Raw genomic sequence first — 222,008 nt, 5'->3', positions numbered from 1 at the left:
AAAATGGACCCGACAGACCCGGCGGAACCGCGTCCGCGTCGGCTGAGGCGCCTATCCTCTTCGTATAAGGATACCTTATTTGGGATATCTTGAAGGTAATCCGTATCCGTATAATGGCACCTCGCAGTGAATCCCCCTCATCCCATCTTCGCCTTTCCCCCCCTCCCGGATTTTCCTTGGCCCCAAAGACCTCAAGAAAAAAGCCACCCGTGGTTCTAGGCTTCTAGGCTTCTACAGGTAAGGTAGGTGGAAGCTGCAACTTTTCCCGCTTTCCCATGCCGGCGTACGTAGGGTACTGCGTACGCCTTGCCCTCTTTCGCGATGGGCGGCATGCTGACGACCTTCTTCAGCAATCGCCGCACCCTCTGTGCCTCTGAACTTCGATCGAATCCGTCCATGTGCTTTTGCTTCCACCCCCTCAACCTAGGGGCTGCGGTCAAATCAAATCAATCGCATCTCATCTGGTCCTGATTTCCAACTCCCACGCCTCCTAATGGCCGCCTTATGTCCAGGAGCTGTATGTGTCCAACCAAATACACAAGGTACAGGATATAACATACCCATGGATTCCATATGGATGTCTAACAAACAATTCAACCCCTCTTTGCTTCCACCTCCATGCAAAAAGATGCAAAGGTGATGTGCTGATATGTCATGCGGCATGCATCCGGGCAACATCCCGCACCCACCGTAATCACTTCGTTGGGCGGATTCGGCGTTTTCGGAAAAGGCCTACTCGACCTGCAGTCGGACGTACCGCCTACGGGGTGTGAAATCACCAATGTAGTGACATCCAAATGGAGAGTATCGTGGGGTTCAACAAAAACCTCGTCGTGTTGACCACCGTACCTGGCTACGACTACCTCACTCTCCTCAAGAGGAAATACGTAAATGGTTCTGTGGCTGGCTGCATCAGGCTTTCCAACTACAAGCCTGGAATGGGACAAGACTTTCTTTCATCTTTTGACGCGCAAAAAAAAAAGTTCAGGTCTCTCCTCTCTCTCTCTCTCTCTCTCTCTCCCCGGAATTCGCGCAACTTGCGTGCCCAACCAACTCTCCCGTGCGCAAACCATCACGTTGCGCCCAAGTCATGATCTGATTGGTTCTGGCGCTCATATGTGATTTTGCGTGCAAGAATCACTCACGCCCCCTCCGGATGAACCCTCTCTAGGGCAACGCTTTCTATGTAAATACGTTTCTGAGCGATCCAGAATGCAAGGAACATTTCAAACAAGAAAATACCCGTTTCTAGATTTGTATACTTCACGGTACCTCTCGTCTCGTCGTTGTGGGCACTTGAATGTTTCTCAATCCGCAATTATACAACCCTACAACTGTCCCGTACCTTACACAGTATTCACAATGAGGTAGTTACGTCAATGTTCGTCGTCAAATCAGGCTGCTCCATCGCGAGCCCGTGGTCTGTCACTCTCCATCCACTTACGAAACCCCACGTTGTGACATGCTGCATCGTCGAGGCTTCGGGCTCTAAGAAAGCCCTCTTAGCCTTCCCAGGGCGGGCTCTCGTTTCCCACAAGACCAGACACCCCTCCCTCTCTCCTCCTCCCGATGGCCGATGTGCCCATCTTTTGTTCCTAATCCTCCCTCGGGAAGTTCTGTGGGGTTAGGTATTCAATCCCGCGTCGCCGCAATGTACATGCTCTGTTTTCGCAACCTCTCGGCTTTCAATGATCCCTGGGAAATCCTCCGCCTTTGGGCCGATTTCTGCCCGGGTTGCCCCCTCCTTCGCGCGGGCGGCACACCCACCACTGCACCTTGCAGTAGCCGCTTCACCCCGCTTCTCGTCCAAGATATCACGGCGGGGTTCATCACACCCCTCCACGCTGCCTCGTCGCTGCGCCTTTCCCGACCTCTTCCGTTTTTTTGCCTTGCTTTAAGTCCCGAGCGGCCGGTCGACCAAATGCGCCGGCGTGCGTGCTGACCTGACCTTAGCCGCCATGAGACGATGATGGAATTTGTCGATATGTCGCGCAGCTTAGTCGGAGCTAACCAACGTGGAATAGCCAACGGCGCCGATTCTCGGAACGAGGTGGTCTTTCCAAACGCACCAGTCGTCACACCCACGTTTAGATTCCTGTGGACACCATCGATAAGGAAACCTCGCCCCGTGGTCCTTGTTTGTGTATGGAGCCATGCTACCGCGACGAAGATGTTTGGGATGATCCCACTTCATTTTGAGACTTTCGCGTCTCGCATACTACAAAGGGCTGAGCCCTTATCTGCCATCACGAACATCGAATTGCCGGGCTCACTCGCGAATCGACATGTATTCGCGACACGCCTAGTAAAGTCAGCGCGTGTAAGCGTCTTAGTGATGGAACCCCGACTTACTGCCTTGAGAACGTTGAGCCGTTCTTGCGAGTCCCGGAATACTTGTCGGTACTGGCCTAGACTTTCCCGTAGGACGGCTTCCTTGGTCATGCGCCCGTCGCAGATTGCCTTCATCTTGTTCTCCATCTCTTTCCGCAAGAATGGCTTGCCCAGACTAGTTTCGAATTCCATGCGATCGAATCCCGTGATGAGTGCCACACCGAGTTGGGTCGGGATGAAGACCTTGAGCCCTCTCCGTCCCGCCGACGACGCGCCGCGACCCCCTCTGCCACCGCGACCACCGCGATTGCCGCGGCCCCCTCGGCCGCCTCTAGCTGGCGGCGAAGGAGGTCTATCCCGGTCGTCATCATCGTCGTCACCATCCTGGCCACGTTGACCCCCGTCAGCTAGCTGGACGTATTCTCTATCTTGGATCTTTTGAATGTGCTCCGCCATCGTAGCATCTGTACCGATACCGTTGGCATCCATGAGAGCAATGAGGTCTGCTTCTGTGAGATAATTTGGCGGGCTTGTCTTGCCATCCGTCATCAAGGCTTCTGTTGGCTGAAATGTCTCTCCTGGCGTGAATTTCGGTAGCTCTGCAGAGTCGTTCCACTTCTCATAGACGAAGACGTCAAGGTAGTTGCGCTCTAGGACGACTAGTCCACGGGTATGGAAGGTCTCTTCGCCATAGAGTATCTCCACGTCGGTTGCCAGGCCCTTGGCATCTTCTGAGCAACAAGCAAGAAACCGACGTACAACGTACTCATAAAGCTGCTTTTCATCTGCATTCAGTACCGTAGGCGCCGCGTATGTGACTGGGTGGATGGGCGGATGGGCTTTATCATCATGTTTTCCCTCCCGCGGCTGACTGAAGCTCCCATCTAAAAGACTCTGCGCATATTGGCCCCATCGGGAATCAGGTGTCTGTTTCCTGCAAAGTGCCTTGAGGTCCATGCCTTTGTCGAAACGGTCTGTTTCGGTTCTAGGATAGCTGATGAACCCTTTATTGTAGAGACCCTCGGCGACTGTCATGGCTTGTTGACCACTCATCCGGAGGAGGCGAGTTGCTGCCTTTTGCAGCTCGACAGTGGTCAAAGGTAGAGGCTTCCATTTCCTTGTTGGCTTCTCCTGAACCTTGGCGACCTTGGCCTTTTTCGCGTTGAGGCAACGTTCGTAGAGAATGACAACAGACATCCGATCAAAGAGACGGTTCCGTGACCAGCTGAAGTTGACTTTCTTGCCCTCACGAGAGTGCATGACTTTGATGCTCCAGAACGGCTCGGGGACGAAGTTTTGGACCCGAAAGTACCGATCTACGACGAATCCTAGAGTCGGAAACTGGCAAGAGCCTAATACTTGGTCAGAAAAAAATTAGTGACACATCAAAGTCATAGCTTACCATAGCTGATTGTTCGTTCCTGCAGCGCGCCTCCCAGGGGACGAAGGCTGATAGTCAGGAAACGCGTAAAGGCATACCCAATCCTAAGATCCAGCTCTATTCTCGCATCTACGGCGTCGACTTGCTTCTGGTCAAGGTCGGTGAGGCGTCGAGCAGCAGTGAGAATGTGCCTACAGACTGTCAAAAAGGTATATCCGCATGGAACAACAAGAGGCCAGGCTTACGCTCGTTCGATGTTGCTGAAGGTGGCACGTTTGACGGTGATTCGATTGTTACCTTTCTTAGCAGCATTGACAATTTCTTTTCCAATGTGCTCTCCCTCTCGATCACAATCAGTCCAGATGACGAGGAGTTGGCAGTACCGAGCCTGCCGCTCAATGTTCTCGGCAACGGTTTTCTTGTCCTACACATGCAGCCATCAGAACCCAGGCAATCTAAACCGAGAGCCAAAAGACGCACCTGAGGCACCACAGTCACTACTGGTGCACTGAACAAGCTCTCTGGTGGCGGATGCGACCAGTTCTTGTTCTCTGGTGTGAACTCAAGCCCCGTAAGATGGCCCAGAACGGCGGTCATGGTGACACTACACGGACCCCATGGGGCGCCAAAGTCAAAGTCGAAGCCATAGTTCTTGATGTATTGGGAACGTGTGTTGTGCTGAGAAGTGTCAGCTTTCGTAAGAAAAGTGTGGCTTGCTTGATGCGATACTGACGACTTCAGGGCTTCGTCCTGCCAAATGGCCGGCAACGGCTTTCGAAATGGACGGTTTCTCGGCAACGCATAGGACCTTCATCTTCTCGATGTGTAGGAACAGCTGTTGCTCACCGCACGTAGATGAGTTGTGACTCGATCGTGTTTTATTCCCTGGCACTTTCCGCGAGTGCAGTCACAAATGTTATTGCTGGGAGAGCAGGAGCATCTTGCGATATCTACGTTCCTGGCTCGAAGACGCGTCTTCACGGGCTTGAGCGCGTCAAACCCTTATACAGCAACTTTTCAGTGTCTCTAGCACGTGCCAATGAATCCAGCGTCTGTGACTGCGAAGAAATCCTAGAAGCTCTGCCTAGCTTGAACGTCAGACATCGACACATAGAAGATTTTGAAGTGCATGTCGTTGAATTGAGGTCGAGACCATCTTCCTCGCTAAGGTATGCCTGGTTCAACCCCACAGCGGGGCTGCCACGCTGATTCGCGCCGTGCTTCCAGGCTTCAGCTCTGGGACCCCTGGACCGGTTGGCGATCTTGATGTACCAACGATTATCTAAGCAGCGATATTTCAACTCTGGATGCTGTAATCCCCAGGCAATTGAATTGCTGCCCGCAAATACACGTCTGTGAGTTACCTGAGTTGAAATGAAAAGAAGACGAAAGAAAAAGTCGTAAAGCAAATCGGCTCGAACCCGCGACCTCTCTCGATCTCAAAATTCAGCCAGGTAGGTATCTCGGATGACGGCATCGGGATCCTTCCTAAGAGTTACATCACCTCGTCACCACAATTACTAGGAATTGAAATGTTAAAAAGGGAAGCTGCCCGCTATGGCGCCACTCAAGGCTGCCCATTTCGGCACTCTAAGGATAGAGTGGTAAAGGCACAATCATACCGTTCGGCCGTCGTCTACAACGGACGATGCTCCCTTGGAGAAACTGGTGCAATTCTGGGCCCTATGAGGGTTAGGCCGTTGCCCCATACGAATATACGCATCGCGAACTTACAGGAGTACCTATCTAGTTGAATACGCGCATACCTAACGATACACATTGAGCTTGCCGAGATGGTGGCCACCACCTCACATGCAAGACTAAACTGACGTAAGCCACGGTCCAACTCTACATCTCAAGGACGGAGGTTCATACCTAGATTGATCGACGCTATTGCACAGATCTGAGATCTTACCGTCAGGTGTTCTTATTCTCATTACAAGGTTACATTGCCCTTAGTCAGTCCATTCTCATAAAAAGGATACTGTAAGCAGTGGTTTCCCATCTACGAATCTCTAGGTTCAGCAAAGGACGGATCTTCGGTCTCAAAATGGCCGAAGACCCCTGCACCTCACCGGAGCTGGCGGCGGGGACCTAAGCTTCCTGCGGATCTATGACGCGCTTTGTGTGCATCACCTCACTGCAGCTTCCATTTGCACCATCAAAGCTGTATCGTCAATAAAGACGGTCCTCGAGACAACCTTTTCGCAAGCCATTTCCAGATTTCAAGTATCTGAAAGTGCAAAATCGCAGTTGCAACAGAATTGAACCAGGTCCCAACACACTCACCATTTCGCAATGGCGCTCCCCGCAGTCAAGTCTCTAGAGGAGTGCTCCGAGTGGGCCAAGGTCGTCGAACCCTTCATCCCCCAGCTCCTCGAGCTCCCCAGCAAGATCATCGCGAGCCCGCAGTCGCTGCCCCAGATCTACCTCGAGACGAACCCCCTCATCTCCGGCTTCGCATTTTCCTTGCTCATCGCCGTCCTCACCCTCGGCGTGTCAGAGTACCACCGCAACTTTTCGCAAATCGACCGGCTGTGGAGTCTCCTGCCCAACTGGTACGTCCTGCACACGGCGGCCTGGGCGTACCTGAATGACGAACCCTGGCAACGAGTCGCGCTGGCTGGGGCCGCGACAACTCTCTGGAGCGTAAGGAGAACAAGATCGCGCAGGTCGAGAGAAGCGCTGACATGATTGTGCCGATAGTCCCGGTTGACCTTCAACTACTGGCGCAAAGGAGGTTACGAGCGCGGAAGTGAAGACTACAGATGGTACTGAATCTCTTCCCCGCGTACTATTGCCCCTCCAGCGAGTTATCTAACATGTCCATCCACGCAGGGAAATCGTCCGCGCATACGTCCCCGCCTGGGTCTTCTTCCTCTTCAACGTAACCTTCATCTCCTTCATCCAGTCCATCCTTCTCTTCGCCTTCTCCGCCGCGCCCGCCTACTCCCTCCTCCTCGCCAGCCGCATCGAGCCCGACCTCGCCGCCTCGGACTACTCCTTCTTCGCCATCCTCGCCGGCCTCGTCCTCAGCGAGTACATCAGCGACGGCCAGCAGTGGGACTACCAGACCGCCAAAGCCGCCTACAAAAAGGGCAACAGCACCGCCAGCTCTGTCCCTCGCGGCTGGGCGCAGGCGGACCTCGAGCGCGGCTTCGTCACGCACGGTCTCTGGGCCTACAGCCGCCACCCCAACTTCTTTGCCGAGCAGATGGTCTGGTTCGTGCTCTACCAGTGGAGCTGCTACGCGACCAAGGTGCTGTACAGCTACACCTTTGCCGGCTCCGCGTTCCTCGTGATGCTGTTCCAGGGCTCGACGTGGCTCACTGAGCTAATCACGGCGGGCAAGTACCACGAGTACGCCGAGTATCAGAGCCAGGTTGGCATGTTTATGCCCAAATCGCTGTTTCCGTACAAGAAGCCCCCGCCCAAGGTCATTCGCACGAGCGAGCTTGCCAAGCGCCAGAGCAAGAAGGAGAAATAAAGGAGAAATAGAGTAGAAACATGCTTGTCCATGTGAAGACAAAGCCTATTAAGCCGTAACGGGGAAGTTTCCTGGTCTGGGGTCTGGAATAGACGGTCAATTGCATCTGTGTATTCTTCTAGGGAAGGTCTTCTTCTAGTTTCTAGTGAGGTCGTTATGGTGTTCATTCTATGCATCCGGAGCATGTAGTCATAGGGGAAATAATCATACCAAACTCATTCCAACCATTTGCCAAACGGACCGGCGTTGCTCCTCTCTGTCTCTTCCTCTCTGTCTCTTCCTCTCTCTCTCTTCCTCTATCTCAAGCATCAAGCTTCAAGCTGGCAAGGCTGTCAACATAGTACGCCGGCACCGCCGCAGCCCCCTCCTTCTCCCAATCCTCCTTCTTGTGCACGCCAGTCAAGACGGCGAGCGTACCGCCCAGCTTCCCCTCGATACCGAACTTGATGTCCGTGTCGAGGCGGTCGCCAATCATGCACGTCCGCTCGCGGTTCAGCTGGAACTTGCCCTCGACGGCGTCCATCATGGCCTGCGAGGGCTTCCCCAGCGCCACGGGCTGCTGCTGGCTCATGTTAACGAGCGGGATCGAGATGGAGCCCGCGCCGGGGAAGAACGTGTGCGACATGGGCAGCGTGCTGTCTGTGTTGGTCGCGAGGAAGACGGCGCCGCGGCGGAGGTACTGGTAGCCCAGCGACAACTTGAGGTAGTTGATGTGGAAGTCCAGCCCCGCAAGCACGACGCCGACCTCGGGGTCTAGCGCGGAGCCGTCGGCGATGGCGGCAAAATCCTCGGGGGAAATATCGCGGCGTAGAGCAGGGTCGGTGCCGCCGATGAAGTCAACACCTTCGGCGCGGAGCTCGGCTTCAATACCGGCTTCGCCAATGACGAAGACTTTGCGCTTGTCGGCGGGGAGGTCGAGGATGCGGGAGACGTAAACGGCGGAGGAGTAGGCTGAGCCGAAGATGTCTTCCACGTCCGAGGGGATGTCGAGGGCGGCGAATTTCTTGTGGTATTCTTGGCGGGACTTTGTCGAGTTGTTTGTTACGAAGACGGTACGCTTGCCTGTTGGTGGGGGCGAACGAGCACTCAAGAGGTTAGGGGCCAATGTCAAGGTAGTGGGATAGGCGATTTGTAAAAGATTTACGAGGGGGGACTAAGTTCAGGGTGAGTAACCTCTTGAGCGAAGGAAGGCGAGCGTTTCGCGGATGCCGTCGAACAGGTGATCTCCAGACCAGAGGACGCCTGTTTGCGTATGAGATGAGTTGTCAGTTGTGCTCGTAAGACGCACTTGTTTCATCTGGAATAAGGACGATGAGATTTACCATCACAATCAATTAGAAAGACCTGTATCCCACGATATTAGCAAAACCCTCATCTCATTTTCTGACATTCAAGAACATATCATGAGATTCTCCACTGGTGAAAATGACTCAACGAGGTGGGGGTGGTTGCTGCTCACGTCAAACTTGTCGAGGAATTCTTGAGTGGCGGCAGAGTCGCCAGTGAGGTATTTGGGCTGCTGTTGTTGAGACATCGTGAACTTCTGGACGCTTGGTGTTTAGATTTCAACAAAAGTATGTCGGACAGGGCTAGGTTACTAAGGTGAGAATGAGGTGCAGTTCGTTCTAGAGGTTGAGTTTCGGGATGGTGGGACAAGGGTGCGGAAGCGGGTTTCTGGCATGCGGCGCTGATGACGGAGTGGGGGGCGTGAGGTCGGACGGCCATCGTCCGATTGGTCAGCGGGTGCTGGTGGTGCTTAGAGGCCTTGCAAGTGACGGCTCGATCTGGATGGCTTGGGATTATTGAAACCTGGGGAGGATGGGAGTGAGACTGAGGAGAGGTCTAGAAACATGTCTGTGGCTCTTCGGTCTGGATGCAATGAGCCAAGACCTTGCTTTTCGAGTCGATCAGGTCTTCCAAGTGTTGAAACGGGCGAATGCTGGAGTAAGGATCCTGGGTAAGAAAATTTGGTAGGAATTGTTCGATGAGATTTGAGACCTCATCACCGCGTTAAGCGTTGTGCCCTCCTCCGGCTTGTTTTCCCCAGATTGTGTCAGTTGCGGTCGAGATAAATAGGATGGCTGGCGTTGTTGCCCGCATTCATCTCATATTCTTACATATTCAATTCCAACCTCACCTCAAGTCTGCGAAACCGGACCACTGCAGCGTCTAACAATGCAAGCCCGCATTCTTGTCCATGAGTAGTGGCATGGCGCTCACCAGCATTTCAACAAAAATGGGATTTTCCCTCATGGGCCGGAGTGATTGAGGAATGCAGCTAGGTTCAAATATGCGTGCTCCAGCATATTCAGCAAAGCAAGTCAACCTAGAAGCATACATGCAGCCTGGTGAATGGGATAGATGGAATGCAAGACAACAAGCGTCATGCAAAGCCCCTTCCGCTGCCGCTCGCAGTAGCCGAACGGCCCCCACGCCGAGGAGAAGAAAACAAGCAAACGCTCCGGGTGCGGAGTTTCTATGTTCTGTCGGGCTTGCATTGCAGCTATGTCAGCACCTCTGCGAACCTGCTGACCTTGTCTCTCCATCTGTAATCGCTACCTTATGCTACCGCCTCGGCTTCGGGATGGACAACATGCATTCACTGCGTGAATATCTGAATGCTGATGACCAACGTAATGCCAGGTGACGTCAGGTGGAGAGCTGTCATCGCATGGCAAAGATGAGTAGTTGAACGGAGTGTCCGGGCGTGGTGGCGTCGAGAACGTATTTTTCATGTGCCAAATTTCTTAATTCCCCATCACGTTGCTTTTTTTTCGGGTGACAAGGGTATCCGTACCGTAAATACGGTCGGCGCCAACGGATACTTCGTCCATCTGACAGTTCCATTGACGTATGCCGATCTCCTCTAGCAGGTAGGATTGAAGCGCAATCCGCCAGCCCATCCGCCGTGTCCGTCTGCCATCCTTCAACTCCCAAGTGCCTGGGATAATAAAGTAGAGGCGCCAGCGCGAAACCTCCGTGGGAGCCAGGTAGGATGCCGTCGCAGGTGCACGAGTGTACGGGGGTCAACTTGAGTGGTGGCAGATGGTAGATTGCCTGGGACTCTGGATCGGGGGCCATTATGCCGATCAGCGGTACCGGACCAGATTAAGCAGCGGACCAGATTAAGCAGCGGACCCTGAAAGTATTAGTCCCTGATGATCAATCGATGGAATTCTGCTTGGCTCCGCTGCATGACTGCCAGTGCAACAACCACCACCGCGGCTCTCTTCCGTTCGCGACATCGTTTAAACCTCCCACCACGGCGTCGCAACTGATGTCCCAATCCCGGCGGGCTTTTAACCACACAATTCGAGGCCGAATTGCGTGCGCGGCATGTCATGGGGTCTCGTTCTATTGCTTCCTAAGCTGGACCAGGATGAGGAAGTTCCCCGAAGCGGCCGACCACGGTCAGCACAATGCTTCATTCCTTGGGCGGTGTAGATGAATGGCTGCCTCACCGCTTTCGCATGTTTCACCGACCAGGCAGAGACCCTGGGGAATGAGCGTGGGGTGTCGAGGGGGAGCTCAGGAAGAGAGGAGTCCAGGTGCAGCATCGTCGAGACCCTCGTCCGGGGAAAGGCACGGATCGTGAGTATTGGTCCTTGGGGAACGTTTGGGTGTGGATGAAGGGTGGTTGCTTGGCTGGGCGGCTGACAGGCTGGCCACGTTCGGCGTGGGGGAGCTAAGCCAGGTGAAGCATGGGAAAGGTCCCGTGTAAGGAAGGTGTAGCAGACAACACCGACTAGTACCTACTTTAGACTCAGAAAGAGAGAGCGTGTGTGGAAAAAAAAGTTCACTAGTCTAATCCGTCTCAACGGACCCTTCGCGGGTGAAAATTGCAATTCACCGAGGCACTACAGGTCATGAACGATTTTTCATCGCTATTGCCCTTTCGGTCCGTTGCTCCTTCCCACAGAAAGACACATCAGACTCACTCCCAAAAGGAATAAAGAAAGAAAACCAGGTCGTTTGCTTTGGACGGAAAGTATTATAAATCTGCTCCTCCCCGCTTGCCACACACCACGCATATTCGGACTTTACGGTCACAAGTCGTAAGGATAGCCAATTTTGAACCGAAAGAGCCTGCCATCGACATTTTGACTTTCTTTCCCTCGCACGATCACCCAAGGTTCCCTCGGCTGCCGTCAAAAACAGCAGCATTAACAACATTGGATCGATACGAGAGCTCTGTTCCGCCCACCTCTAACGTCAACCACATCCACACACACCACGGTTCCCTGGCTCGTCCGTACCTTGCTGCCCTTTCTCCATAACCTTGTCCACCTTGGTCCAAATTAATCCCTATTTTTCTCCCACACCCACTCAAAATAGTCCCGCGGAACCTGACTCTTCCCTACGGACCTACGCTATCTTTCTCCACCGTCCCAAACAACCGTCTCATCAGCATTGGACCGAAAAAAGCGGCAAATCAGACCCCACCGGAGACAGCTTTTCGATAGCCCATATATCAGCAGCCATGGCTCCCCTCCCTATCTCTGAAGAGCAACTGCTCAACCTTTCATCTCTTCCCACCTACGGCTACACAATGGCTTCTCAGAACGTTCAGACGCCCGTTACGGGTTCCACCGACGCCTCTGTCCAGGGCGACTACTTCACCTCCATCCAGAGTTCTACAACCACCTCTTCGCGCACCTCTGCCGAGATCCAGGATCGCCCCGTTATCACTCCTGGCGGCACAATTACGACCTCTTCCGCCCTCCAGAGCAAGAACGCCCTTCCGCCCCTCTCCCGCGACTTCCCCAAGCCCACCGCCGAGATCGATGTCGAGGAAGCTCTTTCCCGCAAGCCTGGCCGTTGGACTGTCAGAGGAGCCATTGCCGTCGAGCGACCCGTCCAGGTCGTCGACGAGGAAAAGGTCAAGGCTCAGCGCCGCAAGGCCCTCGAGGACGCCAAGAGGGAGCTCTTCGCCTCCAGCGAGGCTCTCAAGAACGTTCCGCTCCCGCCGCGCAAGAACAATTTCTAGGCGACGACGAATCACGGCCAAATGGGACAAGACGTCGCTGGCTACGGCAACGGTGACGCAGTGTTACCGCCAGCGACGACGGTTGAATTTCGGTGTTCTTGCATTTTCAGTACACCTCGACACACGGCTTGTTCGGCACGCGAACGGACTCGCGTCGAGCACCTTGCGCCAGTCGAGGACGATACCCAGGCGTAAAATCGGATTGATGGACGGACGGACGGGCGGAAGAAGCACTAGTAGTCTGGGAGGAAGGCAGAGGCGTCGGACATTGCAACTTCAGGGCAGTCCAGTAGCGCACAGAGATATGAATGTCTTTGCACCTCACCAAACGGCGTTTCATTCGAGCATGAGCAATTTCTTATTTTTGGGGGGTTCGCTTGATGAATATGATCAAGAGGGACGGGAAAAGTGACAACGTACTGCGTTTTGCGGTAATCTGCCAACTTGTACATACGTGCAAATGAGTTAAATCCTAATACACGGCTTCGGCCAACCTAACCAGTCATCCACTCTGCATTCCTACACTATTGTACATGGACGTGGCCTTAGTCAAGACGCGCCGCTAGCGAGAAGCCGTACTGGATCATAGCAATGAAGCCAGCCAGGTTGATGAGGGTGGAGATGCCGTGAAGCTTGCCAAAGGACTTGTTGAGAGCCTGCATCTCCTGAGAATGCGGCGCGGCGTCGTAGCTCTTCTTTCCATCCTTTTTCTCTGTTTCCTCTACGTCAGTACCTCATTTCTCATCCCAAAATTAGGACGCCTTATATTAAAGTCATCGTCAAGTCATCGTCGATATCAACTCACCTTGGGCATATCTAGCCTTCATGACCGTCACGGTCTTGGGCAGGACGACGGCAAGGTTGACGAGGCCCGTCAAGAACATGGTGGCGATGGGCAGCAGAGCAGTGTAGCGGTTCGACTCCTGGAGGAGGCCGGTGATGCTGCTGGCCTGCTCGCCGAGGAGGCCGCGGCTGCCTGGGTAGGTGAGGGCCATGAGGGCGGGGAGTGCCGTCTGGATAGTGAAGTAGACGGGGAACAGGGCGTTTTGGGCGGTTGCAAAGGCCGGTCGCTCGAGAACACGGAACATTGTGATGCCATTCACAAACGACTTAATTTTTCGTCCGGTTAGTCAACTGTCAGACTTGCTGACATTGGGTGTCCAAGCTACGATAGTGACATACATGGAAGAATGTCGTTCCTAGGAGGGCTCCATAGCTGTGTCGATAGTGTTAGAGTATCGATGAATGACGACGGACGACCTGACTCGATGCGCTTGAGAGGGAACGGCTTACGAGATGATGTGGTAGGGCCCCGGGGAAAATGCGATGGAGTCTGACATGATGGGCAACGGCGGTCACTGATGCAAGGTTTTTGATAATGGTAGGTAACCCGTTTGGACTGAGGTTAGATGACGAAGAGTGGTTGCATTGATTGAGAGGCTATAAAATGATGCGGTGCCATCTGGAACGAGCCGCTGGTGAGGAGTACAGGGGTTCCGTCGAATGTATGAGGTCACCTCGGCATAGCTCCATTCCTTGCACCAGTGCCAGCTCGGGGTCCTTAAACTTCCGTCCTTACTTTACTTGCAAGTCCAACGCCTAGAGTTCACATACAAAGTTGGATATATACTATTTCCTCACAATTTGACGCCCAATTCGCAAGTTCAACTTTCATTTACGTCTAAGAAAGATGAAGTATCTTTCTGACATGGTTGGGATTGAATTAAAAGCTGACAGTCAAGGAATGGATTGATTCGCTGGGGCTCTTTATCGCTATCGCCACGTGACTTCGTGTTGGCGACGGCCAGTCTACACTGTAGCGCGCTTCCCAGTGTAAGGTACCCAGGTCGCGCCGGAGCCTGGAGCTCAATGGACCTCATCTGCCTAAACTGAGCCAGGATCTAAGTCAAAGTCTCCGTGCGCCAATGTCCTTCTTAAACGAACCCTTCATCACCTGCTTAGAACTTCTTTTGCGTACTGAAAACCCCTACATTGAGTTCAATGCCTTGCCTTTAGAACTTCCATCTTAAGACCCCTACTTCTTCTAATCAACTTCAAAATGGCGGACAAGGAGGCATCAGTCTACATCGTCGACCTCGGGTCCTCCATGGCCGACTGCCACAACGGCCGCACCGAATCGGACCTGGACTGGAGCATGCGGTACGTATGGGACAAGATCTCAACCACAGTCGCCGCTTCGCGAAAAACGTGGACCGTCGGCGTCATCGGCCTCAAGACGGATGAGACCCAGAACGCCATGGGGGAAGAAGAGGGATACGGCAATATTTCAGTCTTACAGGAGCTCGGCCCGATGACAATGACTTCTCTGAGGGAACTCACGGATGCGGTGAAGCCGAGCGAGACGGAGACAGGCGATGCCGTCTCCGCGGTGGTCCTCGCCGTCGACATGATTGAGACGTTTACCAAGAAGCTCAAGTATAAGCGGCGCATCTACCTCATTACCGACGGCATGTCTGTAATTGACGGCGACGATGTCGATTCGATTGCAAAGAAGATCAATCACGATGGAATTGAGCTGATTGTCCTGTGAGTTCATCCATTGCACACTGCAGTGTATACTCCGCACTAATACGCTCAAGGGGCGTGGACTTTGACGATGCAGAGTTCGGCTTTAAGGAAGAGGACAAGCCGTCAATCAAGGTCCGGTATCTATGCTCATTCTCTGCTCCCATAGACTAACAACTTCCTACAGAAAAAGAATGAGGAAATTCTCAGAGATCTTGTCTCCAAATGTGACAATGCCCAATTTGCAACTATTGCAGAGGCCATAGACGAGCTCGACACACCGCGCCTCAAACCCGTCAAGCCCTACAAGACGTATGACGGACCCCTGACCCTCGGTCTCGCTAACCCTCCAGAGGGCCTCAAGATCCCACCCACGCCCGCAGTCATCAATGTCGAGCGCTACTTCAAGACCAAGCAAGCCAAAGCCCCGACCGCCTCCAGCGTCGTGGTATCGGCTGAACCCGGTCCCTCGCAGCAGCTTGAGGGCGGCGACCCAATGGAGGGTATCGAGTCGACGTCGGCTGGCTTCGCGGCGGTCAAGTCGGCGCGGGCGTACAAGATCAACGACCCGGACGCGCCGGGTGGCAAGCGTGATGTCGAGTTCGACTCCCTGGCCAAGGGGTACCAGTATGGCCGCACGGCTGTCGCGATCAGCGAGTCCGAGTGGAACGTCACCAAGCTGGAGACAGTCAAGACTTTTAGCATCATTGGCTTCATTCCCTGCGAGAAGGTAAAGTCCTGAAATGACTTCTTCCTGCTATGAAAAACGCGCCTCTTTTCTCCTTTCTAACAAGACACCTCCCGCGCAGTACGAGCCATTTCTCAACATGGGCGAGACGTGCGTAACGGTTGCCCGCAAGTTTGACGAAAAGTCGCAGCTCGCCCTGTCATCCCTCATCCACGCCCTCTACGAGCTGGAGTCCTATGCCGTCGCTCGGCTTGTGGTCAAGGAGAAGAAGGACCCCGTCCTCGTCCTTCTGGCCCCGCGCATCGAGCCGGACATGGAGTGCCTCTACGATGTGCCCCTTCCCTTTGCGGAGGATGTTCGCGGGTACCAATTCCCGCCGCTCGACAAGGTCATTACCGTCAGCGGGCAGAAGATCACGACAAATCACCGCTTGCTCCCTGGCGACGAGCTGACAGATGCCATGAGCGACTACGTCGACTCTATGGATCTGGGTACCTTTGGTACTGATGACGACGGGTACGTTTACTTCTCAGCATGCAATTCCAATTTCAACATCTGCTGATGTCCCACAATTCAAGAAACCCGTCAGAGTACGCTGCCATAGACGACACGTACAACCCAATCATCCACAGAATCAACCAAGCCATCCGCCAAAGGGCAGTCAACCCAGAAGGCGAGATTGACCCAATCCCTCCCATCCTAGTGCGCTACGCCGCGCCCCCTGAAGATCTAGTCGAGAAGTCAAAATCCCAAATCGAGAGTCTCATCTCGGCAGCGCAAGTGAAGAAAGGTAAAGACCAACCCCCTTTTCCCCTTCACCTTAAACCTCTTTTCCTGTACTTTCAGGGCGCGGTTCCACTAACACAACCTCCAACAACTTAGTACCCCCAAAAGCAAAGGGAAAACGCAAATTCGAAGCCGCAAAACCCCTCTCGGGCCTCGACGTCGACGCCCTTCTGGGAACGACATCCAAGTCCGCCTCCAAACGCCCCAAAATCACCCCCGAAAACGCCATCCCGGACCTCAAGCGTGCGCTCGCCACCGCGGAAGACGAGTCCGAGATCCGCGACGCCGCGAAGCAAATGGCCGCCGTCGTCGCGCAGCTCGTGACGGACAGCTTCGGTGACAACAATTACGCTCGCGCGTCCGAGAACCTGAGCGTTCTCCGCCGCGGGCTCGTCGAGCTCGAGGAGCCGGGCGTGTATAATGATTTGATCAAAGACCTCAAGAAGAAGATGCTCTCGGGCGAGCTGGGCGGGGATCGGAGGGAGATGTGGTGGCGGGTGAGGACGTCGAGGTTGGGGTTGATTGATCAGGGGACGTCAGAGGTTTCGAATGTCAAGAGCGAAGAGGCTGATGAGGTTTGTTCTCTCTCTATTTGCTGGTTTGATGTGTTTCAGTGATCGTTTTTGCTAACTTACGTTGCAGTTTTTGAAGTCAAAATGAGTGGCGAGGTCAAATCACAGCGGGCGTTGGGAAAATTCATGATGGTCTATGGGGTATCTAGTGTAAGCCCCGAATGAGCAAGAGACGAATTCCTGTTCATGCAATTTCTATGCACGCCTAATAAGCCATCCTCCAAGCGTGCTCACGTGTATGCGTTGAAGAAGAATGCTCTTCCACATGCCGGCCCAAGCAACTTCACTTCGCCTCAACCTGCTCCTTCTCAGCATTGTCCCGGTTCTTGTCAACTCTCTCCCTGACAGCCACACCAAGCATCGCCTGCATGGTATAAGCCGCGTCGTTACCCGCGTTGTGGAGGTTGCTGTGCTCGATGCCCAGGTCAGTCAGCACCATACCCAAGCTGCGGCCCTGCGATTCACCACGCCACGCCTGGTGCATGTCCTTGGAGTCGAGGGTACGACTCGCGACGCCGCTGATGCCCCAGAGCTCCACGCCCATCTTATCCAGGTATCCGAGATCGGCTCCGAGGTCGTGGCCGAGGAGGACGATGGTGCGGGGACGCTTGTCTTTGTCGGCGGCGTCCTCCTTACGGTCGAAGGAGAGGTCGCTGACGGCGGTGCGGACCTGGTCGGGGAGCTCGCTGAGCTTAGGGTACTCGCTCTTGCTGTATATTGTTAGTTGACGCTTCTCCTCGAGGGTGACAGCAAACTACGTACCCAAAGTTGAAGAGCTCAGGACAACCCTTGATGTACTTGCGGTTACGGATGTGACGGTATTCGTAAGTAACGAAATGGTGGTTCTTGATAAACGAAACCCAGTTGCGGCCGTTCTCGCCAGGCGGAACGCCAACGAGGTCATTGGTGTCCAGAGTCGAGATTCCAATCTCCAAGACTGTTCCGTGGTGCTCCTCGGCGACTTCAATGTCGATGCAAACAAAGACCACATTCTGCTCCAGCGCATGAGGGGCCGGCTTATCCAGCTCGACCTCCTTGTTCTTCTCGTCAACATCGCTAGCCTTGGGACGAAGACCGAGGTACAGCTGCGCATCGTAGAGGGACTCGGCCCGGTTCAGCGCCTTGTCCTGCTTCTTCTTCTTGCTCTTGGTTTTGATGTCCTTGAAGTTGGCGTGCATGTTGAGCAGCTTCATGAGCGTCTCCATTCCGAAGGGGGTGGCATCATCGCACGCGTCGTCATCCTCGGGAGACGGGATCGCGTCGTTGAGGGCGCGGTACTCGTTGTACGAGGCGGAGCGGGCGATGTACTTGGGCCGGATGGTGCAGCTGGAGCCGAACACGAGGTAGAACATCTCGCCTGGCTTACCAGCAGGGATGGTCAGCTTCGTCTGAATCGAGGCATTGACGACGTCTAGGAAGTGCTGGAATTGAATGGTCGGAACGAAGATGTAGGGCGACTGATCCAAGGCCTTGGGGTGGTAGACGTAAAAGCTAAAAAGGAGTTAACTTCTCTCGTATGATGAAGCCTGTCTGGATCTCGATGGCTACTTACAAGTCCCAATTGTGCTCCTCGGTTATGTCATCAAAGAAGGGAGTTGCCTGTATTGGGCGTCAGCTAGAGAAATGATGCATCTTGACAGCGTGAGTCGCTCACCTTCGGTCGATTGGTCTTGCCGATGAAGCTCAGAGGGTATCTCTGGACGACATCCCACGAGACGAAGGCCATGTTCTCCGCCGAGAGGTCGCCCGCCTTCATGCCCTTGAACTCGGGAAAGTCTTGCTTCATTAAGGCGTTGAAATCCGCAGGAGCTAACTTCTCAGACTTGGAAGGCTCGAGAGGTGGTCCGATATAGTAGGGAGTTTTCTTCTCGACTGGCTTGGTAATGGATTTTCCCTGAATTGCTGCTTTTTTGGCTGCAATCTGGCGATCGAGAAGGAGAGGGTCCAGGACAATTTCCTCTAGGGTATCTTCTACGTATTGAGAAGCCTCTTCCTCGAAGAAGATTTCGTCGCCAAAAGCTCCGAACAGACGCTCGAGCTGTTCAGCCTGGGCGACGGCCATTGCGGAGTGAGTGTGCGGAAGGTGTAAAGAATCCGTAATGTGTGGATGCACGAGACAAGTGGGAGATGAAATTCTGAAAGACGAAACAAAGTGCCTGAATCGGCCAAAAAGAAGCGGTTTGGTTTAACTTAGTACGTATGAGTGAGACCTTCTCGTGGATGTGTGGTTGACGGGGAATTATTGGGTTGACGAAGCTGAGTTGAACTTGGTAGAAGTAGAAGGGGAGATCTCTGAGTTGGGGCGCCCTTTTGAAGGTAGAAGGCTCGTGGATCAAAGAGAAAGAGAAAGAGGCATTGAGATGAGGTGCCTTCCCTAACGGTAATTGGAATACTCAGCTAGAAGATGGAACAATCAAGATGAGTAGAATTACAAGGCGGAGTGTGGACAAAACTCATAAATCCAGCCTTGGAAGATTATGAACACTGCAGGGAGAATAAACGGAGGCTGATCATAGAGACTGCAGTGACAAAACTCCCTCAAAAATACATTGCTAGGATCATTCAAGCACTGTTGCTGTGAGCACGGAGATTTGAATTCTTTCATGCCCTCCGTGCCTGCATTTATGGTAGCAACAACTTGACAAAACTCAGAGTCCCATAGGACGATGTGGTCTGAAATGATGAGAGATCCGCTGATACTCTCTCAATCTGCATAGCCTTCTGTCAAGAAAGGGTCATTAAGAGGACATAAGAGTCTTTGAAATCACTTTGCTAGCTGCTACTGAGAACGTCTTTGACAAGTCGTATGTAGTTGACGATCAGAAGAATCGAGAAAAGGTCAACACCAATATTCCAGCAGAATTAGATCTCTCTAAAGCGAAGAACTTGCGAGTTGCAAAGACCTTTTCCCCCACTGAGCTGCTCTCAGCTAGGGAATGACTGAGATGACCAGACCTTGTGGACAGAATTAGGCACTTACCTCAAGGCTAGTTACTGCAAATAAGTCGGCTGGAAGAAGAAACAAAGCTTTCAGCGACATCTCAGGCAGGCTGGACAGATTAAGTTTCCATGACGGGACGCTTCCAAACGTTTACTTACAAGTAGATATGTCGAAACCCGAGCATTTGCGATGTCAAACGTTCCAGTCGTCAAGCTGTAAGATGGCTTGAAGTGGTGAAAATAGCTAGCGGCAAACAGGTGAAAACATCTCAGCTGTCTAACTTTGGCCATGGATATATGCATTGATACTATTCAGATCGAAAACTGCTTCGCAATTGGATCAGACTGAAATTGTTCACGCAATTCTTACACAACAGCCGCGGCCCAACAAACCTACCTCAACACTAGACAACTTACTGTATCAGCGCAAACAGCAGCCCAATGTCCAAACTTTCCCCAGTCAAAGCATTCTCACAGACAATCCGAATCGATCCACCCTACCTTAGGGTGACTAGGGGTGTCTCCATCCATCGCACCATCACTGAACGCCAACGGCCACCAGCTTGCTTTCCTTTCCAACCTGCTCTTACGCTTCAAAAGGCGCTCGTCCACATGTAGCTCACAGAACGGAGGCAAATGCGGTGATATCATATGGTGTATGGAAGAGAAGAGAGACGAGAGGGTCTCATGCCATTAAACATAATGTTACAACAGGCCCCGATACCCAAAGACCAGACCATCCCAGCCCGGCCATACGCGAACCCCCTCTTTTTAGAACCCCTCTGAGGAGGTCTATGTCGTCGCCTGTAAAACGCCACCGCTATGAAGAACGACTAATCTGTTATTACAAAACCATGTAGGCACGCGGAATTCGGACTTGGGCAGGAAAGGGGCGCCGCCCGTCCATCCGTTCGTTGATCCCATGGTATCTTTGTTTCGTTCATATGTTTCGTTCGTGCTTGTTGTTACATTTCCAGTTTTTTGGACGCCGAGATGAGGACGGCTAGTGTCAAGACGTCGTCTTCTCGAGCAGTTCCTTTGCCTCGTTGACCTTGGTTGCGAGGTACGGGCTACCGCCGCGATCGGGGTGGTTCAGGAGCATCAGGGTGCGGTGCTGCTTGCGAATCTTGTCACGAGTGACGCCGCTCTCCCTAAGAACGCACCATGTTAGACCTTGTTTAGTCTTTCCGACCCTCTCAGGTTGACATCGTCGTCCCGAGTGTTTCGCCAGGTTTCCGTGCTTCGGGGGTGAGGGTTCGTCGGCTTACTGGAGGGACAGAATGAGGCATGCCTCCTTCTTGTTCATCTTGGGCTCGAAGCCACCCTTGTAGAAAGCCTTGCCCATCGCGCCCACGCCGCCGCGTGATCGGCGCCATGCGACCAGACCGGCTCGGCCCTGTAGGAACACTTGTGTTAGTCGTGGCTCTACATTGATGCGCTTTGCTTCTCTCGTACCAAGAAAGCTGCGACAGCAGCGCCGCCTCCAATAGCAAGAACAGAAGCCATGGTCACTAAGATTTCGTGTTGTGTGTCGTCGATGAGTTATTGGAAGGTGGTGGATGACTGCGGAAAAAAGCGGATGGGGTATCGCGAAGCAGGGTCTTCGGGTTTGGAGGAGAGCTTTTTTTTGGGCTGCAGTCGCCGCCGCTGATAGAGCAAGCCGCGATGCGCCGGTCTTGGTCCGTGCCGAGCCGTTTTTCGGAAGCTGTGTTGAACCGTTCCGACAAGCCCAGTGTGAAAGCTGGATATGTATTATGTCAGCAGACCCTTGGGTTCCACCAATCCCGCTGCAATCTTATCGCAGCAAAGAACCACCTCCGTCCCCCCCTGCCCCACCACAATCGATAAGCGGTGCCTCGGAGCGGCAGAAGAAAAATTTCTAAAAAACTTTTGGAGAGCGAGGCCTTGATCACCGCCTTCTGAACCCTCCCCGTGTGTGTTTGGAAGAGTCGTCGAAACCAACACCAACAACCCAACAACCTTGTGACTACTCCCGTGATACCCGTGAAGGTATCGACGCCGTCACAATGAGGTATGCTCTTGTCTATTATTCCATTGGTCTTACACGTCAACCATTGATCCGCGGTTTACTTTCACTCCATTGGTTTTTGCAAGCTTTCTAACTTCGTGATGCTTCTAGAATCGAGACGTGCTACTTTTGTAGTCGCCCTGCCTACCCCAGCAAGGGCATCACCTTTGTCCGAAATGACTCCAAGGTCTTTCGCTTCTGCCGCAGCAAGTGCCACAAGAACGTACGTCTCTAAGTCGTCTTCAACGACTTTTGCGAAGAACCCAAACCCCCCCTTCCCCTCGGCCAATGGACTAACCGCCCCTTGGCACTACAGTTCAAGATGAAGCGCAACCCGCGCAAGCTCAAGTGGACAAAGGCCTACCGCGCCTCGGCGCACAAGGAGATGACGGTCGACAGTACCCTTCAGTTTGGCGCGCGGCGCAACGTCCCCGTCCGCTACGACCGCGACCTCGTCGCCAAGACGCTCAAGGCCATGGAGCGCGTCTCCGAGATCCGCTCCCGCCGCGAGCGCGTCTTTTACAAGAAGCGCATGCAAGGAAAACGCGAGCGCGAGATTGCCGCCGCACGCAAGCTCGTTGCCGAGAACGAGCACTTGCTGCCCCGCATGCGCGGCTCCGAGAAGAAGAGGCTCGCCGCCGAGGGCGCCACCGAGGAGGAGATTGCCGCCCTCGAGGCCGAGGGCCGCTTGTCCAAGAGCAAGGCCGGCAAGGTGTTTGGTCGCGAGAAGATTCGCCAGCGGGTCACTGTCGACGGCGACGTTGTCGAGGAGCGCGAGGGCGGCGTCATGCAGGAGGACGACGGCGAGTGGGACGACGAGGATGCGGAGGAGGACGACGATGACGAGGACGGCGATGTCGACATGGAGGATTGAGCTTGACGACGACAACGATGAGGGACGTTTTTGTCACGTCTTTTGTTTAACGAACCGACCAAAAGGAGGAGGGGGATCCCCCGTCCCATCGAGGGATAGGAGAAGACGGAGAAAAGAAGCCAACAAAACCGGTCGAAGAGAAAGAAAGACAAAATGCTAATCGATGAATGGGCCTCTCTCTTCTCTCCGCTCTCCTTCAGCAGAGACAAGAGTTGGTTTGGGGGGCCTTTGTTTTTATACACGGGCGTTCAGGGATACAAAAGGGCTATTTAGCATCGACGGCGTTTGGTGGCTCTGAGAAGGAATACCACAAAAAGTTATCCAAGGTCCAGATTGATTCAGATCAGTTCCTCCGTTATCTCAGCCGCCACCTCTCCTCCCGTCTTGTGGATGCCGTATCCTCCCGGTCCGCGTTGTCTGGTATTGCCACCCGGAAGCACTCCGCGATCTCGAGGGTATTCGAAGCTGTCTAGACTGAATAACGGCATGCTAACAGAAACGCGCGCCATCACGTTGTGATCGCATTCCCTTTCTCAGAAAGAAGGAGCAAGTGAAATAGACATGGCGAATGCAATCTTACAAACTGTCAAATCTCCTACATGCTCTCAAAAACAATGCAAGTGAAATCGCTCAAGACGAGCGTCGCGGGTATCAATGCCTTTCAAATATTATACAAACGAAACCACCTTAACTCCAGGTATCCCGCAATACCATCACCGGCAACGTACACGCCGTTCGGGGGATGTCATGCTTTTCAAGCACCCTCCTCCTCCTTCTTGGTAGTATGGTGAAAAGCCTTGGGCGGCATGGGCAGACCGGCCTCGACATCCTCAATAATCTTCTTCTCGAGCGCCTCCTTACGCTTCACCTCCTCCTCTTCTGTCGCCTCGGCGCCAGGCACCACGCTCCCCGTATAATTGCCGGCGCCGCCGCGGCCAGAAGCGCCCCTCGCCGCCGACCGCGCAATGCTGGCGTTCACGGCCGCCTGTGTCTTGCTCGCGAGCTCCTCTTGCTGCTTGGTGCCGGGGAGAGAGGTCGGGTCTACGTAGTTGCCCGAACCTCCTCGTCCCGCGCGCACGTAGCCGGTCGAGGTCGGTAATGTCGAGGAAGCGGCGACGTCGGTCGACTTTTGGGCCTCAATATCCTGTTTGTCGCGGAGCATTTTGGATTAGCTACAAGTTGCTCTTAGAGGATAGGCCGTCTCGCGTATTACCTCTGGCTTGGCCTTTTCAGCATCGTCCACGTCCTTCTTTGAAAAGAAGTTCCCTGAGCCTCCCCTCCCTACTTTGCGGAAAACGTCGGACATGGTATTTGTCTCCAGGGGTCCTCGAGCTTGGTGCTGCGGGCGAAATGGGACCGCGATGCGACTAGGTCTGGCTGAATACTGCTAAAAGTCCGGAGCAATCTGGAAGACGACCACCGCAAAAGAACGGGTGCGACACAGTCGAAAACGTGGAATGAACAGGATGGAAATGCGGTAAGGAGATCAAGAGTGCTGCCTGGTATCTCTAGGCAAATGGTTCAGTAAGAAAAAGTGACGTTCGGTTTTGGTGTAATTGGCACTCCCTACCGGCTAGCCACTTGCATAGTGTGGCGCCGCGGGGTTAATCAAAGCTACGTGGGATGGGCCACTTTATCAGTGTCCGCAGTCGGGCTTCCGAGAGACAGGAATTCATTCCAGTTTATCGACGACAGACATTCCTGAACACCAGGTTGCTGTGCGCCGGTTGCCCCGAGTCTTCGGAGAATGGCTTTAATGTTTCTCGTATGGCTCCCTTTATGACAACATATTCCCTCCTCGGAACAAGACGCGTGCGGCTCAACAAGGGGAAAGACAGCTCACGCAACGCAGCACTCGCTTGTCGATCGCTGCATCCGGACATGTCCTGCCCTTCACTCATCCTGGATCTTCCATGTGCTGCTGTCAAGGGATAATTATGCTCAGCTTCGGACAAGTTCAGAGAGAGATCGACAGGTACGTCGACCAGGGCCCATGACTTCCTAGTCTTTAACAATAGCAGTGTCTTGCAAAGACATGTTTGAAGCATCTTCATCGTCGGGACAGAGATGAGTGCTCTGCAAAATCCCAAGCTGTCAGCCCTCCCCGAAAGGTGGCTGCTGAGAGACTTTCCCATTGCAGCTCTCGCGATGAGCTCTACCACCTTAGCCAGTCTAAGGGTCCAACCCCCTCTCTTTCCGGTCTCTTTGTGTGAAGGGGGAGCGGAACGCACGGGAGCGGCAGCACCAAAAACCTTCTCCCGATCCCCGATGAACCTTCCCTACGGTTCGGTGCTTCTCTATTAACACAAAGAGAAAAGAGGTCCAACATAAGGAAATATCATCATCCCACGTGGAATGCCTCTGCTGACTGCTGACGCAGGTACGCTGGCAATCGGACTGGTAAAAGCACAACTAAGAACCCTTCGCCTGGGGATGTTGTAGGCGTCCCTCGGACGCCTGTCTAATGATAGGGAGGTAAAGAGGCCCCCATTTCTATCTTAAAGAAAGCGATACTTGACGGTACGAATGTGTACCTGTGGGGTATCCACTTTCATGGACAGGGTTTTTGATAGCGACACGCATCCGACGGAGACTGGAGGGGTGATGTGCAGCTGCGGCAAGACGCGCTGATCATCCTAGTCCATTTGTGAAAGCGGCATCCACAGGTATCTCCGCTGTTCTTCTGTTCTTGTCATGACAGCGCGCGCGGGGATGGCAACGTAGCAGATAACATGCTGGACCGTTTCCGAGAGGAGCTGAGGTGATAAATCCCAGGCATCCGTATCTTGGTGGAAAGATAGGCAAAAAGCGAATTCCCATACTCACGTAAGACCGTAAGAAGGGGCGCAGCGCAACTCTGTCCTTTTTACGCTCAGTCCTATGACCTGTGAGAACAGGCATCTGCTTGTTCCGTGTCTCGATTCTTTCAAGGCGCGAGGTCGGCCGCGAAGCTGTCACCTCACCCAGTAAACCTTATCTCTCTCGCGTACAGGGTTGCGCCTTTCCAGAGAGTCCGCCGGCACAACCGTTTTGTGAAATTGTGCGGCCGGCGACGATCGGCGGGGGTTGTTGCCTCGATGGGAGAGCTTTTATGCATGGAGAAACCAGCTTCGGGATGGCATGGCACTGTTCAGAGAGTGAGGGGGGTGCAGCTGCAATGGAACAGGGCAGGACCCTGGCTCACTTGTCTCAACTGCCTTACTGCCGTGCTGCTGAGGTTTTGGGAGCAATCGACGATTTGGCCCAGTGGCTCCCTTTCAACCCGCTCGATGTGCTAGGAGAGCCCTGTAACAGTGAGAGACCGAAGTGTGATAAAGTTGGCGATCGACAACACGTTGACAGTTTCGCGGTGGAGTTGCCATTGGGGCGTTGCCCTTAGTGTGCTTTTGTTTTGCGCAAACCGGCTCTAGAGTGAAAAAAAAAAAAAAATACGGAGTAGTCGGAGTGTGCGCCGATGCACTTGAATCCTGTGATTTGTCGAGGGACAATGTTGGGAGAATGCTTAATCGTACCTGGCCGTCTTGTGGGAACCCTTTGTCGATCACGGATCATGGGTATAGTGTAGGACACGACGAGCTGATGCCAACGTGGTTCTTGCGTTAATCAGACGCAGATGAAGTCGACCTCGAAATGCGAAGATGAATAGTTGCCCTCTTCAGTTAACGGCCAACAAGGCATCCCCGTACTGTGTCTGTTGTAGAATATGGAGACCATGCCTACTCAGTTTACTCGCAAACCCATTTTGCATGTGTTACACAGCATTGTTAGCTGCCGTCGATAATTGGTTGGACCTTTGAACAACGTTTCTTCCATCTCGATTGCTCTCAGCGCAACGACAACAAGACCAGCGCTTCCGAGAGCCTTGCTAGAAGTACGCTCGTGGATGTTGCTTCTGATAGTTAACCTCTCAAGCAATTTGTCACCGGCTTGAGCCAACTTTCATCGACGTCCAGTTCAAGGTAGTCAAATCTCGCTAGCTGTGTGCTCTAATCTCCTAGACACTGGTTACAGTTCCTCTGGTTCAGTTGGCCACATTCAATCGCAGCGGGCGTGAAAACCGGTGAAGGGGTTTGAGACTGTCAAAGAATCAAGATGTGAAGCAGAGGAGGCGGAAGGCGGGACTAGAGGCGCAAAGCCCGCTGGCGTTACGGGAGACCCCAGAGTCCAAGTTGATGCCACAAGAACAGGTTCGCGTCCTCTTTTTTCTGAGACAAGAGCGGCTCGTCGACGTTGGGGAAACACCGAAGACACAGCTACCAACGGCAGAAACCGAGAACGCATTTTGCATGCGTTCAAAGCGTCACTTTTGGTGACTGAAACTCTGGTCACCCAGGCTTAGACTTGAACAGCTGCGCCCAGTGAAGCACTAGTTGCATGCCGAACTTAGGTAATGCCTATGAAGGCGAGGTTGGCAATATTCAAGATTCGGGCAGAGGGTGCGTTGTCTCTTTCTCGCGTGCGGTGTGGCTTGGCCATCTCCGGACATTGGCGAGTAGATTGATGTTAGAGGACATCTCTGCTGACGATCTTTGGACTGCGTTACCAATGCCTAGCCCAGGCTGAGCGATGGCATCCAGGAAACAATAGCGTCAAGTGGCAAAGGCATCCCATTCTGGCCGGTCAGAGGCAAGAGTCGGCAGCATAAGCGACGGTCTGCGTCGGGGAGCGCAATAATGACGGGGTGGACGACGTTCCGCCAGAGGCACGAGAATCCACCCGACTTGCCCAGAGCAGAAGCCCGCATGGCGCCCGATGGAGGAGGGGAGGGGGCCAGCTGACCGTCCCGAATCGCAATGGCGGCCCCCCTAGCACGGCGTGAGGGAGACGGAGACGAGACCGGGCCCAGGACTGACCGTCTGACCGATATCCTGGTCAACAGCTGGACTCTATCAAATTCCAGCAGATTGCCGGTCAGCGGAAGGTCTGGAGAGCAGGAGTGTTGTAAGAGACGGCCGACGGCGAAGGTGTAAACTGTTGGTTCCGTGCTGAGAACGAGAACAGCGCAGTAGGCCGGGCCGGAAAGGAAAGCTGTTTGGTCGGGTTCGCGTTGCTCCAACGCCGCCTCAGTCAACTTCAGGCCAGGCCGACCGTCTCAGCGGACAAGTCCTGTGATTAGTGGTCACTAGGAGGGGCCTGTATCTGGTCAGAAGGTGGTGGAGGAGGTAAGCTGGTGGTGGGGAAGCCCCAGGCGTGTGGTTGTGATGTCCGGTTCTGGCGCGGATGATTGGGAGGACGTTTCGCTGGGGTGTCTGGTTAGTGTGGAGCAAGATGGAAGAGGACGAAGAGGACAAGGAGTGCGAGAGGGGGAAGGAGGAGTGGGCAGGGGACGGGGGTGGTGTTATCGTCAACTTACTGTGTGTGGTAAAGTACGGCAGACTGCAGTGGTGTTGGTGGTGGTGGTGGTGGTGGTGGCTCTCCATCGTCGCAATCCGTTGATGGTTGTAGCACGTCTCCAAAACGGACACGAGAGCTTGAACGGCACACGGTGTAGGGCTTTGTTTGTCCGATGTTCTGCCTGTCGTTTCCCATCTGCTTTGGCCGCGATGCTTTACGTCCATTTACGGATTGAAGCCGCAGCTGTTGCCCCTGAGTTGACAAAGAATTGAACTCATGTTTGGTCCGCGCTCGGAGGGAAACTACGTCACTGGTTGAGATACGGGTGGATTGGAACTTCCCCAGGAACGTGACTGACCAGGGCACTGTCTCCACTGTGTATTTGTCACAGAATTGTACAGACAGTCGTACAGTGTGTAGTGACTTGTTACTGTTCAGGAAGAATGTGCAGATAAGATACGTACCTTCTCTTGCCCGGGATTAGATGATGCTTACCTAAGGGAGAGCTCACCGGGCCTGCACTGTGTACCTGCGTTGTTCCTCAGCACCAACATGAGAGAAGTTCGTACCTGCCTCGCACCCGCCTCGCACCCAACGACTTGTCAACCCAACAACGCCGTCGAAGACCTGTCTCCTGCTTGGCTTCCGTGTGATCAACGATCAGCAGAACCGTCCATCGGGGATTTTCTTTATTTTGGATTCTTCATCGTTTCTTTTCCCTTGTCTTTTGTACACGTACCTGTACTTGCTGTTCCTCGAGTTGCCTTGCTCCTCGCACTTCTCTGAGCCTACTACCGGTAGCATGCAGATCCAATGAAGAAACAACAGGTTTATGATAACGTCGCCTTTTTCGAAGAAAGAAGAAAACGAAACAACGGTTGTGAAGCACAGAGTACTCAAACCAAAGTGCCAAATCACAGTCAAGGCACACAGGTCGGCAATTGCAGAAACACTAGGAGGCATCCACCCGAGTTTCAATAAGACATCTTTTCCATGCCTTTTTGCGCAATGCCTACTTCGTACCTTGCCTCCTTGCTTCTTCCCACTTTTGCAGCTTACCATGGACACTCACTCCGGAGTATCATGTACTAAGGTTCTCGCGCAGTGTTCCCCAAGCTTGGGTTTCTGCCGTTGACAACCCCCTCACGCTCTCGCTCATTCGACCAACGCACAGCGCATTACGCACAGCTCACACAGCTCACAACCTTGAAGCTCGCACAACACAACTTTGGCATGACCTAGCATAGCAGCAATGCGAAGCTACTGCCTTCTCCCCCGCGTGCGAACTTCCGTTCCTGATCCGATGGAAACCACCTTCTCCAGTTAAACGAGACCAGAGGCGACCAATGCTCTCTCCCCTTCTCCGCCCTATGCCCCAACGCCCCAACTTGATGCTCACTGCTCCAGCCTCCAGCTCTATGGCCCGGGAGCAGTCGCCTGTCCTCCCGCCTGCCTGCCTCTATGGAGCCTCCACGTTAGGGGAGCAGAGCCGTCGTGGGGTGCGACGCAACTCTGAACCTGGCAATCCGCTGAAACATGCCACTTGCGGTCGATAGGCCTCTCGCTTCCGACCAAGACACGACATTCTTCACAACTCATTGGAGCCTGTTGTCTCAATCATTCCACATCGTTACCTCGCGAACAGGAAACCAAAAGAAGGAGAGAAGCAGAAAAAAAAGATTTGGCGGTCACCAGACTAGCAAGGTCCCGACAAGTCTTCAGACGACTACGAAGTATCCGTACGGGATCAAGGGGAACCAGACAATCAGAGAAATAATTAGGCACTCGAGCCAAACTACGCCACCCTGGTCCAGCTAGGGACCAAGGCACGAGTCCACCTGTGTTGGTGTACGGGCGAGGCGTTTACCAACAAAGGCCGCGTTTCTTTGAGCGTCTCTCTTGTTGGCTTAGTCGCCTGGCATAGATCCTGGGGCAGAATTACTCCCATACCACATACATCCACCGTATATCGTCATATCCGCGCTTGTTTTAAGGATACGAATCATCCAAGTTCAGAAAGCATCATCGAGAACGACCGACGAGAGGCAACAGCATCTGCGAGCACCCAAGAGTCGAGAATAAAAGTGCCATACATAAAATTGCTATTTACGATGTGCAACTCAAGCACGCTATCGGCCCTGGCCATCAATGGGTCTGGGCTCTGGGACGAAGGACGAGGGTTATGGGTTACTGGGATGGATCCATGGGTTTCGTTCACCCCTCCCCCAGTGACCTTCCCCGCCGCACCGGCGCCTTACGGACACGTCCATCGCTCGGGAGGCCGACCATCGCTCGCCCATTGCCAAAGGACGACCACGGGCCATGCTCCATGCTCCTTGTTCCTGGCGCCCGTCCGCTGCGCTCACGGTCATGTCCACTTGCACCTTCCACCACCTGAGAGGTACATGCCAGCGTACCTTGATCCGGTTGCACACTGTGGGACACGGGGAAGGGGACAAGAGAAGTGAAGGTGGAAAGATACCTACAACACAGACGGCTACGCAGAGAGAAAGAGAGAGAGAGAGAGAGAGAGAGACGGAGAGAGGACCAGCCAGCCAGCCAGCCAGTCAGTCCCCTTCCCTCGTCCATGAACCCAGCTGCGCACCTCACCCTCACTTCCAACGCCAAAGCCTACGCCCCCTTTCTCTCTCAACACACACCCAGCCCCACCCACCCTCTCTTCTTTCTCTCTCCTCTGCCGCTTTCTCCTTCTTTCCCGCCCAGCGTCGTCGCTGTCTGCGCTCTGCGAGTTGAAGGTGGGAGGGGGAGTGTCGTGAGTGTGTGAGTCTGGTCCTGCTGCTGCGGTACGGTCTTCTGCCCCTCCCCTCCCTCCTCCTTCTGGCTCCTTCATCCTAGCGACCTGGTGGTGCAATACGACCAATGAAGGCTGATGCTCGTCCCCGACCAGCGCTTCTTTTCCATTTCTTTCTGGCAACTTGTTGGAAAGGGCCGTCTGGACTGTTTCGCCCATTGCTGGACTTTTTGGGTCCTCTTCCAAACGTACTCTGTCTCGAGCCCACAACTTTTTCCCTCTCACTTCAGCTACACCTCGATTCAAAGCACAGCATTCAAGCGGAAGGGTAAAGAGAAAAAAGTTGAATCTGGCCTGGACCTCGACAGCCCTGTTGATCATCAGTCGACTAACCCCAAGGCATCCTGACCGTTCAACACCACCACCACCACACTCACCACATGCTGTCGGCTGGTCCAGCTCGGAGCTACTAGGTACACCCGCCCACAGACACACCCCTGCCGAATTGCTGCTCCTCCCCAAAATAATATTATTTCTCGCCCGGAGGCTCGTCTTTGCGACTCACTTTCTACCTATCCATCTGTCTACCACCGCCAAACAACAACACACGATCCCACCGCGTTTACGAATCACTTCACTTTCACGATACTCTAGCAAGGGACAAAGTGTTCGACACTCGTTGTCGAACCTGATTAGCATCGGTAGTTGGCAATGGCCTCTTCAAAGGTATGCCCGGAATCGGGATTCCGACCCAGGCCCTGCCCTGCTTAGCTCGCTCCCAACACGCATCTCAACCCAGTCTTGCTGATCACTTCGTCCTCGTTCAGGAAATGCAGCAGACCACAAGGCCATTGAACCAACACCGTCCCTCTCTATCAACTGCTTCCTCTTCCGGGCTTACCACACGACAATCCCACTCTCGCACCAACTCCCATTCCATCCTCAGCGGCGCTCTCAATGCCAACCACCGTGTGACTCGCCGCAAGTCAATGACAAATACCGCCGCGAACGCGGCGGCCATGGCAGCGGCAATCAAGGAAGTGGGCGGCGACAAAGTCACGCCCATTGCCGTCAGCTCTCGTAGAAACACGGCCTCAAAGAGTGCTGCAGCCCGCGCCGCCATCATCGGGAGTCTCCCCTCGCCTCCAGCGAGTCTGCCGACGCGTAAATTCCACTTGGATGGGAAGACAGAGATCCACGAGAGCGCCATTGAGGATGACCCAGTTAACGGGTCAGCCGACGAAGGCGATGATGATGCTCAAAAGGCTCGTATTCGTCGCGCCAGCGATGGACAGCCTCTCGTAAAAGAGGGCAGAAAGTTCAACCGCATCGAGCTCAAGTGCGAGACGTGCGGAAAGGGATACAAGCACAGCAGTTGCCTGACCAAGCATTTGTTCGTTTCCCTTCCTCTTTCCCAATTTCCTCATTCCATCCCAAATATCGTAGCGTGGGTTTCGAGACTTGCATGCTGGGTTCCCAAAATCAGAACTAGTCGAGCAGTTTGTTGACTCATTTCTGATCAGGTGGGAACACACTCCCGAGTGGTCCTTGACTTCCAAGCTGCTTATTTCTAAGCATCAGCAAGTCCAGCTCCTTGAGGCTGCCTCTGTCTTGTTGACCATGAACCACAAAGAGGAAGGCGATGCGGCGACTCCCCCGGATTCCGCCAAGGATTTCCCTAGTGACCAAGAAGAATCGACTTCTCCCGCTGCTTCTGGATATTCAGACGAGCGACACAGCTCTGCCGATACCACCCCACCTCCTCAATTGGAGGGATTCTCGACATCGGATCGTTCGTTCGCGAAGCGGTACGGGTCCGGAAGTGGATTCGGTCGTTCTTACCAGTCGGCGCCGTCCATCAATCCTCTCGTGACAGGCAGCATGCCCCGTGGATCAGGATTCTCTTCACACTTCCGTCAAACCAGCCAGGACCAACGACCGCCGTCGTCAGGAAGAAACGCCACCGGACAAGAAGATCAGGATCTGGCAGCCGCCGTGGAGCTCCTGAGCTGCAGCTTCAACAGCAACAACGGGAGAACAGTGCAGCTTCCAGCAGATGCCCCTCCTGTGCCCCCGCTACCGGCGCAATATCTCGATCAAGCGGCATCCTTCTCGAGTGCCGGGTTCAGCGCAGGTTTCAGTGCCGGATTCCTGAACAGCTTCCCTAGCAGGCAGCCAGAGAGCTTCACACGAGGCGAGGTCCGCGGCTCCGATGTCAAAATGGAAGACAGCGACAGCGTGATGGACGATGATGACTTTGACCGCCGATCTCGATCTCGAAGCGACGAAGATGACGACGGCGTCTTCGGACGTATGGAGGAATAGCGAAACTCCGTTCCACGATTGATGCCGACGGTATCTGAGGAGATGAGTACATAAAGATGGAAAGTGAGGGGAGGATGTGTTTCTTTTGTACCACCATATACTAAACCCTGTAAATGAGGTGGTTCTGTCTCCGCCGCCGATCTCTCAGCACCAAGGAGTGGAGGGCCCGGTCTTGCATCATGATCTGGCCCAGCAAGGCAGGTCGAAAGGATGGGATCGAGATTGCAACTCCACGAGGTTAAAGTGAGAGACGGAGAGGGCGTCGAGCGAATGCCCAAAGCTGTCACGCTGATGGTTCTGACGAGACAAACGAGTGCGATGCCCCAAGATTGGCCGCGACGCTCAGTGTTCGGTATGAAACCAGCACAACGAAATGAAATGAAAAAGATAAAAAAGTTCAAAAAAGCCTGCTTGATATTCGCCGCTGGTGACCTGTGTGACTTTTTGTCTGGATGAAAAAGAGGACTATTGATCGCGACGAGGCACTTGGGCTTGGAGCGTGGCTAATGTTTACCAACGACGATGGCTGAAGTGACGAGACAAGGTGGATGGTGGTTGGTGAGTTGGAACGTCAGCAGCAACCTTAACCAGGCACACCCGGAGCTTTGCTCCCGAAAGGCGAAGATTTGCATGTGAGCTCATCAAGCTTTGAAGATCACACAGACAAGACAGACACCAAGCAAAGCAAACGGGGAGGCAAAGGTGAGGTAGGCCAATTTTTGACGAGGTACAGATAGCATCCTCCTCCCCAAGACTTGAAAAGCTTTGGGGGGAGGTTTGCATGTATTAAATACTTCTAGAGCGGAAGGGGACGATGAAGAAATTTGATTCGAAGAGAGAAAAATGAAAACAAAGAGAAAGAAAGAGAAAAAAAGACGGAAGAAAAAGTCTGCAATTTTACGGATCATGGACGGAGCCAGTAGAAAATATCTATCCTTGAAAGCCCGCTCACAGTGGAGTTTTCCCGCTTCGCTGGGCGGGCTGCTGAGGCACGGCGGTGGTTGTTTGCTGGCCGGCGGTGTGGGGAAGGAAGGCAGGAGGACTCGAGAGTTCCATTGAGAGAAGGAAGACCTGTTGGTGGCTCTTTCCGGTTGGACTGTTACCCACTGTCGGACCACACAGCTTACCTCACCACCTTCCGCGAGCTGCTGTTACCCCAGCGACGTCACCTTTACCCGTCCGGACAGCTTCTTTCTCCACTCGGCATCATAGGTAGGCCACTGTCCACAATCCACAGCAGCTGCCCTGGGCGAAAAAAAAAGCGTACAGGTCTCACTTTTTCTTTCCTCTTTGCCCTCATTGATCTCATCGTGTCGCAAACCGCTTATCGCAAACGGCTGCTGCTGCTCATTTCTCCTACAGCCTCGCTACCCTTTTTTTCTTCTTGCTCTACCCCTCTCGTACGTCTGCAACTGACGCATCGCCAATCCCGACTTCGAGGTCCTTCACTACGAAAAACATAACACGTTGCTTATTCCATCAACACTCACACGCGCAAAGCACAGCACAAACAAGATGCCCACGTTAAGACGCAGAAGAGAGGCATCGCGCCCCGTCGAGGAGCCCGAGGTCGACGAGACCACATCCAACGCGATCGAACCGATCGCGAGCCACCTCGAGCGGCTCGACACAGCACCCGACGGCACAGTCGAGGCACTGGCTGTTGTCAACGACGCGACAGAGGTGGCGGCGGCAAAAGAGACCGAGGCACTCCAGATTGGCGAGAGAGATCGCGATCACCAGCACCCGCGGAAGCAGCGATCGCACCTTCCGAAAGCGCTTCAGTTCCCGCTTGTCACGGTGTTGAGCTTTAGCATCTCGAGTCTGTGCTACAGCTTTCTCAGCGAGTGGAGCCGTGGGGAGCTGGCGGGGATTTCAAAGAGCTTGGATACCTGGGGCGAGGTCGCGACTTTGGCAGGATGGCGCATGTAAGTTGCCTTTTGAATCACAGAAATCATCTTTCTGGGGGGGTGGGGGGTTCGCTCGAGGACCGGGCAGAGAAATGTGTTTTTGCTGACAATCGCGACCTCATGTAGATTCGAGCTTGCCCTTGGCTGGTTCGGCAACTTTGATAGCTACGATCTCGCAGCGCTCAACCTGCTCGCGCATGGTCCGCCGGTACGTTGTGCTCCGACGAGGAATGATGATGACGGCAGGCTTGGGACAGTCAACTGCAGCTTTCGCTTACATGCATTTTGCGTCTAGGTCTACCTTATCGCTACCTTCTACAACATCAGCACCGCCACCGCCATCTCGGCTCTGGGAATTGAGATGCTGTCTACCTTCCTGCCCTTCCAACTCCTGAGGCCTTTGTCGGGCGCGCATGCTGGCGCTAAGAACGTCGCCAACCGCGAGATTCTCACCGATATCCCGATCCAGATCTACACCACCATTCTGTCGGCAGCTATCTACAGCCTCACCCTGTTTACTGCTTACAAGACGTACCTGCCCACCACCCTCGTGGTCTACTTCCAGGGGCTGCCGAGCCTTGCGCCTGCCTACACCACGAACTTTCTGGCTACATTGCCCGTGACCGTTGCGTTTGGTGTTGCAGCAAAGTCCTTCATCTTCACGCCCTTTGTCGCGACTGGCGAGACTTCCGAGGACGAGAAGCTGGCCGAATTCGACCCTGCGACGGCCACGCTTGGCGAGACTCTGGCGTGGAACATTTGGGGCTACACGACGCGGGCAAAGGTTGTCATCCTGCGAACCGTGGTCGCCATGGTTGTCACGGGTGTCAACACCTATCTGCAGACTTTCATGACTGTCAACGGCGTCGAGTCGTATGGTGCGACTGCTTACTCCGGCGCCTGGGTCGCCGCGGCATTCTTCACCGGCATCGGCCTTGCATTCGTCGGTGGTGGAGACTCATGAGCGGGGATTGGGGAATGTGTACCTTACTTTGCCTTGCGACCGAGGCAAATTCTACCTTGGCGAGGCGGACAGCAGATGCTGACTGTCCAAGAAGAGGAGTTTCGGGGCTTTTCGAGGCCAAGGGTGGTCTTCTTTTTTTTCGTGTTGCTATTCAGGGGACTTTGCGCAGTCTTGGAAAGGAGGGGAAGTTGCTTGCTTGAAGGGGCGAAGATGCACATCAAAACGCTGTTGCTGCAGCTGCATCGCCCAGTGATCCATCCAAGTCGATGTATACCAATCTTTTCTTGCGTCCTCTTTTTTTCTTTGTCTATGTCTCGAGTAGTGTATACGTCTTTTGGTCTTCCTGTTCTTCGTGCGTCTTGTCTGTCCGGCAGGCTCCTATTCGCCCGTGATACTGCAGTTTCCTAGAGTGAGACCTTTATTAAGACAACGTTCAAGCCAATATCGCAGGGGGTTGGACCGAGAATTAGTGACGTGATGGTTTCGCGACGTTCACTTTTCCCTAAATATGGCATGCATACGTTCTACACTCGTGACCCTTACACCATCCCGTTAACAAGGAAGAAACCCTCCCCCTCCCCTCGCGTTCCTTCCCCCTTGCTAGAAAGTCAGCCTCGCCTGGACAATAGAATCGAGAGACTAGTCCCAATCCATCGGCTTCGTGCAGGAAGCTAGCGGAATTTGTTTCGTTTCCTTGTCTTGGATTATTTGGGACGAATACAGGGGAGAAGAGGAAGGGGGGAGAGGCTGTCTGATGTCTCTGATGAGTGGTCAGGTTAGCCGACGTAGGGCTGAAAAGATGGGGAGGTAGGTCAGGTAGGTAGTGTAGGAATGACGGAGGTTTCGGTCAGGGAAAAAAGCAGGATATTGGATTTTGGATTACCAATGCGGATTCGGTGAACCTGACGCTCAGGACCTGATGAGCTGGGGATGTTGAGCTTGGATTTGGTGCCTTTGGGTATTGCGATTCTCCAGCTTGGTAGGGCACATCTTTATTTCCTGTTGCCTGCGCGGCTGATTAATGTTATTTTCCCCCGTGGAGCTGGACAAGCTGGGTTACGGATCACACGGGGACATGAGTCCAGGACATGGCAACATTGAGATTGTTGAAAAGTTGTCTCGAGTGAGGCGGACAAATAATATGCAAGCCTCGAGCAGATCGCGGCGCAAGACGCAGGCGCAGGGTTGTAGGTTGCAGGTGCAGGTGCAGCAGGGTGGAGGATTTCCAGGTTCCTGGATTGAGGTGTTGGTGGTGGAACTTGACGTGAATGTCCTCCTCTTCAAGTGGGTGACAAAATCGATTGCCGCTCTATAGGTATCCAGTCGAGCTCCTCTAACATTCTCCCTATTCTTCTTCTTCTTTTCAAGAGTATTTTCTAATGAATATATAAGAAATGAAAATAGTGGAAATAATAGAGATTATAGAGATGAAAGAGATAAGAAGAATAAAAAAGTTACTTGTAGGAACATCAAGTACCTTAGGTAAGTGAGCATTACGATCTTTTAATGACCAGCAATCCTATTTTGTCACCCACTTGCTCCTCCTCGGGAGCTCGGGCTTAAAGACTTCACTCCAGGGCATGACATCCATGAACATCTCTGTCCGGATTTCCTAATCGGGGTGATTTGCTCCAGGGCTAGTTGGGTTTGGCGAACCATACCGAGAGGATTATCGACCAGGGTTTCGTCGCCTCTTGTTTTCCTGGGGATGCCTATGGACCAATGTGGGATGGATCATGGGTACACGGAGTATTCGTTTCTCAAGGCAGTTTTCAGTCACTTTTTCTTTTTGCTTTTTCTTCATCGGGGTGGAGGAGAAAGGGGGGCGACGGGCAAACGGGTGACGGGCTTACGGGATTCAACTGAGACATGAGACATTGAAGTCTTCTTTTTGTTTCGTATTTCTTGCCTTTTCTCGACCACCTTGCGTAGCTGTTCGCTTGCTCGCCTGCGGCGCACATGTGTGGATTTTGTACGGAATCTGTACGTGTCCATTGAGGCTGCTGCTGCTGCTCCTACTGCTGCTGCCGCTGCCGCTGCACGCCGCGCCTAGGTGAGGTAGATCAGGGCTTGCGGTCGGGTTTGCTTTGTGCCCGGACGCAGGGCGGCGGCAGGGCGGCAGGCAGGTCAGATCTTTGTTCGTTGCACGTAGGGAACATTCCCATGCACCGTAGCATTGCGGCTGGAGCTGGACCTGGACCTGGACCTGGAAGCTGGAGAGCTGGCCAGCTGGGGGCAAATGGGCAATGAATCATCGACAATTGTATGTGCTGGGACAGCTGGGGGTAATGGATGGGTTTAGGCTGCCGCGCCCGGACGACGATGTCAAAAGAGATTTGGGAAATATTGCCCCTACCTGACTAATATGCCGTGCACTTGACGCGGCTGTTCGGGTCATGGGTGTGGGGGTTGGGCTTTGGGGATGGGGAGGGGGTAACTCCGGGACTGAGGGATTTACCGGGAAAACGACGATCAGTAGATCAGCTCTTGGGATTATATCACTTTTTGAGCAGGGGGTAGGTGGGAGGCACGGAAGATGGAGTTTGCCGACTTATTCTATGTAGGGCGAAAAGGAGGGGTGTTCAGGCACACCGCGGGGGAACATCGTCGTAGACAGACTCGTATCGTCCGCAATCTCTCTTCCTTGAGTGACGGTGATGGACCGGGGGGCAGAACGCATACTTGCAGTTTGTCCTTCAGCTTGTTCCGGTCGGACTCTTGATTGGGAAAGTGATGTTTCGATTATGTCCATGGAGCGGCTGAGGCTGATGTCTTTTTTCTTGTCTCCGGTGGGCATTCTGCCCAGTGTGCCGGGCGGACGAAGCATGGTGGTGGTTGGATCCAGTCGGAGAGGTAAGGTAGGTATGGAGAAGTTCGGGGCAGCTTTCTTGCTGTTTCGTCGATATATGATCTTCAACGGACCGCCCATTTTTCTGGGAATGGTATATGGCTTTTGGTATGTTACCGCCGAGCTTTTAGAGTTATTTTCACATATCCCCCTCAGTGGAGACCATTCACAGTCATCTTTTCGGGCTTTTTAGAGTCCCTTTTTATTGGGATATAAGACGGATCAATGGCTCCCAAGTCCAAGCAGTCGTCGAGGAAGGGCAAGGAAGCCGCCGCCGCCGCTGCTTCTGCCGCCCAATTCGAATACTACGACGAGGTTTCTCCCGCTGGCACGACGGGTAGTTATTATGCCTCCTCGTCGACCACGGCCACGACCGGACCTAGTCCGCTGACGGAGTACGACGAGACCCCCGGTGTGGCGGCGGCGGCGGCAACGGCGACGACTACGGCTGTCGTCCAGTCCAAGTCCATACAGAGCGAGGGCGAGATTGTGTTACAGGGCCCGCTCGAGGTCGCTGGTTCTGTGAAGGCTGGGGGGAATATCATGCTGAATGGGGACTTTGATGTGAGGGATAAGGTAGAGGCGTATGGCACGGTTGATGTCAATGGGAATTTGGTTTGCGAGTAAGTACCTTTTATCTCTCCTGTAGATTGAGCATACATAGAGATGTACAGTATACTGATATCACGGCGGGAATAGTGGGAAGATGAAAGCCTATGGCAATATTTCAGTGGTGGGGTACATGTCTATTGGGTGAGTTTGTGTCTTTTTGATGCCACTATAATCGAGAGAAGATGGCGCTGATATGTGTTTTGGCAGTGATAAGGTCAAAGGCTTTGGAAAGTTGAGGGTCATGGGGACGTGTGAGGTCAATGACCTCGAGATATACGGAAACACGACGATACACGGGTTCTTGTAAGTTGATCCATTCCTCTCCGAGAGGCCTGGGTTCTGACTTTGTGTTGTAGGAAGTGCAAGAAAATGCTTCTGTACGGGTCCCTCACAATCGTGGGTCCGAATTCAGGGTATCACGTTGAAGAAGAGGAGAAGATTTGGGGAGCAATTATAAGTCGCGAGGAAGATACGAGTTGGTGAGACTGTGATGCTTTACGCAGTTACGGAAATAGATGGGAATGAGTACATCTTGAAGGCCGATTGAAAGGTCTCGGATGTCTCGAAACGGTGGTTCGGATGTCAGGGTGTTAGTTTGTCATTGGGCGTTTTATGAGACGGCGTTTGGTACTGGCGTTGACAAGGAATGGCGGCATTGGTGGGAACACTGCTTGAGAGGCATTTTTCTAATTATAGAAATGCAAATCCGGAATGGAATTTGACGATTAAACTTTTTTTTGCTCGTGCTTCCGCGCCAATTAAGACACTGGGCTCTCTCTTGACCGTTGTGAAACCCTATTTTAACCTGTGGACCGTGGGGTAGAATCATGGCAAATGGGTAACAGAATTTGACTTGTCTAGATCTCTATAATTACTATAACTATTTTTATTAATAGTTCTTTTCTCCTTCCCCTTCTTTATATTCTATGTAGAATAAATGTTAAGAAGTACTAGAAGGGATAACATAAAAGATAGTGACGGTAGCGTGAGAGGCGATAGAACGTACCTTTGTATGTTGGGGCATTGGCTAGCATGCCATTTTGTTACCCACTTACATGGCCACAATGAAAGGCAAAAACCGAGATGTAACCGCATCGCCACATGCGCTCGAGTAGCCCGACGATGCCAATGCCCTCGACGAGAAGGTCATCGGCCTTATTGACTTCGCTGGCAAAGACACGATGATGTTCACCACTGGCCGCTGGGCTCAATCTGGTTCGTGTCGTAAGTTGATATGACTAAGACTACCACCTAATCCTCCGCCTCATCGCTGATTCGTCCCAGGCGTTCCGCCAGCATCCCTTTTTGCGCTCCGATAACTTCATCTAAAGTGACTTGCAGCGAGTCCATGTCCTGCTTCTTCTTCGCTCTTCCCGCCCTCTTGTACGCGTTGCCTACGATGGTCTTGGCCAAAGTCTCAACGTCACGGCCACTGGCCCATCCCCTCGTTAGGCTGAGCTTTTTGAAGAGACGGTAGACCGTCTCCAACTTGCCATCGTTTGCTACTCTTGCTCCCAGAATGTTGATCTTGAGCTTCTGGACCTCTTGCCTCAGATGCCTCAGACATGCGTGTGGGCTCATAGGCTGGAATACAACCTGTTCTGGGAATCTACTACGCAATCCAGGATTGACCTGTAGGAGAAAGTCCATCTCGACGGTATACCCTGCCAATATTATAACCATATTGTTTCTGTAGCGCACTTGGGTCATTGCATCGACTAGCTCGCCGATAGCCTCTACATGGAACTCGGAATCGTTCGCAAGCCGATAGGCTTCGTCGATGAACAAGACCTTTCCGAGGCCAGTCTCGAGAGTATTGAGAACTTTCGGTCCCGTTTCTCCCACGTGCTTTCCAACAAGATCACTGACCGAACAGGTCACAACCTCCTCTGTGGAAAGGAGGCCCATGTCATAGTATAACCGCCCAACTTTTCGCGCGGTTGAAGTCTTGCCAGTGCCTGGTGGCCCCTTGAAAATGAAGGTCCACGGAATGTGAGGTCTGGGGTCTATGTCGTAAAGCCGCATGCCAGCGACTAAGTTCTGATAGCCTTCAAATTGCTCAACGATCCTGTTGAATCCGACGAAGCCTTCAAAGAGCGTAGCGCGGCTTTTGCCAGCTTGCGATTCCCGGTCCCAGTGTGGGTCAATGTCGCCAGGCTCTATGACAACATCTACAGACCCTGATTCACGCGATGCGGACGTGATTCGTGCGTTGATGCGGACTTTTGCCTGGTTGAGTAGATTCTCGACGTCGCCCGCGTTCCCGAACTTGGGGTTGATACGCATGCGGCTCAAGACTTGTCTAGACACCGCCGCAGCGTCCTTTGACATCTCGAGGCCACTTTTGTCGACTTTCAGATCCATGATCTGGCACAGCTCATCCTCGCTGTAGGTGTCGAACCGCAACGCAGTCTCCTTGGGGAAACGTCGCTGGAGCCCAGGGTTACTGTTGTTGAACAGTTGTCCCATTTGATAGTCGTAACCAACCAGGATGATGCACCTGTCCTCTGGTTCGGCGGACACATTCGCAACGAGGGTGTCGAGGACGGCGATGCGAAAGACGTCCGTCTTGTGACCGGCGTCCTGGGCTCCAGGATAGAGCATATGTGCATCATCAATGATCAGCACATTCCCTCGAGCTTCTTTCAAGACGCCCATGGTCATTTTTTCGGAGTGTCCTATATATGCGCCGATCAAGTGGGATGGGTTTCGCAACATGATCTTCTTTCCGGAAACGAGGCCAAGATCGATGAGTATCTGGCCGTAAAGCTGCGCAACAGTCGTTTTACCTACGCCAGGTGGCCCGAGGAACACTCGGTTAAGACCAATCTTGAGCGGTTCCATACCTTGAAGCTCTCGGCGGTAGTTGATCTGGGCATAGTCGATGATATCGCCGCATTCACTCTTGACCTTTTCGAGCCCTATCATATCCTGAAGCTTCTTCCATGACTCGTTATCGTTTCTCAGATCTTTCGGCTCTGTACCTAGAAGGTCCTCTGACTTTAGTATCTTTTTTTGACCATTGGTTGAGTCGACAAGCCTGCGATCATTGAGGTCCTCTCCGTCTTCCAGTTCTCGTCGCGGAAAATTTACCGGTCGAGATCCTCCAGTCGAAACATTCCTGAGCCATTGAGCGTATTCTTTCTGCAGCCGAAGACTTCGTCTTGGGCATGCCTTTTCCAGTTCTTCTTCTAGGCGGTGAACGTTGGAAAACGATTTCGACTTCCGCTCTCGTGCCACTCGCTGCACCAAGGCACGAAGGCTGCGATCTTCGAACCCACCCTCAACCGACATGCCCCTTTTCTGTATCATACGCACAGTGAGCTGCTTGAGTTCCTCGTTGCTGTAGTCTGCAAGAACCAGAGGGCTCGGTAGTTCCTGTGAAGCCTTCTCGTTGCCCTCGATAGACTCGAGAAGAGAATTCTTTCGCGTGGAGATGATTACAACAAACATTAATGCAGTCTTAGTGAGGTCCGCCGTGGTATCTGAGCTCTGTATACGGTATGAATCGCGATTATTCCAAGGGCTATATGAGCTGCTGTCGTCACTTTCAGAGGAATCGTAGTATGCACTGTCTGACGAAGCTTGACCGAGATTTGGTTTGTCATAGAACATAACCTGATAATTGTCAGAACTTAGCAGCGCGTGGTCGCGGGTTTAACTTACTGTTGGATGAAGTTTCCTTTCAGGCCTTCGCCTACGATTCGGGAAGCTCATCGGGAGCAATAGTGATAGTCAGAATGATGAGGACGTTGATGACAATGTCGAACAAAACAATGCCTACGACAGCGATTTGGATTCAACCTTGGGCAGCACAGATCAGCAAAACCACGCTCGGAAGATGAGAAAGTGGAAAGGCCTTGCCAAAGGGCGTTTCGAAAGAATGCTTCTGATTGCATCGTCAACACAGGTCTGAGTCCAAACACAACGATGTGAATGTTTCCAACCCCACTAACCATATGTGATAGATAACATAGCACCAAACTATCGTGACATTTTTATTGATCTTTCCATCATCAACAAACTGGAGCAAGTGAATTCGCTTTCGCTCTTACGCCCGAAAGCTTTCTCTTGTGGCGTGCTCAAGGGGAATAAGGTTACGGGTTCTGTTCTCTAAGAACTCCCAGGCACGGGCATAAGCATGTTGGCTAGAGGCATGGCGAAACAATCAGGGTTCAACATGCTATCTATCTCAACATCCGAGGTCTGGCAGAAGTGCCACGGAGAAGACGAAAAGATGATCAAGGCCATCTTTTCTCTGGCTCGAAAACTATACCCTTGCATCGTTTTCGTTGACGAAGCTGATGCAATGCTTGGTGCGCGCAAAGCTGGCGAGAAGAGGCATATCAGGTCGATGCTGGATCAGTTCCTCATGGAGTGGGACGGCTTGATTACGGACACAAGAGCTCCTCCCTTCGTTTTACTTGCTACAAATAGGCCGTTCGGTTTGGACCCGGCCGTTCTTCGACGAGCACCTGTGCAATACATCTCGACATCCCCACGCAGGACGAGCGAACTGATATACTTGGCTTGTTGGACGAGGATGAGACGCTGCAACACAACAACACGGATCATATCGCCAAATTAACCCCGAACTACACTGGGTCAGACCTCAAGAATCTCTGCGTCATGGCTGCTACCAACTGTGTGAATTCACAGCTGAGCGATACGACCGAGCGCATCTTGACGAGGAAACACTTCTACACGGCAATCCAGACTATCAGCGCGACCAATGTAGGCAGAGTGAGCGCGAACGAATTCAAAAGATTCGAGGAACGACTGCAGGGGAATGGCGAGGGCTCAGCGAGGGATGCAGACGAGGACTAGAGTGGATTATAGCTGCGCCTGGGCAACGATCTCTCTGCTCGTTACAAATTGATAGTGACATCAGGTTGTTGTTTAGTACTGAAAAATGGGATTGAAAAAGTACAAGAGAGGTCACAAGTACGATAAATACCTAGACAATAGTAGTCGCGACAGGCGTTGCTTATATAAGATTCTTCCTGGTGAGTACCAGCAATACCAAATGCCAGGCCAGACCAAATAGGTGCAAATATGTGGTATCCCATCAACCGCTAGATGTGTATCAACATATATGTATACGTACCTTCATAAAAAGTCCTAATAACAATATATATAAATCCGACTTTGTTTCCCTTGTATTTGCTTATGAATAGTTTTGAAATAAAGTGGAAGTTAGAGAAAGACTGGAAACGGACATACTAATGCCTTTGAAGGTAGTAGTTGATGATATAAAGGACGGGAGGCAAAGCAAGGGTACGTACCGAAGGTTTCTCCGCGTATTCGGAAGTTGAATAATCCGCGATAGATATGTCCTGGTCGTGCACGGACTTGGTGCGTACCAATCTGGCCAGCGCATCTGTCAGTGGATGTTAGGTGGAAGCCCCGCCAGCCCCATCGCAGCTGCCCCCAAGGTCCCTAACGGCAGGGAGCTCACAGAGCTAAACCGAACATCACGTCAGGTCGCGACTCCCCTTGCATACGCGACCCGCAACCTCATCACAAGCATGCGCAACTGTACTTCGCAACACGCCCAACAGCCACCATCGATTTTCCGGTGTCAAATGCATCCATAGTGATCGATGCGCCGATTTCCAGGCCCGCAAAACATCCTCTCATTGCACCCCTTCCGAGGAAATGGCCTCTACCGAGGAGGGCGCAGACGCCATGGACATTGAAGTGTCACCCAAAAACAGGACCTCGGTCGAACACGATATACACCAGTCGCTCGGTTCCATCAGCAACTCCGTCGAGTCACTCGAGATGCGCGCCGATCCAGACGCGCAAGCTACCGTCACCGACTTCCTTGACTTTACCGAATACCTTCCTTCCGATATGACGCGATCATTGACCCTGATCGGCAAGCTCGACCAAACATACACCGAAGCGTCAATCAACGTTCACAACCTCACCTCGACCTGGGGAAAGCTACCTAGCATTCCCGCTGAGGAGCGTCCATCTCCCGTACAATTGCGCGCAGATATTTCCGACAGCCTGAACCACGCAGTCAGCTCCCGGGTTTACGCGCATGCCGAGGCAGTGCGCATGTCTGAGAACGTCAACCGTCACTATAATCGCGCAAACACGATATTGGCTAAGTTGAAGAACCTGCTGGAAAACTATCCGGCAGAGGAACAAAAGAGCCCCGTGGCGACCTCCAAATCTCAGCTTGTCAGAGCGCCGCGGGTGATGCGAAATGGAGATGGCGAGAAGGTGCGAAGGCCACGGATACCCAGGATTACTGTGCCTGGCGAAGTACTGCCGCCGTACGACCAGTTCGTAGCATACTCGGACGACAGTGATGAGAGCTCTGAAGAGGAAGACGATGAATCTTTGGGACGGACGCCAGCTCGGACAACGCCAGCACCGCGCATCAAAGTTGTCAAGACCCCCAAAGCGAGGCCACCAAAGACCCCAAAGGCTGCGTCCTCGTCGCGACCTCCCAAATCTGCTGCGGGCCTGGCTGCTGCGGCAACTCCCGCTGTTGTGCTGCAACCTCCGCCAGAGAACGCCGTCATAGGAAGCGCGGACGCCCCCTGGTTGCAATTGACGCCATGGGAACTTGCGAGGCTTAGAAAGCGGATGAAGAAGAATGCAACATGGAGTCCTAGTGATACCATGATTTTGCGAGAACTCAAGACGCTCGGCCGTGGCATTGATGCCTACAAGGAGGCAAAAAAGAAGGCCGAAGACGAGGGCAGAGTTTTTGACCAGGTGCCTGCGGCTCTGGCCCCTGATGCTGAAGCTGGCAACAAACCAATTCCGGAAGGTGCCATTAGCGCCGCTGCGCTTGCGTCTGATGACATCCAGCTGAGCAATCGGGGCATGAAGCTCAACGAGGCCAAGAAGCTCAAGCGAGAGTCACTGGCTAAACAGGCTGCAGAAGAGGCGGAAGAATCAGCCAGACAGTTTAGGGAAGCTGCAAGACTTTTGATGTCTCATGAAGCATCGTCATCATCGGCCGCGAACAACACCAACACCAACAATAACAACAACAACACTACTACACCATCCACTGCAAACAATAATGCAACCAACACAGCTGCAGATCAGCCGAAAGGCACAAGCAAAGCGAAGACTCCGGCCAAGCCAAAACCCAACGGCAACAAGCGGAAGAGAGATTCTATCCCAGAAGCTGAGGCCGAGAAGCCTGAGCAGCCGCCAGTTGAGACACCAGCGCCTCGTCCCGCTCCGAAGCGCACCAAGACGGAGACTCCGGTCCCGCTTCCTCATCTAAGAGCCAGTCTCGCTGCGCAGCCTCTAACAGAGTCTACTATACCACCTCCTGTTCTTACACCAGGCGGTACTGCGGTTACTCCCAAGATGACAACCCCAGTGCCGATTCCTGTTCCCGGACAAGATGGCTCGGCGACAATAGGCACTGGCGCTGCGGCTTCGAAGCCAGCGAACACATCCGCGCCGGCCTCTTCGCCGACTGGTTCGGTTGGGCCTCCGGCGTCAGTCGCAAGCACTGCTCCGGCAAGTATACTGACCAAGCCACCTGCAGAGACGCCAATACCGCCACCCATCTTGTCCCCCAAGAAGTCAACCACGCCCATTCTTCCTCCGGTGCGTGACTCGGCAGCCCGAAGGGAAACAAGGGGGGAGATGGCAAAGAAGAATCAGCAGCAACTGGATAACCCCACACCAGTGCCGGCGCCACAGGTTCCGCAAGCACAGCGCTCGTCATCTGCAGCGCCTTCGATCAAACAATCAAGCTCGCGTGCGGCGACACCAGGCACCACACCGGTGCCCGACGGCCAAGGGAGACGTCCCAGCTCGCGAGGAAAAGCTATGAGTCAAGAGCCACAGCCTTCGCTAGCAACTGACCGACCCCGTCGCGCTAGTACCGCGCGAAATACGCCAGCTCCCGAGCAGCGACAGCAGAGCAAGAGGACTAGAAAGCCTGTGCCTGGTATCGTCAGCAAGACCAACGCTGGAGGCAGCAGTGCCGTGGGTAAGCGAAAAGCGGCTCCCAAGAAGAAACGCGCTCAGAAAAAGGAAAAGGGCCAGCCGATCGAGATCGAGTTGGAAGAAGACGACGAGGGTAACCCAATCGACCCAAAAGAGCCACGATACTGCGACTGCAACAGAGTTAGCTTTGGCGAGATGATTGCGTGCGACAATGAAGTAAGTGCTTTCCGTCTAGCTCGAGGTCTAGAATTATACTGACAATTGTTCTTTTCTGCGTTCAAAAGAATTGCGATAAGGAATGGTTTCATCTAGAGTGCATGGGTATGACCCATATTCCTGCGCGGACGACGAAGTGGTACTGCCCCGATTGTCGCCTTCGTCTGAACATTGGGGAGAAGGGCGAGATTAATGCTAGGGGGATTAAAGCTTGAGATGAGGTCTCAGATGCGAGGTAAAGCGTTGAATTAAAGGGAGATAACTCCAAGGGTGTTTTAGAGGTGATTTTTAGGAGCGAGAAGTGAAGCTTGCCCAAGCTCATGACGGGCAAGGAGCCATTACTGTACATTATTATTCGAATGTATCAACAGTATATGAAAGCTGCACCACGGTGTGGCTGTTACGGCATCTGCGAATCTTCTAGTGACGCGTTGTTGACGATTGCGAGGGGATGAACATTGTTGATGCGAATGAACCGACTGCTTACTGCGTACAACAACTTATCTTGTGGCTGCGTTACATGTTGTCCTAAACAGGTAGACTTCTATAGAGTACCATGATCGGGCGACGGGACTGCGGTGGGTTACACGGGACCGTTCGGCACATGTGGGGCCGGCCACTGCTCTGTGTCCGGCTTCTTACTCAATGCAACGAGTGGCTGGTGGTTAGCGTGGCCAGTGCATTAAATCGAGTTATGAATTCCAAGGACATTGTCGATAAGAGCGCCTAGAGCGCGCACATGTCTGAGTAGGCTTCAGCGTGCACAAGCGAGCTCGATTCCAAATTTGGCTCAGAACTGTCGTATTGTTGTTCGTTGGCGAGATATGCGGGATTGAGGTATTGAAGTTGTTTAAAGTCAAAGTGGTTGATGGTGGTCAGTGCGCATGCACCTTCCTGGGTTGATGTTGGTGATGTATCTGAAGCACCCCCGTGCCTACCTACCTTTTCCAGTATGTTTGCTGTTCTTTTTTTCCATCTCTTTCTCTCTTGCTCCATTTCATCTCAACACTTCTACGAGTCGTCCAAGTGTTTCATTCATCCCAAAATTCAGCTTGCGAGTCACTCTCTTGTGATTCCTGAGTGCTGAATTCAACGGATGCATCTAGCCAGCCGACTTACACGCGCCTGCCTCAACGTGGTATCCACGTTTTCATACCTCCGAGCCCTTTTACCACCGATTCCCTCTCAAATCAAGCAGGCCCTGAAGATGGGCATTGCGGGGTGCGTTCAGTCTGATTTGTTTTCGCGGGGGCTTGATTTGACAATCGTTTCTACTTGTACTAATCATATCTTGTTAGTTTTTGGGAACTCGTCGACCGGGCAGGCGTCGAGAGATCCTTTGCACAATGGGCCACTGATCACTTGAAGGAACAAAAGCGACCACTTCGCATCGCTGTCGATGCAGCCCATTGGCAGTTCAAGAATGTCTCTGACGCCCAGGAAGCTGCTATTCAACAACGTTGGTCACCCATTTCCGTCAATCCCTCATTACTGCCTTGATCTGGTTTGCCAATTTAGTTTATTCATGTGTATTCTGCACCATTTTCAACTTATGCATTTTTGTTTCTCTTTGGAACACAAGAGATTGCCGAGGCTGACAATCCCGACTAGAATCACCAGGTTCCCACCCACGAGAGAAGGCCATCCTCGAACGTTTGCTGCCGTTGATGCGGCTCGGTATCCATGTGGTATTTGTCTTCGACGGGGAACAGCGTCCACAAATCAAGCGGGGCTCCAAACGGTATGGCCAACGAGAATCAACCAGCGCCCTCTTAAAGAATACACTGGATCACATTCTCGTACCTTGGCTCCAAGCACCAGGCGAAGCGGAGGCCGAGTGCGCTTTACTCCAGCAAGAAGGTATCGTCGACGCAGTCTGGTCTGAGGATGGCGATTGTTTCATGTTCGGCTCCACTGTTGTCATCAGAGACCTGCGGGATACCAAGAACCACAAGTTCAAGGAACATGCGCGAATCTTCGACATGAGAGGCATCCGTCGCTTGAATGCTGGGTTTTACAATAAGAAAAGCGTCACCTGTTTCGCCATGCTTACTGGATGCGACTACGCCCCTTCTGGACTTTTAGGCTGCGGGACACGTCTGGCTCAAGAGCTTGTCAAAGACGGAGACCTTGTCGAGGGGTTCTGGCGTATTCAGACGCTTCCTCAAGCGAATCAATGGCGATCGCGTTTGGAGGATTCGATTGAGGACATCACCAGCCGGACGAATCTGCACTTCAACACGGAAAAGTCCAACATCATGACTTTCCCTGATCTTCGGGCCCTCAAGAATTGTCGCTCGCCAGTCGTGTCAACCTTGGCTACACTCGGAAGGCTCTCTTTCCTGCAGGATGAGTGGTATGGCACCCACACAACGAATAGCCTGGCAACCACGATTCCTTGGATGCAGCAATACTACTTTTCAAGAATGACCACTGTTTGGTGGGTCAGGCAGTTTACGCCTATGGTATTGAACCAGAGGCTTCTCAAAGGCGAAGCTCAGGCTCTAGATCTCGTCGCCAAGGTTGCACAAAAACGCAAGGAGAGCCCAACGAGTTCCATCGAACTCGACCCCTGTATTGTGTTTCCCGGTATCGAGAGTGTCTTCATCGAATCCGAGGGAAATCTTTTAGTGAACAGATGGCGAAACGATCGCGAGTCGGCGGGCAGTCCGATCAAGAATGGGAAGTTTGACATGCTGGATGCAGTTCTAGGGCTTGGGATGTCCGACGAAGCGTACCAGGCGTGGAGGAAGAAAAAGCGTTCACCTTCAGCAGCCAAAATTCATCCGGCACATTCAGCGCGGGCAAGTCCGCCTCCTCAGATGAGTCTTGGCCGCCAAATACATTTCCCGAACAGTTTTCAGGCGAACGGCGGTGTTCTTGAAGACTCAATGGAGCTCTCGCACATCGCCTTTGATGCCAATGGTGGCGCCGAAACCATTCCGCCAGACCTTCTGAGGCTCCAAGAGCAGATTCTTGCGGACTGCCAGGCGAACAAGATTCGCACACCCGCTATAGAGCTTCGAAGTCATAGTCAAGTTGGTCAGGACAAGTCTCTAATTGACAGCAGACACTCTGAGGGGTTGGTCGCGCCCTTGCTGGTCCACAAGCATGCCATAATGGCGACTACGAGCCCTTCAGGTCGTTCCATGTCCAAGGCTGCAACGACGGCGAGTCTCGCTGATATTAGAAACAAACGACTTCCAAAGTTCGAAGCGAAGCGAGGCATAGAAAAGACATCGAGAGGTACGGGATACGATGGAAGCATTGCTCTTCGATACGGCAGCGCTTACAGCCTCGACGACGACGACGACGATACTCCCCACGAGTCGACGTCCGCCAAGAAGAGAAGGCTGGAGGAAACCACTGCGGAAGATGTACGAACCGAGGCCGCCGGGATGAGAGCAAGGCGCATGCTTCTTGAGATTGAGCTGGACTCCTCCCAGGGTTCCATTCGGATTGCCAAGGCGAAAGGAGACGGGCGATGCAAGTCTACAGCACGGGAAGCTGTGACAGGTGCCGCTGAAGCGCGGATGAATGGTGGCGGCACAGTTGACGATCCATTCGAGATCTCGTAACGGAGTTTTTCATCTCAAACCTTTATTCTTCGGCTTCAACCTGATCTATCAGGTGACTAGAGCGAGCTTATAATCTGATCCTGAAGGGGTAAATACGTACGGATGGAATGGAGGGAACGATATCATGTACAGTACAAGCATTATCACAAGCCAAGCAACCTGCGCAGAAGAATATCATACCCGAGTTGATGTATTTGTATGCCATCAACTATAAAATTCAGAACAGCGCGTCGCGTCTTTGGAAGTAGGGTGAGATCAACTTTTAAGTCCCTTTCCGACGGAACTTCCGGGGAACGCATAGGTGCAGTATGTGATGAATAAGACGACGAGCATGGATTTGCATTGGAAACCGGTCAATGGTTTCGCGATTTCCTTCCCGAGGTAAACATTCCGAAGCTTTCATCGGGTGCCGTCAGGGCTTCCGGGCCGAAGACTTGTGGGGATGGATGGTGCTTCCCCCCCGCCCGCCGTCCCGCACCTGGGAGCGGGAGACGGATATAAACGTCACCTTGCTTCCTCCCACGTGCTTGCAATAGTACGCTACTCACAATAACATTCACTACCTTCCTTACCTTATTACAGAGTATTCCTTTGCAAATATACGCAAACTCTTGAAGGAGGACTAAGGTTTCTGAGACTTCGCCAACTAATAGAAGGGGACAAGAATGGCTTCATTTGCAGCCACAGAGGGCGTGGAGCCCCACGACAGCTACTCCAGAATGGAGCCGTTCTCGGCCAGCGAGACGGCCATGGAGCGGGACCTCCGGCTCCGGATACGGGACTTTTACCGGACCAGCGACAACAGGGACTTGAACGAGCGCTGGATCGAATTCTACACGCCCGATGCCAAAGTGAAGATTGGTCCGGCGGCGGCAGAGAAGCATGAGAGTGAGTCTTACTACCTACTTAGTACCCAGCATGTGCTTTGAGGCACGGGGACGGCTGACATGTTTGTATTCATCAGACCTCCGTCAACTACGGGCGGACATGTGGAGCTCTGTCGCGGCGAGGAAGCACTGGATCACGAGTGCGATCGGGTCCGCTACCGAAAAGGGTGTGTACGTCATGCTCAAGGGGGGAGTTCGGAGGAAGGGGTTGGATGGTGCTGAGAACGTCTTCAGCTGGGCGGGTAGCGCAGACTGGGTGAAGCAGGATGGGGAGTGGCGGATGGATGCATATCGAGTTTGGCTCGACCAGTGGGCTCCCATTGAGGGGGAACTGCCTTCGGTGTCAGAGTTTTGAAGTGTGACATATGACGGCGCTGGCTAAAGCGGAATATCCAGAATTGAGCAGTGTGTCGAATAGCAATGAGAAGTGTATGTGAGCCGGAGCAATCCAGCCATTGAGATGTGGCAGTCATTCATTGAGCGTCGGACGCTTGCCAATTGGCGGCGCAATGCGATTTGTCGCAGCCACCGTGTTTCGGCGATGGCATTGCTCTGCCCGTCTTTAGCAGCGAGCAGATTGGCCTTGAGTTCGTCGATGACGGCAGATTCATCCGGTGATGGCTTCGACCTCAGACCGCCCCATGCGCTTGCTTGCGCTTCGACGGCGTAGCGGACGCGGTTGGCCCCGTGCCTTGCATTCATCGCGCGTCGCCTCGTCCAGGCTTGGTCTTGCGTAGCTACGCCTCATCCGAATGGGTTGCTTAAGTAATTGGACCGAGGGTAGCCAGGAACTCAAGTAGATATTGCCTCAACAGAATCGTGACAAGTCGCCGGCATCTCAGTTCTTGAAACGGCGATGATCGAGGTTCACAATCCACCCAGTAAAGCTGAAGGCGAGGTTGGGGGAATGAGGAGGGGTATCCAGGAGAGCCCCTCCATACGTCAGCTATGGTGCGTTGTTCTCGTGGTCCACGGTAGAGCTGTGAGTGGCTCGTTCACCTGACGTGGTGCCCCCCGTTCCTCCACCGAGGGGGGGTCAGGTGTCTTTGTCAGTCGGACGGCCTGGCCCTGAGCCGCCGAGTGTGTGGCAGTTCAATGGGGAAGCGGTGCGATAGGACGGACGGATGACCGTCGACGGGAGGATACGGGATAACGACGGCATACTGTAGAGGGAATGGAAGGACACCGTTAATTTAGTCTGGAATCCGTCCATAATTCCACCCCAGGAGGAAGCCTGGCCCAGTTAGCACCAGTTGAGACTGCGCCGCTTGTCATCAGGCCAAAGCGGGATGATGGCATCGGTCACCAGCCCCAGATCGTCACCTTCATCTGTCTTTTGTCCGTCTTGCCGTCGTCCGTCTTTCGTCTTCAAAGTTGCTGGCACAGAGGTAAACGCACGCACAGCCCAGGTGTCAGCAGCTGGTCCCCGCTCCAAGGATGGCTTGTTGGGGGTTTGTGATGGGATTTGTGACAGCAGTAGTAGGTATTTGGCATGCCAGGCTTGGACATTGTAGCTTTTGACTGGACCTCGCGCCGTTGCCGCCTGCATCTCCGGCCTCGGCAAGAGACTCTATGTGCGTATGCAGAGCTGAGCTTAGGTAGGCGTTTGAGTGACTTTGTGAGTGTGTGTACCAAAGTGTGTGAGTGTGTGGCAGACACTTCGGAGATTCGGTAGAAAGCAATGGAAGAAAATGTGTCAATCTAATGGTGGACGGATGAGAGGGGTCTCAGACAATATTGAATTCGTAGTTGAATCAGTGTCCCGTTCATCTGGCATGACGGAGAGTTTGATTTGGTCGCTTCCGTCAGGAATTCTGAGGATAGATGAACTGATAACGCTACTGCGCGCGTACTCGGTGCCTGCAATCAACTAGTAGGTGAAAGAGAGAATAGGCCGAAAGGCGCAAATAAAGGAGGTAATTAATAAGTTGGAGCTTAGCCAGGCTGGGCTGGGCTGGGCTGGACTGGACTCAACTCCGGTTGCTGAGGTTCAATGTCGGTTTGAGAGAAGTGAGCGAGAGCGAGGGCTTGTAAAGTGATCGGAAGTGCCTCTTTGGCGTCTTGAAAGTGTTAGCCTTGGTAACCCGCGCCCGTTGCAGCCCAGCTTCAGGTGTCTTCCATTGTCTCTACGTACCTGCAATACTGTTGTAATTGAGAGGTACCTGTTCGTAGGAAGTCAGGACCATGTATCTTCCGTCAGCTGGTACGGTCATGTTCGAGTTCTCCGACAAGCAAGAGCTGCGGCGGAGGTACGGGAAGATACATGACCAGGTACACAGCACCGGGGCCCCCAGACTGGCAGTCGCAAGAACCAACCACCCCCCCTTGTCCGCTGCGAGCTGGTCCAAGATGGGTGCGCTGTATCTGCAGACTGCATCTGTATCCGCGGTGCGCGTCCTGCCCGTGATGCGTACCGCAGGTACCTGCCGGGCGAGGTTCAAGCCGAGAGTTACCTCCAGCCTGGAACCTACCAGCTCGTGGATGCAGTTGCAGAACAGTGCCAATCCAATCGCAGAATCCCACCATCTGTCTCTCTGTTTTCCCCTCCCCCTCTCTGAAGAGTGCATCCCAGCAAGTTGTCTGCACTTGACACCCCTGTCACTCTAGTTCAGGTTCCTCCAACAGACTCAGTGAGAAGGGGGGCATGGAGGGGTGGCTTGGAGAGGAGACTGGATTGATTGGGGGGCACGCCGCGCCGTACTCCGTACTCGGGGGTGATGGAGGCGCGCAATGGAACCTGAACAACCAACTGGGGGAGAGAGCGAAAGCATTCAAATGCCCCGCTTCCATCCCGCGGGCGGCCAGCAGCTGAAGGTACCTTGCCTGAGGTGCCTCAGATATCTTTTCATTGCTAGGTATGGTAGCAAGCAAGGTTCTGTTGTGCCTGGGTACGTCGTTGTGACTGAAAGTGAGGTGTTGTTGAGTATGAGAGTTGGCAGGCCTCTCGCATACCAAACGAAGCAACTTGGAACCGTCAGAGAGGCCGCCCTGTTACGTGCCCAGGTGGTGCAATGTGGTGTCTTGTTTGGATAGTACGCCCGGCTACCGGTACCTACCTTACTGTACGTACACTACCTTTACCTAAGGTGAGGGATGGAAGGAAAAGGAAGGTCTCCTCTCCGTATCTTATCTTACCTTAGATGCCGCTGCCGCCGTGGAGGGGGTGGAGGCGGGACAGACCACCCACCCCCGCCATCAGCCACGGAGAGAGCAGCAGCAGGTCCAAGTCAGGCCGGGGGTACCTAAGGCACGTAGAGTACTCCGTACCTATGGAAGGTACACAGTAGTACCACCGCACCTCACCCCAACTGGAACTGGAACTGGACCGGACCTGGGACCTGCCTACCTGACCTGACCTCACTGTCACTCACTCTTCCCCGTGCTCTCTCCTTCGACTCAACAACACCAACAACTCAAACAACGATCCACGATAGCAGCATTCCCGTGAACACAGCAGTCACGTCACGTCCGTCACGACCTGTCACGTCTTTCCTCTTCTGTCTTATTCTATAGATTTTCCTTCGGCCATCCTAGTAATCTCTCTCTTGCTCTCCACTTTGGCAGTGCCTGCAAAGAAAGCCGCTCTTTTCCCTCTCTTTACTGCTTCTTTCCTTCGCTTTCACCTCCAACCCGACGTCCATCTTGCTTACCGACCGGTATTCGACTTGTTCCGTCTTGCTTTGCCTGCCTCTATTTGCCACGCAGACCTGTTCATATTCAAAGCATTTACAAAAAAAAAATAGCCAGCGGTAGCCTTCGTCATCCGAGGTCATCTGCCGCCTTTGTCGACCCCTCGCGCGCGATTCTCTAATAGATCAACAACTCAAGTCTCGTCCTTTGCAGCCTTCCAACGAACCTCATACGACGAAACCGAGCCACGTACTACGACACTTGCATACTCGTCTCGTATCGACTTCCTCGTTCCCAAATAAGCGGTACAGCTGGCTTGCGGAAACGCAGGTCCTTGGAGCAGGAGACTGCTCCAATTGCCGCGCAACACCACTTGAATGCCGAGTAAGTTCGGGTCTCTCTCTCCTGCGCCCCTGAGCTGCCATACGCGCCGGAACCCATGTAGCATTGCCATACTCATCATCTCATTCTCTTCAGGTTCGAAGAAGGACAGAAAGAACGCGAAAGATGGTGCAGTTAGCGCCGCGGTGACGAAACTCGCCGCGGGCAAGTTCGCGTAGGTTCCCCTCTACCCCTGCCCGTCATCTTAGAACCCCGCGATAGTCGGCGTTGAGTCACTGCCGCAACCTCTATGGCCCGTTTACCTTTGTCGCGATCACGATGGCTAACAACCTCAAAGAAATGGCAGCCCTTCCAAGAGCCCTCCGTCCGATGCATCGTCGCCTCCCGTTCATTCTCCCGATATTAGACCCATAACTCAAGACCCGTCCCCATACGATGGGCACCCCACCGTCTCGCCCTCTTTGGATGCACTTTCCACCACATCCGCATCGGCTGCAAGTACAAACCACGACTGGGCAAGAGGAGGGCTCGCTGGCTCTCCAGGCAACTTGATCAGTCTCATGGGCGAGTCGCCGCCCACTCAACCTTCCTCCTACGAAGACTCTGGTCGCCTCCGCCACGGATGGGCCGTCCAGCACCAGTCCCTGACGCCCCAGACTGCTTCGCCATCTCCTCCCAACAGCATGCCAAACCATATGAAGCGGCCTCTCAGCTTCCAGATGGATGCGCAGTTTCCCCTTGAAGCCTACCATCAGCCGGCTGCAGCTGCAGCATACCGTCGCAGCTCTATGCAGTCGCAAATGTCCCACGCCCGAGTAGGCTCCCAACCCCCGCTCCCTCATCAAGCCCAGCCGCATTTTTATAGTGCTCCTGACATCGACTTTGACATGGCTTCCAAGGCCGGCATGAAAGCCGGCGATAAGGGCTATTACTTCGGCTTCGATACACTTCCTGCTGCACATAACGAGTTCGCTTTAGGATCGGACAATGTTGCGTTGGCGGGCTATGAGGGTGGTCTCGAGGTTTATTCAGTCAGCAAGCGCGGCCTAGATCGGGTTGCCGGCCTCAATGGGTTGCGAGGAGGCGTATACGATGCCAAGATCCTTCCTTGGTCAACTCCTGGAGACAAGGCCGATGATTCTCCTCTCGTGGCAGTCGTCATTCACGGGCCTGTGCTACCACAAACATCGCCAGAGATCGCGATTCAAGCGGCAAACGACAACATTCCCGAAGATAGAGCCGATGTGCCTGGTAGCCCTCGAGCTGATGGCAGTCAGAAGGGAGGCCCTTCCGGCCGATTTACGCCGGCCATCGAGTTTTACCAGACTTCAGTCGAACTATACTCTCTCAAGACGGGCAAACTCGTCGACGTGCTTCTACAAGCTCCAAAAGTCCCGCTGTCAACACCCGTAACGAGCCCGATCTTCAAGGCGCCGCCGCCGACGGGCGCATTCACGATCAAAGCTGATGCTGGAAACATTGCAATCGCCTCTGGAGTCAGTGGAGAATGTTGGGTTTACCGTTCTATCCTGGATTCCAATGACGGCACAGTTCGCTTCGGCTGTGTTGGTAAACTCTGGACCAGCCTTCAACAGCCCCCTCGAGGAGAGGTTGCCGAGGATGCTGAACGCCGCCACTCACCTGCGCCTCCTCGTCCTAACCCGCAGACCCCAATCCTATCGCTCAACGGCAAGTGGATTGCCTACTGTCCTCCAGCAGCATCTTCGCAAATTGCTCTGCGCGCTCATGTACCGGTGGTTATTCTCGGCAAAGCCCCGGGCATCTCTTCGGTGACGTCTCCTGTGCTGCCCGCGGTCACGGGGTCTGTTGATTCTCCCATGGCCGAGAGCATGGTCAACAAGATTATGCGTGAAACAACGCAAGAGTTGATCTCTGGAGCAAAGTGGGTTGGCCAGCAAGGACTGTCGGCCTGGAACTCGTACTGGAACAAGAATGCGAACCAGGCGCCTCCGATGCAGTCTCGCTCCCCTCCTGTGACAGCGCAGCAATGGGCAGGATCGTACCCTCCTCGGCACGACGCAAACCAATTCCCGCCGACTCACGGTACACCTGGTCAAGCAGTGACCAAAGACCCCGGTCTGGTCTCTATCCTCGACATGGACAGCTTGCCAACTTCTGCCACCTTGCACCCGCTCATCACCTTTGCATCTCCACTCGGCTGCAGCTTCCTGTCCTTTTCACCGACTGGGCTATCTCTGTTCACGGCAAGCGGCAAGGGGGATGTGCAGACTGTATGGGATCTAATGTGCATTCAGTACACCAAGTCATCGCCTCTTCAGGTGATCGCGGCCAACAACGCAGTCGGTCCACGAGTGCGGCAGGTCGCGCAATTCTCACGGATGACCGTCGCTCGGATCGTCGATGTGGCTTGGTCGAAACCCAACGGTGAGCGGATTGCAATGGTCACGGAAAGGGGAACCGTTCATCTTCTAGAAATGCCTTTCAGTGCCTTCACCTGGCCGCCGCCTCGTCGGCGCAAGGCCACGGAAGAAAATGGCGCTCCTGCGTCAGATGCACCTAACTCGGCTGTCTCGATTGCATCCAGTGCCTTCGGAGCTGCCTATCACGCCGCCAGACCTTTGATCACTCGGCCGCGTAGGAGCAGCGTGAACGCTCAAGGCTTAGCCGGTGGCAACTTCGTCGATTCAGCCAGTGTTGGAGGAAGAGCTATCGCTGCGAGCATCAGTCATTCCCTGGGCAAAACCGGCGTCGCCATAAACCAGCTGCGCCACACGGGAGATAACCGCGTTTCTTTGCCACAAAGCTCGCTTCTGCCAGCTTCATCATGCGTCGTATGGATCACTGGTAGAAGGTATCACACTCTGTACGTGGTCGGCGACGGCCTTGTGCGAACATTCCCATCCAAGACTCGTCGCCCGTCAGGGGCTGCCAGCAAGCAGCGCACACCTCGAGGAGTCCGATACAAGGACTTCAAAGTCCCTGCACTACCCGACGATGGTTTCTCGCCAGCCGTTCGGCAATTCATCGACTCGGACGAGTATCTGGATCTGTCAGACCGAGAAATGGACGTGGGCAAGACATTGACGCTCGACCCGCGAGCCAGACCGGTTCAGGTCGACCTGAGTGCAGAAGCATCCATTCCACAAGCCGAGATCGAATCCAGCGCACCATACCAGCCTTTCCATACCGACAGGCGAGTGGCTTTGTATGAGTACGCAAGCCCACCAACGGCCTTGGCACCATCGCTCGCTGCGCTGATGGCCGATACCACACTGGAAGATCACGCAACGCCCAAGCAAAAGAAGAAACAGCAGCGTGCGCGAGTTCAAGAAACAGCTCTAGAGACAAACTACTCGCAACCTTGGGCATTTGGTCAGCCACTCAACCTGGTGAAGCTCGATACTGGACACCTCTCAGTTTCAGAAGACGAATTTAACATTTCGGATGATCACCGCGCGCTCCCGCTTTCTTCGATGGAGAGAGTTATGCACCGCGGAGAGAACGGCGATGAGATTGTTGTTACAACCCGACGACGACGTGGGGCGAGGCACACGGAGGATGAGGATGGCTTTTTCGAGGATGACTGTGAAGTGCTTGACTTTGCAGATCAGAGAGTTTGAGAAAGGAACCACGAGGCGTTTGGAGCTAGATTAGACCAGGAGTCATTCTTGCCATGACTTTTGTCTACAGATGTCAGGCATCGGTCCAAAGAGACATGCGCGGGCCGAGGCCTGGGATCATGGGGCAGGATATGTACTTGGCCGGTCGTGCCACTCACTCCTTTATTGGTGATTTTTTGAGGGTTCTCTCTGGCCTAGGGCAGTACCTCCTCGAGCAGTATCAGAGTAGGTAGCGTTGCTCTTGAAGTGAGCAGCGCGCTCATTCTCCAATAAATCCAGCTTAGATACCCATCATTGTGCTTTCGCAACTGTGGACCCATTTCCCCTTTGGCCCTCATGTTCCATGCCCGTATCATCATAGACATCCAACAATAAAAACCTTGGCCTCCTAAGCATCGACATGCGCAACAATTGTTTTACAATTTCCCACTTCCGAGTCCTTTACGCCTTCTTCTTTGCGGCAGCCTTGGCCTTGGCGGCCTTCTTTCTGTTGCTGCGGATCATGACGGTGCCTAGGAAGGAACCGACGACGGCGGAACCGAGGAGGATGAGAATGACGGGAATGCGGATGGCCCAAACGCGCGCAGGGAAGAAGCTCTGGAGAGGGTGGCCCTCGTCGACAAAGGGCTGTGGCAGGAGTTGTTAGTCAACCTTGTTGGCCTTGTTCGCAGAACAATAGGTAATGAGGGAGGAGTGGGTGGGCGATGCCACTTACCATGAGCAGGGTCCAGATGGAGTAGTATGTGAAGATGACAGAGGCAGCCACGAGCATGGCGAAGCCGACGAGAGTTCCGCTCTGTAGTAAGTTAGCTAGCTGTTGACGATGTTCAGTCTTGCCTGCCTGCCCTCCTGCCCTCCCTTGTTGCGCTCGAGGGTGGGATGGGATGCTGGCTATTGAGCACGGGTGGGTCCTTGCCAGCTCTGGGGGGAGCAATGTCAACGTACCATTGTCGATTTTATTGAAAGGGTAAATAAAGAGTGTGAAGAAGGAATCGACGGGGTGGGCGCGTGCAAGTAGTGACCTGTGACTGTGTGAATGGAAAGGCCGATGTAAAAGAAGGGTCGTGGGGGATTGTGGGAAGGAGGTCGAGATGAGGTAAGGCCAGTTAGGTGGTAGCTAAGGTACTGTATTGGATCCTCCGATCGGGAAAATTGTCGTCGCGATTTCAGGGGACGAGGGCGCGCCTGCATTGGACCTCTATGGCTGCGCTAAATGGGAGCTGCCACGGTTGACTGAATGACTTGAGGTGTACGGTGGACCTGCCAGATACATTTCCCCTACGCTTAGGAAGCTCCAGCCGCATGATCTGTGCGCTCTTTATCAGATAGTGGATCCTCTTCACTCCCCAGCCACACTTGGATTTTTAGGTAACTCTTGCCTGGCGATCCTGTTGTGTCAAAGCAGCAGTAACTTTTTCCAGCCCAGCCAAAAAATAGACTTCCAGCAACCAGCGCATCTCCGATTCGGCTGTCGCCATTTCTTTACGTCGCAAGGCTCCTCGGCTTGATTCTCAATCATCCAAAGGCCTCTGGGGACGTGAGAATAGAGGCAAGATGGCATCGGCAGATGTTGGCTCCCCGAGCTTCGAGCGCCGCGAACGCGATGGCGAAATGGAAAACGACCGCGATGGCGGTGACCGTCGACACCACCGCGACAACCGCGACAACGATCGCCCCCGCCATCGAGACCGCGATCGCACCGATAGCTACCGTCCGGCCCCCAAAGAACAACGACGCCCGACGCCGCCGATGAAGACGGAGGAGGAGAAGCAGGCGATCGCAAAGGCCGAGTACGAGAAGCTGCTGTCCATGCGGTCTGGAGGCACCTACATACCACCAGCGCGACTGAGGGCGCTGCAAGCCCAGATCACCGACAAGAGCTCCAAAGAATACCAGAGGCTGATGTGGGAGGCGCTGAAGAAGAGTATCAATGGTCTGATCAACAAGGTCAATTACTCCAACATCAAGCACATTGTTCCCGAGCTCTTTGGCGAGAACCTGATCAAGGGCCGCGGCTTGTTCTGTCGATCAATCATGAAGGCGCAGGCGGCTTCTCTACCCTTTACGCCCGTCTTCGCCGCAATGGTGGCTATTGTCAACACGAAGCTGCCTGCTGTCGGTGAGCTCCTGGTCAAGCGACTCATCATGTCCTTCCGCAAGGGTTTCAAGCGCAGCGACAAGGCTGTCTGTGTTTCGTCCACGACATTCTTGGCGCATCTTGTCAACCACCAGGTCGCCCACGAGCGACTCGCTGGTCAAATGCTCCTTCTTCTCCTTCACAAGCCGACGGACGACAGCGTTGAGATTGCCGTTAACTTCATGCGCGAAGTTGGACAACACTTGCAGGATATGCAGCCCGCAATCGCCCTCGCCGTTTGGGATCAGCTGAGGAACGTTCTGCACGAGGCAGATATCGACAAGCGTGTGCAGTACATGATTGAGGTGCTATTCCAGGTTCGCAAGGACAACTTCAAGGACAACCCGCCCATCAAGGAGGAACTCGACTTGGTTGAGGAGGAGGACCAAATCACGCACATGGTCGACTTAGACGGTGAAATCGACGTACAGGATGGCCTCAACATCTTCAAATACGACGCAGAGTGGGAGGAGCACGAGGAGGCTTACAAGAAGCTCAAGGCCGAGATCTTGGGCGAGGGCAGCGACTATGATGACGACGATGACGATGAAGATGAGAGCTCCGAGGAGGAGGACGATGAAGAAGAGAAGGCAATGGAGATCAAGGACCAGTCCAACACCGATTTGGTAAACCTGCGCCGTACCATTTACCTGACGGTCATGTCGTCCATCGACCCTGAGGAAGCAGTTCACAAGCTTTTGCGGGTAAACCTCCCGGCTGGTCAAGAAGCGGAGCTGCCCTCGATGATTGTCGAGATTTGCTCTCAGGAAAAGACCTTTTCGAAGTTTCACGGCTTGATAGGAGAGCGTTTCGCCAAGCTTAACAGGTTATGGACAGGTCTCTTTGAAGAATCTTTTGCCGACTACTACAGCAAGATCCACCGATACGAGACCAACAGGCTTCGCAATGTTGCGCGCTTCTTTGCGCATTTGCTCGCAACCGATGCTATTGGCTGGCACGTACTTTCTGTTATTCACCTCAATGAGGAAGAGACAACGAGCAGTTCCAGAATTTTCATCAAGATTCTTTTCCAGGACATCTCTGAGGAGCTCGGCATGGCAAAACTGCAGGCCCGGATGAAGGACGAGATCCTCCAACCCAGCTTCACCGGCCTGTTCCCGCGCGACAACCCGCGAAATATTCGTTTCTCCATCAACTACTTTACCAGTATTGGCATGGGTGCTCTCACAGAGGCTTCTCGAGAATACCTGCAGAACATGCCTAAGCCGGCGTTGCCTGCGCCACCGGCTGATGATTCCGACTCGGAGTCGGTGTCTAGCTACTCTTCGTACACGGGCTCCTCATACTCCCGCTCTCGATCAAGGTCGCGGACGCCTCGACACGCCATTGATCGCAAGCATGCTGGTTCCAGATCTCCTTCGCCCCGTGGACGGGACCGCTCGTACAGCCGAGGTCGCAGCTCAACCAGGTCTCGTTCTTACACTCGTTCAGTCTCGCCTCCCAGAAAGGGACGTCGCGACGACTCGTATTCGGCGAGTCCTCCGAGGAGACGCGGTCGCTCCGCCAGCTACTCAAGATCTCCTTCTCCGGCCCGAAATGGTCCCAGGGATCGTAGTCTCAGCGTGACACCGCCACCACGCCGGGCAGCCCGGAGGAACAGCTCAAGCGTCAGCAGATCACCTTCGCCAAGGAGAGGGCGTTCTATTTCTCGCTCTGCTAGCCCCCCGCCTGCACGAGGCGTACCTGTCCGCGGTCGCAGTCCAGGGCAAGATGCTCGCCGCCCAGCCAGGCGGAATAGTTCATCTGTGAGCAGCGCGCCGCGGAAACGCGCCCGCTACGACAGTCGTTCTCCCAGTCGGTCGCCGAGCCGTGCGTCATCATATGATTCGCGGTCTCGCTCCCCCGTAGACCGTCGTGGGCCGAGAGACAGCCGCTCACCTGTCGCCCCGAGGGCACGGGATGGTGACAGCGCCTCAGCGGCCCCGCCGAGAGCGAGAAATGGTGGTCGCAATGCGTCGTACTCTCGCTCACCGAGTCCCCCGCCCAAGAGGTCACTCAAGCGGGGTTCGCCGGATCGAGGTCGGGATTCGAGGAGCCCTATGAGCGCGAAGCGGAGGAGATATAGCGATTCGGTTTCGAGGTCGAGAAGCCCGCCGCCGCTGAAGAAAGGACGGAGATGACCGGGTTTAGGAGGAGGCATAATGGGGGAGCAGGCGTGAATGTGTATAATGGATTGGCAAGGGTGGATGAGTTGTCCAATGTCCAAAGTTTAAAGCATGGCATGGGTCAGATTGATATTTGTATAGCTAGTCAAGATTAGGAACGGGGACGGTGCCAATGTTCATTGGTGAATTTGCTGCCTTCGGGCTGCTTCTCGAAGTGCTTGCTTGCATACTTCCGTGTGATTCTTATCGAGTTGATTGAGTACAATGCAGCCCTAAATCATTCCTACCTTCAAGATGTATTTCTGTGATAGAGTGAGGCTGTTAAGCCCAAGCTGGCGGGTTCCCATCTGACTGTTCTCTCACCACTCCCTACCGACATGAGAGAATGCGAGAAGTCGAGTAAACAAAACGAACAAACGACAACAACATTTGCAAGCAACGACCTGAAACTTTGCAAATAGCATCAAAGTCGACATCTGCTTGACACTTTGTCAAAAAAGCAAAAGGAGATGATCGCAGGCGCGGTCTATCGGGCTACTGTGGACGATCAGGGGATTGAACCCTGGGCCTCCCGCAGACGCTGAAGGAATGCAAAGCGGGCGCTCTACCACTGAGCTAAACGCCCCGGAGTGTTGGATGATCTCTGGGCCTTGGCTAGGGCCTAAGTTTGGGAGTTGGAGTTGTGGGGGTTTTAGTTAGTGGAGTTTCGCAGTGGAGTTTTGGTCTGTGTTTGGTCGTCAGTGTCAGCAGGCGAGAAGAGTCTGGCGAGTCGCTGTTCAGCTTTGGCAATCTTGAGGGGCGGCAAAATTTGGGCATCGGTTTGGGAGCGGGATTCGAGTTCGTAGAGTGGTTTTGCTTTTGAGTTTGCGTTTGATTTTGATTCGGGGTGATGTTGTCTTGTGGTGCGATTTGGGCGGTCCGGCCGTTTTTCTGCTTTGGTGCATCTTGAAGTGGTGTTCTAGATGGTGTAAGTCAGGTTCAGGTCATTGTCTGCTTGTGCCCCGAGCTGTGCCTCTGTGCTCAATGTTCGTCATGACTGACGATATCCCTTCTGGTGAACAGCTTTATTCTTGCCATCCTTCCCGGAGTATCCGTCAGTGATGCTAACAAACAAGAAGGGTGAGGAATAATGTGATCCTGCCTCCCGACCTTCGGGTGAACGTAATGCGGTAAAGAGGAGATGATGTGTATCGCCATTTACATCGACCCAAAACACTACTCTGACATCGGCGTCAATGTGGTCCAACAAATGATCTCTGAAGGTCATATTCAGTCAGAGAGAACATCAGTGTCAATTCTGCTCAGAGCAGCTTTATACTGTAAGATCATCATTCAGTGTAGGGCAGGAATTCAGTCCATGTTTGGCGATGAAAGTCTCCTCCAGAATCGAAACACGCCCTACCTTACATCGAGGGGGACCTTTCATTATACAAATCGCTATAAAGCTTGAGTAAACATAGCATGTTCCTTCCTATGAAGGAAACATGCAACTCGTACATGGGATGATTACCAGACGCTAATCGCCCTCATCCACCAGAACTCGTGGTCATCCAACCACCCTTTTCATCTCAAATACATCCCGGAGTTCAATCTCAGCTCACCAGCATATCTTGACACGCTCCTTCCCCGTAAGATCCTAACCAAGAAGAACCTCAATACGGTCTCTCGCAACCGCATCCCACACCCTCTGCACAACATGCCCGAGCCCCCTCCGATAACACACCCCGCCAACCCTCTCCACCCAGAGCACATTAACAAAATCCACAATCTCGTCCTCGTCCATGTTATCCCGGAACGCATCCAGGTCAAAGACATGACTCCCCCCTCTCTCGCTCGCCATCGACACGGCCACGAACTCGAGCTTCTCCTCCCCGGTATGGTTCGCCCCCTGCAAGCCCAACCAGCTATCGTGCGCCGTCACCACGCCGCACCACTTGCCCGTTCTCGACCAGATATTCCCCACCGCCAGCGGGACGCCGTACCCTCGTCCGGGAGCGACCAAGCCCGTGCCAGGCCCCGTGTTGTTTCCCGAGTTCACCGCGTTGGCCGCTTTCGCGTCGAGCGGCGCCCCGTTCCGAGCCACGGCGAAGTCGACGTCTAGGTACGCCACCGTCGTACTGAACGAAAGCAGCGTAGCGCTCAGCGCAAAGTCCCCAAACGGCGACAACCCCACCCCCGGGACGGCTGCATCCGCTCCTCCTCCTCCCCGCCAGCCATCTCCGCCACGGGCACCGGGTACCGAAACACAACCTCCGGGTCCCCCGCATACCGAAATCCGCCGCCGCTCCTCGACCAACCAGCAGGCAACGGCACCGTCCTCCGATGCCTCCGATCCCGGTACGCCATCCCGTCATTCGGCAAGGGGGTATACGTCGCCCGATCCGTGAGCTCATAGCTCACCAACGACCGTAGCCGGAACGCGTAGGGACTCTTGAACCGCCTCTCCGCGCCCCTCTTGCCGTGATGCGCCGGCGCCTCCTGGACGTAATCCGCCGCCGCCCGCCAGAGCGTCAGGTCCGCGGGGACACCGTCGTAATGCCACCCGAGCCAGCTCCACGACGGCAGCGGGTTCATCCCCGTCACGGGCTGCACCATCAGCCGCCGCCGCACCATCGCCCTCGGCTGCCACAGCATCGCAACGTCCAGGAAGCTCACCGGCATACCGAAGACGAAGCCGCCCGCAAACGACCGCGATAGCACTGTCGTGATACCCCGCAGCGCCCTCGTGGTATCCGACATGAGCGTCACTCGCCGCGCGCTAAACTCCATCGCGACCCGCGCGTACTCGTCCATGTCGGGCCACACGGGGTGCAGGTATCCCGTCGCCGCGGGGAACGTCCTCGACGCACACGGCCCGCCGCCGCCGCCGCCGCCGTGCCTCCCCAGCCCTCCGCCCTTGAGGATCTTGCTGAACCTGCCGCCGCCCACTGCGCCCGGCGGTCCTTGCCACAAGTCGCAGTGGCACTCCCACGTCACCGTCTCCTCGAAAACGTACACTTTCCGCCGCGAGTACATGCCCTCCTGCACCGTCCACGCCCGGCCCGCCCACCGCGACGAGAGCACCAAATCTTCGTGCTTCCTCGCCGCGGCGCCCCGTGGCGGCGGCGTCCTCCGCAACAACCCCGTCAACCCGGACTCGGCGTCGCCCGCGGCCGCCACGATGGTCATGTAGGCGTTCGCGTACACGTACGCCATATTCTTGACGTACTCCTCCCTTTCCACGTCGTCGTCCTGCACGATGCAGAACCGGTCGACCCATAGGTACTTTATCCCCAGCTTCCGCGCCAACCACATGGCATCCAGAATCGTCTGCGGGATATCCGCGTCGTCCATGCTCGCCGTCAGCACCTCGAGGTTCTCCCGCAATGTCTCCACAGGACCCCGCGACGAAGGCAGCGGCGGCTCGTAGACGTAGCTGAGCGCGATGTACCGATCCGTCGCCCTCGCGCGCACGAGGCACCGGTTCACCGAGTCAATCAGCCATATCGGCCGCCACGTATCCGCCGGCGGGCCGGAAGCAGTGGTCGCCGTGCTCGGCGTTGCACGTGTCGAGCCACTCGCGCACCCTGCCGACGGGGTTGAACGCCTTACTCGTCGTCGAGGCCGACGACGCGCGGCGCGAGGGCAGCGTGGTTGCCGCGGCGGCGGCTGCGGCCCCGACGCCAGGCGGATGGTCCCCCGCTCCGCGCGCCGCGCCTGACCGCGCCGCTGTCCAGGTGCTCATGAGCCGCTCCGTGATGCTCTGCCTTTTTGCGCCGTTGTTGGCGCTGTTGGGGGGGCACGCTCTGCTGTCTCCTGGCGTGGCCGTTGACGTTGCTGCGGCCTCCTTCTCCTCCGACGTGGTACTTTTCGTCTAACGCGAAGCTCTGCCGCTTTCTTTCCCTTATGCGAGGGCTGTCTCGTAGGCGAGGGCTATCCCTCAGAGGAGGGCTGTCGCGCAGGCTTCTGTCGCTGTCTCTGTCTCTGTCGTAGTCCCTATCGCGATCCCGGTCCCTGTCCCTGTCCCGATCTCGATCCCGGTCCCTATCTAGTGGCGGTGATGGTGGCAATCCTCCTCCTCCTCCTCCTCCTCCTCCTCCCCGTCGCCTCGGTTCCGGGGCCCGAGATCGATCCCTGTCGCGATCCCTATCCCTATCCCTATCCCGATCACGCTCACGCTCACGCAAGTCGCGATGCCGTTCCGAACGAATGTCTCTCTCCCTGCTCCCCCTAGGCGGTGGCGGAACGTGTTGCTGTGAGCGTCGCTGCGGCGGCGGCGTAGGCGTCTGAGGTCTATATCTGCCGCCGGCCGGGGTGGTGCCGTCGCGGTGATGACGCTTCTTGTCGTCGTGGTCGTGGTCGGTATCTGGGCCCTCCTCATCCGACATTGAACTGGGCGAACTTTCGTCGTCGGATATAACCACTACGCCAGCAGGTCCATCTCCTTCTCGTCTGGTTGTCGCTCCTGGTGGTGGTGGTGCTGGTGGTGGTGCTGCCGCACCGCTGCTGCGGTCGGCGGACGGACTCGGGTGGTCCATTGCCTTATACTCTGAAAAATCCGCAAATCCCAATCCCCTTTTTTCTTCTCAAAGCGCAAAGTCCCTCTCTGATTTTCCCTGTCCGTCGTATGAGATTTGCACGCGCTGCTGCAGATGCGAGCTGTAAATGCAAATGCGCGGCCCCTAATGCGCTGCGCTGCGCTGCGTTGCGCTCGCCGCCGGGCTTTGAGCGTATTATTCCTGGCTCTTGGTTCCGCAGCAACGGGAATCCGATCTTTGGAGGTACCTGTTCCTAGTTCCTACTCTTTCTCCCTCACAAAAAAAGAGGTCCGTTTCTCCTTGGCTTTTGCTGTTGCGCCGTGACACTAGTGAAGTGTGGCTCGGTGAGACCGTGCGAAACGGAGGTTTTCTTACGGGAGGGCGCGGGAAACTTCGTTATGCAGGGCAGAGACCAAATAAGAGGACTAGAAGAATCACGGGCGTTGCGCTGATGTTAATGTGATGACCAGAGTCCGATAGATGATGGTGATGAGGTCCTCGATTGCTTGCGATGAAATTGGGCCTAAGGATGGATGAGATGAGATGACATGTTCGTCGTGTGAGTGTGTATCGCGACGAGATTGAAAATGAATGGCTTTTGCGACAAAGGCGTGTGTGTACGTGTACGCGCAACGCCACGCAACGGCAGTGAGACTGGAAAGTGCGATATGAGAGGTGCGGCGCGAGATGAGTGTAGTGAGCAGCAGAAGGTGGAAGGTGAGAGGTGAGAGGTCGAAAAAGGCACCGCCACCCCCGGCCCGCCCGTTCAGAAACCTGGGCCCAACCTCGATCGTTTCCCCCAGCCCCTCTATTATAACCAAATTAAACAAGACACATTGGGCATAAAAATCGACGTTCTTTCTTCCTCACGATGGACCAAATGGTTGGGCCGTCGTAATTTACAGGGCCATTCCCTACCTTGCCTGATGATCTCCCAACATATTATTAGCCGAGCACGTCAATACCCAAAAAGCAATTGACCCTTGCAAACGTCGATGGTACAGACAGCTCGATTGACTGACTGCTTATATATCCATCCGTGTACGTAAAATATCACGATATTTGCTACCAGGCAAATGGGATACACCTCATGCGTTCAAGTCCATCGTACTCACATCTATTAAAATACATTTGCTTGCTAGTCTAACAAACTTCGCAACGGGTCTCTGCCATCGTCAACCGGGACAGAACCTCCCCCCCTCCGTTGCCATCCATCCACCACCGTTCAACTAATTCCCTCTGCGGCCTCATTTCTGGCCCATGGTATTTGTATCGAGTGCCGTTCCCGCCGTTACCTTTACACGTTCCAAAAGCCTCCCAATCCTGTACGCCTGTAAATGTGCAACAGTCTTTGATGTTTTCGCAGTTTGAGTAGACCACCGCTTTGCGTTTGCGTTGGTCGCCTTTCGACTGTATGCCATCGCCATTTTCTTTTTAGCATCAAGCCCCCGAATAAAATAATAAAAACCTCACAAACGTCATGAAACGTCAAATGTGATCACTAGAACGTCGAAACCAATAAACCCCCATTCGGCTACTCCTGATCGCTTTGCGCACCGTTACTTGCACCGTTTGTCTCCTTGGCGCCGTTGGAGGCCGAAGAAATTAACTTGATCCTCGTGGTGGAAGTTGATGGTTGAGGCGTTCCGACGCTCGCACTCGCGCTAGGCGCCACTGAGCCTTCCTTACCGCCGTCGCTTTCCAATTCTTGCAACTCTGCATGCTTGTCGAGAGCTTTTTGGAGTTCTTCGTGGAAGAATTTCTGTGAATGTGTCAGTTTCAATGTCACAAAAAGAGTCAAGGGAGTCACTCACCTGAAGAGTAAGAGAGTCCTGGTACAGGAGCGATGCCTCCTCGTTGTAAGTCTGGCAGTTGCGGAACATAAGGTCAACGTCCTTGCGCATATCACCGAGGCTGTGGTACTGCTGCTTCTTGATCTTGGTCTCAATCTGCTTCATCGAAATAGGAGACTGGATGATCAAGTAGTAGTCGGCGTAATCGCGCTTGGGTGGCAGCGCAAGGAAGGGCCCAATGATGATTCGCTTGCCCGCAACCGACTCGTCATCATCCTCCTCTGGTGGCTCCGGATCATCTACCTCAAGGTTCATGAGTCCGTCGAATAGAGCCCTCGTGTTTGCCTGCAGGAGTTGGCGTTGCTGAGCCGACACTCGCGGCGTCTCGGAACCAACAGAGACCGACACCGCCTTAGCTCTACCTTGTGGGCCACGACGCTTCTTAGCCGGAGGCTCATCGTCCCCTTCTTCTGCCTTGCGCTTCTCTTGGTTCTTCGCGGCTCCTTTGCGGCCTCTCTTCTTGGGTGTTTCCACCTCCTCCGTGCTGGCACGACTTGCAGGGGGAGAGTCGTCAGCAGCATTAGCCATGGCGGACCTCTTGAGCCTGTTAGTCTCCCGCTTGTCTTTACGGGCTTGCTTTCGTGCTGCTGCCGCCTCTGGTGAGTCGTCGTCATCGTCGACAGCCATGAGCCACTGCTCTTCCGTGAGACCATCGTCGTAGCGAACCTTAGTTCGCTCACGAGCTCCACGTCCAAGACTTGTCTCAATCTCCTCCTCAATCGGGTTGCCATCACCCAGGTAGATGTCAGGAAGTTCATCCTCTGCGAGGAGACGAGGCTTAACCTTTGCTCCAGCTGCCTCGCCATAGGTTGGGTCTTGCTTCCGCTCCTCATCGAGTTTCTGGAAAACGACAACTTCATCGTCGCTACGCGCGAGGAGCAGGTTCAGTTCCTCATCGTCCATCTCGTCCTGGTCTCCAGTCTCCGCCATGTCGGCGCTTTCTAGGAGGGTACGCAGCATGGCATCACGATCCGTTTCTGTCGACTTGTTGTCGAAGCGACCGGCTTGGATGACCTTGCCATCCATGTCAAGCTTGAACCTGGCTCTTTCCAAGATCTTCTCTTCGACCGAGTTCGAACTGATGAGACGAAGAATTCGCACCTCGTTCTTTTGTCCGATACGATGAGCACGATCCTGAGCCTGCAAATCTTGATGAGGATTCCAATCGGAGTCGTAGATGATGACAGTGTCAGCAGTCTGCAGGTTCAGACCAAGACCACCAGCACGGGTCGACAACAAGAACATGAAGTAGTCCGAATCGGGAGCATTGAACTCGCGCAGCAGATCGGAACGCTCGTCTGACTTGGTTGTACCATCCAGACGAAGATACTTGAGGTTGCGGTATCTGAGGTAGTCCTCCATAATGTCCATGATGGCCGTCATTTGGAAGAACATGAGAACGCGATGGCCCGTTGCCTTGTACTTGGGCAGGATTCTGTCGAGAAGCTCAAACTTGCCAGCTGTTCTCCATAGCAAGTCGTTACTGATGCTCATAGGATTCATGAGATTCTCGACCTCATCAAACACAAACGGATGGTTGCAAAGCTTGCGAAGCTGCATAATCATGTTGCTCAAGCCGCGAGCACCAGCCTTGCCACCCTGTCCGTCGCTGACGAGGATCCTGTTGTGCGTGACCATCTGCTTGTAAAGCTTGGATTGCAAGGCAGAGAACTTGCACTTGATGACCTTCTCGGTCTTGTCCGGGAGATCCTTCTCGACATCCTTCTTCAGACGGCGGAGCAAGAAAGGACGCAACACCTTGTGCAGACGACGAATGACGAGAATCTGTTCTTCTTCTGTGAGTTCCATCTTGTCTTGTCCACCGGTGTTGGCAAAAGGTGTGTTGAACCACTCGTCGAAGGTTGTCGCAGACTTGAAAATAGTGGGTAGCGTGAAGTTGAGCATAGCCCACAGTTCCGTAAGGTTGTTCTGGAGCGGTGTACCAGTCAAGATGAGACGGAATCGGGTGTTGTAGTATTGTTGAATAGTAGTTGTCAACTTGGAGTTCTGGTTCTTCATACGGTGACCTTCGTCAATGATCATGTGGAACCACTTGATCTTGCTGAGAATTGGGCGATCCTTGATAATGTACTCGTATGTCGTGAGCAACACCTGGAAACGTCCTTGGCGAATCTTATCCTGATGCACTTTTCTGGCCAGAGGAGGACCCTTGTAGACAATCTTGCTCACAGAAGGCGCCCATTTCTCGAACTCGAGTGTCCAGTTGGTCAAAGTACTGAGAGGTACAATGACCAGGTAGGGGCCATCCTGCTTCTTGCGCTCAATGAGATATGTGATCAAACTGATGGTTTGGATAGTCTTGCCGAGACCCATCTCGTCGGCAAGAATACCGTTCAGGTTGTTGTTGTACAGGGAAATCATCCACTGCAGACCCTTGACCTGGTACTCCTTGAGCTTACCACCCACCAGGATATCGGCCTGTTCTGTGACCTCTTCCTTGATGCGATGAGCAACGGCGTAGTAGTCAATCTTTCGTCCACTTGTGTCGCCGTCATCCTCATCGGGTTCGCTCTCTTCCTCTTCTTCCTCTGGCAACTCCTCCTCTTCGCCAGTCTGCTCCAGCAGGGCCTTCCTTTGCTGAGACTTGACGGAAGCAGCGAGTTGACGCAAGAATCCATCGGTCTGTCTGAGAAGGTGGGTAATACGGGTATCCTTGGCTTCGTCAAGCAACTTGAGATAAGCCTCTTCATCGTTAGCTTTAAGAGCCTGCAGACGCTGCTTGGCAGTACGCTCAATTCTCTTTTGCTCTTCCTTCTCAATGTTGTAGTGCTGAGCAAACATGAGCTTATTGAGTTTGGTGGACTTGTTGCGCTGGCTTGAGGCGGTTTGTTGGATCTCGTTTCTGTGTTGAGTGATGGCGGCCAAGAAGTCAGTGTGCCTCTTCTTCTCGCGATTCTCTCGGATATCACGCTGCTGCTTCTCGAGCTTCTCTGTGATTCTGGCCTCGCGAACCGTCATCTTCTTTGTGCGGCGGTATCCGGAGCGGTTGGTCGTCATTGCAAGGTTGTCATAGAACATCATTGAGCGGCCAATCTTATCTCGCAGCGCCTTCTGCTTGGCGTACAAGCCGAGGCTCTTCATCTCAATGATCGCCTTAACCTTTGCACTATCGTCCAACTCAACATCGTCTTTGGTGGTATCCCAGTGGGCAATGTTTGCTGGGGTGTTTCTGAGCTCAGCGAACCGATCTCTCATGCGGTTGAATACAATTAGCTCCCTCTCGTACCGCAGCTGGTCGAAGTCGACACCAGTGGGGAATAATCCCGGGATAAGCTTGCGATTTTTCCGCTGAGTATGGTCGAAGTGGCTAATCGACTTGCGAATCAGGTTGTTATCACCGTAAGGGGACCTTACGGTCTTGAAGGTCGGCCCTTGGACTTCTGGAGGAGATTCAGACTTGGCTTCGGACCCGTTGATGCCGGGCTGTGCAGAGTCTCGACCAGTCGTTGCGGGTGTTGATGAAGCTGCCAGCGCGGCAGCCTCGGCGGCGATGGCTTTCCTGCGCTCGCGCTGAGCAAAGATAGCTTGCTGCATCTGCAGAGGAACTCCAGCGTTCTTGGTCAACAGCTTGAAAGCGTGGATCTGTTGTCTAAGCAAACTCAATTGTTGCGGATTGAACTGGCCAGCACCTGGGCCACTGGAAGGAGCAGCCGTCGAAGGAGATCCAGCTGCGGCGGCAGCGGCAGCATTTGAGTTGGCTGCAGGAAGCGCTGAGGCGCTGAGCGCACTTGATGTAGGAGGTTGTGACGGCTGGGGGTGCTGCTGGGCGGGCTGCGAGCCATTGACCGCGCCGTTGGGACCACCAGCCTGCTGCATCTGTCGCTGCTGTTGCATCTGTTGCTGTTGCTGCTGATGTTGGAGGAATTGTTGTTGCTTCTGTCGCATACGCGCTTGTTGTTGGAAGGACAAGACGAACTGCTCGGCCTTAATGTATTCGGGATCAGTGTTGGGGACGCCGCTCTCTCTCATCTGCTTGAATTTCTTTGGTGTGTTAGCATCGTAAAATCGCATCAAGACCTGACATATCATCGGGATGTGGGAGAGATGCGGTCATGATGAAGAAAAGGCTCTTACATTGAATATCTCTTGAGCCTGTTGAGGAGTGGTAGTCGCCATGCCGGCGCCAGGGAGCTGGACGGCAGGCGCAGCCTGTACTGAAGCCATGGTGGGCGATGTGTGTACTCCAGCAAATCTAATGACTGCGGGAATCTCTAGAAACGCGACGGCAATCTCGCGCGCATTATCATGCAAAGGCGTCGTGGGTGTGGACAAGTGGAGCCTTATTGAAGGTTTGTCGCGCTCGGCTCGTCGCGAAATGAGAGACTAGAAGGCTATTGGTGATAAGGACGGAAAATGCAGCGCGTCGATATCGAAAACACAAGGTTTGGGGACGGCGATGTGGTTCGGAGACAGCAAGGTTGATGCCGTGGTCGGAACGGAAACACGTCGGTCGCGTAGAATCGAATTCACCGAGATGGCGGATGGAGTTGAGCGGCAGAGGCGATGGATGGGGGACGCGAATGCGGTGTCGCGAAGCGTGGGGGAGAAATGGGTGGAAGGGTGAACAGGACGTGATGCGAGAAAAAAACGGGAGTTGATCGGAAGGGCGCGGCGTCGGGGCGTTGCCTCGAGCAAGATGCGCGAGGAAATCGCGTGGAATAGGTTGCTGGACACTTTCCGAGATGGGTGTCGATGCCTGTAGAGGGGGGATGGCGATTTTTCGATGCGCGCGGTGCCGGTTGAGATGGAGAGGTGAGGACAACGACAAGATTCATTGATGGTTGGTGCGGACTCTGTGAAACTGAGTCCCCGTAATTTTCAGCACCGCAACAAGTTGTTGCCTGAGGCGTCAACACTAATCTGCTTATGTACAAGCGAGGGCGCTTGGGCCAACTCGTTCCCTGTTTTACTGCAGGCAAGCAGCGGCCGGCCTGGTCGGCCACTGGTTGGCTTCGGATACTATCCGGGCCACATGCGCGCCTCAAACCGTGGCCTGTCAGGTTCATCGGCCACCAAGGAATGCCAGATCCACGCCGCTTGGCATCTGTCGTCTTTCGTTTGCAGCAAGGTGAAGAAAAATGTTTAGGTTGTCGGCGCATCGGAGGCGCGTCTTTCTCTCGTAGACCCCATACTATTTCCTCAGACGCGCGTTGGCTGAAGTACCTACCCCGGGCCAGGCCCGGTGAGTTGGCCGTGGCGGGGACGTCCACACACTCCCGTTCTGCAAGTGTCAGCGGCTTTGCGTGTCTCCATGTTTGGGGGTTGCTCCCAGCGAAGCTAATCTGACGGAAAGATGAACAAGTGGAGAGATCCTTCCAGGAATGCAGGCCGAATGGCAGGCTTGCCATTTCCCTGGTCTTTCTCCCCGTACCCATATCCCAAATGCAACCCAGATTGATGAGCCAGCACTGCTCCAAAGCTTCCTTCGTCCAAATTTAAGCTCATACTCTTGTCATGATTCCCCACGAGATCATACAATGAGGCACGATAGCAGCAGCGCAAAATTCTCACCGCTTCACCCTTTTCTTGTCCGGCTCCCCTTCGTCGTCACTCACATCCGCGTATTGAGTGACGGGCTGGGTCGTCTGCCACGCCGCAGTAAACATTGGGTCTTTCTTTGCAGCATCGGCATATTTCAGTAGTGCTTCTCTGGGGTCTTCGTGAAGCATCTTGGCGAGAGGAATGTTCTCTGCGATGTGCTTTTCGTCTGGCTGGTTTCGCATGAAAGGCGTTTGCTCCAAGACTGCTGGTCTTCTGGGATCCTTGGACTTGCCTGAAGCTGTGACTCCCGCATTTCTGCGGCTAGCCATTGCGCTTCCTGGTGTGATGATAGCATCTCCAGACATTCCCGTCGTCATATCGGTCGTTCGGGACGGATCGTCGTCGATGTGCCTCTTCTTTGGCGCTCGTGACATAACTTCCACAGCGCCCCGCATGGACATTGTCGGGCTGTAAAGCACATGTGTTTCGCCATTCGCAGACCCCGTGATAATCTGATTTATCTTGGGATGCCAGTCGACAGTGATGAGAGGTGCTCCGGGTGTAATTGGTGTGACATGTTCGGCTCTCAGATTTCCGGGATTCAGAATGTGCAGGTCGCCTGTTGCGGAACCTGTCAAAATGCTGGTCGAGTTGGGAGAGTACCTGATGTTGCTCATCGGGAAGTGATCTGACGTCGAAGCATGGTCCACTGTGACAAGAGGCGTCTTGAACTTCCGTGTGTCCCATAACTTGATCGTATTGTCACCTCCGCGGGTGACGACCATACGACCGTCAGAGGAGATATCCACACCTCCGGTCCAGGTATCGGCTTTGTGGGCGTCTCGGATCTCTGCCGTTGGCCGAGAAAACGGGCTGTTGCCGCTGTACATGACCAGCGAGCCGTCTAGTGCGGCCGCAACCAACACATTGTTGCCACCTTGTGCCGGCGCGCCCCAGGCAACCGCCGTCATCCTCGTTCGACCAGCAGATCCCGCCGCCTTGGACTTGAAGACAATCACGTCCCTCTGACTGCGCTTGTTGTTGATATCCCAGATTCTCAGGGTACTGTCGGTGCCAGCAGTCACACAGAGGTTCTTGTCGGTCGGATGCCATGTTCCTGTGGTTACTTCTGAGATGTGCCCCTTGGTGTTGTTCATGTCCCTGAGGTACATGTCGCCCTTGACAAATTCGGTCAAAATGTCGCCGTCCCTCGACATAATCTTTGCCTGCGGGTGTGCCGATACGCAGAGAAACACACTCCCAGCGAGGGGGTTGAACTCGACGTGGTGGATCGGGTGCGACTCGGCATTCGCGGCAGACGATTTCGCTTCCCATGGATCAACGCTTCGAAATGCTCGTAAAGTACTGGGGGTCATGGACGCGAAGTCGTGCAAGTTGATTTTGCAGTCGAGTGAGGCTGACACGAGTCTTCCACCTGCTGGGTCCAGCGTTACTGTGGTGACTGCTCTTTCGTGGGTTTTCAGGACCAATTCGTGCGAAACCGGGTAGTCGTCGCCATCTTCGGAGTCGTCCGAATCGGAGTTGTCGCTGTCACTGTCATTATCTGAGTCGGACTTCTTTTCTTTGTGATCAGCACTTGGCGGACCTGCGGATCCCTCAATGGAAGCTCCCGTCGACGGCTTCTCTGCCACTCTTCGGCTCCGATCGATCTGGGCGGCGATGTTGGCTTCCTTTGTCTTTTTTCCAAATGACGCCGGTAGGAACGCGCGCATAGGATCGTCTGCGGCCAACTCGGGGCCTTCGACTACGAAGTCTTCGTCGTCGCTACTCATTGTTGCGGACTGGTCGGAGATGAGAGGAGAAGGTGTGTCAGGAGGGAAAATTGCGAAAAGGTAATTGAGGTAGGGTCCCCAATTCTAGGTACGGAGGGACCGAGAATCGTACACCAGATGGGGTGATGTCAGGCAGGAGCACTTGGGCAAGGGTCCTGCTACCCTGCCGCGCCTGCTTAGCCCAAGGTTTGCTGGCGGTATCCATATTCCATGGTATCCAAGGTGTTGGTCATAGCGTCCAACGGCGTTATTCTTCCTCCACCTATCCGTATTCATGTACGAATATAATGGAACTTGCCTCGAGGCTCGGACTGGTGAATGAGCAAGTAGCTTCAATTTTCTATGCAGGTAGGACGTATCTCCGCTACTACGCTTCTTGCGTGTATCTTCATCCTAACAACATATGTTCTTGTTCACCTGCGACGCTTCGCTCCCATTCTTAAATTGAAAGTTCAGGTGAAGTACAGTATTGGGGCATCTAAAAATACACCACGTTTGCTGGAGCTGAATATGTCTCTTGCCCACTGTAGATGGCAAAATATTCTGTCGAATGAGTCCGTCGGTCAATTCTCGAACGTACCAGCTCCCAGCTGTCATCCGAGGCTACACTCATGAGCCCACTGTGCCATCTCTACGCAACGCTAAGACGCGATCGCTGCGAGACGCTTAATCTCTTCCTGCTTCATCCGATCCTGAACCTTGAGCCTCTCTGGGATGACTTGCTCCCGTGGCGCCGTTATCTTCCATCCGGGCAGCGACTCGACGCCCAACAACCTCAGGGTGGCCTGCTCCACAAGACTGTACGAACCATCCGCCCTATCAAAGACGTGAGGCTGGTTCAAGAATACCGGTGGATTCGTGATGATACGCAGCCGCCGCAGCGGGTTCCTCGAGGCGCTGTGGAGCATCAACGGATGCAAGAGATACACGTCCCCTACCTCCCCGTGAGCCTCGACAAAGTCACCGCAGCTCCGCGCGAGCTCGTTGAACCAGTCGAGGTTCTTCTCCTTTGAGAAATCGGGATCGTCTCTGGGTACCATTCGCGGCGAGACCCCGTCTGTGTGCTCGTACAGATGGCGTGCGACGCCGGCCATCGCCTCGGGACAGATATAGGTCCCGCCGCCGCCGGGGACAATGTCCGTGAAGAGCGGGATCACGAGCAGGCCTTGTTCGGGGGAGTCTAGGTAGTGGACGAAGAAGTCGCCGTCGACGTGCCAGATGCCCAGCTCCTTGGGGTCGGGCTCTGTTCCCTCGTACTCCTCGCTGCCCAGGTTGACAATGAGGGAGTCCCTCCACTCCTTTGACTCGGGCGCCACCCGGTCCTCGCCGCCGCACAGCTCGCAGATGGCGGCCCATGCCTTGGGCGCGTATTCGGAAGCATCAAAGGTGCGGTGATGGGGCATGTTTGTTACTTGCTTCCAGGTTGACTTGTCGTTGGGGTCCATGCCCAGTCGGGTCCAGACGTCTTTGGTGACCCATTCTGCTTGATCCTTTGTGAAGCAATTGCTCAGCTTTAGCCAGCCTGTTGTTCTAAAGTGCTCCTTCTGGGCTTCAGTGAGCGGTTCTATATTGGCAGACATGGCTGTGATGACAGTGAAAGGTATATTTCTGTCTTTGCCAGAGTGTCTAAGTAAGTATATTTTGTAAATAAAAATAGACAGCAAGGTGGAGTGTATAAAGGTGCACTTGATTCTACTCTGGTCAATTGAACGCCGACAGATGATTGAATCGAGATTCCAACCAGAGATAAACTTGGTCTATTTATGTTTCGAGCCCAACGAAGGGCAGAAATCCCGGGTGTCTGTATTGACCAGCGCTAAAGCTTCTGTCGTGCGGGGGAGCTCATGATCAAACACATGTAGGAGGATATGCAGAATGATCACCGACTCGGAAGGCGTGCCGGGAAAGAAACCTACAAGGCGTCGAATTACAACCCGCCGTGCCGGCTAAATTGATTTTATGGAGCCGGAGTCCGGCCTCCCCAAGTGGGTGATAAAATGGATTTCCTCTCATACGTCTTGGAAAAGTACCCATCTTACTACTCATATCAGAATTACTACCCTTCTCACATCATTACCCTTCTTGTATACATAGAAGAATATACTGTATCTCACAGATAGTAGCACTAGTGATATTAGCGGTGGGAATTGCTTTGTCAGATGTGTTCGAGCGGAAATCGATTCTGTCACCCACTTGCTCTTCTACTGAAAATAACGGTATAGGTACACTGTGTCAATGATGCTTTCAACCGGATAAAACCAAGGGCGTCGAGGAATATGGCAGTAGGTGATGGATGGTGGGGGTAATGCCCTCTGATTGGACACAGACCACCCTTCACCGAGCGCCTTCGGTCACGATTGCGCCGATAACAGCCGACCGAACTTTCTCAGCCGTGGAAGTCACTTGCTCAAACGCGCCTCTCGACTTCCTCAAAACCCACGTCAACCCCCACCATAACCTCAAAATATGCCTCCCGATCCGACCATAGACGATGAAGAGTACGAGTCCTCCCAGGACTCGGACTTTGCGCCTGAAGACGCAGCCGCAGCCGACGATGGCGCCTCAGAAGCGTCCGACTCTGAAGCCGACGACGGCGAAGACGCAGCAAAGACAATGACCAAGCGCAAGCGCGATGCCGGCGGCGACGAGGCTGCAGACTTTGAAAACTCGGGTGATGAGGCCCTGATTAAGAAGGCAGCGAAAAAGAAGCTCAAAAAGGCAGCGAGGGATGCGGCCGCTGCCCTGGCCCTAGGCGTTGATGACGAGGGAGGCGAAGGAGGGTTGGTGAAGACGCGGAGCATGCGGGCTGCAGAGTGAGTTAGAGACACGGCCATCTCTCGTATGATCTTATTTCAGTGTCACTGACAATTTGTGTCACAGAAAAGAAGAGCGCAAAGTCGCGGCCGCATCTGGCCCTGTAACGGTCGACGTCGATGTCCTCTGGGCACAAATGCTCTCCGGTCAGAAGGCGACAGCAGCACCAACCGGCGAGAACGAGACCGGAGGCGGAGTAGAAGCCGATGCCACGCCCATCGCCGCGGCGCCTGACACGAGCAAGCCGGACGAAGCCCAGGCAGGCGACCCATCAGACACGATCCGCATCAAGCGAACCTACAACTTTGCAGGCAAAGTCCACACCGAAGAAAAAGTCGTAGCGCGCTCCTCGGCCGAAGCAAAGCTCTATCTCGCCTCCCTCGGCAAGGACGCCGCCGCCGTCGCGGAAACAGCGGACGCGGACGCGGACAACGAGGGTGGTGAACCGAAACGCGTCCTCAAGAAGGCGTTCCGCTCGGCCTTTGAGCCCGTCATTGAGATTGTCAGCCAGCGCTCGGATCTGAACCTCGGCATGACGGTGCGGATCAAGGCGAGGGAGAAGGAGGCGCAGGCCAAGAAGCTCAACACGGTGCAGAAGAGCAAGATGGACTGGGCCGGGTTCGTGGACAAGGAAGGGCTCAAGGACGAACTCGAGCTGGCGGGCAGGGCCAAGGGGTCGTACGCCGAGAGGCAGGATTTCCTGGCGCGTAGTGAGGCCAAGAGGGAAGACGATGCGCGGCGGGCGAGGATGGCTGGCCGTGTGCAGTGAAACCCCTTTTTGCGTTGTTGTGTTGTTGTTCTTCACCTTACGTGGCTTCACGGTGGTCTTGGGTATTGGATACGGTTCGGCGTTTTATTCATGGAGATAACAGAAAGAGATACCCCCTAAACAAATTACAGACATAACTTATACAGGACCAGACTATAGCTTCGCAGCCGCCTTGCCTCCAGGCGGCAAGATGGCAATGTCCTGGTAAGGGACGCCCAGGTACTCGTAAATGAAGTGAAACCTATCGCTCCCGAAAAACGGCTCGCCCTTGCCATGCTCATTCACAACCCAGAACCACGGCGCGCCAAACGCACCATGATCAATCGCCTCCTGCGTCTTAGCCTTGACCGAGTCCTTGATCTCCTGCGATCCGGCTCCTTGCAAGATCTTCTTGACGTCCGCCTCGCTGAACAATTTCTCCTGCGTTTTGCCGCCGCTGGCGGGCGGCGGGTACTTCTTTGGCGCGTCGGCAACCACCTTGGCCAGGACGTCGGGCTTCGTGAGGTTGAGATTGGGCGGCTCCCAGAAGCAGTGGAGGAACCAGTGCCATGCCGTCTGGTACGTGGCGTCGGGATAGTTTGCTTTGATGAAGTGCAGGGCGCGGAGGGGACCGACTGTCATGCTTCGCTCCATGAAGCTTTCCGGCGTGGTGATGCCGGGCTTGCCTGCTCGGGCGGAGGAGCGGCGGGCGTCAAAGGTGCCGTACTCTGCCTTGGCTGGGAGTGTCCATGGCGGTTTGTTTCCTGCAAGATGAGTGAGTTGGATTATTATCACATTTCTAAGACACCTGGATGAATATACCTGAAGCGGCATTGATGGCGCCAAGGAGAACAGGGTGAATCCTGATGGGGTATGGTGGTCAGTGTCTGTGAATGTCATTTGAGGCCAAGGCGACGAACTCTATTTGGACTCCATGAGCTGCGAGAAGTTCCTGGTTGTTGATAATATGAGTGAAGGCGATATAACTATACAGCGATGCTGACGACTATCATCAGTAAAGCGCTTCGTTCCTTGGAATACCTGGTACACTGTGAGACTCACCAATGTCTATGTAAGCATCAATCTTGCCGCCCATCTTAGCGGTACTCGGACACAAAAGTTATAGTGATGTTTGCTATTCGGGCTTATTGACGGACAAGAACGTAATAATCTCCGTCGCACACCCGATGGCGCAATCTTTGTAGTAGATGTTGAACAGAGGTTGATCAAGACAAGTTGATGAAGTGGACTTGAGGTGGATGGTGTGGGGAACCTCGGCACAAGCCAGTGGGTGTCTGGGGTACGGATAAAGCTCCAGTCTCTTAGCTTCAAGCTCAATCGGGGAGGATCACTAATACACGTTCACGTACCGAGCCCCGACGGCATGTGTACGAGGTCTCACATTACCTTGCGCAACTCAAGGCATATATACTGTGTTGCGCTACGATATCTAAGTTGACGTGGATTCTATGACTTGATAAAACATCATATTTGAAATACTTGTCATCACGTCACATGCTTGAGAATCCCCCGGTCACATCCCACACGTAGAGAAGATCACACACTTCATTCTTCTCAGCTTATACACACACAATGGGCGAAGCCAAGCAGGTAGCCTTAGTAGTCGGTGCCTCAAGAGGCATAGGTCGACAAATCGCCATTGAACTCGCGAAGAATGGTTATGCAGGTACTGCCAATTCCTCCTGTCTTCTCCATTCAAAGGATCGAGTAGCTTACGCTTATTATCAGTCGTCGTTGCTGCAAAGACCACCAGCGATGCGTCCAAGGCCAATCCTTTCCCACCGAATCCCAACTCAAATGATTCAACCATCAGCACGGTAGCCCGCGAAATCCACGAGGCCGGCGGCGACGCAACGCCCATCGCCGTCGACGTCCGAGACCAAGACAGCGTCGCACGGCTGATCGAACAGACGATCAAGGTATCCATCCATCAGAATTCTCCTCGTTGTACCAACAGTGACCCGTTCTTCACCTCGCAGTCCTTCCACAAGTGACACCCACTGACATAAACCTCCTCCTCCTCCCCCAGATCTACGCCCGCCTCGACGTACTTGTCTACAACTCGGGCGCAATCTGGTGGGCCTCGGTCGAAGACACGCCCCCCAAACGCTTCCAGCTCATGCAGCGCGTGAACCCAGAGGGCCTCTACCTAACCCTCCACGCCGCGCTCCCGCACCTGAAATGCCAGCGCCGCGGCCGCATCGTCGTCGTCAGTCCGCCCATCTACAGCCGCTTCTTCCGAGGCAAGACGGCCTACGCCATGGGAAAGGTCGGCATGAGCGTCCTAACGAAGGGCCTGGCCATGGACCTCGTCCGGCAGGGGTTGGATGACATGGCCATTACGAGTATCTGGCCCGCCGCGGTATGTTGCCTTTTTTCCTCTATTTTTTTCTTTTTGTAATCTTCTTCTTGGAAGGAAAGCATGCTTCTTGGTCTCATTAATGTTCGACACATGAGTCTGATGTCTTCAGCCATGTTCAACATACATTGAACCCCGTAAACTAACAAAAGTCCATCATAGGCCATCGAATCCGCAGCAACCCAAAAATTCCAAGCCGCAAACGCCGACGAATCAAAGGACCTGCGCAAGCCCACAATCTTCTCCGACGCCATCCTCGAGATCCTGCGCGCGCCCGCGGCAAAAGTCAACGGCGAGCTCGTCCTCGACGAAGACTTCTTGCGGGACCACGCCGGCGTCACGGACTTTTCAAAGTACTCTGTCGTTCCCGGAGCCGAGCCACGGAGAATCATGCCCGCGGAACTGCCCGATCTGCGCGTCAAGGAGCAGGACGACGAGGGGAAGAGGTATGACAGCGCCAAAGCGAGGCTTTGAAATGGAGGGAGTACGTTGGGTAAGCTATCTTGAGTAGAAATATAACGATTTCCCGAGAGAGACATGATTACGTTATGTAACTGTGGCGTCGAAATTAAAGGCATGGAGCGTTGTCAACGTATGAATACAAGCTCTCGAGCCAGAGAGATTGACCCAGCCGTGCCATTATCCTCTTCACGATCGTCGAGACATGCACAGAAAAGCTTCTTCAGGATAACATAGTGCAATGCAATTTTGTCTATTGCCTACCCCATGCTACACAGAGTAGGATGCGGTGAATTCTCGATATAATGCACTTTATCACAAGAAAAAGGGGGTCGTCCCGTCGCTCACAAATTAGACCATTGCCGGTTGCCCTCCCCTCCCGCCTCCAACCCAGCCAATCAACCCCTTCCATCGTCAACCTGTTTTCCGCCATGGATGCCGGAAAGAAAAAAGACTTAAGATAGCGGGGGAAATCAAAAGTAATTCAAAGGAAACGTGCTATGATACAAGTCGTGGGGAGCATTTGCTGTTCGGCTACGCATGTCCCCCCTTTCATGCTTGCTGGCTCTGCTGGAACAAGCCCTGGATGCTCTCAATGTCGCTAATGGTCTCATTGAACACGTTGGTCAGGTCGCCGAGCACCTTCATACGGTTCCACTCATGCCTCGTGTTCCAGATCTCGTCCATGAGCTCGCGGTTGATCTGCTCCAACTGCTCAATAGTGCAGCCCGATGTTCTCTCCGTCAACTCGTCCAGGAATTGCTCGACTTGGCCCTCGTGGATGACGGGCTGCTGCTGCGAAGATGACGAACCAGAGTTCCTAATGTCTTCGCTTGTTGAGTCATTGAGAATATTGACCAAGGGCATGGCGTGCTTCGAGTCTCCTGAGCTCCTAGACTTGTTAGGAGACGATGTCTGACTGCCGGGCGGGTGAATGATCCCTCGCGCCATGCCATGGGCTTGGGAGTGTGGCCAAGCTGCGTCGCTAGAAGTTGCCTGGCTCACAGAATCCATGCCAGCAGGGATTTGGGTATCTTGCAGCTGCGAATTGTCGCCTTGGCTGGATTGATCTGGATGGAACCCGTTTGTCGGTCCTGTCGCTTGCGTGCTCCACTTGTCTGTCGATCTGTCCGATGGATCTGACGTCTTGGTGGTGGAAGCGTCGTTCACAATCGCAGAAGGCGACATGCCGGGGGGCACTGTGGTGATAACAGATCTTTGGGATACCTGTGTGGCCCCAGTTGTCGCGTTTCCTTGAGGCGGCCATTGAGCCGGTGGCTGCATGGAGCTGTCCTGAGTCGTGTCGTCGTCCACGCCGCTCATGTGCACGTCGCTCTGCCGAGAAGGGTTGGATGTGCCATTGCTTTGCTGATGGGATCCCACGCCGCCACTCGGTCCCGGGCTCATGACCTGGAAACGAGCCATGGCATGACCAGACCCAGGAATCTGCTCGCCCAGAGTAACCGGCCCTTGTGAGTCGCTGTCATTACCGCCACCCACATCGCCTTGAACTCGGTCGAGAACAGACTGAAGCGCTTTCTTCTTCCTCGCCTTCTCAGCTTGGACCTTGGCGCGTTGAAGCTGTCTCTGGTGCAACGCCTCCCAGTCCACAGTGCTGGTGTTGCCCTCAATCGTAGCGACGTCGACTTCGACATTGCTGACAAGCTCGTTTGCCTTGAGCGTCCGCTCTTTGTCGCCAATGTTCTTGGCATCTTTGGCAAGCGATTTGATGTCCCGAAGGAAGTCTTTTGGTCGACAGTAAAAACCGTTCGATAACCTCTCCTCAATGGTTGTCGTCTCGAGATTGTAGAAAGTCTTGCCAGAAATTGTCTCGCGTAGCACGTCAACATCGTACTTGTCCTTTACGATCTCAAAAGGCCGATGCTCTATGCCCGCTACGTCGGGGCGTACATAGTTGGGATCCTTTTCGAGGAAGAGGTAATCCAGCTGACCGGGGGTAAGGACGGGCTGTCTGAACTTCTTGTATTTCCTGTTAATCTGGTCCATAATTGGCTGTAGTTGCACCTTCAAGATATTGAGCAACTGGTGGTCGCGTTTCTGCATGGCCTTGATCTCTTCCTTGGTGGGTACTTTCGGTGGCGGCGGCGGAGCAACGGGGAGCTCCTCCAAGACTCTCTTCTTACGGTTGGCAGGATCAGGGAAGTCAGCTGGACTCTTGCGAATATGGTCGACAATGGAAGCAAAGTATTCCCGCCGGTTTGACTAGTAAGATTAGCCAAGAGATTCCCGCAAACCTTCATCTGTTGTACTTACATGCTTCGGCCGCTGGATCTGCAATCGGTTTTTGCGGGAAAAGGCAAATAGCTCCCGGACGAGCTCGGGCGCAAGGTCCTCCCCAGCTTCATACTCAGCCGTGGCAAGCACCAGAATGGGATCCGTAGGCGGTATAGACTTGAGCATGTTCTTGAATGTGATGAATGGTAGTGTGTCTCTCATAGCGGCATACCACGATTCGATGCTCGGGATGTAGATGACACTTGGCTTATGTCTCTTCACTTCAGTGAACAAACTGACAATGACCTGTTCCATGGGCTGCGAGATGTTAGCAATGTAGGCATGAATGGGATGGGAATGAACCTACCCGTCCGTCAGCCAGTAAGTTGGGAAGCCCAAAGTTCTGAACGTGTACACCTTCGAAGTAGTGCAGCAGGGCAGAGGACAAGTAGCTCTGGCCCATGCCCGAAAACCCGTGGATCAGGAATCGCGGGCGGAAGATTCTAGACCGCTCAAACTCTTGGTGCAGAGCTTCTCTACCAAAGCCGTGGTCCTCATCCTCGAATTGCTCGAACATGGCTTCTTCCAACGCTGTCAGCTTCTTCTTACGAGGCAAAACATCGTCCAGAGCCCTCTTGATCGATGTGAACTGGTCTCTAAGCAGTGGCTCGATCCCCTTGGGCAAAGGAGAAGCGCCTGTGCCGGCGGATCTCTCAGATGACGGAATCATCTTCTTTATCGACAGCATGAAATCCGTCGCGTGGATGTTGATCTTGTCAGGATTGACGATGAGCTTGTCTTTTGACGAGTAGACCTGCGGGTATGTCCTCTGAATGGAGTTGAGAGCAGCCTCCGTGCAGAGAGCACGGAGATCGGCACCACCATAGCCCTTGGTGTTTTCGGCGAGCTGTTGCTTGAATGGCTCTGAGAGACCCCAGTCCTTGGTGTGGATCTCAAGAATGGACCGTCGACCGGCCACGTCTGGGAGTGGGAAGTAGAACTCTCGATCGAATCGTCCGGGTCGTCTGAGAGCGGGGTCGATGTTGTCAGGACGATTGGTGGCGCCGATTACAATAACCTGTCCGCGGCCGTCCATACCGTCCATCAGGGCCAGGAGTGTTGAGACGATGGAAGCGTGAATCTGCTCCTGCTTGCTGGAGCGCACCGGAGCCAAACCATCAATTTCATCGAAGAAAATGATACTAGGCTGCGTTCTTCTCGCTTCCTCAAAGAGCAGACGCAGCTGCTTCTCTGCTTCACCAACCCATTTGCTCAGAGCATCGGCTCCCTTTCTCATGTAAAAAGTGATCTTGCGCCCACCGACGCCCACGGAATTGGCAAGGGCTCTAGCAAGCAGAGTCTTACCAGTACCGGGTGGACCGTGGAAAAGAACACCTCGAGGTGGCGTGACGTGGAATCTCTGGAACAGCTCGGGGTATAGAAGAGGGAGCTGGACCATTTCCTTCAGCTGATCGATGTGACCTTGAAGACCGCCGACGTGATTGAAGTCCACAGTAAGATCGACACCAAGAGGATCGGCATCTGCCAAAGCCTTCTGGTTCTTGATCTTGCCAACGTTGGGTGCTGCCCCCACGCCACCCTCTCCACCCAAAGGTTGCGCAAGGCCAGGAAGAAGTCCAGCTGGAGCGGCGGCCGATGTGGGCGTCATGCCAACATTTCCTGCAGCAGGCCCTGATCGTTGGCCCATTTCATCGTCACTGCTGTCCGAGTCGACACCTCCTGCGGCCATTCCGGAACCCCAAGGCCCGCCAAGGAGTGACCCGGCACCGCCTCCGCCTCCAAAAGGTCCGAATGTTGTGTTGAGGGCGCGATCCCAAGCTTGACTTGCACCCCCACGGCCACCGCGACGACGTGCAGGAGTCGGGGCTGGATCTTCGCCGTCATCTTCCTCAATGTTTACGGCAGAGAGGGGTGGCATGAAGTAGTTCATGGGCTTCGCGGCGGCTCTGCGTCGCTTGGATGCTGTTTCTTGATAGATGATGGCGGGTGAAGGTCGTCGTGGACGCCGCGAGCGGGAGTCCTGCCTTAGCTCGTGGAGCTCTTCGGCCAACTCGTCTTGGTCTAGCTCGACTTCCTCGGCTGACTCGGCGCCACGGCGCGAGCTCCGGGTGGATCGACCCTTTGGCTTGGCGGCCCTACCGCGCGGAGCCGGGCTGTCGAAATCGCCGTCGTCACCGTCGCCGGAATCCTTCTTGGGCGACTCAGACATGCGATCTTCCTCCCCTGCTGACTCTTCGCCGGGCTCGAAATCGCTACTTGGCTCTTGAACAGATTTTGATTTCCGAAGCCCGTTGCGACGAGTTAGGCGCCCAGATCGTTTGGGGACGTCATCGTCGGCTTCGCCTTCGGCATCAGCCTCCGGTTCGGCGGGCTCAGCAGGCCCAGAGCCACTTCCTCTCTTTGCCCTGGTTCGTCGCGTGACGATTGGACCTTCGTCTTCGTCGTCATCGTCATCTTCGGCCACGATGTCTCCCTGTACGATTTCTGTCGATTCTTTGACATCCTCCATCTCGGCATCCTTGGTTTCTTCAATGGCTTGCTCAGCATCGCCAGCCAATTCATCAACATCTTCCTCCCGAGGACCGCTGCTTTCTTGGGTGGCCTCTTCAATTGTCTCGGGTCCCTTCTTCAAACCCTTAATGGAGCGGGAAGATCGAGTACGGGCCAGGGTCTCGGGGCTCCTAGAACGAGAGGCAGGCCGTCCATGTTTGCCGGAATTGGTGAGTTCGACGTGCTCCTCGCCATACTCCTCGGTGTGGGCACGAGTTGATCGTCGAGTAACACCGGGAGCGGTCGTCGAAGCATTCTTTGGCACTTTGAGCTTGATCATTAAGCTGTCCTTTTTCTTGGGCTTGGGCAAATCCTCAGAGAGCACGTCGTCTGACTCTTCGGCAGGGTCGGAATCGTCGTCTTCGCTTTCTTTGTAGCTATTGTGCTTGGTCGCGGCCTTTCTTGACCTACGACCGGCTGCATTGACAGGCATGACCTCTTCTTCTTCTTCGTCATCTTCAGAGACGAAGGAGCCTTCGTCTTGGCTATCAGACACGTCATCATCGTCTTCATCTTCAATGTCGGATCCTCGATAGCGGTTGTTGCGGCGCCTTCCACCGCCACCGGCGTTCCTTTGACTCTTGGATCCGCGCGATCGCTTTTTGGTGCGAACGGGGGGGCCATCCGCGCCGGGCTCGAAGTTCTCGTCATCGGAATCCGACTTGTTAGGATCGAAATCCTCGATGTCGCGCTTTCGTTTCGACGGCATTGTGGCTCGATTGAGGAATTAGACGATGTGTGGTGGTTGAAAGGGTTGGTATCACGTTCTTTGAGTGTTGTGCACGCCCGGGAAAGCTATTGCTTGCTGCTAAGCTACCTCGAGCCAAGGTCTGGACACTGATGATTAGCATAAACATGCAAACAAGGATAAAATTGTAGGAAATCTCCAATAGAAGAAAACCAGATCAATCCCAATCTTCATTGCAGCGACTGATAACACGAAGGGAAGCAGGAAGGCCATACCAGTGTCTTAGCGCTCAGGGAGAGTGATGTGCAAGAACAATGGAGGCGTTAGGCAAAGGTGTTTGCGCGGCACAACGCCATTGGCTTCTGAGCAATCCGATCGCAAAAAGTCGAGTCGGCCTGGATGTCGACGACAGTTTTCGCTGGCGATAATGCACAGCGAGGAATGAAAACACCGCCTGGTGATAATAAAGTCGGATTCGCTGAAAAATCACCACAGCGCGTAGTTGCGCGCCATTCACTCGGGCGAGGAAGGACGAGAGTCTGTAGAGTGGGTCTCACGTGCAGCGCCCACCAGCCACAAATGGCCCGAGCGCTCGACGCTCTCGGGCTACGAGACTTCCGCTTTGGGGGATGTGGACCCAATTCTTTCCTCAATCCAACCGACTTCGTTGAGGGGCCTCAATTCGAATGGAATCTGCATTTTGGAATTCTCTTCAATGGACATGAGGAAATTCGACTGTTTGTTCAAGTTGTTGCTCGCCGAGCACGGTCAGCGGCTCTGTCAACAGAAGTTCGTCTCTTCCTGTCGAAAGTCTGAAGCATGTCAATCATCTTGCAAGGATTGACGGTGCTCCTCGGCGCAAGAGGTTAAAAAAGTCGGGCCCGGGGTAAGTGGGCGGCGATGAGTGTCCACCACAAATTGTCGCATTGTCGCGACCGCATTATGGTATTTGGAAAGAGAGACATTGAGAGCCCTTGAGTGAAGTGCAACTTCGGGTCACTGCGTCTTATCACTCAATGGGAACGCAAGTCAGACAGCCATGACCAGCCTGCTCGGTTTTTGGGGGAACGAGAAGCCGCGGCGCATAGATGCGCCTAACAATGACCGATCAATGCCAATGATGTCATATCTCAATTTTCCATCGCATTCGGGCCTCAAAATGCTCGTCTCTGAGCATCAGTTGTTGTTTGGCAACAAAGGACGGGGTTTGGTGGTGTCAACTTTCGGTGTATGGGTCGCCTGAGTATCTCAACCAACTCATCCAATTTTCAGCAACACTGAACCGGAAAAAGACCACTTTATTCATAATTACTCTCTTAATGACGGTGCAATTTCAAGCTTCACCAAGTTGACCCTTCCATCAGCCCTACGGCTCCGAATCTGGGGTACCTAACCCGCAGGCTTAAGCTTCCGGGCGCCAAGGTCAGGAACGTGGCCGGGAAACGTGGCTGGTGCCCCTGGCTTGGCAAGTTGCTTGTCACTCAAGTAGCTGACATAATCGTTCGTCGCTCTATGTATCCGTACCCCATCTGTTATGTGTATTCCTTTTACTTCTTCGAAGAGTAATCTCTGATGGATATATAGAATATGAAAGTGATAGCGGAATCAAAGGCAAGAGGAATCATCAAAAGAACAAGACATTTAGGAATAATAAAATCGTTTATTGACCGGCGTCCTATGTTGTTACTTTCTTGTCACTCTCTCTGGGTTGGTTGGGGTCCCGGGTGTGGTGGATATAGATACCTTATATCTATGCCTTGCGGCCTGAACAGTCTCGGTGCGCCCGACTCAGCAGGCATCCAAATAAACAAACATCACGTGCCGTGGCGCCGAGAGCCACAAACGGCGCTAAACCATCGGCGTCGTCCGAACTTCGGTACGGCGTATGACTAAACCAACCAAGCTGACGACGCTGCCCGTGCCGAGATACCGTCCTATTCGCCAACACCGGGAAGTCGTTCATAGTCACGAGGTCGAACCATGCAATGCGTGCATATGCGGCCGTTACCTCGCCCACGTTTCCTCATTTCTTGCTTGAGTGAACGAGGCTCTGGCGAGACAGATTATGAGGCTTGGACAACGGGAAAGGAAACCTATTATTGCTTCTTCCGGCGAATATTCGAGGGGCCTCAAAATTTACAGTTAAGCCTATCCCTTGTGTCAGCACGCCAGTTTTGAGGCCGTCGCCAAACGATCAGCCCAGTTTGCAGATCCTCGCGTAAAGACAGCCATTGGCGTTGTACACTACGGATACGCTACGAAATGCGGCAGCATGTCATGGCGAACGAACACAAGGGAGCGCACCTGCATTAGCTGTTGCCTTACGAGGCCAAGTCCCACTTCACGCACTCCGCGGCTCGCATTCGGTCGCGGCGTCACATCAATGGGGTAAACCGTGTCCAGCAGACCGGCCCTTGTGTGGGGCTGCTATCGACCGGCAACCCGGCCAAGTCGGCAAGCGGCCACTCGGGGCACAGCATTCTTAGACCAGGCTTCGTGAATCCATGCCGACCAAGCGGTCGTAAGCAGGAAGCCAAGAAACTACCGCCGTGTAGCCGTATCCAGCAATGACGAGCCCTTCAAGCATTTAAGGACGGCTCCCCCACGGTCTGGACAAGTCCATCATTGCATTGTACAATCATCATCCAATCTTCAACTGACTCATCTATTCATTGAAGGAATTTACTTTCAGATCAACAAACAAACAAATACCAACATCAAAAGACATCAACCTCTTACATCATGTCTTCCCTCAACACCCCCAACTTCGACGCTCCCCGTCCCAAGAGCAGCCGCGCCGGCTCAGACGCGAGCACCATCTCGGCAGGCTCAGAGACCTTCACCCACAGAAGAGCAGTCTCTACAGACTGCCCGCGCCCCTCGAAGCGCAAGTCTTCCCACTCTCAGACCGTCAATGTCTACACCCACTGCGGGCGCCACAGCTCGCAATTCCTCTTCGGCGGCCGTTCTTTCACGGACATGGCCCGCAGCGTCTTCAAGAGGGACTAGGTTGTTCATCGAGTTGAGGTGGTTAATGTTTCGAGAGGAAACCCCCAGGTCGTACATCACGAGGGCCTTTCCAGGAATTGACATGAAGCACCGATACCAAAAAACAACCCCCAACTTGGTCGGCAGCAGCCCGCAGTCCCTTCGCCGTCGCCGCACGCGATCGGACCGCGAGAGCCCCGCCAAGGCATCGGCGAGACCGGTGGTGCCCCACAAAGCTCCAAGGAACCGGCACGCGGCTTCCGACGCCAAGCGGGAAACCGCAAAATTCGGCCTCCGATGCCCAGCTCTCCAATCTCCCTACCCTGCCCATCTCTGTCTTGCCTCGTTCTATGTTTGCTCCATTGCCCATTGCAAGAACAAAAGTCCGCAGAGTGAAAGATAGATGCAGCAGGTTGAGGTGAGGGGAAGCAAGAATAGCCGAGACGTGCATGCCAATGCCAGGAGCCAAGACTCAGGAGACCCATTGGGAAAGTTGCATTCATCGTTGTTGCGCCCCGACCTCCCACACTCGCCTCCACGGTCACGTCACGCAAGACAAGACTTGGGGGTCAATGGTCCGTTTTCATCTCCACTCTACACTCCACATGGGCATCATAGTCCGCGTACCCAATCCCTTTGGCCAAACCTCTCACATCTCCATTCCGATGTCTTGGCAAAGTTCGCGCCAACGAGTAGCAGAAAGAGCTTGAATTGTGCCAAGTGAAAACCGTTGAATCGGACCAGGGGCCATCAAAGCGGGTGACCAATCACACGATGGCGTCGTCAACCTCTTCCGTCGCTTCGCAATTGGGCCTTTCATCACCCTACGGATACTCGCACGATAGCAGCTTCCCTTCTTTTCCCCCTTGCGATGCGGATACTCCATCAAGTTATCAACCTGTCCGGGGTTGGGATGCTTCATGTACGCCGCCGCCGTGTTGCGGAGAAAGGAACCAAGACGAAAACCAGACGGGCCCAAGAGCGTGACATCGCTCCGGTCAACGTCCGTCCATGTCGTTCGTTGCTTTTTCTTTCACAACCTGCATGCGGATACGATTTGGTCTTACTAAGGCCAGAAACGACGCCCCGCCAATGTGCCTATATGCTTTGCTTCGTCATGCAACGGAGAAGGCGGACAAAGCCTTGGCCGCAAATCCGGGGGTTTTGGAGGAGGGACAAACTTTTCGGAAAAGGGGAGAGAAGTCTCTGAGAAGTTTACGACCAGAGTCTCTGAGAACATTACTCTTGCATGAAGCGCGGAATCCGTGGACGATAATCACAGGTGCTCGAAAGGCGGTTAAGGAAAGTTGCCATGGAGTTCAATTTTACTCATTAGAATACAACGTAATACGTACAAGTTTCGCAATGACTGCTCTTATCTTTTGGAACCCTGTTTCTCTTCCATGCCGAGAAATGTGAACCCTGACGTGCGTAGATTGTGTTGTGAGATCTGTACGCTATACATGTATCTGCTTACATACACTCTAACCTCTCACCACATCGATCCGTCTTTCTCCGTATTTGTGTGACCACCCATGTGTATCCGTACAATGTGTATGCTCACCAACCTCCCTCCTGCTCATGTAATTTCCCACATCTGTATGCAAGTCCATACGTAAAAGCACCCCTCATAAACGCCAATTGAGCCAAAACTCCGTCCCCGTGAGATCCACATCATGAGCCACCCAACCCCAAGAAATACGCACAACCAGATGGAACAACCCATACGCACCCCAAACATCGTTGCTTCCTCGACATCTCTAAAATTCGCCTACCCCTCTGGCCCAAGAGTCAGGTGATCCCCGGATCGGTCTAGTTGTAGCCTGTAATTAACCCCCCTTCCCGGCCAATGCCCTCTCTCACGGGGACATGGCATTGAGCATGACCCTCGAGTTCTCCAACAAGTTCCTCTGCCCGGGCACGTTCTGCGTGTACCGCGAGTTGAACTTCATCACCTTCTTGGCGGCGCGGTACGTGACGTCGTCGACCCTCAACGGCTCGGCCACGACGTTCCACGCGATGCCCTCGGTGCACGGCGGCGTTGTGAGCGAGCCGTCGTACTGGTAGACGTCCGACGCTTCAAGGAGGCGCCTCAGCTCGCCAAAGTCTAGCTCTTCGGTCTCGGCGTGCGAGCCTGGCTCCTTTACCTCGTCGAGGTGGGCAAAGACGTTAGCCAGGAAGGGCGAGGGCGCGCTGTTGTCGACTTCGATGAGGAACCCCACGACGGAGTTGCTGGGTCCGGTGGAGTCTGTGGGGGGGAAGGGGAACAAGTTAGTCAGTCATTCGCTTTGGTTTTCCAGTCTCTCTACCCTTACGATCCATAAGTCCCCATATCTGAACAGTAAATAAGAAACCGTAAAAGCAAGTTTGTACAAGTCGGGTTTCTTGGCTCACAGTTTTTGACGAGAACGAGTAACATTTGAAAAGTAGGAGGGGGTAGAAGGGAAGACTCACTCTTCAGCTGCTGCTCATCGGCCTCGAACACAAAATGGACCTCCATGGGGAAGTATTCGCTATCAACCCTGTGCTCACTAGGCGTATGGAAATGGAACTGCCTCAGATGAAACTTGCGTCCGCGCCTCATCAGCGTGCCATTCTCGGTCACGACTTCGAGCGTGCTGCCCAGATTCTCAAAGGCGGCGCCGTGAGGCAGGTTAGGCACATCAAACGTCAAGCTTGTGCCGGCGACGAGCGTCGCTGAGGTGTCGTTGAGGTTGATGGGGCTTTGCCAGGCACCCGTGGCGCATTTGGACGACTGATTGTTGTGGCCGTGCCAGTTGAGGGGACCGGTGAGGTCGTCGTAGCCGAATTTTGCGATTTCGACCACACCGTCTTCGCTACGGGCCGCGATGCCGCCATGGCTTCGGCGGTAGAGTGATGTACGGTGGTGGCAGATGGCCGAGGCCAGGGTCACGAAGGGGAGGAGGAGGGAGGACTTCATGGTTTTGGTGGGTTGGTGTAAGTCGGAATAAGAGCAGGCCTGAGAATAGACTCTTATTAGGACACAAGCAGTATCAAAGTTTTCCTCTAGAGAGGCAGAGAGAAAGAAATGGGCTCAAGGGTGGAAAATAGCAAGCTCCATGAAGAAGGGGGACGGAGGACCTCTTTATCCTACCTTTCGGTCCTCCAGGAGACAGATCTTGACGGATTCCTCAAGAGGCGCCTGCTCCAATCCGGGGCAAAGAAAGGACCCAGAAGCGGAGTGAAAAGGCGGCACTCCTGCCAAACAGACGCCGCCATCTCACGAGGTTGGGCATAACAAAACAGTGTACTTACTGCGGCCAAGGAGTTCGCCTCCACACGGCACTTTGGCCTGCATAGCTTGATTCCTTGGATCGTTGGGTCAACCGTCAAGCGATGGCCAGTTCAGTCTATTCCGCGACTCCGCCAAAGAGGGAAGAAAGAAGTCCCCACGCCCATCGGACTGGGGTGTGGGTGTGTGTGTGGGTGTGCCCCAGTACCCGTATGGGTTGATGAGAGTAGGTATAGAGAGTCAGATTCTGGCACCCCGTCAGATGAAGATCCTCTGAAAGCCCACTCGAGCCAGGTTCATTGAAAGGCGCCAAGACAACAATACGCGCGCATACTTGAGGGAGAAAGAGAGAAGAAGTACGGCGAGATGCGGATGAGGGGGCAAACCAACAAAGAGGAACCATAACAGCCAGCGGAAATTTCTAGGTACATGATTAGGACACTTGCATGGCGGAGAAATGCGGCGACTGACGGATTCTCAACTTCCAAGACACCAGATAGAAACGAACATAGGTTCTCATTGGCCACCGTGGTTGACAATTAACAATCGCCCAGGCTCGGTTACTGTAAGTCTCTCGCTTCGTGTTATTTTCGTGCCGCTTGACGCCAAGAACCTTTTATCCATTTGAAAGCATTTCATGGTAAGAATCTTCCATCGATTCATTGACCAGGCTTTTTCAAAAGAAGGAGACAAGGCAGGGTAGTAAGCAACATAGTGCAAAGAGCATAGCCGCGGCAGTCTACAATCTCGGTGTTGCTGACCGTGGCGGAGGGAGCCCTAAGCCGGACGGAGAATATGGCACAGCCGAAATCTCACGCCGAATCCAGTCAGTAGTGCTCACCAGGGAACCTTCAACCGCGGCAACTTGAGCATCTACGTAAAATTGCTTCGAAATCAAACTTTGCCGCGGTCAAGGGACCGAAAAGCTGAAAGGTCACACGGAGGATCTAGGGCTCCTTCGCTCCAGGTTCTCAAAAACCTTCGGGTCCTACCATGAGCGAAGGAACCTGTACTGCCACTGCGATATCATCTCTAGTAGTATCCAGTCTTTGGTACAAAACTTCAATAAGCGCTACTATCCAGCAAAGATAATACACGCTTCAGCATCAGCCTCCACCATTTTGTCGGAGTTGAATGGCGCTTATCCACCGAAACAGACGTCTTGACAAGTTCACAGGCCACGGATCAGTCAGTCGCCAACTTATCAACATCGCCGGATAATTTTGTTTGTGCTTGTGCCTCTTGTGCAACGAGTGATTCATCTGCTTGGTAAGACTGGACATCGGGACACGCCCCGTTTGTAGCAGCTGACACTGCGCAGAGCGACAGTCGACAATTGACGTGACTTTTGTTCTTGTGAGAAATAGGAAACATGCAGATTTCGCTACCAGCCTTGGGTCCTGGGCAGCCAACTCGGCTAAAAACATCCAAACCTCTTGTTTTCACACCTAAATTTCTCTAAGGCTCTTGAAATCAACGGCATTGAACGCCAGCCGGCTGGCCACACTCTCTCCCAGTAGCCGACGCGACCGGGAAATTCTCGAGCGCCGCACCATCAATCCGGGGCGGGGAGGGAAGCGGGCTGGAAGTTCTGGGGAAAGCTGGGGGTTGTCCATTATAAGTTAGTCGGTACAAAAAACCGTTCGATGATCGTCACTGTACGTTGCGATCCTGGTGAGACATTTCTTTCCCCCGGTTTGCCTCTAGTTCCACCGTTCCACGGGGGTTTTTGGCATTTGGTTGGCATGTTTGCAATCTTAGTGACTTGGCCTGGTCTTTTAGACTTTCGAGGTTAATCCAACGTCGATCGGAACATGGCCGACGCTAGTGGGGATTGAAGACGAAGATCGCTTCCTGTTGGATTACGAAGGCAGAAAAGGTGGATTTGGGTAGGTAGGTAGGTAGGTGGTTAGGTAGGCAGTCGGGGCCTGTGCCAACGGACCCTTCTACCTACTTATACTTATAAAGGGATCGCGGGCTCTGCCCACGAACTTCTTCCCTTCTATATACTTAATAAATAATTTATTATTATTAACCTTATTATAACCAAAAAGTCTAACTTATTTTACGTATATACTAATACTAATTAATAATTAAATTATATATATATTTTTATTATAAGTTAATAAGGATATAACTATAAAAAAAATAGCTTTAACTTATTTTATTAATTATTTTAATTTATTAACTTAGTTCTATTTATTTAATTAATAATATACGGCTTAGTTTATATTATTTTAACTCTCTTTTATTAACGCTAATTAATAACTAATTAATTAATTAAAAACTATTAAGAACGCACTTTATTATATAAAATCACTTTTATTAAAAATTATTATTATAAAAAGATTAATATTTTTTACTTTTATTATTAGTTTTATTCTTATTATTAATTTTATTTTAAGGATTACTATTATTATTACCCTCTTCTTCTTTTTATTTAAATTACTTATAAAATAATTAATTTTAAATATATTATAGCTAAGTAAGGTTTTAAATTATTAAAAAAATAAAAGGGGATTATTTATTATTAAAAGGTTAATTATAAAGATTATAAAGTTAAAAAAGTTTATTATTTTATAAAAAATAAAGAGTTTATTATTTAACAAAGTTATAAAATATTTTGGAAATTATTACGTTACTAAGGAAAAAAAAACTTTAATAATAGTAATAATAGGGCTTTATTTTATATTATTAATAGATTTTTTTTTAATTTAATCAAAATAATAAAATAATATTTATAAAGCGAATATTTAAAAAATATTAAAAAAGAATCGCTAATTAATAAAATCCTTTATTTATTACTAAAAGTATAATTAAAAAGAGCTTTTTACCCTTTTTATAGCCTTTTATTATTTTTAATAATTTTTTTATTTATATATTTTATTAAAAAAAGTAAAATTTTTTTAACTATTAATAATAATAAGCTCGTTATTATTAAAATAACTTCCGTAGCCGTCTTATTACTTTTTTTTAATTTTATTAACTTTATATTATAAATAATTATAATAATTATTATACGTAATTATTTTTTTATTATATATATATATAAAATCTATTTTATAAGTATATTATAATAATTATTAGCCTTAATAATAAGTAAGAGGATATTAATAATTAGCTAACGTTATTTTTTAACTTATTTATATACTTAGATTATAAAACTATATATAATTCTAACTTATTAATAGGATCTCGTTAATTTAACTTAATAGGGTATTTTTTAGTATTATACTTACCCTTACTTTTAATAAAAAACTTAATATTTTTATTATTTACATATTAAAATCTTATTATAAAAAAGGCTTAATAAAGGAGGAGTTTTAAAAAGATTTTAAAACCGATTTTAATAATTAAAATATAAAAAAACTTTTTAAAAATTAAAAACGGGATCTTTAAAAAGTTTAAAAACTTTTTTATAAATAATAATATTAATTTTATAATTAAGGATTATAGTTAAATCGTAAATAAGCTCGCTAGTACTTAAAAAGTATAATATTTTTTTAATTTAAACTTTTAAAAAAACTATGGCTTATTAGGGCTATACTAAATATTTTAACGTATTATATTAAAATCTTTATTTTTTTTTATTTATTATTATTATAATTAATAAATATTAACGACCTTATTTAATAAGTTAGAGAGATAGTAAGAAAGTTTATATAACTTTAATTAGCTTAGTTTTAATAAATAAAATTTTAATTTTAACCTCGCTAATAACTAATTAACTTACCCCCTTTTTTTAAAAAAAAAGAATTAGAAAATAAAAAATATTATTATATAGCTGCGGAATTAACCTCGTTAGGTAATATAATTTAATAAGAGGACTAATAATAATATTATACCTAATACTTATTAATTAATTAATTTTACTAAGCTTTATAATAATAAGAATAAGTATAATAATAAAAAATACGACGTTTTTAATAAAAAACTTTAGATTTTTAAAATACTTTATTAATAAATAAGAATTAGTAAATAATATTATACTAATACTTTTTTTTAATATATTTAAAAATAGGGTATTAATTTTTTTATTTTAACTAGCTAAGTAGTATTTCTAACCCGCTTAGTTTTAATATTATATATTAAAAAAACTTAGGAATATTTCGAACTTCTTGCGAGTTATTAAAACTACTTTACTAAGTTTTATAATTTTTTATTAGTACTTTATAGTTTATAAGTATTTAAATAAGTTAAATTAATAGATTTTATAAATACTAATTAACTATATTATAATCCTTTATAAAGCGTTAACTACTTAGGGATTTATTTTTAATATAAGTAACTAATTTTTTTTATTACGTAAATAGAGTATTAAAATATAAACTTATTATTCTTAACTTAGTACTTATATTTATTAGTATTTATTATTAGCTTAGTATTTTAATTAATATTATAAAAAGAGAACGTAATTATAATAAGTAATAATAATATTTTTAAACTACTATTAATAATAAAAAATCCCCGCTATTTACTAAACCGATTATACTTATAGTAGTTTTAATAAAAAAACTTAGTTTAATAATTAAAACTAATAAAGACGTAGCGTTATTAATAAAAAGTACTTCGTTTATTATAAAACCGGTTATTAATTAACTAAATACTTAGAAAAAGAATAACGTTAAGTATATTAAAAATATAAAAATAATAAGGGAAAAAAAGAGGAGATTTATACTAAGTTTATATTTATAATTCCTTGCGTTTTATAAAGGAACTACTCTTATTAATAATAATAATAATAACGAAAATATTATAATTTAATATTTTAATAACTTTAATTTTAATTATAAAAAACGATTATAAAGATAACGTTTAGATTTTAATAACTTATTTTATAATTACTATTAATAATAAAGCTTTTATAAATATCCTCGCTACTTAAGTAATAAAATATAATTTTATTAATACTACTTTTTATTAATAAGTTAACTAAGCTTATAGAATTAGTAACTTTATTCTTATTAAATAGAAAATACTTATTAAATAATTTCTAAAATATTATATTAAATACTAAAACTACGGAGTTCTTTATTACTAAATACTTTTAATTCCTCGCTTTATAAAAAACAATAGCTTAAGGTTATTCTTAATATTTTTAGGGCTAATAAAGTAGGTATTTATTTTAATAATAATAAGCCTATAAAGTTATTAAAATTTACGGTCGTTAATACCTTATTTAATAATATTATTTTTTATATATTACTAATTAATACTTCTTTTTTATATTACTTAAGGGATATAAATAAGCTAGGAGTATATTTTAATAATATTAATAATTTATTAATTAAGGGAGACGTTATAGTACTTATTATTTATAAATAAAAAATATCCTTAATTTTTTATTTTTTAATAACGAAAAAACTATTATTAATTACTTAATAAAAAAGCGAGCTATACTACTTATATTAGTATTTTAATTACCCCTCGGTTCTTTATTTTTTAAAATTATTTTAGTAATTTAATAATAATATAGAGTTCGCTACTCTCAAAAAGCTTAGAAAAGTTTACTAATAGTACTAACTAAATATAACTACCCTTAATTAATTTAAATTTACTTTATAAAATAATTATAATTTTAATTATAAAATTATAATTAACGTAATATATTTATTAAATTATAACGGTATAAACTAATTAGTATTTTATATTATTAATTTTTTTTTAATTAGTAAGATTTTTTATAAATATAATTACGAAATATATATAAGAAGCTCTTTAGTTTTATTAAATTAATATTTATTTTAGTTTATTAGATTAGATTATTATAAACGCTAATAAAAACTTTAGTATTATAAAATTTAAATTTTTTACTTAATTTATATTTATTAAGATTAAAAAGTACTTATTAAAGCTTATAATAATATTAATAAGGTTAAAAAAATATTATATAGTACTTAAAAGGGTATATAACGTTATTTATAATAATTATTTATTAATAAGCGTAAAAAGTTATATTTTAAGCCGTAATTAAAATTATTAATAATATTATTAGCTCTAATAGCTTTATTCTTATACTCTTCGTTTTCGGAGCGTTTTTTATATACTTTTAATAAATTTTTTATTATTATTAAATATTACTTAATACGTAAAAATAATTAAAAAAAATAATAAGGGAAGTTTATAAATTTTATATTAATAAATAAGTAAACGAGGCCCTAGTTACTTAGAATAAACTAAATATTTTTTTATATTATTAATTTATTATTATAATTAAATATTAAAGTTTAGTAAGAAAATAAGAGATAAAAAAAGCCTATTTAAATTTATTTTAATAAGTAATATTACTTATATAATAGAATTATTTTATAACTTAACGAGCTTTTAGGTTATTATAATTAAACTTTAATATTTAGAAAAAGCTAACCCTAAGTTATTAATTATAGTAATAGAGTACGTTAAGTACTTACTAATCCTTATAGTTAACTAGTTAATTAATAACGGTTCCCTTTATTAATAAGATTTTTTAATAAAATTATTATAATAATTAACGATAACCCTTTATTATATTAAAATAAAAAGAATAAAAAAAATATTAATATAGCATAGCCGTAATAATATTTTTATAGCCTAGGCCTATTTTATATCTAAATTTTTTTTTAAATTAGTTATTAAACTTCGTAATAAGGGTATTACTACTATTTTAAAAGCCCCTTTTAAAGAATTTATTAATAGGGAGCTTTTAAGCCTTATTAAATAAGGAGTAATTAAATTTATTTAACTTAGCCCTAAATATAGCAATATAAAAATATTTAAGTCCTAATTTATTAATAAGATTAAAAACCTAAGCTTTAACCTTATTAAAAATTTTTTATTTAGTTATATAAGGATATAATAATAAAAAAAAAGAGATTTTTATGTAATTATTAATAATTTAAAAAAACTAATTAATAGCTAATCCTTATATCAGCCCTAACTTTATTTTTAAAAATAGTTATATTATTTAGTTATAAGATATTATTTAAGTATATATTTAATTAAGTTAACCTTTTTACTATAAGGTCTTTACTTAATTATTAACTTAGATCCGTTATTTATACTTTAAAAAATACGGTTTTATATATTATATAATTATTATACGGCCTCGTAAAATTTAGTACTTATTAATAAGTAACGTATAATAAGTATTATTTAAAAATATTCTAAATAATAATATTTATTTTTAATTTATATTTATTAATTTTAATATAAAAAAAGCGGATTATTTAGTATTATTAGAATATAGATTAATAATATAATTAGTTTATTAAATAAGACTTTTTATTAAAAAAGAAGAGACTAAGCTTAAGCGTATTAAATTACTAGCTAAACTAAAGTAATATTTCTTAACTAACGAATTACTTATTTTTAATAATAGAATTATCTTATTAGAGGGTAGTAATATAATACTTAAATAAAAAAAACTAAGAGAAAAAAGCTAAAGTAAATTAACCTCTTAGTACTAAATATAAAATAATAATTTATTAAATAGTAAGCTTAAGGTACTTATATTATATTAATTTATTAATTAGAAATAGTTTTTAATATATTATTTATTACTTAGTACTAAGTAAATCCGTTATTTATTAATTATATTATCTTAAACTAACGTATTAAATAATAAATAAATTATTTAAACCAAGGTTTTATATTTATATTATTAAACTTAATTATAACTAAACTCTTCGTTTTTATAAATAGGTTATTTATAAATAATACTAATTATACTTTATAATTAAGTTATATTATTATTTTTATAAATAAAAAAATAGATTAATAAAAACTTTACGATTTATAATAATATTATTTACTATAGCTCTACGAAAAGTAAAAAAAAATTACTTAGAGCGTATTAGTATTAGAGGTTTATAAAATAGTTATAAGTGTTAATATTATTTATATTATTTTAATTATATTAGACCTTATTACTAAATAACTTAACGTTTTAAAAACCCTTATTATAGTTTATATAGACTTATACTTATTATATAAATACTTTATTAAGCTAAGTATTATAAAAAAAAGCGCTTTATAATTAATATTATAGTATTTTAATAATTATCTAAATAATACGAGCTTTATAAAATCCGCTAGATTAATAATAATAATAACTTAGTTAACGGGTTTATAAAAAAGTATATTAAATAAGTCTTTTAAATAGTTTATTAATAAAAAAACTATTATAATTAAAATAAAAAAAATAAGTAATACGTAATTAAAATAGTAATATATTATAAATAATAAATCGTTTAATAAACGTATATACCTCTCGGGCTTTAGTTTAAAAAAGAAACGTATATATTCAGGGGCGTAATTAAATTAATAAAAAGTTTTTTTTTAATTATATTAGATTTATTAATTTTTAAAAAGTTTAAATAATTAAATTATATAAATTAGAGGATTATAAAATAATTAAAAAGATAGGATATTAAAAATCTTATACGTATTTTATAATAAAAACTATATTAAAATTTTAGTATATAGTTTTTTAATTTTTTTTAAATAAAGGATTTATAATAAATTTTATAACTATATTATTAGCCTAAGAATTAGCCCCTATTTTACTCTTTTTTATTATAAAAATAAAAATTATTAATATTAAATTATAAAAATAAAAAAAGTAAATTTAAGTAGGTAGGTAAGTAAGTAGTTAAATAGGTAGTCGGGGCTCGTATTAACGGACTTTTTTATTTATTTATATTTATAAAGGGATCGCGGGCTTTATTTATGAACTTTCTCTTTTTTATATACTTAATAAATAATTCGTTATTATTAACCTCGTTACGACCGAAAGGTCCAACCTGCTTTATGTGTATACTAACACTTCCCTTTCCATCAATTCTGTCTGTTTAGTAAAATTCGTATTCACTTTCTCGACTTTGTTTCCCCTCTCAGATGATTGGTTGAGAGTTCAGTTGAGATTAAAGGTCAACGTACGGGAGTGTGACCGAATGGATATCACCTCCCCTCTGCTGTCTTGGCGTCAATGTTATCACAGAGCTACCCCTGCCAATATCCCAACCGTGGACAGATGAGCATGACCAAGTACGCATTTATGTCCCAGCCGTAAGCGGCGATGGGAGTTGTGATAAAATCCTTCGTGTAAGCCCTCTTCCAGAGCGCATATCGCGTCTTTCAGTCCTGCTATCACTTCATTGCAGGGGAAGTCCAGGCTGAGCTGCAGTTGTCATCAAAGAACCATTATACCACTCTTCCAAAAAAGAGGACGGTTCTCAAAAGAAACATTTTCGCAGACTAGTTGCAATTTGGTCCAGATCTCTGCCCTTCCGATCGAGGACTTGTAGCGCATTGAGGCTTACATGGACAAGCCGAGCTGCTTCTGAGAGAAAGCTCCGTCCGTTTACCAAACCACTTGCCCAGGTTGTATTCAAGCTCCTACTTGCAACGGAACTGATTCCATTCTCGCTTGTAGTACTACGGTTTCATGATTTAGGCACTTGAACATCCAGCGTACACCGCGACTTGGTATCGACCTTGTTTCAGGGCAACAAAACAGGTGCTCTTGAGAGCCTCCTCGCGTGTACCACTTTCCAGCGCATCTTCAATTGCCGAATTACCCACCGCCGCTCGTTCATGGGATCGTATCTGTACAGTCTAGAAATGACAGTCCAGCAAACTTGAACTTTGGCATAGGTTAAAGAATCCTGAACAAGTCTGCTTGGAGTTAACACGCGTCGACTTCTTGAATGGCTCTCCGGCCGCTGGAGAGTCGAGTCCTCTTGTCCCTCCGCGGGTGATATTGGACCAAACAAGGCTTAAATCGGCGACCAACATATGATTCGAAGACTCCTGCGCGTCTACGAGCACGACCTATAACTAGTGCTCGTCACGATGAGGCACTCCCACCCCCGACTACATGTACCGAATATCAATATATCAGTCCATTGAACAGAGCTCCACCCAATAGACCCTCCCTCCTCGCGAATGCCATCTCGCGAAGGCGATACTCATACCCCAGGCATTTGTGTCTCTCCAGGCATAGCAATTCAACATCCGCATACCAGCTTCTAGGGCCATATTCCTATACCCCCGTAGGCGGTGTCACCAAATAGTCGAGCAAACTTGTCCCATCGAACACCCAACTACCCGCCAACTTACAAACATTTACCGCAATAGACCATCGGCAAGACTCAGCCACTGGTGCGCGGCCATGTTACATGCACCTTGACAACGGGGTACGATCCTGAGTGTACAGGCTCGCGTGTTATTTTACATCGCCACGGACTCTGGCATGAGGCTCAAAACGACACACCAAGCCAGCACCTTTCGGGGCCCTTTGTTTTTGACCATCCTTGCTTTCATAGGAGCAAGACGTAGCCCTGGAGTCAAGCTCAACATAGCAAAGTAATTAAATATCTTTAACTCCATCGCATTGCTCGCTCGAATGTATTTCTTTCCCACTCCTCTTGATCGTGCGGACCAGCAGTGGACAGTTCTTCCTGCTGGGGTCTCTAGACATTCATCTCCAACCTCCAATTACAGAACACATTTCATGAAACGGATCACGGCCACCGAAAACACAGTTATTCGAGAACGATGGCAGGATTTTGTTCTAGGTTGCCTTATCCAGGTACTCGGCGACGGAGGTGACTACGGCACCGTTCTCAAGGCCCTTATGCGAGGGTCTCGTTCCTTCCGGCTTCAGTAGCTTTCGGCGGAACAGCCTGAGTGAATCCTAGCTCTGAAGGGAAATCACCTGCCAAAGTACAATATGCATATTATACAGCAATGAGATGCCGTCACCATGCCCGTATCTAGGTCCTTCTACCTTTCGATCTCGTTAGTCTAGTCAGTTCGGGGTCATCTGGAGACAGCATTAGAACTGCGAGCGTCTGAGACTCCAAAGGTAATTGAAACAAAGAGCAAAAGAATTCAACCCCCCGGGGTGCTGAGCTTGGGGCTACATCTCTTGGTGCTCATACCGGGAAAGTCGGACTCGAACGCGTAGCCTGTCGTCGAGTAGGCTATATGGGCGGAAAATTTGACAGTTGACCATGGTCCATTCCACCACCCATGCTACAGTTTGACCTTTGACCTGACCCCGACCTAGAGGGCGCCTACTGTGCTGGTGACGGGAATGGACTTGGAGGGGTATATGAAGTGGTATTGTTGTATATTCAGGTGAGGGGGCATAGGGCATAGTTTATCAGATGGAACATATACACTTCCAAGGCAAGGTGCCCGTCCGGATGCCACCTGCCTCACGAGGCCATATTCGTCCCCGTTTTCCCTCACCCGAAGATGAATCACACGCTTCACGTGCCTTCTTTCCAAGACATCGAATTTCCACTCTTTACCTACGTCGCCCTACACCGGCAACAAGATGAACATGGAAGAAATTTCATCACCTTCGTTCAATATCAGGCGGCTTGGGAGCTCACGGATGAAAAAAATGACGATAATCATATGAATAGAAGCACGGGGGGGTCCAATGGCGCTAAGAGAACTACACTCCAGCTCTGCTAACTCCTTCTTCTTCTTCCTTTCACCCCCTTCCCCTATTTGTGTTGACCAGTTTGCTGATTGATTCACTATGATAAAATCACAAGACATATAAGAACGCCCGGGTGCATAGTGTCGGTGATTATAGCTGTACTACGTATATATGCATATTGTCGCTCATGGTTTCCTTTGGAAGCTAGAGATCATTTAGTTTGCACCCCCTCCGCCCTAGGTAGTAAAGCCGGAGGAACAAGAACCCTCACATAGGTAAGAGTACCTAGATAGCCGTATCTATCTTAGCCCGTCATCGAGCGGTTGTATTGAAGGGCTATGAACCAGAAAGCATGTCGAAAGAACCACGAGAATACCCAGCGGTGCGAGAAAGAGCTTTACTCAGCCATCGCCGGTATACATGTTTGACTTTGTACTACATGCCGACTTGCTCCTTGTTGTGTCTTTCCGTTTTGTTTCAATATTGAAGCCGTTTCCATCAGGTGCCGCACGGCGAGAGACAATAGGCTCCTCCCGTGAGCTTCTAATGCCAAGGTGAAAAGAGTAAGGTAAGTAGAGCAGGAAGCGGATGTTGGGAAGCCAGTCGATGATTTTGAGCATCCTAGTCATGTCACAGTGGCGCACAGCATGTACACCGCTTTTCTGGAACATTGACTTCTGGAATACGTCAACCGTGACATAGTATCGACGAAGGAGACATGGTCACGAATCTGACGCTGCCTACCGGGGTGATTTGTCCCTCAGCCAGAACCGTCCCGAGGTCAATATGGCAAGGGACACTGCGTGAGTAGCAAATCAACCAATATTTAGCTACTACGCTCACGACGCCTTGCCAACACAACGTGAATGACGTACTTATCAAGGCGACACACACACTATCTGTGCCACCCGCGGGAGACTCCTACACGCCAACGGCCCGCCTACCCCGATTGGAGCGGAGACACACCACGGCTCGGGCCCGATGGTAGAGATATCTCGGAAGCCAGATGGCCGATAGTCGTGCAACCCACTCGCGTGCCCACCCATCAGACGACGCGATCCCCTTCGGAGGCCCGAACCAAATAGCCCAACGCCCACGCACAACATCGGCAAGCCAAGGGGAAAACGTCTAAGGGGAAAAGTTTACTCATCCATCGTACAGCGTCCCGCAAGCCAAGTGCGATGCCGCCCGCATCCCGCCCATTGGGTCGGGCGGTGACCCCCTTCTTTTCCCTTCACTGCAAGTAAGTAAGTGTTCAGCGGAACTTGCCACAGAACCTGTTTGTTTCCGTGGAACAATCTCAGAGAGGGCTGAGAGGGAAGCGTGTCAGTCTCCCGCAGCAGGTTCCGCGCCGGACCCGACATTGAACGACCGGCCACGCCGCTCATTGATATAGGAAAGCCCTCGGTATTGTTGATACTGTTGCACGGCGTGCTATACTACTGCAGGTGACGGCGTACGGTAGTGGACCGAAGGGCCCGTCTTTCGCGGCCGTCTGGAGTATGACAGCCTCTACCCGGCTTGGCTCGGAAGAGTGATGGTGCCGCTGTGAACATGAAGGCCCCGAAAACAGGGATGGATACGGATGCGGACAGAAACTTCAAGAGAAGGACGGGCGGCAATGCTCCATCTGCACAGTCACGCTGCGAAGTGAATGCCTTTGTCGAGTCTCGTTTGGTATCTCGGCCAGGAAGGTCGCCTCAATAGTGGAAGCGGTCGGTACAGCCATGGTGTCGTTTCGCTCACCAATGGTCAGTTGACGGCCATAAGCGGGGAATAACTCACCTCTTAAGGCCCCACATGTCCAGGAATGGCTTCCGTTCGCATGGATAGAGATGAGGACTTCCAAGTTGGAACTGAACATGAGCCATATCCAGTGGGTTCGGTAAAGTTGGATTGCCTAGAACGGCGGGCCATTGGACTGGGATACCTGTCTTCTTGGTCTCTTTGAGGATTCTGGCCGTCTCGAGGTGCTGTGCTATTGGGGGCCAACTCATCGCAGTGGCTGGAGCGCGCGGCCGGCTAACCTGGGCCTGACGATTTATTGAAATGCTTTAATTGGCATCACCTTTGATCATTTCTCCGATGACTGTGGCTTAAACCAGCACAGAATTAGTTACTGAGCCTCGCTAATCGCTCGCGGAAGACGTCTTGGCCTCCCGGCCTCGGCAGGATATACTGATTAGATGAGAGTGATCCGTGGCATGGAACTGATGAGTGCGGGGATTGAGGTTGGGTTCCGTTCATCTCACCGCAACTGATCCGTGATCCATCATCTAGGATGGGGCGTCCCCGTCAGACTTCAGTGGACAAACTCGGGGTCATGCCCGGTCTTGGCCACGCCATTCGCAAGCCCCCTCGGGCCCTGGAATCGTACCCACGCGTGGAGGAGAATGGGTCCTGCAAGATATCACCGATGGGCCGGCCAGTGTGGCCTCATCGGGAGAGCTTCGCGCCATTGCCTTTTGTCCTGCATAGTTTGCATCGCTTGCAGCGCTCGTGGTGCGCCATCTGCTGCAGCTAGAACTTGATCGAAATACTTGCGTTGCCTTTTTCACGATCAATTGGAGCTGCGATTCGTCGCGGTTGTCGCACAGGGCCCGCCAGAACGGACGACGAAATAGAGACGGTCTGTCTCTGGTAAAATGATCGTCACCCGTCATCCTGCCGCTAGACTATACGGGCGATGGCGTTGTGGATAGTCGCGCTGCCGACTAGAACACGACGCCAGGAACCCACAACCCTTGATCGTGGGGCGACAGAAGATGCTGTGCAAGACTGCGAGTGAGCCCCTCAGTCCTCAACTCCTTCGACTCTCAAGAGCCACTTGTTTCGCTCCATGACCGAGAGCGGGCCTCCTGATCTGGCACTGTCGTTCGTGGCTTGCTTGCGCCAGTCTGTGGGCGAAAACGGGGGGCCGCGCAACTGGTGAGGCAATCGGCAAAAACTCTCGATAATTTCCACTTCCCGCCATGGGGAAAACAATGGCCAAACACCCCATGTTCGAGATTGCTGAAGCAGAGGCTTCTGCTACATTCTGAGAGACCGCCTGCGATTTCATCTCTGCAGAAAATTGCGAAACAAGGGTGCAAACTTGGAATCTCGGGCTGTTCTGCATAACAGTAGTCGTAGTATAGGCCATCGAGGATACGCCATGGCGACTTTCATGGATCAGACCCTGAATATCCCACTGCTCATTTGTTACGTACTATGGATAGTATGTGCGTGTACAGTGTGTTGGCAGGGTCACAACTGGCAGCCAAGCAGCAAACCCCTCAGAACGCTGTTGATGGCTGCTATCCAACCCCGAAGCGATCACTACCAAGTCGGTCCGGGGCCAAGAAGATCATGATAGGACAATCTCCACACAATGCGTCTGATCTTCAGCGATGCTGCCAGGACATCCGCAGAAATCATGGATTCGACCTTGGAGGAGGCGTCGAGTCGTTGTCCATCCTGCACTGTGCAAGGTTGATCCAGATAGAAGACTAAGATGGACTGCCCTGCTCTCACATACTGTCACTGACTGTTGGGTAGAGCTCGCTGTGCTTGCGTTGATAGGACATCGTCTTGCGTTGTGCTGCCAAATCCATCATTCAGATCCAGCGATCCAGGGACACTATCATGCAAATTAACACAGGCTTGACGGGTCTGTGCCGCGAGACTGTTAGAATCTCGAGAGTACATTTCCCTCTGAACCGCGCTGTTGCTCGTTTTTTTTTTGTTTTTTTTTATAGAAAAAAAAAGGGTCGCTCGCGTTGGTGCGGTCGATTCCCCCGCAAGGCCTGAGAGCGCGCAACAGGATAAGCGCATGTGAAGCTGCAGCGTTGCAGCGGACGGGATCCGGGCTGAACCAATAATGGCTCGCCATTGCTCCCCCGCACTGCATCAGAAGAAATGATGGATTGAAGCCATCCCAGTTGACCGAGATGAGGAAAAAGGAAGCCTTCTCATGCAGCCGGTCGCGCCTCTGTGCTTGTTGTCATTGCCGGTGGCGGGTGGATCGGACGCGGTGGGCGCGCGACTGTCGAATAAGGCATCACCGTAATTATCAGCCCTTTGACGGATGGGCCGCTCATCACTAGGTATTGGAAACCGTGCTGGGCTGAAGCTTGGGGGCCAGGTGAGATTGAAACAGCCGACAGAAGAAAAGACCCGTGGGCTCGATACCCGCATGGGCTAGTCCAGACGCTGAGCGCGCCTCCTCCCAACCGAACAATTCGAGAAATACTCGGCCCTAGACGCAAGGAAGTTGCTAGAAGGGCATCACGAGCCCAGACACCCGATTGACGAGGGAGAAGAGTGGGACATGTGGTCCGTGGAAGCTCATTGCACTCTGCTTCGGCACGACATCGAGCGGACGGATAGTGTAGAGCTCTCCATGAGCTTCCACCGGACACGATGCTGAGTGCCGATACACGACTCATCGAGCATCAAAGCAGGCGCCATGGTTTTTGTGCCGCTGCTGTTATTCGGTGTATAAGAGTCTCTTGACAAGCATCAGATCGGAGGTTAGCATATTCAAGGCTCGAGCTAACCCGTGCAGGCTTATGACCCTGCACATGGAATTGCTACGCAATGCCGTCTCTGTAGATGTGGCCCGGCTTGACTGGCCTGATACGTTGCCGAAGACCGATATGCCCGCGTCATCGAGTACTGAGGTTCCGAGGGGGAGCGGCGGCCCCGTTCGGTGATGTCCTGCCAGATCGGGTCATACTCGCGGGAGAGGACGGCGAGTGCTCCGTACCCTTGGGGGCTTGATAGTGAATATGTACCTACATCGAGATGGTTTATTGGTTGGAACGACCAGTCGAGTTGATTGACGGCCGTACAAGCCCTTCAAAGTCCAAACAGCCCATATGAGCAGAGATAGACTCGCATTGCGGATGGGGTTTCTATCAGTGCAGGTTGCAGGTGAGCTTGTTTCTATGCCGGTGCGCAGCTTCAAGGTAGCGTCATGATCGGATCCAACAATAAAGAGAAAGTTCAGGTCTGGCGAAGCCGCGAAAGGAGAAAAGATTTGGCGACTGGGATCCAGGAAGTCTGCCCATGAGATGTTGGGGACAGGGACTGGGGTGTAGTCGGAAATCTTTCATAATTCCCGCGGAGGCTTTGCTCCAGACAGACAAGCTGAAAGTAACACCTCAATTCTGATTAAGGTAGCCCTGGACTCGTGGAGAAGATGTCGCTGGATGCTGCCGAAAGTCTGTCGAGGATGATGGAAACTTGACTGGACGGTCTGCGCCTTTGGACCGCCAAACTTGCAAGATCGGACGAGCGAGACAACTGCCAGAGCCATGCACGTCTGAACTCTGTCGTGCCGCCTCAGCAGGTTGAGACAAAAGGAATCCCCTTCCTCCAAGCTCGAGGTGGTAGTGGTGACCATAAGCGGTCCCATGCCCAAGTGAATTCTGCTGGCAAGGAAGCACCTGTCAATATGGAAATCACATACCGCACGCGTTGAAGCATCGGCGGTTGGAACTGTCGTTTCAAGAAGACAGCGGCTCGTTTCTGTCGAGAGAATCGAGTCACCCTAGATCAATCACCCGTCACCTAGCCTGGGCTTTGCCTCGCGCCTGCAGGAGGTGCGAGCCGTTGGCTCCTACTGCCTCCCTTTCAGACGTTCTCGGCCAAGGTCATCGCCTGCGAAGCATCTTGGTGATTGTCTTTGCCCTAGGCGGAGCTTCCTGCCAGGCACAGACGCCCGCAATGCTGATGCCAATCAGTGTCAGCAATAAGAGAAGCGGATGAGAGGCAACGGCTGCGGCGGCGTGGTTAGGAAAGACAGGGTAGATATCCGTCCGCAATACTGACTGTACTCGAAAACTGAACGCCGGTCGTCAATTCAACTTCTCGTCCACACTCCTCCACCTTTGCCGTTGTCCTGCAATCTTGTTCGACGCCGCTCAAAATCTAGTCGGACATGATCTGATCTTCTGACCAACCTTGACCCTGTATGCTTACTTCAGCATTGAGAAATTGAGTGATGACCTGGTACAGTGCTTGGATGCATCGTCTGTGAATAGGCTTGTTCGAGCTTTGCAAAAGACCAGCAAGGCAGCCCAGGACCACGGGCATGGGCGCATCATCCATGGTAATTAAGTGCTCCCTGGCTGGGCATGGCAAATCTCGAGATCAATGCGTAGATGGAATGGAAAAGCAACATGAGCTGCTCAAAAAACCAGTTGTGCTCGGGGTATCCGCACTCCCTCTGTGCAGCAACTTCATGGTTTGCTCCAGCGGCCCCATTTGTTCTCGAATACACTTAAATAACCTGCACCACAGGGCTGAAGTATCTGTCAACCAGATGGAGTTTGTGCGTTGCATAGCAAAGAGTATTCTCAGTCAGAAGCAAATTGCTTGCGACGGGGCGTCTCCTTGTTCGTTATGCTGGCGGGTCCTGGCTTGTTTCGATGGTTGCTGGCGGAAACCTTCCCTTCATTTCCAAAGCATGAGCTCTTATCCGTACGAATAGCTTGCGATGCGGAGTACAGAAAATTAGCTGGAGCTGTCCGTTGGCCTTCCCCAGCCAGAGAGGCCTGCATCATCTCACCGCAATTCAAGCTAGCTCTTTGTATCTCAAAGGTGCCTGTCTCATGATACAGGCTGAGAGCCGCACCGGAGCAGTACCTGCGTGCGTACTCTGGCTTCATTTATAATCGCACTTGTGCTGGCTTGGTTGGATCTGATGTTCCGCATCTGTACCTTTACGAACTTGATATCGTCTCGCATCTTCGAGCCTCCTGCTAGATTGCTAGCATGCGAGCACATCATATCTCATCGGCAGGGGCGCCGGAAAGTTGTAGGGGCCGCAACGCCGCCGCCGCATCGCCGCGAGAAGCGATCATGGCCCGTTAGCAGGCATGCTAGTCTGTTAGCCTGCTAGCGTCGTTTCCACCTCATCGTTGCGAACGAGAACCCGCCTGTAGCCTGTGAGAATCTCGTGTGTGCGTGTCGTGCTTGCTCTGCTTGTCGTCGCGCTCGAATAGGTGCTCCGTACTGTGTGTAGCTGTCGCCGCCACTTGCGGTGCGAGAAGTATATTTACGAAGTGGGCCGCTCATAGCGTTGCCCCTTTGCATGTAAGTGCTCGTGCATCCCACGTACAACATACCTCGAATGTCTCTCCATTGCCCGCTTCTGGTGTGCCACTGGCAACCCGTTGGTCGTTGGCCGACGACTTGTCTTGTGGACCCCTGACTGATCTCTCGCCGTGGACTAAATATAGTGTGAGAAAGCGAGCTAAGGCTCAAAGTCAAAGGAAGAACAGAAAGGGCGAGTATGTATGGAAGAATGAAGGAGTAAAGAAGGGAAGCTCTAGTGAGGTCATGAGCATTGCAATATCAACGAGTCTCAAGACCAGATCAGATCGGAGCCTGGGCTCTAGCCAACGTCATCAGCGCTGTCAAGAGCGGCCGGCCGAATGAATCAATCGGGCAGGTCGGGGTGCAGCCTAGTGAGCGTGGGCTATTGTATCCTAACTAGGTTGTGAATACAGAGTACGGATATAGTGAGCGTGTAGATGAAGTCAAGGATCGACTGCCTGAGCGGCACCGAGAGCGTCTCCTGAAGACCGTGGGTAAGACAAAGTCGCACGGCAAACCTGCCTTCTTTCTGCGAGGCGTCGAGGTTCGGATATAAATCACGTCTTCCGGGTTTGTTGGTAGGATGTTGCTGATGTCGCCAAGCTGCGGCGTCCATCACGAACGGCCTCCCCCATCTTACTCTCCTGTCGGTGACCCCCCGGACGCCCAGGCCTTTTGGATCAAGTGCGGCGGCGGCAATACCTCAAGTATGCTCCATTCTCCCAAATGCCCGCATAAGTAGAACGAATTGGCCTTGTCTCTTGCTCGTGGGGTGGGAGGCGGAGGGTGGACAGAGCAGGCTGGTGAAGTGACCCTGCAATTTTTTCCCCTGTCGAAAACAGGGGACGCCATCCCTTCCGATATGCAGGTAGCATTACCTCACCACCTCTAGCATGGCAAAGCCACCATGGTGGGGTACTTTGTAAAGTTGAATACGGAGAAGCGTTCCCTTCTGCCCCTTCGTATCCGCCGATTATCACACGTAACCGGTGACTGACGACTGCACCCGCGCCGTAGACTGCACTGCAGAAGGGGGAGAGACAGCTCCAGAGACAAGATTGAGGCGAACCAGATGGTGATTGGCCAGGAGTGTTGGCGAGGCATGTTGTTGTACCGCCGTGGCGGTCTGTCGTCTAGTCCGCCGAGAGATGCATCGAAGAGATAGGTAGATTTTCTAGCTGGTGAATCCAGATGGTCCAGAAAAGTGCGAAAGAATCTAGGTAGCATACATGCGTCCCTTGGTGGGATCTGCTGATGGGCTGATGACATTGGTCGAGCCGAAGAATCTGCATTTCGTCCCATCGTGTAGGAGTCTGGAGCCTAGGTGCCTAGGTAGTGGGTTTGGGTGTGTATGTGTGTGTGTGTGTGTGTGTGTGTGTGTGTGTGTGTGTGTGTGTGTGCGTGTGCCTCAATCCCGAAGAACTGGCTCTCTGCTGGATTTCAGCACTTGGGCACTTGGGTAGCTTGTACATCCACATAGTGCTGTCGTGTACCAAGCGTAAGGGTCCTCTGGCGAGGGAGGCTGAAGAAGCGTACCGCTACCGTGAAGACTCGGCAGTGTGAGGTCAGATAACCTAGCACGGGCGAGCTTTAGAGCGCCAACGTTGAGGGGAAGGGCTTCAAGAGCTGGGTGTTTCGTTTCCGCCTCCTTGAACGATTGTTTGACGCGCTATGGATTGACGTTGCGCGTTGAACAAGTCTCTGAGGCGGTGTTGCATCTTTGGGTCTTTGAGTTGAAGCTCGAGCATCCCATCTCTCTCATCTGACAGTGCCCGGACCTATGCCCGGTGCCGCAAGGGAATGGCGGTTGCAGGTAACGGTGTTGTTCTTTGCATGCACAAGAGTTGAGATGATCATGTTGAGCGTGCTGCTAGGTATTCATAAGGTTGTTTATGTAGGGAGTATGAGGTGGTTGTATCGGCAGCGCTCTTGCTTTTGCGGTTGTGCCATCCATCCCTTTGGCGATGCTGATACCTTAAGGACTACCTTACCTACCTGAGTACGTTAGGAAGTGATTAAGGTACCTAGTTACTCCGTACACTACGTTTACGAAGTAGCAGTCAATAGGGACGGGCGCGGCATTGGTGGACCGGCACGGTAAGTGTTGGATTGAATGTTGTGGTTTGTGTTTTTTGTTGTTTCCCGAATCCCTTGGGGCTTCCTCATTCGGGACACCAGGCACACAGGAAGGAGGTACTCGTGGTACTCTGAGCGCGGCGGGCATTTCCAGTCGCCCAGGAGCAAGGGGTAGCGTGGTCGTGATTCGCCGCTTTGCGTTCATCCGCCCAATGAGAGATTGCCAAAATTCTCCAAGCCGCCTACTGCGTAGAAATACGTCCTCACGTCCTTCCCATGAGACCAAGGGACGCGTCCTGGCCTTTCCTGTTTGGGTTATTTTCGAGAGGGATTTGGGGGGTCCGCCCTGTGTGCAGGCGTTATGGAGAAGGAAAAGAATAACAAGGGTAACGGTATAGTCTCACACATGGCTGGATAACCTCGATTCCTACATACCCTCCTCAGTACATTGATACATGGAAGGGGCTCTCCTGAGTCCTCAGTAACTGAACCTCTCATCAGCTCAGGTAATTCGCTGATACGTTGATGGCTTACTTTGTGATATCTCGCATAAGAGAGTGCTGAAGCAAGCACAACCGACGGTTTACCCATCATGTCAAGTGAATTTTTTATTTTTTTATTTATTTAAATAGCTCGCTCTGTGTATATGACGCATGTGTTCATTATATCCGTAAAAGGAGGCCCTATAGTAAGTAAAGGGTCGAGTTGTAGAATGGAAGGCAATGAGCAGGCAGATAGTACGCTGATATGGTCCTCAACGTACTACGGATGGATAGGAGTGGAAGGTATTCGTACTTTGGACCGCACTTGCAGGACTAAACTGGACCAGTCAGATACGATGGCGTTGGACTGGGGCACCCGGTCTGCCGCAGGAAAACACAGGGTACATGGGATCAAGGGAAGGGGACCTGGCTAGGATCAAGGCCGTGGTGGATTGTGCATTTACAAGCCTGCACATGTATCTCTATCCGCATAAACAGCCGGCGTGGGTACTTTTACGATCCGTTTCCTGCGCTAGGTACCTTAGGTACGGAGTACTGTGTACGCAGTATGGTCTCTAGGAAAGTGGAACTCCATCGACGCCTGGCTCCAGCAGACCAATGCAGCACCATGGGCCATCGGTACGATACCAAAAACCTTCCCTTTTGGCAATCTCCATTTCGACCCTTCACTGCGCCTGCCCACCCCGAGCCGCCATTTTGCCTGAGAGAAACCTCCTTCTCCTCCTCTCCTCCTGGGAAATCCCTCTCATCACACTCGACTTGTTCTCTCTGTATCCCCTCAAAAAAAATATCCCGTTTCTTCTCTTCCCTTTCTTTCCCCCTTCTTCCTTCTATTCTTCCCCCATCCGCCGCCTCTGCCCCCAATTCCACCCTCGTTCCCCTAAATCCCAATCCACATCACCAACGTACCCTCTTTCACTCCCCCAAAACAATTAACGGAATTCCCAAGAGGTTGCCTGACTCTCAGGGTCCCTTTCCCTACTCGGACCAATCTTCTCTTCCCCCGTCTCCTCGTTGCCACCCCCGAATCGCACTTTGCATCTCCGTTACTGCCGCCTCCTTTCCTTTCCACGTGTCGCCCATTCGTCCTCTAAGAGCAAGGAAGAAAAGAAAGCAACCGACAAAACAAAAAACACAATCACAAACCGCACCCTCTCCACGCTTAACGACTGCAACTTCTTCTTTTTGTGACCCGAAACCTCGAAACACCCTCCTCCTCAAACCCCGAATACAAGACGAGCTTCAGGTTTGCGTGGCTGACTCGTCACCACCTTGACCTGTCCCCGACGATTCTCTAGCTGCGATTTCGAGCCGGATACGAGTGCTTCACATCCCCATGTTCCCGGTCGACTGCTAGCTTTGCTTCGAGTTGTCTCGGTGACACTTGATCTTGCCTCCCTTTGGTCGATTCCTACATCGTCCCGTACGAGTGCTCTATAACCGTCCCTTCGCGGTAGAGGCAAACCATCATCTTTATTCTCAGTACGACGATACTCTCGCTGTAACCCCTGGCCGCAGGCGACCTTCGTTTCCACAATCGCTACCTGTTCCCATCCACAGCTTCCTTCTTTCGAGAAAGAAGTCAGTCGTTTTTGGAACAGAATAACCATTCTTCCATTTCCTACCTTCGTCTAAAAGAGAAAGCAAAAGAAAAAAAAAAGGTTCGTTAGATCCGTACCTTGACTCTGATCGTTGCCGGCGGCCGTTCTCCTGTCGTGTCATTTGTGTGACAGTAGCCAGCCATCCGCTGAGCCTGCTGAGAGTTTGGTGCTGACACCGAGCTCGAGTGGAAAGAGGCTTGCTAACTTGCCTGCCTCGTTCAGTATTCTGCACATTCGGCCAGCAAACCGCTCGGCTCTTTTATCACCCGTCTTCGCCCTCCCTTTGAGTGAGACAGTCTAGCCGTACTTCGAATTCAAACAACTTGCCCGAACATAGGACCGGTGAAGGACTGCTTGTTCACCACTCTTTCCCCTCGACGGCTCCTTGGAATATGGCCGCGCTGGTTCAAACGTACCCACAGCAGACCACTACTGTTACCACTCTCCAGTCAAGACCCTCCGGCAATATGGTCCCAACACAGGCCCAGGCGAATCAGCAATACATGGCTGCTCAACAATCGCAGAGGAACTTTTCAGGTTCCGCCGTGTATCGCGGTAGTAATGCCCCAATTCAGCCCTACGCTTTCACCAGCACCCCGAGTTTGAACACCAACAATCAGTGGCAGCAATATGGCAACGGATATCGCACAGCATCTTCACCTGCGGTGCCGACGCAAGGCGCGCGTCACGGAGGAAGCTCTTCAGTATCAAACGTTGGCTACAACCATGGCATGGGAACCAGCAAAGGAGGTTCGAGGGACGATTCGGGCATTCCTGCTGCTCGCACGAATTCACAGGCCCCGAGGCCTCAGTCGGCGTATTTGGCAGGCAACACGACACAGCAGATGACATTCGCTCAGACCGCTGGGACTAAGACGACGCCTGATAGGTACCGGCGCCCGGCTCTCCAGCAACAACAACCTCGCCAGACTAGCGCCCCGTCAGGCTCAGGCATGGCGACTGTTAGTCATTTGTACAATGATGAGCAAAAGAACGCGTCAGTGCGAGGCCGGAACCCGTCTTTCCAGAGCAGACCAAACAGTTATTATGGTGCGGTTGATGACATGCAATTAAGTCAACAACAAAGTGTGGAAGACAGCAAGCGACTCAGGCGGCGCAGCATGCACTCGCTTGATTCTGCCGATTATCCCAAGCCGCTAACCCCACAGGAATTCTCTCACCCGGAAGATTCCTCCCGTTCCGACCGCGTGCCAACTCCCAAAAACAGCGAAAAGACACTTCGCATCGTCTCCAGTCTTGCACCTCCCGCCGATAACAACATGCATGTCCGCAATGGCAGCGCTGAAAGCCTTGCATCAAGCCGCAGCAGCCATTCCAGACCATCTTCGGTAAGTCTTCACTCCCGGTTTTTGCGGTGTCGCTGGAGGCGCTCTGTCTCCGCCTCATCCCTTCATTCGATTGCCCAATCACGCACTGGCCCAGCCATCCTCAAGTGTTCCATCGCTAACAAGGTTATTTCCACCAGTCTGCCAACCGCAGCGTACCCACCCCCACGGGCAACCCCTCTTCCTCTTCAACTCCTTCACACTTGGATGATGGCTCCTCAAAACAAGATTATCCTAAACTCGTGAATATTCCTCCACGTAGCTCATCGTCAGATGCGGCCAAGAGGCAGTCTACTCCCTCTCCTCTCTCAAAGCCGGTGACCATGGCGACCGACTCGAGTCCCCAAAAACCACCTTCCTCTCTGGGCAATGCTCCGCAACAGGTCTTGTCTCAGAGCACGACTGCGTCCAACAGCAACAACGCTAGTAGCCCCGCAGCCCAGCATTTGGCTGCGATTAACCAGAAGAGTACAAAATCCAAGAGCAAGACGTCGCGATTGCGCAGAGCCTTCTCGTTTGGTAGCGCGGCCGATTTCAAAAGAGCCGCGGGTCCTGAACCTACTATCGACGAAAATAGTGTGTCTGATCCGACCAGATTGCACAAGGAGCCGACAGCGGCCGAAATCTACGATGCAGAACAGGCCGCCATCGCGAAGAAGCAGGAGGAAGGGGGTATCGGGAACAACATTTATGGCGGAAGGCTATTTTCCAGCTCGACAGACAACCTCTCCATTTCATCCACCGCATCGTCTGCCTCAATCATGATCCGTAAGATGGGTCGTGGCATGAAGAAGAGCACTCGTAACCTTGTCGGTCTCTTCCGGCCAAAGTCTGTTATTGGCGTCCCGGCAGCAGATGCACTGGCCCCAGAGGCCAGCCAGGCCGCCGTGTCGATGGTTACCGTTGAAGCCGAGAGAGTCAATGTCAACGCTGACCCCCATGCACAGAACGGCGGTGGCACTGGATTCCCGCATCTGGAACGCAACTCCTTGGATATTTCGAATACTCCTAGCATGGTATCGGAACGTGCAGGAAGTTCAGGTACCGATAGTGCGAGGCGAAAGAGCATTGTCGATGGCGACAAGGAGCGTGCTGAGGCGCTTGCTGCTGTCAGGAAAGGCATTCTGAAGCATAACAGATCAGGCAGCCCTGCTCGCGACCCGCGATCCAACTTCGAGTTGCCCGCAATCCCGAACGTCGCCGATTCTCCCATCTCAACCGCACCCAGCACGCCAAATGACGAGGCCCAGGGCCACAAGCGGTCCGGATCCGTCGCCATCGGTAACGAAGACTACTTCATGACTGCCTTGAGGCTTCGCCAGGACACCAAGAGTGCCCCAGGAACGCCTTCGGGCTCCGCTAAGAGAAACGCAACTTTCTCGCCGAGAATTGTGTTCCACGACACTTGGCCTAGCGGCGAGTACGATCGTAGGGGCGAAATCGCCACCTGCAATCGCCTGACGCCGATGCTAGCCCAGCAGATCAAGGAGGAGCTCAACACATTCAAGATGGTACGTGCTGATCTTGACACCATAGATGGATGAGTCGCTAACTGTTCATAGGAAATGGAAGTTCACGAAAACTCCAAGATTTACACGCACTTCTTCTAACGATGGCTACGCCTGCAAGACGGAATTTCACCACTTTTGCTTCTTGATGACGGGCACCAAACCCTCAATCATGTATTTGAACTACATTTACCATTCGACGGCGTTCAGGAACAGCATCGTACGGAGTCGGGGTGTTTACTATCGTAACTCGACAGCATTTTTCTTGCCTGACTGAGAAGCCTTGCCCGGCCGCCCTTTGTCGATTAATTCTTTTTTTATTTTATTTTAGTATTTTCACAATGGGCGGGAGGTATACGAAGACGGCGGCCGGACGGAACAGCCTTGCAGTAGGCCAGTCAGTGCAGACTACGGGCCGACGGCCTGTTTGCATTTGAGCAGCAATCACACGGACCTCGAGGACATGATGGCGATAATAGCGGTGACCTCTTACACTTTATCAGATGGGCCCAAGTCCTCTGACGAACTAGATGCGAATTTCTGAAAAGATGGCATCACACACACACACACATACACACACGCACACACTTGAGACTCGGTCGAGGTTCAGTGTTTCGATATTTGTTTTGTAAGGGCTTAAAGGACTTTTCGTTACCTGTCGGTTCTCTTCGAGTTACGTGGCCTTCAAAGTTCGTCGGTTCATGAGGAGGCGGAATAGAGTGTGGCTTTTTTTCTTCCAAAAGAACAGCTTAGTCTCAGCGAGGTCTCGATGCTGGTATCGACCGCTCCAGCGAATTGAATAGTTTAGAGCGGACTATAGCGAGCGCGCATGGTGAAAAGTTTGCATGTGAAAAGCCCCGTCCTACGCAAGCAATCCTTTGTTGGGTTGCGTGTGTCATGAATGGTCTGACACACCGTCTCAGTGCTAGAGCTAGATGAGCCTCGAGAAACCGCAGTGTCAGGTACTTGTCTCCGCAGAACGTTTCTCCTTGATCGGCGGGACGACGTCATTTGCTGTAGATGTCAGTTCCCGTTCCCTCGCAGTTCCTTACCTTGGGTTCCATACGTGGGGGAAACACTGGGCCCATGACCCCACCCAATCAGGTAGAGTTTCCCATCTGGGGATTCTCAGCCTCGCACTCTGTTAGTGTGCAAGGCTTAACCAAAAATTTCTGCCATCACAAGCTAAAGTAGAGAGTCGCAGTAGACGTCGAGACGATTTTCAGTCGAGCACGCGATGCTAAACTGGGTCACCTAGTCATCAGGAGTCTTTTTCCCTCTTTTATTAAATCACCGTCGAAATCCTGGAGGGGTTTCTCAAGCTCTGGAGGCTCCGGACGTCTCAGACAACCCGGTTCGCCCGATTCTTGACCTCGACGAGAAGAATGGCGACAGCGACAGAGGCCCCGACCGCGGGGCTTGAGGCCGGAGCATCGGCAGCGGCCGCGACCAGACCGAAGCTGCACGGGCGGGCATTCTATGAGAGTATCGGAAGTCCAAAGTACATACTTGCACCCATGGTGGATCAATCTGAATTTGTAGGTTTTCCCTTTTCTCCCCGAAAAGCTCGTGGTGCGAAGACGCATTGTCTGGGAGCGGGATTGCTAACGATTGCCTGACTGGTGCTCTATAGGCATGGCGAATGCTGAGCCGGTCGTTCATCCTGGCGTCCGAGCAGAAGAATCTGGTGGCCTACACGCCCATGTTCCATGCGCGACTGTACAAAGACACGGAGAATTACCGCCAGTGCCATTTCCAAGCGATCAGACCCGACGACTCGAACGATGCGACTGCGACTGCGACGAACCCGCCGACGACCAAGCCCTGGCTCGACGGCAATCCTGCCATCGACAGACCTCTCTTTGTGCAATTCTGCGCAAACGACCCCGACGCCCTCCTCGGCGCCGCGCTCAAGGTCGCGCCCTACTGCGACGCCGTGGACCTGAACCTGGGGTGCCCGCAAGGCATCGCCAAGAAGGGTAAATACGGCGCCTTCTTGCAGGAGGACCAGGACCTCATCTTCAAGCTCATCAACACTCTGCACAAGAACCTGCCCATCCCCGTGACGGCCAAGATCCGCATCCTCGATACCAGGGCCGCGACGCTGGCGTACGCGCGCAACGTCCTCGCGGCGGGCGCGTCCATACTCACGGTCCACGGCCGGCTGCGCGAGCAAAAAGGGACACCTGACGGGCCTGGCGGATTGGGAGACCATTCGGTGGTTGAGGGGCCAGCTGCCGCCCGAGACGGTGCTGTTTGCCAACGGGAATATACTGCAGCATGCGGACCTGCAGCGCGCGCTGGACGCCACGGGCGCGGACGGCGTCATGAGCGCCGAGGGAAACCTGAGTGACCCCGCTATCTTCAGCCGGCCGCCGGAAGCCGGGACCGAGACGAGGGAGTACTGGCGCGGTAAAGATGGGAGGGGGGTACCGCGTCGACGCGGTGATGAGGCGGTACATGGATATCCTGCACAAGTACGCCGCGGGCCAGGACCCGCCCTCGCGGCGTCCGCTGTTTGTCTTTGGTGACGACACGGCGTGGATGGAGGAGATGGATCGCGCGGAGGCGGAGCAGGACGAGCCGGAGCGGAAGAAGAGGAGGCGGGACGTGACCAACGGGCCTAAATCTGCCAAGAGCCGGGCGCTGAGTCCGAATTACTCGGCGATGCAGCCGCACATGTTTCACCTGCTGCGGCACTTTGTGTCGAAGCACACTGACGTGCGGGACCTGTTGGCGCGGAGCCGGGCGGGCGATTTGGAGGCGTACGAGAGGATTTTGAGCATGGTGGAGAGAAAGGTTGCCGAGGGGTTGATTGAGTACGAGGCGAGGGGCGCCGAGATGTTTGCGGGTGACGAGGTGCTGGGTCCGGAGGCCGATGCCGCAGAGGTTGTGGAGGAGGATGGAGAGAGTTCGAGGGGCGCGGTGAAGAGGTGTAAGAGGCCTTGGTGGGTTGTGCAGCCGATTATTCGGCCTTTGCCCAAGGAGGCTATGGCCAAGGGCGCGGTGTCGTTGAGTAAGAAGGATAAGGCCAAGTTGAAGGCTGCTGGGAATGGGGAGGCGGCAAAGGAGGAGGGCAAGGAGGAGGTAGAGAAGAAGAATGGAGAGAAGGAGGATCAGAGCGTTCAGGAAAAGGTTCTTGAGACTGATGATAAGTTGCTTGCCGGTTGAGGACGGCGAAGGGTTGGTCAAGTACAACCGAAAAATAGATGATTAGATCAATATACCCCTCTCTCCTGAGAATTACACACGGCAGCCTCGCTCTGTCAGATTATTGGACTGAAGCACATATCACGATGTGTAATTTTGAGAAACTGCCCGTAATCCGCAGGTGGGAGAGGCCCCTTCGCCTCACGAGAGCTTCTGCTATCATGTTTAAATCAGCTGCTCGTCCTTCGATTCACGATTTATGACCCAGGCTAGGTGGTGGTTCTGGCGTGGAGCTTTTTGGCCGCAGCCAGAACTTTGGGGGAGGAGATTCTCTGTGGCACGTTGAAGGACGCCTTCACCTCGGCAAAAGCGTAAAGCGAACGCCCGCCGACCATGCGTCTACCTTGTTGCGCCCATATCTATACTACACGGCATATGCCAGAGAAGGTGGTCTTCGAGAGTGCAGAAGGTGCCAAGACGTGGCTAAATGTGACCTTCGGTCAGCTCAATGGCTTATAGAAGCCGAGGGGGGGTATTTGGTCGTGGTGCTCACTACCAACATTCAAATGCGCAATCATGGGATGTGAAAACTGCAATGCATCTTTCCAGCGGCAGATGGACAATCACGCCGAAAGCCTACCCTTTTATTTAGTTCAGATGTGGCTATGCCTTTTGCTAGCATGACGAGGAAGAGCTTGTAGGTTTTCTGGTTCCGGCAACATTATTCTTATTGCTTTGTATGGTAGAGAAATACGGCGTCTGAGTGCATTGATAGATATTGATATGTCGTTGAAGGCTTTTTGGTTAGGGGCGCCTTTCGCTAGTTTCAATGGCTGGTGGACGGCGTCTTGTTTTGTACGATTCTATCACCGCCTATGCCTTTGCAAAGCGTGAGAATATTCAGTCAGGCTACCGCTGCGTTAATGAGGAGCCAACCTAGCACATGATGCTTGATGCCAGGCGAATAGGACTCGGCCTTGGGGCAATCTGACAATCTTGAGAATAGTGTGCTTTATTGTTGAGTATGCCATGGAGATGCTTCACCACTGTTGATGTGGTGTTTGCTGGTTGGGTGTATGCCAAATTTCGACCATAAGAATGGTGTTTTAGAATCACGATAAACCAAGTTCTATCTTCATTTTCGAACGATAGCTGTCCATGCCTATCATTTGCGCCACATTACTGACTATGAGAACGATCCGTTCCTCGAAGCTCTTCTCCATCAGCCTCATCTACTGAATCCGTACTGTCGCATAAGGCTAGGGCTGCTCCCTTGCTTCTACATCCAGCCCATGCGTCAACCCCGCGAGGGAGCTACCTTTCCAGACCGGGATTTGTAGCCTCCAAGTCTCAAACATCGAGAATAGGCAAAAGAGACATCCGCCGAAAAGCACACCAAGTGGCAATAACATGAACCCCCATCTGACACGTATATGAGTGACTGACTCTTGCGTAAGTCCGAAATGGGGGTGGGTTTTCAGCGAAACGTCACGCATCCACTTGGTCATTGCGAGGGCGGCTATCTCGAACGTGGCAGTTAGATTCCGGGACTTGCCGAGTTCGTTGATCACAGAAGGCTGTTCAGGTTCGAATGAATCAAAGGTTGGATAGACAAGTTGCTTCGATGCGAACGGAGGAGAACGCCTGGCAAACCTATCCACAAATGCAGCCGTCAGTGTCGCGGCGGCGGCCTGAGATATGAGAAATGGCCCTTTGTATTCGCCCAATAGTGCTGTGACGTTATGGTACGCCGGTATGTCGAGCTGTAATGGTGTTCGCTGGAATTCTTCGAGTTGGTGAAAGTCAAGTGTGTAATTCGACATCTCGTTGAAGACCTTGGATGAGTTAGAATAATCCGTTTCCGAAACCGCCAAATAGGAGTCGAGGTTTCGAATCGAATGTGAGCCGAGAATCTCTTCGTGTAGAACACCCTTTTTGACACTGGAGCGGTAAATGTTGGTGCAGAATGACAAGGCACATTCAAGGGCAGTGGCCTCACCGGATGGCTTTCTGCTTTTCCGAGTGCTGGGGGTTAATCTCATCATGGCAAATGAGACAAGTAATAGCGTTGAGTTTTGGAATGATAGTGTGCTCCCAGGCTGTGTAGTAGACTGGCTTGTGAGCTCGACCTGTGGCCCCCAACCGTCATCGAAGTTGGAAATGTTCATGTTCATCGTCGGAAGTTCGAATTTGGTGTAAGGAAACTTAGTAACAAAGTTCTCTGTAGTATTCGGAACCGTAACGGCTTGGTCGAAAAAGACTGCATGGCCTGTAGACTTCAACAAGTGGCTTGAAATGTCATTGCAGGCGCTGCAAACTGCCAACGAGGCATGAGGATGCCAGGTACAGTTACCAGTTACACAAGTGAAAAAAGGTTGCTGGTTGATGTAGGAGTTGAGATTGTTGAATGCCGTCCAGATGGCGGAGAGTGAGCCGAGATCGTATTCGAGGACGATTGGTTCGATTCTGAGCGGCTCTAATGGCTTCGGCATTGAGATGAACGAAACCGGATCCTCACCACTAGTTGTTACCTTACCGACGTCGAGTATCTTCAGGCTGCCAATCTTGGCCTCCATACCTTCCCCATACAATGGGACTTCTTTCTCGTAGAGTTCGATGATCGCCTGGAGAAAAGGCTCGAATCCGAGCAAGACAATCGTTGCCAGAGCACCGAAACATACCCAATGCCTGTGGACAACGTTCAGTCGAGTACACTTCATCGTAACGGGCATCAAAGTAGGTACCTGTGCTTGATACGCTACAGAAGACGTGCGCTTCCCAAAGGGCCACGTCCCGCTTCCTCAAACCGGTCGTAACTTATCACGTAATCATCCTGACGCTTAAACCAGTTCCATTTTTCCTGACTTAAACAAGCACCAATGGCAAATGCAAGAGTAGCCCGAGATATCGTCCCCAGGATGGAGACGATTGTGTTAAAGGTGAGGAAGAAGGACCATGTCGATAACGGCTTTCCGTCGTACGCTAGTAGAAGGGCAGCGACCGTGACCAAAGCTTTAATGCTCAGAACAAGAGCGCAAATCTCTAGTATCCAGCCGGACACGCTGGAGCTGCCCTTTGAATATTGGCTCTTAGTCCTGTCCAAGGTGAGGCTGTTAGTCTCGGTTGTAGGCTCGTTGACCGCGTTTGTGTTCGAAGCCAAACATGAAGTCTGGGGTTGGTAATGAGCCCCATGGTCTACGCTGATTGAGGTTCGCGGTACCAATGATGCATCTATAATTTCCGGGACGGGCTTTCGTGGTATCGCCATTATGACTGTTGGCTCAAGAAGGTTGCAGACGGCCGTCGAGTGAAAGATACGCTCAGTACATATGTAGGCTGCCTCACTGGATAGGAGGCTGACCCAGTGCTACACCGAGAAATTTTGAAGGCAGCTTTCATGTCGGTGGAAGTATTTGTGCTCCCAAAAGGCATCGCCAGTCACATGGCTGTGAGCCTCAGGTGGGATAGAATGCGGTAGCGCATGACTTTTGTGACTGTAGCTCTGACATGGTAGGACTTGGTATCGAGGCCGTGACTCGGTTTCTCACAAGTGACACAGGTACTCACTATACGAATGGGCATCACTACCTTCGGGCGATTTTGTTCAACATTCGTGCTGTCGAGAACAGGCAATAGGTAGCACCTACTTTGGCTGAGTGATTGGTCGGCTGAAGTAGCACACTGGCTTGGAAGCTGGCCTTTGCTACACGGAGCTCGGTAAGAACGCGCAGATAATCGGCTCGATGAGTTATTCATGGCAACACTTACTGCCTATTTCCTACCAAGGTATCCCGGCCTGATACGGATCGATTCGTGGAATCATAGTTATCCAGGACTCGAGCAAAATGGTTGGTGGCGGTTCCCCGAGTTTGGCGGACGACAGCATTCATCTTGCTGTGAACGTCGGAACGTGTCAATTGTATGTTAAATGAATGGGGATTGGAACAATTAATGTCAACTGGTCCAAAAATCCAAAAGACTTAAGTACTGTGACCGCGGCAGGGTTCGAACCTGCGACCTCCTCGGAGTTCAAGTGTTCACATTGTGAACGAGGAATCATAACCACTAGAACACACAGCCGGATTTGTTGGAAGACCCCGTCAATCGAGAGCTCTAGTATCGTCCAAGCTCCCTCAGCAGCGAAATCTAGGTGATTCAGATTCAGAGGGCTTTGCGTCACATCGAAGGGAAGACCGTGAAAAGGTTGTCGAAGTATCATATGCCTGATGCTTTGTTTCAGTTTCAGAAAGAGAGTGGTTTTCTGTTCTCCCAGTATTAGCTCGAAGGCTTGAGTTTGTGATTGAATTTGGGCCGATGCCAGCTTAGACTGAAAGAAGTACCGGCTTAACACGTTCTACGAACGTCTTTACGAATTAGCCCTCGCCGATCGAGGAAATGGTATTGCAATATAATGCAGATTTGAAGTACAGTCTCAAGAAATAGGCGATTGAATTCGACATTCCAATTGACTGGATTCAAGGTGTGTAATTTAGCCTGAAACCTCACAGTAAGAGAACGGTTGTTAGCCTTGCACCGACATCGCAACTACGGCAACCCCACCATCCACACAAAATTGAACAGGAGGGGTCAAGCAGTGACGCAGCCGTGGAACTCGAGTTGATAGAACTTCTTCAAACCACCAGAGTATACACCAACACACATCCAAAATGACACGGTTTCGCCCCTGTATAGACCTGCACGCCGGGCAGGTGAAGCAAATCGTCGGCGGCACCCTCGACAGCACAACAGCCGAGCTCAAGACCAACTTCGTGTCGACGCACCCGCCGGCGCACTTTGCGCGGCTGTACCGAGACAATGAGCTCACGGGCGCCCATGTCATTATGCTGGGGCCCGGAAACACCGAGGCCGCGCGGGAGTCGCTCAAGGCGTGGCCCGGCGGGTTGCAGGTCGGGGGAGGCATCAACGACACGAACGCAAAGGAGTGGGTTGACGCCGGCGCGGAGAAGGTCATCATCACGTCGTACCTCTTCCCCGAGGGACGGTTCAGTCAGGAGAGGCTGGATGCGGTGCTGCAGGCGCTTGGGGGCGATAGGGACAAGCTTGTCATTGACCTAAGCTGCCGACGGCGCGGAGATGACAGGTGGTTTGTGGCTATGAACAAGTGGCAGACGATCACGGACATGGAGGTCAACCAAGGTATGTTTTCTAGTGGCACCGCTTGATGGTTCGAGGTGTGTGTGTGTGTGTGGTCAAATGGCTGGCTGACTGTGTGTTATAGAATCCATCAAGCAGCTAGAGCCGTATTGCTCGGAATTCCTCATCCACGCGGCAGACAACGAAGGTCTGCAAAAGGGCATCGACGAGAAGCTGGTGGAGAGGCTGGCCGAATGGTGCAGTCTGCCCGTGACGTACGCCGGCGGCGGTAGGAACCTGGAGGATCTGGAGATGGTGAAGAAGCTGAGCAAGGGCAAGGTGGACCTGACGATTGGTAGCGCGCTGGACTGTTTCGGAGGCAACGGGGTCAAGCTGGAGGAGTGCGTTGAGTGGAATAAATCTCAGGAGTAGGAAAGTAAAAAACCAAAAAGTCGAATGCCCACAATCAACAATCAAATCAACACTTGTCCCGGGATGACAGGCGTCACATCCGGCGCGGCGGCCGTGCAACTTAGCTGGAGGCGAGCGGCGATGTTGTTTCAGCCAGTGCAACGAAGCAACGGTGGGGAGATGCGCTAGAAGAAGCGAGCACAAAGAAACAAAACAGGCACAATGGACTCATGGGGCTGGTGTAAAACGCACGATGTCGGCGCAGACAGGCACTAGTCCCAACGTCTCCTCTTTCCACTCTAGTTTTGCGGGTGCGAATAGGTCGGTTTTCCTCGCTCTCGCGTGCCGACAGGATCCCGGGGGCGCGGGTTTTCTTGCTAGATAAACTTACGTACATACGTACGTACATTGCATCGTATCGTACATGAGGAAAAGAAGCCCTGCGTGCCCTGCGTGCCCTGCACGATGGTGTGCGTCGGATCGGAAAGTCTGTTGTTGTTTGGCCCCTCTTTCGTCTGTCGCTCCTCCTCATCGTGGCTCCTCTCTTGGGGCTGAAGAGGAGGGAGGGGCCAGGATATTGCGCAGTGTTTGGGGGCCAGCAGGTGCTCCTGGCTCTTGTGGACTGGATCGGAAGATGAGTAGGAAGGAGGAGGAGAAGCCTGGAGGGGAGAGGGAGGATACGTGGATCACACTTGACAGGCAGGACCACCAGGAAGTCAATTGCGCTGCACAATAGGACGGCATTCTCGCAAAAAATGGCTTTGCGCCGGCGGGGGCGGGGACAAGACGGTGCAGCTCTTAGGAGCAAAGTCCGGGCGCGGCGGACGATCTTTCTCGGTTTTTTATACGCACACATGCAAAGTACTTGTCAACTCGAGTAATTGTATACGAATCAATACAGACGAATCAGCAATTGAGAAAGAAGGGCACACTAAAAAAACAACAATAACAATGGGAAAAACCACGGAAAGTTGCATGGATCAGCAATGACAACCAAAAAAGTCGAGTACAGGCCGCAAGCTCGATAACAACAAGAGCTTCTCTTCTCTTCCGTCTGTTGTGTCGGTAACCCAGAGTGACATTGGATGACGAGAAATCATAACACAGCCCACCCCTGGCGAGCACGGGCAGAGGGGGAACGTCTAAAGCAACAACGAGCCCCATATCGATATCCAGCCGACGGGCTAAAATGCTCAGAGCCCACCAAACCCACCATCTGATGGGATTGTGCGATACGATGCGATGGAGAGAAGCACGACATGCGGGAACCAAGCGTGTGCTTTCCAGGTCTAGGTCAAGGGCAAGGTCTCGACTTCTCTGACGGTTGGTACGGAGTACTGGGGAAGTAAGTCATCACGATGACTTGACCATGGACTGCAACAGCTGCAAGAACCCATGTCCGCAGCTGCTGTTGGCCCGGAGAATTATCATGGTTCAACAACAACATTGACGAGGGGGGGAAGCCGGACAAGCATGAGATGGAGCGTAAGCCTGATGGTTTCGGGCAATAAGCAGCACACTACTACTTCATACATGCAGTGCTGCACAGTCCTTGCGCGCACAGAATCGAAAATCAAGTTGTTGTTGATGAATATTATTCTCCTCTCTTCTTTTGTCCTTCCTTTTCTTGCCCGTGTCTCCTCTCTTCCGCCTCGGATGCTTGCTTTTCTGGCTTGCCTTTAGTCTCTCTCCCTGCAGACGCCGCAGCAGTGACCGACGATCAAGACTGGATAGATAGTTTTCAGGTAGTTATCTTGTTCCGTAGGTATCCGCAGTCAACAGTTACTCGTCGTCTTCGGCATCGAAGGTATAGACAATGAACAGCCATTGGCTAGTACTCGCTCATGTTCATGATGGGATTGCATCGTATACCGCTGAGCAGCGTCACAGAAAGAGTGGGCACGTGCAGTAGACACCCGCCCAAAGCCACCCCTGTCATCGGCCGTTCCCCTCTCCCCAGTGGTCCATTTTCCCATCTCTTGCCATGCTGGATGCTGGCTGGATTGGTGGATGGGTGGATGGGTGGCTGGATGCTGGGCTTCGAAAAGCCTGCTGCCGCCTGCGGCTTGCCAACAACCCCTCGTCCCAACTCTGCCGTCCAAGGTACGTACCCGGTCTTTTTTCGACCCCTGTCACGCCAAAAACCACACTAAACATAACGTCGCCAGGAGCAACGCCACCGACAAAGAGCTGCCTTCCTTGTTTGTTTACTTCTTCCCCTCCGCGCACCAATCATTGAGTCCCCGCCTCAACGTCAACTCATACCGCCCGCTGCCCTTAAACAACACTCGACCACATCGACGCATCACAACAACGTCCCGTTCATCCTCTTGTTGTTTCTCACCACGACCGCCGTCAGGAACGCTATCCCATTACCTGTTGCTGCACTTTGGCGGCATCGCCCTTTTTTGATTTTTTTTGTGTGTGTTGCTGTCGTTTTGCGCTGTTCCCTCCCCCCTTCAGCTTCATCACCCAGCATCCCCATACTTCGGCTCTGCCCATTCCAGTCATCAACAACGCATACCGAATTACCCTTCGATTATGACCCGAACCGGCATCTGACAGCACACATCCCCGAGAGCCACCCAAGGAGAAAAAAGTCAAACATTCATTCTAGCAGACAAAAAGTCTTTCTACAGCATTTTCCCCTTTGTGTATCTTTGCGAATCCGCTCCGACCCCTGCGGCAATTACCCGGGAACGCACCGCAGCAGAGTCTGCTTAACATCGGATTTCATTTCGAGTATTGATCGCCATTACCATCACGTACTGCGATTGTTCCCCCCCAATGCGCTTGCGCTGTCACAACAACAACAACACTACACAAAATGGCGTCTTCTGAGGATCCCGTAAGTTCTGACATACGCCGCTGCCTTGATATCGCGTCTCCCGCGACTGACTTTCACGTTTCCGACAGGTACATCCTTTGCGCATCAGCAAAGGCAGCAGCACTCCAGGATCTCCCCCTCCTACCAAGGCCAGCACTGGCATCCCTCGCCCCCTTTCAGAGCTCTCTCCTTCAGACCTCAGGCGGAACTCACCGAGCTTCAAGCAGCCCTCCAAAGTAAGCGGATCGTGTCTGAGACACAATCCCCGTCCAGAATTTCCACTAACAGCTATCGTATAGAAAATGACCCTCAACACCGACTCCTCTCCATTCCAGTCATCCCCACTAGAGACCACTACGTCTCCCAGACTGTTTTGGCAGAAGCGCAACCTGGACTCCATCAGCACCGAAAATAGCGGATTATACGGCGGCGCACGTCACGGCTCGCCTTCGCCAACCCGACGCACTTCCATCGAACGTCTCCAAAGAGCCTCTCGAGTCAAGAACAGCAACATCCTCGCCCTCGAGCAGAAGCAGGAATACGATCCCACAAGAGTCCCCCAAATCGAGCGTCCGCTCGCTAAGCATTCCGGACCCTCATATGACGGAACAACAACAATCATCAATGGCCTCCGATCTTCTGATTCTCTGAACAGAGGCATTGGCCATCAGCGCAACAACAGCAGCAGGTCGAGCATCCCCATCTTCAGCCCAACAACGAGCCCTACCAAGGGTTCTACACCAATGCAAATCAATCCTTCCAACCCGCCGCGCAGCCCGGGCAAGGACCAAGGGTCCCCTATCAAGTCTTCTCTTTCGAGAAGCAACTTCAAGAGCAGCTTCGACCCCGAGACCGGCACCTGGTCGGCCGACACTTCTTTCGACGATCGCGAGCTTCCTTCTGGAAAGTCGCTTCATCGCCACGCCAAGAGCGTCACCTTTGACGCGGCTCCTCCTCAAATCAACGAATATGAGATGGCCACGCCGGACATTTCTTCCATAGGATCCAACTCGCGTGAGGGCAGCTTCGACTCCATGGATGACGAGGACGACGAGGACGGACACTACCACTTTGGAGATCACGATATGGAGGGCGACAGCTTCGATGCGTCGCTAGAGGACACAGACAAGACTCCCGTCGTCGGTCCTGACGATTGGAGACAGTCTGCTGAGCGTATGGAGGATCCCTTCGATGGAAGCCCCATGCCAGATGCGCTTCCTCCTCGGATCGGCCGCACGGAACACACTCGATCTGATTCTTCCACTTCGGATCATCGCCCTCTGCCTCCTCTTCCCGGTATGGGCTCACCCGCCCGTGGTTCGCCCGCCTTCAGTGACTCCCGGTCTTCTCCCGGCCTGTCCGCGACAGCAGAGAGGATGGTGGGCGCCCACCGCAGCTTGCCACCGCCGCCCCCGGCAGCTGCCAGCAAGAACGAGATACAGAGCATTGGCAACGGCAAAATGACTCTTGAAGAGAGACTGAAGCTTATGATGCTCTCAGACGACCACAAGTCTGCCAACGAGCAGCAGAGAGAGCGTCGCCTTCGTCGCGGTGCTCAGCGTGATAGAATCCAGAGCCCCGCTTCCGATACTGAGACAGCCGAGTCAAGCATGCTTTCCGCTGATGCAGACGAGGCCGATGATACCATTGGAGATATCTCTGCCCTCGAGGACTACGAGCTGCCTAGCCGTATCTCCCGTGAGTCCATCATGCGTCGCGTCAATGGTGGCGCCAATGACCAAGGAGGTGACTACTTCTCCTCGCCGGCGCCCAGCTCAAGCCCTGAGCGACCCAGCCCTGAGCGTCGTTTGCCCCTGCCTCTTGACCCGGATGTCCCAATTCCTTCAACTGAAGACTCTATCCTGGACGACATCTCTGAGCTTAGCGACGAGGGAAGTGTCATTATTCACAGAGACGAGGCCTCTGATGTGGACACCGAGTCAATCACAGACTTCTATGCGCGGTCTGACATTGATGAGAACGATGCCGATTCTGCCAGCCATTACTCTGACGGGCCGGCTCGCCAGCCCGAGGTCACTCAGGTCGACGAGGACATCCTCACACCTCGCGCTGCTAGCCCCTTCCAGACGTTTGACTTGGCTTCAGAGATAAGACCTCTGGAGCTCAAGTCCGACAAGGGTTTCAGCTCGCCCGAGCAACGTGCTGTCTCTCCGGCTGACCTCCCAGTCAGGGAGCTGACACCCGAGACAAATGTTGAAGAGGTTATCGAGCCCACAAGCGAGCCTCAGGATGAGGTTCTTAAACAGCCTCAACCCGAGCCCGAGGTCGAGAAGGAGCCGTCGCCAGAGATGCAAGTCGATGCACCTGTCGACACTGCCTCTGAGCGCAAGCACAGCCTCCCCGAATTCCACGACGAGGGCAGAGACAACGAGTTCTCCAAGGGCTTGCAGTCGTTCATGCTTCCTCCGCCTCCCGAGCCGTCTGCCGAGGAAGTCGAGGAGCTTCAGCCACCGCCAAAGATGACGGAGCTCCAGGCTGAAATGCAGCGCCCCGTAACCCCGAAGCATCTCTCCAAGCCTGATTACGACGGCTCCGGCTGGGGTGATCCAGAGGATGAAGAGTATGAGGAGGAGCCCGGTACGCCTGAGTCTGTCATTCATCGACCCATGTCCGATTCTGAATCAGAAATCTTCGATGAGCTTCCCATGGAATCTCCTGCTATCCCGGAGAGGCAGGCGACAATCAAGGCCTCGGGGTCCAAGTTGAAGACCAGACCTTCCAACACACCCTCTGACATCATTGCCATGAGGGAAGCCCGGCGCCAAGTTAGTCGCGAGGTGCCCGACATTCCAGCCATTCCTGAACGCCACCGCAACAGGCTGTCAAGGGATCTGCAGGGAGAGCCCACTATCCACGACGACGAAGAATTCGTCGACCGCCGCTCGAGCTTCAAGAAACGCAGTCTCACACTGGATCTTGACTTTGGTCTCAGCCTTGACCAGGATTTCGATCGTGTCATTGAACAACAAAAGGTTGCTTTTTCTCAATTAGCCCCCAAATCTCGCTTCGCAAGTGACAGCACCAGCAGACAAGTGTCCAAGCCGACCGCGACCACGAATGAAGTCATTTCACCAGACAGAAAAGAGTCACAGAATGCTAACCAGAAGAATCAGCGCGGATACCTAATGCGCCAGAACACCAAAGTTGTTACAGCGAGCGACAAGGAGTCTTCTGACATGTGGAAGACTCGATCCGCTGGCAACTCCCCGGTTAAGACAGACCGCCCTCAGTCATGGACCGTCGAGCCCTGGAACGGTAGGCCCAGACAGAAGAGCATCAGACGCCGCGCCAACACCAGTGGCCCTGTCCCGCCTATGCCTGGCCAGGAGAGCAATGCTCAGACTCTGAACCCCTTGGCCGAAGAGGACTTGAACCCGGAGCTCGCGACCGAGGAAAGCGGCGAGCGTGGTCGCCTTTTCGTCAAGGTTCTTGGAGTCAAGGATCTCGACCTGCCTATTCCCCGAAGTATGTTTCACCCTCTCAAGTCTCGTCTCCAGATTACTGACAATTGTTTAGCTGAGCGTACCTGGTTCAGCCTGACGCTTGACAATGGTGTCCATTGTGTCACAACCGCCTGGCTTGAGCTTGCTCGCAACGCTCCCGTCGGCCAGGAGTTTGAGCTTGTGGTTCCCAATGACCTGGAGTTCCAGCTGACCCTCAACGTGAAGCTGGAGAAGCCCGCGCCTGCAAAGAAGGTGATTGTGCAGTCTCCTACTAAGGCTAGCAAGCCCAAGACGTCTACCTTTAGCAGGGTGTTCGCATCACCCAAGAAGCGGAAGGAAATGGAGATGCGCCAGCGCGAAGAAGAGGAGCGTGTGGCCGCTGAGCAGCAAAAGGCTGCTCAGGCTAGACAGATGAAGGTCGCGCCTACTGCCTGGGACTTGTTGTCTCCGCTCGCGGCTGAGGATGGCAGCTTTGCACGCTCATATGTGTGCCTCAAGGAGCACGAGTCGCGCTGTTACGGGCGCCCCTATGTCGTTGACGTCGCTTGCTTCAACGAGTGGGCGACTGAGGAGGCTGCCTTCGCCTCCAGCGTCAAGAGCAAGCGTGGCAATACTGCTGTTGTCCGACGCGCCCCCTACAAGATTGGAAAGTTGGAGCTCCAGTTGCTCTTTGTGCCCCGTCCCAAGGGCTCCACCGAGGAGGACATGCCCAAGAGCATGAACTCTTGCATCCGAGAGCTTAAGGCTGCGGAGGAGCGCCTTGCTAAGAACTGGGAAGGTCACCTGAGCCAGCAGGGTGGCGACTGCCCCGTAAGTCCCTCATCGCATCCGATTCATGTTGACTGCGTGCTAACTTGATCACAGTACTGGCGTCGACGATACTTCAAGCTCGTTGGCCAGAAGCTCACGGCCTACCACGAGGCCACCCGCCAACCTCGAGCTACTATCAATCTGGCTAATGCCAAGAGGCTGATTGACGACCGGCGTGCCCTGACGGAGCGAGAGACGACCGGCAAGGGCGGCAGACGTCGGCGATCAGCCTTCGCCGAGGAAGAAGAAGGATACATGTTCGTTGAGGAGGGCTTCCGCATCCGCTTCAACAACGGCGAAACCATTGACTTCTATGCCGACACTGCCGAGGACAAGCAAGGCTGGCTGTTGGCTCTGACGGACCTCATTGGTACTGGTCGCGGCGACAGCGAGGACGATGTTGGCGGTTCTCGCAAGCAGGGCAAGTGGTGCGAGCTTATCCTCAAGAGAGAGGAGGCGCTGCGACGCCGGCAAGAGGGCCGACGGGTGCACTCGCGGACGAAGAGCACATTCAACTAATACCCCCTTCTTTTCTTGATGATTTGGCATGACCGGCACGAGTAGGGGACATGAAGTAATGGGGGGCACGGCATGATCTATGATTCTCTTGGACCTGGAGTTCGTGATCGGATCATCATGTTGTCTTTGGTCCGCTGTTGCGATGGCTTGTGTCTTGTGGACTGCGCGGTTGCCTCAATATCTAATAATTTGGCAAACAGGATGGCGTTTGGGCATGGTTTGGATGGCGATGGCGATGGAGGAAATTCCGGAGATTGAGAGCTTGTTGTTTTAGATTCGCACTCGGCTTCTTTTGAGCATTGTTCTAGGAGTCGGGTAGCCCGTTTGGTTGTACGTATCATGTTGTACTAAAATGGGAGGTTTTTTATCGTTAAACTGGTTGGCATTCCATTCTCATGTTGTGATATTTGTTGCATTTCATCGTCTATGTCATAATCCGAGGGCAATTGAGTTCACCCTAGGTCTGGGTAAGTTCGTAGTCACCTAGGTGAGAAGCGCTTGCATCACGTGCGTCGTGATGTGCATAAAGTTGCTGGACCCTTGCTCCATTGATTTTCTCGTCAGTGGAGGGAAGCCACGGGGGCGCAGCTGGTCGGGGGAGTTTCACCAAGGTATCCATCTGTACCGAAGGTAATGTGCAGCGGTACGAATTGCAGGTGGGTACGTACCCATCCAGAGCAATGGATTGCTGCTCGCTACCTGAATTGCAGTGGGTTGGCAGCAGTAGCAGGCGGGCGGCAGCACCCACTTCGTCTTCCCGTTAGTTCGTTATTTTGGAAGGGCCCGCCAGCAACAGCTCCCAGCTATCTTATTACACCGAATCCTCCCCTTTTGGATCACCAAGAGATCGCAGGTTACGTCGCTTTTCCCTACGCAGCATTGCATATCGTCTGCCTCTTTCTTTACCGACCCTTCCCCTCCTCCCTCCCGCCACCCGGGTCTTACAAAACATACATCACCCTCAATGGCGGGCCGCTTTGTGCGAGCGTCGAAATATCGTGGGTCTTTTATTTTATTTTAACTGTCGCATGCCGCCGTGTTGCGCTGGGACGAGCTGACTGCTGACGCCCGATTCTCTCTCGTCTAGGACACGTCTTTGGCAAGCCGACGCGGAAGGAGTTCTGCTACGATAATCTCCACATCAGCCGAAATGCCTGGGATACCAACTTGGTGAAGGTAAGTAAGGGGTTCGCTCCTTTGCTTCTTTTGCCCTCCTGCCGAGACAATTGATGGGGGGTGCAAGACCGGGGTCGAAAGGAGAACACAAGAGAGAGAGGCTGACTAGAAACTCGCTACCTTAAGGCCAACCCCGACTACCTCTCCGTCAATTGGGATGCCGGCGGTGGCGGCGCTTTTGCTGTCATCCCCCTTGGCGAGAAGGGAAAGGTGCCCGACCAGATCCCGCTGTTTCGAGGCCATACCGCCACCGTCTTGGATACCGACTGGTACGCCGATCCCCGCGACGCCGCGACCCGCGCGCACCATTTACCGACGACGGCGAGCGCACGCGACAATCATACTGATGACCACGTGCTAGGAACCCCTTCAACGACCGCGTGATTGCTTCTGGATCTGAGGATGGAAAGGTCTTCCTCTGGCAGGTTCCTGAGAACTTCACCCTCTACACCGATGCCGAGGAGCCCGCCGATGTCTCTCCCGTCAGCAAGCTCGCTGGCCACTCGAGGTTCGTCGCCCGCGGCCTTTCCTTCTCCCCCTTCACTTGTCGACCATGATGCTGATGTGTAGCATATAGAAAGGTCGGTCAGGTCCAATTCAACCCCGCTGCGGAAAACATTCTCGCGTCCGCATCCGGCGACTTCACAATCAAACTCTGGGACATCACCACCGGCTCGCCTACCCACACCCTGAAGCACAACGACATCGTCCAGAGTCTGTCGTGGAACGCCAGCGGCTCCATGTTGGTCACGACATCTCGCGACAAGAAGATCCGCGTGTGGGATGTGCGCGCCGAGAAGCCGGTCCACGAGGCCCCTGGCCACCCGGGCGCCAAGAACAGCAGAGCTGTCTGGATGGGCGAGCACAACCGTTTCGCCACGGCTGGTTTCTCGCGCATGAGCGAGCGTCAGCTTGCGCTGTGGGAGCCTGGTCGTAGTGAGCCGATTGGAGGCTTCAGCATGCTGGACTCCATCTCTGGTGTCATCATGCCTTTCTGGGGTCAGTATTGGAAGTCCACTCTTCGCAAGGGACAGTTGCTAAACTACAGACAGATGACGGATCCAATTGCTTGTATCTTGCTGGCAAGGGGTAAGTGGTTCGTCGAGCATAGTGCAGTCCTTGGCGTACTAACAGCTCTTGCAGCGACGGCAACATCCGATACTACGAGTACGAGAACGACAAGTTCGAATATCTGAGCGAGTACAAGTCCGCCGAGCCCCAAAGAGGCATTGCTTTCGTTCCCCGTCGTGGCATTAACGTAGGTTGACTTCAGCACGCGCGTGGTGGAATCTCTAGAGAGTCATATCTAACGCTGCGTAGGTGCACGAGAACGAGGTCATGAGAGCCTACAAGACGGTCAACGACAGCTACATCGAGCCTATCTCCTTCACCGTTCCCCGCAGAGCCGAAACCTTCCAGTCCGATATCTTCCCCCCTGCTACTGGCCTCAAGCCTGCCGTCAGCGCCAAGGATTGGCTCGATGGCAAGACTGGCATTCCCTCCAAGATCGACTTGGAGAGTGTGTACGAGGGTACCGCTCCGAAGGAGGTTGCCTCTGACTACAAGCCTCCCGTGATTGCCTCAGCTCCTCCTCCGGCTGCAAAGCCTGCGCCAAAGCCCGCCCCCGCTCCGGAACCCACTCCGGTGGCACGCTCACCCCCTCCCTCAATGAAGGAGCAGCAGGCCTCCATGTCCAACATGGCCAACAAGTTCAAGGATGACGAGCCTGCCGAGCCTGAGGATGAAGACGACAACTCAAGCTTCGAGGAGGTACAAAGACCAGCCCAGCGCGCCGCAGCCCCTGCTGCAGCTCCTGCTCCTGTCCGTGCCGAGCCGGCCAAGATTCCTTCCCCTATCAAGGCAGCCTCCCCTGCTCAAGTCAAGTCGCCTCCCGCACAACAGTCCCCTGTCAAGCCTGCATCTGCCAACTCACCTGCATCCTCGACGCACATTGAGTCATCTCTGGATCAGATCAGACAGATGCTCGAGCAGCAAACCAAGCTCATTGGCAAGCAGAACGACAAGATTAGCAAGCTGTCGGACGAAGTCGAGGGACTGAAGCGCAAGGTGAACGCTGGCGGGTCTCAGGACCAGAGCGAGAGGATCAGACAATTGGAGCTGGAACTTGAGGCCGCGCGGTCTTAGGGAATCTCTTCTGATGTTTTCGTGTAGCCTACAGTGTGTAAAGGAATGGGGGTCTATGGGGGAGTGTGCATCTGGGGAAGGAAGAGATGTGATGAAAACGGGGTCTATGGGATGGATAGCAAGCAGTGATTGTCACAAGCAGAGTTAGTTTGGTGTTATAAGTACCTATTTTGTTCTCTTCCCCCTTTGTTTCTTTGGTGCAGGGCGTGTGAGCGCCTGGCTGGCGGTGGTGCGTCGACCTACGAACAGCACAGCGCACTCGTAAGTGGAGTTGGCATCTAACCAACATGTTTATGGAGGTGGGCGTTGAACCATAGGAAGGCTCTGATAAACTGTCTGTCTGTCCGGGTGATGGTTTCATCTGGTCCATTGGATGTGGGCTATTCTTGGCACTTGGAGGGACTAGAGATAGTTTCCTGTCGCAAGACGTGTCAGATCCAAGGAAACTTTCTTTTTCGTTCCCTCTGCAGACAGATCAACCTGCTGTGCGCACATGTGTCTGGGGGGGGATTCTTTTCATCTCATGTTGTTGAGCTGTGGGTTGGTGAAAGTGAACTGTCATGTACCTAGGTTAACTTGGACGAAATGTTCAACTGTGCAAATCATTGTCGCACCAAATGCGTCACAACACTGGATGGTTTGTGAGGAGAGAGGGGGGGATTTGGGGGCTTTAGCATCCCACCAAGGCTGACGGGAGCTTTGACGTCTTTTGACATTTTTGACCCTAGTTGATGTGCAGCCAATGAGGGAATGTTCTCCAGCCACAGGTTGGACGAGGCTGAGGAAGGGGACCTCTCGCGGACCCGCTGAAATTTTCAAGATTGTCGCGATAAGGTAGCTACGTTGCTGAAGGACTTTTTTTTTCCTTTTTGCCAACGGTACTGCAACAATTGTAGCACGAAAACGAGAAACCAACAACCACCGTTCCAATTGCAGCAATTTCGCAGAACAATCACACTTGCTTCTCTCGAGCAAGAGAAGAGAAAACAAGGGCAACAAGCGCAAAACTGAAAGGTCGAATCCTCCGATCTGCGATCGCGAACATGGCCTCGGTCCTCGGAAAGCGCAAGGCGCCCTCTGCGTCGACAATCACCAAGACGAGCAAGCCAAATACAACGGCGGCATCAAGCAAGACTGTTTCGCCGGCATCGAAGAAGAAGAAGAAGACGAAGAGCGCCGAAGGTCTCGAGAAATCCTCGGCCGCCGCACCAGCGACGAAGAAAACGGCCACCAAGAAGACAAAGGCGAGAAAGGCTGAAGAGAAGGACGAAGAGGAGGGGGATACATCCATGCTGGACGCGCAAGAGATTTTCAGACGGCATTTTGAGGCGCAGTTTAAGCCGATTGAGGAGAAGAGCGCGCCGAAGCGGAAGAAGAGCAAGGCCAAGGCCGAAGAGGAGGACGAGGAGGAAGAGGAGAACGAGGAGGACAGCGCGAGCGGAAGCGACGAGGGTGCGGGCGACGACGAAGAAGATGTTTTTGAGGACGAGGGTGCCGATGGCGAGGAGGGGGAGGGGGAGGAGTGGAGTGGTCTTTCTGGCGACGAGGGTAAGTACAACCGGTTGGGCGCAAAGTCCAGGAGTGCTATGAAGAAGACCATTTAACTAACGAGAGGCTCAACAGAAGACGACTACGACGAGGACAGCGACATCCCCTACGACGATATCGACGAGAACCCCGTCATCGAGGTGGTAGACCACACCAAATCCAACGCCCCGCCCGTCGTCAGCATGAGCAAGCGCGAACTCAAGGCCTTTATGGTACGTCTTCCACCGCATCCCCACCCCCATTCTCCCGTCCTCACATCTCGCCATCTCACTAACCCCTCCTCCTCCTCCTCCTCACAGTCCTCCAAACCCCCCTCCCAAACAGACCCCTCTCCAACCTCCCTCACAGCCGCCCAAACCCCAGACGACCCAGACGACGAAAACGACAAGTCCATGCTCGCAAACGACCTCGCCCTCCAACGCCTCCTCTCCGAATCCCACCTCCTCGCCCGCCACGCCGTCTCCCCCTTCTCCAACACCTCCTCCTCCAACTCGCCGGCCTCGAAATCCTTTTCCGAGGGAAAACTCCGCCAGCGCCAGACGGACCTGCGCACGCGGTCCCTCGCCGGCGCGCAGGGTGTATCCGGCGTGAAATCAATCTTTGTGCAAGAAAAGATGCCGATGGCGATGCGCAAGGGCATCGTCGCCAGCACGGCCAAGCGCGAGGAGAAGCGCAGGAAGACGGCGCGGGAGAACGGAATCGTGTTGGAGAGGGAGGCGCCCAAGAAGGCGACGAAGAAGGAGAGCGGCGGTGGTAGGTTTGGACAGAGGGGGCTCGATGGGCTTGATGTTGGGCGGATGAGGGGTGCTGAGCTGAGGTTGAGCGAGAGGGATGTTCAGAATATCGAGGGGGCGGCGGTCGTAGTGGTGGACGTGGAGGTCGGGGCGGAAGGGGAGGGAGAGCTGGTGGTGGTAGGGGAGGCCGCGGGAGAAGGTAGACTGACGATCTACCATGCCGCAAGACTTTAGAGCCTTGACGTATCTACAGTAGCAATAGGTGCCTTGTGTTGGCAGCGGCTCAAATATACCCTTATTCACGGCGGTATATCTTAAAAGCCGTCACGCAAAATGTTTGCTATCCGTTCCTGATGCGTAAGTGCTTACACGTTATTTTTGAGTATTGATACATGTTCACTTCATGGTAAGGACGAATCCGTTGACACTCAATCCTCATAATTTTCAGGTGTAGCATGGTTCACATTTCGGTAGACCTCACAGGCCAAGGGTATGGAATAGGAACGTGTGGACAAGGTGAATCAACATTCGAGGCTCTGCTTATTGTTTCGTGGCAAGCCCTGTCAAGCAATCAAAGACATGCTCGGCAGTCTTCTCCCCTGGTATCATCTGGCCTTCTGGCAAGTGTGCTCTTCTCAACTATGCCTCTCCAGCACAAAGGAAAAAGAAACAAACTATATATACATGTGCGAGTCGTTTCTCTTCTTCGCATATCGACCCTAAGCTCATGCATAAAATCTCCCTTTTCGACAGGTACTTTCATACGTCGAGATCTTTCCAGTCTCATCGTACGTACCTCTATGTGTGCGAGTTTCCTTTTTGGTGTCTGAGACCAACGGCCAGACTCGATGCTGAACACATGAAACTGAAACTGAAATAATAAAAAATTCGCCCGGAGCCAAAGGAGCAATTGTCCAGTCGCTGACGCGTGCCGAAATCCATCTTCTGGATGGATGAAGAAAAAAGAAAAAGTCCCTGACCCATTCCGAACCTTTGTCATAGCCATGCCGCCCTCTAAGTAACACCGTGTCGAAGGAAACGTAACTCCAGTCGTAATGAGAGCCGAAGCTCGTGAGGTATCGTCTCTCACATGATGGCGCTCGCGTTCACTGCCGGCTGGCTGATGGTCATCGGCATGCTGAGCGTCTGCAAGCTGTTGAACGATTGCGCCATGCCGTTCGATGTCGGCGGTGTCGAGCCGTTGGCAACACCGTTGAGCGAAGCGGTGACATAGGCGTTCTCGGAGTTGGGCGATGCCTCCTCGAGGGAACCGAGCTGGTCCTCGCCAGAGTACTCTTCCTCCTCCTCGCCGGAGAAGTTGAGAGCAGCCTCGCCGTTCTCACCACGGTCATGAGTACGCTTGTGTCTGTGGAAACATCAGAGTCAGTCCATGCTATGCGACGAGGTTGATTTCCCCCTAAAAGTTGGTGGCTGCGTAGTGATGATGATGAAGTCTGTGTTGTGGCGCGGCGGTTTGGACGTTGGTTTTCATCGCTTGGGGTCTCGCTCCACATTACATCTTTCTTGACAAAGGAAATGACAAAGGAAATGAGATGAAGGAAAGTTGGGGCATACTGTGCTAGGTTGTCTGATCTGGAGAATGCCTTGCTACAATAAGGGCAGATGTAGGGTCTTTCTTGTGTATGTGTTCTCACGTGTCTGGAGGTTTGGTCAGATTTCAGGCAGGTCGTTTTTTTGGTTGATCACAAATGAAATCGAGTCTGGTTCTTACCTCTTGAGGTGCTCTAATCTCTTGAAGAGACGACCACACGTGGGAATAGGGCAGGAGTGTGACTTCTGGGGGTAGGGACCAAGTTCCATGACAGTCGCGGAGCGGGCTCTGCGAACGACGCCGTTGGGGCCCTGCATGCCAGGCCGGGGAGCACCGTTCATAGAGCCATCACCGGACATGTCATCGTGTTGGAGGTGGGAGTAGTCTTGCTGCTGGAGGGACATGGGGTTGAGAGCGGGGCTGCCCTCGACAGTGGACAGCGGAGTGCCGTGCCGGGACAGGTCCAGCATCTCCTTGTGCTGCTGGCTTACCATGGACATGGCGGAGCTGCTGTAGGCAAGGCCGGGCGGGGAGTTGTCTGCAGATTCGTCGCCTTCAGCCACAGGACCGACGGATGCAGAGACCGACCGCCGGAGATCCGAGGGTCTGTGCTGCTGTTGGTGTTGTTGGTGCTGCTGTTGCTGAGCGGCAGCCTGTGCCTGCGCTTGGGCGGTGGCAGCGGCAATGGCCGACATTGACGGCGGGATGGATGAACGCCGCCTCCTCTGCTTGTAGGTGGGGGATCCTTCAATGACAGAGTAGACGTTGTTTGAGCCGTAAGCTCTCGAGAACTGAGGGCCGGCGAGGTTGGAGGGAGGAAGCTGAATCATGCCGTTGAGGCCGTTGACGTTGCCGCCCATGTGGTCGGGGATGGCGGTGTACAGGCCGGTCTCCTCATTGGCGATGTAGGCGGGCTCGGCGGCCATGCCCAAGGCCTGCTGGGGAGGGGTGATGGGCTCGAAGGAGATTCCGCGGTTACTGTAGTCCTCGTACTGAGAAGAGACGAACGAAGGGGCGGGAGAGTACTCGAGGCCGTAGGCGGGCATCGAAGCGTGTCTCTGGTGACCCTGGGTGATGGGGACACCGTTCTGGTTGTACTGGACGCGAGCGAAATCGGGTTCCCTCTTGACCATCTGCTGGGGAGGCATCTGCTGAGGCATGCCCATCGCTCCGTACGGCACCATCGACTCCATACCATCCTGCATAGGAGCAACTGATTGAGGAATCATCTGCGGGGGCGGCATGTTGTCCATGGGTCTCATGATCGGCGAGGTGGATTGAGACTGAGAGAAGGTGACCTGCTGGGCGTTGAAGGATGAGGAGTTGGCCTGTTGAGCCTTGGTGAGCTGCTCGTAGAGCGACTGAGATGAGTCGTACTGGAAAGACAGAGCAGGCTCGCTAACGGCAACGGTGGTGGCCTCCTGGCCCATCTTCTCGCGCTTCAGATCACGCTCGAGAGCGTCGAGGAAGAGTCTGTCGTGGGGTACGCTGTACCAGTAGAAGACCTTCTGCTTCTTTTGCGTGCGAATGCAGTTGTTCTTGTAGAGGAAGTCGAGGAAGGGGCTCTTGGGTTCCTCGAGCGATGCATCGGTCCCCGACTTCAGGTTTCTCAGGTCGGAGAAGATGCCCTCCTCAAACTTCTTGGAGTTCTTCACTGGACGGCCGAAAGCCTGGAATCTGAAGGACAGGCATCTAACGATGTCGGTTCCGGAGATGTGGAAGAGGTTGTTCCAGAGAACACAAGAAACGTACTCGCCCGTGGGAAGGAGAAATCTGCGGATGTACTGATCGGGTTGCCAATCGACAGGAGCAGAAATGAGGAAGTATTTCACTGAGAGACGAGTCAATTGAGAGCTTCCCAAATTACCGATTCAATTTTCGACTTACGGTTGTCAACCTGTTGCAAGGCGACCTGAGCGTCATGGGGCAAGGCTTGCTGGGCCTCGGTGCTCAGCATGAAGGTCTCTGGCTTTTGGGGGGCCATGCCCGCGGCGGCATGTTGTGAGTACATGCTGTCGGATTTGTTGTGATGGGGGTTGACGACGGGTGTCGGTCGCGTCTGACCGGATCGAGATCGAGGTCGCGCGGGTTGTTCGCCTCGGCAGGTTTGCGGAGGTGACGAAGAGTCAAAGAAATTGTGTTCGTTTTGCGAGACGAAGATTCGCAAAGCTGATTGAAGGCGCTGCCCTGGTTGGATGAGCCCGGTAATGGGACTGTTGCTAATTTTCTTTTTGATTGATTTTTTCTTGAGACTTAAATCGAGTCCAGCCCGGGAGGAAATAACTTTTTCGTGTTGGCACAACTGTAGACCACAGGACCCAAACTCGACCTCAAGCGAATGATGGGTGGTTTCGGCTACGCAGATCAAGACCGTCAAGGTGTTGATGATGATGTTGATGATGGGTGATTTGGTGTTTATCGGCACCTTTGGTCTCGGAGTGAAACCTTGGGGTCGAATGAATTAGGGGTCGTTGATGGAAGACGGTGCGTCAATGGCAAAAACAAGAAGGTAGAAAAAGCTCGACGAAGGGACCCTGCGCAGGAACTGGAACTGGTTGGCGACTAGACGTGCTTGGTGCTTGCTGGCGCGATGCGATTCGCGATGATGGACAAGCGTGCGACGGGCAATGTCTGAAGTGTCGATGGGCGGGATGATGTGCCTCGGGGGTGGTCAGTCCTGATGAGATGGCAAGAGAAACGGGGGTGGGAGGTATGTGCGGCTCCGACGAGGAGAGAAGGGGAAGAAGGAGGAGGGAAGTAGAGGGAGAGAATGGAAAAGAGAGATGGGAAGAAAAGAAGAGTCTTGTAAAAAGAGATATCAGAAGAGTTTAGGAATGGGAGGATGGTCTGGGGGTTTAATGATTTTGGACGGGGTGAGAAAGGGATAAGGAAGAGAGAAGGTAAGGTCCCCAGCAGGCCAAGGTCAAGCGAAGTGGTTCTTGGGTACGGAGTATGCTGGGTGTGCTGGGTTGCTGGTGCGTGTGGTGGTGCGTGGTGTACGTGTTGTGCGTGGTGCGCGCGGTACCCTGGGCTGGGGGAAGGGGGGGGGGCATGGAAAGGAGGAGTAGGAAGGAGGAGGAGGAAGACGAGCAGGAAGTGGGTGAGAAGGTCTGGTCTGGTCTGGTCTGGCGCGGGATTGGACTTTTGGGGCCCTTGCCTTGGGTACTTCGTAGAGAAGGTACTTGGGAGTGGGAGTAAAGAGAGCGGCGGCAGCGGCAGTAGGTAGGTACCTGCACTAGGTACTAAGGTATGGTAGCAGCGCGCGTGGGCGTCGGGTAGGCGTGCGGCGGATGGGAGTGAACCAAATGGTGGCAGCCGATGGGTTGGAAGGCCAAGGGGGCAGAAAGAGGAGGGACTGAGAGCACAGAAGGACCCAACTTACCTGGTACTGAGTGACTGAGTTGACTGACTGGTGACTGGACCGTCGGGCGGGTTCAGGATGAGCAGAGCAGAGCGAAAGGAGGGCAGAGAGAGAGAAAGAGCAAAGACGCAGCCGGGTGGACGAGGGGAGGGTGTTTAAGAAAAAAAAGGAAGGGGAGGGGTGTGAAAGCTGGGTGGAGAGGGTAGAGAAGTCAAGGAGGAGGGAGGACGAGCGAGGAAGCAGGGCCCGGTACCTTGCTGCGGTACCTGGACTGGACTGTCTGTACTGAGGAGGTGGACTGGCGGGAAGAGAAGGAGAGCAGAGTAGACTGAGAGTGAGAATGAGAGTGAGAGTGAGAGTGAGAGAATCCACGTCCACCCATCCATCCACAACCACCACGAACCCAGTACCAGGCTTGGTTAGGTCAGACAAGGGTAGCGTGAGTGGAAAGACAACAAGTCAAGAAGTCAAGAGCGAAAGTGGGCTAGCACCCAGACTTTCTGACTGAGAGGAGGAGGTGGTCATGGTGGTGGGATGGAGACGGAGAGACCTTGGAACTGGGGACCTGATTGGGACTGTGTAAGTGGACATGCTCCCAGGATTAGGACCATGGACGATGGCGGAACAGGGGTGTGGGAGTGGACGGGTGTGGATGAGATTTGTGGAGGATGGAGAGAGAGAGAAAGAAGACGAGAGACTAGGTCAGGTCTCGGACACACACACACACACACATACGCTGGACCTGGACTAGGAGCAGAAGGGGAGGCGGAGGAGAAATGTCAATGAGGGCGAGAGACAGCGGCGCCCGCGCACCTACGCACACACTCACTCTGTCTGTCTGTCTACCTGTCTATGGCACTGGCCAGATACCTTCGAATCCACGCGAAGCCAGAGAGTGAGAGTGTGAGAAAATGAGAGACAACGACAACGGGTCTAGGTTTAGCGGGTGAAAAGACGAGTGAAGAGGGCACGAGGATGCAGAAAGACTAGCAAAAGAAAGTAAGTCAAGCAAGCAAAGGTACAGATACCATACCTGCTTACCTATCCGATACCTGTCTTACTATTGGGTTGTCTTTTTCTTGTCTCTGACTTGCTATGCGTGGGTGAAGTTGGGTTGGGACAAGCCAGGGGTGTCCCGCAGTTTAACATGCCTACACATGTATGTATCCCGCACGCCGGCACAACAATAACAACAACCGGGGACGGCTTGTATTTCTGTTGACATTCATCAGTCCCGTCCCTTCTCGGGCCATGATTCTCGTCTTGAACATAGTATACTGTGTAATGCGCGTGATCATGACAGTCAGAGTTGCAGGTTCTTGCATGTAACCCAGCAGAGTGGGACATGTTTTTTTAAATCAAGAGCAATAAAACTGCAGAAAAGTCAACTCACCACACAGACGGGAACTCGGGTATGCGCTATAAGTCGGTATGAGGAGGCTGCTATTAACCGTTGCACTCCTTGCAAGCCATTAGTCACTTTGGGCCCGGGAGGGAGGGGGGGAGGTCTCAGGTGTTCTCGTGTGTATTCGTACAGAGTGCTGAGGTGGGATGAAGCGTGGCTGTGGGGAACAGCGCTGGGTGCTCTTCTTTTGGTGGATAGGTATCAACTGAGTGAGCCCAGTGTCTCTTGTCTATCCAGTACTCTACTCTCTCTGCCATGCGTCGCGGCAAAGCTTTAGTATTGTACGACAGTAATCATGTGGTAGCGCTGATGGTTCCTGGTGGTTCCTGGCCCGGCCTTTCTAGTGCCTATTGCTTCTACGGCTATCGCTGCTGACAAAAACTTGTTAGAACGGTACTTTCACTACTAGCAGCCAACGACGGGAACTGTAGATGGACGGAAACTAGACGCAGGTCCAGGTCATGGACTAGTCCGCTGCTGCCAACTAGAACCAGGAGCCCCCATTACAGTTCCTCTGTGTGTGTGTGTGTGTGTGTGTGTGTGTGTGTGTGTGTGTGTGTGTGTGAGTGTGAGTATATACATATCTCGTACAGCATTATGAGATCATGTTCCTGTTGTTCCTGACATGCCGTCCCTGTTCCTGTCTGTCCCTGGGGAAGTCAAAGTCGAAGCCCATAGGAAAACTGTACCGTAAGGGGTGGCCATCACCAGATCGACGCGGTAGTGTAGACGAAGGGGGAGAGAAAGCGTGCGGAAGTACCGACCGGGGGGGCCAGGGAATCTTTGTGGATCGCCGATTGGCCGGACCTGGAACTAGCCTTTCCTCCCGCCAGACGGCCAGGCGGCCACAGAGAGACTTGAGAGTGTGAGTGTGAGAGTGAGAGACAAGAGAAAGATGGTCGCTGCTTACCCGTATGGTTTTCTTTCTTTCCCGCTCCCAAGTGTCTGTCTCTAGCCCCATCTGACCAAACCTAGGCCCCGTCGTACTCACTTGGCCGCTATTGGAAAAGGCTCCCTCTTTTACACTAACTGTAGTCACTTGTGAAAAAAGAGAAAGGCAAAAGAGAGATAGAGATAGAGTGTGAAAGAAGGGCGCCGCGCCGCGCCAGGCCAGGCCCCCCGCGGGGGAGGCAGGGGTGATGGAGAAAAGGAAAAGGCTTTCGCAATCGGCATAGCTTTGGCTGATAGCCTGATAGGTTGGTTCTTCTTCCTCCATCGACATGTCTCTCACTCACTCTTCCTCTCTCTTCCTGTGCGCACGGGGCACCTGGGCGGAAAGCGTATGTATGTAGGGTACAGAAAAGAGAAGGGGTGGTGGATGAGAGGTGACGAGAGTTGAGCTGAGTTTAGTTGTACCAGGGGTGAACCACTTTCAAAGTCTCTCTCTCTCGCTTGCAACCGGTAAAGCAGCCCCGAGACAATGTATCTGCCAAATGTCTCTCTTTCGTTTCTCTGTCCCTCTCATTCTTTTTCTGTCTATCTGACCCGTTCTAAGATCATGGATCGAGTTGAGTTGGTCCAGGATAGGACATTGCATTTTGCAGAAACGAGAGAAGTGCCACAACAGGCACGGCAGGCAAAGCAAGCAAGGACGATTTACTACGGACCATCTAGGTATGTAGACAAAAAGCCCGGACAAGCAGGCCCCAGTTGCCAGTAACCTCGTGTGTCCACAAAGCAATATCGCTACATACCGCTTACAAGACATAATGGGCTCCCCACCAAGTGAGTAAAAACCAAGGTGCTATGTTAAGCACCTAGGATAATACATAGCGCGGGATGCAGAGCACCGCAATCCGCATCGCGAAGCGAAGGGGGGGACATTACAGAAAATCCATCAAACTGCTGACAGAGCGGACGGCAACAACACTGACTGGCTTTGGCAGCGACAGTGACACTGACACTGACATTGGCTCCCCGCTCGTACACCAAAAACGCTCTACGTCTGTCCCTTGCCTGCGCTCGCGCCTTCTGCAGCTTTTCTCGCGTTGAGTAAGAAAAAGGGGAGAAGGAGAAGGTCTCGCGCTCTCACTCTCGCTCAACGCGCTGAGCCAAGTCAGTTAGACAGTCAGACAAGTCTCGCGCGGCCCCTTCTCTCTCTCTCTACCTTAGAGGCTCTAGACGGTTTTCTGTGCTTCGTGTTCGCCTGGTGGTTCTCCATAACGGCACATGTAAAAGTCACTGTCAGTGGCAGTCCCTGCGTAACAAGTCCCCCCTCCACCATTCCCTCTCCCTTCAACGACCCAACCCACTAATATGCTGGACCTCGCATGTCATTGATGCCGGCAACCTTGCTCTGCTTCCTGTCAGGGCTTCCCTTCCGCCAGGGGGGGCGACATGCGGACATCGTCCACGGCGCCCATGAGCGGCAGTGGTCCATTTCGATAGGCATCAGTGGGTTTGGTTCCAATGGGCCCTTGGCCTTGGCCAACAGGAAGACTGGATCTTCTGTCGTCGTCAGGGATGGTGAAGAGAGGACAATGCTACTCTCTCTGTGTGTGTGTCTCTCTCTCTCTCGCCGCATCTCTCTTGCACAAAAAAGAAGTCTTGTCTCTTTACTCTGCCCTACTCAAGGGACCCGGTCAGAATTCTCCAGGAAATTCATCAAAACCAGGCAGTCAACGGCCGGCGCAAGGCAAGGCTACTATCTCCACTGCCCTTTCTCGGGATTAATATGCGCATCCCCCTCCTCCGTAAAAGGCCCCGAGATGTCTAGCAGTAGATCCCCCCTTAAGTCCCCATCGTTGTCCGCTGGGTCCCCCGTTGTAGTAGTGTACTGGGCGGACGGCGGCGGCACGCCGTGACAGAAGGCTCTCTAAGCTTGTTCTCCAAAGGTTAAAAAAACCCGGGCGCCGGACCTAATCTCGATAGTCCAGGGGAATCTCATTTCCATCCCGGTGCCGATATGCCCATCATCGATTTCTTTGGCGGGATTCCGTGTGTGGTCATTACGTTTGCACCGTTGAACTTTACCATGGCCCGTTTTCCCTTGCTTGACGTTGCCCACGCAAGACCCAGAAATGCAGTGAAGGCCATCAAATCTTGAAAAAAAAATATTTATTATTCGTGCCATTGGGTCGCGCGCCCAACCCTGGGCTGGGATGCAACTTTTGGCGCCATCCATGATTTCCCACCCCCAGCAGGAGGGTGTGCCGATAGAGTTTCCTGCGAACAATGTCAGGCACACAGGACCGGAGCATGGATTCTTGGTTTTCCAGTGAACGGGCTTCCTTGGGGGGAGGAACACAATCATCCATGGCATGGAATCGAAAAACTGGGGAATGAAGCAGGAGAGAATGTACGGATACGCCCTAGAAGAAAAAAACAGTCGACAGCGGCGAGCGGAGGTTTTTCTCTCGCATTTATTTTTTGGGGGAAGATCTTCTGCCTTTTTGCGGGCAACTCTACCCTAGATGAGCCTAGAAGAGGTCTAATTCGTATGTACTGCCGTTCTTTCGTCATTGCCCGTTGAATGTTCCGCCCAGCTTGCTTGCTGTCTTATTTAGCAGTGGACTTCTTCCCCAGCGGTGAATCTAACGGGACCGAAAAACGCAGTGCGAATTCAGAAAGCTTGCTTGCTCTAGGCCCTGGCAAAATGCTCCTTTCCCCCCTCCCACCACTATCGACTAACTCCTGTTCAAGATCCAGTAGTGGCAAGTTTCTCGATTTGCTATCGTGATCCCGTTGAAGATGCTTGGCTAGCGGCGTCTGGCGGTTGATGAGACGGTCAACCCTTCGTCGTCAGTCTCAGGCCACTGATTGGGTCTTCTTGCAGAAGGTGGCTTGAATTGGGCTGGTTCATAACTTTATGCTACACCTACGAACACCGTTCCAAAGAACCCGAGCAAAGGCACAAAATACAGTTCCCCTGTTGGATGGTCGTACTAGCTAGGATGACTGTGCTGGAGAAGCATGTACCCAAAGCATTGTATCCATACACGGCGCGCGGGACGCTGAAGGAGGAGGAGGAGGAGGGGCAACAAGAAAAGATCCGGCCGCGTGCGAGACCTGAGCTTTGTGCGCTTCAGGATCGTTGGTTTTTTTAGAACGATGTACATCAGCGGGAGACAATCCTGGGTGACCGACTGCTGAAAGGCCGTCCGTGAGGCCCTGTCATGGGTATCCCCATGTTCTACTATTGACAAGGTCTTTGGTTCTATCCTTCCGGGTATGGGTCGTTTGGCTGCGGGTTCAGGAAGGTAGACAAGGAACGGCACCCAGAAAATTAAAATAAAAAATGGCAATACTTCAATATGTGCTCTCTATTAATGGGCAGCAACAACAAGTGGCCCGGGGCTACAGTTACATTGACTCTCCTCCCATCGTACGTCTAGAACCGACCCGTCCGCACAAGTCGAAACAGACGCAGCTTGCTTGTCCTACTTACTACACCGCAAGCAACCGGCTATTGAACGAGGATCTGACGAATTTCTGAATCATGGTTGAGAGACCCATGCTGTTGGTCTAGGACACTTGCCCCCTCAGTCCCCAGAAACAATCAATGGTTCTCTGCGGCGGACCTTGTCCGGATCGTATCCTTTTTCGTGATTGTTTGTGACGACGGCAACGGCCGTGTCTGTCTGTCTGTGTGTGTGTACTTGTGTGTGACGAACCAGCACTGCAAAAGACAATGGGCGAAGGGTTTGCCAGAAGGGGCAAGACATGTGGATCCGGCCTCTGAGCCATGCAGGAACGAAAAATGAGGCGGCGTCGGAGACAGCGGAGAGAGAGCTGACGAAAAAGGCCGGCAACAATGTTGGGATAAGACTCTACTAGGCTTACAGAGACCCGGAGGTCAGGGCGCACTCAAACTCTGGATAAGTCGACTTGTCGGGATTTGACATATGTTATGCACAGCTGTCTGACAGAGTATACTCAGATACTGCAGGCCAGCCAGACAGGTCATCGCATCTCGCGAACTCTCCCATTGTCTTCCGCGAACCGGAGCAGGCCAAGTCCTTGCAGCGGGGCCGTCCGGCTCCCAGATGGTCTTTGCAGAACAAGATCCGGAGCCGCGTCTTTTGCTTGCATGTTGCATTGGGTTGGATGTCCGGTGAAATGAAGCCTCCTTGTTCGGCACGATCAGAGGAAGAAAAGAGTAGGCAAGACCAGAAACGGCCCAGGGGGTGTTAACGGAGCAAAGGATGAAGAGGGAAAAGAAGGTTTAGCCAGGCCTGGTAGAGAACGGTAATGCATGTCCCAGGGCTATCGTGCAGGTCATCAGCAAGAAGACGTGAGGAGATTGTCCAATAATCTCCACATGCAATATCGCTTGTTTTGGGGGTCCAGCAGCAGCTCCAGCTCCACGAGTGACTTTTTTTTTCGCGTTTTGCTCGGAATGCAATGGATGCAATGGATGCGATGGCTGCAATATTTGACACATCGCTGCCATTATTTGGTAAGATTGCCTTCTCCTGAGCACTTGAACGAGGACGGACGAATACGCCGCAGCGGCCGACGACGGCACCGGTGAGGTTCGCTCAGTCCGAGCACTCTGGTAGTTTAATGAGACAAGTCCACTAAGAGTTGAAAGCTGTCTATTGGAACATCAAGACGCGCAGCTCGGACGACCGTGGCTGACTGACTGCCAAAGCCATGTACTTGCAGCAAGCAAGACCGTTGAGGCCGCAAGGAGGAGCACTGCAATACGTGAAAGTAGACGCCGCGACGCCAATAGTCAGTGGGTAAAAGAGGTCGTAGGGTCGTCGTCGAAAGCCTGTGCAACAACGTGGCTCTCGACTAGGGGCATGTCGGATATGCTCCCTTTCTCGACAAGCGTTGATTTCACGACGAAGGGTACTGGATAAGTTCGGCTCGTCATCTCATCAAGAGGCTCGTGTTGTGCCCCTGAAAGAATGCAGAGCGCGCCTTTTTCCGATGTGACGCTGTTGCAATCAGCTGAGGGTCGAAATGCAGGTCCGAGTCCCTGGGCAGTGATGTCGGTGACAGTAGCGGCCGATGGATCGGCAGGCTTATCGAGTAAGTCGAAATGGCGTGTGAAAGTATCCGTAGACTCAGAGACAGTGGTGTAGTGACCTGCTTTGCCTGCCAGCTGCCATGAGCTCGCTCGGACCGTCGCAGCTGCCGGTCGTGGAGAACGACAACCGTTGGAAGCGAGCCGTTGATGGAATGTGTCGTGGGCTTCAGACACGCTGCATTCTTCGTCAAGACTAAAGCTCAAGAGTCAAGACCCTATAACGTTGTTTCCAGCCTTGTCTTGTGGTCGCACGGAGTGGTCCGCGGCCGTATTTGTCTGAGTATGAGAGAGACAAAGGAGATTGATAAGTCCAAGACAGTGGAGGGCGTCACGCTTTGGCGTAATTAGCCATCAACAGATTGCATTCAGAACAACGCACCTTCTCATCTCAGTCCATTCCCGGCCAGTATCATGGGATGCCATAGCACGCATGCGACATTAGGGCTGCGAGGGACTGCGGTATCTCAGTAAATTTCGTACATAGCTCGCCAATGGTCGCCCGCTGGATGTGATGGTGCGTGTAGCCGGTGTTGTGCGGCCCGCCGCGGTTCTGGATGAAAAAGGTACGTACGAAATGACCGAGAAAGCGAGAGCCACGCAGGAAGGTCGGAACAAAGTGGATGACGCGAGCAAGAAGCTAGGGCCACTAGCCAAGCCGGAAGTTGACTGGCTAGCAAATTGCGGAGTGGGGATCGGGTGGTTTTCTGCCCTGAATGTTAGGCAAAGGCTCGCCTTCAAGAAAGCGGGGCGGTACGTACTCTGCTAATGTCCACTTTGGAAACTGCGTGTCGCTGCCGCAGAATTGCTGGCAAGGCCCTGCTAACTGTGAAACTTGCCTGGCGCATTGCTTCAGAAAACAGCTTTGGCTACCAAAATCAGGCGCTAGTCTGCTTCTAGTATCGTCCCTCTGTCAAAGTTACAACTGCAACCACTGCCCCCCTCTCGCTTATCTCACGCCCCTCCAACTCGCGTGCCTCTCTCTCCAGGAACACTTGCTTTCATCGAGTCACGACGTCCCGCCAGCCCGACCTACCTATCACACTACACCGCGTACGGCGAAGATCAGAATCGCCCAACACGGGATGATTCGCTGCCGCGAGCTACGATGTAGACCAAAGAAGTGTCCGGCAACACTGGTGGTGGCTTTGGCCCTCCGTCTTGCCAGGATTCATTGGATGGCCTTACACCAATTAGGGCGATATGCCTTTAGGCTTTCTGAATATCCTCTCATCGTTATCACGGGCTGGCAGGCCCTGTTTTGCAGCCAACTGCCGCTCGTCCCCTCAGCAGCTTTCATGCACATTACTCTACACCATTATACTGGTCCACGATATTTGCTTCTCCTGCATGCTCTACGTTAGTCTCCCAAGGGCTGCACCTGCTGGAAACTGTTGAACTGATCACCACGCACAATGCCTCGCCAGTCAAATTATGCCCCGACTGCCTCGACTGCGCCATCAATTGTCCGCACGGTTCTCTGTGTACTTCCCAGCATCTGCACGGTGTCGTCAACGGGGCCGCTTGAATCGCGTCTTGATATTCAACTGAGTGACTGACTAGGAACAGAACACGATTTCGGCCGTGTGGAGAATTTCGGGCCCCAGAGCCATCCCGTTCTCGACTCTTGCCATCCGATCCGGGCCAAGGCTTTTCTTCCTGACCGTTACGGTGGCCTGACGGAACACCGTCCTCGCTTTCTGCTCAGTACGGACATGAACTCGATAGAGTGGACCTTTCGGGGATTAAACCGACATCATCCTTCGTACGGGACCAACAAGAACAAGAACTCGGTAATGCGATACTCTTTGCTCGTTTTCTTTCCGAATTGCTGCAGTCGGCTCCACAAAGCTGCGATCCACCGCAAAGGAGGGCAAAGGCCGCCTTCGATATGGGTCCAGAATGGGTAGGTTCATGGCCCATGGGTCGGGTCGGGAGCAAGACACGACGTTGGAATGGAGGCGACGGCCGAACCTCGGACGGCAGCGCTGTGCCTCTCTATGCAAGGTACGAGATCTCTAGCATCAACCTGCACTGCTCTCGACAAGACGGCAAACCGGCCTTGTTGCGCGGTGGAGGGAGCCGTCGGCGGGATGTTGTTCATGGATGATGGACCATGGTTGTGGCTGTTTGATCATCCTGCCAAAATGCGACGCACGCTACCCCAAGCTTTCTGAAACTCCAAGCCAGCAGATGCCAGCTGCATGTCGCCAACCTCGAGCCCGAACACCCTCCTTCGCCGAGTACGCAGTATCCGTACACTAATCATTATGTAGCGTAGACTCGTAGAGTTCGCCTTTGTCTTCGGCGTGGGCGAGGATAATGGTTGTATAGATGCTAAGTTCTGGCAAGGCAAGCCCACGCTAGAACTAGGTCGAGGTCCGGGTCCAGGTCTTGAGAAGACGGCGACCAGCTATCCCACCTCGCCTGATCGTCCCGCTACCCTGGCCGACTTCAGTGCGTTCGGTCAGGATGGGAGAGTTCATGTTGACCGCTGTCGACCTCCCGCACGGCCGGGCATCACCCGCTTGTCTGGGAACTGTCGTCTAGGTATCGCCCTCCCTTTCCTTGAGTACGAGTTGCACTCCAATCCTCTCCCGCCTGTACCCGTACTATGTACTCCGTACATGCCACGGTGAAGAGAGGCCGTTCAGGGATGGAATTCACGGTTCGGGGTCCCGGACTGAAGTTGAACTCGGGCAAGCGACGAGGACGGAGACAAGACCTAAATAGGAAGCTCTTCCGCTGGGTCGAATGCCATGATACCATCTGCAAAGCCCCTCCGTAATCTTAAATGTTTACCGTCTTCTGCATTCTTGGTGATAGCGGCAAACAAAAGAGGGGCATCGGGAAGCTCTGGAAGAATCAACGACGATCATTCTCCCCCTGACAGGCGCATCCTGTCCCGCGCGGACAGCATCGTGAGACTTTCGTCAACGGAGAATGCGGTGACGAGGATAAGGCAAGCCTGGCAAGGTAAGTTCGGCCGGGATGCGTGCCGCTTCTGGACTGCGCATAGGCCATTTCCTAAGCTGGCCATCACATTCATGTCCTTGAGAAGCTGGGACGAAATGGACGAATCAGTCGAGTTACTCGGTCGAGTTACTGAGGCAATCGTTGCCTGCTACTATTTCGAGTCTCCCAAATGGTCCCAAGTTTGTCGAAGCTCGTCCGTCGCAAGAAGCCCAAAACAAGCGCTCCCAAGTCCCAATGCTGGTGCGGACACGGGGAGAGCAACTTGTAAGCGATTCAGGTTCCTAGTAGCTTGGTATCCGTACGCCGCGCACGCGGCACCAGGTTGTTGATGTCCATTCTTTTCTCGAAAAAGACATCATGTGGGAAAAGAGAAGCAGAGACTCAGACTCGAGAGCCAGAGACAAAGCGTAACGCCTGAGGAATGCGGTAAAATGGATTCGTCTCCACCAAACAAACCACTGACGGAGCTTTTTTTTGCTTCGGGCGTGGAGTACCTAGCACTAAGCAACATCTATCCGATGAGGAAAGAATGGTGATCAAGTCTAGACCCCTCGAGGCCGGGATGCTGGATTAGTATCATTCGTCATATCGTGGGCCTGTTTGACCAGTGAGCGACCCAAGCATGATCATGGATCACACACAATGGGCCAAGCACAAGCAAGCGGGAAAAGGAAGAGGAGCGTGATGCCGTGGTCACTCAAAGTGAGGCCTTTGGGACCCAGCGTCTGTCAGGATACTGCCAGTCGGGTTTTGCTGACTGATGCCGTGTGGGCAGTTGTGGGCAGTTTCAGAAATGGACCCTGGGTGGATCAGGCCTAAGCTTAAGCCGCAGGAACCAATAAAAATCCTGAAGAGCTGGCCCTGTAGGCGCTAGGAGCTTCTCAGCCATTTCATTGGTTCCCTCAGATTCATTCCATAATGCTAAAGTGGGGCGTCCCGTTCTCGCTCCCACCTCACCTGCCCTCCCCTGCCTGTCTGCTCTTGCCCTGTCGTGCGTGCCTGCGCTTCCTGCCAGCTATCGCCCTCTCCCAGCGTTTGGCCTGGTCTCCTTCCCGTCCCACCTCCCAGACCAGACCACACACCACACACACACGCACACACATATCCCGTCTACTCCGTACCCAAACCACCAACGTACTCCATATACTCCTTGCGCATGCACACGACCAATCCGCCCACGCTCACGCTTACTCGCATCACACTGGTCAACATGGGCCAGAAATAGCTTTTGCTTTTTTGAGATCACTGCCCATTCATCTGGGAATCGTTGCACGGCGCATGCGGGAGTGAGATCGGGTCGCAGAACCTTCGGCCGCCTCGCCCCAGTACAGTGTGCGCCTGGCGGCTGCTGAGATTACTTGCGAGCCTTTCACCTCGACCATGGTCCATCTCGGCTTCACACCGCATCAGCAGATCTCCTTTTTTACTCTCTCCCTTCCCTCATCACCCCGCCTGGGCTCGCGCGGGGCTCTGGCCGCCAGCAGGTCGAGGTCCTTGCCGCCAGCACGGTATTCGTGGTCGAGGAAACAGGAATAGAAACATCCCAGCCGACCAAAGTGATGTGCTCGCCTACCTGCATGGACTTGGGACATGGAAACATTGCCCTCCTTGTTGCCAGGCTTGACCGTGATGGGGATGGGCATTCGTCTGGCAATGGCACGCTACAAGGAACGACTCCAGCCATGAGATGAAACTTGAACCTCCGAGAAGGAGCGCGAGAGACGAGGATCTGGGTGTATCGGCAGTCGACCTAGCTGGGGCCTCGGCGACCTCGCGCTACCGTCGTCCTTTATTTCTCCGGCGGCGGCTGGTCGACCGTAGCCGTCACTTGCCACCACTGGCCTACCTGCCGCTCACCTGTCAAATCTGCACAAATAATTCCCGACCATTGTGGGCGAGTTCCACCAGCCTAGTGTACAGGCTACTGCAAAGGGAAAAGAGACTTTCTTCGGACTTTTATCACAGGGCCCGTTACGTTCTTCATATCCTGGCTGACACCGGTCATGACGACTGACTGCAGTTCAAGAAAGCAGATACGAATACATCTGACCAACTCTACCCTTGAACTTAAAAAGCATGTCGAGCTCCCTGAATCCGGCTCAGTGGAGATGGGAAAGGCTACAAAACCCAGAGCAACTCTGAAACGACAGGGAAGGGACGGCCGATCTTCCTCGCCTCGCTGAGTCGACGAAACATGACATTTTCGACATCGACTTGTCCTCGACCCGCGTCGTGGCTGGTGGTTGTGGTGGTGGGCGTCCACGACAACCTCAGTGGCACTGGCGCCCAGCAGCCATGCCGGCCGCGCTGGCCAGGGCGAAGTATGATTCGTGCATGAACCAGCCTGTCCGGTGTGGTTCTCTCTATCTAATCCCTATCCGCACCAGCTGCGGTGACGGCGGAGAAGAAGTGTAAACGATGCGACAGCAGCATGCACCCAGCCATCTATTTCCACCGCGGTTTCCATCAACAAGTTTCCCCCACCCGCGATACGACGATGGCTAGTTCTCTCTGCGCAAACTACGGACAGAAGCTCGTGTTGATGTCAACCCGCAGGCCTTCTCCGGTTTTCCCTGCAACCGGCGGGCTTGTTCACAGGGCTTCGCCGCTTTCCTAGCTTTCCTAGGTGGTCTGGAAGGGTGCAAGTGTGCTTTGAGCCAATGTTGTGCAGCACCCGAAACACGGTGAGAGGGGCGGTTTTCAGGTACATGAAACACGGGCGACGACTTTCTAGGGACATGTCACATCGTCTTCCAGAACGACTTGAGGCAGCGATCGGCCGTTTATGTCAGCTTTGAACATGCTCGCTCAGCTCTTGAAGGTTGCTGAACGAAGGGATCTCCCCAGCAAGGCTGGACCTGGACAACCACACTTGCACTCAACCCACAGTCCCTTTGCAGGGTATCTCTCGTTGGTGCGTTCCGGTTGGCTCAGCTGAGGTCCGACACCTCTCATGGAATCCATACTATCAACCAGAAGCTGCCAAAGTGGCTGTTCCAAGCATGTCTTCCTTCGACGGGCTCCGCTGTCACGGATCCTGATGATGGGAACGGACGGTCGACCGGGAGATCTAGAGTACACGGGCTGGTGCTTCTTTCTCCTATACTCGAGCCTCGCGAGCCTCGAAAGACACGGTGACGAAGAGCTAGACAGCTAGACAAGCATATGTGGCTTGACTGACTGCGCTTGATCCCGTATGAACTAGCCATGACGTTCCGCTGCATCTTCTTCTCGAATCATGCTAGTCGCCAGCGTTGTCCTCTCGTGTACATGCGGTGTGCGGACACCGTCGACCCCGTACCCGGAGCAAAGACCCGGAACAATATCACATCGCCGACCTCTAGATGCGGACGAGGCAACAACTGGCCAATGCAAGCTCCCAACTTGGATATACGGGACCTAGCTTACTAGGTGCTCTTTTTTTGGCCTTACCTCAAACTTGACGGCTTCTGCCATCGAGTCTTTTACCCATACCTCCTTCACCTCTACCGCCCACCGCTCTTGTTTCATATCGCCATGCTTGTTTCGCCGCCTAGCAGTCCCATGAACACAAAGATCTGTGCCAGGGCCAATCCGATTCCCACCTCCCGCCCACGCACCGTCCTTCTCTTTTCAGTCCTCGTCCGAAGCGATAAACACCAGAGTCTAGTCGGTTCCTGCACAGCATGGATGGCGCACACCTTCACCCACTCTGGCGATGTGCTTTGACGCCGTGCCCGAGTTGCACAGGTACCACTCGGGCAGATGTCTGAAACATTGACAGACGAGATATCCATTCTTTCTCGTAACTAATAGACGTTCTGCTTCTCTCTCTCTCTGCCTCTGGCGCCCATTGTTGTCCCCACCATCAGCCGCCACTGTGTCGCCTTCACTTGCCCTCGTGGGCATGCCATGCCACATGCCTTGACTGCTCTAGTCCGCGTCTGTGGACGAGGAAGCGCCGACATAGCCTCTCAAGCTGCATGGAATCCTTCCATCTCTCTCCATCTCGCAACCGAGCTTTGCCTCTATAGCCGGTTGTTCCTACCCGCCTGCCCGTCGTCCGCCCTTCTCAGGTGAATCGTGAGATCCCGTCATGTCAGATCCTGTCTGCCACGGCCACACTAACCACAACTTTCCCAAACGAACTGCTGCGGCTACTGAACTGACAAGTCGGCATCAAGCCTGCCTGACCTTGCCAACTATCTGGGCAAACGTTCCTCCCGCTTTCCGCCACAGACCACAGGTGTGTCCCCTACCCGCCTCGAACAACCATGATCTTCCTAGATCCCCATCACAGCTGGACTGCTGCCCCCCCTCCGGCGTCGCCCCGCCGATGGACCCCTGGACGAAGAGATCGACTCCTGAAACTGCAGTCTTCGTCCGTCTGCGAATGCTATTGGTGTATGCCACCCTGAGGCATAAAGATCTGGTAGGCGCTCAGACTTGGGACACCGGCCGGAGGCAAGGAAGGGCCTCCCTCGCGTCGGGTTGACTCGTTGGTCCCCTGGAAAAGGCAGAAAAAAGAACAAAAAGGCTACCTTGTTGGGTCAGCAGCGGGCGTCTCCTCCGACTGGTTGATTGGGGGCGAGTGACTTCTTTCAACCCATGGTGTTGAAGAAGGAGAAGTCCAGCAAGTCGCATTGCTACGGAGCTCTCTTCCCTGCACGTGGCGTTCCGTGAACTCTCGAGGGGAAGGTTTGCCGAGTCTTTCATGCCCTCGACGCTTGGCGCCGGCAAGGCTAGGTCGATCACCAGGGTTGAAGGGGTTGGAAACCAACTTTTTTGGGGGCGAAGGAACCTGGGAAAGCTGGGAAGCAGATAGAATAGATGGTACGCAGGCCATGGTTAGCTGTGCTACTTTGCCATTCGGTCTTGTGACCGAGGGATGACTTGGGAGTGGCCAGTGGCAACGGGGACAGGCGAAAGGGCTGCGTACCTACAGATAGATACCCTTCGATGTCTGAAGATGTCTAGCTGCAGTATTACGACAGCGCTCGACAGCCCTGGTCCATGATGTTCAGCAGATCTATCCCGCCACCTCTTCTCTGTCCCTCTAACCGGTACGGTCCTGCTCACGGTGTCGATGACCCTGGCTATACACGGGCGGCGAGCTTCGCTCACTTCCCTCGGTTCGGACGGGGGACCCTCCATCATCCCCGGGTATAGCTTCTCAGCATGACTCTAGAACGCATAATGAACTTGCCTTGTCTTTTTGATATATGCTGGCTTCCGCTCTGCTCGATAGTGGACCACCTTTCCCTGCGGCTTTGCCTGCCGTCGTGTGCGAGGGCCCCGGGTGGTCCCAGATTCATGGAAAGAATGCCCAGATGCCGTACGGAGGGAATCAGATCACACTGCGAGTCGTGAACGCGTGGAAAGGCACCGCGTGGTGGTACGTGGGGTTTGATTGACCGGGAAAAGGGCGCGGCTGGGGGATGCCTTTGCCTGTTTCTGGCAAATGTACCGGGCGAGGAATATAGAGAAAATGGAGTATCCGTGACGGGGTCAATATGCTGCCACTTGCGCGCCGGCAACATCTTTCCTCTTTGCTTGGCTTGACCGAATCGGCGGGATTGTAAAAGAGTTCCAGTACCATATCATTGTCCGCAATGTGCCGTGTGTTCGCCCCTTGGCCTTGTGTGATCTACAGAAATAAAGTTTAAATCTTGTGCTTCTAGAATCTTTTTTGCAAAGCCAGCAAAGGCATTTCTCTCGAGACGAAAATGGGCGAGAGAGATTGGGCGGGAGTTGTGACTGACTCTCGCGTCTCTTTTGGCCCCCCCGTCCCTCCGTTCCGGGTGGTGTTGTTGTTGTTTCCCCCGTCTTGCCTTGGCTTGTCAAAGTTTCCCGCACGCTCTGCCGACGGGACCACCGCGTGTGACCTACCTCGAAGTTGGTCAGCCTCTCACCGTCCTGTGTTGGGGTTGTTGTTTTTTCAGCTGGAGTGAGGCGGACTGACCGAACTGACTGTCCCCGTGCGGAGGTAGAGAGGGAGGGAGGGTTGAGGAAAGGAGTGCAACTCGCCCCAAATCGGTTGCTCGATAAACTTTCTTTGTTGCGTGGTGGGATGGGGAACTACGGATATGCGCGTGGGAAAAGCCCGGATCTCTCTTTTTTCTGCGGCGCAGACCTCTTTTTTTTCTTGTTCCTTGTTTTTTTTGTTTTTTTTTCAGATGTCAAAAGTTGGGTTTGGTTTGGCTGAAGTGGGCAACGTAGTTTGAGCATTGGACATGTAGTACGTACGTACGTGTGTATGCGTTTGGTGAGTTTGACTCGGGGTTCCCTTTGGTTGATCTGATGTTGGGCGGACCTTGGATCGGATTGTGGGCGGACAGGCACCCACGCGGTGCAAAGAAGACGGACGGATGAGGTGATGGAGAGGTGAGTGGGAGAGAGATGTGTGCGTGAGTGGAAGAGAGAGAGTTCGCAGGTCGGGGTGGCCCGTCCGCCCGGCTTGGATTTTGCCCAACTACGCGGCTTCCGAGTCCGAGGTGAGCCGAGTTGTCGACTGACTTGATGTGTCCCGTTTGGGCGACCCCGGGGCCCGGCAAGGCACAAAAGACGTCGTCTGTCCCCTTAGTCAGTCGAACGGTGTTGCGGTTCGTTGAGAGGAAAAGGACATCTGCGTGGCGAACAGCTGTCAAGTAACTTAGAACAATAGAGAGAGGTGTTTGCTTAGCACGGGCAATTTTCTTTCTTGTCTCGGAGAGGACCCCCGGTAATGAGCCGATACTTGATGGGTTGAATGACTCTTGTATCGATATGCAACATGACGTTCAATGTACTTCACGATGACGATATTGACAACGACGACGGCTTCATTTGCCGGATGGGCCTCTGTATCAGTTTGCGGCCAACTCTTGTGTTATCGAATGCCGTATATCTGCATGTGTTAGCTGACTTGAGTGGAGGATTTGACTCGTGGAGAGCCTCTGGGTTTGTCGATCATGTTTCGTTGTTGTTGGTGTTGGAAGACTCGACGTCCTTGGAGCATGACTTGATATTCCCAAAAGGGGTCATTTACGTAGGTTCCGTCGATAGGGCTCAAAGACTTTATTGCTGATTCATAGCGACTATTGTTGAGAGAGCTGACGGCTTCTTATTGCGCATGAGGCCCTTGAAGCGGGAAGACATTTCCGTTCGGAGACATTACCATACTTGTATCTGCCTCGAACTTACCTCACAGCCATCCCTAATCATCTAAGAAGATCCAGTTGTGTCCTCCAAAGGCGTAGAATTAGTAGAAGAAAGTTTATCGCGGATACTCCCATGATCATGTGTTAACGTTACGAAGTGGGAAACATGACAAGTTCCCTCGTCATCGAATGTGCCCTCTTGAGATGTGGATGCGATATCCAGATGACGTGGTATTAGACTCCATTATTCAACTATCACTGGTGGTACTCGGTAGTTTACTCTGGCGGACTTTGTGTGATGGCATCATGGTATTCGGCTTCTTCCCCTATTCAAGGTTCAACTTTGGCCTGACTTGTGAAGCAATACGCTAGCTCCATACATTGAGTGTCAACTCTGCTTCAGAGAGCGATTGTTGTTCTATAATCAGACGAGTGCGAGTTCAGACTCTTTCTCTCGCCCACATACACACATTCTCTCTCGCACGCCTAACGGTAGTGATTTCGACGGACGCTACGAGCTACATCGAATCTCTGGGCAATGCGAGGTCCCTGGTTACCTTGAGCCCATGCCGCGAACGGAGACATGTGATTCGAGAAACGAAAGCTCAACATAAGCAATAGTCCCGAGATTAGACTTGGTGTCTACATGTACTTATCCGCAGACTTCTCTGACGGCATAGTTCGTGACTGGCTGGCCCGGGTAGCTGCATCTGAGCCATGCGTGTCTCTGTATCATCACATCGAGGCGAAGTGTATGACAGAGTAGAATGTGGCTTGAATCTAATTAAAGGTCCGGAACATCTCGGTTCAGGTCGTTTTTTCATGTCCTTCATCAGTAAGATGGAAGGCCTTGGCGAATGAATTGGGGTTTATACGGCACTCTTCTGACGCATCGGTAGATTTCTGCTTGTAGCGAACACTACGGCGTACAGCGAGACAGCCCATCGTTAAAGACCGTATCCATTGAATTTCATTGGAAAATCCTATGACGACCTTCATTGGGCAAGTTAAGGCTCCCTTTGAATGAACCAGAGGTCTATCGGCCGGACTTGGCCTAGATTTTGACATCAGAGTTCCGACGCCCCTCGGGATGCCTTTTACAACCGGTAATGTTCGAGAAAAAATTTGACTAGAACGAGAACTTCAAAGCTTTAATTAACGCGGCTTTGCACAACATAGACCTGCAATCAAACGTGGGCTTGTCAGCTCATTCCCCAAGGGGGCACGTCTTCGCCGCCCCGCTGTTGCATCCATTCCCCGTGAGGCCTAATGGGTTCCATGCGTAATTGAAAGTTCAGCGATGATACAGACTATAACCACGGAGGTTCATACCTAAGATGTTCACACCGGGCATCAGCGTACGAGGCTTATATAGAAAAGCCCCAGATATCAAACGGTACACAGGGAAGCAAAACCAGTCGATGCATAGAGACAGTAGCCGAATACCGGCAGATATCAGTCTGGGCACTAGAGATCAGGTTTATTCGACCTCTTTATGGGACAGTACTATCATCAAGGAAACGTACGAAGTATGGATGTCTCTTTCAATACAACATGAATGGCCGACATAGCTCGACGGACAGAGACAAAGCAAATCATGGATTTGATCAGATATTGTCATTGAAATACATCTGAATCAATGTACACATAAAGTGGCAACTCCAACCCACAGCGCCTGGAGACCGTTGATAAGAGCTCGAAGAGTTCCTGCTCTGGAACAATGGGCGCTCCAGCAGCCGACATCAACAAATGTCGCCTCGTGCGTACTCAAGGGGATGGGTCAAGACTTGCGGGACAACCAGCGGGTATGATGTTCTGATAACATAGAGAGCCACATAATGCTATATGTTCATCCAAGTAACGTCTCTTCTAGAGAAAGCATACCAACAAGTCGAAACATCGTCACCCACCGCCGCGGCCCTGAACTCCACACAAACCCACACAGACAGCATGCTCCTGAATCCACCAAAACATCAAAAACATACAACACCAGGTATTCGCTGGTCGTCACCGACCCAACTACTAATCCGGCCCTCATTGGCTTATCTATGGGAGAGCGGACGGGATCCCGAGTTTTCCAATGGGTATGGTCGTATGTGGTGGTTTAGCGATGCTAAGTTGAATATATAGTCAGAGAGGGCTGGGAGGCGGCAGCGCAGCGCGACCAACCCAGCAAGTCGATTAAAGCACCTAAGAGCATCAAGAACCATGCCGAAGTACAATAATGTTAATAAGTGATAGGGGAAAAATTCAACTCGAGGAAAGTATTGCACTTGGCATCTCTCCATATAAGTGCGGATATATGGTTCTACGAGAAGTGCGTCCTCAACTTCGTTCAAGATTGCAGTTGCACACAGCCTCCACATTCATTATAGCAGCGTCCTTATATGCATATCCCCCATTCAACCTGAAAACAATAACGCTTGGAGCATGTTATCGGATCGTATATGTAGTAATTGGCCCTACATAGTGTTTGGAATGGCAAGATTTGCACTAACCATAGTTCCTGTGGCTCCCCGTGTACCGGCAAATCAACAATTATCTCTTTATTTTTAGAAAAGGATACCTGGAGACGTGGATTATAAGAGGCCCAGAGTCTGCATTAGGGGCTTCCTCGAAACAGGCGTGAGTGTGAACTTACAAATATCGACTGACGGGCTGTCCAGGACTGAGGTGGATACGAACTTCAACAATAAGCCAGCCTACGTCTTCATCGCCGTTTTGAGCCATCTATTGTGAGAGATCCTCCAAAACTTAGCATGCCTCCAAGTGTCACCTCACAGATCGAGAACCTGGTTTACTGGTTTGGATTTGCGCCAGGCTGAACTATCTCAGATGTGCGGATGTTGGCAGCACTTTATAGGTTGAAAGTAATATTCCCTACTACTGATCAATAGCGCCTTCGCGAAACAGTAAGCGGTAAACACATAGCCATTTTGTCGAAAACAGAGCCTCCCATCATTCGACCAAAGGAAACTAGATTCAGGGCTGAACATTAGCGAAATACACGGTCTCGGCTGTCACAAGCCTTTGACAGTGGATAAGCTTACGTGCGCCTACATACCCCGCCGACCCATCGTCAAGTGACCGAAGGGGCCAGAAGCCAAGTCAGAAACAGTGCAGTTGTGCTCTGCTTTGCTACTCGTCTTAATTATTACCCCGAAGAATTTCGTATTCATTACGAGAGCGACGCTCTATTGTCAACAGCTTCGGCAAAGCAAATGGAAAACGACGTTCTTCCTTGTGTGCAATAGAGGCATCTGCATGAACTTCCAATCTTAACTGTCAATGTAAGGCTTATAGAGAGGCCCAAATTCGACAATCAAGCTGGGACGATGTTGGTAGCTAGGGGAGATCTAGGTAGAGCATCCCATTGAATGTCTGCGTGCTTTGACGAACTCCAGAAGAAAGAGGGGAATCGTGAAGTAGCTGAAAACTCACCCACGCCACTATCCTCATGAAGCCAGTCCATGCGCCTACTATCTGTCTTTCATAGTCTAGTTCTCCCAGAGATACCTTTCGGTAAGGGCATCCTGCCACTTGTAGTTCGCGATGAATGCAGCTTTCCCACGGCTATCAAGCACTGGCGCAAGCCGCTGAATCCTGTCTCCATGAAGGTGATCGAACAAGGAATGCAATAACTTCCTTCTACGGTGGTATCAAGGCTCAAATGCTCAAATACCAATCATCTTCTAGCTCCCTTTTCGACAAACTCCCATGATACAGAGGCCGATGGGGAGCGACTAGACAGCCCGAGCTGATGCTTGCGGTACTGATTGAATCCACGACACCAGACACTTGTTATGGCGTGAAGTGAAAGAGAGCAGTAGTAGAAAGAATATTGATTATGAACTGCGTGGCCTTTTAGTAAACGAACTCGGTCAGCGGCCACTAAATCACAGATTCTATAAAGGGCTCAAGAAGACCCCAACCGGTTCGCGCATATCACTCGCCGTGTCATATCGATTGGATCAGACTATCCAACCAAGCCCATCCATCCGACGTCAATCATTAGAACTTTGTTGTCTCAGTCTTCAATCAGCTACCACCAGACTCCGAATTCAAGATGGGAAACTTCACCATTACGATCAAGAACCAGTCTAACAATCACCGCTCTTTCCTCCTATTCCAGGGCCTTCCCAAACCAAACACCCTCGACCGGAACAATGTCTTCGCCAATATTTACCAGCAGTCTCCTGCAATTGACGGTACGGGCGATGCTCGTACCACTTTCTCCATGGAACAACGTTACTTTGCCGTCTGTGGCACCGCACAACCGACTAGAGATGGCTTTATGCGTGTAAATACCGCAGATACTGTTCCTGTGAGGCTTGGACCTAATGGAACAAGTGCCGCGGTAACCGGTATGGGTGGCTACCCAACCTGGGACCGTAGCCGAATGACAGACGTGACCAACGCTCAGGGTGCCTTGGAAATTCGCACCGACAATACCTTTGAATTATCTAACCATAGTAAGAGCAGCTGCATCATGAAAATCAGCTTGAGCTTATTGTACTGACCGATTCTCAGATAGAACTTACATTGGTTGCGGTGCCACCGACCCCAGGACGGGGGAGGTAGTTCCTATTCAGTCTTGGCCCGCGCAACCAAACACCGTTGCCCAGGTCTTTCCAAGGCCCAAATACTTCATCGCAGTCGGTCGTTTTGATCCTGGTGTCATTGTTGACGGGAGGACTCTCGGCCAAGTTCTGGAGGTGGACTTCACTGGCGCATCCGTCCCCAGCGCAACCTCTACTCTTACAAACAATGGCACGTATGAAGCTGACGAAAAGGTCGAGCTGAATGGCGTTAAGTGGACATTTGGGAACATCGATGAGGCCTGAGAACGTAAATTAGATCGTAACTAGCGAAAGAAGCAATTTTCTTGTTTTGAATCGCATCGCGGGTTTGAGAGCCCCTATATTATTGTTCAGTGGCAGGATTCTGTCCATCCCTTCTTCAAGATGCATCTGGACCGGCAAATGCAACACGGGGAGATGAAGAGGTCTCCCAGTGCCATCGCATCTAACCCCGTCCCATTATGCCTTGGTCTTTCGCAAGCAGTGAATTCATTAACTGGAGGAGCTGCCCGAGAAATACATGGTGAGCTGCAGTCCACGCTGCTTACCGTTGCCAATTGCTGTGCTCGCCTGAAAATCAAGTTGATATGTATCCTGGTTGTCTATGAAGACTCTCTGTCTTTCGTATTCTGTTGACAGACCAGGAACATCACTTTCCAGCAAGCCCTGTGATATCAAACAACACAGTACCACCACTCTATCAATCCTTCTGACGACCAGAATACCACAGAGAACAACATGGGTCTCGCGACACCTGCTTCTGAGAATGACTTTGGCGACCTCAACACCAACCTCACGACATCTTTCGCCACGGTGATAGACAAGCCCAGGAGGTTCCTTTTCGTCATGACGGACCAGGTCCACGATTAGTAGACGGTCAATGTGCACAGCCTCAACGTGGAGCCAACTTCCTTCTTCCTATTTCCATCACCCCTGAAATGCACCTCTAGCGATTCAAAGTCAGTGTTCGTCTGTGTGTACCAGAAAAGCCAGATGATCTTCAAGAAGGGCCCAGCGCTGTCGATTATGTCTACCTCGGAACATCGTGTAGTGAGCTACAGTACGTTGGAGAAGGCTAGGATTCGTATCGTGTGCGAGTCCTTCGGCAATACGTGATGGGATTCTTAGGCTGCCGGTGATACTCCAGGATATTCTTGACGTAAACGATGGATTGACCTCGGCTCTGTCTACCGAGAGATGGAGAGATGAAACGGCCGTTCATCAGACTCGCGGCACCAGGTATAGGAGGAACAGGCGATGTGCCAAGCATTGAGTAGAAAGTAGTCCCGAACGATGCTCTCGAATTGGCGTCACTATCTAACAAGTGGTTGATTGCTAGTTTCACCTGTGATGAGCGAAGAATGCTGGATCTTGGTTTACGAGGGCCTTCTAATTGGCAAGAAGTCGAGTCCACCGAGGACGGGGGTGGGGGTACACATTAACTAAAACCACACTGATAGCTTTTCGTTGTCTGGAAACGGATAGGACCGTATTTGACATACTCAAAGGCAAGAGAGTCCATTTGTCGAAGGGCGTGTCGTTGAAGTGGCTCGACACGTGACTCGCAAATCGAGACATGCGTGAACATCTGTTGCTATTTACTTGCTTATGAGCTCGCCAGCACCAACAACTCTCGCCGGCGAGGACGTCATGACCAAGAGTACGAGGGACAACCCTCCCCCCTCGGTGTAGGAGAAGATACGATAGGACGGAAGCTTCTTAGGAGAAGGTATTTGCTTGATGCCCGGTCTCGCAGGGGCTGGGAAGACAACTCACGAGATCTCACACATGCCTGACAGATGACCCAACCTCTCCTAACATCAACAATGTCCGGAGTCATCCCAAACCAACCTGGAGGGAGTAAAACAGTACTGTGCGAGTTACCAACCCAGTAATCAACGACTTCATCTGTCCGCCCGTCCCCTCAAGCAAAGACCAACTCCAAGGGGGCCAACGAAACGTCTAAAGACATGTCGTGCATATCGTCTCGTGAAAAGAGTAAGCCCGCATAATCTTTCGTGCTCCAGTCCAAGGAGAAAAGACACAACGTACAGACGGCGTCGGGGAAAAAAAAAGGCATCTTCTCAGTCTTGACCAAGGGTTGGTCCATCCGCACCACCCCTTGGGCCCCCTCGGGCATCTCGCGTTATCGGTACACCCGGATGAGAGGACCGCAAGATTTCAAGGGGTTTGAGAAAGTGTGCGACTTGAGCGATCGACCCGTGTAATCAGGAAAGCGTGAATCAGAAAAAAGCTGGGACACGGGAGAAAATCGTCTTCGTCATCCATCAGGAACATCCATCAGGATGTCGTAAGGAATACACATGAATAACGGCTAACAAACCGCATAGAAGGGGAGGGGGAGGGAAGGGGTAAGCCCGACGTCTCAATGCCCTCATGCCTAAACTCTCATCCCGGGATTCCCGCTTCTCGCCTTTTTCGCCTCTCCTTCTCGCCGCCTCGCGCCCACCCTCCAGGTCCTTCCTCCTCCTCCTCCTCCGTCGTCCCGACTCGAGAGGGAAAAAAAAAAACGTTGCCTGTGGACGGATCTTGACCGTCGTCAAAAAGGGTGGGAACATGGACCACCAACCCACTCATCCTGCACGGCGTTCCCAACAACGCGGGAGAAAGTCCGGAGGTCGGAGAGGTGCGGTGGAGAGAGAGAGAGAGAGAAAAGAGGAAATCAAAGGCAAAGAGAGAAGGACGGCTTACGCATGAAGCGGTCCGAGTGTCTGGTGGTCAGAAACAGCCGTAGTTGCGGAAAAGGTTGAACCTTTGCAGGTTAGGCCCAATGGGGTGTTACATCTCGGACGGGAAGCAAGGGTGTCCAGGGTTTCTTCAGTTCTAGGACTCTTGGGGCCCTGAGGTGTGCTTTTTCCGCCTTGTAATACAGATCGGGCTGAAGGATCCTGTCTCCCAGAGGCTGAACTTTCGATAATGGCACACTTGAGAAGATTGGCAGTAGATGAACATCATGTTGATTTTGGAAGGTGAAGACATGTCACGATGGAAGGAACTTGCAGATTTGTTTAACTTGTTCAGATTTAATTGAATTAACCGACCGACCCTTGACCCGATCAACGCCACAACAATGAACATGATGGTCTTTTTGTTACATTATAGAAAACTGCTCGTGAAAATGGGTCATTAGTGACAGTCGTGTTGATGCCGCCAAATATTACCAAGCGCGTCATCTAGAGGTTGGTGTGTCCCTCGCCTTTCCCTTTCGGCTGGTCTTTCTCTCTCTTCCTCGCACCTAAGAAGATCATCGCCTTCTTCTTTCTCTATAGTGGGATATGGAAAAAAATGATTTCAGAAATGGATTTTTTGTTGTGAAACTCGATGCCGTTCAAAACACGCTTTGTTTGTGACTGCTCTGCCGCGCGCGCTCCTAATAACATGATGTCTAATTTTTGTGTTGATTTTTTTGATTTCATGTTTTGGTCGAAACTCTCCAATGCTCGACTCAGGACGTTTAGCCCTCCTCGACGACGGCGCGGTTGGCAATGTAGAAGCGCTCGCCCTTGTCGTCCTTCTCGTGCTCGAGGGCGACCTTGCTCAGCTGAGTGAGGACGTTCTCGATGAGGGTGTCGGTGACGCTGCGCTTCTTGCGGCCCATGTCGTTGAGGACCCGGAGGTTGGTCAGAACGTAGTAGACCAGGGCCATAACGATGGTGACGGCGACGGAGTAGACGAAGACGACGCAGACGGTGACGAAGTCGGTGCGGCCGTTCTCGGACAGGAACTTGTTGAGCGAGGGAGGGGAGGCGGGTTCGCCGCGGCCGCCAGAGAACCAGCCGAAGACGCAGAAGAGGATGGACAAGACGTCGACGGCGGCGATGGCACCGATGAGCTGGAAGGAGGGGAAGGTGTCGAAGCCACGGGTGACGAAGATGAGCCAGTTCTGGGTGAGGGAGATCTCGAGGAAGAGAATCTCCTGGACGGAACCGTAGTCGTGGATGACACCACCCTCGGTGATGTACATGGTACCGCGGAGAATCCAGGTGCCGGCGGCGAGGAGGGAGCCGAGGACGATGGAGATGATCCAAATCTTGGGCAATTGCCACTCGACGGGACGCTTCTCGAAGTGGGCGTTGTCGTACTATTGATGTTATTAGTGACTTGAAGCAGGTTTGTTGTATGAGACATATACTTACAGCGACAGCAATGGTGGCCAAATCAGCGAAGAGAGCGAGGAAGACAATCAAGTCGGCGCGGACAGTCTCGTTGATGATGATCATGGAGGTGACCAGGTAGATCTCCAAGTGCAGGCAAAGGGCGATACGGTACTGGATGTAGGCCTTCATGCGCTGGAAAATCTGGCGAGACAGCTTAATGGCGGAGACAATGGTGGAGAGACCGGGGGCAAGGAAGACGATATCAGCGGCGGCCTGGGCAGCCTCGGTGGCACCCTCGACGGCAATACCGCAGTCAGACTTCTTCAGGGAGGGAGCATCGTTGACACCGTCACCAGTCATGGCAGTCAAGTGACCACGCTGCTGAAGCATCTCGACGACCTGGTACTTGTGCTCGGGGAACACCTCAGCGAAACCGTCGGCACGCTCGCAGAGATCGTGGATGGAAGTGCCAGCCATGTCGGAGTGAAGAAGCTTGTCGGAGTTGTAAACCTTGGTACCGAGCTGAAGCATGCGGCAGGTCTCGACGGCGATGGCGTGGGCGTCACCAGTGAGCATCTTGACCTGGAGACCAAGAGCCTGGGCCTCGAGAATGGTTTGGCCGGTATCAGAACGAGGGGGGTCGAAGAGGGACAGCATGCCGAGCATCTCCCAGGGACCATCCTCCTCCTTGACGGCGACGGCGAGGGAACGGAAACCACGGCGAGCGAACTCAGCCGCCTTCTCCTTGAAGAGAGCGGACTGCTCCTCGGTGCAGTCGGTGAGGGCGAGAACGGCCTTGGGAGCACCCTTGGCGCAAGTGTAGCGGACACCACGGTGGGTGGCGATGGTGGTGATACGCTTAGAGACGGGGTCGAAGGGAGTGAACTTCTCGGTCTTCCAGCCGTCAGAGATGAGCTCCTTGGCCTTGGGGTAGCGCTTAAGGGTGAGGACGGTGATCTTGTCAATGGGGTCGAGAGCCTTGATGTTGTGGGAAGAGGCAAGGGCGGCGACGGCCATCATCCAGTTGATGTCGACTCCCTCCATGACGAAGGGCTCGCGGACGGACAGCTGGTTGGCAGTGAGGGTACCGGTCTTATCGGAGCAGAGGATGTCGACACCGGCAAGGGACTCAATGGCGGTAAGCTTCTGGACGATAGCCTTCTCCTCAGCGAGGTATGCGGCACCGACGGCCAAGGTGGTGGTGGTAACGCAAGGCAGACCGATGGGGACACCGATGATGAGAAGAATCAGGGCGTAGTGGAGCAAGTTAACTGAAGTACCCTCCTCAGAGACCTCAATGGAGCGGTAGAAACCACCGATCCAGGCGGCGAGGATGAAGATGATGACAAGGGCGAGAAGCGTAGTACCGATGGAGTTCATGATGGCCTTGAAGTGACCCTGGTCCTGGGCGCCCTGAACGAGGGAGGCGGTCTTTCCGACGAAAGAGGCCTGGGCACCGTGGGTGACAATACAGAAAGCCTTGCCGCGCTTGCAACCGGTGGTGTAGTAGCAAGTATCGGTCATGAACTTGTCGACAGCGAGGGACTCACCAGTCATGGCAGACTGGTCAACGGCGACGATGGAGTGTCCGAGGGCGGGGTTGGCGTTCTCCTCATCACCCTCCTCGAACTTCTCGCGGCGGGGGGACATGACATCCTGAGCCTCGAGCTCAGCCTTGTAGGCACTGTAGCCGGCGGGGTTCTCGTAGTCGCAGATAAGCTGGCAATCGGCAGGGACGACGTGGCCTTCCTCGACAATGATCTAGAGAGAGAAAGTTCGTGTAAGTAAGATTGGCTTTTCCCTGGATCGCCGATGCGATAACGAGAGATGAGACGACTTACAATGTCACCAGGGACGAGTTCACGGGCGCGGATGTCTTCTTCTCTGCCCTGGCGGACGACACGAGCCTTCATGGCAATGTCACCCTTGAGGGAGGCGACGACATCGGCAGCCTGCTTCTCCTGGTACCAACCGACAGCGGCGTTGAGCAACAAAATGGCGACAATCAGACCGGCGTCAAGCCAGTCCTGCAGGGCAAAGGCGAGGATAGCGGCACACTCCATGACTGCATTGAGAATTAGCGTTTTGCCCGTGGTGTTTCATGCAGTCCATGCCGGGGACTGCGGCGAAGTGGTTGTTGGCTTGTGCTTACCATAGAGAATGGGACCGCGGAAGAAACCGACGAACTTGAGGAACATGTTCTCCTTCTCGGTGGTGAGTTCGTTCCAGCCAGTGTACTTTCTGCGGCGTTCGACTTCCGTGGGGTCAAGACCTTGCCTCATATCGGTCTTGAGCCAGTCGGCGGGAGTGACGAAGCCGCTGGCACCAGCGCCCTCCTGGGTGGCCTTCTTCCAGAATTGCCATGCTGGCACCTTCTTGGATGTGGCCGCCTCGGTCTCTTCCACCTCAGCGTTGGGGTCCCGGTAGGTGTCGATGTACTTGATCAGACTGTGGTTGAAAGTGCGGTGTTAGTCGCCAGCGTTACATTGGAGAAAGAATTTTGAGCCATTGGGACTTGGAGAAGAGCCAATGGCGTGTAAGACTGGTTTTGGGGGTGATTGTGAAGAAGAAAGACTTACGATCTGTACTCCTCGTTAGTACCACCTTCGCCGGCACCGCCATCAACCCGGTTGTTCCTGGCGCGCTCCTGGATGAAGTTGCCGGTCTCGAGGTCCTGGTCGTCATCCTCGGTGTTGATGGGTTGAGGGTAGTGCTTGTTGCCTCCTTTTCCTATTAAGCCCGCCATTTTGTATGGTGCCATAGAACAACGGAAAAGGAATACAGTCCAGCTGTAGGGGTAGTAGAGGCGAGCGCAGGACAGGTATATATAGGAAGGTAGAGGATGAGTGAGGAGAGAGGAAGGAGGGGCAGAGCAGGGTGAGGAAGAAGGCTAAGCCAGAAGAGATATGAATCACGGTGGGAGAATGGGGCATATTATATTACATCTGTCAAACGGCGAGGCCGGACTGGTCGAAGAGGTTCCGCGGATGGGAGCAAGAAGATGGGACCAAGGCAAGGCAAGGCAAGGTAAGGAAGGGCATGGGCCACGGCCCCCAGGGTGGAAGGGGAAGAAAAAAAAAAAGGTAGACTGGCATTGTGGCATACTCCATACTCTCCGTACTTTGGTACCCTCGCGCGGCAATGGAGAGGCAAGAAACAAGACGAGAGGCAAGAGACCGCGGCGTCGGCGTGTATGAGCTGTGTGGTAGGTGTGTGTGTGTGTGCGTGTGTGAACAAGGGACCGGCGTGTAGCTGCGTACCCCGTCTTGCTCGGATCAACGCCAAGAAGTTGCAAGCATCAAAACAGATGCGGGTGAGGGAAAACCCACACACTGTGACCGGGCGAGCGATGTCGATGCTATTTCGAGCAAGGGTACGGATACAGAGTAGAGACGACGGGACATTTTTGCCGCTGGGCAAACGTCTGGCGCAAGAGCAGGAGCAGAAGGGAGCAGCAGCAGTAGTACATAGGAGCAAAGATAAAAAAAAAACTGGAGCGAGAAAGGCGTTGTCTGTCTGTCACTGCCAGTATGTACCACTGTGTACGAAGTACAGCTTAGCTGCCGCTAGAAAGACACTGACAAGACAAGAGACGAGGACTTCGTGCCGAAGAACTGGGGAGCTACACTAGGACGAGCTGGCTGGCAGGGCAATCCAGCCTACTACGGCGTTGGACGTGGGGACCTTTGGGACCCGCGTTCCTTTCCATTAGCTTTGCGGCTTGCGGCTGGCGGGCTTGCTTGCCTCGCTCTCTCTCTCTCTCTCTGTCTCTCGTGTGTGTGCTCTGTGCCGTCACGCCGTGCTATCTCTCTCTTTTTTCTTTCTCACGCTTCCATGTCTCGTGCCTTTTTTGGGGCCAAGCCTCTTCCTGTGTGGAAGAATATTGGCCAGCTTCTAGCGTAAATTTGGTCCCCCAGATGCCCCATTAGACGGGCCGACCTATCAAGACAGAGACAACTCGCTGTCTCATCTGCCAGGATGCGAGGATGGATATCTGACAACAAGGGGAAGCCAGCGTGAGTCGTGCGTTTCGAGGAAGAAACTCTGTAGTGACTTGCCATTGTATGGGGGTTGAGGGTGAAGATGGGGGTCAAGTTCAAGTCTCTATGATACAAAAATAAAATGCCTCAGTAGCACTACACGGCGTGTCCTGGGGGGTGGTGGTTATGGCGGGATGGACTGGACTGGGCTGGGCTGGCCGCTTGCTGGGCAGGTCAATAAAAAAGATTTGAGGGAAAAAAAGACGACGAGGTCAAAAAGAAGAGGAGCTACTACCGGTACGGATACAACCACGCTACGTACTTGACACAGACATAATTCCGAGATTTCGTCGAGCTCTGCACCGTACGGAGTAGTTCACCTCTGTTCTCGGGCAACCCCCCGCGCGCCGCCGCAAAAAAGTCGAGCTCCAGTCTCCAGTCTGCAGTCTCCAGAGTTCCTTCGGTTGTGAGGTAGTGTCCCATCTGTCTAGTCCATGTTGAGCGCGGACCCGGACACACCCCCCTGCTATAGGACATGTTCCGTGGGTTGAAAGAACAAGAGACGTTTGACTATCTGGGACTGGGACTGGGACTGGGCCTGTTGGAGCAGCAGCAGAGAGAGAAGAGAGTCGGGAGTCGGGAGTTGGGGAGGGGAGGGGGGTCTGAGGGGAGGATTTCCTTTCCCATTGCCCCTCCAATTGGACGACCGCACTCCTTGACCCCTCCAGACTCCAGAGTGAGAGACTTCCATCTGAGAGTCGAGAGTCGAGAGTCGAGAGTCCCGGGGCTACGTACCGTGTACGGTATTCGCAATACGTACTCTTTGTCCTCCACTCCCCATCTCTTTTCGTCCGGCCCCTTGTGGTCGCGACAGTTTCAGCTCTGCTCCGAAACCCACATCACGTGACTCGCATCGCCGCCGCCTCGTTCCCCAATTCCCCCGTCCAAGACCATCAAGAATCCTGAACCCCTCTGGAGTCTGAGCCGGTGAACCCTGGAAAAGCCTTGGTCCACGCGCGATAAGCAACCCAGCACCAAACAGGTAGGTATCTTTGTACCTCTCCGAAGTCCCGCCATCAACCTTACCGCAGATGGCTTGCTCGACACTGGACTCGAGTCTCCGTACGGCGAACCCTTTCTGCTTGGCATCCACCCGCTTTCGCGTCCCGACTTTGCACTATGTAGTGTACGGAGTACTTGCAGACCGACGCTGCATTGTTGGACCTCTTTGCACATCTGCACGGCACTGAGAACCACTTTGCACAGCAGTGCAGTGCGGTGCAGCACCCAGCGTGGTGGGGGTGGAAAACTTCCTTTTGGAGGCACCGAGGCGGCAAGGGTGAAGGACCACCGACGACGACCCAGAGAGGTCTTCGCTCTTCAGGCATTGGACAATGGACGCCACCACTGGCAACTCCAACTCCAACTCCCAACTCCGTCTTGCTTCCGCTGTACAGTGCGGACGGGCACTTGGACGGGCATCTAGGATAGAGCCTCTGCCAAGACTCCAATTGTCATATCCACGTCTTGCCCTCGACTGCGGTGATGCAAGTCTATGTCTGGCCATGGCTCTCGAGACTCAAAGTGAGCAGCGCCAAGAAATCCCCGGAATAGACCGCGGCGAAGGGTGTTTGGTTGCGTGTGAAGAGGGTGGTCCATTCACGATTCGTCGGGTTTTAATAACACAAAAGTGACAGACGGCGGTCAAAGCCCTCTATGTCTCTCTGTCTCTGAGCTCTCACTGTGACACTGCCTCTGCCCCTCCCCCAAGCATCGCCAAGTCTTTCCTTGGAAACACTGTCAAGCGATCTGCCTCGCGACGGGCCTTGAGTTGAGGCTGTACGTGAACCATCCCATCCCTCAAGTGTTGCGCGTTTGCCTTGCCTCTCTGTCTCTTACACTACACACCTGTTAGCGTATTTCTTTTTTTAAGCTCTTCACCGCTGGCGCTGGCACTGCACTGCAGAGGAAATCTTTAACCCAAATTAAGAATTAAAAAAAAAACAAATCCGACCAACGAGATACTCCGGGGAGAAACCTGCCAAGCCTTTTTACCCCCGGCCAAGCCCAAAACCAAACCTCGATCAAAGAGTGCAACGGTATCGTAGTAGCGTGAAGCGTATGGATTTCCTGGAATAGCAGTATGAGTGGTTTCTACTTGCCACGGTACGGAGACTTCAAGACAAGACAGTTTGACGCCATGTGCCGTGACTATCCAATTACGTACAGTATGTACACACACACTGATTAATGTTGGGGCTTATGGATATGGGGAAATGGGGAAGAAATCACCGCAATATTGGATGGGGGTGGGAAATAAATGATTCGGCGACATTCAACCTGCAAAGTCACTTTGCGGGCCAAGGGGGGGGAAAATGAGGCAGATTTTGTGCAGTACGGGCAGCGCATACGATGCGGGATATTGGGGTCCCGTTCACGCGCCGTATGCGTGTGCAGCACTGCAGCTTGTGCGGTGTGCCCGCGGTGTATAATCCCTATGTCCTCATTTGCGCTTGAACCTGGCTTGACCGACTGGACTGGCGTTCATCAAATGCCTCACCCACGGAAGTCAAGAACGCCACCTGGCTCGTTCTGGCCGTATCCCGGGGGAGGACCTGACTGGCCTTGCTCTTGGCTTGCGTGTGGTGAAAGTGGAAGCGCTACGGATACGTCAATCTGCCTAGTTCTCGCATCTCGGCACGCAAGGCAGCGTGTAATACAGAGTAGTCAAGTGGTCTCGACAACAAGATAGGGCCAGCATGGCAGTCGGAGGCGAGATGAAGATGGGTTATGGTTCCAGACGGAGCTGGATGGATGATTGCTGTTCAATGTGGCAAGTCGGCCGGCCCGTTGACCGGTCACTCCTGTCGACGAACCCCGTTCCAACGAAGTTTCCACGACTCCTCCAACACGGATACCCAGCTGTGAATTACTCTCCGACCTCCGACGACTCGACGAGCGAGCGGAAGTGAGGACTCGACTAGTCAGTGGGAAACCGGGAAGACGCCATTGGACCAACGTGGCCAAAGGCGAGATTCGCGCGAAAGAGACCCGTTGGATGATCCGTATGCAATCTCTGGCGTAACACGCTGCAAAGAGTCGCGCTCCGCTGCCGCTGGCCCTTTGCTGCTTGTCGTGCTCGTCTGGCACTGGCGGGAGGAGCCACAAACGTCCCAAGCCAAGCCTGGAGCCCGCCTGGAGCCAGCCTGGAGGAGGAGGCGAGTCCTGACTTTTCCGACTCAGGGACATCGTGCATTGGTGTGTGCGGCATCGAAGGGAAACCGTTCGCGCAATGCATTGCTGGAGCCCATTTCTTTGCCATGGATGGGGGCACCACTAGGTGGGCACCGGTTCGGTTCCATGGAGATGCCTGCCACGATAGGAAAACACTAGCAGCAACGCTAGAATGAAAAGAAGAGGAGTTCCTGGGGCAGCAAGCTGACGAGGAGGGTCCCCTTGCTCCAATGACAAGGCCCCTGCAGAGCCCCAGGGAACCCACTCGATCCCCATCAATCCTCTCGATCGAACAGGGGTTCTGGAGCTTCAGTTGCCGTGGGGTTTCTCTTTTGACGTGCTGCGAGCTGCAGATACGCGGGCTGTGGCCGAGCCTATGCGAATTCACTTTTTGCTCGCTCTTTTTTCGCCGTGTTGCCCTTCCCTCTCATCCTTCTCGTGTCTCTTCTCTCTCCCCGTCGTTGCCAATTGGTGGCCAGTCCTCCCGCCTGGGAACTCAATCTTCGTCCGACCTTTGCTTCTTCCTTTGTCGATTGCGGCTGTGAAAAGTCCCATTGATGTGCTGGACCTGCATGGGAGAGGGTGGCCGGGAGAGTTTATGGGAATCGTCATTGCTGAGGTACGCGCCAAAGTATGATAGTAGTGACAGAACACCCAGCCGGGCCAGCCACGGGGCTTCGTGTGTCTGCTCAGAACTTGAGAACAGACAATTGGGGCCTACAGCGGTAAGAAGAGGCAAGCTTCAGCTTCAGCCAAGCCTCCCCAACCAAGAGTCGCCAAGACATGGCGGGACTAGGCCCCCGGAAGTATGTCTTTCTGTCTGACTATTCTAGCTGGACTCGCTCTCGGTGCCGTGTTCTTCTGTCCGTCTTTCCTTTTTCGAGTGTTCTGCGGTCGTCCTGTCGCTGGATAGAGCGATGCTATTGCGCTTGCCAGACGAACGTGGAAAATCCCATCCAACCTTCGGTGCTTTGGGAGAAAAAGTCCCGCAGTCTCGGTGCAGCAGCCGTGTGGGCGGGAATTTTCGACACACGACAAACACGGCAATTTTGCGGATCCCTTGCAGGCTAGCTAGCCCACCTTTGGCCTGCCAATGCATGTCAACGAATATCCGAGCCGTCATTGGCTGGGATCGATGAAGAAGAAGACGGGACGGGATTGGATTGGCAGTGCTGGGTTGAATGGATCGGTGGACCAATGTTCTGCAACTGTGGGAACTGCGGAATTGTCCAGGGTATGGGTACATTTCAGGTACGGATACCCCTGCTATGTCGGCAATTCGACGTTTCTCCGTCATGGTCTCTTTCCTATCTTTCTCTGTGCCTCTTTGTGTGTCTCTGTCTTTTCCTGATTCGAAGGGGTATGGATGGGATGGGACGGAACGGGGATGCTGTTCCTTTGCTTCTTCGCCTTGCTGCGTCGCGGGAATTGTCGTCGTCGTGGTTGAGTTGAAACAGTCAACACTGTGGAAGATCAAACATCCAAGAAATCTGAAGGGACGAATTGGGACTCTGCAATAGTGCGTCTGTGTGTTTTCTCAACCTCTTTGCCAGGTTGCCTTGGACCTCCTTCATGGTAACCGTAGCGTTGTGTGGCACAGGGATTGGTAGAAGCTTTGGTCAAGACTGACCTTCGCGTCGCACGACCAGGATGCATTCGGAAACAACCGCTTGGCGCGCGATCCGTGATCTGTATTCAACTCGGGAGGAAGATAAGAGAAGGACATAACTTTTTTGGTGCTCGATTGCCTTGTCTTGTGACGAACGTGCCTTGTTGGCCCGGGCTTGGAAGTTAGGCCAAGATTAGTCGATGGCGTGCCTGGATGAGGAATTTCCCAAAGTCGCTGGGTCATTTTGCCGAGGCCTGGGTAGGCATGTGTCCCATGGCCATGTTGGTAGCACTAACTTGGAATTTGCACTCCGTAGACATGTTTGTGTGATTGTATGCGTTGTTGCGTCCATCGCTCGCCCCGTCCGGTCTTCTCTCGGTGGGGCAGGGCATCTTCCTATCTTTCTCCCTCAATGTCGCGGCTCGCTTGACAAAGTAATCTCACGAACAGCCAAGCCTAACCCGGACTCTTCCACTTGGTCTTGGGAACCTGGGGTGGATGAGTGGTCAGTGATTAGTGGTGGATGGATGGTGGATTTACCGCGGCTTCGGTTCTGACGAAAGAGAAGACGGGACCGAAATGGCATTGGCAACGGATTACGGGCCCCCAACTTTCCAAGAAATCAAGGAAATCAGGCTGAAGGGAGATCAAAGGCTCAATGGTCGGGAAAGCTTGGGGTGTGAGTCTCGCTCTCTCTTCGTTTAAACCCGGCTGGTCCTGCATCTCGCGTCATTACCGAGATGCGCACTTTTGGGCCCTGGGCTCTCCTGCCGTGTCTGCCTACCAAAGGAAGCATAGCGCCCATCTCGGTTCACTCCTTCCTTTTGGTGCTTTGCAGCAGTTTTTTGTGGAAAAAAAAGGTTGGAAGGAAACAGTGGGGCACAGTCATGACCATCTCACTTTCCAATTACGACTTGTGACTTGACCATTTGACCCAGGCCTCAACTTGCCAAGATTACTCTAATGAAATCAAAAGCTGGGGGAAATCGGAGTAGTAGGCTGAGTTTACGAAAGACGGGCACTCGTGACAGGCACGCCGCACGACACTGCGACAGGCAGGCAGGCATTCCGTGACATTTGATGATGGAAAGTCAGATATCACAAATTACGCAACGTCCTCCTGCTCAATGCCAACAAACATACATTGGGGCTTTCTTTCGGTTTCCCCCCAACCCCTACCCAGGTTCCAAATTCCCAATAATCCAAACCTCAAGGGCATTGACTTGTCTGATTTGAACATTTCGTCAATTGAGGCTTAGCAATTAGACTCTAGCCTCAAGTGAGAAACCTCTTACTTCTGCCGAGTCGTGAGCTTGGACTGTGGCCGGTAAAATAGCCACTTGCATCGTCATAACCCAAGTCAATTGACCCGAGCCACCGATGGCGCCTATCAAGCGTCGGGTGGCTCTTCCGACTCTGGTTGTTCCCGTTGAGTTATCCGTACACTAGTTGTGAGCCTTGCACTTTCAACAAGGTGCCCTGCCACTCTGCCCTGCCTGCCCTGTCTTCGGATGGCTTGTGCGTGTGCAAGTATACACTACACAGTACTCGAGGCTGTGGGATGCAAGATAAGAACCAACAACAAAACGATGTGTGCAACAAGGGGCCTCGTTCGTTGAGTGGGGGTCCCTTGTACCTGAGTTTCCGTCTCTTGTGCAGAACCACAGCCTGCCGCTTTGTTGGTTCGAGTCGTCCGTACCTCGACCCTGGTCCCGCGCGGCCGACGAAGATTGTAAGACAAAGAACGCCATATCCCAGGTACGATTAAACATGGAAGGACAAGGAGAGGAGAAGAAAAGTCAAGGTCCGGCGAAGGCGACGGAGGCGGTGGTGGCGGCGGAAAACTCAACGACGACGTTCTTGCATCTGCAGATATTTGGACATGCAATTGGCCGATGGGACACGGCGGCCACGACGGATACTCTCGTTGTTACTCCTGCCGTTAAGGTTGGGATCAGGAACGGCACTCCGAACGGCAAGTGCCAAGCATCGTCAAGTACCTACCTACCTTGCCCTGGTGCTTGAGCGACTTCACAGTTCCTGCCAATCCCTTTCCTCATTCAACTGCCTTCCTCCTTCCTGCCTCACCTTGCTCACCTGCCGCGGCTGCCTCACCTGCGGTGATCTGCGAAAGCTGCGGCAGGCGGGCAGGGCTGGACTTGGCTGCGTGTCGGAGAAACTACATCGCTTCTCAGCCTGCCATCACCATCCAACCACAACACCATCGCAGACTTCAAAGCCACGGTCGAAACGCAAGCTCACAATCACAATGTCGTCAATGTCGAGTCGCACAGCCGATTGAGCCTCCTTTCTCTTGGCATTGCCTCTCTCTATTCCTCCCCCCCGGCCTCGTCCAACCAAAACCCCTACACCACCAACGGCATATCACGACATAAACACACATGGCACACACCTATCGCACACCGCACACCGCACGCACCGCACACTATTCGTAGTTTCGTACACACTACATACAAGCACGACGCCACCAGACGCCAACACTGGCGGCGCACCACTGTCACTCTTCAACGGCGGATGTGCCCGTCAACACGATGCCCGCTCTAGTACAGCCGATATCTGCAGATCGGCCACTAGAGGCTTGTATCTCTTCGATGGCGTCTTGTCTTCTGTGCCCTTGACACTTGCTGGTGTCACTGTCACCCATCCACCACCATGTACCCGGCCCCCCCAGCCACTCTACACCCTTCCCTTGGCTTTTGGCAGCGCAAGTCGCGGGAAGCATACAGGAATCGTCTGTGCCTGGCCTGGCCCCGGCCTAGAGTCCCGGACGAGACTCGAGACTGAGAGTAAACGTCGTGGGAGCCGTGGGAGCGTACCTTAGTGCCGTGTCAAAAATGTGTCGCGCTTGTTCGTCTGTCGTCCAAGATCGCCAAATGTTGCCCCAACCCTCCCACACCCCACGTTCCCTTCCCAAGGTTGAAGGCCCCTAAGAATACGACCTCAAAAGATACGGACTGAGATACGACTCCCGCCGAGGTCGATGCGACCGTCTAGTTTCTGGCAGGGTTGCACACACAAGCAGTCAAGTACATACCCAAGATACTCCGTACAGGCGCGCAAAGTTGCAGCCGATGAGCGAACCCCAGAGTTCCTGCATGTCACAACCAGTCAAGGGTTCAACAAGTCTCCTAGCGTCCGCAAAACGCACAGTTCGCCTCATCGACGTGTGTGGTCGGGTCGGGTTGGTGCACGACGGGTACGATACTACGGATACACTGCGGCGGTAGGTGAATGTAACCCTCCACGTTGGAAACGCGGGCCCCTCGTTCAAAACAGAACGGAGCCATCTCTGCACCCGGGAATACGCCGTAGACTTGTGGAGTCCCCTAGGTGTATTGGGACGACACCACGGTGAGTTATTTGGCTCATACTGAAGGCTCTTCAGAAAGCCTTGATTTACCAGTGAGGCGTGCATAGCACAGCGAATGTGGCGGTCTGGGAGTCGGAAAAGGGCCGACGGCGTGGCGGACTCGTCTCTCCCAAACAAATTCTTCCTGTCGAGATAATGCAGCAACGAGCAGCCGCACCAGTACCAAGGCCAACGCCAACAGATGGGATGTCAGGCCTCGAGCCGAACCATACCAGACCAGACCATGTACCGAACTGCTCAAGCTTCTATTTCCAACGTGGTATCCGTCGAGGACAGGGCAGATGCAACCGCGAGAGTTCCGTCGCGTTGCATTATCCCATCTTGTCATCAGAGGAAAACAAAAGTCAACGGCAATGACCAGCTGCCAGTCTTCACTTTGACTGAAACCAGGCGAACGACCTCGAACAAGAACAACCCCCAGAGCTCCATCAGTCTTCAGCCGTCCTCCGGTCCTATGGCGGCGGAGGAGCTTGCTATCCTCGTCCTCCGATCCTCGTCCTCGTCCTCAGCTTGAATCAGCCTTCGACTCCACTCCCAGCCACTAGAGACCCTGTTTTCTGCTCAAAACGAGGATCCAGTTTTATTTTTATTTTATGCTCTTCGGCTCGTTTTGCCATAAGTCTTTTCGCGCTTCGCTGATTCGTGACGTGGGGTTTCCCACAAACGGCGCGTCGTCAAACAGGTTACCATCAATTACCCAGTCCAAGTCTGAGTCTGATGGAGGAGAATCCAGGGGTCCCTCTGTGACGTCCCGTCGTTGTCGTAGTTGTCGTCGTCGTCGTCGTCTGAGTGGCACCCATCCGAGGAAAAGGCCCCCTTCCCTAAAATTGGGCATGGGCCAAATCGTTTTAGTGCAACAATGGGAACTCCATCCCATTCCTCGAATCCTCCTCGGTTCCTTATTAACACTAGAGGCTAGTGGTTCCTTGTGGATATGGGGCTAATCGCGCCGATGGATATCTCCCTCTCACTCTCTTCGTGTCCTCGGTATCCATTCCTGGCATTCCATGCTTTCCCACGCTGTCCTGGCCAATGACAAGCCTTGAATCGGGCGATATCTCCTTGTCTTTTATGAACAAAAAAGATTAATACAAAGAAAATAAGGGCAAACCCGCCTGCCCCATCGTCCCCATCTCCGTACCTCGGGACCGCACCGGCATGGTCAATTCGATGTGATTTGCGCGAATGACGACGTTCGTGCTATACCCGGACGGCGGTCGGCGCGAATCGAGCGCCGGGCTGGCCATGCCGCGACGCAGAAATACCCGCTGCTAAACAAGAAGAGTCCGCGGATCTTGACCGCCTCATTATTTCGGAGAGATTGTGATTTGCCCACACGCACATCTCCGCGCGGGCGCGCACCATGGACGAGGCTTTCACGACTCACGAGGGCACGCTACCGTTCGCGAGGCTCCAGTTTCTCCTCCATCTCTTCTGCTTCCCCATCGTCCTTCCCCAGTATTTCTCAACTCCGGTCCCATTTGTTTGGAGCACCGACGATGACAAGGCCATCTCCGACCCGGATTTCCAGGCACACCAGACTTCCAGCAGGTTCTTGGTTCTCTCAAAGTTCCTTCAATTCGGCCAACCAAGGCCAACTCTTTGGTGGGCTCCCATGAGCTTGGTAGTGGGCGAGGCCGGTAGTGATCGGCCGTATTCCATTCTGAACACGGCCCCCAATGGCCAACCACTTACCTGTCACGCCTGTTACCAAAGAGAAAACCATGCCCTGTCTTTTCTCCAAACAGCAAAGAGGATACCCCAAGGGCAGGCCCCAAGAATGGAGTCGCTTTCCAGGTTGTGAACCAAGAAAGACACCGGTCAATTGGCCGTCCCCATGGGGGCGGTTGATGGTTCAATCGGTGTAACTCGGTGATTTTTGGGGGGTTGTGCGATGTTCGATGTGATCCCTATGCTCCTGCAGGCCAGCCTCGATTTCATGTTTCCTTTGGTTGTCACTCGTCCCTCAAGATTGTCTTGGCAAGACTGCAACTGATTCAGCGCAGGACTTTGCCAAGTCGCAGATTTGGTCATCCAAGTGCCGTAATAACTTGCGGCACGTATCAACTTTCGCCGTTTTGGAAACATGGCTCGTGCCTCTGGGGCCATACACTACAGCCGTACACTGGTCCTGCAGGGTCCGTTTTACCAGTTTTGGTTCATGGTTGGATGAGCATAGAAGTTATACATAGTAATACCGCAGCGGCACCAGATCAACAATGTGATTGACTAAGGTAAGGTAAGGTAAGACACACGCAGACAAAATGCACTACAGAAATGTGATGCTCATACGGGGGGCAAAAGGGGGGACCTTCTAACGGTCTTTCTGCAACCACCTCAAACGACGTAGAGACGACACACGTTCCTCGAGAGAGAAGAATCTGTAAGCCTGTGGCCGGCCTGTGGCGCTTGTAGAATTCATGCCTACACTCGCCATTGCATGCTTGGCACTCTCGACCGCTTGGGATTTGCCTGTGCCGTACGGAGTATCCCTCCGTAGAGGGAAGAGTGATCGCCCATCAATCCCGTCGGGCGGGAAGGGGGAGACGTCTGAACTCTCTTTTCCATTTTTCGTCTCATCGCAACTTTTTTTCTATAAAAAAACCCCCACACGCAAAAAGAGTTTACTCTCGACCAACAGGTTCCTTCCCATCCAAAACACCTAGCGGACCTTTACAAACCCGCCAAGAGCACCCAAGAGTTTCCAAGAGGCCCTCAAGCCTTTTTCCCACCCCCGACCCCCCAAGAAGTCCCAAGACGATTTACCGGCATTGAAGCTTTTTTGATGCTCACGAATATCGGTCTTGGCCCGGTTGAGGCTGGGGGCTAGATCGGCATTGGCGTTTCTTTTCCCGCATGTCGTCCTTCTTCCTATCACTCTTCTCGGGCATTGATGAAGTCTTGGTTGTCCAGTCCAAGCCGGGTACCAGCTTTCTTGTCGAGATCCCCAAAGAAAAGCCAAGAAGTCTCTTGAAGCATTGATGGTCCCCCTTCCTCCCGTGTTTGTCTTCTTCCTATCGTGGTAGTTACACTCAACAGCCAAGAAGTTTCAAGCAACATGCCATTTCTTGGCTTGTAAAACAATGGTCAAATTCCCCGTCTCTCCCTACCTGTACCCGTACGGCTAGATATCTATTCTATCCTCAATGCGCTCCCGAGTTCCCCTTCTGGCTCGATTGGGAAGATTGATGATCCCCGGATTTTGGTTCCTTCGTGAAGGGTCTCGGATCATCCCTTCGGGGGCTAGTTTTGTCTGCCTCGCCGTTGCCGGTGCCCCAGGAAATGTCACCGTCGGGCACCTATCAAAACTCCCCGCCATGCCAAATGTCAAACCAACCCCCCAAAGTTCCATCCTCCCACCCAAACCTCAACCCCGCGTAACCAGGGGGCGTTTTTCAGAAACGACGATGGGGAGAACCAAATTCAAAAACTTGCAAGTGCCGAAGGGAAGGGAAGGGAAGGGAAGGGGGGATCGTAAAATGGGGTGAACGCTGAACACAGATAACATGTCACATACGACTCTGCAGAAAATATCCCAGTTGAAGATCATCCATTGAATGACACATCTTGTCTTCACACACACACGCAGATCAGATATCATCCCACAGGCATTCTCTGTACAAGAATAGCACTCCTACAAGTTTGGTACAGCGGCACGGCGGCCGGCGGGTACGGTCCGTACGGATAGAATCGTCCTTCCCTGACAAGGCTGAGTAGAAACTCACGAGAGCCAAGCCAAAACCACTGCACCAGTAACAAGTCACCAACCAACCTAGCCAGCCAACCAACCTCCTCCTCCTCCCACTCCTAACCCCTCGGCTAAAGCCTCAGGGTATGGTTCATATGCAGGATCCGTAGATCCCCCGGAGCAGGCCGTAGTCTAGAAAGAAAAGGCGGTGGCCTGCTTTTCTTGGCAAAAGGGCGGAGGGGGAAAAAAGAAAGCCAATCGTCTCCGATGCCTCGCCCCTCCTCCTCCTCCTCCACCTCCCCTCCTTCGATGGAATCTTCCTTTTCTTCCCGAAAGTGCTCCAGCCACAGAGGGTGACGTGGGAACGGTTGGCCAATGGGGCGGTATCCAACAGCCCTGCGGCCTTTAAGCAGAGACGCAGAGTCGTAACGTAGAAAGCAAGGTTCCGGGAGATCTACCTCCCAAGCCGCATGTGCTTGTTGACAACATACGTACTCAGTTTATGGGTATGTTGGACATGGTCTGCTTATTCGTTAGCGATGAAGATATGGGGGGGATGAGTTGTTCACCAGGCCGCGTAATGAGGGAGGCGAAAAAGGCCAAGGCTTGATGATGTTGATCATTCATGAAGATGAAGGAGGTCTTCGTCGTCGTGGCAAGAGGTGGATTACACATCACAAAAGGGCAATACCACACTTGGCAATGCAAGAGGCAAGTAAGTCTCTCTCCATGACGGGAATGAACAATTGTGATTGATAGTTTCGTAATAGAAGCTATGAATGGTGCCAAAATAAGAATCCCTAAGCTCATAGTCCACCAGAACTTACTTACAGACAAGGCAAAGCCCCCCGTGATATCAAACAATCAACCGCCACAAGTCGCCGCAACGCCATTGCCAAGAGAGCCCCCCTTCCTCGTCAATGGACGATGACGAGAGCCCAATCTTCAAGCCACCCCAGACCGAAAATCATGAACATGGTTCCCCACACAACACACTCCAATCATCATCTATTCACTTTACTTTCCTGCCGCGACACCCTCGACGAAGCTCAGCGCCTCTTCGGTAGGTACACAGTCAATGGAACTCGTCTTGCTGTGGAAAGTCACACCGTAGCACTTGTCGGCGACGTGGACAATCTCGGGTCGGAAGGTAGTGCAGATGAACTGCGTTCCGGCCTCTTGGGAGATGGACTCCAAGAGGCTGGCGACGGCGGTACGGTACTGGGCGTCGAGATTGGCGTCGACCTCGTCAAAGATGACCATGGGACTGCTCTCCGTTTGCTGAAGGGCAAAGATGAGACACAATGCACACAAACCTGGGCAAGTTGTTAGCAAGACTGGTACGATCACATGAGGAATAGGGCCTGACTTACTCTTTTGACCACCACTGAGTTGCTGGATCCTCTGCTGCTCGTCCAGAGTCTTCGAGTTGAACGACACACTGATACCGACACCAGTGTAGTTCTCAACGCTGCGGTTCTGCTCCTCGTCAGACTCCTCAGGGTCGACGCGACGATCCGTCCGGCGCTGAATAACCAGACGACCATGTCCAGCTGGGACGAGCTTCTCAAAGATGGTGGCGAACTCCTTGGACACTTGCTTGAAGGTACGCTCAATAGCCTCGTCCTTGCGCTGATCGAGATGGGCAACAAGCTCCTCGATAGACTCCTGCGAAGCATCCAGTTCTTTCCTTCGCTTCAGGAGCTGGTCCTGTTGCTGGGTGAAACTGTTGTACTGCTCAAACGCCTTCTTGTTGACGTGCTGGAACTTCTTCAGGGCGTTGCGGACCTTCTTCAACCGTGAGTCGATTTGCCTGGGATCCATCCTTTCATACTTGTCAAAGGCCTCCTCGGGCAAAACACCAAGGTCTCTGATCGCCTTGGCGGCATCCGCAGCCTGCGCCGTGTAAACGGCCTTCTTGGACATGCTCTTCTCGATCGAGCTGCGCTGCTTGGCTTCTCTCGCGGCAACGGTGCTGCGGATCTCTTCTTGCTCTGCCTTCTTGGCCTCGCGGCGGTCAAGCTTGCCGCCCTGCTCCTCGAGCTTCTCCTCGATCTCCTGCATCTTGGCTTCGATGGCGGCGGTCTCTCGTTGAAGCTTCTTGAGTTCCCTCTGTGCCTCCTTAAGACTGCCAGATTCTCCCGAAGAAGTGTTGTTCTCGAAGGCCTGACTGTTGAGTTGATCCAGACGCAGCTGAAGGTTCTGGTTGATGTCTGTCTCGAGGATCTGTTTCCGGCTTTCTGCTTCTCTCCGCTTCTTGCTAGCATCGTTCCACTCCTTTTGCAGGCGTTGCACTTGCGCGTCCAGCTCGACAAGCTGCCTCTCCTCAGCATTACTGAGCGACTTTTTGAAGTCTGACGCGAGTTCAGACTCGTTTGCAGCAAGACTCTCGGTGAAGATCTTCATGTCTCGCTCAACGGCATCGCGGTGCCTCATAGCGTCGTTGAGACGTCGCTTCTCGTGCTCAAGCTGCCCGTTCTTATTGGCGAGTTCGTGCCTCAGAGGTTCAAAGCCGCTTTCCAGCTGACGAAGCTTCTGCTCAGCCTTTTGAACTTCACCCATGGCACGAGTGATCTCCTGCTCCTTCTGTTCGATCTGGTTTCTAATCCGATCAGACTGCTGCAGGAGCCGCTCATACTCGTCTCTCCACTTGTTGACAGCCTGAACGCCTTCAAGTCTAGATCGCCTGGGGTCAATGTAACCACCAGTCATCGCACCCCTCTTGTTTGTAGTATCACCATCCAGTGTAATGGCATCAACACCATGGCTCCTTGCGTACTGTCCTCCTATGCTCAGGTTGGGGCACACGACAACTTTGCCGAAAACTTGCTGGAAGGCCTTCTCGTACATGGGATCGTAGCGGATCTTGCTCAGAAGCGGCACAATTCCATCCTGAGATCTCGGCATGTTGATGGTTCTCGGATGGAGGCGGTTCAGCGGCATAAAGGTCAACCTACCTCCGTAGTTAGACCGGAGGTGGTTGGTGAGGAATGTGGCCGTTTGATCGTTGTCGACAATGTAGTGGAACATGCTGTTGCCAGCGATTTGCTCGACAGGAAGGCGGTATGTGTCGCTGACCTCGAGGAGCTCCGCCATAGTACCGTAGGCGCCGGGGATGTCTTGCTCATGCTTCAGGCGCCTGATCGTGGCAAGACCACGGGCAGTGTCGCCATCCATCATAGAGCTCAGCTCACGCTCGGCCCTGTCTCTCTCCTGGCGTGCATCTCGCAAGATGGTGTCGAGTTTTTCTTCCTCACGGCAGAGCAACTTCTTCTCGTCGTCGAGTTTGTCCAAAGTCTCCCTGGCCCTGCTGGCTTCCTCGAAAAGCTCGTGTCGAATCCCGCTTGAGCTTTGCAACTGCTCTCTCAAGCTGGCGACATCAATCTCGAGCTGCTTAATGGAGTTCTCCGTTCCGGTGACGTCCTCATCAGCGTCCATCTTGTTCGCCTTGTGGCTCATGAGCCTTGAATGCAAATCCTCGATTTCCGCTCTCAAGTACTTATCGCGCTCAGCCTTGTTCTTAAACTGGGAGCCGCGACTTTGTTTGGTGAAAAGACGGTTGCGTGTGGCTTCGGCCGTGTCCAGCTGCTGCTTCTTCTCGATCTCTTGGCTCCTTCGTCTAGTGTACTCCGGGACGACATTGTTCAGCTCCTGCTTCTTCGTCTGCAGCTCTTCAATGGTCGCCGCGAGATCGGCCTCGTGTTGTTGCTGGGCTTGAACGGCCGCAGACTGACCATCTGACAAGGTCTTGACCTTGAGCTCGGCCTTCGCCTTTGATTTTGCTGTTTCGCGGCGGTCCTCTTCGAGCTGCCGGCGCTCAACCTTCAGCAGGTCCATCTCTTTTGTCAGCTTGTGGATCTCAGACTCCAACTTGGTCAAGGTCTTTTCGGCATCCTTGAGCTCAGTCCGTATCGAGTCGGTGTTGTCCAACCCGTTCTGTCGAATGTTTTCGATGCGCTCAAGCTGTTCCTGGATTTGCTGCTGCTCTTGATAGTACAAGGCGTACTCAAGGCACCTGCGTTCGCGGTCCTTGTCCTGGAAGCCACGGAGCTCCTCCTTTTCCTCTTCCAATTCAGCGAGACGCTCCTTGATGTAGCCGAGAAGTTCGTCAATCTTTTCTCTCTTGTTGTTTGTCTCGTTCATGATCTTGAGCGACTCGGTTCGGCGCGCTTCGTAGACCTGGGTACCAGCGACCTCCTTCAGAAGGGTGAGTCGGTCAGACTCCTTCATGTTGGTCAGGGCCGTAACACGACCCTGAGGCACAATGTAGTAGGGATTTGACCTGGAGAAGCCGGCGGCCTCAAGCAGGTTGACAACATCGTTCTTGGTAACGACTTTGCGATCGACCGAGTATTCGTCCTTTTTCGTTCCAATAGTGCGACGCAGAATGACCTCCTTTCCTCCTGTAGGGAAGCGCTCGTCGCTGTTGTCGAAGATGATCTCGACATATGCGGACATGACAGCCGATCCTGATCCTTCGTGCAATAGAGCCTGGCGCTCTTCGCGGGTCATCTGAGTGTAGGCGTCACTCAGGACGAAGCGCATCGCCGCGAAGAAGTTACTCTTGCCGGATCCATTGCGACCGACAATGACATTCGTACCGGGGGAGAAGGGTTCGATGACGGTCTGTTCCTTGTAGCTGTTATTCAGTCAGCGGGGTGTCACTCTCTGCTGTCTTGTCGCAAGGGGGCACACCTCTTGAAGCCTTGGATGATGCACTGTTTGATGTACATAGTGAGGGTGAGAGTCGCGGCCTCAAGGGCGGCTATTTTGCGCGGGTGAAGTCGCTGATGGAGTTCGCTGCGAGTCGCGCAGTATTTTCATCGGTATATTGAGAAGTCGTAACAGTCGATTGTTGGTGGTGGGGATAGACGACGCGTCCCGGAATCGCGAGGTCCTCAAGCGTGGCAGGTCAGGGCGCGTCAAACCTGGGGTGTGGTCGCTCATTTGGTAGGCGGTGCGTGCCTGAGGACGAAAGGGTTAAGAAGGCAGAATCGCACGGATTTAGATACAGTGTGCGACAGTTCTTATACTATATTTACACTGTACGCGACTTCCACTTAAACCACTTGCCCATTCTCATCAACACAGTCAATATTTTGCACAAAGACGAAACTCTTTGGCGTGTCGATTATGCATCAAAATCGCCGGTTCACTCTTCACTCATCCCAGAAGCAATTGTTGTGGGTGTGCAATCTTGGCCGTGAGCTCTCTCCCAGTCTATAGCGGAAAGGCCATCTTTGGTGGTTGTCTTCGCGGGATGAACAGCCCAAGGAAGCTTCATTTTTCCGATGCCCATGACTCGAGGAGTGTCATCCGTCTGTTGTTTCTATAAGCTTATTGAAGGAATTAGCTGAGCTTCCGATACAGCAGCGGCCGTTGAGTCCATCCAAACACTATCTACTCATGGACAGTGAAACTCGCCGATCTGTGGTTGGATCTCTGCAAGATCCATCCATTGCTTGATATACTTTTGAAAGCTAGCAGTCCGACTCGGTCTCGCCAATTGCGCTCTGAGACTTCCGCAACAAAGCATCTGTATCCGTGATCGCAGAAGAACTATATGCGAATCCCCGACAATACCAGAAGTTCGTCATAGACAGACACACTAGCCTGGGCGGGCACATTGTCTTCGAGACAGCAGCACCTGTCAAGCATAAATGTGGAGGCATAACATGTCAGCCCGTTTTTTCCTTGGGTTTTTCTTCTTTCACATCCCTCGCCCGTTCCGACCGTTCCGCGCAGACCTTCAACCATTCGCAGGGCCTGCGCCTGTGTGCCTGAGCGTATGCAAAGCTGTCTGTGACTCTGTGGCTCTATGTCTAAAGGAGGCCGGGGCAAAAGTTTTCCTAGTGTGCAGCGACCGGGAGACTCGATTATTGGTCTGCGTGAGGCTTGAGCAGCATTCATGACACCGGGCGATCAGCAAGTAGTTTGAGCTTCAACATGGATAGAGCTGGGTCCGTCCAATATGCACCCCAGTCAAGTCACCGGGAAGCTATGCGCACTGACCATACGGACGACACAGAGTACACGTACTCCCTCCAGCTTTTGACGGGACAGCCACGTTGCTGGATATTAAGGTGTCGGCGGGAGAGCAGGAACCAAGGCGATTCGCTGTTGCAGTCCGAAATTCAGAGGAAGAACAGAAGAGAGAACAACTTTGCAAGCCAGCAGATGGAAAGCCAGGAAGACGATGATTAGAGTCGCATTCATTGATGGTCGCGTTTTGGCTTGCTCAGGCGGTCGTCAGGGGTAAAAAACCAGGAAATGGCAGTAAAGCCAAGAGCCAGGGTAGTCGAAAAGACCGAGGCGGGTAAGACAGACACTCCAGCAGCTCGCCCTGGAACGGCCGGGGACGGACGGGACGTGCGGAGCACTACTGAGATGACATGAGGCTATCGCAATCCAAAAGCCCGTAACGCTTTGTTTTCGATAGCAGAGCATGTGCTGTGTAAGTGGCTGCGATCACAGTCAGCTCAGCTAGCCCTTCAAAGATCAAAAGGGCGGACTGTTGGCGAAGACGAATCAGAGCAGCGTGCCGTTGGAACGCCAGATTCTCGGGACCCTGGGAGGGCGACGCCGAGATTCCCAAGCTTACCCCACGTCTTGTGGCAGCCGAAGCAGCTTGTTTCCCATTCGAGGAATCGGCCTAAACTGGCCGCAGCTGCACCAAGCATGCCTGTGATGATCCTCGCGCTGGTGTTGGTCTGCTGCATTCGCAATCCGCCTGCCCCCATCGCCATCCATCTATGGCCAATCTCATCCCTCAGTCCATCGATCCATCCAAAGCACTGAGCAGACAGTCAGTCATCCAGTGATTTGTTGCCGCAACAAGCCTAGTCATCGGATTTCCTGGCGGCGCAAGGTCGTGAAAGGTTGCTTGGTGCCCAGTGCTGCTGATAGGGCGAGAGGAACAAGAGGTCGTCTTGTCTGTGTGTAGCGCAGGTCCAGCCAAGGCTCCAAGGGGCAGCCCGGCCTGCTCATCGCAGGGCCATCTTGGAAGCCTTGGACCGATCTGTCTAGTTGATTCAATCAGATGCGATGGATGACCAGAGTTTGGCGTGTTGCTGAAGAGCAGCCCCAAACCACGGCAACATGGCAATTTGGTGTTTCGGTTTGGGAAAAAGCCACGTCCAGTCAGTCGGTGGCAAGGGGCAACGGTAGTGGCAGGTATCCAAGAGAAACCGCTAGAGATCTGCCGTCAATTCTTGCAAGTCTTGGAAGAAACAAGACATCACAGAGCAGGCCCGCCGGCCTTCTCACGCAAGGGAGAGAAGATTGAATGGCGCATGCGAACCCTGGAGCATGTGTGCCTAGGTGTTCACTGGCTTTCACTATGATTTGATGATGCCATTGCAGATGATGAGACGCCGTTCTGAAAAGTGCCGAGCGGAACTTTGCGCGTGGGGATGAATGCCAGTCTGTCAGAGACGGAGAGAAAACTCAAAAGTTGCAAGAGTTCCGAGGGTTCGCGACGCCAGATGTATGTATGTGTATGGTATGGTGTGGTCAGCGAGACTGTTCCTGTCTCCTTGCGGTTGCACTCTTCAGGGTTGGTGAGTCTTCAATGACGAGGTCGAGTAAAGTTTTTTTTTTCTCCTCCCATCTGCCCCATTTAGAGATGCGCCTGAGAGAAATGGCGTCGCTGGGCTCGTGGCGTTGAAATGCATATAATGGATTGCAAAAGCCGCAGTGCGTCGATGACACGGCTGTCCGACTTTTCAGTCTGGTGAAATTATTGGGGGGTCATGATGGAATGGACGTGGTCGCAAGGTAAGATGATGATTCGTGAGGCTAGCACTACTGGCCAGGGTGATAACAGAGACGGGATATCGAAAGGGAGAAGTGGACGAAAAGGGACGATGCGATGGAAAAAGGCGGCCGGAGAAGACGACGACAACGACAGGATGCAGAGTGGCAGACAGGGTTTATTGTTTGCTGGGGAGTGGAGGTGGGTGCGGTGGACCAGGGACCACTAGGTGACTAGATGACGCTAAGGAGATTAAGCGAGACGCCGTCGCTGCGTGAAGGAACGGCTGGCTTTCCTTCCATTTTTTTTCTCTCACGGGCCCACGGGTAATTATAAAAGTACTGCAGGCATACCTTTAAGACTGTCCGGGCCCCTCCACCCCAAAATTCCCTTCCAGAGCGACGTCGAGGTGCTGCCCTTTTGACGCGACCCCATTAAACCTCGCATCTCATTGGTTCGTTCCTCACAGGTTGGTCAGCACCATAGGCATCAACAGCGCCCCAAGGCACCCAAACCACCGAAAGCCTCACGAGAGTCACCACCGCTCCCTCCCAGTAAGTGTATCCTATCCTCCGTACCTTCCCGCCCGTCCCATTAGGTTGGATCTGGGATCTGGTACCTCAGGCAGGCACCATCCTCATCCCCATCCCCATCACCATCCACATCCACATCCACAGCCACGCGCGCCTTCACGCAACGCACTGCACTGCACTGCACTGCATTCCCGCCTCGCACCTGGCTGGCACTGCGTTTGCCTTTCCCCCAATCCCCAATCTTACCTTATTATTGAGGTGCACCGTGTTGCCCATATCTACATATGCGCGCCTCTTCCTTCCCACTTTAAGGCGTCATCCCTCCCATCGTTTCGAGCCTCACCTCACCTTTTTAATAGGCGCCTCTTTCTTTCACCTCACGACTTGACGCTTATTTCTTGCAACAGCAGCTTTTGCGACCACTCGGCACCACATCCCAACCATCCACGACGCGCCTACGCATAACGCCTTGCATCGAGATTCTACGTGTTCACGCTGCTTTCTCACATTCCGTCTTTTATTCCCATAACCAGCAACAAGCTCCGAATCAACGCGGCGATTTCACCTGCACCGTCCTACTTCTGATGCATGCATGGTAGTCGCATCCTTTGATTAAGACTCGGCTTGATCCGCAGTGGACAGGATCGCGATTTGCATCCAGCCCCATCGCCATTACCCGCTTTCTCAATTTCGGTACGTATTGGCTTCGTCCAGTCCGCGTTTCCTTCATTTCCCCGTTATGCTCATATCCACCCGAAACCTTGCACCACTTCTCCCAGTCCCACCATGCCATTGGGCGTTTCGGTCCGGCGCGTCCTGTATCGCATATACCTGCACTTCACTTTACTATCGAGATCACCTCATCCAACATGCTACTCCACCAACTGCCATGATTCAGTCTCTACCCCAGACTGCATCATCTCTGTTTGGGCACGGGAAGGTGGCATCCATGTATCTCCAAGCATTTATCTTGTCATCTTTCCTTCACCAAACAGCTCCTGGACTCACATTGTCCTTCTCTAAGAACACATGGTTAACATCTCTCACAGAAGTTCAGTCTGATGATGAAACTCTCATCAAATACATCTTAATTCAAAATGGCGTCGAGGTATGGTTCCTTCCTGGCAACCCTTGCTATCAGTCAGATCCGATCAACCTTTGAACTAGCACTAACCTTGTTTCAACAGACTTGACAGATTGGTCACGTGAGTCTGTCCATATGACATCCCTCTTCATCCATCCTAGCAACATATCAGAACCCTTATTGTCTGCCTCTTCTGAATTCGGCTCAGCTTTCCATGCAGCTCTAATGATGCCCGTTTTGAACGAACTTGATATTCAGTCCAATAAGAGACTTTGTATCATCGTGTCGTCGACCGCTTACTAACTGCTTCGCTTAGGATTCTCGAAACGGGCAGCACCCGTCTGATTCGTGACACCGCTGTCAACCAACTTGCCGACTGGCAAAAGCAGCATCCTGATGAGCTTTTCAATCTTCTTTCCAGAGTAGTGCCTTATCTTCGGCATAAGGACTGGGAGACACGCTCTACAGCAGCCAAGGCGATAGGCAAAATCACTGAGAATGCACCCCTGTACGACCCTAATGAGGATGAGGACTTTGCGCCGGTCAAGAAGGACGAGCCAGAAGAGAATGGCCACGTGAAAAAGGAGGAGGAAAAGGACGTTACCTCTTTCTCTTCCAGCGAGCTCCTCAAATTGGGGTCGCTCAACGTAGAGCACATCATCAAATATGGTCGCCAACTTCTGAGAGGCGGCAATATCGAGTATGCTCTGGCATCATTGGACCCCCCGGCACGCTTGGCACACCAGAAGAAGACCCTCAATGGACGACTTGGCCTCTTGGGCAGGGTTTTCGAGGACGCCGAGATGCCCGTCCTCGTTGAAAAGGAACCCAGCCCCCTTACTCCGCAAGAGTCAGCAAATGGCCACAATGGCAACAAGGAGACCACCAGCTCCCACGGTCAAAGCCAGCCGGCAGAGGAAGCTGGCTTGAGCTCTAGACAACTCAATGTTCTCAAGAGGAAGCGCAAGAGAGAGTTGCAGAAGGCTGCCCAAGGGAAGGGGGGTTTTGGAGATTTGACCATGAGAAGGACAACGACAGCAGGGTCCGAAGGCTTTGACGAAACACCAGCGGCAGACGCCGACACAAAGCAGAAGAACGGGAAGGTCAACGACTACTTCAACCTGGACAGGCCGGCGGACGTTGATGAGGAATCAAAGGTTGTCAGCGAGTTCAAGGGACAAGTAATACCGATCAAGTCTGAAATCGAGGTTGACGAGACTATGGAGGGTGCTGAGTGGCCCTACGACAGGTTGTGCGATTTCCTCAAGGTCGATCTTTTTGACCCTTCCTGGGAGACTCGCCATGGAGCCGCAATGGGCATTCGGGAGGTGATTCGTGTCCACGGAGGTGGAGCTGGCAGGGTTCGTTCAAAGTCACGGGCTGAAAACGACCGCTTGAACCAGGCTTGGTTGGATGATCTGGCCTGCCGGCTCTGCTGCGTCTTAATGCTGGACAGATTTACCGATTACAGCTCCGATACCTCGGTCGCGCCGATCCGCGAAACTATCGGTCAATCTCTCGGATCGGTCCTTCGCCATATCCCGGCAGAATCTGTTCACGGCATCTACAAGATTCTCTACCAAATGGTTATGCAGGATGATCTCCAGCTCGATATGCTTCAGTGGTCTGTTTGCCACGGTGGCATGGTCGGACTGAGATATGTCGTTGCGGTTAGGAAGGACCTGCTGTTGGAGGACAGTGAGATGATTGATGGCGTTGTTCGCCTAGTCATGAAGGGTCTGGAGGAACATGACGACGACGTCAGAGCAGTGAGCGCTGCGACGTTACTCCCCATGACCAAGGAGTTCGTCACATTACGACCTGGGTCTATTGATAGCCTCATCAACATCATGTGGGGTAGTTTGGCCGACCTTGGTGACGATCTCAGCGCTAGCACTGGTAAGATCATGGATTTACTCGCGACACTCTGCAGCTATCCCGAAGTCCTGCAGGCCATGGAGACATCCGCCGCACAAGACGAGGAGCGTTCGTTCACCTTGCTGGTACCGCGCCTGTACCCCTTCCTCCGACACACCATTACTTCCGTTCGCTTAGCTGTGCTGAAGGCTTTGATGACATTCGCAAATTTGGGAGCTGAGAACTCTCGAGGCTGGCTCAATGGGAGAATTTTACGACTGATCTTCCAGAACGTCTTGGTTGAAAGAGACAGAGAAACACTGGCAATGTCTTTGGACGTTTGGACAGCCTTGGTTCGCTCACTTGCACATACGCCCGAGATTCTTGCCGACGAGTTCGCTGCTCATGTCGAGCCTCTGATGAGACTTACGCTACACCCTATTGGTGTGTCCCGGCATCCCTTACCCATGCCCGCCCATCTATTCCAGAAGCCATCAGGCGGCACGTATGCACCTGTGGCCGTCACTCCCGCCCGGAAGGCTTCATCCCCCGAAGGGCCCGAGAGAGCAAACAAGCGTCGTCGCAAATCTGCTAAGACGGATGACGTTCCAGTCACCTCTCATACTCATGACGTTGACGGGCACATGATTCAGGGAGATGTGGACCTTGTTGGCATGGATACTCTGATTCGATCAAGAGTATCAGCTGCCAAAGCCATGGGCCTTGTCATGTCTTTTATTCCTGTTGCCAGCCTTGCCGAGTACGACCAACTACTTCTCGCCGGTATCTCAGACCGGGCTTCGTCCACACAGCTCTCAGCATGCATGATCATTGACGAGTATGCTTCCAATGGCCCTGCCGAAGGAGCACAAAGATACGCAGCGCCTCTTCAGAAGATTATTGAGACTGAACGTCCTGCTCACTACGGCGACCTAGTCAGCTTCATGCACCGGGTACGATCTCAGTGTCAACAACTTCTCAACATGTTCCGCGATCACGGCAAAGTGTCTAGTGGACGGCTCCCGACGCTGGCTGTTCTAGTTCAGGGTGACGAGCAAGCAGGTCCTGGTGCCTTCTCCATTGCCGTTGCAGACAAGGTTGTCGGGGAGGATTTCGACAAGCTCAAGAAAGCCATGTCTCCAGGACAGCGCCTAGTTGCTAGCCAGATGCTGAGCGAGGCCAGGGAAGTTGCCGTGTCCGCGATTACCGACGCGAAAGCCGCTAAGGACTCACGAGACGTCCGCATCAAAGCAGGCGCAGCTTGCGCATTGGTTGCGATCAAGGCCCTGCCAAAGAAGCCCAGCCCACTGATCAAGGGCATCATGGACAGCATCAAGACAGAAGACAACCAAGTGCTTCAGAGCCGGGCATCAGCGACCATTGCAAGACTTGTGCAAGTGTTCAATGAAATGGGTCGTCGCGGACCGGCCGACAAGGTTGTTTCCAACCTGATCAAGTTCTCTTGCGTGGAAGTTGCCGAGACTCCAGAGTTCCCTGTCCACGCAAGCAAGACAGATTGCGTGCTTTCAATGCAGAAAGAAGAAGATCGAGTCGATCATGCGGACGCTGCCAAGTGGGCAAAAGAAGTCAAGGCTGCTCGCATCACCCGTCGTGGCGCCAAGGAGGCGCTGGAAATCCTCTCCAAGACCTACGGCGCCGAGCTGCTCACGGCCGTGCCTACTATCAGAGTATTCATGGAGGATCCTCTTATCAAGGCATTCTCTGGCGCATTGCCGGCTGAGGCCAAGGATCCCGAGAACACCTTCGGCCAAGAAATCGTCGATGCCCTGTCCCTCATTCGGACACTCATGCCAACTCTTGACAAGGCCATGCATCCATTCATCATGGAGAAGGTTCCTTTGGTCATTAAAGCCCTGCATTCTGAGCTCTCTGTCTTCCGCTACATGGCAGCGAAATGCATGGCTACTATTTGTAGCGTCATCACAGTCGAGGGTATGACAGCCCTTGTCGAGAACGTCTTGCCATCCATCAGCAACCCTATCGACCTCAACTTCCGTCAAGGTGCCATCGAAGCCATTTACCACTTGATCGCCGTGATGGGCGATGCCATTCTTCCTTACGTCATCTTCCTCATTGTTCCCGTTCTTGGCCGCATGAGCGACTCAGATAACGAAATTCGTCTAATTGCGACAACCTCTTTTGCAACCCTGGTCAAACTCGTGCCACTGGAGGCAGGCATCCCAGACCCCCCTGGACTGTCTGAAGAGCTGCTCAAGGGCAGAGACCGCGAACGAACATTCATTTCCCAACTGCTGGACCCCAAGAAAGTGGAATCGTTCCCGATTCCTGTAGCTATCAAGGCAGAACTTCGCTCATACCAGCAAGATGGTGTCAATTGGCTTCACTTCCTCAACAAGTACCATTTGCACGGCATTCTTTGCGACGACATGGGTCTCGGAAAGACATTGCAAACCATCTGCATGGTTGCCAGCGACCATCACCAGCGCGCCGAAGAGTACGCGAAGACAGGCGCACCTGATGTTCGCCGTCTCCCATCTCTGGTCGTCTGTCCTCCTACGTTGTCAGGCCACTGGCAGCAGGAGATCAAGACTTACGCACCCTTCCTGAGCGTCACTGCCTACGTTGGCCCGCCAGCCGAGAGAAAGAGTATGAAGGATAATCTGGACAAGACTGATATCGTCGTCACCAGCTACGATGTCTGCCGAAACGACGCCGATGTTCTTGCAAAGTACAACTGGAATTACGTCATCTTGGACGAGGGACACTTGATCAAGAATCCGAAGGCCAAGATCACGATTTCTGTCAAGAAATTGGCCAGCAACCATCGACTAATTCTGACCGGGACACCTATCCAAAACAATGTGTTGGAGCTCTGGTCCTTGTTCGACTTCTTGATGCCTGGCTTCCTTGGCGCTGAGAAGGTATTTTTGGACCGGTTCGCCAAGCCCATCGCCGCAAGTCGCTTCAGCAAGGCATCTTCCAAAGAGCAAGAAGCGGGTGCTCTGGCTATCGAGGCTCTCCACAAGCAAGTCCTGCCATTCCTTTTGCGGCGCCTCAAGGAGGAGGTTCTGGATGACCTTCCGCCCAAGATTTTGCAGAACTACTACTGCGACTTGAGCGACCTTCAGAAGAAGCTGTTTGATGACTTCTCCAGAAAGCAAGGCAAGAAGCTGCAAGAAGAGGCCGGCCGCGAGGACAAGGACGCCAAGTCACACATCTTCCAGGCCCTGCAGTATATGCGAAAACTCTGCAACTCTCCAGCCATGGTCATGAAGCCTGGACACGGCATGTACGAAGAGACCCAACGCATCCTTAATAAGCAAGGCACTAGTCTCGAGGATCCGGTCCATGCACCCAAGTTGACCGCTTTGCGAGACCTACTTGTCGATTGCGGCATTGGTGTGGAAGAAGCCGAGTCGAATGATCCCCTGTATCAGCCAATCAAGCCTCATCGTGCCCTCATCTTCTGCCAGATGAAGGAGATGCTGGACATGGTCCAGAATACGGTGCTCAAGACCATGCTGCCAGGCGTCACTCACCTTCGTCTAGATGGTGGAGTTGAAGCCAATAAGCGACAAGATATTGTCAACAAGTTCAACAGCGACCCATCGTACGACGTTTTGCTCCTGACCACCAGTGTCGGAGGTTTGGGACTCAATCTGACGGGTGCCGACACGGTCATTTTCGTCGAACATGACTGGAACCCGCAGAAGGATATGCAAGCCATGGACAGAGCTCATCGTATCGGTCAGAAGAAGGTCGTCAACGTATACCGACTGGTGACCAGAGGCACTTTGGAAGAGAAGATCCTGAGTTTGCAACGTTTCAAGATCGATGTCGCTTCAACTGTGGTCAATCAACAGAACGCGGGCTTGGCTACGATGGATACAGACCAAATTCTGGATCTCTTCAATCTCGGGGACACAGGACCCAGTCTCATATCAGACAAGCCGCAAAACTCAATGGAGGGTAGAGAGGAAGACATGGTGGATATCGAAACGGGAGATGTCGTCACAGGCAAGCAACCTGGCAAGAAGGCTTGGCTTGATGATTTGGGCGACCTTTGGGATAATCGCCAGTATGAGGAGAGTTTCGATCTGGACGGTTTCTTAAAGACCATGCAGTAATAATACCCTCGACCACGGTCGTAACAGCAGGAGGTTGGAGGCAGGTCGTTGACGGCCTTTGTAAGGAGTTTAGCCTGGCATCTGGTTTAGATAAGAGCGACTTGGATGCCTTTTCGATAGGGAGGCTTGAGACCTCTCACGCAGTCGTGTACTCATAACGAAACGTGTGCGCAGAAACACCTGTACTATATGACACTAGCAGATTTTACGACTCAAACGACGCACGTTGGGTGAAAGAAAACAGCTAAGCATTTAAACTATTCTGACCATTCACCCTTCAAAATTTCACTAAACCTAATCTCGTCTCACAAATGGTGACTGACGCTCCTGTTGTGTGAATACGACTCTGTCTTCAACCTTCTTCTTTATCTGATATGGTCTACAGGCTATGACAAACAACGTCAACATTGATCCTTTGGCTTGACAATGAAGACGATTTGATTAGATAATACACAATACACCCGCAAATCGTGTTTTGAGAGGTTTGTGATAGGTTGCCTCACTCTGGCCTCCACATCAATATTTTGGATTTGGCCAAGCAGCATGACAGATCAACACAAGTACTGCAAGATCTCCCTCATTTCATACTGTCTCGCCCATAAAAACAAGCCGTTGGGTACATGGCCATGAACGGGGCCTGGCGAGGCCTTGTGCAATTCCTCTCGGATCTGCATCTTGAAGCCAGCAGAGACTACTCGACCTTTGACTTTCCCGCCACGGCACCCTATCTCTTACTCTCCGGCGATGTCGGTAGTTTATCCGACTACGACAACTATCTCGGGTTCATCCAGCGTCAGACCGGTCGGTACGAGTATGTTTTACTAGTTCTTGGCAATCACGAGTTTCACGGACTCACGTACGGCGGAACACTCGCAGAGGCGGCAAGGCTTGAAGCAGAGCCGTCGTTGAAAGGGAGGTTGCACATACTCCACCGCCACGGATTTGATATCCCCAGCTCGAACGTGAGCATCCTGGGGTGCACGTTATGGACGATGATCCCGGAGGCGGCGGGGACTGCGGTTGTAGGGAGAGTCAAGGATTTCCAGCACATTGAGGGATGGAGTCTTGAAGCACACTGCGCGGCTCACAAGGCGGACTTGGCTTGGTTGAAGAGGGAGGTGCGGGAAGCGGTGGCGTGTGGGAGGGAGGTTGTTGTTGTTACTCATCATGCGCCTTCGCTGGAGGGGACGTCGGAGCCTAGGTTGCAGGGTAGCCCATGGTCTTCAGCTTTCGCGACGAATGTCTTGGAGGAAGTAGGGGATCCTGCTCAGATAATTTGTTGGGTGTTTGGGCATACACACTTTTCTACAGATACAGTGGTGAAGGGTGTCAGGATTGTGAGCAACCAGAGGGGATATATTGGGTTTGGGAGAGTTGCGAAGGAGGGATTTGATCCTACGAAAGTACTGCCCTGTTAAGAGCAAGTGTTAAATTTTAGCCTCATGTATGAGCAAAGTAGATTGCCATTGTCTGATGGCATGTTAATAGGTGACAGCTTATAATCGGGAGAATTTGTTTATTGTCTACCTCTGAGTAAATGATGTGACTCAATCTATCTCAACGAGGAGTGAATATACGAGTTGAGGTGCGCCTCACTGCTGATCTCATAGCTGAGCTCAGCTACCGGGATAACAATACGGCGGCGGGGTAATGCCCCGCACCTGTGATGCACAGTGGCACCGTACTGGCTCTGCACCAAGCTCCTGTCAACCCGCACCTATTGTCAAGCAAAATCCAGAACATTCCACTCAACAACATCGCTTTCAAAGTCAACAACTGATGCCCACATCAGCTGGAGGCAATCACGCATCTGCATCACATTGCTGAACAATTTGCCAAGATGCCCGTCGACTACAGCAAATGGGTGCGTTTTACATCACCCAACCCTCGACCTATTTCGTTGTGGTGCCGACATCAGTGGCTAATATGTAAACACGATAGGACGCGCTGGAGCTCAGCGACGACTCGGATGTCGAGGTCCACCCCAATGTCGATAAGCGCTCATTCATCCGCGCGAAGCAGAACCAAATCCACCAGGAGCGATTGCAGCGCAAGCACCAGATCGAGACGCTCAAGTACGAGCGCATCATCAACGATGGCCTGATGAAGCGCATCTCCAACCTCTTGGATGCCCTCAAGTCCCATGCCTCCGAGGCCGAGACCCGAAACCCCGGCGAGGTCGCCTTCCAAGCCGTCATGGAATCCGCCGGCAAGCCCGAAGACGACCAGCCGCCCCCGCGCCCCGAGGGAATCCACGCCGACTCGGAGCCGCTGCCCAGCTTCTCCAAGATGATGGCTGTGCTGCTGGACCAGGTTAACAAGGAACTGGACGAGAAGAAGCCCGAGAACCGTTACAAGGCTATGCTCGAGGGCGTCGAGGGACACCTGACCAAGGTGCAGAATCTGCAAAAGGAGCTGTTTGCCAAGCTGGCCGAGCTGGAGAAGGAGGAGGGACGCAAGATCACGAGCGAGGGCATTCACACGGGCTTTGACAGCTCGCACGTCAACAAGTCCAAGGACACGGAGAAGAAGGAGGAGCAGCGCAAGCCGGAGCTCCTGAACCCCAACTTTGACATGACACAGTCCCTTCCGGCCAAGTCGACCCAATCGTACGACGACGACGAGGAGATCGAGGCGTCGCCCGCCGCCAAGAAGTTTGCGCAGATCAAGGCCGATGACTACACATCTAGCGCCCAGTACCTGTCCAAGAACCCGCAGATCCTGACGGAGCGGGAGACAGACGGTCTCCTGGTTCTCGCCTTCGACGCCGCCCTCGAGAGCAAGGACGACTTTTGCCGGCAGTGCGTCCACCAGGCGCTGCTGCTGCAGTACTGCAGAGCGCTGGGCAAGGACGGCGTGGGCATGTTCTTCAAGCGCATCACGACAAAGGGCCACCAGGCGCAAGAGGTGTTCTTCAAGGACGTGCAGGACACGTACGGCAAGATCAGAAACCGGGCGCGGGAGATTGTCAAGGAGCGCGCCAGCGAGCCCGAGGGTGTGGAGCAGATCCAGCTGCACGCGGTGGAGCCCGGCACGGAGATCAAGATTACGATCCCGCCCAAGGACAGCGAGGACCCCGCCATGAAGGAGGGTCGGGGCATTTTTGAGACGTTCAGCGCCGACTTCCAGAAGGCTCTGGAGAGTGGCAGTCTGGACGAGGTCAACAAGGTGTTGGGCAAGATGAAGGTTGAAGAGGCTGAGGATATTGTCGGAAAGCTCGGAGACGTGAGTATTTCTTTTCCTGTGAAGACGTTCGATGAGCCGGTTCACTGACAACTTATGACCAACAGGCCGGTATCTTGAGTCTGGAGGAGCAGATCATCGACGCCACGACGGAGGAGGGCCAAAAGGCGCTCAAGGACATGGAGGCGGCGCAAGCCGGTTCCGAGTCCGGATTCGCGCCGGACCCTGAATAAATGAGGGGAAAAGGAAGCATGCGTAAGTCCACTAGAGCCGGAATATGGGGGTAAGGTCAGAGCACTTTTAGCAGACACCGCGGGAGGGAGAAGTGTTGGTTAGCGCAAAGGCACGATGAATGAACAAACTGATGATGACCACGGGAGGATGGCCTGTGTGGTCACTGAGTAAGCAGATTTTAGAGAGAGTCAGAGACAGCCACAAAGAGAAGATTCTGAGCATTGAACACGACTTGAGCATTGCATGAACTACAGCTGCGCCCATTCTCCGGGGGGACACGCGTGACGGGAGGGGGAGAATGAGGTCTTGACAATGGCATTGACGGCATTGGGCGAATTCGTCCAACGAATGGGCAAAAGACGAACGACATCTCGCTCGTGTGGCTGCGGCGGACTGTGGTCTTTGCGCTCGGCGTGGCTTAGTTTGATAGTCGAGCCCTTTTTTTCGGGTGACGGTTCCTCCCCCACCATCCCTTACCGTACCTAATATCGTCGCTCCCGTTCCTTGACAGTCCCCCCCCGGACTCCCAGCGAATCATGAATAATTTTAATGAAGACTGGGGGCAGGGCAAGGTTACGTACGCCTTCGGAATGGGCCGTACGATTTTTGTGCTCTCTTGATTCTAGCCCGCCAGGCTAAGCAACATAAGGTGCTGAATCTGGTGCTGAATCTCATGCCTTTGCCTTGCGGCTCGTTACGAATGGTAGCGCAGGGATGTGGGCGCATGGTGCCCGGTCGAGCGCCGAGGTGCCGGATTCCCCTATGACCGGGGGCTTTCTTCAGTAGGGTGACATTTTTTATCACTTGCGTGTTCCCTTCCTTCGCCTTGTGAGGCTCAGAGGAAAAGGGAGAGGCCGAGAGCGTGGGGCATAAGCGATTGGATGTGATGTCGTCGCGATATGTCCCTATCCCTCGGTCCTCGGATGGGGTTCAGCGTTCACGATGTTCTGGACCGGGAGGCGACATTTGGCATCTACCTTGGTAAGTCCCCAGAAAACGAAGAAGCGTCGGTCTTGGGCGTCTTGGTACGCAGGTATAGAGTGGCCTAGAGGTTCTAGGCCTAGTGGAGACGTTCCGATGTTGTGGGCGACCTAAGAGTAGGTAGGTAGGTAGACTAACAAGTACGTGCTTGACGCGGCCACGCATATCGCGGGCATCATAGCATACTGCTTGGTTCGTCTAGGCATTGGCTTTCTGCTCTTGGTGTAAGGGGAAAAAATGTGACGAACACAGAGTCCGCGCGGAGGCAAAAAAAGGAAAACGAACGGCTTGTGCGCAAAGTTTCTCAATCCAGCGCGTGGGCCTGTCTGGGCCTGGGGGAGCAGAAACAGCCAAGGGAAGACAGTTGTTCGGATACAGCTACCGAGCAAAAAACAGACTGGACAGACGTGGCTTTGTTTCTTTCGCCATTCTTCCCCGATTGACAGATGTCATGACAGTTCTGTCTCGGAGTTTGCTTTGATCAATTCACTTGGCAAGCTTGCCCGCAGGACCAAGAGCTCTACATTTTTTTTAATTTTTTTTTGGAAAGTTGTTGATGGTGTTTCACCGAGGTCAAAGAAGGTAGCACAGCGTCACGTGGGGTATTTATCCTAAATAAACGCTCTACCGCGTATGTACTCTGTAACGTGATACGACACAAATGATCTAGAAGTCTTCTCCCGACTGCGCAGAGATGTAAGTGATCGGCATGACGGAAAGAAGTAGAGGCAGAGAAATAAATAAGCATGTCTTGGTCAAGCTATCGCTTAAACCACCATGTCGTCAGGTCCCGAAGAGGGAGGGATGTTGAGGCTGAGCAAGAAAGTGAAGAAAGTGACATGAGCAGACGCGCACTGCGCAAACTCCAGAGTTCAAAAATAGCAACGGGAGGCGATCTTGGGCTGGGTACCCCTGTGGAGACCCCCCCTTTTTTTCTTTAACACGGGAATACTGCGGTCTATTCGGCTCAGCAGGCGGGTATCCGTACATTCACTGCCTTGGACAGTTGTACAGTTGGGTGGGCTTTGTCAGCGATCTGCTCCCCCAGTGTCGTCCAGTGAGAATGCACCTTGAAGCTGTTGCTCTTTGATGGACGGGTGCTGATGATGGTCATGGTGTGACGAGCTGTTCTTCTGCCCGGTGGAGGGTTCGTTGCTTGTTTAATCGATTTCCTGTTCCTATTTACTGTTGCTGTTCTTTTTCCACTACATGTCTCCATCAAAATGCACCAAATGGCATCCCTTCCTTGGATGGCAAAGCTAGTGGCGACCCTAGAAACTGGGCCAGATGTTCCCGTGCCTTGGGATGCTCTTTTCTTGGAACAACGCTGGAGAACCCGCCGGCAGATGGGAACGGGGGGAGGGAGTTCTGGACCAGTCGAACCGTCTCGCTGGGCGGATGGACAGCCACACCTTTTTTTTGTGGTGGCGGCGCTGGAGTTTCTGGAGAGCGGAGTGTAGATCTCTAGAGTGTAAGCCACTCGCTTTTTTCTCACACTTGTCACCCAGCACCCACTTAGTGTGTCAGTATGGGTGAGTGATAAACAACAGAGGAAAAGTTGGAGGTGGGTTCTTCTCTTCGAAATTCTCCAATTCTTGTTTGAGTCCGTCTTGGAAAATCAACAACTACTCGGCTGGGCGGCTGGACAACCCCCATTTGGGTGGGTGTGTCGTAGTCTCGGTTGTCGGAACGGCATGTGCGAAGCAAATCGGTTGACATACCAAAGTCGGTGAGGTGACACGAGAATGTGAGGCGACAGGAAAAAAGATGCAGAGTCAGCCGCAGTCATTCAATAGGTACCACGAGTCAGCCAGCCAGCCAGCCAGCCTCTGGGCAACCTTCTCAGTACTACTCTTCAATGCGATTTTCTGGCCGACGTGTTGTTGTCGGTCGGTGGTTGCGAGGTTAACCATCTGCAGTTTGACTGTTGTGCCAGAGAGATCTGCACACCGCATGAATAATACTGGAGCCCGCGCGTTGCAGGTTTTCCAAGTCAGAAATGGCCGTGGCAGGAGAGTTGCAAGTTGCATATTCACTTGTTTACATCACTCGAATGGCGGATGAAGATGAAAATAAAACAAGAGGTTGACTTGGTTACCGACCTCATGGGTATCCAGTTTACTTGACGAGTTCGGATGTATCTGTACAGAGGGTGAGAGTGCATCTTGCATGTTCTCCCTCAAAAGGGGATCCTCACAAAATCTGTAGTGTAGATACGTCATTGAGGGCCCAGAGAAACATTTGCATCTTCCAACTTCTCACACACGGATCGTCCTCGGGCGGTACAACGGTGCCGAAAGCGAAAAGGGACGGGAAGTCTGTCCTGGACCAGGGGGCGGTTTGCAGAAAGTATCAAGCAATTAAGCAGTAAGCAGCGTAAAGCACGGGACAAGATGGTTTGTGCGATTGGGCAGAAGATCTCGGCTTGCGGCTGCAACTGCGCAACTCACTCTGTCGCGCAATGCATTCCCATGCTTTTGAGCGTGGTGATGGCGTGCCGTGGAGGGAACAACGTGGTTCCAAGAGCGCAGAGAGCGTGTGAGAGGTAAAGGGAGGCCCCCCGACACTAGACTGGGCCGAACTCAAGGGGCTCCCTCCCCAAAGGTTTGGGAGGTGTGAAACTGAGACGTTCGAGCGACCATTGCGGCTGTCCATTCTGTCGTTCTGTTTTCTCTTGGGCTTGGGACTTGTCTCAAGTCCGTGGAGTAGGCACTCAACTTCTATATTGTACACTAGGAATGACGCTAGTTGGATGGGCGGGAACCATCAGACTGGGAAAGATGGTGACAAGTAAAGGTGACACGACACGCACGCACACCACCTCTTGACAGTGGTGTAAGTGAAGGAGGAAAAGGCCGCTGATGGCCCACGCTACCTTATTTCCTAGCTCCGTCTCGGGCTTACTACGCAACAGCTAAAGCACCTAAAGCACTCTGGATGAGGCCGCGCCCATTCCTTTGTACAGAGTACAGTACAGACTCACAGAGTTCCGGCCTGGGTCTGCATGTAGCGGGCATTGCTTGGGGAAAAGCTCTTATTGGTGAAAGCGGGAGAGGGGATGAGGGGGTAGGATGAGGGAGTGGGAGTTCAATGGTGAAATGTGCTCGGTGGTGGGTAAAACATCACGCATCACCCCCTTTGAGTCTTGCTGCACGTCTTTGCTGACGGACTTGGGCCTGATGCACAACTCGGAGAGGGAGGCTGTGTAAGTCTGAGAGGTGAGATGTACGTGTACATTTGGCGGTGCAAACAAGCCGTTCATGGCAGATATATTGTATCCGTACTTTCTAAACACAAGAGACAAGCATAGTGAAAGTGAACCAGAAAAAAAATTACAGTGGCTAGTGTTGGATTCTTCTTGGTGATCTCCATCGTTCTTCTCGTGCAATTCTCGTATGTACGTACACTCAGTATTCCATAATGTACAAGGGGGGAAAAGAGTGACTGAGAAGAAAAAAAAAGTACGAGTACTACCGCGACTGCGCCATGCCGCCATGTAGCCCGCCCACACGCCCGGAGCCCCACCGGGAAACGGGGGACGGACTGGGGGCCGCGCAACCAACAGGGTCCAAGTCTCCCAGACTCTCTGCCAGAATGCCGCACCTCCTTCTTCAGCTTCGGTCTTGTCTGATATTTCTCCAGCCCCATCGGGGCTACGTAAGGCATGGGTACGAGCGACAGGTATCCGTACCTAGGTATGGGTACGGGAGTACGGAGTACGGATACAGAGTATGGATTCCGAATGGGGGACGAGGAAACATCCCAAGTGCTCCCTCCTTGGCCTGGCCTTGCGAGGATCCCCCCTTCATGTGTCCAACATATTAAGAACTGGGGATCCGGCACCGACCTTTCCTTTGGCCTCCACGCTTACTACGAATACACAAAGTGACACTACGAATACGCTACCTCTGCCTCGCCTTACATCAGACTCTCGAGGATTTTGCCTGTCTTGGATCTACCTTTAACCTACCTTGTCCGGTAACATCCCGTCTCTCGTTGCCCTGCCCATTTCAACCTCCTCGCTCTTCCAGTCTCCGCCTTTTTTCGACTGTCTCTCGTCACATCTCTCTCTCTTCCTCTGCCTCAACTCCGACCTCGCGGGTTTTCCTGCTTCCTTGCAACTTGAGCCAGCCTCCTCATAGTTGCAGAGCAAGATCCTCAAAACCGACGATCACTGTTTTCGACGTTTATTTAGTCGACCGTCGCCCGCTTTCGTCGATTACCGCATCCGAGGTTTTTGACTTCAGTCTTACACGGACAACACCAACAAATTATACACACTCTCACACACACACACACACACACACACACATCAACGATCAACATGGTCTTCTCACTCCGCAAGGCCTTCGCGGCCCTCCTCGCCACAACCGCAACTGTCTACGCCCTTCCCTCAGACTCATCATCAACAGAATCAACTGTAAACACAACCTCCCTCGCCGCCACTTCCTCAAACTCAACAGTCTGCAACAATTCCCCATCCCTCTGCAGCCGCAAGTACAACAACATCACCCACATGGGCGCCCACGATAGCGCCTTCCTCCGCGACGCCAGCACCTCAAACTCCATCGCCGGCAACCAGTACTACAACGCCACCGTCGCCCTCAACTCGGGCCTGCGCCTGCTTCAGGCCCAGGTCCACCTCGTCAACGGCACCTCGGGCAGCGTCCTCCAGCTCTGTCACACCACCTGCAGCCTCCTCGACGCCGGCACCCTCGAGAACTGGCTCTCCGCCGTCAAGGACTGGATGGACAAGCACACCGACGACGTCGTCACTATTCTCCTCGTCAACTCGGACAACCAGGCCGCCTCCGCCTTTGGCAAGGTCTTTGAGTCCTCGGGCATCTCTAAATACGGCTACAAGCCCTCCACCTCCTCCGCGACCTCGAGCTGGCCCACCCTCCAGACCATGATCGACGCAGACACTCGCCTCGTCACCTTTGTAGCCTCCATCACCGCCGACACGGACTACCCCTACCTCCTCCCGGAGTTTACCTACGTCTTCGAGACGGCCTACGAGGTCACCTCCGCCGCCGGATTCAACTGCACAATCGACCGGCCCTCGACCTACTCCACCGCTGCCGCCGCCGTCTCGGCCAACATGCTGCCCCTCATGAACCACTTCCAGTACCAGACCCTCGCCACCGACATCCTCATCCCGGACGTCAGCGACATCGACACGACCAACTCGGCCTCCACCAGCACGGCGGGCAACCTCGGCCTCCATGCGCAGACCTGCAAGAGCCAGTGGGGCACCAAGCCCGTCTTCGTCTTGGTGGACTTCTTCAACAAGGGCCCGGCCATTGACGCCGCCGATAACCTCAACGGGCTCTCTTCGTCCGACATCTCGGGTCGCAGCAGCAGTAACAGTGCCACCGCGAGCTCGAGCAGCGGTAAGTCTGCTGGTAGAGCACCTGGCGGCATGGAGACTGGCGCGCTCGTCGCGTTCCTGGCCGCTGCCGTGTTCTTGTTTTAAGGGGTGTCGTCCTGTTTCTGATTGTCAGGGTCCGAGCCAAAGAAGATGTGACACTTTTCATGCGACAATCTCATGAAAAGAGCGTCTGTGTGAGTGTGTGTACGCTCAAAGGGACATATCTCGGATGAACACTTAAGATTCCCCCTCTTGTTTTTTCTCTTTTCCTCTTTTTTTCCTTCTTTTTTTTTTCCAAACAAAAAGATGCATAGCGACGGCGTTCTATCATGAGCCGAAATCATCGGCAGAAACGACTCTTTTTTTCGCGTTCTTTTTTCCCCACAGCTTTGTTCATGTACAACCCGGGGAAAACGGGACCCCCCGCGAGTTTTGTTTGGAAGAGAGCCCTTTTGGGACATAGTAGGGCAACACCACTGATCAGGATTGGATCAATGAGGTAGTTAGATATCGAGCATTGAGTGAAATCATGCTCAGATTAAAATGAAAACCAAATTTCATGAAACAAACCACAAATACCCGGTGTTCTAAATGAGTGAGAGTGAGTGTGAGTTTGTCGGCTTATACGTGACGAGGAGGAAAACTCAATAGGAAGGTAGCAAGGACCCCTCCCATACGGTTAGGAACGGACCACACCCCCACCCCTCATTGCATCATTGGGAAAGGTATTCTGCACGACGACGACGACGACAGCATCTCAAAGTTAACGACATATCGACTTGCCTAGTAATTCTACGATTAATTCTTAGATCTTTCAGCCTACCTAAGATAGTCTCTCTCTCATCTCCCAAGCTAACCAGACTTTGCCATAACTCGACCCAAAAAAAAACAAACCGACCTCATAGCTCCCAACCCTCAACGCGCCACAACCTCCGTACCGAAACCCAAAGTCGCGCAAATACAAACCCCACCACATATCAGTCACTCACCTCACTCAAAACCCAGCATCAACAAACACTAAGCTCACACAATCACATACGTTCTCCACCAACACACGCACACACAAGAGCAAAAAATGTCATCCGAAGACTACTCCAACATCCCCACCCCCGAAGCCGCCTACGCAGACTTCTGCCTCATCCCCGTCGGCACCGGAAGCGTCTCCGTCGCCAACGAGGTCGCCCAGGTCCAGCGCCTGCTCAAGGCGAGTGGGCTCAAGTACACCATGCACTCGGCCGGCACCACGGTCGGTACGTTTTTCTCGAACTCTTATCTATCCAAGACCCCTTCACACACACACACACACATGTTCCCCTCTTGGCCTAGAAACCATCATATGGCGCGAGAGCGTGGAAGCATCAGTGAGATTCGTCACCCCACACCCCTGCTTCGGGATGGGATTCAACTACACCAAGAGCTAAAAGAAATAAAACAAAATAAAAAGGAACACTGCTGACATGTACATCCGTTCCCCCTTCCGCAGAGGGAAGCTGGGACGACGTCTTCCGCGTCATTGGACAGGCGCACTCTCTCGTCCACCAGAGCGGCGTCGTGCGCATCCAGTCTTCGATGCGCGTCGGCTCGAGGTTTGTCTACCTGAAATGAAATTTTTTTTTTACTTCACAACGAAACATAGCAAGTTGTGTTTGTGTGGGAGAGAAAATGTTTGAGTGGCTGATAATGGTTCTTCTCTTTTTGCGCAGAACGGACAAGAAACAGTCTGCCGCCGATAAGGTGGCGCGGGTGGAGGGTATCCTGGCGCAAGACAAGTAAATGTTCAAGGCCAAGCTGTGGTATGAGAGATGGGTCACGGCGAATACACAAGACAGACATATTGACAGCTTATTAGGTTATGATTTGACACGAGATATACTATTTGATTTCCCCCGTCGCCGCCGCCTTTCATGATGGTACATGTATACATCTCAGCCTTCGTAGATTGTAATAGTGACACCGCCGACCCCTCCTTGTACCCCCTAGACCGCCCTCGGCCTTTTTTCCCTCCAGGTTTAAAAGACATTGATGAAGGGTAGCAACTTTTTTAAGAGCTTCCGCTAAGGAAAGCATTCAAACACTGCTTTAACCGCGCATGGTCTGCTTCTTCATGCTCTTCTTGAGGTCGCGCTCACGCTCCCTCTCGAGGTATTTCTTCTGGGCCTTGGCGTCCAGAGCACTGAGCTCGGCGTCGCGCTTGGCCTTCTTCTGCTTCTCGCGCTCGAGAGTGCGCTCCTCGGCCTTCTCGGCCTCGGCAGCCTTCTTGAGCTGGGCAATGGTCTCCTCGCGAACGCTGCGAACCTTGCGCAGGACCTCAGGACGGAAGTGGGCGCCCGAGACGAGGGCGTCGGGGATGCGGACAAAGTATTCGAACAGGGGCAACAGAGATTCGTAGTTGTTGCTTGAGGGAATGCGGTAGCGGAGGAAGACGCGCTTGCGGGGGGTGGTCTCCTCGATGCTATTACACTGTTAATATTGAACGTAAACGACAAGCTGCGATTCAAACTCACGTGCTGGGGCGCTCAATGGGCTGGTCAGAGACGATGAGGTAGTCAAACGCGTCACCGGCAGCCTCAATGGCCTTGATGAGTTCAGGGGTCAACAACTGCTCGGTGATCTCGGCGCTCTCGCTCATGACGGTAACCCAGTTGGGGAGCTTGGCATTGTCCTTGGTGAAGGTGATGGAGACGTCGTAGCGATCGTCGCGAACCTGCTTCATGCGCTCCTTGGAGACGATAGCCCAGACAAAGTTATCGTACGTGCTCTTGTTCTCCTTGCTGCGCAGCTCGTGGGTGCCGGGGATCGCGGGGACAGTGAGGCTCTCCTTGCCGTCAAAGGGGTAGATGACAGCCTCGACAGAGTCGTGGGGGGCCTCAACGGTATCCATAAAGAAGCTGGTAACGGCCTCGATGATGCTGAGGAACGGGTTGAAGCGCTTGGTCAGCGTCAACTTGACGTCCATGAAAGCGACATTCTGGCGACCGGTTCCGTAGCTGGCAAACTCGAAGAGGGACTTCTCGCGTAGCAAACCCGTAGGGTCTTTGGGGTCGGTGTCGGTCGTGGAACGCGGGGAGAAGCCAACGGAGGCGAACTCGGACTTGAGCACCGGCGCGTGGGCGGTGGCCCAGGACTTAGCTTTCTTGCGGTTGAGGCGCGAGCCAATGATGTGCAGGAGGAAGATGACGGCGCTGACGGCGAGGATGGCGCCCTCGAGCTTGAACTCGCTGAGGGAGTGACGCTCGTGGATGTTGTACCACTTCGTAAAAGGACGTCCCGTGGCCTCGGGCGCGCCGCCGAGCGTCGTGCCGCCAGGGGCAGCCGTAAAGGCGCTGGGCACGGGCGACGGATCAGCAGCACCGGCGAAATCTGCGAAGTCTGTATGCGAGCGATGATTGCGTCAGTCTAATGAGGTTGTGGATTTTGTGGGTGCTGAGGGGAAAACTGGAAGCTTTGACGGCACGGGGGTGGTTTAGGGGGCAGGGGAATTGAGTCTCGAGAGTAGCATACCGGAATCACCACTGGGAATCGGAGATGCAGAGGGCTTGGAGCCTCCGAAGAGGCCGTTGAGGATGGCGGCCATGGTTGCGGTCGGGGGAGGGATGGCTGGCTGGCTGCGGTGGTGTCGAGATCCAAGACTGCAGACAGTGAAGCTGCGGACTTGTGAGGAGGTATCGCTAGCCAGAAGGCGAAATTAGGCCAGCCGTCAAGCTGTCGTCAGCCAGTCACATCGCTTTCCTGGAAGCTGGGGCACAGTGACGTTTCTCCACTTATTCATCTGAATGCGGTCGACCGTCGTAGAACCCAGACCAGCGGGTTCAGTGTCTCGTGCCCGGCCCGGAGGTACTTTAGCGGCTCCAGGATAATGTATCTTCCGTCCAAGCTATTGGTTGTCTGGGCGACGCGCCTGGAATGTCAATAGTGGCCAACGTCAGTCATGGCGGCATCATGCAATGAAGCGTCAAAAGCAGTAGCACTCAACTCAACAAATCAACCCTGTATGGACTCAATAAGAAGAAGAAGACAAAATGGTGCGAACAACGGCAGCTCGCACTTACGGCAAGACCTCAACAAAGGCAAAAGCAAGGCGACTGTTTGCTGAACTTCCACAAACCCCGATTCGGAAACCCAATGCGACGGTTACGCTAGACTCCGAAGATGACTCTATCATCAAGATCACCGAGGATCTGGACGCCCTTGGGATTAACTTAGATTCCTATTCCTCGGAAGATGAGCTATCAAAAGACTTCAGCGAAGTTGTTGTGGCATCTCCGCCAACACCACAAAAACCGGAGACTCCCCCGAGGGCGGTGAAGCAAACCCCAAGGACCGCCAAAACCACGAAAAGGATAGCAAAAGGGACACTTCCCACGCCCGTCTCAAAGGCCGAAACGCCTAAGATCAAAGCCCCCGAAGTGCCAGTAGAGCCTCAGCCTGACTATCGCATTCTTACCTGGGAGGATGTATGCCCACCCGGAGACACAATCGAGAAGATTGCTGAGGCGTCCTACGCTGAAGTCTACCGCGTTCGAAATGAGCGTGGCACAAGCATAATCAAGTGCATCCGTCTTGAGTCGCCCATCAAGGCGCAAACAAAGGCCCAGGAGCGCTCTGGACTCGTTGACGAAGAGCCGCACTCAGAAGACGATATGCGTGGTGAACTGAGCATATCCGAGTGGCTCGCCGACATTCCTGGTTTCGTCATTTACAAGGAGCGCTACCTTGTGAAAGGGAAGGCTCCGAAGTGCTTGCTCGAAACACACCAAAGCTTTCATCGGAAGATGAAGCGCAAGGACCCGGACAGGCTGCAGTTCTACCCAAGCCCGAGTCGCTATCTCGACGAGACCACTTTCTTAGTGGTAGAGCTGGGTGATGCAGGAACCGCGCTCGAGGACTTCGAACTTACGGACTCCGGTCAGCTGTGGGATATCTTCTTTCACGTGGCGATTGCACTGGCTAGGGCGGAAGATCTGGCTTGTTTTGAGGTATGTTGGCATGCCATTGAAGCGACCGGCAGGACGGCGTGAGCTAACAAGGTCAGCACCGCGATCTGCATGAGGGCAACCTTTGCATACGGAGATCAGAAGACCCACAAACGCGGGATTCGAAGAAAGCAGGGCCGTACTTTGGCTATTCTGGCCTTGACATTACGATTCTGGACTATGGTCTCTCGCGTGCCGAGGATCTTGAATTGGAGGAATCTGAGCCTATTGCGCTCGATCTCGAGAAGGACCTCAGCATCTTCACCAGCACCCACGCCCCACAATGCAAGGTCTACCGCCAAATGCGGTCATTCCTTATACGCGGCGAGCGTGGGCATTTGCCACCGTCCGCCCATAAATCACCTTACTGCAAGGGGGTAGATGGCGAACCCCTATCATGGGACGTCTTTGTGCCGTACACCAACGTCTTGTGGCTGGCATATCTCTACCAGTACATGATCAAGGCGTTCCAAGGCGACAAGAAGGATCTCGCAGCATTCAAGAAGGTCACGAAAGAGCTGTGGAAATACCTCGATCCCGATGCCAAGGCTGGAACGCCGGCGTTTGGGACTTCTGCTGCGGTTGTGAGGTTCGCGGTTGAAGCCGGCTGGATAGACGAATCGCAGCTAATGGGGGACATTGAAGAGGACAGGGAGGAGAGCATTATTCTTTCCAGAGAGGAGGTGCAGGAACTGGGTCTGCGACGATCACCGAGAAAGCTACGGTGATCTTGAGGAGTGTTGGATACGAGCTTGGCTTGAATTTACGGCGCATTGCATACCAAGGGGCATCAGGGGCTGGAGCATTGCATATGAGCACTAGGCGAAACGGCGGGTGTAAGATACATGCATAGATGATTGCAAATACCCAATTGAGATGGTTCAATAAAGTCATTCTGTGATAAGAAGCGAATGTAGATTTACTCAAAGATCACCCCGACATTGCTGTCCTGTGAGTAAGCCCATCCTCCATGTCCAAAGAAGGTCTGCAGTCAAACAGCCCTGCCTTCACATTCCTGACATGATATGACGCCGCATAGTAGAAGATGGTGAAAGTGTGATGAAGGAGGGTTGGTTCATAACTTTTGGCTGGCCAAGCCACCTGTTATTGGGCTAATGATAGACACGTATCCTAGAGGGTAGACCTCGAGCTACCTAGCACGCCACCCACCACTGAGACAGGCCCCCTCGCCGATTTGGCTTCCTTCGACCAGATGTTCTCTCCCGCTGACTCTGCATCCACTGCCCACCCAACCTGTCATCCTATCTTCTGCCTGTGGTCTAAGGTTAACCACAACGCTACGGACGTCTAGTTGAACATTTCATGAGAGCTAGTCCTATCCCCACCGCCACTACCTTAGCTGACACTCGCTCTTTCCTTCTTTCCACTGATTCTCGATGATTTGTACCCTCCTCGCCATGCCCGTATACTCGTGAGAATATGGCCAAAGGGACGGTTCTGAGGAAAGCCGTGCTCTTCTGTATATTCCTCTTGGGGATTTTGTTTGCCTGAATGAGTAGGTTGTACTTCCGGGTCCGTGGCAATCACAAACTCGTTTCCCCGTAGCGTGACTTGCAGTTTCTTCGAAGTCTTCTGGAGATCACCTGCCGGCTGTAGACCATCGCTCAAGGCTTCGCGGCAATCATTACTGAGAACGACAAGATTCGCCAGAGCTGAGTCCTTGACATCGGCTGGGACCCATACATCTTCGGTTCCTTGTTGCCGTGAAGCCACACTCTGGGTGGTAATGACCATGATGAGGAACAGTGTCGCTGCTACAAGCTCGACGGCGAGGAAAGAAATCCATCCCCAACTGATATGAACGTACGCAATCTCTTTCAAGGGAGTTCCCTCGATAGTGACCGCACCTTGTCTCTTAGCTTGGTGATGGGCCGTTCGCAGACTATTACGTTCA

At 52.5% G+C, this 222,008-nt stretch overlaps 46 protein-coding genes and 2 non-coding genes across 48 annotated transcripts; 27 read left to right on the top strand and 21 right to left on the bottom strand.

The window, feature by feature from the left end:
* Positions 1-2,269: 2,269 nt before the first annotated feature.
* TOP3 (DNA topoisomerase) lies at positions 2,270-4,526 on the bottom strand (the record flags this gene model as incomplete). Its single annotated transcript, XM_053196453.2, has 6 exons — positions 2,270-2,302; positions 2,353-3,683; positions 3,734-3,903; positions 3,958-4,136; positions 4,193-4,390; positions 4,446-4,526. 6 exons carry the CDS (start codon positions 4,524-4,526, stop codon positions 2,270-2,272), a joined length of 1,992 nt encoding a protein of 663 aa, XP_053046104.2.
* Positions 4,527-6,010: 1,484 nt separating this feature from the next.
* On the top strand, positions 6,011-7,199 carry N0V96_007823 (uncharacterized protein; the record flags this gene model as incomplete). The annotated part of the gene is made up of 3 exons (XM_053196452.2): positions 6,011-6,361; positions 6,419-6,483; positions 6,551-7,199. 3 exons carry the CDS (start codon positions 6,011-6,013, stop codon positions 7,197-7,199), a joined length of 1,065 nt encoding a protein of 354 aa, XP_053046103.2.
* Positions 7,200-7,500: 301 nt separating this feature from the next.
* PHO13 (p-nitrophenyl phosphatase) lies at positions 7,501-8,733 on the bottom strand (the record flags this gene model as incomplete). The annotated part of the gene is made up of 4 exons (XM_065758142.1): positions 7,501-8,261; positions 8,373-8,441; positions 8,522-8,543; positions 8,659-8,733. 4 exons carry the CDS (start codon positions 8,731-8,733, stop codon positions 7,501-7,503), a joined length of 927 nt encoding a protein of 308 aa, XP_065613284.1.
* A 2,946-nt stretch (positions 8,734-11,679) lies between these two features.
* N0V96_007821 (uncharacterized protein) lies at positions 11,680-12,186 on the top strand (the record flags this gene model as incomplete). Its single annotated transcript, XM_053196450.1, has 1 exon — positions 11,680-12,186. One exon carries the CDS (start codon positions 11,680-11,682, stop codon positions 12,184-12,186), a length of 507 nt encoding a protein of 168 aa, XP_053046101.1.
* Positions 12,187-12,731: 545 nt separating this feature from the next.
* On the bottom strand, positions 12,732-13,526 carry N0V96_007820 (uncharacterized protein; the record flags this gene model as incomplete). Its single annotated transcript, XM_053196449.2, has 4 exons — positions 12,732-12,898; positions 12,992-13,295; positions 13,369-13,402; positions 13,480-13,526. 4 exons carry the CDS (start codon positions 13,524-13,526, stop codon positions 12,732-12,734), a joined length of 552 nt encoding a protein of 183 aa, XP_053046100.2.
* Positions 13,527-14,245: 719 nt separating this feature from the next.
* YKU80 (ATP-dependent DNA helicase yku80) lies at positions 14,246-16,846 on the top strand (the record flags this gene model as incomplete). The annotated part of the gene is made up of 7 exons (XM_053196447.2): positions 14,246-14,733; positions 14,787-14,847; positions 14,900-15,442; positions 15,507-15,916; positions 15,979-16,190; positions 16,283-16,761; positions 16,829-16,846. 7 exons carry the CDS (start codon positions 14,246-14,248, stop codon positions 16,844-16,846), a joined length of 2,211 nt encoding a protein of 736 aa, XP_053046098.2.
* A 195-nt stretch (positions 16,847-17,041) lies between these two features.
* Positions 17,042-18,820, bottom strand: N0V96_007818 (uncharacterized protein; the record flags this gene model as incomplete). The annotated part of the gene is made up of 4 exons (XM_053196446.2): positions 17,042-17,468; positions 17,521-18,249; positions 18,311-18,357; positions 18,413-18,820. The coding sequence occupies 4 exons, from the start codon at positions 18,818-18,820 to the stop codon at positions 17,042-17,044; spliced, it is 1,611 nt and encodes a 536-aa protein (XP_053046097.1).
* A 1,887-nt stretch (positions 18,821-20,707) lies between these two features.
* Positions 20,708-21,204, bottom strand: PAM18 (mitochondrial import inner membrane translocase subunit TIM14; the record flags this gene model as incomplete). Its single annotated transcript, XM_053196445.1, has 3 exons — positions 20,708-20,849; positions 20,967-21,094; positions 21,154-21,204. 3 exons carry the CDS (start codon positions 21,202-21,204, stop codon positions 20,708-20,710), a joined length of 321 nt encoding a protein of 106 aa, XP_053046096.1.
* Positions 21,205-21,725: 521 nt separating this feature from the next.
* Positions 21,726-22,601, top strand: RLP24 (ATPase-activating ribosome biosynthesis protein; the record flags this gene model as incomplete). The annotated part of the gene is made up of 3 exons (XM_065758141.1): positions 21,726-21,730; positions 21,839-21,950; positions 22,044-22,601. The coding sequence occupies 3 exons, from the start codon at positions 21,726-21,728 to the stop codon at positions 22,599-22,601; spliced, it is 675 nt and encodes a 224-aa protein (XP_065613283.1).
* Positions 22,602-23,355: 754 nt separating this feature from the next.
* On the bottom strand, positions 23,356-23,907 carry N0V96_007815 (uncharacterized protein; the record flags this gene model as incomplete). Its single annotated transcript, XM_053196443.1, has 2 exons — positions 23,356-23,745; positions 23,815-23,907. 2 exons carry the CDS (start codon positions 23,905-23,907, stop codon positions 23,356-23,358), a joined length of 483 nt encoding a protein of 160 aa, XP_053046094.1.
* Positions 23,908-31,706: 7,799 nt separating this feature from the next.
* Positions 31,707-33,012, top strand: N0V96_007814 (uncharacterized protein; the record flags this gene model as incomplete). Its single annotated transcript, XM_053196442.2, has 2 exons — positions 31,707-32,080; positions 32,211-33,012. The coding sequence occupies 2 exons, from the start codon at positions 31,707-31,709 to the stop codon at positions 33,010-33,012; spliced, it is 1,176 nt and encodes a 391-aa protein (XP_053046093.1).
* Positions 33,013-34,527: 1,515 nt separating this feature from the next.
* On the top strand, positions 34,528-35,886 carry N0V96_007813 (uncharacterized protein; the record flags this gene model as incomplete). The annotated part of the gene is made up of 3 exons (XM_053196441.2): positions 34,528-34,940; positions 35,049-35,130; positions 35,218-35,886. 3 exons carry the CDS (start codon positions 34,528-34,530, stop codon positions 35,884-35,886), a joined length of 1,164 nt encoding a protein of 387 aa, XP_053046092.1.
* Positions 35,887-38,959: 3,073 nt separating this feature from the next.
* On the top strand, positions 38,960-39,361 carry N0V96_007812 (uncharacterized protein; the record flags this gene model as incomplete). The annotated part of the gene is made up of 1 exon (XM_053196440.2): positions 38,960-39,361. One exon carries the CDS (start codon positions 38,960-38,962, stop codon positions 39,359-39,361), a length of 402 nt encoding a protein of 133 aa, XP_053046091.2.
* Positions 39,362-40,597: 1,236 nt separating this feature from the next.
* N0V96_007811 (uncharacterized protein) lies at positions 40,598-42,799 on the bottom strand (the record flags this gene model as incomplete). Its single annotated transcript, XM_065758140.1, has 1 exon — positions 40,598-42,799. One exon carries the CDS (start codon positions 42,797-42,799, stop codon positions 40,598-40,600), a length of 2,202 nt encoding a protein of 733 aa, XP_065613282.1.
* A 727-nt stretch (positions 42,800-43,526) lies between these two features.
* N0V96_007810 (uncharacterized protein) lies at positions 43,527-44,173 on the top strand (the record flags this gene model as incomplete). The annotated part of the gene is made up of 2 exons (XM_065758139.1): positions 43,527-43,763; positions 43,784-44,173. 2 exons carry the CDS (start codon positions 43,527-43,529, stop codon positions 44,171-44,173), a joined length of 627 nt encoding a protein of 208 aa, XP_065613281.1.
* Positions 44,174-49,022: 4,849 nt separating this feature from the next.
* Positions 49,023-51,075, top strand: gen-1 (nucleotide-excision repair, DNA incision, 3'-to lesion; the record flags this gene model as incomplete). Its single annotated transcript, XM_065758138.1, has 2 exons — positions 49,023-49,026; positions 49,118-51,075. The coding sequence occupies 2 exons, from the start codon at positions 49,023-49,025 to the stop codon at positions 51,073-51,075; spliced, it is 1,962 nt and encodes a 653-aa protein (XP_065613280.1).
* A 719-nt stretch (positions 51,076-51,794) lies between these two features.
* Positions 51,795-52,317, top strand: N0V96_007808 (uncharacterized protein; the record flags this gene model as incomplete). The annotated part of the gene is made up of 2 exons (XM_053196435.2): positions 51,795-51,963; positions 52,040-52,317. The coding sequence occupies 2 exons, from the start codon at positions 51,795-51,797 to the stop codon at positions 52,315-52,317; spliced, it is 447 nt and encodes a 148-aa protein (XP_053046086.2).
* A 3,652-nt stretch (positions 52,318-55,969) lies between these two features.
* Positions 55,970-59,536, top strand: N0V96_007807 (uncharacterized protein; the record flags this gene model as incomplete). Its single annotated transcript, XM_053196434.2, has 3 exons — positions 55,970-55,976; positions 56,070-56,148; positions 56,272-59,536. The coding sequence occupies 3 exons, from the start codon at positions 55,970-55,972 to the stop codon at positions 59,534-59,536; spliced, it is 3,351 nt and encodes a 1,116-aa protein (XP_053046085.2).
* Positions 59,537-59,977: 441 nt separating this feature from the next.
* Positions 59,978-60,484, bottom strand: dpm2 (Dolichol phosphate-mannose biosynthesis regulatory protein; the record flags this gene model as incomplete). Its single annotated transcript, XM_053196433.1, has 3 exons — positions 59,978-60,163; positions 60,252-60,332; positions 60,482-60,484. 3 exons carry the CDS (start codon positions 60,482-60,484, stop codon positions 59,978-59,980), a joined length of 270 nt encoding a protein of 89 aa, XP_053046084.1.
* Positions 60,485-60,627: 143 nt separating this feature from the next.
* Positions 60,628-63,814, top strand: CWC22 (pre-mRNA-splicing factor cwc22; the record flags this gene model as incomplete). The annotated part of the gene is made up of 2 exons (XM_065758137.1): positions 60,628-60,632; positions 60,982-63,814. 2 exons carry the CDS (start codon positions 60,628-60,630, stop codon positions 63,812-63,814), a joined length of 2,838 nt encoding a protein of 945 aa, XP_065613279.1.
* Positions 63,815-64,339: 525 nt separating this feature from the next.
* N0V96_007804 lies at positions 64,340-64,424 on the bottom strand. The gene has a single exon. It is a non-coding gene; the product is annotated as a tRNA-Ala (tRNA).
* Positions 64,425-65,435: 1,011 nt separating this feature from the next.
* On the bottom strand, positions 65,436-68,166 carry N0V96_007803 (uncharacterized protein; the record flags this gene model as incomplete). Its single annotated transcript, XM_065758136.1, has 4 exons — positions 65,436-65,916; positions 65,973-67,331; positions 67,391-67,652; positions 67,962-68,166. 4 exons carry the CDS (start codon positions 68,164-68,166, stop codon positions 65,436-65,438), a joined length of 2,307 nt encoding a protein of 768 aa, XP_065613278.1.
* Positions 68,167-69,850: 1,684 nt separating this feature from the next.
* On the bottom strand, positions 69,851-74,354 carry SNF2 (transcriptional regulator; the record flags this gene model as incomplete). Its single annotated transcript, XM_053196430.1, has 3 exons — positions 69,851-70,078; positions 70,131-74,171; positions 74,265-74,354. 3 exons carry the CDS (start codon positions 74,352-74,354, stop codon positions 69,851-69,853), a joined length of 4,359 nt encoding a protein of 1,452 aa, XP_053046081.1.
* A 1,343-nt stretch (positions 74,355-75,697) lies between these two features.
* On the bottom strand, positions 75,698-77,464 carry N0V96_007801 (uncharacterized protein; the record flags this gene model as incomplete). The annotated part of the gene is made up of 1 exon (XM_053196429.2): positions 75,698-77,464. One exon carries the CDS (start codon positions 77,462-77,464, stop codon positions 75,698-75,700), a length of 1,767 nt encoding a protein of 588 aa, XP_053046080.1.
* Positions 77,465-78,105: 641 nt separating this feature from the next.
* On the bottom strand, positions 78,106-79,044 carry N0V96_007800 (uncharacterized protein; the record flags this gene model as incomplete). Its single annotated transcript, XM_053196428.1, has 1 exon — positions 78,106-79,044. One exon carries the CDS (start codon positions 79,042-79,044, stop codon positions 78,106-78,108), a length of 939 nt encoding a protein of 312 aa, XP_053046079.1.
* An 886-nt stretch (positions 79,045-79,930) lies between these two features.
* On the top strand, positions 79,931-81,047 carry SWC5 (swr complex subunit; the record flags this gene model as incomplete). Its single annotated transcript, XM_053196427.1, has 2 exons — positions 79,931-80,277; positions 80,345-81,047. 2 exons carry the CDS (start codon positions 79,931-79,933, stop codon positions 81,045-81,047), a joined length of 1,050 nt encoding a protein of 349 aa, XP_053046078.1.
* Positions 81,048-81,200: 153 nt separating this feature from the next.
* Positions 81,201-82,122, bottom strand: N0V96_007798 (uncharacterized protein; the record flags this gene model as incomplete). Its single annotated transcript, XM_065758135.1, has 4 exons — positions 81,201-81,763; positions 81,849-81,889; positions 81,947-81,965; positions 82,089-82,122. 4 exons carry the CDS (start codon positions 82,120-82,122, stop codon positions 81,201-81,203), a joined length of 657 nt encoding a protein of 218 aa, XP_065613277.1.
* A 497-nt stretch (positions 82,123-82,619) lies between these two features.
* On the top strand, positions 82,620-83,880 carry N0V96_007797 (uncharacterized protein; the record flags this gene model as incomplete). Its single annotated transcript, XM_053196425.2, has 4 exons — positions 82,620-82,713; positions 82,776-82,966; positions 83,077-83,409; positions 83,569-83,880. The coding sequence occupies 4 exons, from the start codon at positions 82,620-82,622 to the stop codon at positions 83,878-83,880; spliced, it is 930 nt and encodes a 309-aa protein (XP_053046076.2).
* A 537-nt stretch (positions 83,881-84,417) lies between these two features.
* Positions 84,418-89,380, bottom strand: YTA7 (TAT-binding protein-like protein 7, AAA ATPase; the record flags this gene model as incomplete). The annotated part of the gene is made up of 3 exons (XM_053196424.2): positions 84,418-86,088; positions 86,140-86,418; positions 86,468-89,380. 3 exons carry the CDS (start codon positions 89,378-89,380, stop codon positions 84,418-84,420), a joined length of 4,863 nt encoding a protein of 1,620 aa, XP_053046075.2.
* Positions 89,381-92,101: 2,721 nt separating this feature from the next.
* Positions 92,102-92,368, top strand: N0V96_007795 (uncharacterized protein; the record flags this gene model as incomplete). The annotated part of the gene is made up of 1 exon (XM_053196423.1): positions 92,102-92,368. The coding sequence occupies one exon, from the start codon at positions 92,102-92,104 to the stop codon at positions 92,366-92,368; it is 267 nt and encodes an 88-aa protein (XP_053046074.1).
* A 1,838-nt stretch (positions 92,369-94,206) lies between these two features.
* On the bottom strand, positions 94,207-95,288 carry N0V96_007794 (uncharacterized protein; the record flags this gene model as incomplete). Its single annotated transcript, XM_053196422.1, has 2 exons — positions 94,207-94,595; positions 94,802-95,288. 2 exons carry the CDS (start codon positions 95,286-95,288, stop codon positions 94,207-94,209), a joined length of 876 nt encoding a protein of 291 aa, XP_053046073.1.
* Positions 95,289-118,764: 23,476 nt separating this feature from the next.
* Positions 118,765-121,187, top strand: BNI4 (bud neck involved protein; the record flags this gene model as incomplete). The annotated part of the gene is made up of 2 exons (XM_065758134.1): positions 118,765-119,646; positions 119,784-121,187. 2 exons carry the CDS (start codon positions 118,765-118,767, stop codon positions 121,185-121,187), a joined length of 2,286 nt encoding a protein of 761 aa, XP_065613276.1.
* Positions 121,188-122,536: 1,349 nt separating this feature from the next.
* DUS1 (tRNA dihydrouridine synthase) lies at positions 122,537-124,322 on the top strand (the record flags this gene model as incomplete). Its single annotated transcript, XM_065758133.1, is given in 4 exon segments — positions 122,537-122,689; positions 122,785-123,405; positions 123,431-123,563; positions 123,577-124,322. The coding sequence occupies 4 exon segments, from the start codon at positions 122,537-122,539 to the stop codon at positions 124,320-124,322; spliced, it is 1,653 nt and encodes a 550-aa protein (XP_065613275.1).
* Positions 124,323-128,291: 3,969 nt separating this feature from the next.
* Positions 128,292-128,381, bottom strand: N0V96_007791. The gene has a single exon. It is a non-coding gene; the product is annotated as a tRNA-Val (tRNA).
* A 587-nt stretch (positions 128,382-128,968) lies between these two features.
* On the top strand, positions 128,969-129,827 carry HIS6 (Enzyme that catalyzes the fourth step in the histidine pathway; the record flags this gene model as incomplete). The annotated part of the gene is made up of 2 exons (XM_053196419.2): positions 128,969-129,458; positions 129,541-129,827. The coding sequence occupies 2 exons, from the start codon at positions 128,969-128,971 to the stop codon at positions 129,825-129,827; spliced, it is 777 nt and encodes a 258-aa protein (XP_053046070.2).
* Positions 129,828-132,633: 2,806 nt separating this feature from the next.
* On the top strand, positions 132,634-137,426 carry BUD4 (Bud site selection protein bud4; the record flags this gene model as incomplete). The annotated part of the gene is made up of 5 exons (XM_053196418.2): positions 132,634-132,654; positions 132,723-132,869; positions 132,933-136,119; positions 136,171-136,907; positions 136,962-137,426. The coding sequence occupies 5 exons, from the start codon at positions 132,634-132,636 to the stop codon at positions 137,424-137,426; spliced, it is 4,557 nt and encodes a 1,518-aa protein (XP_053046069.2).
* Positions 137,427-138,390: 964 nt separating this feature from the next.
* On the top strand, positions 138,391-140,747 carry CRN1 (Coronin-like protein crn1; the record flags this gene model as incomplete). Its single annotated transcript, XM_053196417.1, has 8 exons — positions 138,391-138,424; positions 138,514-138,602; positions 138,729-138,871; positions 138,964-139,110; positions 139,180-139,601; positions 139,655-139,691; positions 139,746-139,860; positions 139,923-140,747. The coding sequence occupies 8 exons, from the start codon at positions 138,391-138,393 to the stop codon at positions 140,745-140,747; spliced, it is 1,812 nt and encodes a 603-aa protein (XP_053046068.1).
* Positions 140,748-141,790: 1,043 nt separating this feature from the next.
* FAF1 (pre-rRNA processing and 40S ribosomal subunit assembly) lies at positions 141,791-143,263 on the top strand (the record flags this gene model as incomplete). The annotated part of the gene is made up of 3 exons (XM_053196416.2): positions 141,791-142,295; positions 142,371-142,507; positions 142,595-143,263. 3 exons carry the CDS (start codon positions 141,791-141,793, stop codon positions 143,261-143,263), a joined length of 1,311 nt encoding a protein of 436 aa, XP_053046067.2.
* An 852-nt stretch (positions 143,264-144,115) lies between these two features.
* Positions 144,116-146,592, bottom strand: MST12 (Transcription factor mst12; the record flags this gene model as incomplete). Its single annotated transcript, XM_053196415.2, has 3 exons — positions 144,116-144,395; positions 144,762-146,412; positions 146,469-146,592. 3 exons carry the CDS (start codon positions 146,590-146,592, stop codon positions 144,116-144,118), a joined length of 2,055 nt encoding a protein of 684 aa, XP_053046066.1.
* A 22,889-nt stretch (positions 146,593-169,481) lies between these two features.
* N0V96_007785 (uncharacterized protein) lies at positions 169,482-170,259 on the top strand (the record flags this gene model as incomplete). Its single annotated transcript, XM_065758132.1, has 3 exons — positions 169,482-169,887; positions 169,946-169,992; positions 170,041-170,259. 3 exons carry the CDS (start codon positions 169,482-169,484, stop codon positions 170,257-170,259), a joined length of 672 nt encoding a protein of 223 aa, XP_065613274.1.
* Positions 170,260-173,470: 3,211 nt separating this feature from the next.
* N0V96_007784 (uncharacterized protein) lies at positions 173,471-176,859 on the bottom strand (the record flags this gene model as incomplete). The annotated part of the gene is made up of 5 exons (XM_053196413.2): positions 173,471-174,097; positions 174,153-175,874; positions 175,955-176,178; positions 176,266-176,561; positions 176,693-176,859. The coding sequence occupies 5 exons, from the start codon at positions 176,857-176,859 to the stop codon at positions 173,471-173,473; spliced, it is 3,036 nt and encodes a 1,011-aa protein (XP_053046064.1).
* A 14,173-nt stretch (positions 176,860-191,032) lies between these two features.
* On the bottom strand, positions 191,033-194,748 carry SMC3 (Structural maintenance of chromosomes protein 3; the record flags this gene model as incomplete). Its single annotated transcript, XM_053196412.1, has 3 exons — positions 191,033-191,331; positions 191,389-194,654; positions 194,711-194,748. 3 exons carry the CDS (start codon positions 194,746-194,748, stop codon positions 191,033-191,035), a joined length of 3,603 nt encoding a protein of 1,200 aa, XP_053046063.1.
* A 4,650-nt stretch (positions 194,749-199,398) lies between these two features.
* MOT1 (TATA-binding protein-associated factor mot1) lies at positions 199,399-205,351 on the top strand (the record flags this gene model as incomplete). Its single annotated transcript, XM_065758131.1, has 3 exons — positions 199,399-199,409; positions 199,489-199,506; positions 199,702-205,351. 3 exons carry the CDS (start codon positions 199,399-199,401, stop codon positions 205,349-205,351), a joined length of 5,679 nt encoding a protein of 1,892 aa, XP_065613273.1.
* Positions 205,352-207,191: 1,840 nt separating this feature from the next.
* Positions 207,192-208,767, top strand: CDC37 (hsp90 co-chaperone Cdc37; the record flags this gene model as incomplete). Its single annotated transcript, XM_053196410.1, has 3 exons — positions 207,192-207,215; positions 207,293-208,576; positions 208,642-208,767. The coding sequence occupies 3 exons, from the start codon at positions 207,192-207,194 to the stop codon at positions 208,765-208,767; spliced, it is 1,434 nt and encodes a 477-aa protein (XP_053046061.1).
* Positions 208,768-214,073: 5,306 nt separating this feature from the next.
* Positions 214,074-215,225, top strand: N0V96_007780 (uncharacterized protein; the record flags this gene model as incomplete). Its single annotated transcript, XM_053196409.1, has 1 exon — positions 214,074-215,225. The coding sequence occupies one exon, from the start codon at positions 214,074-214,076 to the stop codon at positions 215,223-215,225; it is 1,152 nt and encodes a 383-aa protein (XP_053046060.1).
* A 970-nt stretch (positions 215,226-216,195) lies between these two features.
* ECM15 (UPF0045 protein M15) lies at positions 216,196-216,893 on the top strand (the record flags this gene model as incomplete). The annotated part of the gene is made up of 3 exons (XM_053196408.2): positions 216,196-216,370; positions 216,604-216,706; positions 216,824-216,893. 3 exons carry the CDS (start codon positions 216,196-216,198, stop codon positions 216,891-216,893), a joined length of 348 nt encoding a protein of 115 aa, XP_053046059.1.
* Positions 216,894-217,199: 306 nt separating this feature from the next.
* On the bottom strand, positions 217,200-218,694 carry N0V96_007778 (uncharacterized protein; the record flags this gene model as incomplete). Its single annotated transcript, XM_065758130.1, has 3 exons — positions 217,200-217,572; positions 217,625-218,489; positions 218,622-218,694. The coding sequence occupies 3 exons, from the start codon at positions 218,692-218,694 to the stop codon at positions 217,200-217,202; spliced, it is 1,311 nt and encodes a 436-aa protein (XP_065613272.1).
* Positions 218,695-219,139: 445 nt separating this feature from the next.
* On the top strand, positions 219,140-220,821 carry N0V96_007777 (uncharacterized protein; the record flags this gene model as incomplete). Its single annotated transcript, XM_053196406.1, has 2 exons — positions 219,140-220,096; positions 220,153-220,821. The coding sequence occupies 2 exons, from the start codon at positions 219,140-219,142 to the stop codon at positions 220,819-220,821; spliced, it is 1,626 nt and encodes a 541-aa protein (XP_053046057.1).
* Between the last annotated feature and the right edge of the window lie 1,187 nt (positions 220,822-222,008).

The sequence above is a fragment of the Colletotrichum fioriniae genome (assembly GCF_027942845.1).
Source record: "Colletotrichum fioriniae strain IMI 355084 chromosome Unknown scaffold_9, whole genome shotgun sequence".
Lineage (NCBI taxonomy): Eukaryota > Fungi > Ascomycota > Sordariomycetes > Glomerellales > Glomerellaceae > Colletotrichum > Colletotrichum fioriniae.
The sequence above is the reverse complement of the archived record's forward strand: the minus strand, read 5'-3'. Positions and strand labels throughout refer to the sequence as shown.